The 288358-nt window shown below is 40.0% G+C and overlaps 1 protein-coding gene across 2 annotated transcripts; it reads right to left on the bottom strand.

Moving 5' to 3' along the window:
* Positions 1–87464: 87464 nt before the first annotated feature.
* Positions 87465–262036, bottom strand: GLRA2 (glycine receptor alpha 2). 2 transcript variants are annotated; one of them, XM_043569940.1, is made up of 9 exons: positions 261192–262036; positions 258882–259015; positions 217706–217773; positions 210075–210298; positions 191474–191556; positions 188410–188547; positions 186590–186804; positions 124953–125102; positions 87465–88983 (listed from the first exon to the last, which is right to left on the bottom strand). In XM_043569940.1, the coding sequence occupies exons 1-9, from the start codon at positions 261257–261259 to the stop codon at positions 88705–88707; spliced, it is 1359 nt and encodes a 452-aa protein (XP_043425875.1). In that variant the 5' UTR covers positions 261260–262036; the 3' UTR covers positions 87465–88704. The 2 variants fall into 2 exon arrangements, with proteins under 2 accessions (XP_043425875.1, XP_043425874.1); XM_043569939.1 differs by lacking the exon at positions 217706–217773 and adding an exon at positions 217869–217936 and having other exon boundaries at positions 261192–262035.
* Between the last annotated feature and the right edge of the window lie 26322 nt (positions 262037–288358).

The raw sequence follows: 288358 nt of genomic DNA, 5'->3' as shown, positions 1-288358 counted from the left end.
GCAAAAGAGAGCTTCAATAGCATACTCAGTCAAGCAGAAGGAAAAAAAAAATCAGCAAATTAGAAGATAGGCCATTTGAAATTACCCAGTCAGAGGACAAAAAAGAATGAAGAAAGCCTATGGGACTATCAAACAACATTAAGTGAAACTATATTCTCATTATAGGAATCCTAGAAAAAGAATAAAGAAAGGGGCAGAATGCTTGTTTAAAGAAATAATGGCTGAAAACTTCCCAGATCTGGGGAAAGATATGGGCATACAACTCTATGAAGCTCAAGGTTCCCCCAAGCAGTTTCAGCCCAATGGAGACTTCACTGAGATACATTATAATGAAGCTGACAAAAGAAAGGAAGCTTGTCACATACAAACCCCGCCCCCAGGTTCAAGGGAACCTCCCTATAAGGTATCAGCAGATTTCTCAGCAGCAACTCTGCAGATCAGGAAAGAGTGGGATGATATATTCAAAATGTTGTAAGGAAAAAACTGCCAACCAAAAATACTTTATCCAGCAGTTTTCCTTCAAAAATAAAGGCTAGATTGTTACATTCCTAGACAGACAAAAATGAAGGATATTCACCACTACTAGACCTACCTTACAAGAAATACTGAATACCTCAAGTTGAAAGGAAAAGATGATAACTAGTGACATGAAGTCATACGAAAATATAAAACTTACTGGTAAAGGTAAATGTATAGTCAAATTCAGAATGCACTACTATTGTAATAGTGGTGTATGAATCACTTATAATTTTAGTGTAAAAGTTAAGGGACAAAAGTATTAGAAATAACTGTAGCTACAATAATTTGTTAATGGATACAAAATATAAAAAGATGCAAATTGTGACACCAAAAATATAAATTGAGAATAGACTGTTAAAAATATAAAATGTTTTATGTAAGCCTCATGGAAACCCAAAAGCAAAAACTTATAGTAGAAACATAAAAAGATGCAGAGAAGGGAGTCAAAGCTTATCACAATAGAAAATCATCAAATCACAAAGGGAAAAAGCAAGAGAGGAAGGAACAAAGGATCTATAAAACTTCCAGAAAATGGTGGTCAAAATGACAATAGTTGAGTCCTTACCTATCAATAATTACTTTAAACAAAAATGGACTCAATTCTCAAATCAAAAGATGTAGAGTGGCTGAATGCATAAAAAACAAGACCCGACTATATGCTGCCTACAGGAGACTCACTTCAACTAAGGACACGTTTAGGCTGAAAATAAAGGGATGGGAAGAAAGGTACTCTGTAAATGGAAACCAAAAAGGAATAGTGAGAACCACACTATGTCAGACCAAATATAATTTAAGTCAAAAATGTAGTAAGAGACCAAGAAAGTCTCTTCTGACGACCTCTTCCGAAGGTCACTCCTGAACTACCAATAGGTCAAAAGTCATTATATAATGATAAAGGGGTTAATTCATCAAGAGAAAGTAACAATAGTAAATATATATGCACCCAACATCAGAGCAACTACATATATAATTATTAGCAGATCTAAAGGGAGAAATAGAGAATACACTAATAGTAGAGGACTTCCATACCCCACTTTCAACAATGGATATATCATCCAGTCATTAAGCAAACTTTGAGCCTGAACTACTCATTAGACCAAATGGACCTAACAAACATGTGGAAAATTCCATGCAACAGGAACAGAATAAAATTCTTCTCAAGGGCTCATGGAGCATTCTTTAGGATAGATCATATGTTAGGCCACAAGTCTTAACAAATTTAAGAAGAATGAAATCATATCAGTGTCTTTTGACCACAATGGTATGACTAGAAATAAATAACAAGAGAAAATCTGGAAAATTCACAGATAGTGGAGATTTTTTTTTTTAATTTTTTTTTCAACGTTTATTTATTTTTGGGACAGAGACAGAGCATGAACGGGGGAGGGGCAGAGAGAGAGGGAGACACAGAATCGGAAACAGGCTCCAGGCTCTGAGCCATCAGCCCAGAGCCCGACGCAGGGCTCGAACTCACGGACCGCGAGATCGTGACCTGGCTGAAGTCGGACGCTTAACCGACTGCGCCACCCAGGCACCCCGTACAGATAGTGGAGATTTAACAACACATTCCTGAACTACCAATAGGTCAAAGGAGAAATCAAAAGGAAAATTAAAAAATATTTTGAGACATACAAAAATGGAAACATAAGATTCCAAAACTTGCAGGATGCATGAAAAGTAGTGCTAAGAAGAAAGTTTATAGCAATGAGTGCTTACATTAAGAAAAAATAAGGATCTCAAATAAACAACTTTATACCTCAAGGAACTAGAAAAATGAGAACAACTATGCCCAAAGTTAGTAGAGAGGAAGAAATAACAAAGATCAGAGAATAAATAAATGAAATAAAGACTAGAAACACAGTAGAAAAGATCAATAAAACTAAGAGTTGGTTTTTTGAAAAGATAAAATTGGCAAACTTTTAGCTAGACTAAGGATAAAAAAGAGGAGACTCAAATAAAATGACAAATGAAAAAGGAGACCTTACAACTGATGCCACAGAAATAAAACGGATTATAAGAATCTACTCTGAACAATTATATGCCAACAAACTGGATAGTGTAGAAGAAATGAATAAGTTCCTAGAAATCTACACTCTAACAAAACTGAATCATGAAGGAATAGAAAGTTCAAAAAGACCAATAGCCACGGTGAGGATTGAGTAAGTAATCAAAAAACCTCCCAACAAAGAAAAGTCCAGGACCAGATGACCTCACCAGATGACCTTTAGTACCTTAAATACTAAATATTTAAAGAAGAATTAACACCAAACTTTCTCAAACTCTAACAAAATATTGAAGAGAAGGGAACACTTCCAAACTCATATGAAACCAATACTATTCTGATAAAGCCACACAAAGACACCACAAGAAAACTACAGGCCATTGTCCCTAATGAATATAAATTAAAAAAACCCTCAAGAAGATACTAGCAAACTGCATTCAGCAGCACATTAAAGGATCAAACACCGTGACCATGGGATTTATTCCTGGGAAGCAAGGATGTTTCAACATCTGAAAATCAATTAATATAATATATTCATTAACAGAATGATGGATAAGTATCACACGATCATCCCAGTGGACACTGAAAAAGGATTTGACAAAATTCAACATCATTTCATGATAAAAACTCTCACCGAAGTAAGAATAGAAATAAGTGACTTCAACATAACAAAGGTGATATATGACAAAGCCACAGCTAACATCATCCACAACAATGAAAGGCTGAAAGCTTTTTCTCTAAGATCTGGAACAATACAAGAGTTCCTACTGTCACCACTCTTATTCAAGGTAGTACTGGAAGTCCTAGCCAGAGCAATTAGGCAAGAAAAAGAAATAACATTCAAATTGAAAAGGAAAAAGTCAGAGTATCTCTGTTTGCAGTAACGTGATCTTGTATATATAAAAATACAAAAGACACTACTTAAAAAAAACGTTAAAATCAACAAATGAATGCAGTAAAGCTGCAAGATACAAAATCAACATACAAAAATTAGTTGCTTTTCTATATACTAACAACGAACTATCAGAAAAAAGATATTAAGAAAACAATCCAATTTTTAATAGCAACAAAAAGAATAAAATACTTTGGAATGAATTTAACCAAGGAAGTGAAAGATTCATATATTGAAAACTGTAAAACATTGATGAACAAAATGAAAGAACTCATAAATGGAAAGATATTCTGTGTTACGGATTGGAAGAATTAATAATGTTAAAATGTCTGTTCTACCCAAAGCAATCTACAGAATCGGTACAATCCCTATGAAAATTCCAATGGCATTTTTCACAGAAATAGAAAAAAAATTCCTATAATTTGTATTGAGCCACAAAACACCCCCAAATGCCAAAACAATCTTGAGAAGCAACAAAGCTGGAGGCATCACCCTTCCTGACTTCAAACTATATTACAAAGTATAGCAATCAAAGCTGTATGATACTAGCATAAAAACAGACATTTTGAACAAAGATGCCAAGAAATACACAGTGGGGAAAGGAAGGATAGTTTCTCCAATGAATGGTGCTGGGAAAACTTGATAACCACATTCAAGAGAATGAGATTGGTCACTTATTTTGAACTATACACAAACATCAACTCAAAGTTAAAGACTTAAATGTAAGACCTGAAACTGTAAATCTCCCAGAAGAAAACATAGAGAAGACGTTCTTTGACATTGGTCTTAGCAGCCAATTTTTGGAATTGATACCAAAAGCACAGACAACAAAAGCAAAAATAAACAAGTGGGACTCCATCAAACTAAAAAGGGAAGCTAAGGAACCATTAACAAAATGAAAAGATAACATACAGAATGGGAGAAAATATTTGCAAACCATAGATCTGATAAGGTGTTAATATCCAAAATTAGAAGGAACTCCTACCACTTAATTGGAAAAAATCTGATTAAAAATAAACAAAGGATCTGAATGGACATTTTTCCAAATAAGGCATACAAATGGCTAACAGGTGCATGAAAAGGTGTTCAACTTTTTCAATCATCAGGGAAATTCAAATCAAAACCACAAGGAAATAGCATCTCATACATGCTAAGATGACTGTTATGAAAAAGACAAGAGATAACAAGCATTGGTTAGGATGTGGAGAAAAGGGAATCCTTGTTCACTGTTGGTGGGAGCATAAATTGGTACATCCACTATGGAAGATAGTATGGAGGATCAACAAAACATTAAAAACAGAAATTAAAAATTTAAAAATCATATGATCCAGCAATCCCCACCTCCGGGAATTTATATCCAAGTGATATAAAATCACTCTCTCAAAGAGACATCTGCAGTCCCATTTTCACTGCATCATTATTCACAGCAGGCGAGATACAGAAACCATGTAGGTGAGTTCTGGGCTGCAAGTCCCTTCAGAGAGTTGCAGTGGATTGGTTGTGCACTGTCTGGTGTGAAGATAGCTTTCCTTTTCCCTTTGGGGCCTGCGAGGTAAGGCCTTTGTAATTCTCTGGTTGGGCCTGAAAAATCACACAGGTTTTTTGCCACAAGTTGGATTCCTTAGTTTCCATTGTAAAATGGGGACTATAAATGACAGTATACATATAAAATGTTTCGGAAACACTTGACATGTAGTAAACTCTCAATAAGTGTCGGTATTATTATTTTAATGTTACCATTATTATTATCTTTGACTTAAAACTCCTTGTTGTGATCTTGCATTCTGTAGTAAGAAATATATATATATTTGGTCTTTGTCCCCATTTCTGGCACAGAGCTTCTGTGCTTCCAATTCCAAACCCTTGGAATTTCCTGTGATGAGAATGATGAAGGGTTTTTTTGTTGTGTTAATGAGGTGACTTTTGGACTTAAGGATGTCAGTGGAGCCAACTAGGTGATTAGAGGGTTGGAACTTTCAGTCCCCCCCTACTGATTTCCAGGGAGGGAGAGATGGGCTGTAGATTTTGTTCAATTACCAAGGACCAGTGCTTTAATTAATCATGCCTATGTCACAGAGCCTCCATAAAAACCCAAAAGGAATGAGTTCAGAGAGCTTTGGGGTTGTTGAACACATGGGGATTTGTGGAGATGACATGGTCAACACTACAGATGACATGACACTATATACAGAAAATGCTTAAAGAGGACCAAAAATCTAATAGAACTGATAAATGAATTCAGCAAAGTTGCAGGGTATAAAATCAATATGCAGAAAATCTGTTGCATTTTGAGATACATTGATAATTGATACATTGATAATGAAGTAGCAGGAAGAGAAATTAAGAAAACAGTCCATTTACAATTGCACCAGAAAGAATAAAATACCTAGGAATAATCTTAACCAAGGAGTTTGAAAGACCTTTATGCCAAAAACTATAAAAACATCAATGAAAGCAATTAAAGATGACACAAACAAATGGAAAGACATGCCATGCTCAGATTGGGAGAACCAATATTGTTAAAAGGTCCATACTATCCAAAGCAATCTACAAATTTAATGCAATTCCTATCAAAATACCAACAACATTTTTCACAGAACTAACAAATAGTCCTAACATTTTTATGGAACCACAGACACTAAATAGCCAAAGCAATCTTGAATAAGAAGAACAACACTGGAGATGTCACAATCCTAGATTTCAAGATATACTACAAAGCTATAATAATGAAAACACTATGGTACTGGCACAAAAAGAGACACACAGATGAATGGAACAGAATAGAGTCCAGAAATAAGCCCACATTTTTATGGCCAACTAACCTATGACAAAGGAGGCAAAAATAAACAATGGGAAAAAAAAGTCTCTTCAAATGGTATTGGGAAAACTGGACAGCTACATGCAAAAGAATGATACTTGACCATTTTCTTACACCATACACAAAAATAAACTCAAAATGGGCTAAAGACTTAAATGTGAGCTCTGAAACCATAAAATTCTAGAAGAAAACACTGGCAGTGACTCTTGACATCAGCCATGGAAACATTTTTCTAGATATGTCTTCTTTGGCAAGGGAAACAAAAGCAAAATTAAACTATTGAGACTATTCCAAAATAAAAGTTTTTGTACAGTGAAGGAAACCATCAAAAAATGAAAAGATGACCTACTGAATGGGAGAAGATATTTGCAAATGATATATCCAATAAAGGGTTAATACCCAAACTATATGAAGAACTTAACCAAAACATACAAATAATCCAATTAAATATGGGCAGAGGAATGAACATTTTTTCCAAAGAAGACATACAGATGGCCAACAGACACATGAAAAGGTGTTCAACATCACTAATCATCAGGAAAATGAAAGTCAAAACAACAGTGAGATATTACTTCACACCTGTCAGAATAGCTCAAATCAAAAATACAAGAAATAACAAGTGTTGACCAGGATATGGAGGAAAAGGAAACCTTGTGCACTCTTGGTGGGAATGCGAGCTGATGCAGCCATTGTGGAAATAGTATGGAGGGTCCTCAAAAATTTAAAAATACAATTACCATACAGTCTAGTAATTCCACTACTGGGTATTTACCCAAAGAAAACAGAAACACTGTTTCAAAAAGATACGTGCATCCTTATGTTTATTGCAGCATTATTTACAATAGCCAAAGTATGGAAATAACCCAAGTGTCCATTGGTAGGTGAATAAAGAAGATGTGGTGCATATATACAATGGAATATTACTCGGCCATAAGAAAGGATGAAATCTTGCCATTTGTAACAACATGGATGGATCTAGAGGGTACTATGCTAAGTGAAATAAGTCAGCGAAAGACAAATACCATATGATTTCTCTCGTGTGGAATTTTAAAAGCAAAAATGAACAAAGATAAAAGAGACCAAACATCACACTCTTAACTATAGAGAACAAACTGGTGGTTGCCACTTGAGAGGTGGGTGAGGGGATGGATGAAACAGGTGAAGGGGATTAAGAATACACTTATTTTAATGAGCACTGAGTAATGTATAGAATTGTTGAATTATTGTACGCATGAAACTAATATAACAGGATGTTAATTATACCTGAAAAAGAAAAAACCCAAATGTACATGCCCTTTGACAAAGAAATTCTACTACTAGGAATTTTTAAAATTCCTGAGATATATTTGCAAACTTGTATGTGTGTGTATGCATGTGTGTGTGCATGTACACAGTTGTTTACTTTGCCATTTTAGTAATGTCAAAAAAAAGAGAACTGAATGGAATTGGTTAAATAAATTGCATGCTTCCATTCAGTGGTGTTCTACGTACCTGTACAAATGGAGGTTGCTGTCTATGCAGTGACATGGAAAGATATCAACATTTTTGTTCAGTCAGGAAAGCAAGATACAGGATATGTATGGTAAATTACCTTTTGTGGTAGAAACTGAAAAAATGTGAGTATGTTTTCCAGTGTGCTTACATTTGCATATATCTGGACAGCTGCATAGGAAACTTTGGGAGGCTAAGTAATGGCCACTATGGAATCTGGAATCTACGATGGTATTTCTATGGTAAAAGATGTGATTAAGTTAAGGAGATCATCTGGATTATGCAGGTGGGCTCTAAATGCCCTCACAAGCACATTTATAAGACAGAAGCAGAGAGTGATTATACACAGAAGAGGAGAAGGCTCTGTGGCCAGGGAGGCAGACATTGTAGTGAGGCAGCCACAAGTCAAGGGATGCCAGAAGCTAGAAGATGCAAGGAGCAGTTTCCTTTAGAGCCCTCTGGAGTGAGCGTGGCTCAGGCGACATCTTGATTTCCTCTCAGTGATACTGAGTTCAGACTTCTGGCCACCAGAACTTTGAGAAAATGAATTTCTGTTGTTTTAAGATCCTGAGTTTGTGGTACTGTGTTGCAGTAGCCATAAGAAAGTAGTTCAGAAACTAACAAAAGTAATTACTTCTTTGGAGAATTAGGTGATTGAAACACAGTGGTGGTAGCCAGATTTTTCATCAGTGATCTTTTTATAGTGTTTTGTTTTTTACAAGATGAATGCATTTATGTTTTCAAAATGTAAACTGTTAAAACATTAGTCTCTCATTCAATTAAAAACTTTCCCCCTCTTCCCAGCTCTGGCCTGGCCCCCATTTCTGCAGAGGAGCAGCAAGGAAGAGGAATAGGCTGCATTCTGGACCTTCCTGTGCTCTGCTGTCCTGGCCGGCGCCTGACACGGAGATTTGCGGGATAGAACAGTCCCTCTGCATTGGTAGCTGTTGGTACCTCTGTCACAGAAGCACATCCTAAATGGAGGTTCGCTATTTCACAGCTTGTGTGTATGAGCTTTTTGGAGATCTTTCTGGAGGCCTCAGCAATGCCACATTTCACCATCAAGGTGAGAAATGACTTCTTCTGACTTCCTTTAACTCCTGGCTTTTGAATCTTGGGAAGCAGTATCTAGTATCTTTTCCCATACTGAACAGTGGATGCCTTCTCCTCTTAATATTTACACAAACAAAGGAATTCAGTAGATTTTTCAGAACAATGAAGATCAGTTGCAAGGTCACCACTCACCACAGGCACTCCATTCAATGTCTGCCTTAACAGGCAATCTGTTACACAAGCAGTCACAAAGTTCTGCCATTTTGATTTCAAAGTATTTCTCAATTCCATTAATTTTCTTGGCCACTACCTTGTTCAGGCCACATCTTTCACTTGGATTATTCTGGCAGCTTCGTAACGCCGCCTGCCTTTATTACTGCACTCCAATCCACTCTCCAGACGGTAGCCCGAATACTCTTTCCAAACACAAATCAGATCACGTCACCTCTTTGTTTAAAACAAGTCCAGTGCTTCTCATTGCCCTCCTAGTGAACCCTTGACGTAATTTTACAAGACCTTCATCATCTGGCCTCTACTTACTTCTCCAGCCTTATGTGATCTTCCCTTGCCTTCCCTACCACCCACCTGTCCCTTTCCTTCACTCCTAGTCCTGTCCTCCTATCTTGCCAAAACAGTTTCTTGCTACCCCCTTGACCTAGTTTGAAGGAGGAGAGAATGTCCCCATGACAAAGAAAAGAAAAATGCCAGGATGCCCTCATTTCCTCTCACTTTGAAAAATTGCATCTCTTCTTATTTTTCTAGTATTCTCCTAAATAACCTGGAGGTAGCTGGTGGTCACTGAACCAGTCACTTAGATGACTAAGTCATCACCTGTCTTTATGATGACGAGGCACTAGACACCCGTGGACCTCAGCTCTGGGAGTTTCATGGGCCCCGAGCTGATTAAGAAAAGCCCCATTTAATATCACTTTACATTAGTTTAACGTGGCCTGGTTATGTGACTATATAAATTTGTAGCAGACTAAAAGAGAACTGGAATAAACACCTTTTAAAATAACTAGGCTAAATAGATAATAAATTATATTAAATATTCTTAGTCCCTGTTATGTTCATGTCATAGGTTATAACTATATGTCAGCTGTATAAGAGAGGGTTAATTTGTTAGAAAGCAGCATTTTCTGAACAAGTGTTTTAAAACATAATGAAAACAAGAAATTAGACACTTTTATTCCTGCTTTATTGGCCTTTATCAAGCTAATACCCTCACCATGGAACTTCACTTTCCATAAGATTTTTTTTTCTCTCTCTTTTAAGGATTTTCTGTAATTGAGACACATAACTTATTACTGAACTGTGGTATGATTGTAGTGTATTTCAACTACATTTATGTAGTAGTTTCTTACCTAAAAATAATATTTCAGTCATTGTAGACATGATGAAGTTTTGAGAATCAAAGCTGCTTATGGTAAAATATCCTAATTTTCTATATCTCCTTTATTCTTTGTAGTAAGAAGAGAAAGTTATAGTAGACCAAACTTATTATGACACCTTTAGTAATGCAATGAATAGAATATTTTAGACACTCTGAATATATATCTAAAATCCATGATTGGGACGCCTGGGTGGCTCAGTCGGGTAAGCATCCAACTTCAGCTCAGGTCATGATCTCACAGTCCGTGGGTTCAAGCCCCGCGTCGGGCTCTGTGCTGACAGCTCAGAGCCTGGAGCCTGTTTCGGATTCTGTGTCTCCCTCTCTCTCTCTGCCCCTTCCCTGCTCATACTCTGACTCTCTCTGTCTCTCAAAAATGAATAAACACTAAAAAAAATTTAAATCCATAATCAACATTAATTTCAGAAAATATTAAGATTCTCATCACTTGGCTTGACATACTTGTGGAATTCTTTTGAAGAGGATTATATAGCTAAGAAGGGAAGAATGCATACAGTATAAAATCATATTTAAAAACTTTTTACATCATTTTAGACTTCTTAAGGGTTGCAAAAATAGGATGGAGTTCCAGTGTACTATTCCCCCAATGTCTACTTATGTTAACATCTCTTATAATCATAATAAAATTCATTCTAACAATAAAAACACTATTTTCATATAAAGATCTGTATGCTGGGATTATTGCCATCTGTTTTTCTAGTTATCATTTTTTAAGTTTATTTATTTATTTTGGGAGAGAGAGCGCGTGTGCACACGCATGAGTAGGGGAAGGGCAGAGAGAGAGAGAGAGAGAGAGAGAGAGAGAGAGAGAGAGAATCCCAAGCAGGGTCTGCACTGTCAGCACGGAGCCCGACTTGGGCCTCAAACTCACAAACCACGAGATCATGACCTGAGCTGAAACCAAGAGTTGGATGTGTAACCAACTGAGCCACCTAGGTGCCCCTCTAGTTATCTTTTTAAATTTTTTTTCTAGTTATCTTTTTTAGATTTAAAGTTCAAGAAGGTAAAATATAGGTTGAATTGTATTTGTGCCCTAGCAAAGGTTATTTATTACCACCACTCTACTTAATAGTTCAGTTATTTCTGATACTATATTTTATTAGGTTTCATTCATTTATGTGACGTTTTTATTCTGTACCTCCTATGGATTAAACTCTTACAAAGCCCCTGCTCTCAATGAACTTCCCTTCTAGGTGGGAAACACAAAATGATAGAACAAATGAGATGGACAATTACAATACCAATATGATGGATGTGATAATGCAATACAGTTAGTTCAATAGTTAAGGGAGCATGAAAGACATGACTCTAGTCTAGTCTTGGAGAATCCACAAAGAGTTTCAATGAAGTGGCTTTAATTTGTGACATGAAGGAGAAGTAGGAAGTATACCAGTAAAGAATGGAAGGAAGATTACTTCAAGCTGGGGAACAAGAATGGGAAAGGCTGGGAAGTGAGAGATGGGGGAGGGAAGGTGAGAGGGGGAGAGAGAGAGAGAGAGAGAGAGGGAGGGAGGGAGGGAGGGAGGGAAAGGGAGAAAAGTCTTTGCCAAAAAGGGCAAGTAAATTAGGAGGATAGGACTAGGAGAGAAGGAAAGGGACAGGTGGGTGGTAGGGAAGGCAGGGGAAAATCACATAGAAAGCTTGAGAAGTAAGTAGAGACCAGATGACGAAGGTCTTGTAAAATTACACCAAGCGTTCACTAGGAGGACAATGAGAAGCACTGGACTTGTTTTAAACAAAGAGGTGACGTGATCTGATTTGTGTTTGGAAAGAGTACTCTGGCTATCGTCTGGAGAGTGGATTGGAGTGCAGTAACAAAGGCGGGTGGTGTTAGGAAGCTGCCAGAATAATCCAAGTGAAAGATGTGGCCTGAACAAGGTAGTGGCCAAGAAAATTAATGGAATTGAGAAATACTTTGAAATCAAAATGGCAGAACTTTGTGACTGCTTGTGTAACAGATTGCCTGTTAAGGCAGACATTGAATGGAGTGCCTGTGGTGGGTGGTGACCTGGCAACTGATCTTCATTGTTCTGTAAAATCTGAATTCCTTTGTTTGTGTAAATATTAAGAGGAGAAGGCATCCACTGTTCAGTATAGGAAAAGATACTAGAACACCATACTGCTTCCCAAGATTCAACGTTAAGGAGACCTGTAAACATAGGCCAAAAAGACCTCTTTGAGAACTAGGGGTAAGGTGGGCAGTGACATCTTGTGAATATAATGACTGAAGAAAGGGGGCTGCTGAGTAGCCCCCGAGACAACGGTTTTGGAGTTTATGGAGAAGGGCTGGTTTGGGCACAGTCTACGACAGTGCTGGAGGCTCCTTCAGGACTAACTTCCTGGTCTGTTGTGGTACAGGATGTGGCACTCCTCAGAACCTGAGATGGGTGCTTGACCAGTCTTTCCAGCAGCAGTCAACTGTACAGGACCTGTTCACAACAGCAAAACTGTATGAGAACTCTGTCAGATACCAATTCTCTAGTTGGTCCTCCACTTACATGAAGAAGCAAAGCCATCCTTCCCACCCCGATCCCACTCCTTGGATTGGGTAATCCCCGGAGGTCATGGTCAATTATGGGAAGATGTGATATAGAGGGAGGAAGTGGACTTGCTGCTACCAGGAGGAGTGGAGTCTTGAATTTATAATGGTTCTTATCTGTATTGTGCCCAGTGATGGTGAAAGAGGTGATACTGGTTCTATTTGGGTGTTAGGAGTGAAGGAGAAGGAGGAGTCGAGGATGTTTCTTAGGATTTCGTTTTGGGATCTGGGTCAACAATGACACCAGTCCCAGATGTATGGAATCCGTTCCCCCTCCCTATTCTACACTTGGCTGGGCTTGTATGTCTTTATGCAGGCACTAGGCAATAACTAACATTTGTGTAGCAGCTTCCCATTTATCAGGAGCTTTCCCACACATTATTATATGTGATGATACCCAGCTCCCTGAGAAGTCCACCAGGCAATCCACTATTTCTCTTTCTCATGATAAGGAAATGAAAGCTCAGAGAGGTGGAATGACTTGCTCAAGGTAATAGAGCTAAGAATTCCAGCTCTGAACCCATTTCTTGTAATTCATTCATTCTCTTGCTCATTTGTATATTCATTCTTTATTTCTTTTTTTATTTTTTTTAACTTTTTTTTTTAATTTATTTTTGAGACAGGGAGAGACAGAGCATGAGCAGGGGAGAGTCAGAGAGAGGGAGACACAGAATCTGAAACAGGCTCCAGGCTCTGAGCTGTCAGCACAGAGCCCAACGTGGGGCTCGAACTCACAGACCGCGAGATCATGACCTGAGCCGAAGTCGGCCGCTCAACCGACTGAGCCACCCAGGCGCCCCTCATTTTTATTTCTTACACAAGTATTTTTTGTGTGCTTCCTACACCAGTTGGTGGGCTAATCTCCGGAAATATAAAGATATGCATGATATCCACCCTGCCCTGAAGGACTTGCACAGGCAGATGTGTTCATGTGTAAGAAAAATGCAAGCAGATTTCTCTAAGAGAGGAGGGGTGTTGTAAGGGCACAGAGAAATTCATGTGAGGCAACTCTATTTTCCCAGAGTTGGTGTTTCAACTGGCACATGGATGATGTATAGGAGATGTCAGATGGAGGAGAAAGAAAGACACTCCAGGCGACTGCTTTTCCTTATTGTGCATTCCATGGTTCTCAGATTTCAGAATCTTGAATGTCATTGAGAGAAGTGTGAAGTTAATGAGACCAAGTTCTATCTTTTATGAAAAATTTAGAAGGAGAGAGCTAAGGATTGAATTGAGGGAGAGCATTGTTTTGTGCAAATGGTTAGATTTAATGAGTAAATTCTTCCTTAAAGGTCTTTTTTTTTTAAGTGAATTATGCAATAGAAAGAATTATGTTTCTAAAATGGGTAATTTTCTCTATTATATTTCATGGTTTGAACTCAGAATACTGCGTTGTCCTTCAAATTACAAGGCCAGGGAAATAGAAGTGTCATAACTAACAAATATAAAATTGCAGTTGTTTGCCAGAGTAGCATTAAAAATGTGTTGTTCGAGCAGGTAAAAATATGGTGGTCCTTTTGATCCTTCATGGAAAATACTGTGACATTTCTATGGAAAGAGAAGTTACAAAGTTAGACCTTTCTATCCTAATTCAATTTGAGCACTACTCCTTTCAAAAGTTAATTGGTATACTGTATCATCAGTTCATATCGAACTAAATGTCTTCTGAACTTTCTTGCATCGTAATTTATGTTTTTTCTCTGCCTCTACCCCCATCTCATGGCAACAGCGTATGGGTGAGAGATCAACCCCAACTTCCCTCCCTGAACTCCTACACTGCCTCCAGCACTGTCACTAGTATGTACAGGAAGATATCTCCATTACCCCATCTCCACCCAGCCCCAACTTGTCTTTTCCAAGATAGGAATCTATTTACTTTGTTATTGTTAGGAAAAGTAAGATCTTCCTTGAAGAACATTTTTTTTTAATTTTATTTTTCAACGTTTTTTATTTTTGGGACAAAGAGAGACAGAGCATGAACGGGGGAGGGGCAGAGAGAGAGGGAGACACAGAATCGGAAACAGGCTCCAGGCTCCGAGCCATCAGCCCAGAGCCTGACGCGGGGCTCGAACTCACGGACCGCGAGATCGTGACCTGGCTGAAGTCGGATGCTTAACCGACTGCGCCACCCAGGCGCCCCACTTGAAGAACATTTTTATAAACGGCAAATGAAACTTCAAGGAAACAGGATAGAATTTAGACTGATCTATTGCCAAGGCCAGAACACTGTTGGTGACACTGTACAGGACTCCTATTGTGGTGTAGGACAGAGGCGCTGCTGCAGGCAGGCCATCTGGAGTTCAGTCCTGGCTGCGAGCCTAGCAGTGCACCCTTCCAGGGCATCCCACCTGGCTTGTATCTAGCATGTGAACACCTAGGCCTTTGTCTGAATAAATGTTGGCTGAGTGAATAAGGCCATGGAACAGAGCTCACCTGTCTGGTTCAGTCTCTTTGCCCATTGGAAGCATTCCTTTGAAGACTTCTCTGTCCCTAGAAATGTATTGTTCCTGGGTGGCCCCTTTTCTTTTCACCCTACAGACCTCCCTGGGTGATCTCGCTCAAATGGTTTGACCTATCATCTATTTATTGGTAAATACTAAATTTAAAATTTATAGCCTCTTTCTCTGTCTCCTTTCCCCTTCCCTCCCTTTCTCTCCTGTCTGCTCCCCTTCTTCCCCTGCCACCCACCCTCCTCAACTATTGTTCTCCATAATAATTGACCCATTACATTCCCAAGAGTTCAACTGTTATCTCAAGAATCTGTGAAGTCCAGGGGCACCTGGCTGACTCAGTCAGTAGAGTATGTTGTAGAGATTACTTCAAGATAGATAGATAGATAGATAGATAGATAGATAGATAGATAGAAGCAAAGTCACAGAAATGTTCTTTTAAAATAAGTCTATGAGCTCCTGAAAACCACTATGGACTTAAGCCAGGGTTCTTCTTTGTCCCACCTATTCCTCAGTCTTGTCAGTTCTTCTAGCCAGCAAACAGCTTCTCACATCATTGCTTCTGCCTCATTCTTTCGTCCTGCCTCCACCTCCAGACCTCCTTATTTCAGAGCTTATTCACTGTGATAAACTGTCCATTTGTCTCCCCGACTTTGTTGTATTTTTTTTCCTGTTTTGATTTCGCTATTCTGTTATAAATTAGTCTCCCTAGAACTCTGTTTTCATCATGGTATCTTCTTCCTTCTTGGCAGCTAGTATAGAGTGGCTCTGTGCTCTGTACTAGTGCATACACATTTTCCCTCCGAGTACTCACAGTCTGCCATCCGTGGGCCTCCTGTCACCTGGCAACCCTGCCTCCCATCCCTGAAACTCACCTCTAGACCTGCACAGCCTCACACGTAGCCAGTAATCACATGTATGATTGAACCCTTGAAATTTGTCCTATAGGCCTGAGGAATTGAGCCTTTAATTTATTTAATTTTAATTGATTGACATTTAGATTTAAAACTGAAGCAGTTTGTTACTGTGGATGTGAACATTAGCAAAATGATTTTTGGTATTTGATTCATTTACTGGAAAACTTTTAAGTATGTTTGGAACAACTTGGGTATATGAATTCATCTTTTCAATTAAAAATTATATAATATCTAAGTGTAGATCAGATGTTTCTGATGAATTTAGCATCCAAATTGAGATATGCTCTAAGTGTGAAATACACCTTATGGGGTGCCCCGGTGGCTCATTCCTTAAGCATCTTGGCTCTTCATCTTGGCTCAGGTCATGATCTCACAGTTTGTGGGATCAAGCCCCGCGTCAGGCTTGCTCTGACAGCATGGAGCCCGCTTGGGATTCTGTCTCTCCCTCTCTCTCTGCCCCTCCCCAGCTCGTGCACACACCTGTGTGTGCACACGCCTGTGTTCACTCTCTCTCAAAACAAATAAATAAACTTAAAAAAAAAGAAATACACATTGGATGTCAGAGACTTAGTATGAGTAAAAGAATGTCAAATATCTCAATAGTTTTTGTATGTTGAGTATTGTATATTGAAATAACATTTTGAATATATCAAATTTGAGAAGATATATTTTTATTTTTATTTTTTTAATGTTTATTTATTTTTGAGAGAGAGAGAGCAGGGACCCAGGTGTCCCGAGAAAATACATTTTTAAAATCAATTTACAGGCATACTTCGTTTTACTGTGCTTCACAGATATTGTATGTTTCACAAAGTGAAGTTTTATGGCAACCCTGCACTGAGAAGTCTTTTGATGCCATTTTTCCAACAGAATTTGCTTGGCTTGTGTCTCTGTGACACAGTTTGGTAATTCTCACAATATTTCAAACTTTTTCATTATTATTCTATTTGTTATGGTGATTTGTGATCAGTGATTATGACTCACCGAAAGCTCATAGGATGGTTAGCAATTTTTAACAATAAAGTATGTTTTCATTAAGCTTTGTACTTTCTTAGACATAATGCTGTTGCATACTTAATAGACTACAGTATAGTGTAGACATAACTTTAATACTGGGAAACCAAAACATGTATTTGACTCACTGTATTGTGATCTTTGCTTTATCGTGGTAATCTGGACCTGAACCTGTAGTGTCTCTGAGGTATGCCTATAATCTGTTGCATTTTGCTTTTCTTAATGGGGCTACTAGAGAATTTTAAACTACGTGTGTGGTATGCATTATATTTTTATCAGACAGTGCTACTCTAGAATAATTGGGCCATTTTCTGTATTCTCCCCTCCCTTCAACTTAGATTTTTCAGGGAAGGCTAAATTTTTAATATTTCCTGTAACCACCGTCTCCTACTTCTTCATAAATAACTCGTACTTGTGAGATAACCTGTACAAATGAATACTTTAGAAAACGTGCTTGAGGCTTCCATCCCTTTCAAGTGTTTTCTCATCTTGTTCTTTGCATCTGAGACATCTTTGTTTTCTTTTCCAAAGTCTGTATATTCCCTGGGTCCAACACGGGTGACCTGTGCCACCTTACCTCTGTGCATCCTTGACCATTTGCCATGAGTTGATGTTTCTTATATCTCAATTTCCAGAGCACCTAGAGTTAGTTTCCACATCCTAAGACTCGTTGCCACACCTCACACTGCTTTGCATTGCTCTGATTTCTTACATGTAAATTGTTCCTTCCCTGCCAGACGGCTTAGTCACTTGAGTCAGGCATCATGCTTTCTCTCTTCTTTGACACACCTACCAGATGTAAACTATTTTTTTTTTTTAGAAATACAGAAGCTCAGTAAGGATCAGTTGATTAGTAACTCAGTGCAGGAAAATTCGGTATAGTCGAAGTACATCCTTATTGAGTTTCCAAATATTAAATTTGGCAATTTTAATTAAGAAATATGTTTATATTTTTTAAGATGTGCCATTGTGGAAGAAGAGCTTATCATCAAGTCAGCCAACTAAGGCTTTAGTTCCACTTATTCTCTGGGCGCCTAGAAAACAGATTGGCTAATCTCTAAGGTATATTGCAAATTACATATTTTATAAGTCTATGATGGAAATCTTTCTCAACTGCTTTACACAGTACTCTGAATTTTTTAAAATAGAACATGCTGAACAGAAATTAGCATTTTTTAAAATGTCAGAGTCATTATTAGGAATGTCAATTATTATGCACTGACAGTGTGATGCAGCCAAGGGGTTATTGTGATATGTGGGGCTGCTTACTCTCCAGAGCATGTGGTTTTTATTTTTTAATTAATGTTTGCCATTTAATTTCCTCTTTTAATGTCAGACTGTCACCCGTCACTTATTGCTGGTGCCAGTTCTGCCTGTATTAATACCTTTCCTGTCCTCATTACACCTAATTTGGGACTTCTAACCTAAGGTTATTTGGGGGAACCCAGTAATGATAAGCTTGTTTGACTTATGTCTGAAATTGGTCATTTAGTCCCTCAGCAACCATTTACTGGGTGCCTGTACCTGCGTGTGAGGCTCCAGATGGTGCAGGGGCTAAAGAATTAATAGTTTATGAACTGTCTTGATAACCTTGGGGGATTTCCCAGTGAGAAAAGTATCTGAACCTTAGTGCAGAGCTTCTGCAGGATTTTTTCTTCACTTCTCAGTTTCCAGTCCCTTTCCTGATGGCCAAGTTTCCCAGACAAGACACCTATAGGTAATACGGGACTTAATAATAATAGTGCTTAATCAACACGGGAAGGAACTCTCCCAAGAATAGGCAAAGAGACACATGAGAAAGGGCAGAAAGTCCAGAAATAGATTGCATGTATATACGGGAACTGGGTTTATACAGAAGTAGTTTTCCAAAACAGGGAGAAAAGGATGAGTTATTTATTGTCTCATTTAATTCTTACAATAAGCTTGTGACCCAGGTAGCATTCTTCTCCCCATTTTATAGATACAGTAAAGGAGGGATTCAGAGCCTTGCCCAAAGTCTCAGTGATAGATCTGGGATCTGGGAGAAAAAGCATTATTTTTGGTCTATTACTACCCATGCTCATACTGGGCTATTTCATGTGTTAGAGGATCTGAACCCTTCATAGTGGTCAAGGAATGCAAATAGAAAAGCACTTCTCAACCAGTTCTCAATTTCACCTCCCAGGGATATTTGACAACATCTGGAGACATTTTTGGTTTGACAACTGTAGTGGGAGGGATGCTCTTGGCATCTAGGAGGTGGAGACCAGGGATGCTGCTAAATGTCCTGCAACAGAGGACAGCCCCCAAGAATGATCTGGCCCAAAATGTTGATAACGCCGAAGTTGAGAAACCCGACAGTAGAGAAAAGAAAACTCAGAGCCCTTCACTGGTAATGTGGGTTGGATTAAAATAAATAGTGCATTTGACATCTGTTTTTTATTCCTTTTTTTTTTTTTTTTTTGGTCATACCATGCTGAAGCAGGAAACAAGTGGGAAGAGGATGGGAAAAAGCTTCTTATGCTTAGAAATACCTGGAGACATTGTCATTGTATCCTTCCTATAGGAATACAAGTAAAATCTAAAGATCTGCTATGTATGTGTGGTAGACATTACTAATATTTGCCACCAGGATTTCCGATCTTTTTTCTTTTGGTTGGGGGCACATGCCCTCTTGAAGTTACTTGTAGTCATGTGACTGAAATGTGAGTTATGGGTGGAAGCCAGTCTATGATGTTCCATATTCTCTTCCTATACCACAGTAATCATGGGAGTGTATGTTGGGATGGAGAAACCAAAAAATCTAAGCAGTGTGGAAAACTGTGCCAACACGTGGAGAACAGCAACCCTGCCCAGTCTTCCAGATCTGCTAAAGACTTTGAGGAAGAGAATCTTTTGTTGTTACACCACTGTGAATTTTGGAATTATCACTGTAGCATATCCTAACTTATCCTAATATATCCAAGTTAATTAGCAAGTAGTTTGCAATTCTCAAACCCAGAAATTTCCGGGATGTTACTTCTGCCTTTGGAATCAGGGTATATTAATATTTCATATACGTATTTATTCACACTGCTTTTGCAAATTCTGATTAGCACTGAGGTCCTAGCAAGATGTTAGTCTTTATAAAACTCCAGTGACTGTGTAGTAAGCACCAAATGTTCTCACATATCGTTGTTGGGTCTGTATGTGAAAGCATATTTTTTTAGGCTTTGGAAATACATTTTATGTCTGAAATGATTTCTTTCGGCATTAGAATACGTTCTGAATTGTGACATCCCCAGCTTGATGACTTTTACCTGTTTATTCTATAAATTCTATTATGTAAGATATAAGGTAGATTTTACTTAGTTTCCTGAATTTCTTGATTAGAAATTGTGAAGATTCTAGGACAATGGTAATCAGCCTCTCCCTCTTCTCTTCCAATCACTTTACTCTTTGTTTCACCATAATTTGAATCAAAACTATATCATTATTTCTCTGACCTTTTGGAGACAATACACCTTAGTCTCAGAATCCAGAGGCTAGAGACCAATCTTTTCTTTTCAAGTTATCACCAGTACTTTGGTAACATTACATTATCTCTACAATCCAATGTGAGTTTTACCACCCCCCTTCCAAAAGTGTAATCATTTTAACTTACATCTAACATGGTCCTTACTGAATTTATTTACCTACTCAAGAGCATTTATGTACTTCACTGCAATCTTATAACTTTATTGAATGAGCGATAACCTTAATCTCAGGGTCAGCTGCCTGGAAATCCCCCAACTTTCTGCCTTCTAGGTGCTGTGTCTCTTTTCCCTTTGATGTCGGGTGAACTTCCCTGGGACACAGTCTCTCAGGCAGTAGAAAATTTAACATGCTTACCAAGATGCCTGGGCAGTTCTCTGCATCTCACTTTCTTGTGGTCAGTCCACACTGTGGCCTGTTGCCCTGTTACCCCCTGGACCCTGGTGGCTGCTGTCTTCTCTCCATACCACCTGTGATTTCTACATGCCTGTATCACCTCTAGCTTGGAGTACTCTTTTACACTACCCCAGAGTGCTCCTGTGACAGATTTCCTTGGGGGGTTCAGGGGGAATACAGAGGTATCACAGCTCAGAATAGTCAAGACAAGTCATATAAAATGGAATCTTGGGCACTCCAGTTCTCAAGAATCCCTTGGCCAACCTCATCACTGGGAATCACTCAGTGGATGTGTTTCTTCTCTAGCCACAGCATGTCACTGATACCGGGCCTTCTTTCACTATTGTACTCTCCTCACATATCCCCTCCTCTCCTTTCTCAGCGCCCTCACTCGCTCTCCATCAAACTCTCCTTTGAAACCCATAATTGCCCTTACTCTAGTATGTCCAACAGTTTGACTTTCCCAATCTTTAACTCAACCCCGCTGCTGCTTTTTCATTTTATAAACTTCAGCCAGTCATTCTGCCAAACAAAGGCCATCTACTCTGGGTATATACCCTTTACAAACATAGGCTTTCAGATTAGCATTTTTTTTAAATCTGTCACATTGTTAGGATTGAGAATTCTTTTTTTTTTTTTTTAATTTTTTTTTTCAACGTTTATTTATTTTTGGGACAGAGGGAGACAAAGCATGAACGGGGGAAGGGCAGAGAGAGAGGGAGACACAGAATCAGAAACAGGCTCCAGGCTCTGAGCCATCAGCCCAGAGCCCGACGCGGGGCTCGAACCCACAGACCGCGAGATCGTGACCTGGCTGAAGTCGGACGCTCAACCGACTGCGCCACCCAGGCGCCCCAGGATTGAGAATTCTTAATTTCTCAATGAGGACCAAGCAAAATAAAATATCAAGGTATTTGAGAAGCCTAAGAAGGAGCAGACAAGTTTATGGGCAACAGTAGCAGGTGAGAGTACAGGTATGTTGTTGAGTTGTAGCTGACGGGATCAGAGCGGTCAGAATTGGCCATGCAATGGAGGCTCTCAGGAAGTATCACGTGGACAGAAGGAAGCTGTTGAACGATGTAAAGGAACAGAACATCATGCTCCAAACAAGAATGATCACTCTGGCTTCAGTCAGAAGGCCCCAGTCAGAGTGGAATGAGTGAGAACAGTTATAAGACCTTTACTCCAAAAGGAAATCTAAAATGCCTGGGCTGAGGCAGGACAAGGGTAGTGGGGTAAAATGCATTTGAAACTGTTAAGAAGGTGGGATTCAAGGAGTTTGGCAGCTGGGTGGGCAGACGAGTCAGTGGGAGGATGAACCTGGCTTGAGCAGTTGAGGGGGTGACGTTGTGCCCTCTAAGATAAGGGGATGGGGAGGAGGAGCACTTTGGGGTGGGGGGGGGGAGGAGAGCAGGGATTCAGTCATGCCTGCAGTCAGTTTGAGGTACCCTCATGAAGACGTTGAGTAGGCAGCTGTAGCCTGATAGGTGCCGGCACCCACAGATTTATCATACTTGGTTTTAAATGCTCTTGAGGATGATGACATTGCTAAAGCACCAACATAAACCAAGGGGTAAAAGATTGGTGTTTCAGAGTGAGTCAGTGGTCTGTGACTAAGACTCAAACATCTCCTTTTTGTGGGGTGAGGAGAATGCAGGAAGGGTAGGCTCGGAGACAAAGGGGAGAAGTTGTGGCCAGTAAGGTGAGAAGGGGGAGGTGACAAATACAATGGAAGCATGTGGGGTTTGAGTGGCCAGAGGGACATGCAAAAGCCACTAGAAAGTCAGGACTGGGCTGGATTAGGGAAACACAAGTCTAGTCTGTTTTGCCAAATTGCTGCCTTTGATTTCTTAGCTCTGTTAAATGGGCTGGAACTGAAAAGCAGACCTTAGCATTTTCAGTTTGCTCTACTTTCTACAAGGCACCCTGTCACAATTGGCAGAGGCAGGTAGCCCTTTAATAATCTGCAGAGGGTTTGAAGTGAGTAATAAACTTGGAAAAGGAGAATGAAATCTAACCCACGTCAGCAGAATTATAACTTTGTTGTCCCTACCATGGATGAAAAACAAGCTTGGTGTTTGAAACCAGAAGCATGCTAAATTTTTGCTTCTTACACTTTAATTTTTTCTTATTTTAATTTTTCTGATGTCTATGTGATGTTCCCCACTACCTTCTATCCCCCCAAAAATCTTGGCAAGAGTGTCTTCTCCCTAACACTCCTCTGCCACCCTCCAGACTCCTGTGCCATGGACACCCACCCAAAGAATTATTACTAGGTAATTTAACTGAAAAAGGCGTTTCAAACTTTCTTCTTTGGTGAAGAAACACATGGTGGTCATTTAAAAACATTGAGCGGCTAAAGGAATTCCAGAGGTCTTTCAGACAATAGATTAAACTGGAGTCTTGTTCCCCAATAACATACACTAGCACCAAGTTTAGCGCTGAAATCCAAGTTCCGTCTGTGCTTTGCCCTGGCACCATACCTGCCTGTGCTTAGTCGACAGGTCTCAAAATCCCTGGGTGATCTGCATATCTTGTCCTTAGGAATAAAAGCCACTCCCTTTAGGTGAGCTCGAGCCTGAATTGTTCCTAACAAAATCCTTTTGGTGTGTACAAAATAACAGGTTTCTTGGAGTCAAGAGACAAATTCCTGAGGTCAAGACCACAGCGTGGCCCCATTGACTCTTTTCTACTAATGCAGGCTCTCAAAATGAAGCTTGGTTGTCATATACTGGCACGAAGACAATTTACTCAAGTCTCAGCAGTACCTAGATCTGAAGATACCAGCACCAGTGCCCTAGTTTTTCCACAATTTGTTGCATTTGGTGCAAAAATCCTTTCTTTTTGAAATACTTCTCCAAGGTCCATGGTAGAAACCATGGCCTGCTGACTTTAAAGGAGAGGGTTGATTGAAAGCCTGTATATTTCTTGGGTTGTTTGATTGCACTTCAGCTTAGAAACCAAACGGAAGAGGGTATCAAATGCAGTTATCTAACATCTTCATTCACCTGTGTGTCTCCAGGCACACTAATTCAATATGGCCAAACTGAACTTATTATCTCTGCTCACAGTGTTGCTGTCCTCCTCCTTTCCTGTCCTGATGGCTAGTACTGCCATGTCCCCCAGACACCCAGTTGAGAAGGATGAGAGTTATCCAAGACATGTCTTGCTTCTTCACCAGTCTCCAAATTCTCTTGATTTCTGCCTCTACCATCTCTTATTTCCTTTCTCTCCTCTGCTTTCCCACCACTTTAATTAAGGTCTCCACCATGTCTTACATGGTCTACAGTAATAGTGTTCTGTTGAATTTTACTGCCTCAGAACAGCTTACCACCCCCGATCTCAGCAATTGGCTTTGTCCTCATTACAGAATGCCCCTGCTGTGTTGCAAATCTGATTGTTTTATTACCGCTTAAGACCCCTCAGCGATTTCCCATGACTCCAGGATGATGTCTGAACCCTTTAGCATAACCTCCAAGGTATTCTCACTATGGCCTGGTCACTACCTTCCTTCCTTACTCCATGATCCACCGTTGTACTGTGTGACCCCATGTTTCAACCATATCATATGATGCCATGTGATAATCCTGTAACACACCAAGTTCCACGGGCTTGCCATTTGTTTCACGTACCCTGCATTTTCCATTCTCTCTGCCCTGAGTGTCCTTCCTCCTCTCCTCTGACTGGCGAAACTCCAGGGTGTGTTCATGTGTATTGGATCATAACCAAACTGTGTATCCATCTGGGGGTCATGTTTTTAAAAGTCTGAAAAACATAGGTCTAGGGCATGATCATAATTTCTAAATCCCCTTTAGTCTAAAAATGACCACTGCCCCCTTGCACAGTACACAAGCATGTATGAAAAAACAAGAGAGAAAAGTTTCAAGAAACAGTTACCTTTACTATATGGCAGGCATGCTCATATTTTCTATTCTAATTAGACTATCCCATTCTGTTTTGTTTTGTTTTGTTTTGTTTTAAATTCTGGTTGTGCTTACTCTTGGCCCTACCAAGAAACAGCTGTTTGTAAGAGGGAGCTATGCATGGTTGGTGGGATTGGTATCAAGCTGATGAATAGAATTCCTTGCATTTTAAAGAACCAAAATTGGTGTGAAAAGCAGCTCAATTCTGATTCTTCCAAGAGCTGAATGAAGTCGCCTGATTAACGGAGCATGAACTCAGAGACCGGAATGGCCGAAGACCATGGAGACCCAGTGATTTTGGTTTTAGGGATTTGGAGGCCCGTGCTATGGCCTCATCATTTGAGAATGCTTCCAGCAGCCACCCTGGGGGTCAGCAAAATCAGTGTAGCGCTTCTGCTTCAGTTGTTCCCGCTGCTCTGGTTGTTCTCTCTGCAGAGCAAACTGGCTGACAATTAGCAGCTGAGCCTGTAAACAAAGTCCGTGCAGAATTTCAATCCCTTACTAATGAGCAGTGATGTTTGTCAAGAGAACACTGTTGTTTATTCTATTGGATTTCACATGCAAAAATATTATTTGGTATTTTTGCAACCAGGGAAGAGGGAAGAGAGGAAGTTAGAGATCAAGGCAGATGCAAACAGGCCAAAATGGCAAGTAATAGAACTTTCACATATGTCTTAAGCCAAGTTTTAAGTGAAATTATTTAATTATTTAGTTAATTTAATCTAATTGTTTATTAGATTAGAACATTTATCTTTTGTTCCCTCAGCAGGTACAAAATATAGGGAGGTTCAAGGCAAGGGGAGATTTCAGCTTAGTCAGTAGCTCTTTTCAGTACTTCCTGGATTTGCTTGGTAGGGCTGTTGTATGTAACAAAGTTTTACAAACTAGGTGGCTTGAAACAATAGAAATGTATTCTCTCATGGTTCCAGGGGCTAAAAGTCTGAAATCAAGGTGTGAGCAAGACCATATTCTCTGAAGGCCCTGGAAGGGGATCTTGCCTTGCCTCTTCCTAACTTCTGGTGGTGTGCGGGCAGTCCTTGGTTTCCTTGGCCTATAGATACATCACTTTGGTCTCTGCCTCCTCCTTCTTCACATGGAATTTTCTCTTCGTGTCTCTGACTTCCTGTAGTGTTCTCTCTGTCCCTCTCACTACAGGCTGATAGTGTTTTTGCTGGTATAAAATTCTCAAAAATTTGTCAGTTTTCTGGTGAAATTCATGGGAGTCCTATGCATTAGACATGAGGATCCTCCACAGATCCTTCCTGAATGACCCCATCACTATTCCTGGCTTCTGCCAAGATGGTTGATTGAATCCATAAATCACATGTCCAGTCTCTTCAACAAACTATTATCTATTATCCAGCCACACCCTTGGTGTTCTCTCCAGAGCACATTTTCTCATCTTTTGCTATCTGAATAGGCTGAGAATTTTTGAGAGCAAGTGCTGGTCCCTTTTGGTTTGACCATTCTTTCTCAATCTGTCCCTTTCCTTTAGCATTTTATTATAAGCAGCAAGGAGAAACCAGGCCACACCTTCCACACTTTGCTTGGAAATCTCCTCAGCCACATATCCAAGTTCATCACATGTAAGTTCTATTTGGCATGAAACTCTAGGATATGATTCAACCAAGTTCTTTACCACTTTATAACAAAGATCAACTGATTGTACATGTTAATCACACCTACAAAATACCTTCATATAAACATATAAATCAGTGTTTCATTAAATAACTAGTTACTATAGCCTAGCCGAATTGATAAATAAAACTAACCATCACACCCCCAAAGTCAGACTTGGTCACGTTTATCAGTAAGTATCTGATATTTTATAAGATAAAGTATTGCTTACTTGTGCTTTTATTTGTGAGTTTTAGGCTTTATACTTAAAAGTTTTTTGTATTTGTTTTATTTTATTTTTTATTTCTTCTTCTTCTTTTTTTTTTAAGAGAGAGAGAGAGCATGAGCAGGGGAAAGGGAGAGGGAGAGAGAAAGAGAACCAAGCAGGCTCCACACTGATGCGGGGCTCGATCCCACAACCCTGGGATCATGACCCGAGTTGAAATCAAGAGGCCGGTGCCCAACTGACTGAGCCACTCAGGTTTTATTTTAAATCCTTGCTTTGGAATACATATGGTTTTGAAAATGCTAGTTATTAAATGCTCTCCTGTTAAGTATCATGTCTCTATATAAAACATTGCTTTGTTGCAGTAAGAAAAGTATTTTGAATTTTTAAAATTTCTTTCATGAAATTGAGTTTTTTATCACATGCAGTTTTCACACCCACGTGCATGATATGGTGCAACATTAGGGCTGGCAAAACACAAATTACAGGGCTATGTGCTTTCTTGTTAAGGGCTTACAGCATCAAGAGACACAAGAGTGGATCCAGATGATAGAAGAAACCCTTGTGTACCTATTGGAATCACCTGGAGAGCTTTTAAAAATCCCAGACCCATTAAATCAGAAGGGCTAGGGGTGGTAGATAGGTGTTAGTATTTGTTAAAGTTCCCTAGGGGCGCCTTGGTGGCTCAGTCAGTTGAGTGTCCGACTTTGGCTCAGGTCGTGATCTCACAGCCCATTCTCATGGTTCAAGCCCTGTGTCAGGCTCTGTGGTGACAGCTCAAAGCCTGAGCCTGCTTTGGATTCTGCATCTTGCTCTCTCTCTGCCCCTTCCCCACTTACGCTCGCTTGCTTATTCTCTCTCACAAAAATAAATGAACATAAAAAAATTAAAAAAAAATAAAGTTCCCCAGATGTGATGGTTTAAAAATATACCTATAAATCCTTTGATACTCCTTTCTCCAAGAAGTGAAAGTTAATTCCTCCCTCAATGAGTGGGCTGGACTTAGTGGCTTGTTTCTAACAAGAGCATACGGTGGCAGGGACTGTGTGTGACTTCTGAAACTAGGCCATAAAACACTTTGAGGCTTCCTCCTGGCTTTCTGTCTTGAACCACATGCTTTGGGGCAAGTGGGCTACCATGGTCATGACACTCAAGCAGCCCTAGAGAGTTCCGGGTTATAAGGAACTGGGAGGCCTCCTACCAATAGCAGCAAGGAACTGAGGACTTTGCAATGGTTAATTTTATATATTGAAGGGAAGAAAAAATTCTTACTCCACCTTTCAAAGTCTTCCAGCTGGACTGAGAATTAAATTGACATGAGACAGACTAACAGGAGAAAAAACCCCAAGTTTTATTATGTGTGCACACAGGCCCAATAATTACATTGAGACCAAAGAAATGACCAAAGCAGGCAGGTTTTTGTACTTTTTAGGCAAAGAGACAATAAATCAGAGGAACTGACAGGACAAAGAAAATTTAACTTTGGGGTCTTTGATTGGTAAGGAATTCTAAACAATTTGGGCTGGGGTAGAAAATTAGTAAAAAGTAGCAAGGGTTATTTATACAGCTTTCTCAGCCCTGAATTTCCTATCTCTGGTGATGAGGATGTCTCTTTACCTCCTGATACAGGGAGGGTATCTTTCACATGAGAGATTTATTTCTTGCTTTCAGGGGGACAAAGGAGGTCCTGAGTGGCCTTCTTGTGCAGGTTGTCTCTTAAGTAACTTTTCCTTAACATAATCAGTATGTCAAAGTGGCACATTTTGGAGCAGCCTGCCCTTGGGCCCTACAGATTCAATTTAACTGGGCCACAGGGTTTCCGGACATTCGGACAAATACTATTCTGGGTGTGTCTGTGAGGGTGTTTCTGGATGAGATTAACGTTTGAATAGGTAGACTGAGTAAAGCAGATTGGCCTCCCTAATGTTTACGGGCCTCATCTAACCCATTGAAGACCTGAATACCACAAAAAGACTGAGTGAGAGGGAACTCCTCTTACCTGAGTGCTTGAACTGGGACATCAGTCTTTTCCTGCCTTTGGACGTGAACTGAAATGCCTACTGTTCTTGGGTATCGAGCCTGCTGGCTTTGGGACTGGAATTGACACCATCAGCTCTCCTGCTTCTCAGGCTTTTGAATTTGGACTGGAATCACAGCTTTGGCTCTCCTGGGTCTCTAGCTTGCTACCTACAGATCTTGGGACTTCTCAGCCTCCATAATCATGTAAACAAATTCCTAATTTTATATATATATATATATATATATATATATATATATAATATATGTACAAATATATATACATATATACAAATATATATGTATATATATATACAAATATATATATATACAAATATATGTATATATATATATTTGTATCCTATTGGATCCTCTTTGGAGAAGTCTGTCAAATCAGCCTTCTGTCAGTCGCCATGTAAGAGAACCATCTTGGAAGCCCCATTCAAACCTTCAGATGACTGCAGCCCAGGCTGTGGCAACCTCATGAGAATTGCTGAGCCAGAAACTTGAACTAGGCTATTCCCAAATTCCTGAGCCATAGAAACCGTATGGGATAATAAATGTTCATTGTTTTCATCTACAAAGTTTTGTGGTAATTTTTCATATAGAAGTAGATTAGACCACCCTAGGTGATACCAATATACGGCCAAGCTTAAGGCGCACTGCCTTACTCTTCTGTCTAAAAATCATGAAATACTTGCCTTTTAGGTACTCATAGGGATCTTTAGCACTTATTTGTGTTGTAACAGATCTGTCAAATGTCTCACTGAAGCAACAGATCTGTTGCGCTAACTCTTCTGCACTTCTCAATAATTTCCAGTTTCGTCTTATGTCCAGTCACATCCTCCATCAGTGAGCTTCATACCTGGGCCATGTTACATTGACCTGGCCCTTTTCTCTATGCACTTGACTTCCCAGAATTGACTTCCCAGCTCCAGTGATTCTGGTATCTTATGTTTGGGTGTAGACATCTTTGTGTTTGGGACAGGGTAAAAGCCCAGTGAAAGACAGAGTATTGTTCTCAATGTCTCTGCTTATTTGCACCTTTCTTCTTTATTTTCAGAAGAAATTCCCACTGGAAAAATAACGGAATCCACTGCACACAAATTCCCTCAATTTTCTTGCCATCATGCTGCTTTTGTGTGCAATCTTTTCTGTCCTCTGGCTGTTGTTCTTGAAGAGTTGCTGTTCTCCTTTTCATGGGCGAATATTCCCACCTCTGTTCTGCGTCTTCACTGCTCCCCCATCTCCTAGCCTCTTCTCATTGAAACTACTCGTAACTTAAGGATTAGACTCTTTCATCAGCTGAACTCTAGACTTCTAGAAAGCAAGAGGAGTGTCTAATTGATGAAGATTCATTGAATATAGGAGTGAATACATTACTTTTGAAAATACAGGAACACTTAAAAATAGAGTTATTCTTTGTCCACGTCTACCCCCAAATTTGTATTTCGTTTCATCAAAAAGGAAAACTAAGATGAAAGTTAGAGCCTCTTTTCCAGAGATGTAGTGAAGGAAGCTACTGGCTGGTGGTAACTACCAGTTTGGCAATGTAATGGCCACTTCACAACATTTAAAGCATTATATTGAAACAAGAAGCCAGAGATTCAAGACATTTTTTCTCTTACTGATACCTGAGTATTCTTGATTTCTCTTTATTTTGTAGAGTCAGAAAGGCATGTCCACTCAAAGAGCCTAATGAAATTTTCTGTAGGAAGCAGAATAACAGCCATTATTGGGTGTGAGGATCCCTGTAGCAGGGTGGCTGCCTTTGCTCTCAGTCATACCCTTTATTATATTCTCCTCTTGGAATGTGAACTGTACACTGAGTACATTGGATTCTTGCCTTGCCCCCATTATCGTGCCTATTTTCTCTATACTCCACAGGCCTGTTGTTTGTTTTCGAAAACTCCATCCACTGCCATGACTTAGGGTCAGTAAGACACAGGAAGGAACATGGACTTTGTATTTAATGAGAGTTAGTTGAATCCTGCTTCTGCCATTGATTAGCTCTGTGGCTTTTGGGAAGTTTTTTCGTCTTTCAAAATCTCTTTTAAAATGAAAAAATGTCCTCATCAGTAAAAATAATGCATAGGTCAGAGTTGTCACGGACATTGGATGAGATCATTTTAAAAACATTTGTTATGGTGGCAGTTTTGTTGCTTTCCATATTCACAGGTGACTTCCTAACATACATAGTCCCAGTTTTCTCCTTAGATCCAAATCCATGATTACAACTGCATATCTCAAAGGCACCTCATAAAGGTATCTTCAACACAGTGATTCAACCCATATCTTTCCTTTCATCCTTTCTTTCCTGGTGTTCTCTAGTTTAATTAACAGCAACTTCATTCACCTGTCCAACCTAAAAACCTTTGCATCATCATCCATCTTTCATCTTCCTCCCCCTCAGTCCCCAGGATCTATCAGTCAACAAACTGTTGATTCTGTCTTGATGGTACGTTAAAAATATAACCTGTCCTCTTCCTCCCCATTCAACTGCTTTAGTTCTGACTCTTGAACCTGGGCCTGGGCCATTGCCTGGGCCATGTAAACAAAAGCATTTCATTCATTTGCTTACCCACAAGACACATTTTTTTTTTAATTTTTTTTAACGTTTATTCATTTTTGAGACAGAGAGAGACAGAGCATGAATGGGGGAGGGGCAGAGAGAGAGGGAGACACAGAATCAGAAGCAGGGTCCAGGCTCCGAGCCATCAGCCCAGAGCCCGACACAGGGCTCAAACTCACAGACCGCAAGATCGTGACCTGAGTCAAAGTCAGATGCTTAAGCAACTGAGCCACCCAGGCGCCCCCCACAAGACACATTTGTAACAGTGTTCTAGAGGACCCCACAGCCCTTGTAGCTTCTTCAGATCCCCCACAGTGCTTGCCAAGGACCATGCAGTTGATGCTGTGGACCCCAGTAGCCTGAGCCAGTGAGTCACCACAGCCCCCACACCCAGAGTCTCCACACACCCCTTCAGTTGCCACCTTGCATTACTAGACCCAGCGTCACAGCCTACTCCAGTGTGCCTCCACCCACTGGTGAAGGTCTTTCCTTGCTAAAGTCAGCCCATAAAGTTTGGAAGAGACGACTGCTTCTTCAGCCGTGCAGATATGTATAGAAGGCTACAGGGATCACAAAGAATCAGGGAAATATGACTCCACTAAGGAAACACAGTAAACTTTTAGTTCAAATTGACCCCCAAAGAAGTGGAGATACATTAATTGCCCCAAAAAGAACTCAAAATAATTGTTCTAGAGGTTATTAGAGAACTACAGGACAATGCAGTTAAACAATTTAATGAAATCAAGGCAATGATGTAAGAAAAAATTGGAAGTCTAACAAAAAGATAGAAAACAAAAAAGAACCAAACAAATTTTTGAGCTCAAAAAACAAAGCCTGGACTGAAATTCCTTAGAGAGCCTCAACAGCAGACAGGACCGAAGTGAAAAGTCAGTCAGCTCAAAGACAGATCATTTAAAATTGTCCAATTAGAAGAACAAAAAGAAAAAAGAATGAAAAGAAATGAAGGAAGCCTATGGTCCTTAGGGACACAATTAAGAGAAATAATCTATATATCATTGGAGTCCCAGAAGAAGAAGAGAGACAGAAAGCTTATTTTATTTTACTTCATTTATTATTTTTAAAAGTTGATTTATTTGTGAGAGAGAGAGAGAGCACAAGCAGGGGAGGGACAGAGAGAGGTGGGGGACAGAGGATCTGAAGCCGTCTCCATGCCCACAGCAGAGAGCCCAATGTGGGGCTTGAATCTAGGAACCATGAGATCATGACCTGAGCTGAAGTTAGATGCTTAACTGACTGAGCTACCCAGGTGCCCTCAGAAATCCTATTTTAAAAAATAGTGGCTGAGAACTTCCCAAACCTGGGAAGAGACTTGGAATCTAAGTTCATGAAGCTAATAGGCACCCACCCCCCCTAAATTTGAATCCAAAGCAATCTACTCCAAGACCCATTATAATAACACTGTCTGAAATCAGAGACAAAGAGAAGTTTTAAAGCAGCAGAAAATTCTCTCACACAGCTGAGCCCATATAAGGCTTTTAGCAGATTTCTTAGTAGAAACCTTGCAGGCCAGGAGAGAATTGCATGATATATTCAAAATGCTAAAAGAAAAAACCTGTCAGCCAAGAATAGTTTACCCAGTAAAATTGTCCTTCAGGAATGAAGGTGAGATGAAGACTTTCCCTAACCAACAAGAGCTGAAGGAGCTCATCATCACTGGACCTGCCTTAAAGGAAATGCTGGAAGGATTCAAGCTGAAATGAAAGTACACTAACGAGTAATACAGAAAGGTGAAAATATACAACACACTGGTAAAGGTATGTATATATAGTCAGATTCAAATACCTTCCTGAAATATGATGGGATGTTTACCACTTAACTGTATTATACAGATTAAAAGACAAAGGTATTAAAAATAGCAGTAGCTACAATAACTTGTTAATAGGTGCACAATATAAAAAGATGTAAATTGTGGTATCAAAAAGCTAAAATGTGGGGGTGGGAGTAAAAGGAAAGAGTTTGTATGCAATCAAAGTTAAGTTCTTAGCAGCTTAAAATAGGCTGTTGTACTTATAAGATGTTTCAAATAAGCCTAAGGGGCCTGGTGGCTCAGTCGGTTAAGCGTCCGAATTCGGTTCAGGTGATGATCTCATGGTTCGTGGGTTCGAGCCCCACGTTGGGCTCTGTGCTGACAGCTCAGAGCCTGAAACCTGCTTCGGATCCTGGATCTCTCTGCCCCTCCCCAACTCGTGCTCTGTTTCTGTCTCAAAAATAAATAAACGTAAAAAAATTTTAAACATAAAAAAATTTTAAACAAATAAGCCTAAGGGTAACCACAAAGCAAAACCCTATGGTAGAGAGGTACAAGATTAAGAGAAGGGAATCAAAGAATACCACTACAGAAAATTACCACTTCACAAAGGAAGACAGCAAGAGAGGAAGAAAGGAACAAGGGAACTACAGAACAGCCAGAGAACAATTAACAAGATGGCAATAGTAAGTCCTTACCTATCTAATTATTTTCAAATGTAAGTGGAGTAAATTCTCTAACTCAAAGGGCACAAAGTGGCTGAGTGGATTTAAAAAAACCAGACCTGAGGGTATGTTGCTATGGAGTCTCACTTCAGCTTCAAGGACACGATAGGCTGAAAGTGAGGAAGGGGAAAAGATATTGCATGCAAATGGGAAACCAAAAGAGAGCAGGGTAGCTTTACTTATATCAGACAAAATAGACTTTGAGTCAAAAACTGTAATAAGAGCAAAGAAAATAATTATATAATGATAAAAGGATCAGTTTGTCAAGAGGATATAACAATTGTAAATACATATCCACCTAATATTGGAACACCTAATACCGACAGAGCTGAAGGGAGTTGTAGATGAGAATACAATAACAGTAGGGGACTTTGGTACCTCATTTTCAAAACAACCTAAGTGTCTATTGATGGATGAATAAATAAAGATGTGGTCTAAATGTATGCAATGGAAGATTATTCAGCCATAGAAAGAAGGAAATCCTGCCTTTTATGACAACATGGATAGACTCTTATGCTAAGTGAAATTAGAGAAAGCAAAATACTCAATGATCTTATGTAGGGAATCTAAAAACATTGAAATTGTGGAAACAGAGTGGAATGACGTTTGCAGGGGCTGAAGGGTGGGGGACATCAGGAGATGTTGGTCAAAACCTACAAACTTATAAGCATACATTAAAAGATGAATAAGTCCTGAGGATCTATTGTACAGCATGGTGACTATAGTCAACAATGCTACACTGTATTCTTGAAAGTTGCTATGAGAGTAGAGGCTTAATGATCTCACCCTAACAACGGTAACAAGAATAACAAAATGGTAATCATATGAGGTCAAGGATATGTTAAGTAACTTTATTGTAGTAAACATTTCACAATGTATGCATGTATCAAATCATCACTTTACACTTACAGAATGGTATATATCAATTACATCTCAAGAATGCTTAAAAAAAGAAATCCATTCTTAAAAAAAGAATGCTTAAAAAAAAGAATGCATGTTAGAAAAAGCCTGCACTTTAGATTCCTTATCCAATAGCATAGGCTCTAAATAGCACATTTCCTTTTCTAATTTATAGAATCATAAATGGAAATATTATTTATGATACAATGCGTACATTACTTCCAACTTACTTTTTGTGTTTTTAACTCGATGAATTATAACTCCTTTTATAATGAGGCAATATGTTTAATTTTTAAAATTATGCATTGATATTGAAACCCAGTTCCTGATTTCTGTTGGCCAGCAGGGTTCAATGTATGTGATCATTCCAAAAAACCACTTAGCTTCAGGGAGGGACAGGTCAGCCAGGTGGAGAAGGAGAATCAGGTTCTAAGCAAAGTAGGGCATGATAAAGTGGCTTTCATGAAGAGCCTTGCTTTGTCTTCAGATCAAACATATTCAGCATCTTGAAAAAGTCCTCTCACTAATTTGTGCACGTATTTCTTTTGAGATTGATGCTTTTGGAAGGAAAGTACAAATGACAGTGTCTGAGGGCAGTGCTTTTAGTAAGATACTCCTGACCCAGTTAAAGAATCTCAGATTTCAAGGAAAAACCCATGTTCCCAATTTCCCCGGCAGGTCTGTGACACATTTGTAGTGAATTCATTACAATTTTTAAACCTTTTCCCATATAAAATATTATGAATATAAATGTATGATTTGGAGGTGTAACACAATTGTCATCCATTTTGTTTTGTTTTGTTTTGTTTTGTTTTGTTTTTGCTGTTCTTACCCTAGGCAGAATGGAGGCTGTTCTGGAAATCGGACTGTTAAAATGTCCCTTTTTCAAGTGTCAACAAATGTAATTGGTTCTTATGAAAGAGGACATGGTATCTTAATGGCTGCATTAGGAAGGAAAGGTATATTAACAATTGAGAGGATAATAGGAGGGTTTACCATTGCCTCACATATAATGAACACATAGAACACACCTTTAGGCAGTCTCCATTCTAGTTCTAACCATTGAGTATTGCAGTTTTCCCACCCTTTATTTAGGGGGAGCAGAGAAACAACAGGATAGTCTCTCACCCTCAAGATGTCTACCTTCTGTGCACTCTGTAGATGTCTCTAGTACCCAAGTCATCTCCCTTGCCTACTTCTAATTTCCACCATAGCTGTGTTGCATAGTTCCTTGTGTTGGGGAGCATGAATGCCTTTTCCCCTTCACAGGAGCAAGAACGCTTGTCCCCTTCAAGCTCCTTCTAGCTGGACTAAGAAACAAATTGACACTGATAGGGAAAAATCTGTTATATGATGGCCGCAGGACTGATAAGGGAATTTCAGTCCCTGCCTGAAGACTTCCCATCTGGGCTCTTCTTCCCACCCTGTCTGCCTCAGGCGCCAAATTACTACTAATGAGGGATTGGGAAGTAACAGACTATAAATGGTCCCCTCTGTTGATGCTCTGGGCTCAGACCTCTGGAGAATGATCTCCTCTGAGCCCACTGGTGTAAAATAAACCTCCTGCCTTCCAAGATCTCCGAGTACTGCTTGGTTCTTCTGCCAGGTGATCCAGACCAGTTTCTGTAACATTATAAGACAAATTAAGACAAGAAAAATCAAATTTAATAGGTGTACGTGTGGGGAATCCATATACACGGAAATTCCAGAGTCAGGCACAATGAGGTCTATATGTCATCCTGAACTAAGGAGAAGGGGTAGGGAGGGATCTAAGACTTCAGAGGATAGGAATGCACTTCACAGGCAATGAGAAAAGCAGATGTTTGGTGATTAGATGTTTGCCCTACCATACACATGGGTCACTCAGATAAAATTTCTCTCTGTTAATAACCCTTATTCTAGAAAAGACCCCCAAGTTAGATTCTTCTGTGTGGTTAAGGGAGGGACAAAAGTTTTTCTTGAGCACATAGGGTCTCAACTACCTTCAGCTCAAAATAATCCACATGCCAAAGTGGCACATTTGGTTGGGGTGGGTGCCTGTCTTGAACCCCTTAACTTGCATGCACAGATTTGCCACAAAAGTGTCTGTATTAGTTTCCTGGGGCTGCTGTAACAAAGTACCATGAACTTGGTGGCTTATGTAATAGAAATGTTTTGTCTCATACTTCTGGGAGGGTGGCAATTTGAGATCAAGGTGTTGGCAGGCCATGCTCCCTCTGAAGATGTTAGGGAAGGCTTGGTTCCAGACCCTTCTCCTAGCTTCTGGCAGTTTCTTGGCTTGTGGCAGCAGAACTCCAGTCTTCATATAATATTCTCTTTGTGTGTTTGTATCTGTGTCCGAACATCCTTGTCTGTGTAAGGATAATGTTCATCTTGGATTAGGGTCTGCTCTAATGACCTCATTTTAAACCTTAAACTCCCCTTAAACCCTTGTTTTTGGTCTCATGGCCTTGGCTTTCTCTCCTGTCTCACTTTCCCTGTGTCTTACTACAACAACTTCTTGGGATCTGTTCTCACACAAATTACCAACACTCTGCTGAAATTATCTCCTGTCTCAGACTCTGCTTTTGAGACAGTCCAAACAGCTGCTTTCCTTATCTTCAGTAGAAAAAGTAAGTAATTCCCTAGAAGATTGACTCTCACTTCAAGTTATACATGATAGTAGTACCTATGGTTATGATATTACTATAAAAAAGTATATTTTTCTCATCTCCATAAACATGGCCAGTCTTGCCGATAGACATAAAGCAAATATAACTTTACTGCTGAAAATACCTTTGAGACCCTACTCCTATGTTGGCAGGTGAGAAAATTGAAGCTCAGGGAGTATATAATTGATAATACAAAAAGTTAAAAGCAGAGATAGGGCTAAAACCTAGATTTTCTGATACCTAAATTAGCATGTTTTCCCACTACATATTTAATTCCTATTGCCAGGAATACTTCCTATGTTAATAAATGTCATTCCTTTCACAGAGTGCTTTATAACCTTTTAAGGTGATGGAATATAAACTTCTTAAAGACAGGGCAGATTCCTATTTGTATTGTGACAAATGGGGTTTAATGTCTTTCATAGAAGGGTGCTAAATAAATATAATGTTAGCTCTGTAATGGCACAGGTTTTTTTTTTCTTACTGAAGTATAGTTGCCACACCATGTCACATTAGTTCTATGTATACAGCATCGTGATTGCATTGACCATTCAACTCTGTACTTTGTGCTATGCTTGTGACAAGTGTAGCTACCATCTGTCACCATACAACACTATTACAATGCCATTGACTATATTTCCTATGCTGTACCTTTCATCCTCATGACTTACTCATTCCACAACTGGAAGCCCATATCTTCTACTCCTCTTTACCCGTTTTGTCGATCCCACCCCCCCCACCTCCCTCCCCTCTAGCAACCATCAGTTTGTTCTCAGTCTGTTTCTGCTTTTTTAGTTAGTTCGTTTGTTTTGTTTTTTTAGGTCCCAGGTGTAAGTGAAATCATATGGTATTTGTCTTTCTCTGTCTGACTTCATTTAGCGCGATAACCTCTAGGTCCATCCATGTTGTTGCAAATGGCAAGTTCTCATTCTTTTTATTATATATGTGTGTGTGTGTGTGTGTGTGTGTGTGTGTGTGTGTGTGTGTGTATACACACACATATATTTACCACATCTTCTTTATCCATTCATCTATCATTGAACACTTAGGTTGCTTCCGTATCTTGGCTACTATAAATAATGCTGCCATAAACATAGAGGTGCATACATTTTTTTGTATTAATGTTTTCATTTTCTTTGGATAAATACAAAGTGGTGGAATTACTGACCATATGATATATCTATTTTTAATTTTGGGGGGAGCCTTCATGCTGTTTTCCACAGTGGCTGTACTAATTTACATTCCCACCTGTAGTACATGATGGTTCCTTTTTCTCTGTATCCTCACCAACACTTGTTATTTCTTATGTTTTTTATTTTAGCCATTCTGACAGGTGTAAGGTGATATCTCTTTGTGGTTTTGATTTGCATTTCCCTGATGATTAGTGATGTTGAGCATTGTTTCACGTGTGTGTTGGCCATCTGTATGTCTTCTTTGGAAAAATTCAGGTCCTTTGCCCATTTTTTAAATTTGGCTATTTGGGTTTTTTTGGTGTTGAGTTGTATTAAGTTCTTTATAGATATTGGATATTAATTCCTTATTGGATATATCATTTGCAAATATCTTCTCCCATTCAGTAGGTTGCCTTTTCATTTTGTTGATGGTTTCCTTAACTGTGCAAAATATTTATTTTGATGTAGTCCCAATAGTTTGTTTTTGCTTTTGTTTCTTTTGTCTTAGGAGACCTATCTAGAAAAGTATTGCTATGGCTGATGTCAAAGAGATTACTGTCTATGTTTTCTTCTAGGAGTTTTATGATTTGGGGCCTCATATTTTGACCTTTAATCCGTTTTGAGTTTATTTTTGTGTATGGTGTAAGAAAGTGGTCCAGTTTTATTCTTTGGCATGTAGCTATGTAGTTTTCCCAGCACCATTCATTGAAGAGATTTTCTTTTCTCCATTGTATATTCTTGCTTCCTTTGTCATAGATTAATTGACCATATAAGCATGGGTTTTTTTTTTTTTTTGGCCTTTCTATTATGTTCCAATGATCTATGTGTGTCTTTTTGTGTCAGTACCATACTGTTGTGATTATTATAGCTTTATAGTATGTCTTGAAATCTAGGATTATGATACCTCCAGCTTTGTTCTTCTTTTTCAAGATTGCTTTAGCTATGGGGTCTTTTGTGGTTCATTACAAATTTTAGGATTATTTATTCTAGTTCTGTGAAAAATACTATTGGTATTTTGATAGGGATTGCATTGAGCCTGTAGATTGCTTTGGGTAGTATAGACATTTTAACAATATAAATTCTTCCAATCCATGAGTATGCATGTCTTTCCATTTGTTTGTGTCATCCTCCATTTCTTTTTTTTTTTAATCATTTAAGTAATCTCTGTACCCAACATGGGGCTTGAACTCATGACCCTGAGATCAAGAGCCACATGCTCTTCTGACTGAGCCAGGCAGGTGCCCCTCTTCCATGGCATTGGTGTTTTATAGTTTTCAGAGTGTAGGTCTTCCACCTCCTTGGTTAAGTTTATTCATAGGCATTTTATTCTTTTTAGTATTTTATTCTTTTTAGTATAATTGTAAATGGCATTATTTTCTTAATTTCGCTTTATGCTACTCCATTATTAGTGTACAGAAATGCAACACATTAACAGAATAAAGGATAAAAATTGTATGATCATCTTAATAGATTCAGAAAAGGCATTTGACAATATTCAATATTCATTCAGGATAAAAACTCTCAAGAAAGTGGGTTTAGAGGGAACATAACTCAACATAATAAGGCCATATGTGAAAAACTCACAGCTAACATCATACTCAATGGTGAAAAACTGAGAGCTTTCCTCTAAGATTAGGAACAAGAGAAGGATGTACACTCTTGCCACTTTTATTCAACTTAGTACTGGAAGTCCTAGCCACAGCAGGCAGACAAGAAAAAGAAATAAAAGGAACTCAAAATGTTAAGGAAGAAGTAAACCATCACTCTTTGCAGATGACATGATACTATATACAAAATGCTAAAGACTCCACCAAAAGACTATTAGAAGTAATAAATGAATTCAGTAAAGTTGCAGGATATGAAATTAATATACAGAAATTGGTTGTGTTTTCTCTAATGGCACAGATTTTTGTCCAGTGTGTTAGTGATCTATCCAAGAACCTAGAATAGTGCCTGGCACATAGTAGGCTTTCAACAAACACTTTTTGATTGAACAAATGAATGTATACATGCTTAAAAGATAAGAAATAATTCTGTCTCCTTGCCTTCTGTTAGAAAACCACCTCGGGGCGCCTGGGTGGCGCAGTCGGTTAAGCGTCCGACTTCAGCCAGGTCACGATCTCGCGGTCCATGAGTTCGAGCCCCGCGTCAGGCTCTGGGCTGATGGCTCAGAGCCTGAAGCCTGTTTCCGATTCTGTGTCTCCCTCTCTCTCTGCCCCTCCCCCGTTCATGCTCTGTCTCTCTCTGTCCCAAAAATAAATAAACGTTGAAAAAAAAATTAAAAAAAAAAAAAAGAAAACCACCTAAAACCTATTAATAATAGTGCAATTATACATGTCAAAGAATGTTCTAGATTGTTTACATATATCCATGATCTAATTTAGTTTTTACAATATCCCTGTAAGGTAAGGAAACAGAGGCTTTGAGGAGTTTCATAATATTGTATTACCACAGAGCTAGCGATTGACCCAAGCATGTCTTAACCATGTTGCCTCTGATGAACATAAGAGGTGTTAATGCTATAGATAGTGAGGATACAAAGAGTTCTAGTCTCTAACTATAAATTAAGCAATCATCTTGCAAACATCATAAACAAAAGATGAAGGACTCAATCAAGGGTATTTCTAAACATTGAATCTGATAGAGTGTGATGACTCATCATAAAATCAGAAAGAAACTTTATTTCTCCCTTTTGGGTTGTTGCAAGTCTTCTGGGAGTGAATTTTATTAAACTGAAATTACTTTCACTGTCATAATTCCTTATGTTATTAAGTGCGATTATTGTTAGCTTTTTTGTCCAATTCATTCTTTCTGAGAAAATAATGTTCTACTGAACAATGGCATGCAAATAAAATCTTCTTGTGAAATGTCAGCTCCTTTTAACAGCCTGAGACAATATATCCCAGAGGGTTAAGTCAAGGGCTCTGTATAAACTGTGTGGCTTTGATAAGTTCCTTACCCACTCTAAATTCTAGGTTCTATATCTGTAAGATGGGATCAAAAAAGTACTTAGCTCATAGTGTTGGGGGTTAAGTGAAATACTGAAATCAAAATGCTTTGCACAGGACCTGACTCTAAATTTAGAATAAAATGGGAAATTAATAAATATAAGATGAAAAAACTGAGATCCCATGAGAAATACAATAGAAACAGAAGTTGAAGGAGGTACAGTTAAAATAAAGCTTAACACTTTTAGGTTAAAAGGTGAGGTTTCTATGTATAGAAATAGTGTCACTGCCATGACACCACCACCGTCCCGATCACATTGAAGAAAAGTCCTTTTTATAATGGCACAATACTGTTACTTGTTTGAAGAAAGATTACTTTTTGCTGGGGTAGGGACGGTTTCTCTGGGTCTTAAGACACAACATAGAGGGCGAAACTTGCCAAGATCATTTGTGTTTCTTCTTATGTGAGTTAGGGCCTCACCATCCTCTACAGCTGTGTTGTCCTACATGGTAGCTGCCAGCCTCATGGAGCTCTCGAGCACTCCAAATATAGGTAGTACAAGTGAGGGACTGAATTTTAAACTTTATTTCACTTTCATATGTTTAAATTTTAACGTCAAGAGCTCCCTGTGGCTAGTGACCACCTGGCTGGACAGCACTGTGCTTTGGCATGCTGGGGATGGGACTTTGCTAACCTTTGTCAGCTGTTAGGCTCTGCCGGTGGGGGGCACTAGACGGAGACTTCAAGGTTGGGAGAAGGGCCTTGCTCCTTCCTGTCCACTTCTGTTCCTGCCAGCTAGTATCACCACACCAATGGCTCTTTACTTTTGCCAAACTTCCAGGACTAGCCCAGCTGTGCCCCTCAGAGAGGCCAGGACCAGCTGGGCAGTGCCCCTCCCCTCCCCCAGGGCTTTTCCTGCAAACCTTTAATTTCCAATTACCCAAACCTCTTACCCTGGGGTGGGTTGCTGCTTCAGTTTACTCTTTTTTTTTTTTTCAACGTTTATTTATTTTTGGGACAGAGAGAGACAGAGCATGAACGGGGGAGGGGCAGAGAGAGAGGGAGACTCAGAATCGGAAACAGGCTCCAGGCCCTGAGCCATCAGCCCAGAGCCTGACGCGGGGCTCGAACTCACAGACCGCGAGATCGTGACCTGGCTGAAGTCGGACGCTTAACCGACTGCGCCACCCAGGCGCCCCTAGTTTACTCTTTTTTTAAAAAATGTTTATCCATTGAAAAATTTTTTTTTAATTTTTTTTTTTTTATTCTTGAGAGAGAGAGTCACAGAATCTGAAGCAGGCTCCAGGCTCTGAGCAGTCAGCACAGAGCCCAACATGGGGCTCAAACCCACAAACTGCAAGATCATGACCTGAGCCAAAGTCAGATGTTTAACTGATTGAGCCACCCAGATTCCCCTTCTTTCTGCTAATTCTTAACCTCACCTTTTAACCAAAATTTTTAAGTTTTATTTTAACTGTACCTCCCTCAACTTCTGTTTCTTATATGGTCACTATATTCTTATATGGTCAACTATTGTATTTCTCCCTGGATCTCAGTTTTTTCATCTTAAATTTACTAACTTTCCATTTTTCTTTAAATTGGGTTTTTTTTAATTGGGTTTTTAATTATTACTATTTTTATTTTGTCTTTTGGTTTTCTCCTATCTTACTCTTGGTTTCCTCATTTAAAGGCTCATTTGTTTCATTTTTTTTTCTTTCTGTTGTTTATACTGGGTATGTTTATTTAAAAAAAAACTTTAAAGGAGTTTAAAAAATTTTAAAAATTACAAAAAAAATTAGCTTTCTTTTATTTTTTAATTTACTGACTTAAGTCTCTGCTTCTTTTTCTTTTCCCTTGTTCTCTTTGTTTCATGTATGCTTTAAACATGTTTAAAATTATAGTAAGATACACTTAACATAAAATTTACCATCTTAACCATTTTTAAGTGTATAGTTCAATGATATTAAATACATTCACACTGTTGTGCATCCATCACCACCCTTCATTCCTGTAATTCTTTTCATTTTCTAAAACTGAAACTTGATTCCCATGAAACAATAACTCCCCATTCTTCCCTCCTCCCAGCCCCTGGAAACCACCATTCTACTTTCTGTCTTTCTGATTTTGACTACTCTAAGTACCTTATATAAAGTGGAATCATCCAGTATTTGTTTTTGGGTTTTTGTGTGTGTGTGTGACTGGCTTATTTTACTTAATGTAATGTCCTCAAGGTTCATCAATGTTGTATCATATTATAGAATTCTCTTCCTTTTAAAGGCTGAATAATATTCCACTGTAGATATAGACCACATTTTGCTTACCCATTCATCCATCAATGGACATGTGGGTTGATTCCACAGTTTAGCTATTGTGAATAATGCTGTGAGCATGGATGTACATCATATATGTTTTAAGTGACTTTTTATAAGCACAGCAAGAACTGAGTGAGTCCCAAAGGGCACTGAGGAAAGAACACTTTAAATGCTGATTTTCTTTCTCTGGCTCCCCCTAACGGATCCCCCAGCCTTGGTGAGGGATGTTCTCCCAAGAAATTCATCATGTAGTGACTGAGGCCATATGAAAGTTACCATTCCTTGGAATCATAATCCCCATTTTGCCTTTGACCCATTTTCTTCATGGGCACATTTCTACATTGTGACATTTCACATCATCTAACTCACTAGGCTGTAAATCTACGGCCTATGAAATATATTATCACTGGATCCTGGACAAATCCTTCCGGGCTTACAAACCTGGAGAGCTTGACACTAGGGAGTGGCAACCAGGGCAAGGCTGATTTCATGGTGCTCTCAAGTGGGAATGAACTTCTTGATACCAGTGGAGGCCCAATAACAGATTATATTGCCACTTCTTGGGCAATTTTACCCCAGTCTGCTTTCTGCCTACTAATTTGGAGGCTCTTTCTTTTCACTTTTTTTTTTTTATCAGGGCCATGGAAAGGCTCTTTTGAGGTAAATTTGTCATCCCTTTCCTTGCCATGAAGGCCAAGGAGAAATGGGTGAAACAGGAATTAGCATTAACAGGAGTTTAAAAATAGTTTATATTGTATTGGGGAGGTTCTTTTATTTGTCAGGTTCCATTCTTGGCAACTGATGTTAAGGAGAAAGACCAGACCCTAGCACTTTTATATAATAGGTCCAAGATGCCACAGCTCCCACCTGAGGGTCAGGAAAAGTCATCTCCGCATATCAAAGCTTCTGGGGCAAAGCTTTTAGAGACTTTTTTTTACCATAGTCCTTGTAGTGTGTGCTGCCCGTTTTCCCTTCAGGACTGAAGCCCATCTCCCCATGAGCTGAATACTGGTGGCTCACAGTTCACAGTGGGAATCTCTCTTTGGGAATTTCCCTGGGTTGAAGAGAGTCACTGCGTAAGGGTCACACCCCTTCCCTGGGGGTAGGCACAGTTGTTGATTAGCTGATGCAAGAGTAGAAAGATCTGGCCCCCTTGCTTCAAGGCAGGACAACTTGAAGGGCAGTTTCAGCTGCAGAGCTCTCCAAGTGGGCTCAACTGAGGCCATTGTTGTGAAAACTTAACTTCCCTCTGTGCCCAAACCTGCTTTCCTCCCACCCTTATAGGTGTTTCCAAAAACACTCCTACACCTAAGAGATTTGGTGCCAGGAGTGATGAGAAGAAGCTCACTCTAAAACAGGATTTGGGAGGTGGATTACACACCCATCACTGGGGGGCAGTGAAGCACGGACAGCCTCTGGCATACTGTAGCCCACAGGTTATTAAACCTTTCCAGGGTGGCAAACTGGGGCAGAATACTTTTTTCTCCTCCAGCCAATAGTAGACGAACTAGGGTCATTTTACACCATAACCCTGACAGAGAAGTGCTGGCCTTCTGAGAGAGGAAGAGGACTGTATCCCAAAGTTCTTGCAGGATCTAGCCAACAAATGCTGTTAGGATCCAGAAGAGAACAATGGTACTGAGTCTTGAGGTGCTGGATCAAGGGGAAGCGAGCCAAAGTTGGATCAAAGAGAGAGTATTGATTTGGGAACACTCTCCTGTGATGTAGGATTTGACATTCTGACAAGGATGCAAGGAGAAGACTGTGCTGACATACAATTATGATAACTCTTGGAAGCTTGGAGAAAACAACAGTCTGCACCAAGTCAAGTAAAAATGGCAGAATTGCCATAGCAGGTGGTGTATGCAAGAACCAAAAGGCTCAGAGAAAGGGACACTCTGGCCTGGATATAGTATGTACGACTAGAAAATCCACTAGTGATGATATTCCTAATCCCCACAGCCTGTGAATATGTTACGTTACACAGCAGATGTGATTAAATGAAGGATTTTGAGATGGAGTGATCATCCTGGATTATCTTGGTGGGCCCAATGTAATCACAAAGGTCTTAATAAGGGAAAGAGAGAAGCAGGAAAGTCAAAGAAGGAGATGTGATGACAGAAGCAGAGGTTGGGGTGACAGAATTGTTGATTTTGAAGATGAAGAAATTGGCCATGGGCTGAGGAATGCAGTCAGCCTCTGGAAGCTGAAAAGGCAAGGAAATGAGTTCTCCCTTAGAACCTTCAGAAAGGAACACAGCCATGCTAACATCTTCCTCTTGGCCTAGTGAGACCAATTTCAGACTTCGGACGTCCCGAACTGTAAGACAATAAATCTCTGTTGTTTTTAAAAACCTAAGCTTATGGTAATTTATTACAGCAATGATAGGAAACTAATAGTAATACAGGCATGTATTGCTAACATAACATGTCTGTGTCCATTGGCATTTGTAACTGTTGCATTCATGGTAATAGGGTAAAGTGTCCAACCCCTCCAGGATATCTTCTCTTGTAGTTGTGCCCCAGCCTTTCCATACTGAAATATGTGTTGTTTTATTGTGAATTATATTTTCTATTCTTCCTGTATACACTCTTCCTTTTGGGTTCAAAATCCTCAAGATCTCTTCCCACAAATATCCCCCTGATCTTTGCTCTTATGGTTTAATGAATTCCTAAAGATCTTCCATTGTATAAGCCTTCTCTTCCTGAGTTTGATCCCACACTCAGCTCTCCTCCCAGGACATGCTGGAATCTGATTATGGTGACTGACTGAGTGACACTGACTGGTGGGGCACACAGTAGTAACTTTGTTCTGTAAGGGTACACATTCAGGCCAGGAAGTAACAGTTTCTCTAAGCAAGAGAGGGAGAACTGCTCTGCAGACACAGGAGACCCAGTGGGAAGCTCTTCCTAAGGGGTTGGGAATTTAGGGTACTCCTCAAAGTGTTCCAGATATTTCCCTTCAAGTTGTTGGAATTGTACTCTTTCCAGGGCGCTGCCTTCACTCACTTTAAAGGCCTGGAAGGGCTATGAATCCTACAGTGGATACTGCCATTCCGCAAGCAAACTTGGATGGGGTCAGACTCACAGTCTGAGTTAGGTTTTTGGGTATTTGATTCCTACAGCCATAAGAGAGAACATTATTTAAAAATCATGTTATGGAAAATCTTTGATCTTAATCTGTGCCTTGAGGTAAACGTTTAGGCATATGAGGTGTTTGTCCATGCTTTAAGTTCTGCACTGCCATCAGGAGCAGCTATCCAATTTCATGAGCTGTTTCAGCCCTGCCTAGTCTGAACCACTGGGTCCCTGTATCAGATTATGGACAGAAGGTTCAGTGTGTGTCCCATCCCTGCTACTCAGAGTATGGTCTGCAAACCAGCAGCGTGGACATCCCCTACGAGCTTGTTAGAAATGCGACATCTTGTGCCCCATCCTACATGATGCTGAATTAGACTTGCATTTTAACAAGATCCAGGGGCTGTATGCACATTAAAGTCCAAGAAGCGCTTTACACACTGTCAGCCAGGTCAACAAGGCTAAGTTCAGAGTTTAGCTTCTCACTATCTCCTGGCTCTGCATTCCCTGAGGTTTTTGGTTTGAATCTTCAAGAGCTGGTCCTAGCCTCAACATATTCTTTAACCTCTCAGAGTTAGGCTAGGGGGAAAGGGTACCATTGTCCCCCCAAGAAGCCCTAAAAAAGGGCTAATTACCTCTCAGTAGTTCAACTGGGCCACACATTATTTCTGAACCAATCACCGGGGCCAGAGAAATGAGATACACTGACCGGGATTGCAGGCTTCAGTGCCGTAACGAGGAGTAACATCCAGTGAGAGATGCCCAATAAATATTGTCCGAGGGTAACTGATAGCATATTCCAAGAGAATATGTGGGGACTTTATGAGTATTGTTTTACTAGAAAAGCAAATAAACTCTGGGCCACACAGGATAGCAGCTGTTTACTATGCATCTCCCTTTGAATTTTTGTGATGGCTCCCAAGGAAAGTGAGTTCTCGTTCGCGAGAACTCTGCCCTGTCACTGAACGTCCCCTGCCCTGCTCAGCTTCAGACAGTGATAGTTTCCCTCATTCTCGTGAAGTGAAACCTGAGTGGAGCATTGGTGCCACAGGCTGGCACTCTATCTTATTGCCTTTCTTCCCAGAATGAGTTGTTGGGACTCCTCCTCTGTTGCATGAACAGTCTCCTCTCCCCTGCTGGTGAACTCGTCTTAAGACCTACAGACTCGAGCTCCACTCTGGAACTGCTCAGGAACATTCTCCATCCATCTACTTAGACCTACAGCTGCAATTTTTTATTTTAGGAGTTTGCTTTCCACATGACCAACATTCCTTTCCGGATATGGAGCCCACTGAATAAGGTCCCCAAGATGTTGGCTTCATTCTGGGTTTTTACCTTCCCAGCCTGTGAGCGACCTAGCTTTTAGAATGTTCATCCCCTCAGATTTGTAATTTTAGGCTCCCAGAGAAATAACACAGAAATCAAGGTTATTATCAACGTTAGTGAACACTTTTTTTTTTTCCTGTGCCACATTCCCTCAACCTACCTGTGATAGCATATACCACTCTGCTGGAAGGTTCCCCGGGATGGCTGGTACCACCTCTTTGCTTTTCTGTTTCACAGCTTCACCAAAGTGGAGGAGGTTTACTGACCCACAGCCAGGGCAACTTAAATCGAAGAGACTGTAGCCAGGAGATAGTGACCCAAGCCTCCTATTCTTCACAGGGGCGTTTCTGAGGCATATTCTACCAGTTTCTCAGAGGATCCCCAGTGGGATAGAGCCCAGCTGCCTCAGTAACCAACATAATAACACTTTGTAGGGTTTTTCTCTTTTTTTTTATATTTTTATTACATTTCTTTATTTTTGAGAGGCAGAGAGAGACAGAGCATGAGCAGGGAGGAGCAGAGAGAGAGGGAGACACAGAATCCGAAGCAGGCTCCAGGCTCTGAGCTGTCAGCACAGAGCCCGAAGCGGGGCTTGAACTCACAGAGTGAGATAATGACCTGAGCTGAAGTCAGACACTCAACTGACTGAGCCACCCAGGCAGCCCGGGTTTTTCTCTTTTGTACCCTCTCTCTCTCCCCCCCTCTTTCCACCCCTTTCTCTCTGTCTCCTTCTCTCTCTCCCACTCTCCTATTCCTTCACTCCTGCATCCTGGGGCCACCTCCCAAATAAACTACTTGCACCCAAGCCTTTGCCTCAGCCCTGGTTTGAGGAAACCCAAGCTGGGACACCAGGTTCTCGAACCAAACCCACCCCACTACCTATTTTTATATAACCCACTAGTGAGCGGAGAATGATTTTTACATTTTTGAGTGGCTGAAAAAAAATGAAAAGAAGACTATTTTGTGACACATGAGAATTATATGAAAATCAAATTTCAGTGTCTGTGAAGTTTTATTGAGACATAGCTATACCCATTGGTTTATGTATTATCTGTGGCTGCTTTTGCACCGCAATGCAAGGTTGAGTAGTTGTGACAGAAACTATCTGGCCTACAAAGCCTAAAATTATTACTGACTCTTGCTTGCCCGTGATTTACGCAATAAGCATCACATTGAAATTGAATTGTAACATTATCTATCAAGTATAGTCTGAACTGTAACCTTCCACATTACATCAAAATAATTTTCTTTCAGAATATTTTAGACACTTAAAAAGTTTAGCAGACATTCTTCTACCTGATTATCATTAATAAAACTTACTTTTTTGACCTCAGACTAAGAGTTAATGTTGTAGGAAATCCTCTTCTGGTTATATACAGAATATAGAGTTTAAAAATCCAGAAAACTGGGGCGCCTGGGTGGCTCAGTCGGTTAAGTATCTGACTCTTGATTTTGGCTCAGGTCATGATCTCATGGTTCGTAGGATCGAGCCCAACGGGCTCTGCGCTGACAGCATGGAACCTGTTTGGGATTCTCTCTCCCCCTCCCTCCGTGCCCCTCCCCTGCTCATGTTCTCTTTCTCTCTGAAAATAAACAAACAGTTTTTAAAAATCCAGAAAACTATTTCAATTTTTAACTTTAATGTTTACTCCTTAATCTATCTAGTGCTTGGAACATAGTAGGCAGACAGAGAATAACAATAAACAAACAAAAAATGACCCTAATTTTCTGAGATACCAAGTAGTTCTCCTGTTTCATGTTAGAAAATTACCTTGTTATAAAGACAAGTGTTTCATTTTGTAAAATAAGTGGTCCCAGGCCACAGGGAAACAAGCTTCCTTTTTATGGTTGGCCATAATCACAGTTCAAAGTCATTTGATCTATTCATGTATTTCTAGAGCAGGAAGCCCCTTTGTACACAGAAAGTAATCAACACCTAAGAATTTTTCATTTTCCTTTATTACATTTTGCTGTACTTGCAAGTTCCCCATTATTTAGTAACATGCTTGGAAAATGTCTAATAAATTACATTTAGTATCCACTAAGGTTTATTAATGTGGCCAATTCTATTTCATGTGGAATGCTCTCCCCTACTGAAAATACTGGTAATGGTTTTCTGTTCTTCACAGGCTACATCCAAATTCCTTAGTTAGACTCATCCTGGGTGTGGTCTATCTCTATGACCTGATCTCCCACTATCATCCAGCTAAAGGTCTTCTTACTCAAAGGAGCATCCCCAACCTCTTTAGCCTCCAAGGTACCTCTTCTTAGGCATTAGGTTTCCCAGACGGAGACTCGGACACAAGGATTTGTGTGGAAACGATTTCTTAAGGAAGTGCTCTCAGGAGGAAATGCTGAGGGGGTGGAGTAAACAGGATAGGGAGGAGAGTGGTTGCAGGTACAGCCCATGAAGTGTCCCTCAGCCTGACCCCGCAGGGGAACCCTGGAGTGTAAGTTACTCCTCAGTGCTTGTGTTGCCTTGAAGAACAGCACCTGGACTTCTGTACTCCCGAGGTGCTGAGTTAGTGGCTGAGGGCTGCTCAGAGGCAAATAGAACACCAGGGACTGTGGACTTGCCATGCATGTGGGCACACTGGCTCTAGGCATGAAGGAAATGTTTTGAACAAAGTCCTAGGTACATGCTGTCTCGAGCAGAAGCACACCGAAGCTAGTGAAGGGTGCATGGAAGCAGGAAGAAGGATCTCAGTTTCTGTCACCTGATCTCCTCCAGCATATGCTTGCCGTGTGCATGTACCACCTTGTACTTCCAAATACCATGGGAACGAGAGAGCCCTGGGAGTGAATCTCGGCTTCCTACCAAGGGACCCGAGTCATGTGTCTAAACTTCTCTTAGTTTCTTAGGTTGTGCTTCTTTAAATGAGCATAGTTCTACATACCTCAGAGGATTATTCTGCAGATTAAAGAAGACACCTGGGAAACTGGTACAAGATAGGTCTTCCATGGATGTCAAATCTGAAATCGTCCCACTTTGCTAGTCTCTGGCAGCCCCTTGCTCTCCTGGCCATAATGTAGAATTAGACTCTATTGCATGGCACAATGGAATGAATTATGAGCTTTTCTATTTAGTACAGGTAAGCTCCATTACAAATGGCGCATCAGGCCCTAGTTGAGTTAAGCGGGAGTTTTCAACCTCCGTTGACATTTTGGACTGGATAATTCTTTGTAACGGGGGGCTGTTTTGTGCACTGTAGGATGTTTAGCAGCACCCTTGACCTCTACCCACTACATCCTACTAGCACTCCCCCGAGTTGTGACAACAAAAAGTGTCTCCATACATTTCCAAATGTCCCCTAGGGAGCGAAATCACGCCTGGTTGAGACCAGTGGATTAAATAAATTCCTAGGATCTGGTGCAGGGTTGATTTCAGTCTTGGAAACCATGTAGGTTAATTAACAGTAGCATCTTTTTTGAAAAATTGTTTTAATGTTTATTTATTTTTGACAGGGAGAGACAGAGCATGAGCAGGGGAGGGGCAGAGAGAGAGGGAGACACAGAATCCAAAGCAGGCTCCAGGCTCTGAGCTGTCAGCACAGAGCCCGACGCGGGGCTTGAACTCACAGACCGCGACATCATGACCTGAGCTGAAGTCGGACGTTCAACCGACTGAGCCACACAGACGCCCCAACAGCAGCATCTTTTAAATGCCAGGAATATGTTCCTCCTTTCCCTCTTTAAACAATAGAATTCTTCATGCATGGTTGTTTTTCTTTGTTTTGGATGTTCACAGGTAAAAGGGAGGAATCTCACATTATCCAAATGCAAGAATTAGAGGAGCCATGCTCTGAGCAATATGTGGGTCTCAGAGACCCAGATGTCCCACATACAGTCTTATCCCAAGTCTCTGAAGAAATCAGGATTTGAATACAGACTGCCTTGCTCAATGGTAAGCAGCCATTAGAAGACTATGATACTGGGTAATGATTGTTTCCTACATAACATTTTATTGGGGACAAGAGGAAGAGAATGAGTATTATTGGCTAAGGCAGGATGTGCCAATCTCTTATTTAAAAGGAAAGGTTAACAGTGTTTTGTGACTGTGATTCTAATGAGACATATCGAGGAGCGGATGTTTCCATACAAAATGCTGTCCAGTGTTCTTATCTTTGTAAGACCTGTGTGTTACAATTTCAACTTGTTTCAGTCATCCTTGTCGAGGAGAAAGCCAGACTAGTTGAAATCATCAAATTACTGTAATTGTGACTTTATACTAATCTAGTAATTATCCCCTGAATTCATTTTCAACACTGAATATTTATATCTCTATTAGGGGCAGAGAGAATTGAAAAAAATATTGAGTATTGCAAATCATAATCTCAGGAATTTGGACTGATACAAAGGCATTACCTTTCCATCTTAGAAAACTAGTTTGCTCTTTTTAAGCTCTCTGGAAGTGATGAAAGCTGACTCTCAGCAGGTGCCCTAACAAGTAGATCCCTGGGAAAAATCAGCGAATTTCTACTACAACAGACCTTTTATTCAAGACATACAAACTTCCAGTTATAAAATAAATAAGTCACGAGGATATAAAATATAGCACAGAGAGTATCGTCAATAATACTGTAGTAACTTGGTATGGTGACAGTTCGTAAGTACACTTATCGTGGTGAGCATTGTGAAATGTATGGAAATGTTGTAATGATTGGTTTTACTTTTGTAAACCCACTTTTAGATTCAGCAATGCCTGCAAGGTCTGGAAACAACCCATTGTTGGTGTGGGCTGAAGCAGGAATACCCACAGAGGTCAGCACACATGGCGGTGTTGCCTGACCGTTCCCCTCTAGGCACCTTCCGGTTACTCTGAGCCCACCTCGCATGGGCAGCCAGGAGTCCTCCTACCTTGGTCCCTCTTTCTGCTGCTTCTTCCAGCCTGTCCCCTCAGTTTCACCCCTCTGATGACCCAAAAGGCCACCCAGTGTGGCCCACATGACAAGTTTTCACCCCTTGTATTACAACTTCCGTTTGCCCAGAATCCTTCTTGTGGCACCGCTACAAGATGGGCACCTATCTCTCTTGCTGATATTGATCAGTTCTCACAGGTGTCCCTTGATTTTTTTCTTTTTCTTTTTTTTTTTTAATTTTTTTTCAATGTTTATTTATTTTTGGGACAGAGAGAGACAGAGCATGAACGGGGGAGGGACAGAGAGAGAGGGTGACACAGAATCGGAAACAGGCTCCAGGCTCTGAGCCGTCAGCACAGAGCCTGACGCGGGGCTCGAACTCACGGACCGCGAGACCGTGACCTGGCTGAAGTCGGACGCTTAACCGACTGCGCCACCCAGGCGCCCCTCCCTTGATTTTTTCTTATGAGTAACTGTTTTAGTTTGGTGAAGTGATTGTCAAGCTTTATTTTAGCACCTAAGTTTCCCCCTTGAATAAAAACAGCTAAGCAGTCCCTCTATATGAAATAGAAAAATAGACGCATACGTTGCTCCTAGAGAAGTGGGGCTGGGGCACAGGGGCCGTCTCAGCTGGTCTTCACAGCTCCCTTCTCAGCTGAGGCACTCCAGAGCCTGGAGCTTCCTGTTCAGTATTCCTGGTGGATCACTCATCTAGTTCAACCTCTCTACTTTATGAAGAACTTAGGCCCAGAGAGTTATAGGTGCAAATTCAAAGTTTCATTGCTTGTTTCTGACAGAGTCAAGATTTGAACTGGCCTGCTGCTCTTTCCCCAGTAGCCCTCCCAACCATCCTGGCCAGATGTCCAGCGGGTGTTTTTAACAACTCGAAGCAAGTAGGCATTTTCCCTAGGATCGGTCTGAACTACTTGCTTTTATCATTGTTGATGAACTAAAAAGCGCTCCAAAGAGCCACCGCATCCAAGCTGGTGATGTGCAGCCTCTCACACCATGAGGAAACCACTCTTTTTCTCATTTCTACTTTTCCTGCGATTGCAGAACCGTTGGCCCCTCCCTGTCTCCCCGCCATCCCAGTAGCTTTGAGAGCGACTGGGGCATATAAAATGTGCCCACCAACAGATCACCAATTGTATTCCCCTTCTGACAACCCCCAGCAGGCCTGCTGGTCTCAGGCCCTGTGTTCTCCCAGCTCAGCTTATGGACACGGGTGACCTGTCCACCATACAGCGCTGCTCTTGTTTGGAGAGCTGGTGTGGAGTGGATGGAGAATCTCTCTTTCCTCTGTCATCCTCCATATAGCAGCATCTTGTGCCCTGGAGATTTCCAGAGTTTTTGATGATTGTGACCACGAATCCTCCATAAGGCACAGCCATTTGTCCAATAGTAGGTGCTCAGTAGAGAGATAACTCTGAATAACTGGTTCCATGAGGTACTTGAAACAGCCTCAACCCTCTGATCATTATAACTGGGTAAAGGGATCAAGCTGGTTGTGCAGGACTTCCTTCTGTTTTGCTTTAAGAAGTTCTGTCCCGGGAGTTCCCTTGATTCCTCAAAAAACGTGGGGGGATTTCTGGCAGGCTTACCACAGCGGGCCCACAGACATGCACAGACACTCTCAATTCCCCTTGGCCATCCGGTGGAAGCTCCAGCCGAGACTCCACCACGCTATAAAAAGTAATTCCTACAGCTGAGGATTTGTCTACAAGTTGGACTCCTCTCTAGCCCACTGAGAAGGTCCAGAATAGGTACCTCCCTTTCCAAGCTGCTTCCTCTCCGTGCCAGGATTCCCACGTGTCCTCCTAACACCATCTCCTGATGCAGCCTAGTTCTTCTGAGGTTCCTCTGCCCCTCTCTGACTGGCCAAGCAGGGATCGTTTTGAAATGCAGAGTAAGGAGGGTAGGGAAAGGTTTGGCAGTAGGAAAATCTGCAAGTGTAGAAAAGAGAGTTACATTTTAATTAGTGTTAAATAACAGTTCACAGTTTATAAAGGCTTTTATATATACACGTAACGTACTTAGCCCTCAGACTTAGGCATTGTTCTCCGCATGAGGTTTCAGGTTCTTGGAGAATACTGTGCCACGAAAATGTTGTATGTCCTCAGAGAAACTGATATTCACTCTCTTTAATGAAAACCAAATATATGTGACCTCATTTTTCCCTTCGTGCCCTGGCTTTTAGGAACCTCAGATTCTAATATGATGAAAACGAATGGCTTATGTCAACCTCTATAGTTAGCATGCTTTTTCCTTTTTCGTTGATCTGATTCTTCCCAGCTTCACTTCCTCTCTTTTCTTTCTTTTTCATTTATTTATTTCTTTCTTTACCCATATGTACCCTCCTTAAAAACATTTGAAACAGATTATGAAAACTTATACCAACTGGTACCAAAATAAAAAGATTGGGTTAGAGGAATGGAAATTACAGAGTGGAAATAGAAAAAGGCCCTAAAAGGGAATGTACTAGTTTATAGACAACAAAGAGACATGGTCAGAGCTCTAGGAATTGGGTCCTTAGCTACCTGTGAAAGGATAGGAAAGAAAATAAATACATATGAGAACATTTGTACTTTTCCTCCGGGTTAGATACTTTGAATCACAGGCAAGTTTTCACTACTCCCAGGTTATAAAGAAACTGGCCCATTTTTTTCCTCTAGTACTTTTAAGATTTCATAATTTTACCTTTAAATTATTGATGCATTTGGAGTTGACTTTGCTCACAATGTAAAGTGGAGAGCCAGTTTCATCTCTTTCCACAGGGCTGCCCAGTCGTCCCTACATTTCTTAAAACATCCAACTTTACCCAACAGGTTTGAGACACCCCTTCTAGCTTATACTAACTCCATGTGTATTTCCATCCTATATTTCTAGACTATTCAGTTATGTTGGCATTTCTAGTTGTGCACTAGTTCCATATTTTTAATATGAACATTATAGATATGTTTTAATATCTAGTAGCATTTGTCACTCCTCATTGCTTTTATTACTTTTCAGGTGTTTGCTTAACTACTCTTGTCTATTCTCTCATTTAATTTTACAATTAGCTTGCCTAGTTCTAAACAAAAAATATTGGCATTTATTGGAATCTCATTAAATTTATGAAATATAATATAAAAATTTTTGTGGTTACTTCTATTCTTTCATATTGATCTATCCTAATTTATCTAACCATTATGCTCTTTTGGGACCTTTACATTACAGGCATTGATTGTGTTGTCAGGTCTTTATTTGCCCTCTTTCCTTTGGGTAATGCTCCTTTCTCAGTCTAATCCTATGACTTGGTTGAAGGACATGAAACAAAGAACCTCATTACATCCTGGTAGCTGGTTCAACAGACAGACCGGTGACACAGGCCTAACCAGTTAGATTCTTTCTCTGGGACCTCTTTGAATTGGGAATCTCATGGTAGGGTGAGGAGATGTGAAGTTTTTAGCGTTGAGTTGTAAGGACGGAAGAATGGTTTCGCTTCATGGAGAACACAGCAAGAAAGAAAAAGGCTGACATCAATAGAGTGTTCTAGTGACATGGATCTCCTGCTTCACATATCTCTAACTAGAATCACACTCTTGCTGGTTATGAGAGCTAAGAATCCCATTTTGCTAAAGATAGTTTTTCCCTTCAGTTTTATAGAGGCATGATTCACAAATAGAAATTATGTATATTTAGGATGCACAGTGCACTGATTTAGTATATGCATACATTATAAAATGATTACCACACTCAAGGTAATGAAGACATCCATCACTTCACATAGTTACTATTTGTGTGTGTGTGTGTGTGTGTGTGTGTGTGTGTGTGTGTGTGAGATGGGAACACTTAAGATCTATTCTCTTAGCAAAGTTCAAGTATACAACGCAGTATTATTAAATGTAGTCACCATGCTGTACATAGAACCTGAGAACTTATTCATCTTATTACTGAAAGTTTGTACCCTTTGACCATCATCTCCCTATTTCTCCCGCTGCCTAGTCTCTGGCAACTACTGTTCTAAACTGTTTCCATGAGTTTGACTTTTCTAGATTCCATATACAAGTGAGAATATACAGTATTTCTCTTTTTGTTTGGCTTATTTCACTTAGCCTATCCTTCAGATTCATCCATATTATCACAAATGACAGGATTTACCTCTTTTTATGGCTAGATAATATTCCCTTGTGTGTATATAACACATTTTCTTTGTTCGTTGGTTGGTGGACACTTAGGTTGTTTCCATATCTTGGCTGATATGAATAATGCTGCAAAGAACATAAGAGTGTAGATATCTCTTTGATATACTGATTTCATTTCCTTTGGATATATACCCAGAAATGAGGTTGCTGGATCATATGGTGGTTCTACCGTTCTACCGTTTTTCATAGTAGCTGCACCAAGTTACACTCCCACCAACGTTGTATGAGCACTCCCTTTCCTTTGGATCCTCGCCAACATTTATTAGCTTATCTTTTTGGTGATACCCATTCTAGCAGGGGCGAGATGATATAAAATAGTTTTAATTGAAGTAGGACCAAACAATACAAAAGATACTTTCACTCCTTCCCTCTCTCCCTCCATGCCTTTGTTTAGATGTGAGAAGCTTACTGAGTATTGAGTATCCTCTAAATTTCAGTCATGGCCTTTCTTACCTTCCTGCATGTCAGCCAAACTGCTTTAGGACTACACCTTTGCCTTTCTTGCCTTTGGAACCTCTTCCAAGATTCCCAGATCCTCCTTTTTTCTAATTTGAATAGTGCCATTATGATACTTCACCATTCGTAGGAAGTATGTTCAGAGCCTTCACAAAACCCCACCTTTGCTAAGTTGAAATGTTTGTTCGTGCTTCCTTTTGAGCTGAAGTTTTTGTACAAGGCATGTCTATATCCTAGAACTAGCTCTTCAATCATCACTGATGTTTTAGGTTTCACTTGATTGCTGTTTTTCAGTTTTTTTAATGTCTTCATAAATTACTATATGCTGCATAAGATTAAAGACAAATGGAGGGCAGGCAGTGAAAACACATGACCAGCTAGTTTCACACATTAGCCCAATGATGCATCTTTCACCTGTCCTATGGTCTTGTGATAACTGCTTTTTATATTACCTTACCTGAAGACAATTATCCGTTATTAGAATTACACAAAGCTTTGATTGTTAAGTCAGCAGGATTTTGCTTCATTTTTTTCTGTTTTTCATTTGTTTGCATTAAGTATTAACTTGCAATTTTGTTTTTTTGAGGGAAGAACACACATCTAATTCATCCCCCATATCACTCCCAGGTGCTTACTAATTTATTTAATGGCTGAATGAATTTCTTATACACAGTTTTTCACAAAGCACCTGGCACAGTGAAGCACTCAATAAAAATTTATTGAATGAAGTATGAAGATATGAATGAGTAGAAAATGAATAAATCAAAGTGTAGAATGGATCAATGAACTACATGTTTTCAAAGTAGAAATGGTCTGAATACCAGAGTATTAAAGCAACCTGGGGGTGCCTGGTGGCTCAGTCGGTTGAGCGTCTGACTTCGGCTCAGGTCATGATCTCACAGCTCTGTGAGTTCAAGCCTCTCATCGGGCTCTGTGCTGATGGCTCAGAGCCTGGAGCCTGCTTCAGATTCTGTGCCTCCCTCTCTCTCTGCCCATAACCCACTTGCATTCTGTCTCTGTGTCTCTCAAAAATAAATAAACATTAAAAAAAATAAAGCAACTTGTCAGTGTAACAAAAAATTCATTTATAGACGGTCTCCGACTTATGATCGTTTGGCTTGCAACTTTGTGAGTTTACGTTGGTGTGGAAGTGATATACAAACTGTACTCGGAATTTTGAATTTGGATATTTTCCCAGGCTGGGGACATGCAGTACAAGTCTCTTGTGTGATGCTGGGCAGGGCTGGGAGCCGCAGCTCCCAGCCAGCCATGTGACCATGAGGGCAAACAACTGATACACTGACAGCCATTCTGTCCCCAGAGAGCCATTCTCTTTGTCACTTTCAGCACAGTATTCAGTGAGTTACGTGAGATGGTCGATACTTTATAATGAAAGAGGCCTTGCGTTGGATGAGTTTGCCTGACTGTAGGCTAACGTAAGTGTTCTGAGCACGTTTAATGTAGGCTGGGCTAAGCCACGATGTTCAGTAGGTTAGGTGTATTAAATGCATTTTCTACTTACGATATTTTCACCTTAGGATGGGTCTATCAGGATGTAACCATGTTGTAATTTGAAGATCATATATTTCTCTCTCTCTCTCTCTCTCTCTTTTTTATTACAAAGCTACTTTTAATGCTTTGGGGTGAGCCCCACAGGAAAAACAAGTCTGGGAAGAGGTAAGCCCTTCACCACCCCTCCCCCCAGGAGTCGCCCAGTGGGAGAGTGGCCACCTGAAGGAAGGAAGCATGAAGGGGACCCACTGAAACTCGAGCAAAGGGAACACCACCGGTTCTGGGGGCTGGGAGAGCAACAGGAGGAGCCACAAGCGAGCTAGAACTGGCTCCCGACACACAGGCCAAGGGCAAGAGGGTTAGACACGAAACCACAAAGCTCCTTGGCAGCCTCCTCCTTCTTTTTTATGCTTCCACATGATCTCCGAGTCCTTGGGGGTAGAGAGGATGGGGCGCTGTGCCTGGCGCGGGCAGAGGGCTGGGGCACTGTACTTGAGAGTGGCCACAGAAAGCCCGTCGTGTTGGCGCTTCCCCTTAACTGAGTCACTCTGCTTTCTCACATTCTTCTGGTGGGCGAGCTCACTCTGGGCACCGTGGGTCATGGCCATGGCAGCAGCTCCAGCCTGCCCCTGCTGCATCCCTCATTCTGTCTGATTGGATATTTCTCTTATGAAGCAGGATTTCTCTCTCAGCTTCAGCCCTGAAGAATTTTGGGTCAGATAATTCTTTGCTGACCCCACGGCTGTCGTGTGAATTGTAGGATGCTTAGCAGCATCCCTGGTCTACTAGATTCTGGTAGCTTCTGCCACCCCATTTTGACAACCAAAAATGTCTCCAGCCTTTGCCAAGTGTCTGCTGGGAGTGGGGGGCGGTGACAAAATTGCTGTAGTGGAGAAACACAGCTCTTAAGATCCTTTGCTTCGTTTCCTCCCTTCTCTCCAGCTACATGTTTAATAATGTGTAAATCATTTTTAAACGTCTTTCTGTTCCTCCAGCGGCAGAGTGGACCCTGGCAGATCTCAGTAGTCTAATACACATTTGTCGTTCCCATCCTGGCTTGAGGAACTGCAGGAACTTGTATTTCTAACAGGCATCACTTGTCTATCATCAGCATTTTCAGGCTGAATCTAGCTGTCAGGCTTTGTCATAGTGAAGCCACTGTTGCCAACTTCAGTAAGCAAGAACAACAAAAAATGCCTTCTGACTTCCCTAATAGATAAGTCCTGTTTGACAGATTTAATTCACATAGGTACTGGGGCCTTTCATTAATAGATGATGAACTTAACTGTCATTTCTGAACTGTCTTCTTACAGTTCGACTGAAGAAGGGGTTTTGTTTCTTAGACAATGGAACCATTCCTCATTATTGTGTCTCATAAAAGACAGGCCGATTGGCCGAGATAGCAGGTAGACAGTTACCTATTATATTAGTCATCACATAGTGTGTAACAAATTACTCCCCAAACTTAGTGGCTTTAAATAATAAGCATATACATGGGGCACCTGGGAGGCTCAGTCGGTTAAGCGTCCGACTTCAGCTCAGGTCATGATCTCATGGTTCGTGGGTTTGAGCCCTGCCTCAGGCTCTGTGCTGACAGCTCAGAGGCTGGAGCCTGTTTCAGATTCTGTCTCCCTCTCTCTCTGCCCCTCCCCTACTTGCACTCTGTCTCTCTCTGTCTCAAAAATAAATAAACATTAAAAAAATTTAAAAAAAAGTAAATAATAAGCATATAGGAGGCTCCTGGGTGGCTCAGTTGGTTCAGTGTCTGACTTTGGCTCAGGTCATTATCTGGTGGTCTGTGGGTTCGAGCCCTGCGTCGGGCTCTGTGCTGACAGCTCGGAGCCTGCAGCCTGCTTCACAATCTGTGTCTCCCTCTCTCTCTGCCCTTCCCCCTCTCATGCTCTGTCCCTCTCTGTCTTGTTGTCTCTCTCTCAAAAATAAACATTAAAAATATATAAAAAAATAACAAGCATATATGATCTCAGTTTCTGTGGGTCAGGAATTCAGAAGTAGCTTAGCTAGGAGGTTCTGGTTCAGGGTCTCTCCCAAGCTTGAAATCAAGAGGTAAGCTGTGGCTGCAGCCAGATGAAGTTTTGATTGAAACTGGGCTGGGGAATCCATTTCACTCATATGGCTGCTGGCAGGTAGGGCTAGCACGGTCTCAGAAAACAAACAAACACAGAAACACCCCAGGGTGCCTAGTTAAATGTGAATTTCAGTTAAACAACAACTAATTTTGCAAATGTCTGCAACATTTGGGACATACTTATACTCTTATTCATTGTTTATCAGAAATTCAAGTTGAATTGGCATTCTTTTTTTCAATCCAACAACCTTATTGGCAGTAGGTCTTTGTTCTTTGCCATGTGGGTCTCTCCAAAGGGCTGTTTTAGTGTCCTTATGGCATGGTGGCCAGCTTCTCTGAGAATAGGTGACAGAGAGGTGGAAACTGCATTGTCTTTTATGATATAGTCTCAAAAGTCACATGTCATCATGTCTACCAACTTCTGTTGGTCACATAGACCAATTCTCATTCACTGTAGGAGGGAATTACACAAGGGTCTGATCATGGGGTGGCATCTTGGAGGCTGATTCCCACGTCTATATTCTGGGACTTGAGGGATGGTTGGTAAGATCTCCCTCAGTCTCCAAATATTACCTGTTTGTGCAAGGCAGAATTCTAAGGTGCCCCTAAGGAGTTATACCCGTATGAAATACCTCCTCCTTAAATGCAGGCAGAGCCTGGGACTTGCTTCTAGCCAACATAATAAGACCAAGGTGATGGGTGTCACTCTCTTGATTAGGTGATATTATATGGCAAAGATACTAGGGTTTCATTTTCATAATTCTTTTATATGAGTCCCCTTTAGCCTACTAGAGCAAGAGACTCTTCCTTGCTGGCCTTGAGGGAGCTTCCCTGTTGAGAGGCCTGCCAGACGGTCAGTGTATGACAAGATGGGTGGACTCTCGGAGTAGAGAGTGGCCCTCAGCTGACGGTCAACGAGAAACTGGGGGGGGGGGGGTCTCAGTTCTACAGTGGCGCAGAACTAAATTCAGCCACTGATCATGTGAGCTTGGGAGAGGACCTATGACTCCCAAAAGGAATACAGCCCTGGAAGCACCTTGATTGTACCTTTGTGAGACCCTGAAGTAGAGGACCCAACTAGTCTGTAACTGGGGTTGTGATGCACAGAAACTGTGAGAGAGTAAGTGTGTGTTGTTTTAAGCTGCTGAGTTTGTGGGTATTTGTTACAAAGCAATAGATAACTGGTTCCCCCTTCTATCTTTCACACTGTATTGGGCTGATATTCCACCCTTGGGAGAGTATTATTAAATCTCACTCCCTTCTTGTGCCCTCTATTAAAATTCGTGCACTTTCACAATGTGCCTGAAAAGATATATAAAGCCAATTTGCAAAACTTGATCAAACAAGTAGCTGTAATTAAATGTGGAGAGTTGTTAAGATAGGTGAGCAACAGGGGACGTTGAATACACAGCAGGATGAGCTAAAATAGTCTAGGGATTCAGGAAAGGGCTTCTGGAGAAAGTGATATTAAAAGTTGGAAGAGAAAGATTTCCTTAGACAAAAGGAGAGATGCAGAGTATGAAGGCGGAGAAGTTTTAAAAAGGGTGAACTATTGTGGTATGACAGAAAAAGTGCATAAATCCTAAGTGTGCAGATTGACACATTTTCACAAAGTAAACACCCATGCAACTTTCGCTGGGATCAAGAAACAGTGTTACCTGTCCCTTAGAAGCCTCCCTGTGTCCCATTCCAGAGAGGGACCTGCCCTTCTTCTCCAGAAGGGTAACCCTGTCCAAACTTGTAACATCATAGTTTCGTTTTTGACTATTTTTGTACTTTATATACTTGGACTAAGATAGCACCTGGCCTTCTATACCTGCTTTCCTTCCCGGTGTTATGTTTGTGGGACTCATTCATGTTGTCGCATATAGCTGTAGTTACTTTTGTCTCATGGCTGCACAGTATTGCACTTTAAGGGGATCCCACATTTATTCATGTTCATGTGGATGATCTGGGTTGTTTCCCATTTGGAATGATGGTACACAGTGCTGCTGTGAACATTGTTGTGCGTGGCTCTAGTGAACAACAACATATGTTGAGGAGATTCCTAGGAGTGGAATTGGGTTATGGTATGAGGCATTGGACTTTTGCAATCAAGGAGTGAGGCATCGAATGTGACTTATAGGAAACCAAGCAGTCTAATGCCAATCTGCCTTTGCAAGCTTGGTTTAGACCACTCTCTGAAATACAAGAGAGTGGTCTCAACAGATTCCAGGAAGGTAGGCCAGTTCTAGATTATTCACTGCCCTGCAAACCACATTCAATTTGGACTTTGTCCTGAGGAGCCATTAAAGGGTTAAAGTGAGTAAACGATCAAAATTGATTTTTTTCAATACTTAAACATTTATTTACCTCTAATTATTACTAAACACAATGCTATACACTGCAATAACACCAAAAATAACAAAACGGAGTTCACATCTTCTGGCTACAGTTTGAAGAATGAATTGAAAGGAGCCAGGCCTGGTGTGTGGAGACAGATGGACTGCTCTTTCAGTGCTTGTGAACCACAAAAATGTTTGATCTTATAAGGGTTTATTGAGTCTGGTATCGATGTTTTCTGAAGTGAAGGGCCTTGCGTTGAATCATTGTTTTCTCCTGGCTCAGCCAGAGGACTTAACTGGCATTTTTCACCGAAGAAATGGGGCGGCCGGTGGAGCTGCTGGTTCGCTTTTGTTGGCTGACATGCTGTCCCGTAGTAGTCGTGCACTCTGCAAATGCTCCTGTAAAGAAAACAAGAAAAGCCTGAGTGCCACTGTCCTAATGGGGCCTTTGACCATAGAACATTGCTGGCTGTGGAAGAAAGCATGACTCCAATACTTTAGTGATAGAAATGCAGACTAATGCTTGGGCCAGGAGGGCATCCTTGATTCTCTCCGGTAGACATGTGTGGTCAACCCACCATCCTCTACACACTGAGACACTTCTAGCCAGAATGGCCCTTTCCCCACGTCATGGCTAGGGTTCCCCCATCTTGCTCTCTTTAATCGTCCCCACCGAGGTCTAACCATCACATCTACACTTGTTCACTCTCTTTATAGAAAGCTAACTCTCTACATCAGTATATGCTCATCTTCTCCAGCAAGGATTGTGCCTGCTTGAGACCTGTTTCATGTCTGTTCCCCATGTATCCACAATCTGCCTTCCACCTTCCACTTGTTTGGCCTGGCCTTTCATGATCTTTCTCACCACTCTACATCCGTTCACTAAATCCCATCTGTTTGACCTCAGAAAACCCACTTATGACCAGTTGTTTTCTTTCCGCACCTCCTGCCGACTTTCTAGCCCTGTTTCAGGCATTCTGCATCTCTTGAATGACCCCAACTGAATGACCCCAAGTGACGCCTTGCTCATTCTCCCCAGCCTGCTTCACTTTTTCTAGATGTCCAGAAATTATTGTCTTTTTGGCACTATTCTTCCAGCTGTAGCCACAGTTAGGGTTCACTCTTAGAGCTTCTGAGACTGTTGCTGTTCATTCGAAAAAACTTATGATCACTGACCTGGAAAGTGATGAGATGCATAGGCCCAGAATGGACCCCCTTTCCTTGGGATTGGCCAAAAGAGGCAATTGTTTCTTAGCCTTCTAAAAGCTCAGTCTAAGAAAGCAAGAAAGAGAGAGAGAGAGAGAGAGAAAGAAAGAAAGAAAGAAAAATTATATATATATATATATATATATATATATATATATATATGCTCAGTCTTTGCCCAGATCTCACAATCATGCTTCTAATCCATTGTCTGCACACCTTCCCCCATTGTGCAGATGCTTAAGGATTAGGACTCCCCTCACACCTGTGTGCATGATATATCACTAAGTGTTCGTAACACTACCATCTCCTTCTACCAGCACTGTGTCCCCAACTCCTTATAATCTCTCACCATTATAGCCAATCGTGAACTTCTGCCCATTCTGTTTCAAAAGTTTATCTTGGGGCACCTGGATGCTCAGTTGGTTGAGCATCCAACTCTTGGTTTTGGCTAAGGTCATGATCTCACAGTTCATGGGATCAAGCCCCACGTCGGACTCTGTGCTGATGGGGCAGTCTGCTTGGGATTCTCTCTCTTCTTCTCTCTCTGCCCCTCCCCTGCTCACGTTCTCTCCCTCTCCCTCCCTCCCTCTCTCCCTCTCTCCCCAACTTTCCCTCTCTCAAAAAATAAACCTTAAAAAAAAGCTTATCTCATGCCAGCCTCTTTTCTCCACCTCTTCTGCCATGCCTTAATTCAAACCCTCATCATCTCTTGAATCATTTGCATCTGACCTCCCTGTCACCATTCCTCCTTCAGTAATTTATTTACAATTACCCAGACTCTTTCTCAAATACTGAACTGCTATGTTACTCTTAAAAACTTCCTAAGATTACCTCTGTAAGGGTATATATTTTGTGGCTATTTAATAATATTCCATTGTATAATGTACTACATATGCTTTATCCATTTATCAGTGAATGAACCTTTCAGTTGTTTCTAGCTTTTGGTGATCATGAATAGTGCTGCTATAAATATTGGTGCACAAGTTTTTATTTGAATACCTGCTTTCAATTCTTTTGGGTAGATACCTAGGATTGGAATTGCTGGGTCATATGGTAACTCTATTTGTAACTTTCTGAGGAGTTACCACACTGTTTTACATAGGGGCTACACCATTTTACATTCCCACCAGCAACGTATGAGGGTTCCGATATCTCCACATCCTTGCCAACACTTGTTATTTTCTGTTTTTTGATTATAGCCGTCCTAGTGCATGTGAAGTGGTATCTCCTTGTGGTTTTGACTTGCAATTCCTTAATGACCATTGATATTAAGCACCTTTTCATGTGCTTATGGGCCATTTGTGTATCTTTTGTGAGGAAATGTCTATTCAAGCCTTTTGCTCATTTGCCCTTAGGATCCTCTTTTTGTATTATGTTCTAAGAGTTCTAATTACATTCTGGACATAAGACTGTTTTTAGGTACAGTAAAACCTTGGATCGTGAGTAACTTGTGTGAGTGTTATGCAGAATGAGCAAACATTTCGAATAAATTGTAACTTGATAAATGAGTGGCGTCTTGCAATCCGAGTAGTATATGATGCCGAAAGTCACATGATCACAACTGAGCCAGTGGTTCTTCTCTCTCTGTCTCACTGCGGGATTGTGGAAGATCCTCTCCCACTCTTGGTGTCAGGTCAGGCCACGGTGTTTGGCAGAAATCAGTGATTTTTCAGAACATTGGAAGGTGCCCACAACTGGCACTGGTGTATTTTCTGTCCCTTCAAAGAACCTATGGACAATCCTTTGCTTTTCCAGACAAGAGTAAGCTTAGGAATGCTCTGCTTCATTCTAGGTCAGGCTGCCTGCAGATACAGACCCTTTCCTCTGCTGCCTTATTGCCAGTTACATTAAATACAGCCTGTGACAAGAGTTTATTAATGTACTGGAGTCAACATCTGTGCAGGCATATACAATGGCCCTCATACAGAAAAAGGTTAAAAGAAAGGTGGTAAGAAGAAGATGATTACAATGAAAGTTAAGAAGGAATTCATCGAGAAGTACAAATAAGGTATGCAAGTGGCCAAAATTGCAAGATTTCATAAGAAGTCTACATCAACCATTTGTACAACATTAAAGAAGAAAGACGAAAAAAGTGGACTAGATGCAGCAAAAGGAGTCATGAGAATATCAAAGCAATGGCCACATGTTCTAGAAGATGTAGAAAGTTGCTTCTGGTTTGGATAAATGACAAGCAACTAGCAGGTGATGCTGTGACTAAGAACTTTATGTGTGAGAAGGCAAAGGCCTTGTATGCCGACCTCATAAGTAAACTGCCAGGTATGTCAAGAGAAAACAAAGAAGGCTTCAAGGCAAGTAGGGGGTGGTTTGATAACTTTAAGAGGGAAGTATCATCCATAGTGTTGTGAGGCATGGAAAGGTTCCGAGTTTAGACACTAAGGCAGCAGAGGTGTTCACTCCCAAGTTCCAGAGGCTCTTGGTTTCCAAGTGGTACCTGCTGGAGCAAGTGTTTAACTGCAACGGGACGGGGCTTTTTTGGAAAAAGATGCCAAAGAGGACCTACGTTACAGAAGAAGAGAAAGCAGTGCCCTGTCACAAGCCCATGAAAGACCATCTCACCTTCCTGTTTTGTGCTAATGTAAGCGGGGATTTTAAAGTGAAGCCCCCACTTGTCTATCATTCCGAGAATCCACGGGCCTTCAAGAAATGCAAGGTGCAGAAGAGCCAGTTAAACGTTATGTGGAGGTCCAACAGCAAGGCTTGGGTGACTCGTATCTTGTTCCTTAAGTGGATCAACGAGGCCTTTGGTCCTGCAGTGAAGAAATCCCTTTTAGGAAAAAGTCTGCCACTCAAAGCCTTGCTGCTTATGGATAATGCTCCTGTTTATCATCCAGGCTTTGAGGACCACTTCCTGGAGGAATTTGAGTTTTTAAGGTCAAGTTCCTTCCTCCCAACACCATTCCAGTCCTTCAGCACACAGATCAGCAGGTCATTTTGAACTTTAAAAAGCTTTACACCAAAGCATTATTTCAGCAATGCTTTGAGGCGACCAAAGGAAGGAACAAATCTTCCCTTCCAAGAGTTTTGGAAAGATCATTTTGACATCGTGAACTGCCTCAGATCATGGATAAAGCCAGGGATGGGTCACCAAGAGAACCCTCAATTCTGCTCAGAGAAAACTGGCCTGAATGTGTTCTTGGGCATGACGTAGAGGGGCTTGCTCATGAACAGGAGCTGCCAGTTGTCACTAAAAGTGTGTCCTTGGGGAAGGCCAGGGGCCTGGAGGTGAACAAGGACGACATTCAGGAGCTGGTGGAGGAACATGGCCAGGAGCTGACCACTGACGAACTGACGGATCTGCATTGAGAGCTACAGCAAGAGGTTACGGAGGAGATCTCGTCTGCAGAGGAGGAGGGGGAAAAGGCAGAGGAATCCCTCACTTCAAGCGAGATTAGGGAGATGTGTGAAATGTGGGAAGCAGTGCGAAATTGTGTAGAAAAGCACCACCCGAATAAGGCTGCAGCAGTGCGAGCGAGGAATCTCTTTCACGACAATGCATTGTCACGTTTCTGAGAAATCCTCAAAAGGAGGCAAAAGCAAGCGTCATTGGATAAGTTCTTTGTTAAAGTTGCACGAAAAGAAAAAGATTCCATTGAGCCAATAGATAGCAGTGATTCCGTTAGTGAGAGTGAAAGTTGTCCTACACAATAACCCTCCTCTCTCTTGTCTCCCTCACACCAGCCACAAAGGTTTTCAAAGGTAAGTGCAGGTTGATTTATTTTTCTATTTTGTATTTTCTTTGTTATTTTGTGTTATATGACAGTGTTGTGATCATTTTTATATGAATATTTTGGGGTCATGCAACGAATCATCTGAGTTTCCATGATTTCATATGGGGAAATTTGCTTTGATATACAAGTGCTTTGAATTAGAAGCATGTTTCCGGAACAAATTATGCTCACAAACCAAGGTTTTACTGTATGATTTGCAAGTATTTTCCCCCATTCTGCAAGTTGTCTTTTTACTTTAATGATAGTGCCCTTTCATGCATAAAAGTTTTAATTTTGATGAAGTCCAATGAACCTATTCTTACTTTTGTTGTTTGTGCTTTTGGTGCCATAACTAAGAATTTATTGACAGATCCATGGCCAGACTAACTTTTAAATTTCCATTTCCCACCATGAGCCTTTATCCCATGGTTTACCCAGAATGAATGTCTAATAAATCCCTTGAAACCTTTTCCCTTCCTTCTAGATCCAGTTCACATGTCACCTCAGTGAATTCCCAATACCCACAGGAGGAGTGTTACTTATTCAAATACCTCCCTCCTTCATGTGCTGATCCTATCTCACCTGGTGTATAAATGTATCTGTGTCTTTCTTTCCTTTTAAGATTGTGGTGCTTTGAGCACAGGGATGAACTTTATTTTACTCTGAAGCCTATGGCTTGAAAACTGATCAATGTCTGTGGAATGGATGGATGAATGAGCAGTTATGGGAAACAACACATTTTCTTGTTACATAGCTTTAAAGGCATTCCTGGAACCCCATAAGTTTTGTGGAAAGGAGGGACAGATTTCCCACTGCAAGGGTCAGACAGATGTAAGACTGACTGAAATACATGGCATTGTCATTTGGCACTGAACACCCAGCAAGGTTCTTCTTGTCTTACCTACCCCCTATGGCCCTTTTTGGAGACCTTCCAATTCTCTAAGGCTCCCTGCCACCCTCTTTACATGAGAAGCCAGGACAGGGGAGTCTCATTTAAGATCTAATGTAGGCTTCATATTTATAAAGGGATAACCCAATTTATTTGAAGCTAGGGATATACTATTAATAAGGGGAAAAAAGTCATCATGGGAGTTAAAGTCTTTCATAGAAGTATATAAAAAATGAGCACTATTCAGCTGCTTGAATTTTAATCTGTTCTCTGATTCCAAATGTAGTTGTAATAAGACACAAGACTACCTTTACTTTGGTTTCTTTTTTTTCTTTCCCCTTCTGTTCCTCTTCAGCATCCCATGCTTTCTCTTATTCTCCCCTTTTATCTTGGTATTGGCGCAATCAGAGAGACTATGCTTTCAACGAAATACCATTTTTTGCACTTAATGGTTTTGTAGTTCATGAAGGTAGGAACATCACTTTTCAGAGAAGCAAGATCCCCCCCTGTGTACATTGACAGAGCTCTTCTTAGGTTGCCATGAGAAGTGGCCCTGACTTTCTACTTGGGCAGCCTTGACCTCACAGAGGAGCCATGCCCCTTGTGGTAATAAGCTCATAGCCCATTGTGAAATAGCATCTGTGGCCGTGTGAGGCCATGCCGCCAATGTAACCTTTGCAGTGTCCCACGTTAGTTCTATACAATTAATTCCAATAATTCACAAAGAGCCCTCATACTCTTAGGGAAAGATAGCCCCTTCTCTAGCCATGGTAACAGTCCAACCCCAGAACCAGAAATAAAGCTATCCTATCTGCCTTATCTTATCTTTCTGAAAGCCAGCCAATCGGTGTCAGTCTCACATTTTTACCTTCATGTAATGGGAAGCTGCTGACTTTGAACTTGTTTCTAAGACTGACTACTCTCCTCTCTGACAATGTAACCTCAAGACAGACCCATCCCCTAAATCAGCTTCTTGTTTTGCTCAGGGAGCAAAGCTGCCTGACCAGTGAAACTCTCTTACTTAAGTAAGAAATAAATTCAGGCCTTTGATTTCAGAAATTGTGCCATGGTTTTATTCTTTGTCAGTTTTCCATTACCTCTCGAATGTCTGCATATGCCAGTATTACAATGTTCAATCATCTATGCTGTATATGATGTTTCATGCTGAAGATGATAGTTATTGAGCATAAAGGTGTATCCATGCTATATATATGATTGTAAGTCTTGTAGTTATTGAGCATGAATAAAGTTACATTTTACATAGTCACAGGTTAAGAGAGATACTGTGCCTAAGGGGATTGGATAAGAATTTCATTTATCCAAAATTTAAAATCTTTCTGTTCTTGAAGTTTGATTTTTTTTTTTTGATTATAGGTTAGAAAAGCTGAGATTTCAGGGCGCCTGGGTAGCTCAGTCGGTTAAGCGTCTGACTCTTGATTTTGGCTCAGGTTGTGATCTCATGGTGTGTGAGGTTGAGCCCCGTGTCAGGCTCTGCACTGACAGCCAGGAGCCTGCTTGGGATTCTCTCTCTCTTCCTCTCCCCCTCTCCCTCCCCCGCTCATGCTTTCTCTCTCTAAGTAAATAAATAAACAAACAAACAAACAAATAAACAAAAGTTGAGTTTTCAAACTCATGTTCTTGAGCCTAATTTAGCATGTGCATGTGCTCTTAAAAATACTTAAACCAACATTTAGAGAGTCTGGCAATTTCACATTTAAGTCTAGGTCTCCATATTTTCTTGGGAGGAAAAGATGGTGAATTTGGTGTTCCAGGGCCTCCACCACTGCCTGGCAGCACTCAGCAATAATAGAGGAGCTGGTGCTGCTGCTTATAAAGTGGGCGTAGGCCCCCATCTTTCTCATGGTCTCAGTCCTCCCTGTCCCTGCCCCAAGAGGTAGAAAGATCCTCAGTGACTCTTCGTCACCTCTTTCATTTATCTTACAATAGGGACCTATTCCTTATTCCTCTACACAGAATTCTCCATCATTTAGCATTTGTGTTCACTGCATTGTGGCTTCAGAGAGTGACCATTGCAATTCCTTTATAGGCTTTTAAATTTGTCCCCTAGACCAACAAAAAAAGCAGGGTAACAGACCCTTTATGAGGCCCCTTGTGTTACAAGCCCTTTTCCCACAGTAGTGTGGCATCTTGGATTTCATATTCTTTCAAGGTTATAAATTTAAGTGTTCATACCTCACTGTTTTGGAGGCTTTTGTCTTTTCTCCCGATTTCTTCCATGAATAGCGTATTCTTTCTTCCTTAAACAAACGTCATCCCTTGTGTTTAGCTGCTGTGGTAGATTATAAAAATGGTCACAAATTATGCTGCCTTTTCTACCCATGATCCATGCGAGTGTTCTCCCACACTGACTCCGAGCCTTGTGACTTCCTTTGGCCAACGGGACGTGAACAAACGCGATGCAAGCAAAGGCTTGCAAAACGTTTATGCGCTGGGGCTTGCTCCTCTGCTGAGCTCCAGGACTATGACCACCACCACCGTGTGTGTGTGAGCCCAGGTTAGCTCACTAATGCAAATGATGAAAGACACATGGCTAAGTCGCCCTTAGCCCCCTGGCTCATATCCAACTGCTAGACTTGTGAGAGAGCACATCCTAGAGCATTCGGTCCCAGTCAGGAGGGCCCAAACCAAAAGAATCATTTAGGTGACCCACCAAGTTGTGAGAAATGATAAATTTATGTTGTAATAAATTTTTGGTTTAAGCTGCTAAGTTTGGGGGTGGTTTACCACATAGCAAAAACTAACAGGTACAATGTAAATTAAAGAACATGCTATTACCAGAAAAGACCTGCATTTTCCAAAAATGTCAATATTATGAAAGAAAAACAAAAAGACCAAAGAACTGTTCCAGATTGGAGGATAGCAAAGAAGCGTGAAAATCCAATGTAATAGTAAATCATACTGGATTGGATCTTGGACTGTGTGGGGGAAATGCTTTAAAAGACATCGCTGGAACAATTGAAAAAATTGGAATGTGGACTGTGAAATAGATAATAGTATTGTCTTGAATTTGATAATTATATTGTGGTTGTATAAGAAAACATCCTTGCCCTTAGGAAGTACACATTAAGGTGTGATGCAATAATGTGGTGTGGTTTATCTAACCTCCAAAGAGGAAAATACTGATAATGATACTCTCTCTGACAGGATAGATAATAATAATAATGCTACTAATCATAATGTGGGGGGGGGAGGAGGAAAAAGATGGAGGAGGAGGGGGAAGGTGGGAGGAAGTCAGAATTATAAAGCAAACTGTAGTAAATGTCAAAAATTGATCAGTCTGGGTAAAGTTATATGGGAGTTCCTTATACTATTTTGTATCTTTAAGTTTTAAAGTGTTTCAAATGACATGAAAAGGAAAACTCAATGATTGAGGAAGTAAAAAATTAACTGCTATAGCTTCCTTCAGAAACTTCCTGACAACATTATCTCAATCAATGTATTGAGAATAGTGTGTTTTAGGCAAGAGCCAAGATACTTATTTATGTAGATATCAAACCTTGGGGCTTATGACTGAAATTGGACATGGAGAATGCTGGAGTCATGTTCATTTTATGACCAATACATGTGGAGATAAACAGAAGCCCTTTAAAAATACTGGGCAGTAAAAAGGATGCTAGATAGGGAAAAGAGGATCTGGATTTTTGTCTTGGTTCTGCTACAGCTATCCTAGATTCACGGGAAATGTAATTTCTCAAGGTTCCTCTTGGTGCTAACATTTATAAAATACCCACAAAACAAAACCACATGTGTTGATCAGTGACTTCTAGTGTAGTCAACTTAGTGACTCTTCGTTATTATGTGATAACTACACACAATATGTATTTATGGTTATAGATGGGTGCGTCGTTAAATATATCGATGTACAGTGAGCACAGGCTTGAGTCATTATGTGGTTGCCCCTGTAGAAGCTAGGCTGTCTGGGGTGATATTAGCAGAGAAAGATTTTTGCATGGTCACGATGTTGGAAGCCTCCATTGGTGATACAGGTTGTAAGGATTGGGACTGATAAGGATTCACTCCTTCCCCATACACACACGTACACGTAACCATAGTTTCCCCAAGATGACACAGGAAAGAAGAATCACAATGACAGAAATGACAGGGTAGCATATGGAATAGAAAGACACATTATAATCTGGAAGACATGTAGTTGATTGCCCATAGGGAAGACTTTTTTAGCAGCACTAAAACTTTTTTTTTAGCAGTATTAGTATTTTTAGCAGCACTAAAACTTAGCCCAAATAAGGCCAGTGACACTGTGGGGAAATGTCCTGCACCCTTTTGTTATTGTCGGGGATTTGGGGCGTATAACACAAAATGGCATTTTTAAGAAAAGTGGTAGATCTCTCTGGCTCTTGGTACCCTCCAGCCTTACTCTGCATCCGCACCATCTCTCCTCTCTCTGTACGGCTTACTTTCACATTTCTCCCCTCCTGTTCCTTTTAACTGTTTCTCCCCTTCCGAAGGCTGGTGGCATTCACGAGGAATATTTAAGCATGTTGGAAGTCTCTCAGGGGAAGGAGGCTATTTTTGAAAACTTTTTTTTATTGTTGTAAGTGTACAGCTTAATGAATTTTCACAAACTGAATGTGCTCTGTAACCAGCACCTCCCTCCTTCCAAAAGAGAACGTCACCTGCCTCCCACGAGCCATTCTCACATCTCTTCCCATTCAGTAGCTTCCTCCAGGATAGCCGTCATTCTGACTCCTAACAGGATAGATTAAATTTGTCTGCTTGGAACTTTATACGAATGGAATCTCACAGTAGGTATTCTCTCGTATCTGTTGCTCAATATGTGTGACATTCATTCATACTGTTGCACGTAGCTGTAGTTTGTTCATGCAGTATTACCTGTAAGATACACTATAATGTATCTGTCCGTTCATGTGTAACCTTTTTGTACTTTAGCTATTATGAATAGTACTTCTTTGATCATCCTGGTATTTAACTTTGGGTAAATATGGCTATGCATTGGGCATATATCTGGCAGTGGAATTGCTGGGCCATAGGGCATGTGAGTGAGTGTGTGCTCAACCTCTGTAGATGCCGTGAGGGCATTATTTTGCAAGTGCCTTTTATGGGCCAAGAACTTGCCGTACACTCGCTATACGTCTTGACAAAATCCTCTCAGGCTTTTATTATGGAGCTTATGCCGCTGCCGAAGACACTGAGGTTTAGGAGGGTTAAGTAAATTGTGCAACGTCCACCAGTGTTTGGGCTGGAGCAGAGATTAGAATCCAGCCTGCTTGGCTTCAAAGCCCTTTTTTATGCTGCTCCCCCATAAGCTTCGGATCTCTGATTTAGAACCATGCAGCACTATTTGCATATGATTTAAGGATAAATGGCAGTGGTCTTCCAAGAAACGCTGTTCTATTGGTAACATTTCTAGCTAGAGAAACCTCTGCCGTGTGTATTGTATACAGATGCTGGCAAAAGGAAAGGATGCGAAATGTTAGAAATCTGTGCTCTCTCTGTTCCGTAGTGAGGAAGAGATGGCTACCTGTTCCCCAGAGATTTGAGCTCCTTTACCATGATGTGGAGTCATTGCTGGCAAACCAGGAACTATGTTTCGTATCTTTCTTGTATCTAGTGGGACCACGTGACAGGTTCTCACCGCAGAAACGTAAATGACAGTGATGTGCGTCATCTCCAGGGATGAGTAGTTGAAAGCAGGTGTTCCTTCTTCTCTATCTTTTTCCGCACAACAGACAGATACAGAGGATTCAGTATGGGCCCTTGAGCCCATGGTGATGCCGGAGCCATCAAGAGAGGCTGGGTCCCAAATCATGGCTTGACAGACAGGAGAGCTGCCTGTCCATCAGAAATACCCATTTGGACTTTGCATGAGTATCGATAAACTTTTATTGTGTTAAGCCTCTGAGATTCAGGGGCCTATTTGTTATAACATCTAATGTTCCCTTAATTAATATGTCAGAGAAGTCTCCACGTTCATCCTACCCCTAACTTCTGCTTTCATCATTTGGATTCTGGTATTTCTGCCATGATTGAAACCTTGAAGACTAATCCCTCCCTCTCCTTACTGGCTAGGATCATAGGAATTAAATGCTCTGCTTTGCATGGCCTTGATCCGATTATCTTTGTGAATCATCTTCAGTCCTATTATTTATTGCATGCACTGTGACAATGTCGTGTAATTTTATGTAATTTAGCCTTTGAACCTCATTGCTCTTAGTGAAGGAAGTCATTAGAGAGGAAAGAAAGGCCTTTTCATGGCAACAGTGGAAAATTTAGTGGAACCTCTTTTTATTTTATACATAACCGTGTATTTGTACGACTCTTTTATGCTTTTCAAACTCCAACCCACACACAGCTTTGTGACATAGGACAGACAGCTTTTGTTATCTCCATTGGGCAGTTGAAGAAAATGAAGTGCAGGGAGGTTCAGTCATACCGGCCGAGAAACCAGACTTGTGACTCCGGTTCACTGTCCTTTTGGCTCCTCTCTGACGCCCCAGTGTCTGCGACAGGAGTCTGTGTCAAGAGTCAAGGAATTAGCACAGAATCCACCAAACCACCTTATGACAGGCTATCACATTTGGGATTCTTCAGTCTAGGTCTGGAGAGTCAGTCATTTAAAGAAATCAATAATTTTTCAAGAATGTTCTTTAAAGTTGGCATCTTGCGGGCTAAATTTAATGTCAGCTCCCAAAGCTTTATTGGCCTATCACAGGGCTGTGATGTACAGCTGTGGACATTGAACATGACACAACCATATCTGGCAGCTCAGATGGGCATACAACGGATGATACAAACACCACAAGATTCAGGTAAGGGTTTTGGCACATTCTGTGCACAGATATGAGTTCTGTATCTTTGGGTGTAAACACTTCCTCTTTCTGCTTCAAGACTATGAAACTAGCAAGTTTCCCAAATTCTGATGCCCACCGTCTCTTCCTGCCCACCCATTTTTCTTATTTCCACATTCGCTCTGGCTGCTTGCCATAAAGTCTGATGCAAATGTTCCTCTGTTTGCCTCTCCACCAAGATTGGTCCTCCTTTCTCTGCTGACTTCTCTTTGTGGGCACCGTTTCTTTCCAAGGCCTCCCTGTCCTTACCTTTCTTTTTTTTTTTTAATTTTTTTAACGTTTATTATTTTTGAGACAGAGACAAAGCATGAACGGGGGAGGGTCAGAGAGAGGGAGACACAGAATCTGAAACAGGCTCCAGGCTCTGAGCTGTCAGCACAGAGCCCGACGCGGGGCTCGAACTCACGGACCGTAAGATCACGACCTGAGCCAAAGTCGGCCACTTAACCGACTGAGCCACCCAGGCGCCCCCCTGTCCTTACCTTTCATATGAGCTTCAAGATGCTTGACCAAACTACGGAGATCTTGATTCTTCATACCCCTCCTGTGAGGTGCAGTCCCATCACTGTTTGTCATGTACCTCACATGTGGAATGCCTTCCCTAATTCTGCCCACTCTCCTAAGCCCTTCTTGAGCCTGACTTTCTACATTCTGGGTTCCTCCAGCCCTTCTGATATCCCTGTCCTCTAAACATTATCACAGAATGTTGTGGGAGGGTTCTGTGGTGGGAATCAGAAGCCCTGGGTTCTATCGTGACACTCGCATGGATCCTGTGGCCCCCGGGCAAGTCACTTAGCTCTCTGCATCTCAGTTTTCATTTCTATAAAGTGAAGGTGTTCGGCTACTGACCTCAAAACTCCTTTCCAGACAGCAGTTCTTTAAATTTATGCTAGATTTAAGTTGATGGGATCCAACCAAGTTTTGGGCACACACCCTATGTAGTTTTCCTATAAACACAAGCATATTCAGAAAGTCTTGGTCTGTTTCCTGGAAGTAAGTACCTAAGGATCCAAATCAGCTGAGCTTTGAGGGGACTAATTAAGCCATGCATTTACTCCTTCATCAGCATATGTTTACTGATTGTATTAGTTATCTATTGCTGCAGAAGAAATTGCCTTCAAACTCAGCAGCTTAATACAACAAACATTTATTCCTGCCGTTTCTGTGGGTCGGGAGCCTGTGCATGGCTTAGCTGGGTCCCCTGGCTCAGAGTCTCTTACAAGGATGAAATCAAAGTGTTGGCCAGGACTGCAATCAACTCAAGGCTCAACTGGTGGAGGATTTGTTTCCAAGCTCATCTATGTGGTTGTTGGCAGGATTCCATTCTTCACAGGCCTCATAGGCCTGAGGACCTCAGTTCCTTGCTGGTTGCCGGCCGGAGTACTCCCTCAGCTCCTTGCCCCGTGTACCTCTCCATCGTGCATTTCAAAACAGGGCAGCTGGCTTCTTCAGAGCAAGCAAATGATAAGACCCAGAAAGAGCAAGACAGAAGTCGCAGTCTTTTGTGGCCTGATCTTGAGAGTGACATCCTGTCACTTTTGCCATATTCTCTTTATTAGTGGAGGCCAACAAATAGCCGTCTGCTCTCCATTGAATTGTGAGCCAGTTGAAAAACCAGAAAGAGAGGTGAGGCAGATGGGGGGGACGAAAATGCCGACCTCTCTTGCTTAACATAGATTTTCTGTTCATGAAATCAGATGTTCTGCACAAAATGTTAAAGGAACCCTTCTCCAGTTATTTTAAATGGGAAAAATGACTATGCATTACAAATCAACCCCAAACCCGCAAGCAACCCAAACACATCCAAATCCCCATGTATAAAGGACAAACTGTCCTATCATAAGGCAAAATACTTAAAACATTGCTTTGTTGACACCAAATAATGAATGTGGTTGTGAATAAGCAGCTGCTTTGTCTCCAGCCATGTCTTCGTGAGTGCCAGCAGCGCTCCAGCCACACATCCCCTCTGTTGACACTCCAGAGCTCTTCAGAATACCTACGCATGCTTCTGGTCCATCTAAACTTGATCTATTCTAAATGCCAATTGTATTAGGAGTGAAGCTTGAGATGTTTCCCGTACATTCTTTTGTTAAAAAGGTCACATTGATTTTTTAAGGCATAAATGTAATTTTGTAATACAACCCTCATTCCCCTGGAAAGTACTTAGGTGAAGTTTGGACATTAAAAGGCAAGAGGCATTTTCCTGAGAAAACATTAAGCAGAGACACATTCTGTGTGGGATACGTGTGTCGCTTTTATTGTAAATAGTGCCAATATTGGAAAATGTGATTTATATCTGTGGGCGAGCAGGCTCTAAATGTCTGTGCTCTAGAATTAGTCAGACTTATCTGTTGAGTCATAGATCGTGCTGGAGAACCGTGGGCTTTCCCTGAAGGGAAATGTTGAAAACATTACCTCCATGGACAACATTTCCATTATGTTGAAAACATATGGCAAGACCAGAGCACAACATGCAGTTTTGAAGGATTGGCCATCCCCCAAGAGAAAGGAAAGGGGAGGTGGGAGCAGGAAAATACGTTCAAACTCCACAATCAGATCCAGTTGCTTTTCCTGTCCCGGGAGGGGCAGAGAGAGGCCAGAAGGGCTCACTTCACTAGTGAGGGCCCTCCACAAGTAAAGAAACCACCAAGTTTGGGAAACAAACCCTGTATTGTAGGTTCTAACAATTTACATGCATGAATCTCACAAGGGCATTGCCAGTCAGATGCTGCTGTCATTATTGCCATTATAGGTGGGGAAACAGAGAATTTAAGAGGTTAACCAACACATCAAAGAAACAGGAACAGAAAGTGACACATTTGAGACTTGAACCCAGGCCTATCTGGTGCTAAACCCTGTGTTTTTAACCAGAGTGATAATACCTTACCATTTTGCTTAGCTTTTTAAATGTTTGAGAGAGGGGGAGAGAGAGAGAGAGAAAGAGAGAGTGAGCGAGCATGGGAGCGTGCACAGGGCAGGGGCAGAGAGAGAGAGAGAGAGAGAGAGAGAGAGAGAGAGAATCCCAAGCAGGTTCCATGCTGTCAGTGCAGAGCCTGATGTGGGGCTTAATCTCACCAACCATGAGATCATGACCTGAGCCGAAATCAAGTGTCAGACGCTTGACTGAGCCCCCCAGGTGTGCCAACTTAACTCTTGATTGTAACCAGAAATGGAACGTTACTGAAATTTTAGGCTGGTAATATGGTGAATTTTTGATGACTTTTTAACTGGTAAAAATTTTCATCCACATTTCTGGGGTCCATTTTGCTTCTGTCTTTGTTCAGACCAGAAGTTCTCCTTTGCTTAAGTTATGTTCAGCAGTACACGGATCTTGTCAGGTTTCAACAGGAATATTTAATTTCCAAACTTTAGAGATCACCCCTCTTTCATCCCCCTCCTATCTCCTCTATGCTCCGTAGCTGGAATTATGTTCTGAAATGCAGAATCAATTCTGTCTCTCCCCTGCTTGAAAGCTTGTAATGGTATATCATTACTTACAGGAGAAATCCCAAGATCCTTAAAGCAAGCGTGTGAATTTATCTTTTCATCCCCGCTTTTCTTTCCAGCCTCTTTTCTCATTCCCATTCCAGAATAAGAACCACCCATTTTAAACTATCTGCAGCTGGTGTAGTTTCTCTGTGAAGGAGGATGTGGAATGCTAAGATTTTTGACTGAATGATTTCATAAAAACATAACCATAGAATCGGAGATGCCCCAAAGGTCTCAAACACATCTCCAGCTTGCTCCCCCTCAACTGCCCTGAAGTACCTCTAATATGAGTTGTTGTTAAGACTGTTTCTTAAAAATCCAGAGTCCCCAGTCATAAGTCTCAAAGCTTTTATTGCGTTTGGAGGCATTCAGGGGCTTTCAGCCAAACAGTGGGTTGTGTGTTCGTCCAGCCACCAGGGAAAGGGCAGTGTTGTTACAGGATTCTGAACAGCTTGGAAGGGAAAGGAGCTGAGCAGGTAAAACAGCGGGAATCAAAAAAAAGTCGTCTCCTCATGAGGCCTGGAGAGAAACATAAAATCAGCCTCAATTCATTTTTAGTCTGGGGTTTGGGGTCCTCTTGCCCCCTCCGTCAACCCACAGACTGCATGGAGTACTTCTGGGTTGATTTGCACCCCGAGTGTTGCCTTGCCACTTCATTAACGGCTTGCTCAGTCAGTGCCCAGAGCCATGAAGAAAATTTCTGAAAGAGGGGACTAATGAGAGCACATGTTGAATGTTACCTTGATGCCTCCCAGGATCCATTCACAAGACCTTTTTGCCTGTTTTGATGTGTGATGTTCAGATATTTGCAGTCTGCAGGCCCTTACGCATGAGCCCATTTTAATGATACTCGTGAGCAAAAAAGAAAAGAAATTAGATCCATCCGAGGCTTTCCTGAGATCAATCCCATAATTACATTTGAGACCCTCCAGGTATTAATCTTCTACTTTCTTTCAGAAAAGCAATTCCATTTCCCTAACATGGTCTCTTAGAAATAACACTACTTCTCCACGGTTCTTTTGAAAAATTTTCCCCTGAGGGAGAAGGAAAGGCAAGCTTTTCCTTTTTACCTTTGCTTCCGCAGCCCTTCTCTTTTAAATGGAATGTTCACTGATGCTCTGAGAAGACTGCACAGAAAAAGGGCTGATGTGAAAATATTTCCTAATATTAACAGCTTGAATGTAAGCTGTTTTCAGTGCTTTCTGACACTTCTTGCTTTCATTATTTTATTTAACAGTCATTAATTGTGTTGTCCCAAAATGATGCTAATAGTATTTGTTGAACACTTATTATGGGCTAATGATTGTTCTAAGCACCTGACGTAAACTGACTAATTTAAATCTCATTAGAACTTCGTAAAACAGGTACTATTTCCACACTAAGATATCAGTGCATGGAGAATTTGGAACCTTTGCCCAAAAGCTCACTGCTAGTAAAGGCAGAACTAAGATTTGATCCCGGGCAATCTCATCACAGCACCTGCATGGCCAACCACTAAGCTGTATTTAGCTGAATCTGTAGGTACCTTACCCTGAGCCAGGGGCCTGGGAGGCTTTAACAAATTAGATGCGATTGGTGCCTTTACTGTGTTGACTATGGTTCCCCCCAAATTCGTGTCCACTTGGAACCTCAGAATGTGACCTTACTTGGAATTAGGATCTTTACAGATATTATTAGTGAAGATGAGGTCATACTGGACGACGATTGGTCTTAAAAAGTGTCCTTGTAAGGAGAGGGAGATTTTTGAGAGGGACACACAGAAGGAAGAAGGTCACAGAGAGATAGATGGAGGCAGAGATTGGAGTGGTGGCGCTAGAAGCCAAGGAAAGCCCAGGACTGCCAGCCACCACCAGAAGCCAGGAAGAGGCAAATGCTTCCCTAGGGCTTTAAGAGGAAGCATGGCCCTGTTGACACCTTGATTTCATGTTCCCAGCCACCAGAACTGTGAGAGAATACACTTCTGTTGTTTTAAGCCACCAGTTTGTGATTATTTGTGACAATGGCCCTAGGAAACTAATATCGTGCCCTTGAAGATCTTGGAGGGGATATGGATAAGGAAATGAGCAATTAAATTTTTTTAAATGTTCATTTATTTTTGAGAGAGAGAGAGACAGAGCATGAGAGGGAGAGGGGCAGAGAGAGAGGGAGACACAGAATCCGAAGCAGGCTCCAGGCTCCGAGCTGTCAGCATAGAGCCCGACATGGGGCTCGAACTCACAGACCGTGAGATCATGACCTGAGCTGAAGTCAGATGCTTAACGGACTGAGCCACCCAGGTGCCCCAGGAAATGAATAATTTAAATGATATGATAAAATCTACTAAAAGTAAATGTACCAAATGTGTATTTTATATATGTAACATCATAGTTGTATATATATAATTATATATAAATGTATATCCATCATGATAATATTTTGTATTGAATAAGCAATATACTGTGGTGACTAAGAGCATGGATTGCATAGAAAGACTGCTTGAGTTTGAATCTTGACTGTGAAATTTTATAAGCTATGTGTCCTCTTCAAGTTACTTTACCTCTCTGTGCCCCACTTTCCTCTTTGATAAAATAGTTTTTAGATATCTTTGACATTTGTGGTTTTTATTTTATTTTTACAGTAGCCTTGAAAGGTGGGTAGGTGGTGGAGCAAATATCATTATCTTCATTCTGTAGACATTGCCTGGAGTCACATAGCCTAGTACCTGATGGCTGGATTTCCCTCTGTGACAGTAACCAATCCCTTAGCTGTGCTAAGTTTGTTTCCTTATCCATAAAATGATGATGACAGTGTGGTGATGATTATCGTGCACTGACAGCGTACTCCTTGCCAGGCTTTCTAATGGGAAACCATTATCCCTCCCCATTATGTTACAGGAGAATGAACTGAGGCTATGAGAGAAACTTGCCCAAGGCCACAATTCCTATGACCACAGGATAATCTGGCAGAATTTATGTGCAAGCAATTTGTAAACTGTACTGGTCCTGCACATGTGTTAGTTATATACAGTAAAAGTCCTCCTAATCACTTCCTCCCACTGGCTCTGGTCATGCCAACTTAAAGTTTTTCAACGCTTAAATCAAGAAAATGTTTTCCTTTCTGTATTAGGTCAAAGTAAAACAATGAAAACTTTATTGTCCCTTTGTTTCTAACAAAGAAGTTTGTTCAGACTGGCTCTCGATCCGGTCCTCTTGTATTTACTTTTCACTTTTAGACCTTTTGATGTTTAGATGATAGTTTAAAATTACAATAGTTACAGTAGATCATACAAGAATAGACTCCGTTTGTAGGTGATGGCATCATTAGTGAAATAAAACATGAATTAAATGGGCAGGAGAGGAAATGAGAACTAACACTTATGTATTACCCATCAATTGGCAGATAACTCATTCAATTTAATACTTACCTACAATTGTATGAGGTAGATATCATTATGTCCTATTTTACAGTATCTTTCTTTGTCGGGCATTAAAGCTTTGCCCAAGGACACCTTTCATTTGAACTCAGATCTGATTCTACAAACTATGCCTTGACAACCATGCCACCTGCCTTCTAGAAGAATAGGCAAATAATCACATGGAAGTAGAGTAATATGAAGGAGAGAAACTGCCCTTTATAACTTTCTCTATCAGGGATACCTGGAAAAGAGCTCATGGGAGTACTTAGAAAGGAGCCAGGATAGAATTCACGAGATTTGGGTTTCTGAGCCCCAAGTTACACTGGCATGCTGTGGGATACAGAGCATGTCACTTTTACACTCTGGGTCCTGGTCCTGTTAAAATATGATATTCATAGTCTAATAACAGTTAAGCATTAAATCTGAATTGTGATCGTCTGTCCAAAAAATGATCTGAAACTTGAAATAGGCAAAAAGAGGTCACAGGTGCTCTTTCAGTACAGTTCTGGGCTTGACATTGTCTCGTCTGGTCTATTTTACTACTCTGTAGAGGCACAAGTGAATTTGTAGAATTTTGTCCAGTAGAAGTGCAAATAATTTCTGTCTAAAGAAGAAATAATCCCAATGGTTACTGGCTATAGCCCTGTTGGACATCAAACAGTTTTGTTTCTAACTCTGGAAACTTCTCACAGTGCTCATAAAAACTTCATTCTCAAATGCCCTTTGCCTTGGGTTTAACATTTTACCGTTTTTTATCAATTCACACGTTTAATATAATATTCGGCATGTTAACTTTATATTTGCCTGAGAGTCATGATTTTATCTTTTTGAAAACTATGCTTTAAGAATATTTAGATACAAAGCTTCGAATCTACAACATTTTCTGGAATATGTGCCTCTCTGCTTCCTCTACGTGACACAACAATGGAACTGGAAGTTGAGGCTGCTACCTAGCACTTTGTGTTCCTCCTGCCAGGGAGCCAGCAGACAAAGAAGGGGACTACTGTACTAGCTGGGGTGACTGATCCTGACTATCAAGGGGAAATTGCATTATTACTACATAATGGAGGTAAAGGGAAATATGTTTGAACTGCCTTCAATCCCCCGGGGTATCTCTCAGAAACCCCATGTCTTACAAGGCCCACATCTTCTGATAAAAGTCAATGGGAAACTAAAAACTCAATCCAGGCAGGACGTCTAATGTCCCAGACCCTTAAGTATCTGTAGAAATAGGGTTTTTCAGAATACACGTTGGAAAATGCTAATCTAATGTAATTTCTTCATTGTTATAAACCCCAAACCTGCTTGAGTTTTGACAGCAATTTTTCTCTAACTGGCTAGTAGTAGGTTGCTTACTTCTATCTCCAAGCCTGCCATGCAAACATTTAATTAACTTCTTATAAGTATTAACTTTTCAATATTCATCAAATAAATACTATATTGATTGAACACCTACTAAGTGCCAGGCACAGATCTAGAATCTGAGAATATAACAATGAACCTATGTTTCTACTTTCTCACATGAAGCTAGCTGTCCTTCAAGGTATGTATGTGTGTGCGTCTATGTGTGCACATGCCAGTAAACACATGAAAACATCGATTGGGAAGTGACAAATGCTATGCAAAACATAAGGCATGAATAAGAAATAGAGTAAAATGGTTGGAGAGTACTAGTTTATATAGGGTGGTCAAAGAAGGCTTCTCTGATAAGAAGACATTTGAGCTGAGGCCTGAATTAAATGAGGGAGTAAGTATGTATGTATGTATCTAGAGCAAGTGTTGTAAGTTACTGCCCATGGGACAAATCTGCCCTACCACTTGCTTTTGTAAATAAAGTTTTATTGGAACACAGCAACACTCATTTGTTTACATATTGTCTATGACTGCTTTCATACCACAATAGCAGAGTTGAATAGTAGCAGCAGAGATTGTATGGTTTCCAAAACCTGAATGATTGACTATCTGGCCTCAAAAACTTCAGCAACTCCTGGTCTAAGGAAAGAGGGTGGCCAGGCAGAGGAAACAGTAAATGCAAAGCTCTGAAGTAGAAGTGTGGTTGACATGTTTAAGCACTGGTTAGTATGCCTGGAGGGAGAGGGGATAGGAGAGGGTGATGGGAGAGGTAGGAAGGTCAGATCACGTGGCCACAATGAAGATTCTGGCTTATTCTCTAAGATGGAAAGCCATTGGAGACTTAAATCACAGGGTCGTGATCTGATTCATGCCTTCAAAGGAACTTTCTGACTACTATCTTCCTTTGATTCTTTTCCCTTTCTCACTCTCCTGCCTCTCTATCTTTCTCAGAAAGCAGGGGTTGCTCAGGAAATGATTATCCATTGAATTTGATGATGTCTTGTTAGTTCTGATCCTTGCAGATGAAGGGTCTCCTAGCTCTTGATTCTGTTATTTTTAGGGACCTGGAGCTTCTCACGAGGCTTCAGTCTACATGAGGACTTACCAAGCTGTCCATTCCATGACCAGCCCTGGGTCCTACCAGAAGAAGGCCAGTATGGTACATACTTCAAAAGAGCACCCTGGAGCTTTGCTCTCCTCTTTGAAGACACATTCACCTATTTACGAACCATTTGTGCCAAGGCGATAACGTGCTCTCTAAATGCTGGCTCATGGTCTAAAAGCTTCACATACACACTACCTTCGGTTTGGGGAAAACTGACAGTGTGGAGCCTGCTTGGGATTCTCTCTCTCTGCCCTTCCACACTGTCAGCACAGAGCCTGGTGGGGGACTTGAACTCATGAACTGTGAGATCATGACCTGAGCTGAAACCAAGAGTTGGATGCTTAACTGACTGAGCCACCCAGGTACCCCACCATGATTTTACTCTTGAACTATTTTCCTTCAAATACCATTGTGAAAAAAAAATGTCCTAAATAAAATCTCCAATAACATTACAGGGGAATTATCTATTTTGCCAGAGTATGCAGCTCTCAAAATCTTTTCTCTGAGATTTTATCTTATTTCTATAACTCAAATCAGTGCACCAAAGAATTCTTTCCACTGAACATAGACTAGAATCAGAGAAGAGCCAAGAATCCCTCTTGCCATCCAGTATGTTTTTGCCTGCTTGAATGGGTGGCAGATATGTTTAGAGGTGAGTCTTTTTAAAATTGTCTGATGTGGGGACCACCCCCCCAAAATTATATGGTACATACATAGATTAGACATGATCATTTAGCTTAGGATTATCTCCCAAGGTGCCTCCTCATGGCTCCATGTGCAATATCAGGGCTCTTCCTAGAATTCTTAGGGAGTCAGGCCCATGTTTGGGAAGCATTTTAGCCTCAATTTACTATTTTCAGTGGGAGGAAGAGAAATGAGACCCATCAAAGACTTTGCCTTGTTTTTTTGGAAAGGAATGAACAATAAGACAGAAATAATGTTTTAGGAATGATACAAAACATAGCATTAACCTTGCCAAAGTGAGGAATTGTGAAGCTTCTTGCTCAGTGGACAAGTTAATACTATTCATGACAATAATAATTATTGTTACCTCTTAGTTATTGAGGATTTACTGTGTTAGACACTGAGATAATGGCTTTACTTGTATTTTTCTCAGTTTTTCCTCTTAAAACTCTATGAAACAGGAGCTACTCAGAAAAGTCAGGTCAACCTACCCAAGATCACACTGTTGATAGGTGGCCAAGCTAGTCTCCCTATCTCCCGAATTCCTCCTGTTAGCCATTCTGCAATATTCCTCTCTGTGTAAATGGTTCAATATTTGAAGAGGTTTAAAAGGCCATAAACATCTACTTATGAATCTACTTCTTGAAAGTATTCTGATGGATATCTTTGGTTAAGGAAAGTCTGCAAGGGTCAAGGTGAATTACATGGACTTCACTGAGGTTTTCAGAATTGTTTTTTCATCATGGACCTCCATTCCTGACAAAATCAGAATGGCTAAGTGCACAGGTTGTTCTTTTAAATTTCTTTCCACTTTGAGATTTCATGATTCCTCAGTGCTCTTTGGAACTTTCTCATATCTCATATGAAGTATCCAATACTAGATTCTGCTCACAGTGACTACCAATAGTTCCACATCCCCATTTCTCTGTTTCTACAATGGGAATGACTTCTTTTTTCTTTCTTCTTGGGGACACTATAAGCTCCTATTAAATTAGAACATAGTGTAATAGCTATAAGTGCTTTAAACTCACAAGGAAGACCAGAAACAAAAATGCAGGTTACCATTGTCATGTAAATTATCTACATTGTAGTGCAAAAATTGAAAGACTCTTAGGGAAGTTTTGTGGCACACTTAGCTTTATTGAAATTGAACAAATATTTTTTAATAATCCCTTTTACAGCACATGTAAAATTTAAGTTTCTCATTATATTTTTACAGGTTGTCTTTTATCTGAGTAAGCAAAAATACGTCTTTTATTTGTTTTCTTACTTAAAACATGTAGCCAGGATTCAAACCACGTAGCTCTGGTACCAAAAAGGCAACGGGTTATGAAAATCACAGTACAATTTTAAAATTCTGTAAGTTAATTAAGGATATTTAAAACGATATTCACTTGGATTGACAGTAGAAATCATGGTCGTTTGACATTAGGACTAGTAGTTACACCTACAATGAGAGCAGAAATGGAAAGTTCAAGCTAATATGAGCTACACCGTTCAGGACATACCATCTCCATAAATACTGTGGCCGAGAGGCTGCAATGGCTAAGTGACACTTGAGCAGTTAAAGTCGCATGTCAATATAGTCAAAGCAAAAAAAATACAGTGTGCTGATTGGGATCTAAAATAAGATGGGCATCTATTTTTAAGAGGGTATACTATCAAATCAATTACACAATACACAGTTTAAACCCCCAAATTACACTGAGGAACAAAAAATAATATTAAATTGCACACCTACACGGACAGTAAAGTAGAAATCTGTTCTTTGTGGTTGGTGCTTATTTTTTGTTGTTGTTTTCTCAATAAATAGAAATAATTTACAACCCACAAAAGGATTTCTCAGGTGAAACACTAATTACAGACACCGTAAAGAACGTAGCTCAGGGTACTTGTTTTAAAAACGAGGCAGCATTTTCCTGAAAAAGTTTGGTCCTCAACTCACTATAGGCTAGTCACTATGGTCAGATGGTAAGCATTTTCCTTCTGTGTGTGTGTGTGTGTGTTTTAAGCTAACTTTTCAGTACCAGAATTAGTCAAAACCAAACCAAATAGCTCTCAAGCACTTGACCTTGCATATCCTGTCTAATTAATACATCACCTGAAATAACAATGCTAAAGACTATGAAGGGAATTATGCTCACGTGATTCTGCAACACCTTAATTTTGTGCAAACATTTTCTGTCATTGCCCAGATAACTTATCTTTATTCATGTACGTGCCAGGAAACCTGCCCTCATGATCTTCCCTCCCCCCCTCCCTTAGTAATCTCCTCTGTCAAAGTGATAGAAAGACAATTTCACTGTGTATTTACAAGCACAACAATTAGGCAAGAAAGTCCAGGGTCCGAAGGGCACATCTATTTCTTGTGGACATCTTCATGCCGAATGATCTTGTATGTGATCCAGTAAAAGATGTTGAAAATGAGGAAGGCCAATGGGAAGGCAGCTCGAGATATCGTGTCAATCCTTTTTGCCCGGTCCACAAACTTCTTCTTGATGGCATCTGCATCTTTTGGGGGTTGTGGGAGCGGGTTGGCAGGTGTGGCCTTGACAGCTGTTCCATCTTTCACTTGGAGGCAGTGACCCATCCCATAACCACTGAAATTAAAACGACTTTCACGAGTAACATCTTCTTCCTGGGAGAATAAAGACAGAGGAAGCACAGATTGGTTGTCAGTCAAATCAGATGGAAGATGCTTAAAATTCTTCAGAAGTAAAAGGATAAATCACAGTTAACTGGTAGTGTGGGAGGCTTTGGGAATGTGGAATTCTCTTTCAAGTTCAACTCAATTATTCATGGAACAGATACAGTTCATTAAATTTCAGGCTGAGAGATTAAGAGTAAGAATCATGACTTTGTGGTCATTTTAATTAATTAACAAACAGAAACACATTATATTCAGCACTGACTTTCCCCAAATCTGGTTTATTAATCCATAACTTTGAATGAACTATTTAAAAATTTTTTTTACATTTATTCATTTTTGCGAGACAGAGAGAGACAGAACACAAGTGGGGGAGGGGCAGAGAGAGAGGGAGACACAGAATCCGAAGCAGGCTCCAGGCTCTGAGCCGTCAGCACAGAGTCCAACACGGGGCTCGAACTCACAAACAGTGAGATCATGTCCTGAGCCGAAGTTGGACGCTTAACCGACTGAGCCACCCAGGCGCCCCTGAATGAACTATTTTAAAGCCAAGTCTCCAAATCCCAATTTTATACTTCATGTAGAGCACCATTTGTTCATTTACTCATTCACGCTTCATTCACTCATTCAAAAAATCATTTACTGAATCCCTGCTGTGTACCTGGCCCTAAGCTAGGAACTTCTAGTTTTGTGGCCCATTCACAGCCTAGTTCCTTCCATTAACATTGGCTTTAAGGTTAATATTAGATCTAATATTAACCCCTTATATGCATACCTGTTTCCCCCTGGTCTTCTAGTTGATCTCAGTTATATATCAGAGATTAAACATCCACTATGTGGTGTTGAATATTTTGACCATGACTGATTTTTCTGGTGTCGATTTTTTTTAGGTGATCCAATTTTTAAAATTGTTTTATTTTCTAATATTGTTAGTATACATTAGTTTCAGGTGTGCAATACAGTGATTCAGCAATTCTATACATTATTCATTGCTCATCACGATAAGTGTACTCCTTAATCTGTATCACCTATTTCACCTATCCCCCTCATACCTCCTCTGGGAACCATCAGTTTGTTCTCTACAGTTAAGAGTCTGTTTCTTGATCTGATTCTCTCTCTCTCTCTCTGTCTTCCCTTTGCTCATTTGTTTTGTTTCTTAAATTCCACATATGAGTGAAATTATATGGTATTTGTCTTTCTCCGACTGACTTTTTCACTTAGCATTGTACTTTCTAGCTCCATCCATGTCGTTGCAAATGGCAAGCTTTCGTTCTTTTTTACGGCTGAGTAATACTCCATTGTGTGTGTGTGTGTACACAACATCTTCTTTATGCATTCATCAATCGATGGACACTTGGGCTGCTTCCATAATTTAGCTGTTGTAAATAATGCTGCCATAAATATAGAGGTGAATGTATCCCTAAGAATTAGTGTTTTTGTATTCTTTGGGTACATCGTAGTGTGATTGCTGGATTGTAGGGTAGTTCTATTTTTAACTTTTTGAGGAACTTCCATACTGTTTTCTAGAGCGGCTACACCAGTTTGCATTCCCACCAACAGTGCCTGAGGGTTCCCTTTTCTCCATATCCTCACCAACACTTGTTTTCTAGTGTGAATTTTTATCATTGATTCTTTTGTTAGTTATCTCTACCATATTTAAACACGGGTCATTTTAGCAGATGTCAGTGGTATTTTGTGTTGATTATTTCAACGTGAATTAGATAAAAGACTGAAAAAGTATAACCTCAGGGTAAAGTGCAGATAGCCTTAGTAGAGTCAAACGTATGGAATCTTGGTGTGTGGTTGGGTCAAAATGGTGGAGTCGAAAGAGTGGAATTGAAATGACCTACTTAATAAAAGTTTAGTTCTAAATAACCATTGATTGAATCTTCTTTGGAAACTAGTTCACTGCCTTCCACAATATTGTACAACCCCTGGGAATCACCAAAGGCACTGCACTTTTTGTTTTGCCAGATAATAACAATGGTTATGTTTCCCAAAACACAAGAGAACTTGGTATTAATTTTATTTCATGAGTTTGTATTGCACATTAGTTGTGCCTTAAGCCACATATAAAAGATATACTGAATGTTTATTTATTTATTTTGAGAGAGCGACAGAGAGAGAGAAGGAAGGAGAGGAAGAAAGGAGAGAATCCCGAGCAGGCTCCACACTGTCAGTGCAGAGCCCTACGTGGGGCTCGAATTCACAAACCATGAGATCATGACCTGAACTGAAACCAAGAGTCAGATGCTTAACCGACTGAGCTACTCAGATGGCCCCTGAGTGAAGTACTTTTAACATGATATGAATGAGAGCCCAACTGTAATTCAAGTGGTACAGCAAGGACAAATTTTTATCAGGAAAATCAGACTAGAGCTCTTAGAATAAAGTAACTGTAAAACTACCTTTATAAAATAATCTCAGTACTTTTATTTATATGGGATTGTCCTATACAAGTTGGTTCAAGATACTCTGTCTTATTTCTTAACAAAATGTATTAAGGAATTTCTCATGCAACAATGAATTATTGAGTGTTGAGTCTATGGTGGGCATTTTGCTAGGCACTCAGAAACAGTTGATGAAGTTGGATAAGAGCCCTACTTGCATGGAACTTTCAGAACCCACTGGAAGTGTTCAACCTCAAGGCGTTATCATATAAGGTAACTGGCTAAGAAAACTGAGCCTGACATTAGAGTACTTTCATGTGCCCAGCTATCTATATAAGCTCAATAATGAAGACTTTAATTGGACTCAGATTCAAATATTGAATCTGTTTTCTTTGCCTTAAAATGTGAATGGTAGAGGCGCCTGGGTGGCTCAGTCGGTTGAGCGTCTAACTCTTGATTTCGGCTCAGGTCGCGATCTCACAGTTTGTGGGATAGAGTTCCCGCTCTTAGTGCAGAGCCTGCTTGGGATTCTCTCTCTTCCTTTCTCCCTGCCCCTCCCCTCAAAACAAATAAATAAACATAAAAAAATAAAGAATGAAGTTCTAAATGAAGTATTTAAAAAGGTATTTTTAAATATGGAATAAATAGATATATTAAGCATTGCAGTGCTATCAGAAGACTTATTCAGTCCTTAGCAAGAAAGGAAGCACACAGGTCATTAGAGGGAGGGGACTTAGGAGTCACATGGGTTATAGGCGGTCTTGACTTTCTATTACCAACTGGCAATTAGATCTCAACTACTGAGTGAGAGAAGTAGAAACTGTGTCAGTTGGTTTAGTAAAGAGAGATACAGACTAGGAATTTGGATATTTGGGTTCTAGCTCAGGCTCCAAGGGTTGTAAGCTGCTGTTGATCTTAAGCAAGCTCTTTATTTTTTAAAGGCCTCAGGGATCTCATACCAAAAATATCAAGGCTGGACTAGATTTATGGGCCTCAGCTTTGACCGTTGGGGAACTTTTACAAGTATATGCATGCCTGCCTCGCCTCCTAACTCCTTCCAGATCAAATGAATTAGAATCTCTAGGGCGATTTAAAATCCAGTGACCCTGATGCAGAAGGTTGGAAACCAGTGACCTCGATGAGTTCTAAGGTCCAGCTCTAAAATGCAGAAATTATTCTATATTATTAAGTCTAAAATTACTTTTCATAATGGAAACTATTCCTCAAAGTACATTTCCCCTTATCTGCCTAAATTTACTGTGCTGTTTTTCCTTTCCATATCTGTAGAATCTTGCAAATTGCTGTTCTCACCTCTATAAACATTTAGAAACTCACGATTAAGCATATAGTTCACTGCCTACGTGAGATAAGATTCTTTTTAAATTCCTGGATCCCTGAAGCAACAGGAAAGGTGGTTAGCTAGTAAACTGCTTTAGCACGCAGAACGAAAGCAAACCTAAATACCCACATCCATGTTTCTTTTCAGACTGACTCATTCATTTAGTTTCTATAGTCTTGCCTCACATACTGTGAATGGACAGCTGAAGAGATGAACTCATCCGATGAAAGACCAGAGCTAGAGTAGAATGATGCCAGCTTGGGTTCTCATTATGTTGTCCGGTGCCCAACAAACCGTGGGTGCTTAATAAACGTTTGTTGCGTAATGAACAAAAGGGAATTTTAAGAGGGTTTTTTTCTGCTCTTAAAAATACTTTCCTCATTCATTCAGCGGTACTTCCAATTATGCTTGTGAGCATAGTTACAGCTAATTAAATCCATTCTTTAAAATCCTCCATCGCAAAAAATAAATTTGTCGTAGGTAGGAGTTATCCATTTAATTTTTCATATGCAGGAGATATGAATGCTAGTCTAAGGGTCTTCTTATTCACCGTTATGACTCATCCGACGCATTTTAAATACAGAACCTTAAATTCTCCACATCAAACGGCATGGTTTTGATTCAGAAAACATAATTGCAACAATTTGAGTTTCTGTGTTATAATGAATGACTAATTGCCTTTATAACAGGTTCAGCATAAAATGTTACGGTAATGTGGCAGGATTCCTATATGAGGGTAAGAAGGAGATGAGCTTGAGTCAGGGATAAGCTGACGCTAAAATAAAGAGCAATCTGTAGGCACAGCTCAGTTGAACATATTCACAGGGAGAATCAGATCTTCCCAGTAAGGAAAGAATCTTACTCAGATATTCTCCACTTCTAATTAGCCAGGAAACCGATTAGTTAAGTATTGCTGCTGACCCACCATCTTCAGTAACTTTGAACAGTAAATACTTCTAGCTCACTCTCTTTGGTTATGCACTGATTAAATTCGCACAGAAAATGAATCATCCCAAGCTTCAATATGTTCAATTTCTATATCCCACTCCTAGAAAATCTCCTTAAGTCCTGTCCTGCCGCATGAAGCACTGCCATGGCACCATGCAACTCATTTGAGATTTATTATTTTATTTAATTCAGGCCTCACTTTTACTTACTGTAAAGTTTACTCATTTCTGTGTCTGTAATACCTCCTGTCTAGATGTGAAATTGGACCTAAAGCTCACCAGAATTGCAATGTAGCGAATTGTTCGTCAGAAGCGAATGATTTCGATATAATTAAAGGACATGGCATTTATAAAATGAAAGATTTTAGTGGAGCTCATGGTTCCAATTTTTCTCTTATACTCTAGAAAGGAGGAAAGAAAAGGATTCCTAAAAACTGGTGTAGGGGAAAGTTCTTTCCATCACATTTCTCACCCAGATTCTTTGATTGGACCAAGGCTCTCTTCTTTTGGAACAGGAAAGGGCTCAGTTGGAACTGAAGGTTGTATGTAGTAAGCCTCGATCAATACGGGGACATAATGGAGTCTCTGGCCCTCCTTAGAAAACACTGTGAGTCCAAAACCCAGCAGGTGTTCACCAAAAAAGTCCCCTGAGAAAATGAAGGTTGGATAATGTTTAGCTGTAAGGCCTGCTGATTTCTATTACCTGGACTTGGGTGGCAGGGATGGCCTTGAGAAATTCTCAAGTCTTGCAGCCTCAGTTTCCTCCTTTGTGCCACAGAGACTTGGGGATCAATATGAATAATAAATAAGTATAATTTTTTGATTATAACTATGTACTAAGCACTTAAAACCACAGTCAGTCCTATCACCAAACTGACCATGGAAATCACATGCTTTCAGGAGAAACCGAGACTGGGGAAAGTCACGTGACTTCCCCAAATTATATTACTAATGTTGAAGCTGAGATTCAAATCCAAGTCTTTCTGATCCCCTAACTGTCTGATTCCAAGGACTCTGGAAGTCTTTGAGTTTTATGAATTTTTCCCTATCAAACCCCCAATAGCTTCATTTAAGATTATGGATGAAGACTCTGACTGAACTTGGCAGAACAACAAATTTAAAGTAAACCAAATATGACCCTTTGTTGATTAATGAGTTGTGGTAAAATGAATTAAAACTGTCAAAGTGTCCTTCTGGCAGACAGTCCATAGCAATTTTTCCAGAAGAAAACTTATCATTGGAGCATCTCTTTTCAGTGCATCATATTGCTATATTAATTTTTGCACAAGGAACCTTCTGGTATTCATTTTTTGAGCACTTGCCATTCGTGAATTTGTATTTCCAACAAATATTCATTGAGGACCTGTTATGTGCTGGGTGTGTGGTGGGACTAGAGCAGTAAACAAGAAGGTGAAGTTTTGGGTTTTTTGGAGTTTACATTCTATTGGGGAAAACAGGCAGTAACAAGGAAAGAAATGACGTATGCACACGCACAAACACATTATCCTACATATACATATATACATATATGTATACACACATACAAGATATTCCCAGACACTCACACACACACACACACACACACACACACACACACACACGGATATATGATTTTTGAAGAAAAACAATCAAGGTAAGAGATTTAGGAGAGATGAGTGGCAGAGAGGATGTTTTAGATTGAGTAGTCAGACAGAAAATGCCTAAGGAGATGCCAGGCACTGTGCCATTTGCGAGGGACCCAGTGGTAAGCAAAACAGATCAAATTCTTTTCTTCAGGGAGCTCACAATCTTGATGTAGACAAATGTAAATAAAATAATCACAGGAATACATAATTAGAAACTATGATAAGGGCTCTGAAGGATAGGTACAGGGTACTATGCGAGCTTATTAATGGGGGACCTGACCTAATCTGGCAGATAGGAGAAGCTTTTCCCTGAGAAAGTGACATTTTGTTAGAGACTTGAAAAATCAAAGGCATTAAAGACGTGAAGGCAGAGTTGAGAGATGTCTCACATGGGAGGGTTTGCTGCAATGGAGAGGGCCAGGAAGGCTCCTGGAATGCAGGGGCAAAGTGGAGTGAGACAAGGTGTCAGAAGTGACCAGGGGCTGGGTCATGTAGGGCCTTGCAAACCACACTGCCTGTTTGGGGCTTTATTTTGAGAACCATGGGAACCAAAAGATGAATAAGACCTTGGTTTGTTTTTTTTTTGTTTGTTTTTTGGGTTTTTTTTGCGGGGTGTATAGAGAATAATATAAGACATATGCTTGAGATACATACAAAGATTTATTGGTGGTCAGATGTGCCTCAAGTCTCCAGAATTGGTGAGGGTATCCATGGTAATGTAGCTGACATATACAGGGCAATGTGCAAATCATCTATGATTGCCCTAATCTGGAAAAGACTGTTTAGCTACCTATTGCTTTTTAGAATACATTTCCAATTTTCCTTTTTATTATTTAAAAATTTTTGCTTCCCAATTATGTTAAAGAATAGGTAGTCAGAAACTCTGGATTTTGATAGCTGATTTCCACTATTGTCTTCAGTCACTAGAGGGTGAACTCCTGAGAGTATGCAAAGTCACCTCTGTAACCCCATCCCCCGGTACGGTGCTAGTCCTGTGACAGTTATTCAGTAACTGTGCTTGTGGTGATCCTCTTGATTCTGAGTAAAGGTTCAGAAAGGATATGTTCCCCGGGGGAGAGAAGGGGCTAGTGATCGTCTCTTAGTTGATCTCCCTCTCTTTGCCAGTTGCAGTCCTTTCTGCAGCCTCTGGGTCGATATTCCTCAAAGAACTTTCATCCCTATCCCTCTCACTACAGACTCAATAGCCTTGTGGCCGACTCTTGATTTTGGCTCAGGTCATGATCCCAGGGTCGTGGGATCAAGCCCCGTGTTGGGCTCCAGGCTGAGCGTGGAGCTTCAGATTCTTTTTTTTTTTTATTTTTTAAAAAAAATTTTTTTTTCAACGTTTATTTATTTGTGGGACAGAGAGAGACAGAGCATGAACGGGGGAGGGGCAGAGAGAGAGGGAGACACAGAATCTGAAACAGGCTCTGGGCTCCGAGCTGTCAGCACAGAGCCCGACGCGGGGCTCGAACTCACGGACCGCGAGATGGTGACCTGGCTGAAGTCGGACGCTTAACTGACTGTGCCACCCAGGCGCCCCGGAGCTTCAGATTCTTAAGATTCTCTCTCTCTCTCTCTCTCTCTCCCTCTGCCCCTCACCCCCCCCTTGTGCTTTCTCCTTCTCAAATAAATAAATAAATAAATAAATATAACAGAGGTATTTGTGGTCTATATTTGAAACACTGTCCATTTTTTTGGCCCACCATTAAACTAGTGAGCAGCCCAGATAGTGTGAAAATACATAAATTTAGATCAAACTCATGAACAATCTTAGCAAAAACTGTATACTTACTTGCAAAGAAAATAAATGGCATAGACAAACATGCCAAAATACAAAGAAACATTTTTCATTTATCCATCTATTTGGAAGTCAAAATAATGCTAGGCAAATGAAAAGACAGTATATATTAGATATATGCAAATATTTCATCAAATAAATTAGACCTTATCAGTTATTTCCCATAGCAAAAGACTAAGGAGTATTTGCATAATATTAAGGGTATTTGAACTGACATGCCATCCATTTGGGTTGGTGAAGAGAATGAAATTCCTGTAGATCTGTTGTCCTCACCAAACATCGGTTTTATCTTATGAAATTCTAATTAATGGAACATTTTTTTCACAGATCTCTTAAATCACCACCTGCACTGTGGTCCTGCGTATCACTTAGCCACCCTTACACAAAGTCTCCTTCATTGCCTCGGTCACATGACTTGGTTTACAAGTCTCCATATGAAAACAAAAGCCCCCTGGGCCTCTTATTCAGGACAAAGCTCACCTCCAGTAACAACGGAGAAATAGTGGGCAAGGAGGACAAACGGAACTCAGCTGTGCTATGAGCTGGGATTCCAGAACTGATGTTGCCACAGCCTACAAATGCCTTGCCAGGGGTTGGGACCCAGGGATGGCATTGGGCTAAGACTCCCAGTTATCCACAAAAACCCATTTTTCTAAGATTTCCAGTGGTGGATCCTCTTTACCTCAGGACTTTTTAACTACAGCACTATTGACACTTAGGACCAGGTAATTACTTGTGGTAGGGAGCTGTGTTGTGTATTTTAGGATATTTCGCAGCAGCCCTGGCTGCTACCCACGAGATGCAAGTAGCACCCTTCCTTCCAAGTTGTGACGATGAGAAAATGTCCCTGGACATCGCCACACACTGCAAAATCACCCCAACTTAAGAGACCCTGTTTTAGCCGGCCACACATGCGCACATGGGGAGACTGCATTTTCTAGCTTCCCTTGCACCTGCAGGGGGCTATGCAACACACCTAGGACCAGCAAGCCCAGTCAGCCCAATCTCCAAACCAGAACGTAGTCACCTTTTACTCCCCCCAATGCTACATTCTGGTCTGAGCCACCCAATGGTGGCTCATCAGAACTGTTCCCACCAGAATTATTTTAATAGTCTTCTTCCTGGTCCCCTGGCTTGCAGACCCTCTCTCCCAACAATAATATCTATTCTCAGTGCAGCAACTAGAGGGATCCTGTGAAAATGTGAGTCAAGTCAGATCTTCATCAGTTCAAAACTCTCCAGTGGGTCTCACCTCACTCAGTAAAAGACAAGTCCTTGCAATGTCCCCGTTACCTCTCAGACCTTAACTCCTGCTGCTCGTCTTCTAGCCCAGGTGTCAGCAGACCTTTTCTGTGAAAAGGTTGAGACTCCATGGGCCATACAGTCGCTGAGGTATATGTCTTTTCGATGTATATTTTGAGTCTAATTTTCTAAAGTGCAATACATACTTCACTCTACTTTGGACCACACCTCACCTACAGCACCATACTTTTAATGGACTGGAAGTCCATTATTTAAAAGTAATTGTTTGATCTTTGGGTCAATATCTATAAAGCAGAAATATTTTTACTTAATGTCAGCTGTAGTCCTAGAGAGTGGTTCAGAAATCGATAACATGCTGGTGATGTTTCGATTCCTCAAGAGCAAGGCCGTGCCTTGTGTCTGGAAATTCTTTCCTCGTAGTCTCTGTCAATTCTGGTCTAGCTAGAATGCTCAGAAGACACCCGAAAATCTAAGAAGCATGAAGGGGAACATCCTCCATCTGGAGTATGAGCTGTTCGATTATTAACATAGTTTGCCATCTGTTCAGGGTGCAAACAAAGTGAACATTGAAACTGTCTACAGAGCACAGCCTGAAAGGGACGGGTGATCAGAGGATGAGCCCTCTGCCAAAAGAAAAACAAGAACAGCAGCAGCCACAAAATCACATCAAGCATTTACTTGCTTTCTCACTTGGATGATTGTGACTCTGCCAAATTCTCCAGACCATTTATGTGCTCCAGTCCCTCTTTCCCTCCCTCCTGTCCTCTCTCTCTCTCTCTCTCTCTCTCTCTCTCTCTCTCTCTCTCTTTCCCCCTTTCTCTCCATATATACACTTAGTTCCAAAAAGCGATTACTCTATGGGATTATCTTTGTTTACCTGGCATTGCTATTCCTGTACAAGAGCCTGCCTACAGCTGGTGAAAACTACACTTCCCAGAATTCCCTTCTTGATTGGCTCCAGGTTAAGGTTTCTCCGTGAGAGGAATCTGAGAAATTTCAAAAGTGGAAGGGAGGCAGAGGCTATTATTTTTGGAAGTCTGAGGATGTCAGATGAGGCTGCTTTGTTAGATGTTGTGGAATAACAGATGTTTCTGTGGGCCCGCATTTTATGATCTCACTTTCTAGGCTGGATATGGTGGCTTCTCAGATTTCCCTGTGAATACCTTCTTTTCGACCCAGAGCTTCAGGTTCAAGTCCTTTTTTTCTGGCCATAGCCTTCTAGACCTTCATTCCTGTAGTTACTCTCATATTCATATAAACCCTAATATCTATATTAAACCCCTTGTTCTGGTAGTATATTAGTGTCTCTGTTTTCGTGACCAAATCCAGATACAGATATACAGGGACTCCAGGCTTATAAGTACAAAACACCATTTGAATGCAAGTTACTATAGTTTTATTCAATTAAGATTTATTAAGCATTATAATGCACCAAACATTGAAAAGAAGTAAGGATAAAAGAGACCGAGTCCTGCCCTTGAGGTCAGTGTGGGATTGTTTGGGGTGGGGGAGTGTTAGAACATGTGGACCAGTGGTTCTCAACCAAGAGTGATTCCACCCACTAGGGGATATGGGCAATGTCTGGAGACATTTTTTAGTTGTCATAATGGGGGAGACGATGCTATTGGCATCTAGAGGGTAGAGGCCAGGATACTGCTGAACATCCTACAATGCACAGGACACTCCCCCACAGCAAAGCATGAATTATCTAGCTTCAGATTTCCGTAGTGCCGAGGTTGGGAAACACTGATACACACAAATGATTCCAATATAATGTGATATCTGCTGTGGTAAAGGAATGTACAGACCAATAGCATACTGTAGAAGGGGTAATGTTAGGCTGGAATAACTAAAGGGAAGTTAGATGGCATTGTTTGTCTAATAGCACCTTGAAACGCACTGCCTCTGGAAGATACATAAGAGTATTACAGATATGTTACAGAAAAGCGATTGATGTAAAGGCAGCCTCATTTTGTTAACTGAGCCTACTTTTTAGTGCAACTACAGAGCAGCTCAAAGGCACCTGTCTGTGCCATTTGGCCAGGAGTTAGTATCTTTTAATCTTCCTGTATTTTAATCGGGGAGGATTTGTTAAGAAAGACAGAAACCTACTTCACAGTTGCTTAAATAAATGGGGAATTTCTTTAAGAAATTACTATACAAAATATTGTAAGAAAATCTCATGAATCTCCAAGGACAGGGAAGCAGTGCCCTGTAAAGGTAAGAAGCCTGACTTCTGGATCCAGAACTCCTGATTTCAAATTTTGGCTCTGCCACTAACCAGTGTGGGAGCTGGGTAAGTCACTCAGTCCTCTACATGCTTCAGTCTCCTCTGCAGTAAAAGAGAAATAATGACATCTTCCTTACAGGGTTTTAGAAAGGATTCAGTGTGATAGTGCACATTAAGGGCTTATAGCAGTGCCTGGTATACAAAACTATTCAATAGATGAGAGGCATGATGAGGATATTGACGATGGTGTGAGCAGGTCTCCCCAGCCCAGGAACTCCAGTGAGCAAGTCAGGAAATGCCATTATTCTCAAACTTGCATGGCTGTTCTTCTCTCCCATTTCTGCTTTTCTCTTTTCAGCTTATGCATACTTATGCATGTTTCAGCTGGGCCAACCCAGCCTCAACCCTGTGGGAACCTTGTCAACTCAAGTCCTTACTATCATCTAATCAGAGTACTCTTCATTCAAATTCTTGAAAGAGAGAATTTCAGGGACGCCTGGGTGGCTCAGTCGGTTAAGCGTCCGACTTCGGCTCAGGTCATGATCTCGTGGTCCATGAATTCGAGCCCCGTGTCGGGCTCCGTGCTGACCCCTCAGAGCCTGGAGCCTGTTTCAGATTCTGTGTCTCCCCCTCTCTCTGACCCTCCCCCGTTTATGCTCTGTCTCTCTCTGTCTCAAAAAATAAATAAATGTTAAAAAAAGAAAGAGAGAATTTCATTGATATCCCAGCTTATGGACTGTTGTCCTTGGGTCATTGGATAGGAAGAAGGGTAAGACATACAAACAGGATAGCCTTGAGGGCAGGGTAAGGTGCAAGGCGCTGATGTCCCTGAAAGCACACCACTTGAGGAACCATAGAAGGAACAGAGAGAGGCTAACCTTAGAAACAGATGAGTCTGGCTTATGTTAATAGCTCCAAGATTGCTAATTAGAGACAATTGGTTGACATTACAGGGGACAGAATTCAACTCATTTGTGGAAGGAAGTTAAAACTCACTTTCAACAACTGTGTGACTGAACATGGAGCACAACAACTTGGAAGGTAATGACTTCCTTGTTGCTAAAGGTATTCAAGTGTTTAATCATTTGTTGGAGATGTTGGGTATAGAGGTAACGTGTGGGTAAGCAACTAGGTGACCATTTATGTACGTACTAACTGTGGTAGTCTGTGATCGTGTATGAAAATTGCTGAGGCTTATAAGAAGCCTAGAAGAGGAAGACACATTGAAGATGCTGACCCATGTGCAGTTAAGATATATTTAATAGGCTGTGCCCTGCTATGACCGTCCTTGATCTCCTGGAAGTTTCTAGCCATTCTGATCCATTTTGAGAAACCCTTCTCTATTATAATCAACCCCGCAGGAACGGTTTGTTTCGGGTGTATTTTCTCTTTCAGTTATCTTTGACTTGCAAAATATTTTATTTTATTATTTCTAAGGGTTTCATTTAAGCAGCAAGCCCCTTCTAATTCAAAATTGGAATTTTGAAGATTCTAATATAGCATATGTAAAACAGAATATGAAATAAGCCCCCAAATAGTAACGTATAACCTCACATTACATAAAGAATTAGGCACTGAATGGATGTATTTTTGGAGGTCAACACACCATGTTCCTGGAGTCCTACCTTTATTCCCTTTTGACCGCCTAGAGGCTGCAAGCAGTAATATCACCCTTCCAAGTAGCCACCTCTTTCCTTCTTCTCTTCCCAACCTGTGCTCAATTTCTGCTGAAAGGAGCTCAGAGGGAGAGGAGTCAGTGCTATTGGGCGTCAAGGTTTGGTGAGCTGGTTGTTGCTGCAGGGAGCTAAGTAAAACTCCAGAGCTGAGGGCTCAATCAATAGGATTGGTTCTATGATCTTGCCCTTGATCCCTTCCTCTCAACTTTGAAGAGACGTCATGATGAAATCACCCAGGTGTGACCTGGAGAAGCATTAGGCGCTTTTGACAGAGGGGCAGTGAGGCCTAGCCTGAGGAAAGAGACCTCGGTGGGACAGCACTTCATTTTCCACAGCTGCAGAACAGACCTATTTTCTGCAAAACTATAAACCTGCTTTCTCTGGCCAGTCATGATTCCCTTCTGAATTTGATCCCGATAAGCTGGGTCTTCTCAAATGAATATGGACCGTAGGTTCTATTGTAAAATTAGCAGTTCCCGAAGCATGTGAGCACCGTAAACCGTCAGGAGGCACTTGCGTGGCGCTTCTCCCAAGGACATGCAAAGCAGGGAAGTGAACCAGAAACACAATCTCTGCTCCATTATTCTGGATTATTATTTAGTTTTGCAGATCATCTCTGCCCTAGCTCTCTTCTCCCTTCCCTGCAACTGTTTGCTCACTAGCACTTTGACTCTAGCTTCTGGCAAGCAACTCTTACAAAAAAAAGAAAAGAAAAGAAAGAAAGAAAAAAATAGAAGAAAGAAAAATGGAAAATAATAGGTAAAATAAGGTGCCCCCCCCCCCTGGAGTATCTGTAGTGTATCTCCATGATCTCCCCTTCCCTCTGCTTCATTACTATGGTTACCAGATTTAAGATTTCAGACAGAAACTTGTCTGTAGGCCCGGAGGGAAGATTGATTGCAACAAACACAGAAGACAGAGATTGGGCCCAATTTGAAAATAATATCGCTCTCTGTTGATCTAATTGTTAACCAGTTGAGTTTCCGGTTAATAAAGTGATTGAAGCTATGTCGAATATGCGTCCTTGTCCCTTTCCTTTTCAAAGATGTCAGTACAAAAGTCCTAATCAAAGGCAAAGAGTAAACCTTGTGTGGTTATAAGAAGATATATTTTCATGGAAAATAGACTTAAGTTCTGGGTAGGCACCTTTTCTCCCCTCAGCTTGGGCCTCCTTCTAAGGCAGATGTCACACCCAACTGAGGAGGACTCAGCTCTCAAGCTGCAGGCACAGGTTACCGCATGATGAGCCCACAGGGTCATGGGCATCCCAGTCCTCAGGTAGGGCGTAGGTGTGGGCTGGTAAGGCAGGCATGGGGGCTCTGGGAGTTTGGGTGCGGTGCGGTAGTTAGTGCAAGGGCCACCTCCTGTCCCTGCCGTCAGACCCCAGCTGCTGGGCCTGTGACGGATTCCTCCGTGTATCTGTGAAGGTTTACACCACAGAAGTTCTGGTGAACTTGTCCGCTTGGCCTGAGACAGGCTGGAAGCACCTTATTGCCATGACCCAAAGTAGGACACATATTTTCCAATGACATCCGGGACACGCACACACACAGAGACTCCCACACACGTTAGTTTATCTAACGGAAACCAAAGTTTCACAAAGTCGTATTTGCTTTCCCAAAACGGGATGCATGCCGATATTTTCTAATTTTCTCCCAGTGTTTATTTTTCAAAAAAGCTGCTGTTGAGCTACTGAACTGGCTTCACGACCCACAAGTCCATCATACCACGGTTTGAAAAGTACTGCATTTAATGGTCTTAATTGGCTTCTTCACTGTCAGTTCTCATTCGTCAAATATTTACTGAGCGTCTAACATATGATAGGCCTGTGGTAGTCATGGGGAAATCTAAGAGAGAGACTTCTAAGTAAATACCTAGGAGAGTCTTGACAAAGAGTCAGCTGTTCCGTTGAAACTCATTGCAGCCATAATCCGTCATGCTTAAGAAGGTGCTGGGACTTCACAGGAAATCTGAGAGGTGGCCTGCTATGTAGCAGGTGTTGTGCTTGGCCCTGAGACTTCCTGATGAGTCCTAGGTTCTATGTGTACCCGGCTTTTGGTTGATTTTTGCAATAAGGTAGCAGTAATGCTTCAGGTCTTCGGGAGCCTCTCGGAGCTTCTCGGGAGAAGAACCCTCTGTTATGAGGCATGAGATCCAGTGTTCAAGGTTTCTGAATTCACTTGTGTGCTTATCCAAGTTGCTTTCCTCCAGGATAGAGATGCAGACTCTGTTGGCAGAGATTGCCAGGCTCTTTCAACGTTTATTTATTTTTGGGACAGAGAGAGACAGAGCATGAACGGGGGAGGGGCAGAGAGAGAGGGAGACACAGAATTGGAAACAGGCTCCAGGCTCCGAGCCATTAGCCCAGAGCCCGACGCGGGGCTCGAACTCACGGACCGCGAGATCGTGACCTGTACGCCAGGCTCTTTATAATCAGGCCCCGATGGAGTTCGAGTTTCGTTTTCTGTTTCTTTTTTAATGTTTATTTATTTTTGAGAGGGCAGGGGCAGAGAGGGAGGGAGACAGAGGATTCGAAGCAGGCTCTGCACTGTCAGCCCCCCCATCCCCTGCCCCCCTGCGCGGGGCTCAAACTCAGGAACCACGAGATCATGACCTGAGCTGAAGTCAGACGCTTAACGGTCTGAGCCACCCAGATGCCCCTCGACTTTCACTTTCCATCATTTCTCATTCCATATCCTGTGTTTGGGAAACTCTCTGTTCCCTCAGTGGCCCAAGCTTTTCCACATCTCTGGGCCTTTCCATGTCCTCTTCTTTCTGTCCAGTGGTTTTCTTTGACTTTTGTCTGCCTGCTGAATTACAGTTCAAACTTCCATCCTTAGCTCCAATTCTAGCTCTCTGCAGGAGGCTCTTTCCTCCTGCTTTTTCACCTGTTTAGCAGTAGCCCCACACCTTTTTTTTGTATTCTATCCTAAATGCTTGCTTTTATTAGGTTGGCTTTTTAATTTTTTTTTAATGTTTATTTATTTTTGAAGGAGAGAGACAGAGCAGGAGGGGGGAGGGACAGAGAGAGAGGGAGACACAGAATCTGAAGCAGGCTCCAGGCTCTGAGCTGTCAGCACAGACCCCGACGCGGGGCTCGAACTCACGAGCTGTGAGATCATGACCTGAGCCGAAGTCGGACGCTCAACCGACTGAGCCACTCAGGCGCCCTGAAGTTGGCTTTTAATAATACAGTTGTGAGTCTTTTGTGCACTAAACAGTAGGCAATTAATCAAAATAATACATAGGATCATTTTAAAGAGTCAGAGGACATTTTCCATGAAAAGGAGAAGATAAGTTTACATAAAGAGCTCATTCTAGGGGCACCTGGGTGGTGCAGTCGGTTAAGCGTCCGACTTCAGCCAGGTCACGATCTCGAGGTCCGTGAGTTCAAGCCCCGCGTCAGGCTCTGGGCTGATGGCTCAGAGCCTGGAGCCTGTTTCCGATTCTGTGTCTCCCTCTCTCTCTGCCCCTCCCCCGTTCATGCTCTGTCTCTCTCTGTCCCAAAAATAAATAAACGTTGAAAAAAAATTTTTTTAAATAAAAAAAAAGAGCTCATTCTATTCCAGGTAGCTGTCTGTTCCTTTTCCCATAGATTTGTGAGTTGGGCTAGAAGTTAGACGCTAGTGGCCTGGATTCTTAAGAAGACGTAGCTATCTAAGTTTACAGTGTGTAACGTACTGTCTATGGGACAACGTGACAGGCTCATTGGATTAAAAGATGAATAATGAACAGCCCCTGATGTTTAGATTTCTGATGACATTTTCCTGAGGGTTTTTATTTTTTTTAAATGTTTATTTATTATTGAGAGACAGAGCATGAGAATGGGAAGGAGCAGAGAGAGGAGACACAGAATCCAAAGCAGGCTCCAAGCTCTGAGCTGTCAGCACAGAGCCCGATGCGGGGCTCGAACTCACAGACCACGAGATCATCACCTGAGCCAAAGTCGGAGGCTTAACCAACGGAGCCACCCAGGTGCCCCTTCCTGAGAGTTTTTTTTTTTTTTTAAAGAAAACAGGTGAAGGGAAGAGAAAGGAAATATTTGGTGACTGCTGGCTGTATGCAAGGCACTGTCGTTTACATGCATACTCTTGTTTACTTCTAATAGTAATTCCATGACAAAGGGCTTTATTAGACCCTTTTTACGGACGAGGAAACTAAGACCCAGAGTGATTTGACCATGGCTCACTCCAAATCACACAGCAAATATAGTACCAGCCAGGATCTGAATTCAGCCAGCAGGACTCCTGACAGCAGCTCATTTCACTACACCCGCTTCTCTCTCACCTCTTTCTCTGTATGATTTGAAGCAAAAAAGGTATATATATATATATATTTTAAGAGGACAGAAATTCACATGGCAGAATTATTCCAGAAAAGGGTGCTCTAATGAAACATGTTGACAGGATATTTGGCTGGGATGAAGAAAGCTGGCTTTATGACAGAGATTTTTACAAGTTTTTTTTGTCCCTTTTATCAATCTGTCCTAAAAGACAGGAAGTGTGAAAGAGCATTTGACGATTCAATGATGAATTACGACATCTAGGGTCTGGCAGCCAGGAGTTGGCTGTCCAACTTTTAACAAGTCTCCTAAACTCTCTACGAAAATATCACCGCCAGACTACTTTAATTTGAAGCATTTTGTGCTTCCTGGAATAAAGTCATATGACTATTTAGAACAACTGTTTTACCACGATACATGTGAGCACAGGTCAGTGTTGTTAACTAAGGTGAAACTCTTTAGCTTGGCATGGATTCTATTGGATGGCATTTCATCTTGTCTCCTGCTTGTGTATATGAACATAGAGCTGAGAGGGCACCTTTTCAGTTATAGGAAAAGGTGTTGCGTGGGGTTCTCATTTGGTTCCCAATGCCAGAATGATAATCTCAGGCCACTGGACAGCTAGTGCTACTCTTAAGAAGACACGCATGTAAAAAAAAGCACAACATGTGATTATTCTATATGATTACGATCTTTCATAATTAAAATAGATAAGATTTTCTGAAAAACCTAAGCAGCCATAGTGATGAATTTAACATTTCTCATCAAGTGAAAATTAATTTTATTTAGAGCTTTGGGGCACTGTCCCATGCCTTCATAGTGTGCCTTGTTTTAGATTGTATGTATTAAAATATGTGTATATTTTGGGGGGCAGGAAGAGGGGGACAGAGGATCTGAAGCAAAATCTGCACTGACAGGCTGATAGCAGTGAGCCCGACGCAGGGCTCGAACTCAGGAACCGCAAGATCATGACCTGAGCCGAAGTCGGACACTCAACTGACTGAGCCACCCCGGCCCCCCGCAATATGTGTACATGTTTCAAATTGACTATTTGCAGTATGTTCTAGAGCAGCACTTCTCAAGTTTCAGTGTGCTGTTGGCCCCCCCCCTCCAATCCCGGGGATCCTGTTATGATGCAGATTCTGATTCTGGTAGGTCTCAGGTAGAGCCCAAGAGTCTGCGTCTCTAACAAGCTCCAGGGGACGCTGGTGCTGGTGGTCAGCGGGTGACACCCTAAAAAGCAAAGCTCTACAGCACTGGTTCTCAAACCTGGCTGCACATTGAAATCACCTGAGAAGTCTTTAAAAAATCAAGATGGCTTCATTTGTTTTCCACTCCGCAAAGGTGCTAACTTAACTGGTCTGGGCCTGGAGAGCTTAAAAAGCTCCCGGCTGACGATCACGTCTGGCCAGGCTTGTGAAGTTTGCTCCAGTGGATTACCTTGTCTCTAGAAGATAGGAGGGCTCATTTCTGGTGTGACTTTTGTTGCTCTTGAATACATCCAGCAGCAGAGTGAAATCAAGTGGGAACATTTGGTAACTTAACCTTCTAGTGTTCACACCCACGTCAGCGTCTTCAGAAGCAATTAAATTATATGCCTCCAAAAACTCATACCCCTCTTCCCAGTGCAAAGAACCATATCTTGCATCTGTTTTTTACTATCTGGTGTACATAAAAGAAGCTTACATAAAGAGCTAACTTACTAAAGAGGAAATTCCTAATTGAAAGGTTTCTCTGGCTGTATAATCTTTTGGGTTATGCTAGCCTAATTACTCCTGACAGGAGTGATAGCATTGTTCATAACCACGTTGCAGTCCTGAAGCTAAACTTTTTTTTTCTCTCTCTCTGAAAACCACAGTCCTCTGTGAGTACAGCGTGTCTCTGTCCCTTTGATCAGGGTTTCTCAGCCTTGATACTGTTGCCATTTGTGCCGGATCATTGTTTGCTGTGGGTGCCTTGTCCTGTACCCTGTAGGACGTTTAGCAGCATCAGTGGCCTCTACCCACTCACCGCCAGGAGCTCACACAATCTCCCGCCTCCCCGCCCCCAAGTCGTGAAGACCCAAGAATGCCTGCAGACATTGCCAAGTGTCCCCTGGGGCAAGATCGGCAAGGGAGGCCGAGGCCGCGTTCCCGGGAGCCTTGATTGCCACCTCATAGAGCAGAATTTTCATTGCCCGTTTAATCAGTTCATTCTGTTTTATTTATCTGGCAATAACCAGATGAGGTTAGAATAATTGACGGTTAACATTCCAAGACGCAATGAAGTGCCTTGGACGCCAGGTCCTCCTGGAGATTAGCCCCTGCTCGTCACCTGGAAGTGTTTCCCTTCCTAGGGATTGCCACCACTCCGACTAGAACTCTAGTATGGTTCTTCGCATTCTCCGCCCCATAGTAGAACAAATTTGCACTTCATTTTTCTTCCTATGGATCTGGAAAGCTGCACGGAAACAGGTTTCAGGCAGTTTTCATCTCCTCACTTCCCCTGATCTACAACAGAACTCTGTACAAAGCAAGCAGTCTAAAAAATATCTGTTGAATAAACGAAGTGTAGGGTTTGTCCAGCGGCGCAGGGCGCAGACAGCGAAAACGAGACCGATTTCTGTATGCCCGCTTCTGCACAGAGGCCGGAGCATTTGTTTTCTAAATGGCCACGCCTGCTTCTGATCATTCTTCACTCAGGTGGGAAAGAACTCCAGCTTCGGTGTTTTGTCCCCAAATGAACTTGTTACAAATAAGAATAATAATTGATGGAAGACGAAACTGTGATTAGGGAAGCACCAGACTTCTCTCTCGTTCTGTTTGATCTCCTTACAAGAGCCCAGTGATGGTGAGGTACCTTTGGCTTGCATCCCCAAGGAGGATTTCACAGCAACTAAGAGCTGGATACGAGGATCCCTGCCATCACAGCCTTTGTGAGATAATAGTAGAGCTGAAGGCACAGGCTTCATTTCGGGGACATAAGAGAGAGAATTGTATTATGACACCTGTCAGGTTACTTGGAAAACCCAGTAGCACCAAATATTATCTCAATGCCAACTGCCAAGTACGACAGATGCAATGCAACTGTTTTTCTGTAATTTGGAGAAACTACTCTTCTGGTTTCAGGGATGCCATTCGTTGCTCCTTCTAGATCCCTAGCCCTCTGTTTCCACACCTTGGGCACAAAATGTATTCTAGGGTCTGTTTGGCATTTGGTGAGGAGGCAGAGGGTGCAGTTAAAGGGGACTGTAATTGTCGTCGGGCTCCTGGCCCAAAAGGCACTGCACTGTACTTTGCTTTTGTGGTCTCCAATATCCAATACAACACTGACACAAGGATTTTTGGGCAAGCAGTTTATTTGCCAGGCGGTACCCGAAGTGAGGTGAGGGAGGAGGGAAGCGGGACACAGAAACGAGGAAAGTCAAGGAAGGCTGAGTGAATCTTCAGCGCATTACTGTTGGCAAATGAGTTCAAACCTCTGAGTGACTCAGACTTGAACCTACCGAGGAGTGAGGAGGCTCGGTATTGAGCCACCAAGCCCCAGCTCTCACTGGTTCAGCACCACTCCTGGGGCATTCACCTCCTGGCACTTCCAAACTGCCTCGAGCATGGATGGAATATACCAGAGTGGCCTGCGGACACGCTCAGACAGTCCTGGGAAACCGTTGCTCTGTGTGGTGGTCAGAATGATGGCTACCAAAGATGTCTGTGTAACTGCAAATATGTTACTTTAGAGGACAGAGGGAGTTTGCAGGTGTGATTAAGTGAAGGAATTAGACATGGAGGGAAAGCCCTAGGTTATACAGGTGAACTTAATCTAATCACATGGCTCTTAAAAGTGGCGGACCTTTCTCAGCTGTGGTCAGAGGGAGACGGGAGTGTGGAGGGAAGGTTAGAAAGAGACAACATTGTTAGCTTTGAAGAAAGGGGGTTGTAAGTCAAGGAACGTGGGTGGCCTTTAGAAGTTGGAAAAGGCAAGAATCTGATTCTTCCCTAGAACTGTGTTATATAATTGAGACAAAGTGGGCCACGATGTATTGGCCCCTGGGTTGTTTATTTCTTCACTGCGAGCTGGGACCTGTTGGCTCAAAAGCCTGATGACATCTCACATGTTACACATTGAATAACTTAAAAAATTTTTTTAATATTTATTTTTGAGAGAGAGAGAGAGACAGAGCATGAGCTGGGGAGGGGCAGAGAGAGACGGAGACACAGAATCTGAAGCAGACTTCAGGCTCTGAGCTGTCGGTACAGAGCCCGACGCGGGGCTCAAACCTGCCGTATGTGGGATCATGACCTGAGCCGAAGTTGGACGCTTAACTGACTGAGCCACCCAGGCAACCCTTTAAAGTGGCCCAAACAAGCAGATTTTTAGCCATCTAAAGCCTGCCTGCTTTGCATAACTCATGAAACCATGTTCAGCATCTGCTGACCAGTGATAACATAGAGCCTTGTGATTTTAAGACCCTCAGCTGCCGCTGCCTTTTGAAGCTCTCTGACAAGGACACTTCCGAGTGCTGCTGAATGACATCACCTATACTGATAAGCCATCTCTCCCTTGGGAGTCCCTTTGCCCTCTTCCCTTCTGGGTGACAGCTCCTTGCTATAAGCCACCAGACCATCTCATGCGGTAAGTGACTTTCCCCCGCCCCGATGCCACCCCGCCGAGCTCAGCCCATACACCTTGTCGTGTGGTACTTCCTTGCGCGGCCATGTCTTTTTCCTTGATCGCCTTCCAGATCGAAAAACCCCCCACAAGCCTCCAGAAGCAATGCAGCCTTGCCAATGCCTTCTGCTTTTGCCCAGTGAGGCCCATACTGGACTTGTGACCTCCGGAATTGTAGATCCTAAGTTTGTCTTGGATTAAGCCACTAAGTTTGTGGTGATAAGACAGCAACAACGAGAAGCATTTCTTAATGCAAATAATTCAAACCACAAAGACCTTTCCGTATTTATACTTGTTGAAGGAGAGCTTTGCTAAGGTTATAGTATGTATCCTAGATTTGGAAAAGTAATTCCAGCAAAATTACAAAAGGATTAACTACTGTGTATTCATAATCTATTCATCTAGGGAGGGGCTTTCAGGTAGGTGTGGACTAATTATACAGTTAAAAGCATGTTTAAATAGAAATGCCAAAGTAAATATTTTCCTGATCTTGTGCCTCGTTCCGATCTGATGCTTTTATGGGGAGTGCGATTTCTACAGCCCAATCTGATTACTGCATCTGTAAAACCTTTTGGTGGTTCCCACGTCCGGAGCAGCTGAAGTCTTCCTCTCTCACAGGCCCCATGTCCCCAGCATTCTGCTGGGTCCATCTCTTTATGATGACCTTCGCATAACTGTTCCCTCAGCCAGAACAACCTCTTTAGCCCCTTTTCGCCTGTCCAACTCCTACTCCTACGTCAGGACCAAACGAGTGGTCACTTCCCAGGTACTACGAAGTGGAGGACCTGCTGTATCCTTGGTCCTCACCGAATCTTGCACTTGAACCTTGCCTGTAGCACATAGCATTCTGTATTGAAACCATTTGTCTGCGAGTCTGTCCATCCTAGCCAACAAAACACAGACAAGGCAAAAGGGAGACTAGTTGGGGCACCTGGGTGGCTTGGTTGGCTAAGCATCTGACTCTTGATTTCAGCTCACGTCATGATCTCACAGTTGTGAGACTGAGCCCCCATTTGGGCTCCTCTCTGGGCATGGAGCCTGCTTGGGATTGTCTCTTTCCCTCTGCCCCTCCTCTTCACATATGCGTGCTCCCTCCCTCCTCCTCTCTCTCTCAAAAATCAAAACAAAACAAAAAAAAGGAGACTAGTCGATACAAGTTTTTCTTCTCATTTTAACATTGAATTCCCTTTTAAAATTTTGTGTAGCAAATCTCTCAAAAGGGTCTATCTGCAAAACTGGAGCTGCAGCTAAGTTTGATGATTCTAGAAATATAAAGTATAATTGATGTTTACAGACCTGAGGTAACTTTTATTGCAAAAAAAAAGTGGTAACTCCTGTATTGGTCACGTTTTCATTTATATATAAAGTGTCCTTTCGTTCTTACTCATCTCCTTTTTATGTTATATAGCCATTGCTATCCCCTCTTGGACCTTCACAGGAGCCGTATTTTTGTCTCCCCATTGCCTTGAGAGGAAGCCCAGCCTTCTTAGCATGGTGCAGAGTCTTTCCTTGCCTAGGACCTGCTCAGCTGTCCAGGCTCTTGTCTTGTTACTTATCTCTGAGGGAGCACAGGCGTTGGTTTGGTGTTTGTCTTAGCTGGCTTTTTCTAGAAGGCCCTGAGACAAGGATTTGAGTGCATGTAGTTTATTTGGGAGGTGATCTCAAGAGGCACCAGTAGGGAGTGGGAAAGTGAGGCAGGAAAAGAAACCATATCAATTTAAGGGGCATTGGTAATCAGGTTAGAGTGTGGGTGATGGGCTCAATCCCACTGGGAGCCAGTATAGAACATACCTCAGAGGGACAAGGAAGGTGGGATATTTATCTCCAGCCCCCAACTATTGTTGGCAGAGAGTTTTTCCTGGAGTAAGGTCTCAGTATTTCCAGCATGCCCTGCAGAAGTTGAGCATGCTTCTGGGGCCAAAGACCCGTCTTCTCCACGCCATGACAGAGTGAAGCTTATAGTAGGAAGCCATCATTGTATATAGAAAGCAGGAGTGCCATGGGAAAAATGGGTGGAGCATTGACAGTGTTTACCACAGAGCCACCCCCAGTGTGTTCCCATAGCAGTCCTCTGGCCTCTATCACAATACCTGTCATATGTACACGGAAGGTGTGTCTGCTTATCAGTCTAGCTCTCCCTGGGCTGTGAGCATCCCCAGGGCAGAATCTGCTGGACTCTGTGGATGGCTTGTAGTAGGCGTGTGACACGTTTACACCGAATGAGTAAATGAATGAATAAAATGAGATACTCTGAAGAGATGACGTTGAGAGTGAGGGAAAGAAAATGACAAAGAAAATCCAAGACAGAGAAACAGGACATAGTAGGAAGGAACGTAAAGAAAATGGAGATAACGGTAAATAGTCTGAGATGGAAAAAAAGAATTGGAGATACTAAAAAGATAGGCATTTCATTTGTAAGGCTTCTTCTGCACATCACTTTTTGCATCTTGCAAAGGAGAATTCCATATTGAAAGCCTTAAAATAAGTCTGTCATAATACCTAGCAAAATGGAACAAGGTTGGAAGAAAAACACCTCAAAAACATTTCAGGCCTCTGTGTCCCTGACAAGTACCAGCTCTCTAGCCTGGTGGTGTATGGGAATTGCAAACTACCGTGACATTTATTTATTCTTGCTGGCTTTCACAATTAAGTCCGAACTCCGAATCCACACAGGCCTGTTAAAGCTGCATCTAAACTCCTCAACCTAAGACAAAGAACGAACGTGCGTTCTAGCTCCCTGGGGAAGCAGTTACAACCTCTTCAACATCCTGCTTGCTAAGGAAGCAGTTGTTACCTTAATTAATGATCTACAAAATCCTCTTTAAACACCTTGTACAAACACGTGGCACAATATCGGGGCAAATGCTAAAGGACAAAAGAGCACATGTACTGCTTCCCTGTATTCTTGAAAGAAAAAGAAAAAAAGCTAAAAGCTAAGACCCTGGAGTTTCCTTCTCAAGGACAAGGAAAAGGGAGAGACCTGTAGGGATTTCCAGGCTAAAATGTCTTCATGAAATATTTCCTGTCAATCTTTTAATGGCTAGTTTTTCAACAGGGAATCACTGGGGTTAGTGTCTTTGACATGACTATGGACACACTAGTAACAAGGGTGTGAAGTGATCCCAGCATCTTCATTACTGAACGCCGTGTTAGAAATGTCCCAAGCTCTGACCGGCTAAGTCCAGCTTGGAGCTGGCTTCCAGGAGCCTCTGTTACCTAGGCCGGCAGGGGATCCTCACGCAAACCAGAGTTCGAGCGGGACTGATCTAGAGCAGATCAGCAGGTAGCCCATACTCCAGCGGCAGTCTGCGAACTACTCAGTCCCATCTGCAAACGGGCGAGTGTGTTGGTTACTGGTTAGTCTCAATCCCTGTGCCTATCACTGGTCCAAGTGGTGAAGATTCTTATATGCCTACTCACGGTTTTAGTAACTGAGCCAGTTTACGAGTTCCTCGTAGATTCTTTCTAGAATGGTTGAAATTGTTGGTCTCTTTAACACCTACCGCGCTCCCTAACACTCAACATCATTGTGTGTGCCTGTTGGTCCGGTAATCTCAAAAATAAGCTTTCATTGTGACTGTTCACACCACTGAGCATTCTCTAAATAGGTGTGATAAAGAACTTAATTTTTTCCTGCCCACATGCAAGCATCTTCATCGCCCAGAATTTGGATATTCAGGGTGTGAACCTAATATTTCCCAGATAAGGGCCCTGTCTCACTTCCTGTATGAAGCCGTGCGTAGCATCAGAGGCTGTGTGGATCCATGTGATTTATGTTTTAATGTAGCCAATCAGATGGTGTTTTCTTTCATACTCGTGGGGTATTTGAATAAATCAAAATGTCAATGGTAGGCTGCTGGATAGAATTTGCCTTTTTCTAATGTAAGGGAAAGCATTGGCCATCGCCCAGTGAGCCCTGCCTACATACGAACCATGGAGGAATAGACTCTGAGGTTAGCAGAACCGAAAGTACTCCCTTGACTGAGTGGGCAGATGTATGTAAACCATGTCTCCCTTGCAAATAAGAAACAAAAAATTAGGATATACTTCTCGATACGAAACAGTCTTAGGAATGTTCTAAACCAGGGTTTCTTCTACCATGGCACTATCAACATTCGGGGCTAGATAATTTTTCATTTTCTGGTGGGGGGGGGCTATCTTGTACACTGTAAGGATGTTTAACAGCATCCTGGCCTCTACTGCCCCTTGGGGGGCAAAATTGCTCAGGCTGAGAACCACTACTCAGCCTTTGGAGGGGAAGAGAAAAAGATGACAGACCTTGAGCAAGATTCTCAAAGGTGGATCCTATTCTACTTATAGGTCAGTGGACTCATTTGCTTAGATTTGTGTATTTGATTAGGTTTAGTGGTATAAACATCTGCATTTCAATAGTGACCTTTCAAACTCCCATTTACATTCTTACTGGGTTAGAAGGCTTTTTTTTTTTTAAGTTTATTTTGAGGTGGGGGGTTGCTCAGAAGAAACTCACTTACCAGGAGATCATTACCTGAGATCATGACCTGAGCCAAAATCAAGAGTTGGGTGCTTAATCAACTTAACCACCCAGGCACCCTGGTTAGAAGGTTCTTAATGGGTTCTCTACTTTTGGAAAAAGTGCCCTTGCACTTAGGAGGGAGTTTAGCTACAACCTGTATCAGTTTGAGATAAAATGGAAGAATTCAGCTTGCTCCTAATTCTTTCCACTTCTCTTGTTAGAAGAAGCACTCATTATTTCAATACTCTGATTATAAAAATAGCTGTACGGAGATCACATCTGCTGTGCAATCGAACTTTCCATTGTGGAAGAAAGACAAGAGGGATGAAAATGGGGGACGGAAAATGTAGGCAGCCTATTGTGGCTACTTGAAGATGCTGGATTTTGATCTGTAGAACATGTTCCCCAGTAAATTGAACAAAAACTTTATGACCCAGAGTCTGGTACGTCGTGGTGGAGAAAGTGGCTATCAAAATGATCACTAAACATAGAATTTACCACGTGCCAGCGTTTTTATTTTATGAGCTTTACTCGCGGGAACCCCCTTTATTCTCACCACAGTCCTATGAGGTGAACACTATTAACTCTATTTCACAGATGAGAAAACTGAGCCACAGAGAAGTTTTTGTGTTTAAGTAACCCGCCAAGGTCACAGGACTGGTAAATTACAGTGCCTCCATTTGAATGTTGGCAGCTGAGGCCATCTTAGGAGGTAAAATCTGCAACTCCAAAACTTGAATCTATCTCCTAGGATACCCACCTCGGACGAGGCTACTCTGTGACCATGACAAAATCAGACAAAACAAGACCACTTCCTAACTTGGTCTAAGCACAAACAAAAACAAAGCCCCTATGCTCCCCACAAAATACTAATCATCCCGCTCTTGGTTGAAGTGAGTGACTGCTGTGTCTTTACCAGTTTTATCCTCACATGAGTCTGCCCTTCTACAGGTAGAAGTTATTGATATCCCCACTGAATTATAGAATTTCCCCTGTTTTCTGACAGTATCCAACCTAGAGCAAATCCCTACTCCCTTAGACTTTCCTCCCAAATCGCCCCATTTACAGAGGACCCCTCACCCCCTGCTTCCCCTGGTGTGTGTGTTCCCTCACTGCAGAGTAAACCCACCTTGTTTAACTACAGCCTTCTTTCTTGTGGCCTTTGGCTGAAGAGTGTTGACACTACTTGTCAATGTTACAAAGCTAAAAGTGGTAGCTAATTTTCCAGATGATTAAATCATTATCAAAAAGATTAATATCATCTAGAAAATGGGCCAAATTCAATGAAGTGAAATTTATAACAATAAATCTGAAGTTGTTTGTTTACATTAGAAAAAAAGTCAAGGGCGCTTGGGTGGTTCAGTCAGTCGGTTAAGTGTCCGACTTCGGCTCAGGTCATGATCTTGCGGTTGGTGGGTTCGAGCCCCGTATCAGGCTGTGTGCTGACAGCTCAGAGCCTGGCGCCTGCTTGGATTCTGTGTCTCCTTCTCTCTCTGCTCCTCCCCTGCTTGCACTCTGTCTCTCTCTTTCTCAAAAGTAAATACACTTAAAAAAATTTTAAAAAAAGAAAAAGGCAAGCACTTAAGGGGAGATAACTTGATAGCTATTCATATTAACAATAGGGGGAAAAAAGACTTGGGAAATTAAGAAGCATTAGCATTAGGTCAAACTGAGCCAATAATAGAATAGACTACTTAAAAGCACTATTGTAATTTAATACTCTATTGAAAACTGCAGCTAAAGAGGGGACAGTACTGCTCCTTTGTGTTACGTGCTGGTCCTGCCCCGGGCTCTATTTCAGATTCTGTGACTCCTACTTCAAGGTGCTCACTAGCAAACCAGAAAAGGGTGATCAGTGTGCTGAGGGGCTTTAAGCCACATTACAGGAAGGACTAGGTCTGTTTAGCTCAGAAGATTTGAGAAGAGCTGCCAACTCACCATCCTTAAGTGTTTGAAGGGATGTCTCAAGGAAGAGAGGAAGGAGATTTTTACCCCTAATGAGGAAGAGTGTCACCGTGGCCATTTGAAGACCCCATGGGTTTTAGATAAGCCACTCCAAGGTGACCATTTGCTCTGGGTCCTTGTCTTCTGGCCTTCACCAGTGGGGGCCTCGTGTCCCATTGGAATGGGAAAATCTCAGGCCTTTGGAACAGTGGGAAGGAAATAGTGCAGGGTTTCTGGACCGACTGAGTGAAGGGACAAGGGCTTCAGCTACGTTGTTTCCCTCCTGGGGGCATTGCATTCAGATTCGAGGCCAAAGCCCGGATAAAAAATAGTTTATTGCCCTTGTAGGTTTATTTCCACTCAGTAAGTCAAGGAGAAGATGATTGGTTGAGAGCAAGATTCAGGTATTTCTAGGTAAGGTGTCATAAGTAATATCTCCCAATATCTTTCCAATCTTCTATAAAACATGGACAACAGTGGGTAGAAAGTGACACCTGTTATGAAAAGGAACAAATTGGGTACTATATGTACTTGGAATAGTGGGATGATATCAGCCCTATAGGATCAGGACATGATCTTTTGAGGAATTAGCAGTGTAGCTAAGAGTTAAAGTATAGATAAAGAGGAGGGAGAGAATCACAACAAAATGAGTACTGAATTTTTACTTTGCCAACTTACTGTCATCTGAGACCTTTTGATCAGGCCCTCACATTTCACCCTGTTGTCTAATCAGGTTGAAGCCCCGTATTTTCTTCCTGGGAGGTTGAAGTCTAAATAGTGTGTTAACATTCCTTTTAAAAGGCAGCTTATCATGGTGAGCACAGGGTGTAGTATAGAAGTGTTGAATCACTATATTGTACACCTGAAACTGATATAATTCTATGTTGGCTAACTGGAATTAAAATAAAAACTTTAAAAACAAAGGCCGCTTATTAGGTGGCCATGTTCTCAAGCATACTGATGTTCTCAAGCAGCCACCATTTCTGTTTGGTCTCTGAAAGTATAATAAAATAAATCAGGGCTCTGTGGGCAACTGGAAATAACTGAAATCAGGCCTGATGCCAAAAAGTCAGGTGTGGTGTGGCCAGATATGAAAAAGAAAGAGGGGTGGAAGGGAGAAAGTCAGGTGAGGCTTTAAAGTTCTTGTGGGGAAGTTGTTAGAAACATCACATGTCATGAAAACTTACTGGAGCTCAGGAGGTAACATAACGATAGGATTTTAGCCGGTAGACCTGGGGCGTCAGCTTCTAATAGACCCGGGTTGGCCCCAGCATAGGGATTTGCAAGTTGTGTCCCTTGACGATCTGGGCTCGATTGTTTCCAGGAAACTCTGCTTTGATAAAATTGACTGCTTTTCGAGATGGAGAAAAGATAATCTAAGCAAACACACCTAGTCACAAAGTACCTGGCTCCTCCTTGAAAGTGACCCCATTTTAAAACTGGATCATTTAGTAAACACCAGGTATTCTTCCCATGCGAGTAAATGTCATCTCACGGTTCTCTCAATACATACGTTCCTGGAATAAATCTTAATGCTAATGTCACTTTGGAAAGTGATTCACTCTTGTTTTTCTTATATGCTCTAAATAACCTGTATTATGTTGGAGAGGTAGGGTACCCACTGGGAAATTAAAGAGCTGACTTTTTTCATTGGGAATATTGAGCATTTAAAAATGGTGTTTTTGTTTTAACTCGGGCCACAACCTATTAGGGTCTGTGAAAATTGAGTAGTTCAGGACTACCTGGTCCAGAACTAGGGCAAGGTAAGGCCTCAGGTGCAAAATGTAAGGTGTGCCAGAACCTCACTTCTCCCAATCAATATTTTCATGCAGTATTAAAAAAAAATTCATTGTTAATGCAAAAAATCCAAGGTGAACAATACATCAACATTTTAAATAACAGGATCTGACCCTGTACTGACTGGTGTGCTCACCCCACTCGCCTTACCCTAACCACGTCTGCATTTCAAAAACAGGACAGGGGCGCCTGGGTGGCTCAGCCGGTTAAGCATCCAACTTTGGCTCTGGTCATGATCTCACGGTCTGTGAGTTTGAGCCCTGCGTCAGGCTCTGTGCTGACAGCTCGGAGCCTGCTTCAGGTTCCGTGTCTCCTTCTCTCTCTGCCCCTCCTACTCACGTTCTGTCTCTCTCAAAAATAAACATTAAAAAAATTTTTTTAAAGCAGAATAGACTATTAGAGTGCATTAGAGTTGTTTGTTTCAAGTATGTGTGTGTCTCAAAGATGCTGGATCATAATGTAAGATATAAAATGTGAATTCGGCAACAGCGGTTGAGGTCAGGGACTCTGGAGCCGGACTGCCTGTGTGTGTAGCTTTGGGCATTTTCCCGAAACTCCCTTTGCTTTAGTTTTCTCATCTGTAAGATGAAGATAAGAATACTGCCTTCATCTTTGACAGCATGACCATGTAATTTATCCAAACAAGGACAATTTGGATAGTGGAAGATAGCGCTAACAAACAATTCAGCCTGTAATGTGAAGTATTACAAAACAAAAATGCATTATCAAACAATAAAGTTATCCTGCAAAAAATGACCAAAGCGTTCAATTGTGAATATTCAGAAGCCCAACAGCAAGACTGCTCCGCGTCTTTTTTGTTTTTTGTCCATCAGACCGTGTGTTCCCACCAAGTGGTGGCCTACTAGTGTCACGGATTTTTTGTGCCATGTTACGGACCAAGTGGCCAGCAGGATGGCAGTGTCCCAGTACTGACAGAGGCCAAAAGAAAGAACCCTTTCTCTCCAGTCTCTTGTGTCCCAGGCACTTCATTTTGATAACAGCAAGCTCCCTTTGAGCTATCCTGGAAAGAAAGTGATATGACATTGCTTCTGGTAAGGGTCAAAAACAGAAGCCAGGAATAGTGATGGCTATTTTTAAGATTTTACTACATGTTAAAGTGAGAACTTGTCCACTGAACACGTATATCGCCCTCCCCCGCCCCCCCCCAGAAGATTACACCATGACAGAAACCGGCTGTATAAAGTGGAAGTCAACCAAACCCATTTCAATTTATTTTAATGCAACTATTAATAAATTGTTTAAAATGAATAATCCATAACAAATGCTAAGTTACTATCAGGAAACCAGGCAAAACCAGGACTTTGCACCGTAAGCTGGGCTGTATGAGCACACCAGGCCCCTAGCTGTTGTGGGGATTAAATCAATTACTATATGGAAAAGTGCCTAAAACAGTGCCTGGTATATAGTAAGCCCTCAATCAGTGGTAGCTCTTGTTACCACTTTTTTCTTACCATGGCTTAGATTTAAAAGACTTAAAGTGCTGCCTTAGAGAAAAAGATGCCATTTCCTAAGGGATACATAATTGGAAATGTCTCCTCTTTCCCCCTCCCCCGCCCCAAATTTAATTGTCAATGAAAATCAGAGCCTTGACTGCAAAGGTCCAAACATGATCTGTTTTGTCCCCCACCTCCCTCTAAAATCTTCAGTTTGTTCATTAAGCTTCATATTTTGAATGGCCATTTTGAGATGCATAGTCAAAGTCAACATCTCCAGGCAAAACACATAAACTTGGATTTCTCAATTTTTTTAAGACAAAGCAGTGAAAACCAATGCCAGCTGGCATCTCTAAGGAGTCTTCCCTTAATGCCCACCACTATCAGCCATTTCAGATGTCCTTCTTGCTCCTTTTTGCAGTGCCCATACTATCTTGCTGTCTTCCTTTCTCTTTTTTAATTTTTGTTTATTTTTCAGAGAGAGAGAGAGAGAGAGAGAGAGAGAGAGAGAGAAACTGCTAGAGCAGGGGAGGGGCAGAGAGATAGAGGGAGACACAGGATCTGAAACAGGCTCCAGGCTGTGAGCTGTCAGCCCAGAGCCAGACGCGGGGCTCGAACCCAGGAACCGGGAGATCATGACCTGAGCTGAAGTCAGACGCTCAACCGACTGAGCCACTCAGGTGCCCCTATTTTTGACTTTTTGAGGAAACTCCATACTGTTTTCCACAGTGGCTGCACCAGTTTGCAGTCCCACCAACAGCGCACAAGTGTTCCTTTTTTTCAACAGCCTTGAAACACCTATTGTTTCTTACATTGTTGAATACCTATTCTTCTCAAATATTCCAAAAACTAGAAAAGAAAGCAAAACTTCCAAATTCACTCTATGAGGCCAGCATTACCTTGTTACCAAAAGCAGATAGACACCACTAAAAAAGAGAACTACAGGCCAATATCCCTGATGAACATGGATGTAAAACTTCTCAACAAAATACTAGCAAACGGAATCCATTAAAAAAAAAAAAATCATTCACCACAGTCAAATGAGAATTAATTTGGGGATGCAAGTGTGGTTCAATATTTGCAAGTAAATCAGCATGATACATCAATAAGAGAAAAGATAAGACCCATATGATCATTTCAACAGACGCAGAAAAAGCATTTGACAAAGTACAACTTGCATTTCATGATAAAAAAGACCCTCAACAAAGTAGTTTTAGAGGGAACATGCTACAACATAATAAATGCCATCTCTGAAAACCCCCAGCAAACATCATCCTCAATGAGGAAGAACTGAGAGCTTTCCCCCTAAGTTCAGGAGCAAGACAAGGATGTCCACTCTTACCACTTTTATTTAGCACACTACTGGAAGTCCTAGCCACAACACTCAGACAATAAAAAGAAATAAAAGGCATCCCAATGGGTAAGGAAGAAGTAAAACTTACACTATTTGCAGATGACAGGATACTATATATAGAAACCCCAAAAGACTCCATCAAAAAAATTGTTAGAAGTGTTAAATGAATTCAGTAAAGTTGCAGGATACATAATCCATGTACCGAAATCTGTTGCATTCCTATACACCAATAATGGAGCGGCAGGAAGAGAAATAAAGCCAATGATCCCATTTACAGCTACACCCAAAATAATAAGATACCGAGTAATATACCTCACCAAAGAGGTAGAAGGTCTGTACTCTGAAAACTGTGAAACACTGATGAAAGAAATTAAAGATGACGCAAAGAAATGGGAAGACCTTCTATGCTCATGGATTGGAAGATTTCCCTAATAGCCTCCTAACTGATCTGCAGCTGCTACTCTTTTTTTTTTTTTTCAAAAAAAATTTTTTTTTCAACATTTATTTATTTTTGGGACAGAGAGAGACAAAGCATGAACGGGGGAAGGGCAGAGAGAGAGGGAGACACAGAATCGGAAACAGGCTCCAGGCTCTGAGCCATCAGCCCAGAGCGTGACGCGGGGCTCGAACTCCCGGACAGCGAGATCGTGACCTGGCTGAAGTCGGACGCTTAACCGACTGTGCCACCCAGGCGCCCCTGCAGCTGCTACTCTTGACCCCATGGACTATCCACTTGATAGGCGGACATTTGCTATGTTGAAACTAATTCCCGCATTGCAGTCAGTTCAAATAAAATCCATTCCTTAATGACTGGCCTGCAAAGTCCTATATGAATCTGAAATCACCCAGTCCTCCAACTACATTTTCTACTACTTCATTGTTCTTATTTTCTCCTACCTGCTCTTGTACTGCCCAGGTTTCTGCAGACTTCTCGTAATATGACTCACTTGGGCCTCTTGTAAAAAGTACTAATTTGTAGTGACCTCCCCTTGCAGACTGTGATTCATAGGTTTGGGAATCTGTGCAAGAACTTGTACTTTTAACAAGTGTTCCACGTGATTCTGATGATGAGGGAAGCTACAGATACAGCCTAAGAATCTTCCACATGGCGTTCCAAGGCGGTCCTACCAGTTATTCAGAATTGGGAAGCATGATGAAACCCATTTTCCATCTCTGCTCTAGGAGACTATGCGGTCAGTGGCCATCTACTATGCTAAGCCAGGGAATTCTGGGAATACAGTTTATGGGCTGAATCCTCACATTCCAGTAATTTCCTGGGTGGCGCAAGTGCCACTTTGTGCTAGACTCCTGTAGGTGAAGTTGAAGAAATGGTTATCATCCACGCGGAGATGAAGAGGAGAAAATTGAGAAAGGCTTGGTGTTCAACAACATAGAGCAAGAGCATATGTGGGTGTGTTTCTCTGGGCTGTGGTAGGACAAACTATTCCTAAGAGGTAAAGAAGAGAAATGGGGCAACCAGCCAGATACCAGTCCAAAGTATGTGGAGGAAAGGTTTTGGTAGATGAGGTCAGGATTCTCTGAGCTCGTACACATACAAACTCCTCAACGTGACCAACATCTAAGTTACAACAAATGTTTAGCTTTGAATCTGGGTATTTGGAAGCCTTAAGATTGACACTGAAACGTTTTTTGGTTTAATAGCAGGTTTAATTTCTCAAATTTGAGGGGAACAGGTTTTGAAAACTCTCTCTCATATCCTGTATGTAAAATTTTAACTCCAGTTAAAATTCAGTTCTCTAGCGATTATATGGGCACTAGCATTCTCCATAGCAAGGGGCATGTTTCTCTCCCAGAATGTGACACACAAAATAAGCACGAGCCTTCTGGTGTCCTGTATGAAATTAGATTATAAACCAGAGTGACGCTTCTCCAACGTTTCCACACACTGAAATGACCTGGGGGGAGTTTCAGAAATCCTGACTCCTGTGCCCCATCCCAAGACTGGGATTTAATTGGTATGGGGTGTGACCACGGTTTGGGATTTTTGAAAGACCCCCTCCCCTCCAGGCTATTCTCATGTCCCTCTACTACACCTCTACTGTACCAGCAACTTTGGGAACCACTAGAGCTAATGATTTTGAGCCATATATTTGAAACCGCAAACCTCTGGATAAAGTGTAAAATTTGGGTTCATGCGTTAAAGTTTAAGTCGAGACAACGAGGTCAGTTTGATTGGATTTATCAAGATGTGCCCAACGTGGGTCGGGGCCTTATTTACATGAAACCAGAGCAATTGAAGAAAAAGTCAAGGCAGCTATGTCCCCAAAGTCACATACACACAAATTATTAATATTTAAAACAACAGGATTTTAAAGCAATTTTGTCAAATTGAGCATCTCCAATTAGAGTTGCCAGATCAAACACAGGGCCCCCAGTGAAATCTTAAATGCAGATAAACAGTTTATTAATACAAGTATCTCTGATGTAGTATTTGGGGCATATATACACCAAATGCTATTTGTTTATCTAAAATTCAGGTTTAACTGCATGTCCTGTGTTTTTATTTGCTAAATGTGACAACCCTGCCCTCATTTTAAAGGACTCACTAGAGCAATAATTCAGTAGAGTAGGGCAAATCAGGACAAAAATTAACCTTAGCTTCTTGCTCATTATGTATTCTATTTTCTGAATGACACTGCCTGGCTAACTACCTCAAGCTCTACCTGACTTTGTCTGCGCCAAGGGTCAACTGTACCTTATTCTGCCTCTTCTGTCTTCTCCGGAGCCGCAGGAACTCCTTGTGTTGCCTGGAGACAAAGTTCACTGCTGCATATTCCAATAAGGCAGCAAACACAAACAGAAGGCACACCGCCATCCAGATGTCAATCGCTTTGACATAGGAGACCTGAAAGAGAGAGAGGAGGGGGGCCACCGTGAAAACTTGTGGGGTAATCAAGTTCCTAATGTTGTGAGAGGCAGAATACCTCATTTTTCTTCATCAAGGATTTTCTGTCCTTTCCTTAACAGAGTGCTTAAGGGGCGCCTGAGTGGCTCAAGTCCGACTTCAGCTCAGGTCATGATCTCACGGTTCGTGGGTTCAAGCCCCACGTCAGACTGTGCTGACAGCTCAGAGCCTGGAGCCTGCTTTGGATTCTATGTTTCCCTCTCTCTCTGCCCTTCCCCTACTTGCTTACTGTCTCTCTGTCTCTGTCTGTCTCTCTCTCTCTCAAAAATAAACATTAAAAAAAATTGTTTTAAAGAGAGTGCTTAAGCATTTTCCGTTCCACTTTGCAGATTCTGGGCCAAGCAGTGAAAGTGACATGCCCCTGGCCCCAGGCCCTTGTTCCTTCGCTCTCAGTATAGCCCATCTGCTTCGGTCACCTCATCCCTGAGACCAGCTCTGAAGAGCACCACAAGAATTTGCTTAATGAAAAAAAAAGAAAAAACAAACTTTTGAAATTGCTTATTTCCTTCTATTTTTTTCTTAATATTTAAAAACTAGTATAATTAAGGTAATTCCAAAACCTTGATGAGAAATAGGCTATGTATGGCTTTGGGCCCTTCAAAAACCAGTTTGTAATTTCCATCCCTCGATTGATCCTGACATGAAAGCACATTTCTAAATAGTTTAAAACTGTCACAATTCAAGAATATTCAACCCAAATAAAACATCAGGGCTCTAGTCTTAGGACAATATCTGGTTAAAAAGGAAACTTTAAAACACTTCATTGGTTGGTCGGGTGTTTAGTATATCTTAAAATTTGAGAAAGCAGATTCTGAAAGCAAATAGTTTTTACTTGGAATGGAAAGTGCCCTTTATCTCACTTCCAATTATTTTTAAAAAATAACTAGATGGTGTAACCTATTAGACCCCAGACTACAAAGTCTTATCAAACTGCTGGCTGAATGTGTACCATTGAATGTGTAGCTTTAGTTTTTAAATAGCGTTTCCAATTTTTTTAATACGGACACTGAGTATTTACCAGCCTATATTGTAAGCGTTTTACCTGTATTAATTTTGTAGCCACTAAAACAACTATATTACCCCCGTTTCCTTTTTCTTTATGTTTACTTTTGAGAGAGTCACAGTGTGAGCTGGGGAAAGACAGAGAGAGAGGGAGACACAGAATCCAAAGCAGGCTCCATCCAGGCTCTGAGCTGTCAGCACAGAGCCCGACACGGGGCTTGAACTCACAAGCAGTGAGTGAGATCATGACTTGAGCCGAAGTCGGACCTTAACCAACTGAGCCACCCAGGCACCCCTTACCCCCATTTTCTGATGAGGAAACTGGAATACAGAGAGGTTAAATTATTACCCAGGGTCGCAAAGCGAATTAAAGGAAAGAACTAAGATTGGAATTGGAGGTACGCCTGGGTGGTTCAGTCAGTTAAGTGTCTGACTCTTGGTTTCCGCTCCGGTCATGATCTCATGGTTTCATGAGTTTGAGCCCTGCATCAGGCTCTGCACTGGCAGTATGGAGCCTGTGTGGGATTCTCTCTCTCTCCCTCTCTCTGCCCCTCCCCCACTCCTGCAGTCTCTGTTTCTCTCAAAAGAAATAAACTTTAAAAAAAGAAAAAAGATTGGAATTGAATCCCAGTATGACTAGTGGATTTCCTTTCCACACACACACAAACACACTACTAGGATTATGCCAGTGCAGTTTGTATCTTACATTTCTCTTTGTCCTTTTTAGTGAGCATTTCTTACATCATTTAACTTTCTTCTTTTTTTTTTTACTTTTATTTTTTATTTTTAAAAATTTACATCCAAATTAGTTAGCATATAGTGAAACAATGATTTCAGGAGTAGATTCCTTAATGCCCCTTACCCATTTAGCCCATCCCCCCTCCCACACCCTCTCCAGTAACCCTCAGTTTGTTCTCCATATTTATGAGTCTCTTCTGTTTTGTCCTCCTCCCTGTTTTTATATTATTTTTGTTTCCCTTACCTTAGGTTCATCTGTTTTGTCTCTTAAAGTCCTCATATGAGTGAAGTCCTAGGATTTTTGTCTTTCTCTGACTGACTAATTTCACTTAGCATAATACCCTCCAGTTCCATCCATGTAGTTGTAAATGGCCAGATCTCATTCTTTTTGATTGCCGAAGAATACTCCATTCTGTATATATATATATATATATATATATATATATATATATATATATATACCACATCTCTTTATCCATTCATCCATCAATGGACATTTGGGCTCTTTCCATACTTTGGCTATTGTTGATAGTTCATTTAACTTTCTTCTAAAGTGTGCTTGCATAATAGTTCATACCATGATTAATCATTCTGTATTATAGGACATATAGGTGATTTATAGTTCTATTTTTTTGCTATGGTAAATTTTTTTTTTAAATGTAAAGTCATTTTGACATTACGTTTTTGTTACAGATACAAGATCGTTATTGGGTTTATTGGCCACGAAAGGAGATGATACATGTGGAAGCAGACTTTATTTTACTTATTTTTTTTTTCAACGTTTATTTATTTTTGGGACAGAGAGAGACAGAGCATGAACGGGGGAGGGGCAGAGAGAGAGGGAGACACAGAATCGGAAACAGGCTCCAGGCTCTGAGCCATCAGCCCAGGGCCTGATGCGGGGCTCGAACTCACGGACTGCGAGATCGTGACCTGGCTGAAGTCGGACGCTTAACCGACTGCGCCACCCAGGCGCCCCGCTATGGTAAATTTTGAGGCTATGAACATTCTTCTCCCAAAATATTTGGCTGTATCTCTGATTCTTTATCAGATCAATTTTTAAAGTGGGATTATGGAAGTAAATGATATGAAAATAGACTTCTAACTTAAAGTTAGTAGCAACACAGCCGATGTAAAAACAGAGGCTTTATAACTTTGTCAAATTGTTTAACCTCTTTCTGCCTCCTGTCCTCATCGGTATAATAGGGACAATAGTAGTTATCTCAGAGTTATGTGGATAAAATCACTTAATATATGCAAAGTGCTTAGAATAGTATCTGGCACAGAAGAAGTGCTATATAAATGTTTACAATTATTTGTCTACATAAAGGTGTGACTTTGTTAACGGAGCAATTTTGGAAGAGACAGAAAAATCAAGGAAAATAAAAATCACCCACAATTCTAATATATTCCAATTATTATTATAATTTTTTTGAAAGGGCGTACATGTGCATGCTAGTGGGAGAGGGGCAGAGGGAGCAGGAGAAAGAGAATCCCAAGCAGGCTACACCCCAGTCTGACACTGGGCTCAGTCTCACAACTGTGAGATCATGACCTGAGCCAAAATCAAGAGTCTGACGCTTACTGACTGAGCCACCCAGGCGCCCCTCCAATGATTATTTTAAGGTTACCGCCTGCTTTACACTATTTGTCTCCGTCAACCTGAACTACTGGTCAATCCCACATACAGTGTGACAAAATGGTCCAGCGCTTTGTCATCTCTAGGATTTGAATCTATAACCCTTCCCACCTAGGATGCCTATTCCCATTCTTTCTGATTTACAGACTCCTCAGAATCCTTCAGGACTTGACTCAGATGCCGGCTTACCTGGGAAGCCTCCCCAACATTCCTACTTTCTCCTATCTGGATTAGGAGCCACTTTTCTTTGCTCTCTCATCATCCACTTTTCTTTGCTCTCTCATCATCCTCTGTTGAGCCTGTCTGTTCCTTCTCACTCCATGAACTTCCGACCCCACCACTGGACCATAAACTTTTTTTTGGACAGGCTCTGTGTATTATTAATCTTTGTATCACCAGCACAGGACCTGGCAAATAATGAGTAAGCATTACATACGTGGGATGGATGGAGAAATCAATGATTGAATGACAAAAGGAATGAAGAAATTATCTGGCCATCTTTCCATCTTTGTATTAAATTTCAGCAGTTTTGTGCTGTATAACATTACCCATAGTTGCATGTATTGGATATTTCTAGGAGTGGACCGTTAGTGCATTTTAATTCTCTCAGCACACTTAGCATGCCTGGAATGTTTCTACCCTTAATAAGCAATCATTTGTCTTGTATTTTCTCTTCTGGAGCAATCCTGTTCCCTTGTAATAATAGAACATTACCAATCACAGCATTCCCCAGTTATATATTATTCAGAAGGCCCGTAAATGTTTTAAGACCCAATAATGAGAGGAATTTGTCAGTGCCTGAGATATGTCCGTACCAAGAGCTAAGTCCAATAGAGCTGACCATCATTCCTCCCCTTCCTGGTGTTTATAGCATTTAGTAATTTGTAAACCTTTTTCCTGTCTCGTTCCGGCCACCAGCAGGCCAAGCACGTATTTGGCTTCTTTTATAGCTGCTCATAAATGAGTCCTTTCAGTCTCTTAATCATTTTGGTTAGCCTCTGAGTCTCCTCCAAATCATGAACATCTTTCCAACATTGAAGTGCCGGCATTAAATAAATGCATTATTCACACGGATTTAGAAGGTGTTGTGAGACATCTATTACATATGATGTGATGTCCCTCGGTGCTGACCTCTGAGGATTGAAATGCCTTTTTGTTGCTTTTACCCAGCTCTGATGTCAGATTCTCTCTCTTTGACTGCTCATCCCTAGATGTTGTTAGCTCACATCTTCCCCTGTCACATTCTTTTTATGATTCTTGGGCTTACATGATTGCTTCCTGAGCTACTTTAGTACAATCTTGCAAAAAATAGTTTTCAAAGGTAATTAAGTTCTCAAAATGCTATTATGACTCACTGAGTTGGTATCTTTCCAAGCATATTTAATTCAGAAAAATAAATATTGAGGGCCTACTACGTGGAAGGCTCTGTTATAGGTGCTGGTGGGAGGTGGGGAAGAAGATCCAAGGATAATTAAGGTGTATATTGATACTTCCCAAATTACACTTTAGAGGACCCTGTTCACACTGCGCCAGGAAGCATCATTCCCATATGTCAGGGAACAGCAAATTATGGCCTATGGATCAAATCTGGCCCACCACATGCCAAGTTCTTATGAATTCCATTTCCTTTTCTTGGGACACCAGTAAGATAAGATTTGCCAGTCCAGTAGGATCCCCAGTGGAAAGTGGGCAGTAGTGATATATGCCACTTTGGGGCCTCTAGGAGACCCAGGGCCACCCATTCTACAGTGGAGCATAGTTTGAGAAACAAACTTTCATTGTATTGCGCCACAGAGATTTAAGTGTTTTGTTTTTCCAACACTCCCAAATCCAGCTTTCAGTCCTGACCTCTCACCTCTCGTTCCTGTGTTAATTCTAAAATGCCTGCAGTTAGTGTTTGCAAAATCAAACTCATTAAATGCCCCTCCTTCCCTTTCATCTCATTTGAATCTTTCTTCCCACTAGCTTACAGAGTTTCACCATTGGTTCTTTCCTTGCCTTAGTCTCTAGTATTCAATCTGTTGTAAAAGGTCACCATTTCTTTCTGCAAAGCACCCTTGGGTTTACCCTTTTCTCTCTGTTTTAAAGATGTCAGTACAACCCTGGCCATCAACACTTAAACCTGGTTATTATAACTTGCTGACAGAGCCCCCCTCCCTGTATTCAGTTCTTCCCCATGGCACTTTATCCTTTTGCTTCTGCAAGATTAAATTTAAAACGCCAATTTCATTTTGCAACACATCTGCTTAAGAACTGCCGAGGCTGCCTATTACAGGCTCTAGTATCCAAGATCTCGCACAGCATGTGTCCACCTTAGTTAATCAATCTTATTCCACTCTTTCCTAACGTGAACCTTGTACTTTGTTTAAGCAATTCTGCTTACACCTGAGGGAGCCAAGTCCATTCCTACTGAGAATCCCAGTGGTTCATAAATGGGTGTGATTTTGCACCCCAGGGGGGCATGTGGCAATGTCTGGAGATATTTTGGGTTGTCACAACCAGGGGGAGGTGCTACTGGTGTCTCGAAGGTTGAGGTCAGAAATGCTGCTAGATGTCCTAGAATGTACAGGGTAACCCCCACAATGAAGAATTATCCAACACAAAATGTCAATAACTCTGAGGTTGATAAACTCTGTGATGGAGAAAGCAAAAACTCCCAAAACCCAGGTATTTATATCTAGTCCATTGGTTCTCAACTGGGGGTGATGTTGTTCTGAGAAGACATTTGGCAATGTCCAAAGATGTTTTTGGTTCTCCCCACTGGAGAGTGCGGTTTTGCCACTGGCTTCTAGTGGACAGAGGCCCAGAAAACTGCTGTAAATGCCCAGCAATGCATAGGACCATATCCATGGGGCACCTGGGTGGCTCAGTCGGTTAAGCATCTGACTCTTGATTTCTGCTCAGGTCATGATCTCGCCGCGTGAGTTTGAGCCCCGTATCGGGCTTTGCACTGATAGTTGAGAGCCTCCTTGGGATTCTGTGTCTCTCTCTGTCTCTCTCTCTTTCTCTCTCTTTCTGCCCCTCCCCCCTGCTCACACACCGTCCCTCTAAAAAGTAAATAAACTTAAACCAAAGGCCATCCCCATAACCAAGAATTATGCAGCCCCCAATGTTAATAGTGTTAAGGTTGAGAACACCTAGTCTATATATTTCTCCCAGCATAGAAATTCTTCCTGCTATTCCTCTACTTGTTTATTTCCAGATAATTCCTCAAGGAGTAGCTCAAATTCCATTTCCAGGGTGATTCTTTTTCTGCCTATTGTAGTCAACAGTGTTTTTGCCCATCTTTAGAATTTTTGTTATACACTTAAGGTTAATAAGATCATACGGTTTAGTCTTTGCTTCATGTATGCACGTTTTATCTACCCAACTAAAGTATATGATACTGGAGGATAAAGACCCAGTAATGTCTTTTGTATCTACGCCACCCAGGACAAGCCTTTGAGCATATAGTAAGTGCCCCATACTTTCTGTTGATGGATGAGTTATCCAAGCTGTATATAAATTCAAATTCCTTTCACAATCCATGCTTTATATGAAGGATTAGCTACCAGAATAAAACAAGGACAACACAAACTGAAAAAAAATTAGCTTTGGTCTTTATAGGTGATGATACCCAGATTACTCTTTATTTGCACTAAGGGAAAGAAGAATATGTATTATTCTCATGACTTCACAATTTATGTAGTTGGCAAATCTATCTGGTGAAAAGATAGAGCCAGTCAAGTAGGTTAGGTTTTCATGGCACTAAGTAAACGTTTATCTGACATTTGAACACATCAGTTAGATGGTGGAGTTTACCTCATGGCTCACTTGTTTTGACATTGTATTGACCTTTCTTTGATGTATTTTGCCTCAATGTTCTTTTCAACACTGTCTTGGAATTTTTTGAGTTAATTTTTTTATTATATCCTCAGATCAGTTTCAAAATGCAAAATCAAGCCATGAACTCATTTACTTTAGTCCCATAATTTGTTTTGTTCATTTTCAAAAACATCACCATATTCCCTGTCATGAGGCTGGTTGTTTAGGAGTGGGGCCATTTTCTACCCAGGGTTTAGCCTCAGCACAGAGGAGTGAATCATCATTGTATGAGGATTGCCTTACTGTCCTTACAGCTTGGATGCCCTCTCCATCCTCTGTGGGCAAGTCACGCTCATCTGACAATTTGTCAACAAAAACATATCCACATTCTCAGCTTCTGGGCTGACCTCAGAAAGCTGTGACATTTCTCCGGCAGACAACCAAGGAGGGCTAGTTATGAACACATATGGAGGAAAGAAGCTCTCTACAGGAGAGAAAAGATGACTACGATCAGCCAAGTAGTATTTCTTTAAAAGAAAAGAGACAAAATGGACTCCTAGAGCAATCTGAAAATACTAAGATATTTTTCTTTCTTTAAGTTGAATGGTCTCCCACAGCCACCTGCTTGAGTCAATGTTTATTCGCAAACTATACATACAAACTTGCTAAACCAGAAAAGAAGCTTTTCTGCTCTGTACAGTACAGTTTCTTCTTATCTAATTTAGAAAGCAGATTTTTAATTAACCCTGGTTAATGCAGCTGTTGAAATGGAGGCTACCTGTTGGTCACAGTAGCCTGACTTGTGCTTTCATTACAAGGAAGAGAAGCCTTTGGTAATGCCAATGAACTTGTCTTTTATTCAGTGCCGTGAAGTATACCACCACCCTCTCCATCCCCATTTTATGGGGGAGAAAATAATTTTATTAAATGCATGTCCACATCTGATACAGCTAGTAATCAACAATAGTGGAAATGAGAATTTTGGCTTTGATATTCTGTCTTGACTCTTACCTATATTCAGTCATATAAAAATATCATCAGAAAAAATATAGGCATTCAAATTAATCCTAGTACCAAAGATTCATGGTGTTATACAATTTTATCTTTATAACTTCGCTGCCAAGTTGCCATTTTTATGGCCCGATTAAAGAGCTCACCTCTGCCGTTGAATGCCAGGAAAATCAGATTTCCTTGGCAGAGAGGGATGATGGCAGCATTGAGCACCTGGCCCATCCCAGCGTCACCACCCCACCCCATTTTCTCTCCATGTCTCATGCTCTTGTTGGGTTCTGGGTAAAATATGGAGTAAACTCTTGTGAATGTGCTGTTTGTAGAAACAGCCATTGGGTGGCAGTGCCTCCAAGCCTGGTATCCGCAGGAGGCAACTAGTTACGAATGGTACTCCTTAAATCACAAAACTTTCCTAAGGACAGGACCTGAACAACCTTCAGGGACCAGTTAGCGCGTTGGGTGGCACACAGGCCTAGAGAGCTGATATCATTTCCAAAGGTGAGTCAGTTTCTCTCCCTTATGGTGCTCAGAGAAACAGTTCAAAGTAGCTGGCCAAAGCAGGCCAACTTCCTGCATAAGTTGTTGTGGATGGAGAGGCTGAGAGAAGGGTAGACATGGAAGCCCCAGAATATACAAGGAGTATTAGATGATATCCACTGTTAGAGGCACCGAAGGGACACCCTGCAGGAAGGCACCTCCGAGTCTCTCAGCCTTCTGCAAATGTAGGCATCTGGGGAGGATGCCAAGGTGAGGAGGGAGTGGCATCTGGAGGAAGGGGAGGAAGCCAGGTGAGGGGGTGTCATCGTCCCTGTGCTTTTGTTTGCACTTGCCTCCTTACATTCTCAGCTCGAGGGCAGAAATACTCATTTCTCCCAGAGTCAGTTTTCTGCAGCTGCACCCTCAGTGATGAAACAAGTGCAGTATATTCTCAAAGAAGGGCAGAAATGAGAAGGGAGTGGGAGTCAGTAGCAAATTGCCCAATAGTGTAAAAAACAACCCCAATGAAGAAAAGAGCCAATTGGATTATCTCAGTATAAGAAAGACAACCACCAGCTTTTGGGGGGATAATGAGATGATCCTCCACTTAACAGATATTTGTGTGGTCACTGTGGGGGTGGGGTAGGGAGAGAGAGAGAGATTGGGGGAGAATATGAAGATGGAAAAGCAAGAAAGAAAAGAAACAGCCAGGCCAATTCAGGATTTGAATTCTTGCTGAACAGCCAATGAACTTGGGGGAATTACTTAACCTTTTAAAACCTCAGTTTCCTTGGGGCGCCTGGGTGGCTCAGTTGGTTGAGTGTCCGACTTTGGCTCAGGTCATGATCTCACGGGTCATGGACTCAGGCCCCGCATCGGGCCCTGTGCTGACAGCTCAGAGCCTGGAGCCTGCTTCGGATTCTGTGTCTCCTTCTCTTTTTGCTGCTCCCCCACTTGTTTGCACGCTCTCTCCCTCGTTCTCTCACTCAAAGATATGTAAAATTTTTTTTAAATAAAAAACGAAAGACCTCAGTTTCCTCCTATTGAAGTAAGGGCTCAAGGATTCCAGTGTCATAGGATCACTGGAGGATTGAATGAGACACTTTATGTAAATCTTAACGCTCATTTGGCAGATTGCAGACCCTCAGTCACATTGGTTTGCCAGGGATGAGCTCCTGAAGACATCATGTAATTCAAAACTTGCATAATTCAAGGCAATTTTCCCTGGAGGAATGAATGTAAAGGAGAATTTGTTGTATTTCATGTTCCGTGCGTGCATGAAGACTTCATTAGTATTTTTACGTGGCCCTATTTCAAATTCACATCAGCTAAGTTCACATGAAACAGAACGTCATTGCAGTGAGCACAATGGATGTGTCGTGACGGAGGTCAAGAGAGCTGATAGATGCTGTTACAAACAACAAACCCCTGCCACCATCAACAAAGAGCTTGCAACACCAGGACTCCAGGAGTTCCCTCAACTCTAAGTATAAGAAAACTTGAGTTTACTCATCAACTGCCGAGATCACGCAGCAGAAGTGTGGTTGGACTGCGCCTCAACTCCACCTGGCTTTCTCCATGCTCACTGACCCCTGTGGGAGCCTCCCTCTCTGGGGAGTGAATCAGGAGAATTACTCCCGGATGATGATTTCACCGGATGACAACATCTGATGTGGAAGAGAGCTGAAAAAGTGCCCACAGTGGGCCGGGCGAGTAAGAAATGGCAGCACAGTCACGCTCGCAGCCGCAGAGATACTATGAAAATAAATGTTTAAAGACGAAAGCTAACCACCCTGGTTGTGATTTGCTTTCTCAGTCAGCAGTTAGTGCTGTTTCCACTTCTTTATTTCCCTTACCCACCCCACCCAGCTTCAAATTTCATACTTGTGAGCAAGGAAGGAGAAGGAGGAGCAGTTAAATAAAACAGTCCTTGGGGCACCTGTGTGGCTCAGTCGGGTAACTGTCTGGCTCTTGGTTTCTGCTCATGATCTCGCGGTTCATGAGGTCGAGCCCCACATCAGGCTCTGTGCCAACAGATTCTCTCTCTCTCTCTCCCTCTCCCTCCGCCACAAAATAAAAATTTAAAACAAAGAAAACCCTGTCTATTCTTGTCCTTTGGACTAAGGCTGAGTGAAAGGCCTTGAAATGATGGCTGTGACTTATAGTGATGATAAAGATTTTCTCCTGCTTTCTATCTTGTTTCCCAGGGAGGAGGCTTGATGGGGGAAGGAGTATGGAAAAGCTGAGGCATCCCTACCTCGTAGACTGGGCTTGGTGGCTTATGATTTCCAAGTTGGCAGTGCTCCCTAGAGTAGGATGAGGAGGTCAGATTAGAAAGGCAGCATTGGCCAAAATTCTCAGGCTGACCATTTCTGAAACTCAGAACCTTGGAGTGAGTGGGTAGGCCGGTGCTGAATGTGTGCAGGCTTTTTCACCCTCCCACCACAATCATGATGGTATACCCCTGACTGAGGCCAACTTCTGAGATGATCTGTAAGTAAGATAGCTGGGGAATGGGTGGTTCTGGGCTACAAAATGGTGGCGGTCTGAGGGGCCCGGTTCAACCTGCTATTATAGAGAAGCCTAGAATCTTTTGATGACTTCAGGGTACAAAGAGACTTCTCCCTGTGCTGGGCTTGCCCACTTAAATCCTTTGAGCACTGGGATGCTACATCCTGGGAATAAGAACAAGTGTCCTTTTGCTGGAGGGACAAAAAACTGTTTCACAGGTGAGGACATAGTGTGAGATGGTACCTGAATGGCAGAGTCGGTGCTAGGTGAGAAGTTCACCACCCAACTCCTGACTTCTGGCCTGGTTTAGCGTTGGCTTTGTACTTGAATGTGAGCTCACAGTGGAGGCAGCAGGCCAGTGAGGATGTCTCCATGATAGAACCTTGACAGAAACCTTCCCTTCTTGGCTTGAGACTCTGGGCACATGAGTGCCTGGTGCGTGCTCATCTAAAGCTCCTGAAGCCAATCAGCTACCTAGTGTTTCATGCCATTCGATGTAAAACTGAAATGGAAAAATTCCAGGCCCCCGTCAACTTCCAGCTTACATGTGGGGAGGAGAAAACAAGAAAAGGAGCTCCAGGTCAACGAGAGGTTGAGAATTAACTATACAAAAGCTACTGGCTGGGCTAGTGATCTCACTTTTTGTTACTGTAAATTACCAAAGAGCTGGCCTCCACTGTATCTATTTCCTGTAGCTTCGCAGCATTTCAATGCAAGTCAGCTCCATGCCTTTCTCCTCACCACAAAAGCCAGAAGCACAAATCACCGCTAATAATTAGATACTTATTTGCAATAGATACTAGCCTGCAGGAGTCTGTTGGTAATTAAAAAGAAATCCTACAGCCTCTTGAATAAAATGACAAAAATAGATGTGCAAGCTCTTTGAAGAAATAAAAGTCCCTGCCATCAGGGAGCATTATTATTATATTTCAATATGGAAATGTACAGACTAGTAAAAACAATAAATTGTAAATGTGAAAAGATTTTGGTAGAACTCATTGAGCACACCAGTTTGTAATACATCAGTTGTATATATCTGCTTCAGAGAGTTATGGTCAATCTCAGTCCCTTGGTGGAAATCAATCCTGTAGGATTATATATATAAAAAAAGAGGAGGCAGCGGGGCTGTGATGGAGAGAGCAGTGAGAAGCTGCCGGGTATGTGCGTTTTGGCTTTGCCACTGTCTGGCTTTGACCATATCATTTCACCTTCCTGGGCCTCAGATTCCTTCTTGGAAATAGAAAAGGCTTAGAGGATCATCTTTACGGTTTCTGCTATTCTATAATTCTGTGGCCCACGGGAAAGAGAAAGTGAGGAGAGAGAAAACCAAGTCAATAGGAGGATGGGTTTCCAGTCTCAAGGTAGCAACCCTCTGCTCTGCTGTCTTACCACCTTCAGTGTCATCCAATCATGCATATTCGTTGAGCTCTTTTGTGCCGTGCAGAACTTGCCTAAAATGGTGAATCCCTTGCTTAGAAACAGATTGCGGTGATGGACAATATTTACATGTCTAAGACGTGTGGAGCAGATGCACTGAATTCACCTCCAAATTCAGTGGGAACGTCTCCTGTAAATGGTCAGCAACTTACCTCAAGCCCCTGAACCTCTCTGCTTTTCTGCCTGAGAGATTTTTCTGGCACTTAAATAACTTCTACTTGCATACAAGGAAGCCTAGAACACTCCTCAGGGGTAGCCCTCAACCGCGGAGGAATGGGTGTTGAGTTGGTAGATGAAGACCCCAGATTTCCCATTATTGGTGGGACAAGTCCAGTGAAAACTCTGTGTGGTTTTTCAGGGGACCCCCACCAGGGCTGAACCCCAGTTGCTCTCCATGGGTAACCAACTCAGTAATCTGCTTTATTGTCTTTTCTCCTTTCCTTGTTTATGCTCCCTACTCCTCACTTGTCCTTCCTGAGACCACCTCCCAAATGAACTCTCAGCATCCAAATACTTGTTACAAGGTCCACAGTTTACTGAAACAAATGGCCCCAACCTAAAATTAGATCAGGGTAACCTGACACAAATACGATGCCTGCCATATCAGGCACCATTTAGAACCAGGATGGCAAATGAACCACACCTCCTCCTGAAAATTCCTTTCTTATTGGCAAAAGCTCAATATCTAGCCGGTTTTCTCATCATCAATAAGAGTGGGGTGTCAGCGTGGTTCAAAAACCAATCTGGAGAAGTATCAAATCAATTTTGGATCTATATTACCCATATCATTTAACACCTATCACTTCCCTTTTCGTTCTACATAGCTAGTTTTGAACTGATCAAATCAGAATTGTGTAGCTATAACAGAAACTAATATTTTCTACCTAATAACATGCAAGAGTTATTTGGCATATACCAACGCTCTTGGGGTTAGGGAAATCACGAGAGCACCTTATTTGCAGAAACAGTCTGTTCCATGCTAGGTATGATGTTTGTTAGGGAGACTGAGTCACAGCTATATTCTGAGCCTATAAGGATGTGCATATTATAAAGGTACAGATTACTCCTGTTGACAGGACATCAATTTTAAAATGCGAACATTACGGTAAAAAAAACAGTGGAGACTTAGTTTTAATAGTGTGTAGGCATCCTTCTAAAATGATTCTTGCCTCCTGGTATTATAACGCTTCCTCTTGACTATGAGCTGGACCTAGAAACTTGCTTCTAACAAATATGGCAAAAGTGATGGGATGTCACTTTCACAATTAGGTTATAAAAGACTTCCATCTTGCTTGAACTTTCTTTCTTGCTGGCATGCTCTCTCTGGCTCTTTTCATGTGCTTGCCTTGGTGGAGAGGGCTCCCTGGCAAGGAACTGAAGGTGGCAGTCAGCCAACAGTCAGTGAGGAACTGAGGCCTCTGTCCAACAGCCCGGGAGGAACTGACTCCTGCCACCAACCACGTGAGTTGTCTTGGAATTGGATCCTTCTCTAGTTGGGCCTTCATGTGAGACTGCAGTCCTAGTCGACACCTTGATTTTAGCCTCCTGAGAGACCCTGAAACAGATGTCCCAGCTAAGTTTTGCCTGGATTCCTGATCCATAGAAAGTAAAGATTAAAATGTTGTTGTTTAAGCTGCTAAGTGTGGAGGGTATGGGGAGTAATCTGTTACGTAGTGGTAGTTACCTAATACATGGTGTCTTTAGGAAAGAGCAGGAAGGAAAAGAGATGAAGGAAAGGGAGAGAGATAAGTTCTTTACTTTGGGCCTCACAAAGGCAGAATTTGGTAAGATTTTATTGTTAATTTTGGACTTTTTAAAGAGGAAAGTTTAGTTAAAAATAATACCCAGGGTATCTGGAAGGATATAATTAATCAGTGTAAGAGAACAAGAAGTGAATACATTCATTTTAAATCTATTCATTCAAGTAAGCTCCCTGCTTGAACATATATAAAATAGCTATTCAGAATCCATTTGCCTTTGCTGAAGTCCAAAGGTCAGCAGACTACTGCCCATGGGTTACATCTGTTCTGCTGTTTTCCTTTGTAAATAAAGTTTAATTAGAATGCAGCCATATCCATTCATTTGCATACTGTGTGTGGCTCTCGAGTTACTACTTCTAATGGTAGAGTTGAGTGGTTGCAACAGCTCTTACAGCTCAGAATGTCTAACATATTTACTATCTAGCCCTTAACAGAAAAGAATTTTGTCATAAATTCCTGATCTAATCATATATTGTAATTCAAGCTAAACACTATCCAGGGTAGTCTGAGTTAATAAATTTTCTCTATGTTTTGATCAACATAGAAAGTAAAACTAGATAATTCATACTCAAACATTCCATGTTAAGGGTTGTTGTTTTTTTTTTCTGGGATCACTTCAATTCTCATCTCAACTTCTTGTTGGTATTGTGTATACAGATATAGGGTCCCAAAATGAGCTGCATATTTCTGGCAGTCAGTCAACAAATCCTTCTAAACTGTTCAGTAGATGATGGCCATGCATTCTATCAGTGCTTTGTTGGCATGGTGGTAAAACCCATTTGCGCCAGTGTTTGACTTTGAGGGTCTAAATCAGGCCTTGCATCTTTCTACCTGTATACTTTGGATAAGGTACTTAATCACTCTGTGCCTCAGATATCTCAGCTGAAAAATGGAGACAAGAATGAAGCTGATCTCTTAGGTTTGCTATAACAATTGAGATACACATGAAATAAGGGAGTAGTGCTTACACTGGGGCCTGGTACTTTGTAAACGCTCAAACATGTTAACTCTGATCATCACGGTGGAGCTGACCTCTTGTACTCCCATCCTGCCATCAGAGTCAACGCCTTGAGTACTGCAAATTAGTTAGATTAATTAATAGTTTCATCCAATTTAGGATCTTCATTAAAATTAAATGTGGGAGTCCATCTCGTGTGACTTCTTCCCGGATGGAAGTACTTGTGAGATTTTGGTCAACAGCTGGATCTTGAAATCCATGTGAGTGGCTAATTTTCCTGCCACTATTCTTGTTTTAGAATTACCCTTTGGCCTGAAATGGCTCAGTTTTACCTTTAAATCCCCAACTGTTTATTTTTAGAAAACCAGGCAAAATTATTCTTGTGGAATTTAGATAAACAGGATGCAAACTGTATACTTGCTCAAATGCTCTTTAGAGATTCATTGATGGTCCTATAATTCATAATTGAATTTGATCTTTTCCATAAGCTTTTGTTGAGCTTCTTCCAATATTATGACTCATGGTAATATTGCAGGCATTTCAGAGCAATATTATGAAAGTACTAAATTCATGTAATTTTGCCCAGTTTTCTCTAATATTCTGAAGCATATTATCACCATGAACAATTATTATTATGCATTTAAATAGCATACATTGATCTTTCAAAAATACTTCAATATATAATTTATTCTATCTCCTCCTACCATAGTTGTACAGATACTGAGGTCAGAGAACTTGAGAGATCTCCCTGATATCAAAGAGCCAGTCAAGAGCAAAGCCAGGCCTGGAGCATGATTCTTGGTCCAGTCTTATTTCCACTGCGACATCACATACTCATCCTAGTTTTAACACTTGGAATATTTTTATTGTACTCTAAGTCTTTCTAACACTTAATTGAAATATTTGATTAATCAGAATGCTTCCTACAATACCCTTTTCCAGGGGATTTATGCCTATATGGAAAGGGTTTGGCCCAAATGGTGTCTTAGACTCTTCCTTATTCTTTTGTCTTTGCTCACTGATAACAAACAGATTTTTGTGTTATTCACTGTTCAGATATTCGTACCATGCCCCAGTCGTGTGGATAGTCAGGGACTAACTGTACTACCCCTCCCCCAATTTGAGGATTTATCAAGTTCAATATTTGCCTTGCTTGTCCTTACTAATTCTCCAGTGGTGACTGAGGTTATTTAGAGTAATTTGCCAAGATTAGATGACAGAACACCAATCATAGAATTTTAGAGCTGAGACAACTTTCTAGATGAGCTCACTGAATTCCCTCATTTTTTAGATGAGAAGAGGAAATGAAAAGGGCAAGATTGTGTATGGCTGCCTGCTTTAAACTATGCTGATTCCATGCATTCTGAAAGCATAATTATGCATGGATGTGGAGGTGTCATTCAGAAGAGATAAACAGCAACTAACTCAAGATGTACTTGGATTAGCAGGCTCCCATTTGGGGATGAACATATGTCCTGAAAAACTAAGTTATAGAGTCAATTACAACTCATTGCCGATTACTTTAATAAAATCAGTACTTAACTGAGACTGGCCTAATTGGCTGGAATTTACATTGCAGAAGGGAAAAAAGGACTGAGGAGGTTTCAGAATGTTGGAACTAGATCAGTCATATGAGATTAGTGACTTCATCAAGGCTGACTAAAGAATACGAATAGAAAATGCCGGTGATGAACACTGGCCACTGTGCCATTTTTTCTGAGGTAGTTGGGCTGATAGCGTGCTACTGACCACATCTGTGTACCAATAGTGGATGCTGCTAATGTCTGATTGGGAATCATAGGACTTGTTTAGAGTGTTACATACTTGCCAGACACCTTCAGTCTATCCTTAATATTTTCTTCCCAGTATCTCGCTCTCTCTCCCTAGTCATCTTCTCTAAGAGAATTCTAACGGGAAAGCTATGGAGATACTCATCCGTTCATTCAACAAATGATTCTGAGGATCTTCTAGGAACCAAGGGCTGTCAGGTCTTGAGGATATAACAGTGTACAACACACGCTCCCTGTTTTTGAGGACCTTAGATGTGTTGATGAGTAAATAAGCGGTTAGATACAGGCTAAGAATTGTGAAAATAGCTAGAAGTATAGGTGCTAGATGAACAGAAAAGTAAGGAGCCCATCTGGGCTTAGGGTGTGCATGGTTTGAAAACCCGTGTCAGAGGAAATGTCTGGTGAGTCGAAGCAAGCATGAATGGAAGACCTAATAACATAATTAATGAGGAAGATCTGACGTTTTCTGAACTCTCTAAATAAAGAATATGCCTTCTTTCCCATAGAATGTTCACAAAAATCCGTCATGTACTAGACTGCAAAGATAATCTTGACAAATTTCAGAAATTCAAATAGTACAGCAAGCATTTTTTCATAATATGGCAAAACTAGAAATAAGCAACAAAAACAAGAACAATGAAATCCAGAAAATAAGAAGACCTTTCTTTTTGGGGTAAAATGTATTTCTCTTAATCCTTAAACCATGGAGGAAATATAAATTGAAACTGCATAGTGTCTAGAAAATAGTAAGAAAATATGTATTGTAATTTATAAGGCTTATCTAGGGCAGTACTCAGAATGATATTTATGTTTAATATTGTATCAGTAAACAAAATAGACTAAAGGAAAGTAGAAGGAAGTAATTAAAAGTTGTCTTTGATAAGCAGGAATTAATGAGGAAAAGGAAATTATTTGAAAAATAATTACAATGAAAAACCAGCTTTTTAAATACTAAAACAAGATAAAGTGCTTGCTAGACCAATCAAGAAAGAGAAAATAGAATTTCTTATTTTATTTGGTTATAACAGCAAAAAAAAAACTAAAAAAGAAAATTAAGACCACTAAGAGACTACTTTATTCAACTTAAACATATTTTGAAACCTGGATGAAATGGATGATTAGTAGAAAAATATGATTTACTGAAACTGATTCCAGAAGAAATATTTTAAAAATCTAAGTAGACCTGGGGTACCTGGGTGGCTCAGTTGGTTAAGTGATTGACTCTTGATTTCAGCTCAGGTCCTGATCTCACGATTGTGAGATCAAGCCCCGCATCAAGCTCTGTGCTGCGCATGGAAACTGCTTAAGATTCTCTCTCCCTCTGCCCCTCACCACCCCCCGCCTGTCTAAAAAATAAAATAAAAATAAAAATCTAAGTAGACCATTTTCCTAGAAGAAATAGAGACATTTGTTCAAGGGCTCCCTTTTTTCAGCATATAGATACCATGATTTCTCTCCTTACATAAATTAATATCAAGTACTTTAGCAATAGATTTTCTTATAGCAACTTATCAGTGCATTCTTTAATAAATCCCATTTGGTTATAACTTATTTTTTAATGCCTTGCTGAATTGTTTGCCACATGGACTTATTACATCCATTTTTCTAAGTAAGTCTTGTCTATAGTTGGTGTGTGTGTGTGTGTGTGTGTGTGTGTGTGTGTGTGTATGTGTGTGTGTGTGGAATTGGAGAATTTTGTATCACTGTTTGCTTTATGACTTAGAAGTTTCTTTTTCATACATGAGGTTCTGGAGTAGACAAAACAGATTAGAATTATTCTCTTTCAAGGTATATCAGAAATCCTGTAGGAAGCCATCTGGGCCTGGAATCTAACTTGAGAAATTATAAGGTCATCTTCTGATATGCTAAACAGATATTTGTACAATTTAACATATATTCTTGATAAAATAGTCAATAATATTAATTTGGAAACTATGTATGCAAAAGCCAGAACTATGTTTAACGGGGGAGACACTAGTAGAATTACAACTAGTGTCAGGAACAAAGCAGGTGTGCCCACATTGCCATTATCATGCAATATTGTACTAGAAATAGACATTAAGGCAATTAGGCAAAAGAACTTCACTAGGAGTATAAAAGTTAGAAAGGAGATGGTAATAAACTACTTGTGAATGATATAACAATCTACCTGGAAAACTCAAGAGAATGAACTGAAAAGTCTACAAGTGGTAAAAGCATTCACTAAGGTAGTAAAGTACAAAATTAATATATAGGAATCAAAACCTTTTATTCATATATGGGTGTAATAAAATAACTTATTCGCCATAGCAATAGAAAAAGAATAAATGTCTATAAATACACTTAGGAAATAGGCAGGAACACAAAAGTTAATTTAGTAATCAAAAGACATTCCATGTACTTGCATCAGAAGTCTCGATACCATTTCAGTTTTAATCTTTTATAGATTAAATTTTTAACTGTAATGTGTTCCTGAGAAATATGTGAAATGTTTACTTGTTGAGAGGGATACAAACCTAGGAAGTGGGCCTGTGGAAGATGTCGTCAGGGAAGACTTATTTTTAGTCCCTTATATGGGCATTTATGTAAATGTATTGCCTGTTCATAAAATGAAATAAACATTTTTATAGATCACGTGCAACTCAACCTCTAAAGCCTGAACATTCATATACATTTTGTTTCGGCCCTGGAATTCTTACCAGGATCATTTCTCTATTTTTTTTATCATTTATATCTGAAATACAGTTTTTCAAACTGAGTTAGCTTAAGTGAATTGTGTTGCTCATCTTTCTGTGTAGTAATATAGAACCTGAAGTTAATGTGAAAAATATGAAATCAAGTCATACCTACCCCTTTAAGTAAAACTGTCTTATTGATCATGAGTTTTCATTAATAAGTCTTTGTGTGTGTGTGTGTGTGTGTGTGTGTGTGGTGTATACATGAGTGTGTGTTTTGTTCTTCATGAATTTTAAAGAGACAGATCTTAGAATGTGTAATTCATCTTCATTTATCACAAGTCAACAAAAAGAATTATAGTGACAAACTAGGGAGTATTCGGAGAAATAATAAATCCCAGATGTCTTCGCATTTCAGTTCTATCCACGTAACTATTCCACCCCCTTTGTCAAAATGTAATCTGGAAATTAAAAGTGATAAAATATTCATATTAGTATCACATTTATCTAGGTAGAGTTGCAAGTTTTAATAAATCATAGGCTTGAGATCTTATTCAGATAAAAAAATTAGGTGATTTGTGAAAATATACTGAATTCTTAGACTGGATGATATTGACAAATCTATTTTAAAATTAAGCTTTAGCTTCCCTCTCTGTTTTTATCTTATATAAGGGGCTTTTTTTTTTAGTGTTTATTTTTGAGATAGGGATCATGAGCTGAGGTGGGGCAGAGAGAGAGGGAGACAGAGGATGGGAAGCGGACTCCACACTGACAGCACAGAGCCCGATGCGGGGCTCGAACTCACAAACCGCAAGATCATGACCTGAGCCGAAGTCAGATGCTTAACCCTTAACCGACTGACCCACCCAGGCTCCCCTGGGACTCTTAAAGAACAAACCGAGGGCTGCTGGAGGGGAGGTGGATGGGGGTATGGGCTAAGCAGGTGATGGGCATTAAGGAGGGCACTTGTGGAGATGAACACTGGTGTTATACGTAAGTGATAAATCACTAAATTCTGCTCCTGAAACCAATACTACATTATATGTTAACTAACTTGAATTTAAATAAATAAAAAAAATTTTTTTAATTTAGTTTTAGCAAAATTATCTACTTTCTAGAGTTTATTATATTTCTCTTGGCATAGTTTTCAACTACAGAATTTTTCCCAGATGGATGAATTTTCCTGCCCTTTTTCTTTGGAATTCAATTTCTCTGATCATCCAGCTTGTTCAGAAATTAACAACTCTTCTTTGATCAACCGAGCCATTCTTTCATATCAAGAATAACAAGAATTAGGATTTCTAATGCATTTATTGTCTTCATACAAGTAAAATGATGGTAATGACTGCATACTGCCAAGGTTGAAGGTCATATGTGATCTTTTACTGTGGTACCCACTTGAGCATTGCTTCCTAGATACTATTAAAGGTAAAGAAAATAATTTGAGGTCTTCCCTTTTCCACAGAAGGAAAATATTCCTTTCTCAAAGTGTATAAGTTGGTCTCATTAAAGTATTTGTCCATTTACTTATTCATTCATTCACGTAGCATCTTTGAATATCAGTAAAATGCAGTGTTATCCCTTGTGCTCCTGGTACCGTATTAAGGGCTAGAGATAAAAAGATGAATGAGAAAGGGTCCTGCCATCAAAGAATATATAGTCTAGTATGTTAATCTATACTATATATAATCAATGAAATTTGCATCTCTAGCTAGAACCTTCTATTAACTCCACACTTGAGTATGTAATGTTAACTCAGTAACTCTACTTTGATGTGTAATGGACATCTATACTAACCTGCTCTGAAATCTTTCCCATGGCCATATTACTTGGTAACTCCATCCTAGTTGCTATGCTAAAAAATTTAACTACTTTTTTCCCATTTAAATCCCATATCCAATCCATCAGGAAGTTCTGTTAGCTCTATTTCAATATACATCTAGCAGAATGCAGCCATTTCTTGTCTCCACTGCAAGCCACTGGTCTCACTCTCCACCATCTCTCATTTGAATGACTACAGTAGCCTCCCAACTAGTAGTATTCCTGCTCCCTTGTTCTCCCAGAATCTCTCATCAACAAAGTAGCTGCAGTAAACTTTTGAAAACATGAATTGTATCACATTTCTTCCCGGTTTAAAAAGTTCCGTTGCCCATATTTCACTTAGAACATCAGCTGAAATGCTTGCAGTGGTTTAGCAAGGACCTACATGGTACCATCCATCATAGTTACTTTGACCGCATCTACTAATTTCCCCTTTATTCTCTACTTCAGACACACTGTCCTCTTTGTTCTCACCTGAGAGTCTTCACACTGACTGGTCCCTGTGCCTGGAATGCTCTTTCCTAGATTCCTATGTTCTTTTCTCCTCATTTCATTCAGTCTTTGCTCAATATCCTCTTCTCAATGACGAGAAGTGTTGAGGAAAAGTCTACTCTGCCAACACTATTTAAAATTGTATCCTTCCATTTGTACACTCAGTCTCCCATCAGCTTTTTTTAAATCCCACAGAATATCTCTCCTTCTAAAATACTGTATAATTTACTTACTTACTATATATATTATTTATTATCTGTCTCCTCTTGCTGCAATGTAATGTATAAAAGCATGGGGGGGCAGTCTTGTTCACTAATAAATCCCAAGAGAATCTGGCATATAGTAGATACTCCATAAATACTTCTTGAATGAATTTACCAAGTGAAAACATTGGCCAGAATCCAATTTGCAACAAATAAATTCATTGAATGACCAATTTACCATATTTAACAAATTTATCAAGTTATCAAATTACCTTAAAAGTATTTGTGGTGAATTGGCCTATCTCCAGCTAACTGTTAGATGTGCTATAAGGTGTTCTTTTAGAGCAGGGGTCAGCAAACATTTTCTGCAAAGGGTCATATAGTTAGTAATTATTTTAGATTTTGCATTCTCTGTCACAGCTACTCAATTCTGCCTTTGTAGTGCAAAATCAGCTGTAGAAACTATGTAAATGAATGACAGTGCCTACATTCCAATAGAACTTTATTTATAAAAACAGATAGCTGGATTTGGCCCATAGGCCACAACTTGCTGACCTCTGTTTTAGAGGCCACTGGAGCCCTTAAGGGAGATTGAAGGGCTTAGGCCATGTACCCAGTGTCTGGTCTGGCTAAGCTTCGGGGCTTTTATCTATTCAGACTGGATTCAAATTCTGGATCTGTATTTATTTACACTATCAGATTGGGTGAATGAATTACACCTCCTTTTTTCCATCTTAAAGTGGCAAAAACTGTCATTATTTGCAGACAATATGATACTATATATAGAAAATTCTAAAGATTCCACCAAAAAACTACTAGAATAGTAGTAATAAATGAATTCGATAAAGTGATAGGATACAAAATTAATACCCAGCATTTGGTAGCATTTCTATACACTAACAATGAAATTGCAGAAAGAGAAATTAAAAAAAACAGCATCTACATTCGCATCAAAAGTAATAAAATACCTAGGAATAAACTTAACCAAAGCAGTGAAAGGCCTGCTCTGAAAACTGTAAAACACTGATGAAAGAAATTGAAGATGACACAAACAAATGGAAAGATATTCCATGCTCATGGATTGGAAGAATAAATATTGTTAAAGTGTCCATATCACCCAGAGAAATGTAAAGATTCATTGCAGTCCCTATGAAAATACCAATGGCATTTCACACAGAACTAGAACAAATAATACCAAAATGTGTATGGAACCACAAAAGACCCTGAATAGCCAAAGCAATCCTGAGAAAGAAGAAGAAAGCTAAATCACAATACCAGATTTCAAGATCTACTACAAACCTGTAGTAATCAAAACAGTATGGTACTGGGACAAAAATAGACACATATCAATGGAACAGGATAGAGAGCTCAGAAAGAAACCCACATATATATGGTCAACTAATCAACAAGGGAGGAAAGAATATATACAATGAGGAAAAGACTTTTTTTTCCTTTTTTTACATGTTTATTTTTGAGAGAGGGGGAGAGAAAAAGAGTGTGTGTGTGAGCAGGGGAGGTGCAGAGAGAGAGGGAAACAGGATCCAAAGCAGGCTCTGTGATGTGGGGCTGGAACCACCAAATGTGAGACCATGGCCCGACCAGAGCCAAAGGATGCTTAAACGACTGAGCCACCCAGGCACCTCAAGGAAAAGAATTTTCAATGACTGGTGCTGGGAAAACTGGACTACTTTCTAACACCATTCACAAAAATAAACTCAAAATGGACTACAAACCTAAATGTGAGACCCGAAACCATAAAACTCCTGGAAGAGAACATAGTAATTTCTCTGACATAACAACATTTTTCTATAGATGTCTCTTAAGGAAAGGGAAACAAAAGCAAAAATTATTGGAACTATATCAAAATAAAAAGCTTTTACACAGAGAAGGAAACCATCAACAAAACAGAAAGCCTACCAAATGGGAGAAGATATTTGCAAATGATATGTCTGGTAAGGGGTTAATATAAGAAATGCATAAAAACTCCTACAACTCAACACCCCCACCAAAAAAAAAATCTGACTAAAAAATGGGCAGAGGACCTGAATAGACATTTTCCCAAAGAAGACCTGCAGTTGGCCATAGACACATGAAAAGATGCTCAACATTACTAATCATCAGGGAAATGCAAATCAAAACCACAGTAAGATACCAACTCATGCCTGTTAGAATGGCTAAAATCAAGAAGACAAGAAACAAGCATTGGCAAGGATGCAAGAAAAAGGAACCCTTGTGCACTGTTGGTGGGAATGTAAATTGGTATAAACTGGTGCAGCCACTGTGGAAAACAGTATGGAGACTCCTCAAAAAATTAAAAATATATGTACCATATGATCCAGTAATTCCACTATTGGGTGTTTACTCAGGGAAAATGAAAACACTAACTCAAAAATATATATGCACCCCTGTGTTTATTGCAGCATTATTTACAATAGGCAAGACATGGAAGCAACCTAAGTGTCCATCAATAGATGAATGGGTAAGGAAGATGTGTTTTATACATACACACATGCACACACAACACTGGAACATTACATACCCACAAAAAGGATGAGATTGTGCCATTTGAGACAACATGGATGGACCTTGAGGGTATTATGCTAAGTGAAATAAGTCGGACTAAGAAAAATAAATACCATATAATTCACTCATAAATGGAATCTTAAAAAATGAGTAAACAAAAAGCAGAATCAGAACTGTAAATACTGAGAGCAAACTGATGGTTACCAGGGTAGGGACCTGGTGGTTGGGCAAGAGGGGTGAAGGGGAGAGGGAGATACAGGCCTCCAGTTATGGGATGAGTAGTTCATGGGAATGAAAAGCAGAGCCTAAGGAATACAGTCAGTGGCGTCGTAATAGTGATGTAATGGGACAGATGATAGCTTTACTGGTGACAAACATAGCATAATGTATAAACGTGTCAAATCACTAAGTTGTACACCTAAAACTAATGTAACATTGTGTGTCAACTATACTAAGACAAAAGAAAAAAAAGACATAGGGTGACTGGATAGACAAAAAAACAAAAAACAAAAAAACAAGACCCAGCTATATGCTGCCTACCAAAGACTCACTTAAGACCTAAAGACACAGACCAAGGGGTGTCTGGGTGGCTCAGTCAGTTGAGCATGTGACTTCAGCTCAAGTCATGATCTCAGAGTTTGTGGGTTCAAGCCCAGGGTTGGTCTATGTGGTGACAGCACGGATCCTGCTTCAGATTGTCTGTTTCCCTCTCTCTCTGCCCCTACCCCACTCACTCTAATTCTCTAAAATAACATTTTTTTAAAAAAAGACACAGACTGAAAGTGAAGGGATGGAAAAATGGCAAAGATTTAAACCCACCTTAGAGTGGTGATAGTAAATTGAGGAAGTGTGTATGACAAGGGCAAAATATAAACACATGGATGGCCATTGCCTTCTTTTTTTTTTCCTTGTAATAAAAAGGTTCCTTTGCTGCTAAGGCCGCTACCTCTACAGTGAGGTCAGTTGATTGAGCACCCATCCTATTGGCCATGGAGAATTGAAGCCAAGGTGGAAGAAGCCTAAAACATAGTAGACTGATTTATACTAGAAAAGATACAGAGCTTCTCTAGAGAGAGAAAAAAGTGGATTTGGAAAGAAGGGGGAGTTGGGAGGAAGGGAGAGAGGGAAGAAAGCCTATGCCAGGATGGGTTTTAGGGAGAGAGTTTCAGAAGTTTCGAAGAAATGGGATTGGAGGCAGCCTTCATGCACTGCTTTGTAAGCTAGAGAACTGGTGAGGGAGAGGGAGAGAAGGATTCTAAGAAGTATTACTCTGTGTTATGAATGTAATTCTCCTTCTGGAAATTTTAGAATACAATTAAGAATAAAAACTACAATTTAATTTTACAGTGTAGGGCTTGGAATAAAACCATTTTACTGCCTGGCCAGGAGGCAGCCTAATTTTATAAGGGTTACATAAGTACAGCACTAAACACAGAGCCTGACACAGAATAAGAACTTAACATTGTAATGCTAGAGTTTTTGCTATAGTATTTATACCCGATGATGGGGAGATAAGCGAAAGCTACGTAGACAGTAGACTCTTTTGTAAGATAAGTAGCTGGTTATCCAGCAGGTAAGCTATATGAGCTCATGCTGTGGAACCAGAAAATCTGGAGTTTGAAGCCTGTTTTGGTCACTTTTTGTATGCCTTTGGACAAGTTGCTTAATCTCTATGTGGCTCAGGTTCCTGGGAATGAAATTGACGATAACTAGTGCATAAGGAGATCATGGGGATCAAATCTGATAACACATGTAGTGTACTTGAAGACAGAGTAAATCAAATTATCTTGTGCTAGTCAATATTCTTATTATGAATATTTAATCTGCACTTACTAGAGCTAAATATCATGTGAAAAAGAGGAGACCTCTCAGGAATATATTAATCATCATTATCACCAATCATCATCATCAAGAGTTGTTTCCTTGGGGGCTTATATTCCAACTTCAAGATTTGCAGTGAAGACTCTGAAAGTCGGAACACAGATCTCTGAACCCTAGATGGACTTTGGTGGTGAACAGTAGAAATAAAACCATGACATCTGGTGAAAAAAAAAAGGTGGTTCAAGAAGCAAGACAGCAACAAAATAATGATGATCTGCTTATCTGGAACCAGAGACTCTCACAGTCTGGAATCAGAGCTAAGCTCCAGCACTCTGGAAGCCAGCGCCAGAGGCCTGGCTTTCTCCTGATCATGGTTTTCTGAGCAGTTCACTAGAGCTCTGAGAAGAAGAGACAGAAGCAGGAGTGTGCCCAGCTGGACCTTTTCATCACACAAGAGAGCCAGGAGTAAATCCCCGGAACTCGAGGCACTGTCTAGAATGGTAAATATTATCTGTGCTTGTGTTTGGGAAGCACAGTCCGGCAGATTCTCAAGTAAAGTACTAGTATATTGAGAAATGAAGAAGCCAGTGATGGTAATGCTCTGGTTTTTGTTATTTTATGCTGCCCCAAATATTAGATATTTTTACCTTCAGGTAATTTATGTTTCCCCCAAATGCACTAACGCTTTGATAGTTCCAAGACTGACATAAATCTAGCTGATCCTTTAAGCCATAGACTAGCAACGTCTACAAAGAATCGTTGCCTATGTCTACCCTGACTACTCCTAGCTTGTTTCTGCCTCAGGGATTTTATTCTTGCAGGTTCTCTGCCTGAGTTCACCTGGCTTGCTTCTTCCATCATTCAAGTCTCTGTTCAGATGTCCCCTCTTACAGACCTCTTCTCTGATCACCCAGCTATGTTGCTCTCCTCACATAATTTACCACTGTCCATCACTTTACTGTGCTGTTTTTCTTCTTAGTACTGATTACTACCTGTGTCTCTACTCTCTGTATTTCTATTTGCCTGTTTGTTATTGATGGCACATTACAATACAAGTTCCATGAGGACAAGACTTTTCCTGTCTTGGTTATTTACTGTTGCATCATCAGTGCTTGGAACAGTACCTGGCACAGAATAGATGCTCCTAAATATTTGTTGAATGAATGGCTAACTACTAGAATAGGAAGTCATTCACATTTGACTGACAAAGAAATGGACTTCCTAACAAGTTCAGTGGTCTGCTCAAGGTCAAAGACGTCATGTCTTGTAGAACTAGGACGTGAACCCTAGTCCTCTCTCTCCTGCTTATGTTCCCGATCACCCATGAACATGTGAGTAACCACCATATGCTAAGTACTGTTCAAAGGGCAATTTGGAGGACACAAAAAATACAAGAGATGGATTTGGCCTTCAAGGATCGTCCAGCCTAACACTGAATATACAACCTGTACAGCTAAAAAGACCCACATTTTACCTAATATTGCTCATTCTAGAGAAGTAGCGTTTCTGATCTGTGGTTACTCTTTAAAATAAATGTGAAAGCTAAAAGTAATACCCTTATCAGGGCCCCATATCAAACCAATTAGAATCTCTAGGAGTCTGACCTAACTTTGGTTGTTTTAAGTTCTCCATGTGACTAATGTACAGCCCTTGCTTCAAAAACCACTGCTGTAGTCCAGTGTGTCTCAAATTATAATGTGCATGTGAATCACCTAGAGATCTTGTTAGATGGCAGATTGTAATGCAGTAGGTTTGGGACAGGGCCTGAGATTTTACATTTCTAACAAGCTCCAGATGACACTGATACAGCCGGTCCTCGACTACAGTATGCAGGTTCCCAGGTACAAAAGTGATCGGTGTTAGAAAATAGTCTATATATAGTTATGAAATAAATGTGCCGAGTGCCATGTTGTAACACAGATGGATCCATGGCATAGAGCCCACATTTCATAGTGAGGTTCCATTATATTTGGGGAAAAAATGAAAAACAACAATGTAGAAACGCAAGCAGCTGAGCCCAGTATAAAATACAGCCAACAAGAACTGGGAAGATGCCGAGGGAGGCAATTAAGAACATATCCTAAGAACTGAAAATAAATACTAAGCTACAGAAACCTCCTTCTGGACTGATTCTGAGAATGGAACGGATTCAAATGTGCAGCTACAGAAGCCTACTTCAGATTCCTCTAGGGAAGAGTGGCGGTCGAAGAGTCAGGAGCAGTTTTAGACAGGAACCTTCGGTTCGGATTATTTTCACCAAGAATAACAGATTTCTCATGAGAATCTGATCTGGTCATCACCTTTCCAGGTCGACAGCAGGAAGTAAATCAGGGGTGGCCAGAAAAAGGTGAGTGAGGCCCAGTCCAGGTGTCGTTGCCTAGATTACAGGAGGAAGAAGGGGAACCCACCGCTGCGAGAGTAATAGATAACCTTGGCAGTCCCTCAGCTCCCTGCCCCACAGCTGCTCCACACAACCCAGATTGGCTCTCATCTCACCTGGTTTGTTTTTACCTAGTTTCTCCTATTTCCGCAATGAAACCTCAGGATGCTGGGATTTACCCAAGGAAGCACTTGCTTTCTTCTCTAGAGGATCCCCACTGTGCAGAGAGCCCCCGCTCCGTGTGGGGATCAGACCTGCCTGGCTTACTTGTTTCCATCCAGACAGCCCTCCCTCTCCTCCATTTTGGAGTACCTGGATAATCCAGAGTACTGCATCCTTATAGCCCTGAGTTCAAGTGGAAGTTCACCAGAGATGGGTGCTGATTTCCAGGACTAAAAATGCTTCAGGGATAGAAACGCCCACATGCTGTCTATGTGTGGAAAGAAAACTCAGAGGGAGAAGAGAGCAGTGTTTCTCTCCTACCTCCAGGACATCAGGATGACTCTCTGTTCTCATTTATGTCCAGTGATCCCTGGCTCGATTTCTGCTCAGGCAAGCGAAGCCATGCCTAAGTGACAGCCTTGAGAAAGTGCTCTAAGTAAAGTTAGTCCCTGAGTTCCAAGTTAGGTTGGTTTTTTTGGAGCTTTACATTTCAGTACACCCAATTTTACTGTGGGATGTCTGAATACAATAACATGGAGTTAAGCTATAATTGGGTCATAGATATTATAATATAAAACAAATTTATATTTTAATATGTTGCATATTTTTGAATATTATAATAGAATTTATATTACAACATCAGGCATAATTTTACTTTGAAATCTCCCAACACTCGGATCCTTACATGTAAGAAAGCACATTGCACCCTATCCACTGGTTTAGAATTACAAAATGTGGGAAAAACAGTTCTCTGGAATTATTTAAAAGCTCTTGCTTGAACTTCATTTAGTAGCCAATTCTCCCCTCATGAAACAGTAATACCACTTTCAGAAATGATTAAGGTCTTGCTATTCTTCAAATTCAACAGAAGAATAAAGAATATATTCATATTCGCCTGCGATGACTTCAGAGAAGGCATGCTCTACAGTGAATGCTATGCTATCATAGTTGAACTGTTGACACATGTCTCCTGGAATATAGTGTTACTGATATCATTATATAATGAGCAAAAGATAATGAGCAAAAGAGTATAGGAAAAATTCTACCTTCCATCCGAGAATGCACCTCTCAGCATCCACGTTCCACAGGAGGATCTTCTTCTTCTTCTTCTTTTTTTTTTAATATTTATTGACTTTTTGAGAGAGAGACAGAGTGTAAACAGGGGAGGGGCAGAGAGAGAGGGAGACACAGAATCCGAAGCAGGCTCCAGGCTCTGAGCTGTCAGCACAGAGCCCGATGCAGGTCTCAAACTCATGAACCGTGAGATCATGACCTGAGCCAAAGTCAGATGCTCAACCAACTGAGCCACCCAGGTGACCCGAAAGGATCTTCTTTTGATTATTAGTTAAGCAATAGAGCAGAGAGCCCTCCATTTACTTATTCCAGATTATAAATAGACATTGATGAAGTCACTAAGTAAAATACCATGTCAAAGATTCAACCTGGGATGACACAGATAAGCTCCCTCTCGCCTTACAAATACAGGCAAATGTTGGTCCTCCGGATTTCTCTTTCGGAGATGCAAATGCAGATGAAACCCTTGTGCACTTGAGGCCTTTGGGGTGGAGGTGAGATTGCAATGCAATGGAAAGCAAAGGAGTAGACTGTCTTTATTATAGTAATAAAAAAAAAGTGACGCACAAGCTATGTTTTCCTTTCTGGGTCCATGCTGAACAGATTGCTACTAGAATTCCTTGGTGGGTAGAACAGAGTTGGGATCCACTCTTTGGGTCTCAGTGCCCAGGCTCCTTCAGGAGGAGGCTGGCAGGAGTGGTTGGAGGCCCTCTCTAATGAGACAGGAGACTTCTTTGTTTTCCCAGAGGTGAAAGGTACAAGGAACATTCAGATGTATTTTCCCTTCCTGCCATATTTACTCGATTAACATGTCACTAAAGAACAAAAGAACAGAAGGGAACAAGGGAACAGGGATTTTGTTAATTTTTTTTTTAACGAAGCTTAATTTGCACACCAGGAAGAAAAATTGAACCTCTTCTTATGTCTGCTACTCTGTTGAGAGTGTTCTATGCAGAAAATCAATTTCCTTGTCTCAAGTTGGTTTGCCTATTTAATTAACTTAGAGGCTTAATGGAGACAAACATGATTAAAACCCAGTTTTAGAAAGCTTTCAAAATTGTCATTTATTATATATAATAATATATCATCAGAGATTTTCCTGTAGTCATTATGGTGTGTTTGGATTTTGTTTTCCTTGCATCAATGTTTTATTAGTTCTCGAAGGTGATTAGTGCAATAGTCCTGTGATAATCAGAAACTAAAATATTCCTATTATGCTTTAATTTATGCAATACAGTACTACTGGGTTGGAATATTATGTTGTACATGAACCTGTAAGTTGGTGTTTTATTTGGCTTCCCTAGATTCTCGTGTTGAACAATCATTATATATTTGTCAACTAACCTAATTCATAACAATGAAGTTTTAAAGATCTACTTCTAGGAAATCACTTTTTCCATCTAACATTTTTTACCTCTTCTTTTTCATGTAAGTGATCAAAATCCACATATTCCTGATGAGGGAAGTAGATGGGAGGAAATCTGGGGAATCAGATTAGGCAGGTCAGAGAAAACTTAAATTAGGGAGACAGATGACATATTGCATCTTGGACTTGATTTACTTTAAAAGTTAATCTCCAAGCATACATAAATAAAGTTGACTTAAGGTTGCCTAAATATTTTTTAAGTTTATTTATTTTGAGAGAGAGAGAAAGCGCACGAGCCAGGGAGGGGCAGAGAGGAGAGAGAGCTCGAAGTAGGCTCTGCTGACAGCATGGAGCCCGATGCTGGGCTTGATCCCGTGAACCTTGACATGACCCAAGCCGAGATCAAGAGTCAGACGCTTAATCGACTGAGTCACCCAGGCATCCCTAAGTTTGTCTAAATATTTTTAAATTATTAGGAGTGAGCCGATTCTCATTGTTCTCTAATTTTTGCTAGCTGTGCTTTATCCGCGTTGCCAAAGCGTACAGCCATTAGGTACTGTGCTTTCTTCTTGATAGCCTTAATTTCATTTTAGTTCTACAGATAAATAAGGACCAGCACTTCTTCTACTCTAAAAGTTCATGGCACAGATACACTACAGTGTGCTTATTCATTCAGCTATTGATGAACATTTGGGTTGTGTTCAGTTTTAGAATATTGTGAATAATACTATGAACATTTATATACAAGTCTGTGTGGACATATGTTTTAATTTCTTCTGGGTAAACACCTCGGAGTGGGATTGTTGTGTTTTATGGTAAGCGTCTCTTTAGTTTTATAAGACGCTGCTGTACTATCTTAAAATGTGCTTTGACATTTTGGATTCCTACCAGAAATACAGAGGATTTCAAATGCTCCACATTCTCACCAAAATTAAGTATGATCAGTCTTTTTAACCTAACCATTCCATTGGGTATATAATATTGTCTTGTTGTGATTCTATTTTGCATTACCTTAATGACTAATGATGCTGTCTTGTCTTTACTGGCCATTTATAGATCTTATTTGTAGTATCTGTTGAGACTTTTTGGCCCATTGTTTTATTAGGTTGTTTCTCTTGTTATTATTGACCTATAAGAGCCTTTTTTATATTTTGGATATAAGCTTTCTGCTCAGTTATATGTCTTGCAAATATTTGTCTCCCAGTTTATGGCTTGCTTTTTCATTTACTTAAATGTCATTTCACATTTAATAAGGTCCCCGTTAGCATTTTGTTTTTCTTTTATGGTTTGTGCTTTTTGTGATTTGAGAAAACTTTGTCTACTCCGGTATCTCAGAGATTTTCTCCTATGGCTTCTCATTTAATAATCTTAGCGCCTACATTTAGATTTGTGGTTATTCAGGATTCAGTTGTCCAAGATTCATTTCCCCTGTGACTCTTCCAGGAAGAGTTCATCAAATCTTCCTTCTGTACTTTCACAGCACCATATGTACTTAATTGTAATTATTTATTAAAATGTTCACTTTCCCTGCTAGACTGTGAGCTTCAGTGCATAGTGATGAGTCTTCATTTATGAACACCAAATGCTTAGACCATGCCTGATATGTAAAAGGCCCTCAAATAATACTTGTGAAATGAATGAATGAGTGAATGCAATCATATAATAATACTTAAATATATTTTTATAGAGCACTTTTGCATCAACATTTCATTAAAATCTCACAAGGGGGAGCCTGGGTGGCTCAGTCAATTAAGCATTGGACTCTTGATTTTGGCTCAGTTCATGACCTTATGGTTCCTGGGATTGAGCCCCATGTCATCAGAGCCTGCTTGGGGTTCTCTCCCTCTCTCTCTGCCCCTCCCCCACTCGCGTGCTCTTGCGTGTGCTCAGGTGCATGTGTTCGCTCGCGCTGTCTTTCTCTCTCTCTTTCTCCCTCCCTCCCTCTCAAAAATAAGAGAATATACTTAAAAAAAGAAAATCTCACAAGAAACCCATGAGGCTGGCAGTGTGTTACCTCGATGTTATAAATTATTATTGCGTCTCCAAAGCCTATGATGGTAGTTAAGAATTAAGATCAAACTGTAGCTTGGCATTCAGAAGTGGCCATGGTGTTATCCATCCCTCCCCATGGCTTTGTTTTCTGCAAAACCCTTTCACATAGCCAGTGCAGCACCTGAACAGGGCGGTTCATTGTTCCTCATTTATGCCATTGATTTCTGCTTTTTTACATTCATTCAACTTGTCTCTTCCACCTGACCATTCTCTCCGCCCCATTTCTGCTTGAGAATATCCTACCCATCTCAAAAACCAACACTTCTGTGTACCTCCCATAATCTGACCAGATATGTGACCAGTTGGATATGAGTGCTCCTTCCTGTATATAACCACAACCTCCATCCATCTTACCATAAAATAACTGGTGTTTGTCCTTAAATTTATACCATTTTTCTCTTTAACATCTGTCTTCTGGCTATGGCACGCTCTCCTCTGTTAGTAGGTTCCCCTTGCTCCTCTGTTGCTCATCTCTCCAAATTGGTCTTTTCAGCCTCCTATATCCTCAGACCAGGAGTCATGAAATCCGGATTTCAACTCTAGTTCTGTCAGGCACTGACAGTGGGGATTGGCCCTTAACTATCTCCTTTGCAAAGGAGATCTAATACTGCCTACATTTGAAGGCTGCTCTGGAAACTTAATAATGGGAAAATCACTTGTAAATTTAACACACTATGCAAATATAAACGATTATAGTCATTATTGAAATCAACCTTTAGCTTGAATCCATGCATTGTTCAGTCTCACAGTTGAAGACCAATGTGTTTGGGAGAAATGATTGAGGTGTATTTTTGGTATTTCCTCAAGATGGTCCTTGACTCCTAAGTCTCTCTGTGGCCAGGGTAAGCCCAGAAAACAACCTTCTTGTTGCTCACTGCATTTTGTTTTGTTAAATTCTATGCTTTTGGATCGCCCTGTCCATTGCCCACATCTGTTCATACTTCCTCATGTCAGGTTTTCTATAGCTGATGTGAAGAGTTGCAATGACTTATTTTGCTTATTTTCTTAGGTTTTTGCAGTTGTGAAAACCTGGCCGAAAAGTGGCCATCACTGTATTTTATGAGGTCTCAGGGATACAGATAGCAGGATATGAAAGCTGAAGTCCAGAGTAAACAATCACTTCCTGTTTTCAACACCAGCAAAGGGTCTTGCCTCCCTAGGCGAAACAGCTTACCACCTTCCTCTGCTGATGGGCCCTCCCCACCTTTGCTAAACCTTCCCCTCTGGACTACATCACTCTCAGTCTTCTCTGTCACATGACCACCTGCACATCCCAATCATCTTCTTCTAAGGCCTTTGGTCTGAGACAGAGTCAGACTCTCCAGATTAAGTTTACTTGCCCAACTCTCTCTCATGGAGAATGTTCAAGTTAGTTATTTAGGGACATAAGAGGCCACAGTTAAAAGCACAGTCTCGGGTACAAGATTTTCTGAATTCAAATTCCAGCGCTCTACCTTACTTCCTTTCTAATGATTGCATGCTATTGAACTTCTCTTGCCTCAGTTTGTAAAAGTGTAAAATGGGCTACTGAGAGCCTCTACCTCATTTGTTATTTGATTAAATGAGTTAATCACATAAAGAATTCATTACAGTGCCCAGTACCAACTAAGCAGTTAATGTAAGTCCAGAATGCCAATTAAGTGAACTGAGGGAACCTAGAACAGAGCCATAAAACACATGGCTTCAGACTTAACTGTCCAGGCACTAATCTTGTCTCTGCCAATCACTGGCCACATAATCTAAGTTGGTAGCCTGAGTTTCTTCATCTACATATAATAACAGTAACTTCACCATATGGGGTTGTATACATATAGGGTTGTACATAGGGTTGTATCACCATATAGGATGTGTATAAATCACTTTTAGTGCAGTGCTTGATGCATAATAAGCATGCAACTCATTGGCTATTTTTATTTCTTAGGTTACTGGAATTCTCCTCTCTAATTATTTAATCATGGTCTTCTGGATCACTCTCCATTTGTCTCCACTCATGCCAGAGGGATGGCTTTAATAGTATATAGTCTTAAATTTGGTTTGGAAGATGGAGAAGCTATTTTTGCATAGACTAGATTTGTGGTACTTTTCAACTCACAGAGGATCAGTGGAGTTATTGTACAAGGAATACAAACAACGGAACAGGCAAGCAAAGGGGCAGTTTTAATTCACCCAAGAAATTAAAGCCCTTTAATTACTTTTCAAAGCACATCTCTCTCACTCTGTGGGAAGACCAGACATCTAACATTGCACCAGGTCTGGCAAGCCCCAGGTGGACTTTGCTCCAAAATCTGTGATGAGTTCTTGTTCTAGTCTTTCTTGTAGGTTAATTACAAAGAGGCAAGATAATGTACTGAGAGCTGTGTTTTGTTTGGATGTATGTTCAAAGTATTTTGCTTTGAAAAATGACTCTGCTATTTGCACATGTATTTGTGCAGAGTATCTAATTATGGATTCAAAGAAGAAAAGACCAAAAAATAGAGTTTACAGTCATTTCTCCATATTTTTTTTAGTTTTCTCTTGGTAAAAGTATAATTTAATTCCCATCCCTGAGGAAGAGACTGGAAAATATAACCCAATAAGAATAAGAAGCACATCTGGCCATTAGGAGTGAAGAAGAGAAAAATAAAGGCATCAATTAACTATTCACCTTCATTAGTGCAAGGAAAGGGAGACTATTTATTAGACACTTTGATCTGTAGGTAAAGAGGGTCTGTGGCTCAAATCAAGGAAAATGTACATTATCCACCTTGCAATTATCTTTCATCTGCCCAAGCCAAGTAATCAAACCATGAGCAAAGTGAGCATAGAATTTGCCATTCACCTTTACATACCTATGTCATTACTATGGATCAGGAAAGTGATATCAGTTACATAAAATCAGTATGTCTCATTAATGCCATATATGAAAGTTGTTCAGGCCATTTTTATTTATGCCACCACCAAAATTCTACTTCACTTGAAGATGAAAGCTGAGGCATGAATACGTTTTGAAGATTGTACAATGAACAGTATTTACAGTGCTCACTGAAGTGCTATGATTGGTACCAGAGGTTAGCACTAGAAAGGTATAGGATAAACAAGAAAGGAATTGCTTTTATGAAACTATAAAGCCGAGAGCCAATACTGAGCTGAATTATCCTCTCCTGTTCATTCCTTTCCTTCAAATCAGCATTTAATTTGATGAGTAGGAATGTTTAAGGATAGAGCAATACTTTAAGCAATTTAGAACCACTCACTTAGGCAGGAAATAAAATTTATTGTTTGGCAGACCAAGGAGACTTCTAGTTTTTTTTTTAAATCATACTAATTAAAAAGATAAATCCATCTTCTGAAATCCTATCAGCAAAAGAAACACTGTAAGTTAGGATAATAAAATAAATTACCCAGATTTGATGCCCTGGGCTTTTCCTTTTGAGATTTTGGCTGTAGGGAATAGCATACTTCTTTTCCTTGCTTAAACTAGCAGGCTTTGAATCTGTTTCTTTCTACAATTAGTTCTCTAGTTTTTAGAAAGCTTGGACTATTATTTGAAAGAAGGATTTTCCAAATATCTAGATTGCCCCATTAGTTTATTAAAATCCATGACTCTCAATTTCTCTATTCCTAAGAAAATTCTACTTCATTTTTTTATTTGATTATCTAGTCTTTCTAAACTTGTTTTCTATCAGAGCAAGGGATGTGAGCTGTGGTGAGGAGAGGACTCTGGATTCAGAAAGAGGAATGTCATTTGGACAGTATCATGGGGAATCTTTCTGAAAAAAATCTCATAAGAACTGGAAAGGCTATAGAAGAAGGGTGAAGGATGGCAGGAATACAGAGAAAATGCAACAAGATGGTGACACATTTGGGGAAGCATTCCAATGGGAATGGTCCACACCATGGTCCACACCAGAGTAAAGGGACTTCAGAGCTGTTCCTAGGAACTGTAGGGATGGATAAATAAATGTATCTTTCCCTTAACAGCTTCTTACTTTAGCTCTGTGTTAGGTACACACAGGACCCATACTCCTATCTTCTTTCTTTTCCAAGATTCCTGAATCAACATATCATACTTTCTTATAATTTTGGCAATTATTTTTATTACCACTTGGCACCTTCCACTTTTCTAACACCTTGTCACACCTATGCTGTGTATGCTTTAATAATGGATTTTGTGATAATGATAATGTCAGCATTTTCCTATTTCATTCATGGAGCTGTCGTGGCATTCCTGACCCTGGCCATATTGCTACAGGAATGAGAATGAGTCCTTCTAAGTCAGAGAGGAAAGGGAAGCACAAAAAACAAAATGACAGTCCTGGTATGATTCAAATTGGAGGAAAAATGATTGTCAAACCCAGCACCTGGTCAACTCTCTTGCGTAATATTCTTTTCCTTACCCCAATTATATTGTGGTAATTACTGTCAGATGGGGTCAATTGGAGCCTTTTCTTCTTGAAGTGACCCCATAATGTCTAATAATCTGAGTTAATCCCTGGGTATTTCACAAGCCTTTTAATTTTCTCTATTCAATCCTCATCTGTTGCTTGGCCATTTAAAAGAATGCAAAGAGCAGAAACCAAGTGGGTTGGTTTTCTTTCGTGTAACATATGACCATAACTTTAGTGGCTTAAAACAACATCCATTTTGGGGCACCTCGGTGGCTCAGTCGGTTAAGCAACCAACTTCGGCTCAGATCATGATTTCAAGGTTCATGAGTTCTAGTCCTGCGTTGGGCTCTGTGCTGACAGCTCAGAACCTGGAGCCTGCTTCAGATTCTGTGTCTCCCTCTCTCTCTCTGCCCCTTCCCTACTCATGCTCTGTTCTCTCTCTCTCTCTCTCTCTCAAGAATAAATTTAAATTTTTTTAAAAAAAATCTAATAAAACACCCATTTATTAGCTCATTTCTACAGGTTCAAAGTCTGGCTCAGAATAGTTGTGTTCTGTGCATAGGATCTCACAAAGCTCAAGTCAAGATTTCAGCCAGGTGTGTTCTCATCTGGAGCCTGGAATCCTCTTTCAAGCTCATTTTTATTAGAAGCAGAATTCAGTTCCTTGTAGTTATAGGCTTAAATACCTATTTCCTTGATCACTGTCATCCAGAGACCTCTCTCAGCTCCTTAAGGCTACTTACACTCTTGTGGCCTCCTCTGTCTTCAAGCTCGAGTAGAATCTCCCTTGTGCTCCAAATCTCTCTAACTTCCCCTTCTGCAACCAGTCAGAGAAATCTTTCTGCTTTTAAGGACTCATGAGATTAGATTTGTTGCACCCAGATCATCTCCCTACGTTAAGGTCAATTATGCCATACAACATAACACAAACACAGCAGTGATATCTCATCACATTCAAAGATTCTGGGGGAAAAGGGCATTTTTAGCATTCTGCCTACCATACCAGGTCAATAAACATTTTTTTGTAGTTTAAAGTGTATTTATTTTGAGAGAAAGCTTGATGTGGGGAAGGGGAGGCAGAGAAAGAAGGAGAGAGAGAACCCCAAGCAGGCTCCGCACTGTCAGCACAGAGCCTGATGTGGGGCTTGAATTCATGAGAAAGCTTGATGCGGGGAAGGGGAGGCAGAGAAAGAAGGAGAGAGAGAACCCCAAGCAGGCTCCGCACTGTCAGCACAGAGCCTGATGTGGGGCTTGAATTCATGAACCTTAAGATCTGAACCTGAGCTGAAATCAAGAGCCGGATACCTAGCCTACAGAGCCATCCAGGCACCCCACAATAAACATATTAAAAGGATCCAGGACTGCCTTTCCTCTGAGCCAAATAATTCTCAAGAATCATTTTCTTAAAATCCATGAAATAGTTTAAAAACAACAAGCAAAATGAAAATAGCTGCTTGTTGGACATATTAATAGCAAGAAAGCCATGTAGCTGTAACTTGACAAATTGTGCAAAAAAAAAAAATGACCAAGTGCAAATCATTGAACATGCTTACATGAGCATGTTTGGGAAGCTAGCATCCTGATGGCATCAGATAAGCAAGGGTGTGATTCCTTTCTGAATGTAATGATTCAGTGGAAGAAGGATAGTCAGCACTGTCCTCTGTCCTCATTGCATGAAATGACTAGAGGAGCTGGGTGACTGAATGATCATACCTGGTTGTGCCTTGGAAGGTCTCTTCCCTGAAAAATTGTTTCTGACATGACGCTGGCACATGTAAAAGGATAGAGGTGAAGACTTATTTTTTCCAGTATTAGGAAGAACAGAATCTCATTAGTAGAAGAACTGCCAAGCACCTAGCCTAGGCAGATGGACTTAATGAGAGGAAAAGCCCATGCCCCCCTTTAAGTTACTGATGGAAGAGTCAGTGCTCTTACTTAGGCAGTTTCTCCCCTGCCACATTTGACTTGTGCTTTCTGGACACTTGGATGTCCTTGAATATATAACCTTTATATGAGTGCATTATAGATTTTACAAAATGATTCTTATGAAACCCAAGTTCCCATTTTAATTAAAGTGTTCCTGGGGCGCCTGGGTGGCGCAGTCGGTTAAGCGTCCGACTTCAGCCAGGTCACGATCTCACGGTCCATGAGTTCGAGCCCCGCGTCAGGCTCTGGGCTGATGGCTCAGAGCCTGGAGCCTGTTTCCGATTCTGTGTCTCCCTCTCTCTCTGCCCCTCCCCCATTCATGCTCTGTCTCTCTCTGTCCCAAAAATAAATAAACGTTGAAAAAAAATTTAAAGTGTTCCTCTGTCTTGGGCTGCCTAGAAGGGGAGCTGCTATTTTTTTTCCCTACATCTTTTAGTTCCTGTTCAGAACTGGACTGAACAATTTACAAGTCATGAATATGTATAATTGGGCCTGGGCCCTCCTAACTCAGGCCCTGGTGGAGCTATTAAGCATACGCTAGGTCCTCAAAACCAAATGGATCAGAAAGAACATTTTCAACAGGCTTACGTGATCATTTCAAACAGCCAGGTCTCAAGATTCACACCCAATCCCCCAGTTTGTTGTTTGAGTGGTCCAGATCCATGTGTGAATGCTTCCCCAATGTACTGGGTAATTTTCTAATCTTCTCTTGATTAGACAGACACGATGAGGGCCTAATCTGGCACCCTAAGTAATGTTATCAATAAACATTACTTCTTGAGGGATTGCTCTATGCTACACATCACTCTAAGAGTTTTATGTAGGTTAATCCCAGTGCTCTCCACAGGACTATGAGGCAGGCAAGTCCTGTCATGATCCCCATTACACAGATCAGGTATCAGAGGCATGTACATATCACCAACATCACGTGGCTTGAACCCACATATGTTGGCCTCAGAGTCTATGCTTTGAACCACTAAACTGTGGGATGGTATCTCACTTCTGGTCATATATGCAGGATAGGAATCCTATCATATAGAATTTTGCACTTGAAAAAAAATTATTTTGAAATCAACTGTTTTGGAAAGCATGACAGAGAACTTCTAAACAGGCAAAAATTATTGCCCCTGAAAAACCTCATTAGATTGATTTACTGAAATTATGTAGAACTCAACATACAGTATTCAGATAATAGAGTTCAAATAAAAAATTGTGCTTGGGTAATAACATAATGGGCAAAAACTTGGAACAAACACTCCACAAAAGAAGAGAACTAAATAGCCACTACTAAATTTAGGAAAAGATGTTCATCATCATTGCTCATTAGGGGCATGCAAGTTAAAACTGTAATGAGCTACCTCTAAATACCATCTGAATGGCCAAAATGAAACAGACTGACATTGTTGACACAGATATGGAGCCACTGGAACCCTCATACATTGGTAGGGAAGTGTACGTTTTTTCATCCCCTTGGGAAAACTGCCAATATATACTGGAGCCAAGCATATTCATACCCTGGGGCCCAGCAATTCCTCTCATAGATAGATTCTCAAATGAGTGTATAGGTTCATCCAAAGTTATGTGTCCCATGTTCACAGCAGGTTTAACACATAGTAGACTAAAACCTAGAAGCAATACCCATCAGCAGGAGAATGCTCAACAAAAAGGCACGAATTATAGCTATACAAACAACATGGATACATCCCACAGACATCCAGTTCTGTGGAAGAAGCTAGTCATAAGATACATATTATAAAATTCCATTTATCTGAAATACAAGAAGAGGCAAAACTAGTCAACAGTTTAATACATCAGAACAATGGTTTTCTCTGGGGGTAGGTGTTGACTGTGATGGAGAAATAAACTTTCTGGGGGTACTGAAGGTGCCTGGGTGACTCAGTTGGTTAAGCATCCAACTTTGGCTCAGGTCACAATCTCACAGCATGAGTTCGAGCCTCGCATCGGGCTTTGCACTGGTGGTGCGGAGCCTGCTTGGGATTCTCTGTCTCCCCCTCTCTCTCAGCCCCTCCTGTGTGCGCGCTCGCTCTCTCTCTGTCTCTCTCTCAAATAAATAAACTTTCTGGGAGTACTAGAAACATTCTATATCTTGATCTGAGATATATATACCATACACGTAAAAATTTGGGGGGATGCACCCTTAACGTTAGGGCATTTTGTGCATTTTAATGTGTGTATATTTTTCCTCTAAGGAAAAGATTTGTGCCTGGGAAAGTTTTATTGAACAGAACATTTTGGCTTTTTTCCCTTTCTTTTTCACTTGCATGATATTCCTTTCCTTATGGTGCAAACAATATACTTGTTGATTATTTTTTTTCAGTGAGGATTTTATCATATAATTGTAGGCACCTTCCAAGCAAAAATAATAAAAAGAGCAAATATAGCAAACAAACAAATGGGGAGCTATTTAAATACATTAAACTCTCAAGTTTAGTTGGATTTCAGTTCTTTTTGTGGGGTTTTCAGGCATTTTTTAGGAATTTAGAATCTTACAAAGGCAACATAGGTCCGAATTGCTAATGATGGGCAGCATTTGACGAGTAGAAAACAGAGGCACAGGGCCCAGAACGGAAGAGCTGGCTTTAACGACTGTCCCTGGGGTTCCCATACTGACATTGGAATAGAAAAGCATTGTCATTGAATAGAGAAAACCATAAATAATTCCAACACAGGAGGGAATTTCTTCTAAGAGTGTTAAATCACCTCATTTAACTAATGAAATGTTGAGGATTTCCTTCCTTCTGATGTGGGATTTTCTCCAATGGAAAATTCCTAATCTTCTTTTAATTATTCATTCCATAAATGCGTATCGAGCACCTACTTCATACCAAGCTCTGTGCCGTGCTGGGTACACAATGGGTCTCTGCCTTCATGAGGTGTATGTTATATTTCTGCATGTCTGCAGTGTCCTATTTCTCAGCCCTGGGGATGTGATTCCCATTTAGAGTCACCTGGGAAACAAAGTTTGGGTGACTTCCTAAGAAAGACAGGCAGGAGTTTGAAGAAGAGAAGAGAACTACCTTTTATGGAATACACAATGCAAGAATTTACTTGTGGAATGTGTCATGTAAGACCCCACAGCAGCCTTAAGAGGTAGCGAATTATAAAAGCTGGTTTGACCAAGGGCACTTACAGCTGATAAGGGATTCAAGTCCAAGGAATATGAATCCTGGATGTTTTATCCTGCAGGGAGCTGTCTCACTTCCACCTTCCCCAGGATCCTTGGCAAACTTTCCTTTTCATAGTCCTCAGAACATCAAAGAAAGCACATATTAAGTAGCTTTGCTATGCTTTTACCTACATGCTCAAAATTCCAATTCAATAACCCCTTTCCATTTGAGACACAAAGTGCCAGAGTTCAAGGTCATTGGATTAGTAGTTAGGAGACATGTAACTGAGACCCTGCCCTTTCTCTAGTAAAATCTTCTCTAGCTGCCCCTATCTTATCCATAAAAGGCAATAATAGTATTTACCCTGCTTATGTCCAAGACTTGTTTTGGTGATTAACAAAAAAACAGAAGAGGGATTTGAAAACTAAATATTATGTAAAAACACGATATTATTATTATTAGAGGTTATTCTCCAAAACTAGCAAAGATATTGTGTATTTTTTTCTGTCACTGTGTTCAAGTTTTTAAATTTGTTCTCTTGTATGGTTTTTATTTTTGAGGCTCTTATTTTCAGAGCTACATAGAAATTGACATTCATGTTCTTCAATATATGTACCATTATGTATGTATCCTTTATATGAAGCCCATGGGAACATTTAAGCCCTGTAATTCAGAGTATTTCAGATTTTATTAACGTGATACTGTAACATGTACAATTGATTACATATTACTTACTCCTGGGGCTTGGGGAAGGCCCTGTAATCAAACACATTAATATTTCTTTGGCAAACGGTATGAATATTCACACTAAATGGGATATGTAGAACGTATAATTAGCCTCCCGTCAGTTCAGGACAGGTTTGCTGCCAAATGAGCTATGGAAAATCTTTCGGTTTTCAGAGCTTTGGGGATTTCAGAAGTATAGATAAGGGATTTTGGACTTGTATGTTTTCAGAAGTGCTAAGTATTTATGTTTTATATTAAGTCTGATCTTTCCCCCTCAATCTTAGGAGCTTTATTAGACCTCACTTTACTGGACAGGAGCTACCTTGTCCTCTCCACCCTGAGAAAAACTCTCTTCCTCCTCCCCTTCCTGATCCTCCTCTACCCCCTTCCAGAAGAGGGTCTCTGGGCAGCCATGTTCACACATATCACTGTTCCCTTGATGGCGACTGATTTGTCCAGGGCGAACAAGGCAACCTAAGTAGGCTAATCGGAGTCCTTTCCTCAACCCTGCCTATGACAGTTGATGGAAATAGAGGGGAACTCCTGTCCCAGAGTAGACAATCCTTTCCTCTGGGAATTTGGCATTGGGCCAGAAAGAGAACAGTTCCTCTTCAGGCACGTGGCATGCAACATGAACATTCTGGCACTGTCCATAGCCAGGCTTGCTACCTTGTGTGGATAAGAGACAAGAGTGAGAGAGAATAGAATGAACTAGGTCTCTTATTTAGAGAGAGAGAAAGAGGATTCCCCTAGTTCTTTCCCTCTCTCCAGTCCAGTTTGGATGCCCAGGGACACATCAATTCTTAGATTCTATAAGACATTTCAGTTGCTTTAAAATAGGTAATACTTTTTAAAGTAAATTTTAAGAAGTTTAGATTCATAGAAAGTTGCAAAGATAGCACAGGGAATTTCCATATAACCTATACCAGGTTTTCCTAATGTTAACATTTTTCTTTGGTCTGGTATTTTTTTTGTTGTTGTTCAAGGATCCCATCCAGGATACCATATTACATTTAGTTTCTGTCTCTCCATAGGCTTCTTTTGGATGTTGACAGTTTCTCAGATTTCTCTTGTTTTTGGTGACCTTGACAGTTGTGAGAAGTATTCTTTAGGTATTTTGTAGAATGCCCCTCAATTCAAACTGTCTGTTGTTTTTCTCATGATTAGGCCAGCGTTATGTATTTCGGGGAGGAAGACTACAGAGGTAAATTTCCCTTCTTATCACATCATATCAAGGTTACATGCTGTCTACCTGACCTATCACTGTTGATGTTGATTTTGATCATCTGGCTTAGGTAGTGTTTGTCTGGTTTCTGTACTGTAAAGTTACTTTATTTCTCCTTTCTGTACTGTCCTCTTGGGAATAATGTCACTGTACACACCCTACAGTTAAGGAGTGGGGAATTAATGGGACGCCTGCGTGGCTCAGTTAGGCATCCGACTTCACAGCTCATGGCATGATCTCGTGGTTTGTGGGTTAGAGCCCCATGTCAGGCTCTGTGCTGACAGAGCACAGCCTGCTTGGGATTCTCTCTCTCTGCCCCTTCCCAACTCGTGCTTTTTCTCTCCAAGTAAATAAACTTTTTTTTAAAAAAAATAAGAAATCAATAAATAAAAGTGGGGGGATTATGCTCTATCTCCTTGACAGCAGAATATTTCCATAAATTATTTGGAATCCTTCTGCATGGGAGATTTATCTACTATCCCACAACTATTTCTGTTCATTTATTTATGTCAGTGTGGACTCATGGATATTTATTGTATAATATGGGTTATAATCTAGTACTATTTCATTTCGTTTAAATTGTTTCAGCTTTGGCCACTGGGAACTCAATCATTTGGCTCCTATATCCTTTTGACATATCCTTATCGTGTGTGTGTGTGTGTGTGTGTGTGTGTGTCCCCATGTCCATCTGCCCAATTTCAGTATAGCCAGGGAATACCAGGAGCAGTGATTCTACCTGGGCACAAGGGGGAGTATCTCTTTGCTCTCAGTACCAACTGCAATACATTTGAACCCTATGATTTGGGGCTGGGAGACATATACTCAGAACTCCTCCTTAGGAGTTGTTTCTAATAGCGATAACATGAGACACACATCTCACATGACCTAATTAATTTCACATAAAGAACAGATTAACACTTCTCTGGAGGCCTTCAAAGACCGTGACAGAAATTGTCTTGCGTTCTCATATTTTGATGTGTACATTATATCCTTATTACACAGTCGTTTAATTCCGAATAGTGACACAGATTTCGGCCCTCCTATTTCTCTTCTTTGCTTATTTGGTGATATTTACTAGCAAAAGAAGGTTCCCCCTCAGAAGCTACCACCTAAATAGTCTCAGACACACAGGTGTTACGTAAACAGATCCTGCTGACGGATAGTGTCACCATTTGCTCCTAGGAAATCTTCATTAAATGGACCTGGGCCTCTTCTCTCAACCCCATGTGTGTAGTCAGATTCCATTTTTGCTGTCTTTCTTCATTTTCTCCATGGACATGATAAAGCCGATTTATAATTCTGCAGTTATTTACTCACATCGCAATTCAGAAGGTTCATTTCAATGCTAACTGCTTGGTGTTTCTCTTTAAAGAACTGCTCGAAAAGTACATCTTTGTGAAACACTGTGCATTTTACCAAATAACTGCTACGGAGACGCCGTAGCAATTGCAGGAGGATTTGAGAATCTTTATCAGCTTTCCTGTCTTCTCAGGTTAAACTTGCCGTAGGCAATTTTGTCTGCTGATGCATAATTAATGGGACACATAAGATTTATACTCATTTCCTAAGCTTTATTATTCATTTTAATACTACACTGACTTGATTTTAACCCATTTAAATTATTTATTCCAAATTTCACAGAAAAATGTATTCAAACATAAAGATTAATTCACTTAATTAACCTTTTGATTAAAAAATAAAACCCCAGTACTTATCTATATGGATTTTCCCCCTTGAAATAGAATGTGGCGAATTGCAACCTGGAAGCTGTATTTCAAGTGGCTGCTAATTACAGTCACATGTCCGTGGTGGAGGAATGAAGGGAATTAACCTATGCACACCTGCATGGTCTCTTAACCAAAACTCGTGTTGAAAAATAAAGGTGCCACTGTTGTAACGGGCGAACATTTCTACTCCCTGGGAGTCAGCTCGTCTTTAAAATGGTTCTGCGGGGCCTCAGCGTCTAGTTAGTAAACCCAAATGGTGTGAGCTGAAGTAGATGTTTTCATTTATTAATCCCACAAATTTCTTTGCCCTGCTGCTGGGTCTCATCTCTGGCTCGAAACAGTGGAGATTCAAAGAGGAGCGATGTATAATCATTGCCCTAAAGGTGAAGATTGTCTCGCAGAGGAATAAAGAGAAGTGCAAACATAACCATACTATAAGGCAGAATGAGATAAAGGCCCAAGGACAGGAGCTTAGCCGGTCTGGAAGAGGAAGCTATTTCTGTCGGGGGCGGGGGGGGGGGGTACCCCAAAGGCCTTACATTTCCTTCTTTCTCTACCTCACTCCTGAGTACGATCAACATTCTAGCTAAATAAGACTTCTTTTGCCCCCCAGATCTTCAGGGCTTACTCATCTCTAGTACTTATTTCAGGTCTCCTGTCATTTCTGCTTATGATGATTCTGTCTAATCTTAATACATCAGCTCAAATATTGCTGTCTCCATGAAATCCCTCACTGTTTTTATAAACCTGATAGTAAGATATGAGTCTCCCTTCTTTGACATCCCATAGCACTTGGTTTTGGTCATCTTTGATATATGTGTGTGTGTGTGTGTGTGTGTGTATATATATATATATATATATATATATATATATATAGTTCCGTGTACTTCTCTGCCTCTTCCTATTAATTAGGTCAGGGGTTTTATTGGAACATAGCTACACATTTGTTTACATATGGTCTGTGACTGTCCCTTTGCAGACAATATTTGCTGACTCTTGTACTAGATCATAAATTCCTCAAGGGCAGGGACTATCTTACCGTCTCTTTGACCTACTTAATGCCTAACATAGCAGGTGTACCTTGAATATTTAGTGAATTGCATTAAACCTAAATGAAGTAAATAAGTGACTGCTTCCATGGGGGCAAATGGGAACCATTAAGAGAAACTGACTCGTGGAGAGGAGTTGCCGAATGGGAGGTACGGTCCCTTCTTCCCAAAGAAGTCCAGAGTGTGTTATAAACAAAGTTAAGGATAATCAGTCCACTATAAGCCTAAATATGTTGGAATATACCACTTTGAAGCACATCTTTTGATGAAACATTTTGTAGAGCAAAACCAATTTTCCCATTAGGATATTAATATTCATGCCCATACATACCAATGATTAATTTCTTTACAAAACATTTGTTCTCGGTCTTAGAGTTCATAGACCGTGTGTTTAATAAATGCAGTCTTCATTGATTAGAACAACTGTACTCTTAGCATTACAAGCTACTGCCGCTTCTGGTAATTATTTCAATTGCCTAAATGGTCGCATTCAGTTTATTTACATCCCATGTCAGATTTTAAAACTAAACCAAGGACTCAAAACCATAGCACTGACTTCCACTTAACGTCAAGAGGGAATAACAGGAACCAGATTTACCTTCCGTCCTGAATCACTAAAAAATCTGCACAAAACATGGGGAAAAAATGGATTTCCAGGCACTTAGACATTAAGCAAAAAAGGACAAGGATCCCTGGAAGATAGAAGAGAAATGCAGTCAGTCCCGCTATTGCTCCAGTTTAGTTTTGAGAGAGTTTTCAGGTCATGATGCCAAGAGACATGGAGCTGAAGGGCATAGAGGCATGGAGGGCATGAAGACATAGTGTCCACAGAGCCTAGAGTTCACGGGAGAGAATGCCAGCATGGAGACAATTACTGAGAGAGACAGAGGGGGAGACTCTAGAGGTCTGAAGAAGGTTCCTCTGGAGCAGTCAGCAAAGTACTAATAAGTGCCTACCTGTGAGGAAAGTAACTGAGGCCAGAGAAAGGACAGCCAGAAAGGACTAGAGGAAAGAGTATTTGGAGTTCGCAACAGGGCTGAGTTCCCACAACCAAATTAGAAAACCTGATCATCCATAGGCCTATTGCAGTATCATTAGCTAATCATATGCTCAATATTTGGCACTCCAGTGCAATGCAAGCTCTCTGAAGGCTGAGTGCATGTATGTTTTAGTCACTTCCATATGCCCAGTGCCAAGTATAGTGGCTGGCTCTAGAAGAAGTTCTGTATAATAGTTCACTAAATCCAAGATGCCAGTAATTGTAAGATGTGCCCTGATTTTACATACCACTAAGAAAGAAAAACCTTTCTGATTAAACTCTGATTTGCCTTCACTTTTAAGTGGCAACTCAAACTCAGAGCTGTGAAAACAGGAAAAAGTGTGTCTTAGAATATAGGATATACTATGAATATTTAAAAAAAAAAGGAACGACTAAAGACTAGTCCTATAACGTATTTCCATATTTGCAGACCATACTTTCTCTAGAGTCCCACAAAAAGAGAAACCCATGCATATGGTTTGGAACCAACAAATTTATGGGTAAAGGGAAATGGTCTTCTATATGAGCCAATTACAAAAATGTTCATTCCTTTTTTTTAAATAATCTTTTAATTAAGGTTACATAGCGCAAGAAACATTATTAGGTATCAATTTGTATAATGTCTTGGATCTTCAGATTTTCTCCAGTGACTGGAAGCTGTTAATTTCCCTTTCCATAAGAAAGGATTGTTTGGCAAATGGGCAGGAAACAGCAGTGGAAAGCAAGAGGAAGGGTCAGCCTGTTGCAGGGGCAAGTCAAAGCTGGATGAAAAATTCACTACAATCACTCAACACTGTGCACCTTATGTTAAGAATATGGAAGGAATCTCTAGGTTACCGAATCCTTTGAGACTCATCAATCGACCATCAAGCACATGAACCACACAGTCGTAAAGGACATCCATTCTAAAGGCTGAAGGGATATTAGTGACTATAAAATGAGGAAAGTGGCATAGTAAGAAAGGAATATTTAGGATCCAATTAAGTTTGAATTCTGCCTTTGGCACTTATTACTTGTATAACCTTGAGTTTTTATGTATTTATCTAGAAAATGGGACCCATAATATGTAGCTTATAGGATTGTGAAGAGGTTTAAATAATAAATGAAGGAAAAGCACTCAATCACAAGTTTGGGACCCAGAGTCAAAAAATACCAGCTTTTGTTATTTTTATTCTGAAAAAGAAAGAGGAAGTTGCCTAACGTGTATGAATATTCTCTATCGTTTATTCGTTATTGGTGCAATCTGGGTTTTTAAAAATTCTGTTACAAAATTCTTTAAAACTACCAGGACCAAAAAGAAAATTAAAAACAAGAAAAAGGAATGGCTCTGTGCCAAAATGTTCTTGTAAGCTCATTTGGAGAACCTGTATTTCTTTGCTTTACCAAACCACCTTTATTCATCTTTTTATCAACAAAATGTGCCATTTATATTGGAAACAAAAAAGTACCAGGATCACGACTGTACAGTTCAGTGAATCACCATGAAATGCACATGCCCATGTAACCACCCTGGTCAAGAAGTAGAACATTGCTTGACCCCTGGAGCTCAATCCTCGTGGTCCCTCCCCATCTCTAATTCCTCTCTACCTCCCAAATCCAACCATAACTCTAGTTCAAACACCATAGATTTGTTTCGCCTGTGAATTTTTTGTGGGTATGTTTGTTAACTTGTTTTTTCAACCTTAGACTTGAGATACCCATCTCTGTTTTTATGTGTGACTGCATTCTTACATTTCTGTATCTGTCATTTCATTGCATGAATAGGCCACCATCAACTTAACCATTTTATTGTTGATGATCATCCGATCTGCTTTTGCTCAACTTTTTAGTTGACATTAAATGATAGATAATGGCTCATACCTGGTTGGGCTTTTAACGTAATCACTCATGTGAGCTGATGAAAATGATGGTTAAAATGGCTACAGCCGATAGAAGCTATAAACAGCAACTGAGTTCAGTTGGAAAGTCTGCTGAGGAGGAACGTGTAATGGAAGTCTCAGGAACCATTATAAGTTCTTCATAATATGAAAGAGGGCAATCAGACAAGCATTGTCTCTTCATCAGAATGATGAACAGAGATGCCAACTGCATATAATACACAGTGAATACAATATGCATAGCCAAACAGAGGGATTTCAGAGGCTGGAAAATAACTTATCTCCCACTCAAAAGCTTCCACCTGTAATTAGCATAGTACGGACAGCGTGATGGAACTTAAAATTCTTAGTTCTTCCTGTAGGAGGATTTGAATTGACCTGAGGTTTGAATCTTGTTTCTTCACTTGCTAGAAAAATGACTGTGGACAAATTGCTCAACCACATCACGTTTCAGTTTCCCTACCTGTTAAGTGATGATGCAAAGTAGCACTTGCATCATCTGTTTGCAGTGAGAACGTACGTAGAGGGTTTAGCCTGGCAGCAGGCGTAAAGAAGGAACTCAAGAATGAGGCCAGATGCTGTGGCATAGTGATTCGTCATACCACCTCAGGGTCAGACTGCCTAGGTTCAAGGTCTAGGTCTGTGTGAACTTGAGCCAGCTATTTAACTCCTCTGTGCCTTAGTACCATCATCTCCAAAATGAGGATGATAATAGTAGCTAATCCAGAGTGTTGTTGTGACGGTTAAGTGAATATATATTCTGGTACATGATCAACACTGAAAACATTTCCCCAGACACTAAAATTTGGAGCCACAGCCTCAGCCCTGGCTACACATTAAAAAATTTTTTTTTCGATCCTGATGCCTCGATCCTACTGACAGATAGTTTGGTTTAATTTGTCTGTGGTGAAGTCTGGGAGAGCTTGAAAATCTCCTCAGCTGATTCTAAAGTGCAGCACAGTCTGAGATCCCCTACTTCAGTGATTTTTTCTTCTCAGGCCAGTTAAGCTCCAGCAGTCATTCACACTGTGATCCCCGAACACCAGGAATTGTTGAACACAGTCTTCTTACAGTATTTCAACTATAACTACTGAGGGGTTCTTTGTAAGTCACCTGAGTTGTGCAGAGTTGAACAATACTAGGGGTTTACAAGAACTTAGGGCAAGTACACATGGGCCCTGGTCACTAAGCCACTAGCCCAAAATGCAGTGATTGCTATAAAGCACAAAGTTCCATAGAGGCAAGGAAAACAGGCCATTAACATTTTATGGAGACCCATGAGGGCTTCGTGTAAGAAGTGGCATCCACTTCAAGCAGATCCTAAAAAATGAGAAGTGAACTCACCTTCATAGTCCTCAGTTTTCATATCCCTAATAGGACTGCTGAGGCCCTTTCTTCTAACAACACTAACGTTTAAGATTTTAGAAGATCAATTCATGTGTAGTTTGGAAAATATTTTGATATTCTGACTTCATTAAGGCACAGTCGTTTTTGGAAAGCAACTGCAGTTACCCTTTTTTGGGGGGCAGGGATGAAACATGATTTGCTTTAGGCATATGCAGTTTGCTTCAGATTGGAGCTCATGGCCTCTCAAGTCCTCGACGCAGTCCACAGCAGTCCTTAGGTTTCAATGCGCAAATAGTCTTTGATGACATTAAAATCAGAGAAAAACACAAATCCACTTGGTTTTCAATAGGTAAGGAAAGGGGAGTATTTCCTGCTGACTGGGCTCCTATGGCAGAAGAACGGAGCCCTAGATGCCTCCATGAGAATTCAGAGAATATGCTTGCATCCGAACAAACTGAAGGAGCAAGAAGGGGAGATGGACACTCTCATTGGCATGCCGAGAAACTTCCAAATTAGTTGTGACAGTGCTGAGGAAGCAAAACTTAGATAAAAATCACCTGTCTGGGTGTTCTCTCGTCATCTAAACCATTGCTGTTTTATTATTATTTCTTTGGTTAGATTTCTCTATAAGAAATAGCTATCAAAGAAAAAGGAACATAATGCTATTTGGTACAATCAGAGAAGTGAAACTTTATAATAATGTAATTATGTGACAGTAACATAATGTAGGCAGCCAGGATTCTCTGTGGTAATGAACAGCCAGCCAATTAAGGAAAGATGGGCCCCTGGCCATGTGGGCTCCTTTTATTTGTTCTATATCCTAGAGAAAGTTTTGATGGATCTTTCACAACGACTAGACTTTAGAGAGGTATATATTCGTTCATTCATTCAATCAACAAACATTTACTGAGCATATACTATAGGCTAGGTGCTGTTTTAGGGAGCAAGCCAGATAAAGATCTTTGCCTTCAGGGAGTTCATAGCCCAGCGAAGGGAAACAGGCAATGTACAATAAGTTTAATTCATAATCGAGTTTGATATAGGTAAGAGTGTTGCTATAAGGTAACAAAGTATGGTGAGAAAACAAAAAACAAACTGAAGAGTTGGGTCAAGGTATTGATGAGGGCATGGGTGAGATGATAAAGGCCAGAACAGGCTTTATTGAGAAGGCAGGATTTGAATAAAGACTTGGAAAAGGTAGAAAAGCATATCAGGTAAATATCTGGGGTCAGAGCATTCCAAGCCCAGAGAAGAGTCATTGCAAAGGTCCAAAGATGACAGCATGTCCCTGGCATGTTCAAGAAGCTGCAGGAGGCCAGTGTACCTAGACCAGTGAGCAAGGAAATGGTGGTCAGCTGGCTGTCATCTTGGTAATTGAGATAACCAGGCCATGTGTCTCTCGTCATTCAATAGGGTAGCCCGGCTTTGTTCCCTTGGTAGTATTTATAGGATCCCAGGATTAGCAAGAGAAAGCTAGCTACAATAGGCAAGCATTTTTAAAGTCTCTGCTTGTGTCACATTTGCCATTGTCCCATAGGCCAAGGCAAGTCACGTAGTCAAGTTGACATCTAATGTGGGAAGGGGCTACTACCCAAAGCATATGGATAGAGAGAGGAGAATCATTACAGCCATTTTTGTAAAAACTATACCCCATTGCTTTACTTTACTGGGTTGTAATCTATTTTATGGATACATCAGTCTTCTTAAAAGTTCTCTTTCTTTTTGTAGTACCTATGCCATAATAGTTCATTTTTACCTCACTGTGTGGCATTTCTAAGAACCAAAGACATTTAGGCTATATGACCCAGATAGTTACCCATTTTAGTGAAATGGAAAGAGAGAGTTCAAAATAATCCTGTCTTTAACTTTTTGAGAGATCTCAAAAAAGTTAAAAATAGAACTACCCTATGATCCAGTAATCATGCTACTGGGTATTTACCTGAAAAATACAAAAACAGTAATACAAAGGGATACATTTACCCCTATGTTTATTGCAGCATTATTTACAATAGCCAAGATATGGAAGAAGCCCAGGTGTCCATCGGTAGATGAATGGATAAAGAGGTTGTGGTATATATACACAATGGAATATTATTCAGCCATAGAAAGAAGGAAATATTGCCATTTGAGAGAACATGGATAGAGCTAGACAGTATAATGCTAAGCAAAATAAGTCAGTCAGAGAAAGACAAATACCATATGATTTCACCCATGTGGAATTTAATACACAAAACAAGTGAGCAAAGGAAAGAAAGAGACAAAGCAAGAAACAGACTCTTAACTATAGAGAACAACCTGATGGGTCCCAGAGGGGAGGTGGGTTGGGGGCTGGGTGAAGTAGGTGATTGGGGATTAAGGAGTGCACCTGTGATGAACAATGGTTGAATCACTATAGTGCACACTTGAAACTAATATAAGACTGTATGTTAACTATGCTGGAATTAAAATAAAAAAACTATAATCCTGAACCTCAAGATGCTATCCCAAAAAGATTTATGAGTCTCACCAGGACTTGAGCAGAAGCACAGCCTGGGTAGCTTCTCCCACCATCAGCTTCCCCATAAAGGCTGCCAACAACATTCTGGAACTAGAGTGCCAGTGGTGCTGCAGCTCTGTCCCAAGAGAATTCACATACGTCATCTCTCTGCATATTTTTATCACACACTCACTACATCAACAACTCTTCAGTTTGCTGTGGCTTGGGGAATATCAACAGGGAAAGTTTATAAAGTCTCCCATACATGCAGACATCTGGCTAAAGCAAGCAGGCCTGCAGATCAATTTACCAAAGCTTGGCTTTCTTACTTTTCAACCTTTTATCCAAAAAGTAAATAAAATCCGGATTTTACAAGACAAAATTATTCCCACCGTCTTCCAGAAATACCAATCTGACCTAGCAAATTCATTCCAATGAGCTGTGGATGTACTCGATTCAAGGAGCAATCATCTTTGATTTTTAGAGTTAAAACAGACATTCAGATAAATTCTTATTTCAAAACTTCTGTAGGTATCAGCCTTACTGCTTTCATAGTTTCTCTTACTGAAGCCTCTAGCTAGAAACATTCTCATGGGAAATAAAGCAAGACCAAACATAGTAAGCCTCTTTTGTTTTAAATTCCAAGCTGTCCCGGGTTTGGCAGCTGCTTGAAATGGTCCAGCTGGTCTTAGTTGACCAGATGGCCAAAAAGTAAGGGGGAAATTTGCTTATATAGGAAATAGGGCACCTCAGTTAATGATGGCCAAAGATAATACCTCTGGATCCCTGCTTTAAAGGAGATGGTTATCGATCTGTCAGAGTCACCTGCACACTGCATCATCCCAACTGTCCCCTACCAATGCTAGCTCTCCCCTCTACAGTCTCTGGGCTGCAGCTACAAATGGGGACTCAAGACACACTTAGGAGTGGCAGCAAATCATTCAGAAATAATCGAAAACACAGAGTAAAGGAAAATAATTGTTTAACCCTGTTTGGCCACGCTCGAAGCCTGCCTGATGTCCCACAGGCTTCTATTCACTTTATCCTGATATTTTCCCATGGGCTGGAAAGACAACAATACACCCAGCCTTTAGTCTACCATTAGGGGTTTTATGCTCCAAATAGAACATTACCAGCAGAACAGCTTCTTGGAGGTTGGCAGAGATGTATATTTTTAAAAAACAACAATTTTACAGCTTCAAATGGGAAGGCACCTATGAAACAGATATCATGCTGGTATTTCATTTTCCTGTATTTAGGGAAGAGATTGAACTTTTGAAAACCAAATCAAACCAAACAAAACCAGACCAAACAAAACAAAAACCACAAAAAGCTTTGGTTGGCAGGAAAGCAGGAAATTAACTTGGAATCAATAAACACAAGTTTCTTACTTGAAATGTGTTTAAAATTTGTGAAACATGTTGGAAACCTGCCCAGAGCGTCTTCTAGAAAAGCTTATGTTATGAGTGTAGCCCAAATATTATGAGTAGGAAGTCCTCATTGCCTGGAATAACCTTTACCACCTCCTACTTTACCTATTTAATATGCTACATAGATTCAGCTCAGGCTCCCTCCTTCAGGCCATTTTCCCAACACTACTCCTTCTCTCCCTCCTTCTCTGGCTCTCCTCCTCCAAGCTTTCCCTCCCCCTCTACTTCTCCCTCCTTCATTTAATAGGTTTGGCATCCCCCTGGATGTCCTTATATTCCACATCGTTTAATAGTCACCATTTCAAGTTTCTGTATCTGGCATACTAGATGACAACCCCCTGGGGCAGGGCCTATGTTTTATTTATCTTTGATTTACCTAGCTCCTAGCACATTGAAAACATTCAATAAATGTCAGTTGAATAAATGAATGGACGATGAATCACCAATTAAATAACGCCTGGAATACCACTTGACCATAAGTCTTTTTAATAGCGTTTATTCATTCACTAACCCACTCTTTACTGAGCACCTACTACTACTTTACTGAGCGAGACGTTGTGCTAAGTGTTAGGTATGTTAACAAGGACAACATCAATGAAGTCCTTGCCCTCATAGGTATAAAGCTCTAAAATTAAGTATGTTTATATATAAGTGTGACAGTATAGGAATGAGATATTGTCACAGAATTTCGACTAAATCCTTATTCTGAAGGGAGACTACACATGCGCATGAAGGATACAGGACTTGCTAGAACAAAGCAAATGCTATCTAGAGACCATTGCACCCAACATCCTGGATTATTACAGAAGACTAGACATTTGAAAAGAATTAATTGAAGTATTGGAATTCATGGGTATTGACAGGGCTGTGGCATTTTCTCTATTCTCCTAAAAATGGGGAGAATGTGGTTCACCCCCACCCCTGCAAGGGAAGAGACAGGCATCTCCTGCACGTGTCTTGTATCTGCTGAGCTGATGAAATTCCAACAGGTTGCTCCTGGATCAGAGAGTAAAAGTGTCAGTAGGAGAACCTGTCATGTGTCCTCAGTAGTTTGGGGTTTGTATGCAAACAGGAGCATCACTACTTGTTTCTTACCTGGATAAATTCTGAAGGCAGTGGACTAGCTGGAATCCCCAAAATGGTGGGGTGGAAGTGGAATGGTCAATAGTTAAGTTACATTTCCACTATTTAGCAAGGCAACAAACACATGTTCTTGGTGCGCCAAATACATGGCGTGGAAGATAGATGTGAACCATCTTGAAAACATGTCAACCAGGAAGGCTATCTTTGTGAGTAAGGAAACCCTGAGAGTAAGATGTTTTATGGGATAAGCTGCTAGGAGGTGATAGATAAGAGATTATGACACCAGTCAGAAATTGCATTATTCATCTAGGAATGGTGTAGTGTGCAAGTGCCCCTGGAATTACCAAGGAACTCAAGTTCACCTGACAAGAAAGCCAGCATTTGGATGGAGGCTTGCCACTAGAGAAGGCAAGAGTTAGAACCAAATAGTGTCAATCACGTATAACTTTCTTCCATCCATTCTTTCCCTCAGCCCTCAACAGTGGAGAAGCAAGCAACATTCCCACCTCACTGCACATCTTCAAGCCAAATGTGAGGCCTGGGCTGGGGACAAGGGAGGGAAAGAGCATTGAATTGGTTGTGAGACTGAAGTTTTATTCAAACTAGCTGATTGTTTAGAAATCGGATAATGGACTGTGCTCAAGTATTTATCACCAATACTTCAGCTGTCTATTAAATTGTAAAACACATGTTTGTTCATTCTGGGTCTAATGGCATGGCATGTAATTACCGAGAATCTATGGGATCTTTCTGAAGTCCTCCAGGGACAGGGAAAACGGAACCAACTGAGGATGTTTAATGGCAGTGATTGTAGAAAAACAAAGTCATTGCTTATTCAGACCCTCTAGAGCTTAACCCATTTAATAAATTGCCTACCTATGAAAAACACATCCATGGGTGTATACACACACACACACACACACACACACACACACATAACAAACTTCGGCTCATCTCATTGGCAGCATGATTATAACCAAATAATGGGCCATCCAAAGAACATAGTATCTTCTACTCATAAGGCCCTTTATGAGTCTTCTAATATATCCTCCCATCCCATGGAACAGTCTTTTCTATTATATTATGGACTGGGAGCAGTAACAATGAGCAGAATGATTTGAGTGCCTACCATGTACAAAAACTGGGCTAAACAATTTCTATAAATAATGCCTCATCTCATCCTAGTTCAGTTTTTGAAAGGGGTAGAAAAGGTTATTCTCACTTTAGAAATGAGGAAACAGGCTTAGACAGGTCGAGTGAAATGAAGGCTTTAAGATTTAGATCCAGGAGGCCTGCCTGTATTTCAAAATATGTATTTGTGGATATATTCTTCCCAAAGTCTACTTGAGAACTTCTGGAAAGGAAGACATAGTCATTCCTCTATAGTGTATGTCATATTTTAGGAGATTGTTCCATATATTAGGACTTTAATATTTTCTGTAAACAAAAAATTTACTCATAGGTTCTGTTTTTAGTCTGTCTTCTGCATGGTTTTATATGGGGGAACATGGCTGTTCAGTAATTTCTTTATCTACTCAATGAGGATTTATCGTTCATCTATTGTAAGTCACACACTGTTCTAGGTGCTGAAGTTAACATGATGAACAAGACAAAGTTTTTGCCTGAATAGAAGATATTGGGCATCTTCCTACAGATTGTACCTCCTTTGCTCTAATAATGTTCAATTTCTTCTTCTTTTTTCCATTGCAAAATAAAATTTAAAAATGTATGCACATGTCTTCAAGAACATAGACACAAGCCTTCATAAACAAATATATTTATCATGATTACACTTAGAAAAGCCAGCAATAAAATCCTCAATATCCAAGATAGTAAAATAAGTATGATGAATATGCCAGATAGACTATTAAGTCATGGCAAATTAAGTTCATGATAGATTTTTAATGCTATGGAAATAGCGGATGATATATAACTGTCTTAAAAGTTTGATCCAGTTTTCAGTGTGTGCATGAGTGTGGGTTTGTCTACAAATGTCTGTAGAAAAAAGGCTAAAGGGAAATATGCCAAAGTCTTAACAACAGTTATTTACTGGATGATATTTTCTATGTTTTTTTATAATAAGCATGTCTTTTAAAGTGCAAGGTTTATGCCTAGTGTGTAAAGGGCATTGCTTTAGGCAATGTACAGTCAGCAGTCAACATAGTGGGACATCTGCTTGGGGACTGCAGTGTTTATAAATCAAAATGAGTGTGTGTGTGTGTGTGTGTGTGTGTGTGTGTGTGTGTGTGTGTGTATAAATAAGTATATGGTCAATTCTTTATTTTCCAGAACTCACTTTTTATCCCATTTTCCTTTCTCACTGTCTGTCATCTATATGAGTCACATCTCGCCACAGTCAGTTGCGATCCAACCATGTTTAATAATAGCCTAAGAAAAATACACGTAGGAAGATGAACCTGCTTATGGCAAAGGGAGAACCACTACAAGTTCAGAGCCGTGTAGAAAATGATTTTGGATTATACCATCTTCTGGTTTATCTGAGTTCCTAATTGCCTCTACATACAAAGATCACTAATCAGTGACCATTTGCTTAGCAATAGTTTTGACCATTGATGTAGAATCATAATAGCTAATAAGAATGAGTAACAAATTTATAAAAACTCATGCTCCCATTCTGGAAATAAAGGACTAGTTCTTTTTCACAGCAGTGATAATTTGGAGGCAATAAATGTCTTACATTTTGACATTATCTGCTTACAATTTGTCACCAGTACTTTAGCTATCTATTAAATTCTAAACTATATGTTGTGTGCATCCTGGGGTTCAGTGGCGTGTTATGCAGTGATGGCTATAACTAACAACTAACAAGGAATAAGCAAATGAACCTGTTTGGGATGGGGCACGCAGTGGATTAGAATTTTTGTTAGGTAAAATTGATTTGCGATTACATAGCTGCAAAAGAAGCTGTTAGTGTTTCTGATATCTGTATTTCAATAAAAATACAACACAAGTATTTTGTACTATTTGTCATTCTAGACAATTAAACAGTACTAGGGATAGATCTATCCCTCTCTCCATTAGCATGCAAATCCTATATTTGTCTTTGGAGGCATAGAACTTGGAAAGTTGCTATGACCGTTTCCCCGGTATTCAGTCCATCTCCGTTACAGCCCCACCTCTTGCACAAGCTATCTTGTCTTCTAACGCAGGAGATAATGCGGAACATGATCTAACATATCTCATGTCAAATGCAGCGCAGCTGAACTTAAGCTCAAGTCAGCAAAGACAGGCGATTATATCTCAATTATTTTCTGGAACTAGGTTTTGGACAGACGGCTCAACCAGTATAAGACAGTGTACAGTGAATACTAAATTGAACTCACACTCCTAGAAAATTGAAGACCGCGGCTCAATGTAGTCAGTGAAAAGGAAACCCACATAGGCACACTTCTGGGGTGCTGGGACGTTTCACAAACAGGATATTTATCCTCACTTGCTTAAGGAATATTTACAAATATAGAGGGCCTGCCCTTATATAAAAATAAATTATACAGCCATTATGGATTGTTACATAGACATTTTGTGGCACTTCAGGTAACAATCCATAATGGCTGTATAGATTCACGTATCTGATCTGCTGCACTCTAATATTTACATTTATTTCTCATATATACTCATTAGTATGGCGTTTCTTTTTTTTTATTTTTTTTTCAACGTTTTATTTTATTTTTGGGACAGAGAGAGACAGAGCATGAACGGGGGAGGGTCAGAGAGAGAGGGAGACACAGAATCGGAAACAGGCTCCAGGCTCCCAGCCATCAGCCCAGAGCCTGACGCGGGGCTCGAACTCACGGACCGTGAGATCGTGACCTGGCTGAAGTCGGACGCTTAACTGACTGCGCCACCCAGGCGCCCCTAGTATGGCGTTTCTATGTAAATTTCCAGGAGCTTCATTCAAACGTTTATTACTGTACATGACTTCACTGAGCATATGAATCACCATAGCCTCACCAGTAAATACTGGACAATACAGCATAAGTTGCCTCAGTCTTACTGATTCCTGCAAGCTTCATGGCTCATGAACAGCATGAGGTCACAATCACTCAAGGGCTTCTTAGACATAATTCCTGAGCCATGTTTCTGCCTCCACTCATTCCTCTTCTCTGTCAACCCTTATTCCCCATCTCCCCTAACTGATCTGAATAGGAATTTCCCCTAGGTCCTCAGAGCTCTAATTCTCTCAAACTCAGCTCTCCGTTCTCTTATTGTGTTACACCTCCCATAATACCACAGGATGGCAAGCATTTCTGTCCTCACAAAATCTGCCAGCCCACAAGACCTTTGACACCTGCCCTCCCACCCCTGGTCACTTGTCAAGTGAGATTTCTTACCTTTGGCAGAGATGCCCTGGAACCTGAACTCTGGGTGGTCATCGTCAAGACAGTGGTGATGCCCAGTGCGACCCTAGCAGGGGCTGCATCCATGTTTATCCAAAAGGAGACCCAGGACAAAATGACTATCAACAGACTGGGGATGTACATCTGGATCAAATAATACCCCATCTGGCGTTCCAGGTGAAATTTAACCTCGATGCAGGTAAACTTTCCTGGAAGCAGGAAATAATTATTGAAAATGCAATTCGAATTTATCTTTCTCATTCCAGCCTCCCACTGTTGCTTTCTTTTTAAGAGTATTACAGGTAGATTTAGAAGATTGCATAAAATGCCCACTGTGCATAACCAATTCAACTCTTTTTCAAATCAACCAGTAATGAAGTAACAGTGGGGAGAATGAGTGATCTAAAGAGTCATTGGACCCAGACCATGTGACATATTTAACTTTCTAACTCTGTGCTTGTTGTAGCTTGATTATTTAGAGTTTCAGAATTTACAAGACTTTCAGAAACTGACCAGAAGAAATACTCACATTTTGTGAAGTTATAATATATAATATATAACCTGCAGTATATATGCATGGCATAAAATATATAGCATATAACCTACAGTATATATGTATGGCATAAAATGTATAGCATATAATATGTAACAGTTGAAAATGGTAAAGTTCACATGGAGCTCTCAAAGTATTTGGATAACTGTGTATCTGTCTTTGTGCTAGCCATAGTAAGAGAAAAATGTACATTTGTATATGCCGTGCATATAATCTACTCATTGTAACAGTTTCCTAGCTTTCTGGGTAATTGCTTGAGGACATTTAGAATATTCCTACAATCTGTTTACAGTGGTATATTACTTATAAAAAAGGGTGCATACAAAGGTTTTAAAACTTTGGACATACTATTAAGAGACAGAAGCTCCTGCCCCTCGCCACTTTTCTTCTTCTTTAATTGGTTTGGAGTCAGAACCTTGGAAGGTAATTTGGCTTAGTCCACACAAATTACAGGAGATAGGGTTGGATTCCTCTTGGTCAGGAAAAACACTTTGGAATCAGATTTTGGTCACTTCATTAGAAGCACCATTGACTACAGGAATAAGTGTTCACGAACATTCTATTCAGCAAGAGACCTGGGGCCGTCACTGAACAAGCCATCCTGTCTAGCTTGTCTCTCCATGATCAGCCTGTGTAGAACCAAAGACTGGGACATCCATAGGAAAAGCCATCAGCTTTACTGGGCAGGCATGATCTCCCATTCTCCCCTGGCCCTGTGTGTCTATCAACACTACTGACAGTGCATGACCTTAGAGCCAGCTGAATTCCTGCCAGCTGATTTTCATCCAAATTCCTATTCCTGTCCAGGACTGGAGAGCACAGCAACCGTATTCCTGAGTTTACAGAGACCTAGGTGGTTATTCCTCTCCCACTAAGTCAAAGAGTACAAACTGACCTGAGGATCCAATGTCAAGAGTGGATGCCAGGGATGGGCCAGAATTTATGCTTTTCCTGCACTACGCACAAGGTCTTGTACACATTTCCTCAGATTCATTTGACAGCAAATGGTCAGTAAGAGAACAGCAAAAGATTCCCAAATCTGTTTCCTTCTGTCTCCATTTTGGAGGAATTACCTATTTTGCCCACTGACTTATTCCAGAGGGTATAAGCATCTATCTCTAGAGGGGGTTTTGAGCCAAGCCCAGGTCTGTGCCTTGTACCTCCACTTTCTTGCTAAAGAGCTAGCAATTAAGGTGATATGATGGATCTTCCACGCTACAGATGGAGTCCGCTTGGGTTTAGCAGCTGAAAGGAAACTTACCAGTGTTGTAGTGCTTTGTGCAGTAGCCAAGTTCCTTCTCTTCTTTCAAAATAAACTGAGGCAGGGTCAGTCCTTCAGCAACTTGAACTGGACCATCGCTTAACCACTCAAATATCAGGTCATTCATCGTGTACCCAACTGGAGTAAACAAATCATAGTGAAAAACTGAATGCATCTTTCAAGAAAGCTCGAAAGTCTAGCTATGTAAAAAACAAGCAAGGAAGCCATCTAAAGCAGACACATGCTCAGTCAATTCAAGAGCATTTAAAAAAAATAAATTTTTATTCATTTTTGAGAGAGAGAGCACATGAGCAGGGGAGGGGCAGAAAGAGAGATGGGGACAGAGGATCTGAAGCAGGCTCTGTGCAGACAGCATCGAGCCCAATGTGGGGCTTGAAATCATGAACTGTGAGATCATTACCTGAGCCACAGTTGGACATTCAACTGACTGAGCCACCCAGGCACCCCAAGAGCATTTTTAATAAAAGAGCTATAATCATCATGACAACTACATGTCATTGGACCCAAAGATATTGAAGACAGTAAACTATTTCTGAATGATTTTTTTCTGTGTAATGGGAGGATGGAATCTATGAAGTCCATTTTCTTCTACCCTCTTTATTTACTAAATCTTTCTGAAGAACAAACAAGTAAATAAACATAAAAATCCTTTGAAGATTGTCTTTACTTGAAAGACCTGACAACCCAGTAAGACAATCCAATTCTTGGCACCAGGCTTAGTATTTTAAATGAAAAGCATTCTTCTTCTTCTTCTTCTTCTTCTTCTTCTTCTTCTTCTTCTTCTTCTTCTTCTTCTTTTTTTTAGATGAGAATGAATTCATCACAGGGCTGCCTAAAACACTCCCATTGCAAGTGTGGCCCCTCTTCTAGGGTATATTAGCTTTATTTTCAGAAAGCGTATCTTAAAGTCTTTATGTTCAATCTTATGTTATTTTACCAAGTGGGGAATGCTGTAGAATAACGCAAATCAAGAATATCCATGTGTGCTAGTATCTTGCTAAATGGGCCCACTCATCACAATGATTCATAGGAAGTAAAACAGATTCTCCAATATGTAAGGTCCTATTGTTATGTGACTTTTGAACCAGCCACAGTAAGATTGTTATCAGTTTATTAAACCAAAGTTAGCTCTTAGTTTCTAAGCTCCTGCTAACTAGGTCACTATCTGTTAACTGCTCCTGGACCTTTTCACACCTCAGAAATGAAGGCTGATATACCTTCAGGTATCATTTCTCTCCCTTCCCACTTTGTTTGTGATATTTGAATTCTAAAATGAGAGTGAGTAGCACAAGAGATATTATGTGAGGTCTTGGCTGGCCAATAGCTTCAGCATATTTATTAAGTTTATAGATTCTTATTCTTGTTGACTGCAAGATAGTGACTCACCAAAGCCACCCAGAAATCAATGGCAAAGTTAACTGGAATCTACTTTCCTCTTTCTTTGGACCACCTTTTCTATTCAAAGCCAAAAAGGAAAGCATGGACGTCAAGGAATTACAAAGAGAACCCTGTGCAAGCATTGATGTTCCATTAAGAGAATGGCCAACCCTGTCTCTTGCACTGCTACCCTGTAAGAGTGCTTCTTGGGTGTCTCCAACAACTGCAAGAAGCTTATAGCCTTGTATCCTTGTAGCCCCACATCTTTATCTGGCAAGCTTCTTACTGGCCACCACAATAATAATTGTTGTCAGCCATCCTGAAGTCCCACACTGGGACAGAAAGAGGAGTCAAAGAGAGGGGGAAGGAGGGAGGAAGTAACATGAGGGTAAAAAAGTGAGGAATAATTCCCACCCTATACATTCAAAGTCAGAGGTAAACACACCGCTGCTTCTTTGATTTCGTTACTTCCAGGGCCCTGCAAGAACCAAACATATTTACTAATTGGAGCTTTTTAAATCTTGGAGAAGCCTCAGATGACAGCTATGGTTGCTGTTTTACAGAGAAAATAAGTGTTGGGGTGAGGCAGGGGAGAGTTTGGACCAGTAGAGAAGACACAAGAAAGGAACCATTATATAAGAAAATGTTTTTCTCAACTTTCTTCTCAGGAGAAGGGACAATAGGGAAAAAAAATAAATACATAAAGCCTATTGTAAATCAAAAATTCTCATTTTATCCCCGCTAACTTCTTAAAACAAAGACATTTCATTATTTTGTTTATTTCTGTAGGGAATTTCAAGGGAAATCTACAGTGATTTGAAGTGATCAGGAGGAAACCCTGTGACTGCCTCTTTTTTTAATAATAGTTGACATGTCTTTTTATCTTTATTATTTGTCTACACCAAGAAGTTAAAAGTATTTCCTTGCCCTTGCCTCATTAAATCTCCTAACATCCCTGTAGGTCAGTAGCACTTGTTATTCTCTGCATTTTACAAACAGAGAAAGTGACAGAGCAAGCCATAAAAACATTTCATGTCTCTTGCCTAAAGATCTTATTACCTTGGAGGCATCAGCGACTTATGGCACATGTCAAAAATTTCAGTGACATCAGGGTAGGGCATAAAGGGGACAAAGTAGATAGCATTTCTCTGTTTCCTTCCCCATGCCTTTGTGAATCCACTGCCCATCTAAGGGAAATGCCATTTCTTCCATATCATCTCTAGCCCCCCGTTCTTCTACCCTCCTCTGGTGAAGGTCCCTGTATCTTGCCCTCAAATCAGGTATCCCTTCCTGCCACAGTTCCTTTGGGGTGATGGTCTTCATGAGCATAAGATAGAAAGAAACAATTTTCTGATTAGAGAGTGATTCATTTTAGAGAGTGAATGACTAATAATCTTAATTTTCCCAGGACACATTTTTATTTCAAATAAAAGTTACTAAATCAGGTTTGTTTTTTGAGGAAGGGTGAGTTATTTGGCCTTTTATTTTGAAAGATTGTCTGTGTATGAGACTTGCGCACACACTTGCTACTCCTCCCATTAGGGCCTTGGGAGTTGGTAATGGGTAGAGAATGAGTCTCATGGGTCCTTTCTTCTTAATGACACATTAAAAGAACCAGGTCATGGGTTAAAACAAGCAGGCAGTCATTTCAACAGTAGGGACTTACAACTCTCCAGCTGCATTGTACACGTCTGGACATCCATTGGAAAATTCTTCAAGTCCATGGGACAGGATAGGGTCAAGGTGAGTCTTAGCAAAGAAAAAAATTAAAAACAAGTTTTAGATCAGTGAGGTCTGATTCTTGAGGAACAAACCGAAAATACATTTGGCATTAAGCAAAGTGACACTGATCTAAAGAATGAAATCTAAGCTTTCAGAGCAATGCTTTCTGTTTTTCAAATGAACAAGTAGTCATTGGTAAATTTTGAGAATATTGTAGAATTTCATTATAACCCCTTACTCTCTATTTCCCATCTTCCCACCTCAGTGATCTCAAGTGTGTTCTAGAATCAATAAGAGCACCTGAGAAATAGTGTAATGAGAACAATGGGCTCTTGGTCACACTGATGTCCAATAGACATAAAGTTCATACTATTTTAGAGTTATACTTTGGACACGTGGACTTTGCTCCAAGGACAATCAATGATGTGATAAACACAATTGGTTGTGATAAGCATTGGCTCTCCTTCCATCAAACGGGCACATGCTTACCTCTTCTTTTGCTAATGCCCTTGGATAGGTTAACAATATATCGCCGTACTTATTCTAAAATTTTGACAAATCTGGAGCCAATAATGCTTGAGCTGAAAAAACCATTTAAGGATGGTGGTCTTCACCTCTCTGCACCCAAGAAAGGCTACTCTGCTCCTCCTTTCCTCTTCCCTTAACTTTTCAGAGCTCCGGCCAGCTCTGACCATGCCTTGTATCAAGGTGTTGATTGAGCTGCTCTCTCTTTTCCACCATTTCCTTGTTTAGTCCTCAAGGACTAACTACATGGTGCACACCTGTAGCTCTTCAATTTTTCAGTACCTCAGAAGTGTAAGGAAGGAAATTAAGATTGAGAATCAGCAGATCTGGGTTCCCTTCCCAGTATTGCCTCAAACTATCTCTGTCCCCTAAGCAAGACCTTAAACTGAAACATTCATCTCCTTATCAGTCGATGGGGTAGGGTAAAATGATGCTTATTCCCATTTAGCTCTAATATTAGCGTGCCTGTTATTCTAAACTTCAGTGCTCCAAGTTCTGTTCATTTTCTCCCAAATATCTTTTATATGCATAGAACCCTCTGATGCGTGCCCTATTACCTGAACTCTCCTCAACTGTCATGCTCATGCTTGCTCTCCTTTTCTGGTTCTCTTCTCTTTCCTTTCTCTGCTTCATTTTGTCCATTCCATGCAAGCCAACACAAAGCAAAAAGTAATGGCATGCTTATGTTAAAGCAAGAAAATGTCTGGGATTCGAAGTGAGATTAAGTGCTGACAATCTTCAAAATTGTTAAAATGCTACAATGATTGGGAAAAGCAAGACACCATGGAGTGTATTGTAATCCCAATTATGTAAAAATATTTTCAATTTGGGGAAGAAACACGATGCTGTCTTAAAAAGTATTTGTGTTTGGTGGGATGATTCATATTTTGTTTTTACTCTTTATTCTGCATTATCTGTGTTGACAAGTATAATTAAACATGCCTGTTTTCAAACAATAGCAGGAAGGCAAAATTATAAAATTCTGTTTTATCCAGTGATCCCTTGATTTGTTGTATTCTTATTAAACTTTTGCCATAAACATACAGTATTTCACCTTCATTGCTAAACAAATTACCTAGCTTCTGTGTGCTATTCTGAGAACACAAAAACTGTGTTTCTAAGGGAAAAAAGAATTGTTTTGAGTTGTAAACAAAGGACTTAAAAATAACATTTTATACAAGAAAAATAAGTTTTGTCAATCATGGAGTTCATTTAGAGATATAGATATAAATGTAAATACAGATATTTAGATTTTTTTCATGTCATGAAGACTTTATTTTTGGAAAACACAATATTATTGAGATTAATGATGTAAACTGTTTAAGGGCAGAGTAAAAGAATCAAAATGAAAATTTCTAGTAATCAAAAACTGTTTAAAATCTGACCCTTTATTAAGGGGGAAAAGACCTCAACAGGATCTACAGATACAGGTTTTGTTACTAACACGATGAGAATCTATTTATTTTCTCCTACTTTTTAAACGGGAATATTTTTGTCAAACAAAAATAGGTTCATCATACAGAAATAATGAGGGGGCATGTGCATAATTTAAGTGAATCAAAACCAGAAACTCTGGAAATTTCGTCACGATTTTGAAAAGTTTACTTTTGAGAAATTAAAAAAAATAATAGTGGAAATGAATACAGCTTTACAAAATATGCAGCATGCAATTCAACTGTATTTCATCTGCTATTGGAAACAACTCAATTTTAATATTCTTTTTTTAAGTTTATTTATTTTAATACATAAAAATGCTTTTTTTATTATTTTATTTTTTTAAATTTTTTACCATTTCGATTTAGTTTTGAGAGACAGAGTGCTAGTGGGGGAGGGACAGAGAGAGAGGGAGACACAGAATCTGAAGCAGGCTCCAGGCTCCAAACTGTCAGTATAGAGCCCCATGTGGGGCTTGAACCCACCAACTGTGAGATCATGACATGAGCCAAAGTCGGACGCTTAACCGACTGAGCCACCCAGACGCCCCTACAAATTTTATTTAAATCCAAGTTAGGTAACATGTAGTGTAATAATGGTTTCAGGAGTGGAATTTAGTGATTCATCACTTACACATAACACCCAGTGCTCATCCCAGCAAGCTCCCTCCTTAATGCCCATCACCAATTTAGCCCATCACCCCACCCTTCTCCCCTCCAGCAACTCTCAGTTTGTTCCCTGTATTTAAGAGCCTGGGTGGCTCAGTCTTTAGTCCAACTTCAGCTCAGGTCATGATCTCCTGGTTGGTGGGTTTGAGCCCCACATTGGGCTCCTGCTGACAGCACAGAGCCTGGATCCTGGTTCCAATTCTCTTGTCTCCTTCTCTCTCTGCCCCTCCCTTCCTTGTGCATGTGTGCACACACGTGCACTCTCTCTCTCTCTCAAAAATAAATACACATCATGTGGTTCACAAGTTTGAGCCCCGCATGGGGCTCTGTGCTGACAGCTGGGAACCTGGAGCCTGCTTAAGATTCTGTGTCTTCCTCTCTCTCTGCCCCTCCCTTGCTTTCTCTCTCTCTCTCTCTCTCTCAAAAATAAACAGTAAAAACAAGAGTCTTATGGTTTGCCTCCCTCTCTATTTTTATCTTATTTTTCCCTCCCTTCCCCTATGTTCATCTGTTTTGCTTCTTCAATTCCACATATGGGTGAAATTATATAATATTTTTAATCATAGGCTTGCTGAAAATGTTTTTATTGTGAAGTGAACTTTTTACATTTAGGGAGAAGTGGCCTCACACACGATGATTTTTGCCTTTGCGGAAGATCTCACAATCCTACAGGGACCCAGAATTCTTAGGGTCAAAACTGGAGAACCCCACTGAGAAATTCCCAACAAGCCTGAAACTGTCTGTGAGCTTTGCCTCAGCTGAGGACTCAGTGGGTATTCTTCTTCTTCCTCATTTGTTTTTCTAATTTCCTTTCCAGATAGGTTTTATATTGGAACCCAATGGGCACCAATACAAGGAGAAAAGTTAACGGCTAATAGTTTGCTGAATCATGTCATTAGCTGAGCAAATGGGAAGCCTTTGTAAAGACGTAATCAATCCCTTCATGGGTCACAGAGCCCATAATTTATGATGTCTCATTTACCACACATCTGCAAGCCTAAAATTCAGACTTGCCCTTTACTTATTTTTTTCTTTTTCATTGAAGTATACGTTAAACACAGTGAAAACATACAAATCCTAAGTTACAGCATGATGACTTTTTACATCTCTATCCACCTCTTTAAAAAGCACCCAGATCCAGATTTAGCATATATCCATCACCCCAGAACATTCCCTCGTGTTGTCTTCCCTGTCAAGAACCTTCAAAAGGAACTACCACTACATTTATTTTTAAGCTATTTTTTATTTTTAAAAATGTGAGTTTTGTGGGAAGGGGGATGAGCTTGATATTATTCTGTTCATCTCTACTGAATTGTAGAAATGGCACCAAATAAGACTGACACATACAACATTATCCTGAAACGTGAACAATTTTTATCTTCTTTACTCTGGCTCTCCATCTATTTTTGGTGGGTCTTACAGAATTAAATATTTTAATTGAAACTTGGACTTTTTGCTGGCAGACACTGCCTACAGCATATCAGATATGCTCGCCTCTTCTCCATGATGTGAAATATTAAGGCCGTTGCACCTGAAGGCACTGAGCTGAGGCCACCCATCTTCCATTTGATTTTTGTTGAAGAACTCATTTCCTGAAGCATTATCACACATTCCCCCACTGTCACTGTGGTTGACATACATGCTTTCAGGGCACCCATGCTCCTGTTTGCACAAGGTAGAGAGTAAAGTTCCTTTAGCAGGGGCCCGGTTACTTTCCTGAGCGTAAGAAGGCTGAGCAAACATTTTCATTTTAAAGGCAAAAAAATAAATAAAATGAAACACAGGAAGTGAGTCTCCCAAAAACCTCACTTCCCTTCCCTCTCCTGTTTAGTTCACTTTGCCCATAAGACTAGCTCTTGGGTTTACACCTTACTAAAAGTTTAAATGACTAACAGATGCAGACCTTGTAAAGTGTTTCAGCTAGCTTTCCATGTATTTCTCGCGTATTGCAGTGCATGATCCACAGAGCCTGGGACTGTGTTATTTACCATGTAAAATGATGCCTGGCATGGGGCAGACATTCAATAAATATTTGTTGACCAAATGGATGAGTCAGCATCCTAAAGTCCTATGGGAGAAATCCAGGCTTTTCTGTGGAAATGGGAAAGGACTACGGATTTAGAAGAGAGGAACCCGGTCATTAGAGCCCAGAGAGTATTGCCAAATTAAAAGATAGAGGAAGCTGGCAAAGCTTGCTTGCCCCTTCTGTAAGTTGCTAGCAGGTTCTCAGTAGAAATAAGGCAAATCAAGCTGAGGGAAAGTTAGGAAGCTCAGGCCACCTGTCCTTGAGCCTTGGACAGAGAGCTGGGTCCATGGCAGACTTTTCTCACATTGCTAGACAGATGCAAATTAATCACTTAACTTTTCATTGGAAAGCTCCTTGATTCATGAAGCAACTACTGGTTCATAAGAAACTCAGTGTCAGACTTGGGAGTTCATTCCTAGGGAGAGATTCTTGAGGGGAAAAAAAGCCATTTGAAGAGGAAACGAGTGTTCAGGTAGAAATACAAATTTTAATGAGTGATCTGCTTACCTGAAGCAAAGATTACCAATGTACTATTTTGGTAGAGTTGATTCTAATGGTTACAGTCGTATGTCTTTCTTGGAGAGGATGGACAAGGGTATGCTTTGTGTTTTTCAGGATAAGCAAGGGAGTCTCTGGTATATTGCTATCATTCCTCTGTTAGGGACTATGTTGAGCACCCTCTATGTAGCACACCACAAAACCCAGCAGAGGGGTAAGACCTGTGGTGGGGTGTTTTTTTGCATTAAAATACTTAATAAGGAAAAATAAAAATTTAGTGATGACAGGGTGCCTGGGTGGATCAGTTGGTTGAGAGTCCAACTCCTGATTTCAGCTCAGGGTATGATCTCACAGTTCATGTGTTCGAGCCCGCTTTGGGCTTTGTGCTGGCAGCATGGAGCCTACTTGGAATTCTGTCTCCCTCTCTCTCTGCCTGTACCCTGCTCACTCATGCTCTCTTTCTCTCACTCTCTCTCAAAATAAGTAAACAACGTTTAAAGAAATCTAGTGAGGACAGTGATGCTCTTAACAATCATAATTCTCTGAGCGCCTGCTGTAGGCCAAGCACTCTTACTGGTTTACAGTTATGGAATACTCTCATGCAAGGCAGACAGCATTCTCTCTGTTTTTGAGCTAGGCAGAGTGAAGCTTAGAGATTAAGCCATTTTCCCAAAGTCGCAAAACCTTTATTTAAGTGACCCAAGTTAGATTTGAACCAAACTTTAACTGGTGTCAGATCCATTTATTATTTTCCACTCTACTACATTTTCTCCTCAGGAAAAATTCTTACTAATTTCTCATCCTCTTTTGTCTGTGAAGTCAGGAGAGTGGATTATAGACACTTTAGTTGCTTTCTAAGGAAAGCAGGAGTACCTCTTCCATTTTTCTTCAGAAATGCAGACTTCTCATGACCTGTTCTTTTAAGAACTCCTCTAGCCTCCCATGGTAGCTTCACAGAGTAGAAGCCTCACAGTGTAGAAGGGACCTGGGTGGTAGACGTAGTTTACCCATAAAAAAAAAAATTTGACCTTGACTAAGTTTCTGGCCTCATTCTCCACCTACCCACAGCCCTATCCTGCTCAAAATTTTTATGATTCTAAACTGTAAGTGAAGGTGACCAGCTTACAGGATTTCCTCTTATAAGCCAATTTGCACCCTTTTTTGTTTTTAAATAGGCTTCACACCCAGCTCGGACCAACTGTGGGGCTTGAACTCATGACCCTGAGATCAAGACCTGAGCTGAGATCAAGAGTTGGACACCTAACCTACTGAGCCACTCAGGTGCCCCTACACTCTTGAATATAGTGAAAACTTTCAGTGCAAGTAATAATGCTGCTTAAAATAGGAACTTTCTGGCAATCCAGGTATATAGGTGAGATATTTACTCCCCCCATTGGACTTTGTCATCCAACATCCTAGAACACAATCCACTCTTTCCCCCAAGAACATAAGCACAGCCTTATGATATAATGTAGGTTTGTTGAATCTCTCCTCTGAGTTGTACTTTGAAATATCTGAACCATGTGACATTCTAATGCCAGGGAGATTTGATAGGATACATCAAGTATCAAACAAGTGTGTCATCTTCAGCCACCTAGACCTTAAGTGAAATTAGCCTGGGGGCAAGTTAGAAGTCAAGTTAAAAGTGCATCATTGGGGCGCCTGGGTGGCGCAGTCGGTTAAGCGTCCGACTTCAGCCAGGTCACGATCTCGCAGTCTGTGAGTTTGAGCCCCGCGTCAGGCTCTGGGCTGATGGCTCAGAGGCTGGAGCCTGTTTCCAATTCTGTGTATCCCTCTCTCTCTGCCCCTCCCCCATTCATTCTCTGTCTCTCTCTGTCCCAAAAATAAATAAACGTTGAAAAAAAATTTTTTTAAAGTGCATCATTAATACAACCCACAGATGGAGAGAGGGAAGGGAAGAGTTAGGGAGTTAGTGGATTTAAAGACACTGCCAGGCTGGTTGTCTGATTAAGAAACCTTTATCATTGTGGGTTTTAAACCCTGGTGGGCATAAGTGTCATCTGAAGGGCATATGAATGCAAGTTCTCTGGCCCTCTTGATAAGCACCCCACATAATACTGATGCTGGTGTCCTGGAGCAAATTTTAAGAAGCACCACTTTAGCATGTCCCACCGGATGACTCTAATTACTGTCACCATGATAGATTAAAAGGAGAAAATTTTTGAAAGGGAAATAGGAAAGGGGATTGAGAAAGGGGTCTTAAATTTTTCAGTAATGCTAACACTCTTTTTGGGAAATACTACTTTCTACTTGATACCAGGGCAGGACAATTAGGCTCAAGTAGGGTTCTGTGTGACTGTACCAGGGGCTGTGAGACAAGAGGTGTGAATTGTGATCCTCAGTCACAATAGAGAGGCATGCTGGTCAAGCCAAGACAGTGAAACCAAGCTTAGTCTGCTGGCAACCAAGAATATGGTGGGTGTGTCCAGGAAACTGGGATAGATGCCAAGCAGGGTATGAGGACAGTTTCCATGTGCAGCAGAGAGGAAACCAAATCCATGCCTATTAAAACACATGAACATGCAAAGGTAGTCAGGGCAGTGGCAGTGTGTCGGGGCACCACTGTCCCTGGTCTCTGGACTAGAAAATGAGCCACTGAGAAATTTCAAAGGAAGTTGGGGAGGTGGCTGTAACATGCATTGGATGAACCTCCGCTATAAATTTTGAGAAGCTCATGGTACTTGTCAGGAAGGACAGCACAGAGGAGGACAAGCACCAGGTCCATAGGGAGAAGGAATTAGTGTTACAGAATTCCACCTGGGTTGTAATCTAGCACATCCATTCAGCAGTTTTTGACAAGTGTTTATTGGGCACTGTGCATATCAGACACTTGAAATAACAGTTTCTCTCTTGAAGGAGATTTTAGTTTAATATTATCAATTTGTTATTTCTATATATATATTCTTTTAATGGAATATATCCCAAGAGTTTGCATTTATTCTTCAACTTTTTAAAATTGTTTCCAAACATCCATTTAAAGAATCTTTCCAGACTATGTCAGTGAGACATACCTGAACTGAATTAAGCAGAAGTCTTTTAATTACTCCCTCGGGGCCTAGATAAGTGCTCACACTGATTGGGTAGAACAGATGACATACCCTTACAGACCTAGATCCTGAGCGGGCCCTTTGGGTGTATAAGGGAAGTTGGATTTCTAGTAATCATTTGATGCTCCTGAATCAAAACCCGTGGTACCCACAAAAGGATCTTGATCTATGGAGAACAAAAATAATTGGTCCAACTTTGGCAAGGCAGGCAAGGAATGAAATTTTTAAACTCATCTTTTGAAAGCTTTGTAATTAAATGGCTGCCTTGAACTCATGCATCATAAAAAGCGTAGGCGAGGGTCCTGCTCACTCCAGCCCTGAGCTATTCACCTAATCTGTGGGCAAGCACAGGTGTGGCTGTATGGAGGAAGGCCTTCCACATAAGTAAGGATTGCAAATTCGTGGTGTGTAAATTATTAGGAGTTCAAGAAAGTTCCCAATGCATATCCTTGCTCTTAGCTGCTACCTTCTCTTAGCTGCTACATATAATAGACATTTAGTGAGAGGCTCCCATGACTATTAAGATGCAATCCTGGTGAAAGAATGATGTTTTAAAGACCGTTAGTCATTTCCTCCTTTACATATTTGAGCTGATGGATTCTCACATTCCCTACCGATATCCCCTAGAGCAGACTTTGATACTGAGACTATTAAATGGAAGGATGAAACTGGATGGAAAACACGGCTCAGAATAGTGTGGCTAGGGCACCAGAGATCAATCGTTTTTCAATAATGTTAGGGCAGAACGTAAACCCCACATTGGTTCTAAGCAGTACAATTAGACTCTATCCTCTTAGTCAATTTCAAAAAAAAAAAAAAAAAAGAAGAGGACCTGTTTTTCCCCGTTGACCTTGGGGTTTGGAGGAGATAAATTGCATCACTGCTGGTTCATCAGCAGTTCTCCTTTCCCCTAACGAAAATGCCAGTGGCTGACTAGGAAGGTCCATGTTTACCAAACATTATAAAGGCATCAGAAAATACCCATATGCATTGAGCAATACTAGCTGAGAAGGACAGAAATACAATATCTGTTCCCATCTGTGCCTGGTCCTTTCAGAAAATGTGCACACATATGGTTAGCCCATGTTAATTAAGTCCAAATATGGATTGGATTCAACTTGGAGAGCAGCTGATAAATCTGTGGCTAAAACTTTTCCAAATGCTTTGATATTTCCTGAACAAAAATGTTTTGAAGGTGTTGAATAGGAGAAGGCTAAATTGGACACCACTGGAAAGAAGAACTCAAAGTATCGAAGACTCAACTAATACTGTTCACATTTTAGTTACATGTTAAATTTCAAAACCATTTCATATCTAGAATTTATTTATATACCCAAATATTCATGAAGACAAAATGTTATTAGGTCTGCACATGAGAATAATGAGAACTGACATGTCCATGGTCACTATATATCTAAAAGTACTGTATAGTAATTTTCTTAACATTTTGTTTGGGATTATTTTACTTTTGGCAAAAGAGAACAAATGCTTGTGAACTGCAGATATGGTTTGAAGATAACCAAAGTTGCTTTGTATCTGCTAACATCTGAGAGAAAAATTGTGTTACCTTGTTGGTATTTTACTTCATTAAGAGTTCTATTGTGGTCAGTGGTAGAGAGTACTGGCCGCTGTTTCTGGTGGGAAAGGTTGGAGAGAGAACGGAGCCCTGGTCAGATGGTAGGATGCTCCATCGTTGACCAGATAACACTTTGAAATCCAGCACAGTTCCTCAATTTACTTTTAACTGGCAGATAAAGAGGAGATCTGAGCCTTATCTGAAAGAAAATGCAACTATCCCTTCTGTCATGAGCTAAAGGTCTCCCAACAGGAGGAAACCCAAGGCAGGGAGGGGATCCATCTGCTTGAAACTAAGTATGGAAGGTGAGTGGAGCCTGAGTGTTAATGGGCACTGAATAAGGAAATGTCCATGGGTGTGGGTTAGGGAGAATGGGGAGAGCTGTCTTCCCCCTATTCTTCCCCTTTATCCCATAGCCAACTTGGGGTTATTATGATATCCATTGCACATTTAGTATGAATCTGGAACTGAGAAAAATTGCAGATCGAAGAAAGGTTAAATGACTTCTCCTGGTCACCTAGTAAGATTGAGTTTGAATCCAAGTCTTCCTAAATCTCAGAACTGATGTCTTCCCCACCCCCATAGCATTCTGTGTAATCCCTACTAAAATGAAACATCAAATAAAGCGTTTGTTTTACTGTCCTTTGGAAGAAATGATCAATCAGATATGGGATGGCCTCGCTCCGAGTGTGTGTCATGTGTAGAACTTTATAATTCAATATATCCTTAACTGTCTTTCAATGACTGTCCAGTGATAAATGTTGTATCTTCTTCAGTACAGACATTGGTTTGTAATTTTAAATGCCACAAGCAAGGATAGACTTGTTGGAGAGACTACTGAACTTTGAGGATGTATAATTTTTTTCCCATTTTAAAATGGCCTGCCTTTCCTTTGGATTATGTGCTTTGAGAATGTGCTCAAGTAATTCATATGTCTCATAGGAGCCCTGGTGATATTATATGTTTTTATTTTGGGATTAATGCCATCCAGGGAGGCTTTCAAAGACAGCACTATGGACCAGGCAGGAGCCCACATAAACATAAGTTGAACAGACTCACTAGGACCTCTGAATTTCCTTTGGCTTCCTGCCACAAGATAATTCAGGTAATGAGTAATAGCAGATCTACCCTTCAACTCCACTGGCTCAAATATACCGGGTAATTTCCTTTAGCCTACATATGTAGTTAATAATTGTCCCAGCCTACCATCTTTGTATAATTGTCTAAAAGTATATAAACCCATAATTCTTGAATACATTCTAAAATAATATCTCATGGATACTCCTGCTGAGTGAATCAGAGGGTATAAATGATCTAATTTGCGATCGTGAAATTTCTCAATAGGGAGTTTGGTATTGAGTATTTGTCATTGTGTAAACTACATACTGCATATTAGGCTGCCTCTTAAACTACACGTAGTCCATTCTTCCCTGCCTCACTCCAAAATCAGGTTCCTCTTCTCAGGAGTTGAATATTCAGTTTGTGAGAGAAAGATTCAAAGATCCAAAAGTAGTTTGAGAGAGGCACCTTAAACTTCAGAATCCTCTTTTGCTTACTCCCAAGCCCCAAGGGACACAAAGGACTCACTCTTATTTCTTCATCCTGAGGGAATTTTGTGGTTTGGGAAGGAGATCATTTTGAGTTATATATGTATGCTAGAGCTCCAAGGAGCCTCAGATTTTATCTAATCTTTTCTAGTTCAATCTCATGTTATGGACAAGGAAACTAAGACTCCGAATGACTGATGGGGTTAGAGAGGCAGTTCCATGAGCCTGGAGGGTACAGTAAATGATGCAAAGAAGTGTAGAGTTCCTGATGCCCTGAGCTACCTTCTCAGTGTTCTATTCTTTGCACCATCACCTTCAGAGCAAACTCTGATGAATGTTAATGAAGTGGAAAGTTACCTCCAACAGGAGTAAGATCTACTGGTTGCCATGTATTTCATTGCACAACCCCCTCTTTTCCTTCAAACAAGGGTAGAATCCTTACTCTGTTGCGTTTGAACCAATATTATGCCCTTAAGTATATGTGTATTTCTGAACCCAGTCAGGAGCTTGACAGAGCTTTCCAGCACTTTAAGAGAGTCTGTCATATACAGAACACACTTTCTAGACTCTAATACTTCTACCCTCAATGTTGCCTTTTTCGAGAGCCACTCTCCAGAAATACCTTCTTTTTATTGCTTAGCTCCTGATGAATCAACCAGTGTTTGTGTATGCCACTGCTTCCCAACCTCCCAACCTAGCTTGCCTCTAGGAAGAATGGAATCCTTGTGGTTTCCATGGCATTTACCAGCACTTCTCTAAAAACTTGCTGCTTAATTCTGATGTGGGCGCTTATGTTACAGTCATTAATTACTGCATTAAGTCAAGTCACAAAAGTAATGAGGATTTGGGCACAGAATTGGAAAATGAGAATGTAATTTTGCCTGGATTATAGGATATAAAGATAAACACGGTCCACATATGCACAAAGAAATCACAGCTTTCATAGCTGTCTTCTAACAGGAAATATGGGCTTATGTGCCTCATCAAAATTGAGAGTAAGATAATAAAAGTATCACCATTGGTAACATTTAGGCAGGTCTTAGTTCACTGTGCATTTTATTTCCAGCTCTGACATCTAAATAGAGAATTTTCTTTTCTCCTATGCCATAAAAATCATCCTGTAACTAAAGTTAGAATCTTCTGAAGTTCTTGCATCAAGCTGCAGGCTGAGTCAAGGATAGGAGGTTATGTGAGAAAAGTTGGCCTTTTATATGTGTGGGTAGAGTTGGTCATTAGATAGGATTATTTGCAGAACACCGTTGGATGTCTGTCTAGAAATCTACACTCCACCTACTGTCAGTGGTGCCTTTATCATCAGAGGGAGAGGCATGTCAATCGCCAAGAGTTCTCTATTACAACTCAAGTACTACTGGGAAGGTGGAACACTGAATCATTCACACCTAGAATTATGAATCGAATCAAGAGAGATTAACAAGCAAATCATCTCCAGTACCATAAAAGAATGAGTTTCAGGTCAGATAACACTTTTTTTTTTAATTTTTTTTTTCAATGTTTATTTATTTTTGGGACAGAGAGAGACAGAGCATGAACGGGGGAGGGGCAGAGAGAGAGGGAGACACAGAATCGGAAACAGGCTCCAGGCTCTGAGCCATCAGCCCAGAGCCCGACGCGGGGCTCGAACTCACGGACCGCGAGATCGTGACCTGGCTGAAGTCGGACGCTTAACCGACTGCGCCACCCAGGCGCCCCTCAGGTCAGATAACACTTGACTAACAAGCAAATCACCTCCAGTGCCATAAAAGAATGAGTTTCAGGTCAGATAACATTTGACGATGAGGGGAACAGATATCTTGGTGATAAGGGGTACTGTTGTGGAGGAGCAATCCCATAATTATTTATGGTTTGGAGGAGTCTCTGGAGGGTAGCATAAAGCCCATAGGTACCTGGTCAGTCCAATAAGAAGACGCTGAAGGCAAACAATATTTCCTTACCAACTTTGCCTCAGATATACCAATTCTGGAGGCATGCAATAAATATAAAAGCAAAAATAACAGTTGGAAGATGGTAGCTTCCTTAAGAACGATAAGGACCATTTCCTCTAAAGAAACAAACAAAAAAGCTGAATACCCCAATACATGAAACATGTATACACTTTAGGGAGATTCAGGGACCCCCTGGAGTTTTCACCTAGCCCTCAGGTTAAGAACCCTACTCTATAGGGTCACATTCCAGGAGTAGGTCCATCCCATCCTTGTCTGGAATTTGTAGGGAGTTATCTTGATCATTTAACTCTTTGTCTTAGAGGCTGGAACAAAAAACACTATCATTAATTATAAGAAAATACCAAGAGCCCTAGAGTATATGGCAATGCCACTTTTGACCTGTATCCATATAATATATATTGTATTCTACTAACGTTCTTAACCAAAATCATCTTTTTCAAAGCTGAAAAAAATAGAAGTTCAGAGAGTAACAAATCTCCCTAGGTCATACAGCAGGTTCTGAGGCCAGAGACTCAAGCCCAGGGGTGTTTTACTCTAAAACCCTTGTCTACTATAGTATCAGAAATAGCCAAGACAGCATTCAACATCATAAGTTTCAGAGTACAGCAAAATGAAAACTGGGAGATGAAGAACATCTTGGGGCTAGAGTGGAACATACTGTAAAATCAAATCAGCAACATAGTGTTGGTGACCAAGCAGATGTCTACTAACTCTAGTGGGACAAAAATGTATGAAAGTAAAAACAGTGAGGCAATTCCCTCCATTCTTCCAAAAATGGTAGCCATTTGTTTATAATGTTAACAAATGTAGGGAAAAGCTACTGATTTAAGATGTAACAACTGTGATTTAAGTTATATAAGGAAGAGTTTCTGTACAATGCTAGACTAACTTATTATAGGATCCAAAGAGAGAATATGAAGTCTCCTTTTCTAAAGGTCTTTAAAATGAGAATGAGTTCTCAACAGGTTGCCTGAAGGTAGGGAAGTTGACTTAATGACTTTAATGCGTCTATTCAGCCCTTTGGTCCCTGGGATAGCAAAATTTTTCAGAAAGTAGATATGCTATATAAGCTACATATGCTATATAAAACTGAAGAGCTTTGATTCTTGTCCTAGCTTTCCTATTTATGGGCTCCATTATTTTACCTCACCTAACTTGCTGGAAGAATTCACTTCCTCATTGGTAAAACAGGGTGTTGGATTAGATATTTTGCAATTCCTTCAAATTAAAAAAAAATACGCCTATGGTGCTATAAAAGTCAGAATACTGGCAGAAAATTTTCAGAAGCAATGGGAAGTAAAGGAAGAAAATAAATATTAGCAACGACATTGTGGACAAGTGAGACAAGATGCTCTTCTCCAAAAATACTCACCCTCTCCTTTTTTCTTTCGTATTGCATACCCTATGCCATGGTGCCCTGACTTCCACTGCAATTCATTACATTCAATTCAACAGATATTGTTTGAGCAATAATATATACAATACTCAAGGCTCACCTCACTATTCCACTATGGATTCAGGCCTTTTCAAGTAACATGAATTTAGAATTTGACTATCTCTGAAAAGAATGTACAAAGCAGGATGTGTATCTTTGTTTACACTTTGGTCAGGGATGATCAATACATAATGGAGTGGATCAACAAAAAGACTTAAAAAGAAAACGGAGTAAGATCAAACATATTAGGGAAGTGAATATTAAAGAAAAAATCAGAAGAGAAGCATACAAAAATAGATTTGACACTTTTTCACCAGTAAAGACTGTGTCTTGCAACACTGGATAGAAATTTTCTAACAAGGAACTAAGACTTTTAGTTCCTATTTAAAAAATTTGTTTGTGGAGCCCCTGGTTGGCTCAGTTGGTTAGGTATCCAACTTGACTTCAGCTCAGGTCATGATCTCATGGATCATGAGATCGAGCCCTGCGTTGGGATCTGTGCTGACAGCGTAGAGCCTGCTTGGGATTCTCTCAATCAATCTCTCTCTCACCCTCTCTCGCTCTCCCTCTCCCTCTCTCTCTCCCTCCCTCCCTCCCTCCCCTCTCCTCTCTCCTCTCTCCTCCCCCACCCCAAGAATAAACAAATAAACATTAGAATAAAAATAAGTATATACAAGATTCACTTGGTTCTTACCAAAAAACTTCAAGTGTTTGAATCTGCAGGACACTTGTGGAGTTATGGTCTACTATCCCCTCTTTTTTAAACTGCTGCCTTTTGGGAAACTTCTTGGGAAGTGTGATCTTGCTCGTTATGACATCAATGGACTGCATAGTTCTCTTTGGGTTTTGTTTGGCTATCAAAAACTTAGACTTTGGTTTCCATGTGGGAAGCTACAAAGCTAAGGAAGCATGGGATTGTTCATAGATGAAATGCTATCATCAATTTGTTTTAGGTTTCAGAAAATGTAAATGTAAAGCATCAGCACAGAACATTATTTTTTTAATGTGAACCAATGTTTAAGTAATTATTTAAATGTGTAGGGTAGAGACAATTCATGTTATTTTTGGTACTTCCGTTGTATCCCTTCCTTGTATCTTTCTTAACTCTCTTCATCCTGATTTCTCATCTCAGGCATCCAATTTTCTCATTATCATTATTCTTCATAGACATTAAATGTACTATCAGAAAGAAAATTTCCTTCCAGCTCCTTACAGGTTAGTGTGAATTTAGGTCAATGGATTCCCTCTTCCAGGGGTATTTGCATTGTAAGCCTGAGTAGAGGGAAAATCCTTCCTGATGAAACATCAGCAGGGATCTTTCCAGCACCTTTAAAACATCAGAAACTGTCACCCGCAGGGCCTTAAACTTGAGTTGGACCTCTAGTTAAATTGAGTCCAGTGACTCAAGTAAACAAGTGTATAGGTGTCAGTCCCCAAATTCTAACAATATTTGAATCACATTCATTTGCAAAGTTAGAGCCTCTTTTCTTTTCCTTGTTCCTCATTTATTCCTATTACTTAATTTATCTTCTATCTGCCTGCCTTGTTAGACTGGAGCCTTTCCAGGGCAGGGATCATATCTTATTCAGCTCTGGATCTCTAGGCCCAGCACAGTGTCTGGCTCATTGAAAATCCTTCCAGGCAAATAATTAGATTCCTGTAGTTCAAATCTGCCAAGAGCCGTGTTTCTCTAAAATGACATGCCCAGTTCTACACCAAGGATCTTTCCTCTGATTTCATAGAACACCCACAATGAAGGCAAAGTCTAAGCCAGCCTGCCACAGGACAAACTCTACCAATCCAAAACAATTGTGAGGATATTTCAGAGCTTGTAATATGCTACGCTGGGAACGAAAGATAGAAGAATTGCCTCTGGATCTAGGTCTGGGAAACATCTTCTTCATGGTTCTAGAATGGAAAGGCCTTCACAGAACAGAAAAAAACCCTAGTTTTATTTCTGTAGTGCATGATGCCAGGTATTTACTAGAGCACATGCCACTCAAGGCCCAGAGGGCTAGCTGGAGCAGCTGATAACCCTGTGCTGCTTTTTATAACTCTCCTCCATAGCACCACGCTCTACATATGTCCCATTTCATCAGGTCACATCGACTTAGATTGTGCCCAATACTGCATCTTACACCAAACACATCACCATGTAAAGTATTGTGTGTTTCCTTAAAATCTTTAGAAAAATAAAAATAAAAGTAAGTTCCTTAAAAATAAAGCAGAGGATGTTTCCTGGTTCTTCATGTAAGCAGTGACTTTGCCAGTTGTTACAAATGAGCAGCCTCTTTCATTCCACAAGACATTGGGTCTGTCAGCCATTAGCAAACTGTGAAATTACTAGGTTAAGAATGGAATATACAGTACAGACTTAAATTTTATATAGAGTTGTGAAATGAGTTTTTTGATGGTGGTAAGTCTACAGACTTGAAAATTATTTGCAAGGATAGCTGTCCATTTTCTTTATAATAAGATTGGAGAGAAAGGGGGAATTCTATAAAGGATCTTTAAAACATCACTGCTTGTTTAATGTATTAAATATCTCCCATATACAATACACCATCTTGGACCTTTGGGAGGAGTTACAAAAGGCGCAAAATCCAAATATCTTGGCTTTAAAGAGCTTACTATTTAGAAAGAATGTTAACTTTAAAATACAGGCAGCCACCATTGCATTTATTGAACACATACTCTGTGTCAGGTACTGTGTCAAGTATTTTTATATACAATATATCAGGGATTGGCAAATTACAACCAGGCGGCCGAATCTAGTCTACCATCTGTTTTTATAAATAAAATTTTATTGAAACACAGGAATACTCAATTGTTTGAGTATTGTCTCTGGCTGCTTTTGTGCTACAATGGTAGAGTTGAGTGGTTGTGCCAGAGTTGAGACAGTCTGGTCTACAAACTGAAATACTTACTGTCTAGACCCTTACAGGAAATATTTGCTGACCTCTCCTCTACATCATTCATTCTTACAAGAATACTTAGAGATAAATTTAGTGTTTCCCGTTTTATAATTAGGTAACTGAGGGCTACAGGTTATGTAGCTTAGTAAGTGGCAAAATTTGTATTTGATTCTAGATTGTATGATTCAAAAGATCTATTCTTATCCTAAATTCATACACAAAAATAGCCAAAGCATGAGGTAGGAAGAAATAAGAGCCTTACAGATTCACAGAGAAACTGTTACTAGTGTTCAGAAAAGAAAGATACTATTTTGAGTTTGGGGTGATAAAGATTCTGGAGAAGATTGTATTTGAATGTAAAAGCAAAAATGAATCTCAGAATTTGCTACTCCCAAGCTCAAGCCCAAGAGAAGTTAAGAGATCAAGGTCACGTGATTAGTTAGAGGCAGATCTGAGATTAGGACCAGTTTTTCACTCACCCAGCCCAAAGTATACTGTCACTGACCATGCTGAGCCATTGAATGTTTTTGTATGTGTGGTTACATGTTATAGAATGGCAAAACTACTTGAAGTGGAGAATTTGTACATTATTCTCAATGATTAATTGAACTAAAGGCTTGTACTCCTTTTACTGAAGCAATCAAAAATACACATATACAGGTATTTACATGATATCTACCCACCATCCTACCAAATATATTTTTGTTGTGGAGAATCACACTTCTGAGACCATAGGAATCTCTGGTATTCTCACCAGTTTTAAGATTCAGATGATAACCAATTGACCACAAAATTCAAATATTTATATGCATGTTGCCCTCCAGAATCAGACAGCTCTAGGCCAGAAGGAAAATGGAGAAGTAGATAGGTGCAGCCAATGGAAGCTTACCTGATACTGTAGAGTACTTTGCCATTTTTTGAAATTCGAAGCAATTTGTTGTCAGTGGTGACATCATGGAAGTTGGCACCCTTCTCATTGGCAAAGAATAAATCTGGTTTCCAAATGGAGTCCAGCATGGATGGGTCCAAGTCCAGGGAATCATCAGGATACTCGCTATATGCCAGCCGTGAATCATTCCACTGTTGTCTCAGAAAAATATTCACTCGGTAGTCCTATAGAAACCCCATGTATAAGAGTTACTTATCACCCAGTCTTGCATAAGAGGTCCATCTACACTTCCCCCTCATCCCTCCCCCTGATTTTGTGCAGTATTGGTGTCTATATGAACCAGGCTGTGTATAGCCAACATTCTTGGTCAAAATAAACTACTCAGTTCTATTAGGAGGGGAAACAGAGGGGAGAAAGGAAGAAGACTCAACCAAACCAGAACACTAATGGAATAGGTTGACTTCGTTGAATTTTTTCATGTTTAAATTATTCATTCTGAGAGGAAATAATACCAACTCAAGCTGATTTTTCCACAGAGAAAGGTAACCATGAGTACAGAAGTCAGTCTGTGATGGCAGATTGTCAAAACTGATTCCTTTTCCAAATCAGGAACGACATGATCTCTATTCTCATTCTGCTCAGATGCTCTGGGCAGAAGGAAACCCACTCTGTACTTTTGGTAGTGGAAATCTTATCATAAAACTTTGACATGATGGGACAATATTTTTACATCCATCTATATAAATACTGAGATGCTTCGTGTTGACAAGATAATTCCATCATGCTACTTACTTTTAACATTCTTATTTTCTCATTTCTCTGAATGGGTTGTAGCTACAGTTGTTGACTTGAAACTTCATCAATACAGAGATCTTTTTCATTTTTCCTAGTCTGAACACCTTCTGACAAAGGTGCTCCTCCCTGTGAGAGACTCAGGTACACCCTGTCATTCCCACTTGATCCGGGAGTATACTTCCTTGCCAGTAAATCAGCTTGGGGCAGTGACTTCTCTCCTGGGAATTTCTACTCAAAGATCTTTTGGTTCATGGAAATGGTTGCTTTGCTTGGTAGAGCAGACCCCAAAAGAGGCTTTAATGGTGTTCCATAGCCATGTGGGACTATGATTCAGAGCTAATAGTTGTCCACTCTTGACACTTAGGGTCATTTAAGATGATATATACTCATTCCTTCTTGCTCTCTTTCCTTTTCCTTTTTTCGCCATTTGCTCCATCCCCACATCTTTGGTGCTTGGATTTTTGGTCACTGTTTATTTTACTCTAATGGTAACCAACTTGTCCCGGTTTGCCTGAGAACCTCCCAGTTTTATTCCCCAAAGTACCACATTCATGGGATCTACTCAGTCCCAGACAAAACTGGGATAGTTGGTTACTCTACCAGGTACAGTGGATACCACCTCAGGATGGTCAGTTTTGGTTTATTCCCTTAGGACCAAAAGAAGAAAAACATACTAAGTTGTAAAGATTACGGTATATGGAAAAGAGCTTCAATCCAGTCCCTTCTACCTATTACTAAGCTATCCAAATTCCTATGATATTTTTTCAAATACAGCCATCCTAATTATCAAGCTGATACAGTATTTTGGAGGCGGCAGGTCTCGGAAATAGTGCCCAGTATAGGCTTAAAGAATGCTAGTAATCAAATAGTTACTAATTTCTGAAAATCAGTCATCAAAACCCAGCTTATTTGGAAAGGCTGAAATATTAGAAGGAATAACCTTAAGGTTCTCCACTATACAACATGCAAACTTTCTAACTTGGAAAATTTTATCAGCTGACTTTTATTTGGGATTTTACCAAGCATGGATGGCAAATTCTCAAACCTAAGAGGGCACTGTTGTGGGCCCAGTCAGGCTTCCATCCCGTCCTGTTTGCTCGCTGACTCCTCCTGTGCTTGAATCAAGAGAATGGCAGCACCTCAAAGTTGTCCCCATCACATATTTTTGGAATTGTTCAAAGGGACCAGAGGATTGTAACTGGAAAGAGATTACCAGTTCAGTGTTTCATTGGCAACAGGAGTTGCCAGAAGCTTTGGAATTTTGTGTGACTAAAGAGTGGGAATGTGTGATATGTGGAGAATCAAAAATGGGGCTATTGAAAATACAATAATCCAACTTACATATAAAGTATACACTAGATACATCAACTGTGAGCTTTCATTAAGGTTTCCTGAGGGGGGAAAATGCAGCTTCTCCAGTGTTTGACATCCACCCCTGTTATATCCCTTATAGTGAGAGCCAGTTATCCTTAACAGATTTGGGGAGGGGAGCAGGTGTCTGTGAGTGTGTTTCAGTAGGAAGTAGGAGAGAAGAGAATCTCTTCCCTCAGACAGCTCTGGAGGTAGAGAAACTCTAATATGAGAAGTAATGACAGCTAGAAATAATAGAGGTGAATGGGTTAAATATCTTGGACCATAGGGAAGACAATTAGGGCCCCTCAGAAAGCAATCTTAGGATGGGCAAGGCCATGAGAAGCCAGGTAGACAGTATTGGGCAGAAAAATCACCAAGAGAACATCACTGCAATCCTCCATTGAGCCTGAGAATGATTTAAAGCTGTGTATCGAGAGACTCTAGAGAATATTACATTAGTGACATACAATATGAAAACATTGACCTTTAAAAAAATTCAGTATAAATTTTCACAGCTAATGTACATCTTTTTTTAAAGTCTTTCCCATGAGTATTCTTCTCCAGTATTTCCTGGTTTCCTACTTTGAAGTTTGTATATAGAAAATAATAAAACATATTCACCCAATGTCAGAACTTGAAAGAGAGTACTAAATCTATCACATCACAATAGAACCATTAAATGTCTAACAGTTCATTTAAAATAAACGAATCCTCCTATTTGTAAGCAAGGACAAGTAGAAAACTTAGAGGAAAAATACAGTGTGTGCCACAATGACAGGAATTATATGAAATAAGACTTTTATTAGGTCTTTTGGAAGTATTTGTTGTTTATATAAATGTATGGGAATTTAAATTTTTGATTATTTTATTTATGATGATATACACTATTTTAAAATAAACAGCTGCCCTTAAAACCTTTAAGAATAGAAAAGGATGCTCAAGGAACTAGAGACATAGGTATCCGAAGAAAAGATTTTCTGAGGCTTTGACCTCTGTAACTCTTTCACTTTACTATGATTTTCGATACAGGGTAGAAACTTGACACATGTGATTTATCCATGCATCATCTCTGTTTATGTAGAGCTAAGTTTATTTTCTCATGATATTATAAACCACAGGAGATAGTTATATTCTTCTGTAGTTTGTCTTTGTCTTTATGTCTGCTTCTAGGTTTAATGAAATATTAAAGGGGGAATAAATATTGAGAGACATGCTTAAATGCAGACTGAATTTTCTTTTCCTGCCTTCTTTCTCCAGAGACCTATTCTATGTCAAATAAATGTCATATTTCCTTGTATTAAAATTTGTTTTCCTATGACTGACTGGGTATTAAATTAGGTCATGGAAACATTCAAATTAAAAAATGTATATAAGAGTAAATACATATTTTTTTCAAATGCTACGTGTAAGTCATATAATCTTTATTATATTCTTAACACAAATACAAGTACCTACATTCCATACTATTATCTCACATCAAGTTTAGTATTTCTAAAGTTTCACTTTTCCTAATGCCACAGATGGTTTCCTTAAATTGAATTATTTTGGTACTATTTGGTCTAGCATTTGTACACAGAGATTACCACTATGTCTCATATACACTCTTATTAAACCTTACTCTTGCTCTCTTTTATTTGCATACATACACATTTTTCAATCTAGTTACATTATAAAGTTATCAACAAGAAGGCTATGCTTTGTTGACTCCCCACAGTGCCTTTGTGGCACTTTGGTTTTAACCTGTGGCTACACTGCAGTAAAGTTTCATCCTCCTCAGTCTGTGCTAGCTTTGATACGGGAAGTTAGCCTTGAGTTGGAAATTATGGGGGTGGGTGCAGTTGTTTTATGATGGATTCAGGCTTTAACGTTGCAGTGTGAGAGACCAAGGTCACCTTGTATCTCAGTTTAACAAAATGCCAGCCTTGGGGTAGACTCTTGGTGCTTCCTTAAGTCAGAAATAAGAAACGTAGCTACCTGCTATTCCTGATATGTTAGCATCTCCTCCTGAATTGCGTATGCAGCTACAAAATGAAAGGGAACCCACGGTGTCATTTCAGCAGTTACAGCACAGCGGGCATCCTCCTAAGGGGCTGTCTACCACTCATCCAGTTCCTCAGGAACATGATCTCAGATCTGAGATAAAACAACTCTTCACCCTGCAGCAGTAACCGGCAGAGCATGTGGAACTTATCTCTTGGGGCCAAGTTTGGGGGAGCTGGACTCCTATTCTGGAGATACAGTCTGAGTGAACACATTTTAGACCCTTCCAGCTCTTTCTCCCCCACCTCAAGTGTTAAATGAGGAGGGAGTCAGGATCTGCTACTGTGGCATGGGTAGTGTTCCAGCACACACAGGTCCAAATCACATCCTTTGAGGAGACTATCTCTTCATTTTCTGATGGCCAGTCTTGGGGAGAGCTGCATGCCGGTGGCGCGCAAATACTTGTGACCTTTACTGACATTACTGATATTCCTAAAGTATGTCTTTATATGAGGAAAGCAGGCGTTACAAATGTATTCCCTCTCCTCTAAATTCTCTTGCCATCAGCAGCTAAAGAAAAGGGGGAAAGGAAGAAAAGGAAATGGTAAACTGACATTCTCAAGACAAAATATAACCTTTCTCGGAACCACAAAAAAATTGTTCCACTGAATTCTTTTAACGCAAGGTTGGTGGGCAATGACCAGCCACAGATCCCTATGACTTAACAAAGAAAAATGTGTATTTTGGAATAATGTATATCATCATAATGATTCATAAAAAAGCATTCCTTAGAATAAGACAACTGCATCTTCAACACTAACATATCAAAGGGATGAGAGGCAGTATTGGGTCTCTAAGGGAGCCTATACTTTGTGGGCAGGTAGTGCCAACAATAGTTTAATGAGATGACATTGCCTCTTATTTAGAAACAAATCAAATACTCAGCTAAATCCTTCAGTAATGCGACCAGGGTTATGGAGTGAGAGTGGGGCATGAGGGAAGAGAGGAAAATCAACATGTTTAGAAACTCAAAATTCTGAGGCACTCTTGGAAAAATTCATCCCAGAAAACATAGGTAAAGCAAAAATGATTTTTGCTTCCATATAGCTCTAAGCAGTGTCTTCAGTGACCACACACGTTATTGTGCATAAAGACTAAGGGTCTGGTATTCTGACTCCTACTAAAGACAGTTCAGAGAAAAATCTGGTTCTGTTTCATTTTTTTTTTTGTCCAATTTTCTTTTAGTCAAACTTTGTGAAAGTGTGGGTAAATTTATGGGCGATAGAATCTCAAGATTTTTGCAAGGGAAGCTTGGGCTGCCATGATATTCCATGTGCGTCAGGTAGATTCCCAGGTAGGACCCGAGGGGTCTGGGAGGATAGACCCTTTCTTTCAAGGTGGAGCCTATTTCTGTAAGTAAAGTTTTTTGGCGTACAGCCACACCCATTTGCTTACTATTGTTTATGGTTACTTTCATGCCAAAAGGGCAGAATGGAGTAGTTGTGACAGAGACTGTCAGACCCTTGAAGTCTTAAGTATTTACTGTCTGGTCTTCTACAGAAAAAAGTTTGCCAGTTCCTACCCTACGTGGCATGAGGATTTATTAAGCACGATAGAGTTTCAAAAAAAATATTCATTTTAGTTTCACACAAAAGCTTTAACTGAAGAAAATAAAAGATCCCTTTTCAAAGCCAAATGAAGTTTGTCATTACATCAAAAGCTAAGAAATAAAAGAAACACAATATCCACTATTCTTCTGACCATGCGATACAGTCTATATAATACGGCAAGATAGGCAGGCTGTTCATTTTACACTTGAGCAATGATTTCCAACGTTTCTCACAGGAAACATGACAAAGGACACCTTAATAAGTAGCCAGGAAACACCTAAGCAGCCCATTTATTAAACACCTTCAGTAACTATTAAACACACAGGAAAACAAGGATATCCATAGTTTCCGTTTTTATCTCCTTAAATGTTTAGCTTTTTCTTGCATTAATAAACATTGGAAAGGTGCACATTTACATTTTTGATTGAGGGTAAATGCAATGAGGAGTTTAATCAAAGCAACTTAGGATTCTAATTAATGCAATCAGCATTAGGTCGTGCAAATATCGTCATTGAATGCCATCGTGTAAAGCGGGTGACAGTGATTTGGGCTGCTGGAAGATTTGCCCCTCTGTTATCAGGATAAAACCAAGAGGGGAGAGACAAAAACTGAATGCCAAGCCTAGAGCTTGGCTTAGTCCTTCCATGTTTACATTTTCTTGTGAGTCATTTAATAACCCTATCAAAATTATATTGAGTAAAATTCTTAATGCACTACCTCCTGTCAAAGCACCAGAAGGCTCATTTCTGGACAGTGCTGTGTCAGTAATGTTAAAATGGGTAGTGGAGTTGCATTATGTCTAATTTTGCCAGTGAGAAGGAATGCTAAAAGGTAAATTACTTTTTTCTAGCATTGAGGACACCAAAAAGTACAGTAATTTGTTAAACACAATCCTAGTAGCCTGAAAGAGAAAATTCATAAAGACAAGGGAACACTATTTTTTACTTCCCAATGGCATTATGCTCATTATTTCACTTGAGTGTTTCTAGGACATCAGCCATCAAAGTACTTAGTCAAGTTCAACCATATTTTATTTTGACTTCATCCAGTAATATGGCTACTTTACGTAGTCATGAAAATTAGAACCTGCCAATTGATTGAGGACTTAAAATAAACTGTGCGAGGACCAAGAAAAAATTTCACCCAAAAGTCAACTTCCACACTATCACCTAGCACTGTAAGGCTCTTGATCTCATAGGCTGTGTCACAGCAACACCATCACCATGAAATTTATAAGAATTATTGGTGGATTTTGTAGTATCTGAAATCTTTTTCATGTACATGGAACATACTTGTACATACATGATGATGAGCTTATAATTAGTTTTATGTTTATTGGGGTTTTTTTTTGAGGGGGAGCCACGCATATGATGCGTTTGCTATGGACTCGGGGCTACTTTCTTTTGCAACAAGATCATGTGTGTGCGCACACCTGTGTGTATTTAGTGTAAGGTCAGCCCCTTGGCATGTATCTTTAATGTTGCATATCCGAGGCTTGACTATGTTAAAACTTTGATTATATGAAAAAGACTGGCTATAAAAAAAATACCCCCTAAACTTTGAAATTTGTATTTCTGAAACATTAGAGATATAAATATTTAAATATCTTTAATGATACATGATGCTTATTACTGATAATTGTACCTAAGTCGAGCCAAACATCAAGTGTTTTAAAAATTTCTCTGGCATGATAGATAAAATATTATTGAATTTTAAGTAATGAACACTTGACTAATGACTTTCTAAAGTGACAGTGTACAAATAATCGCTTTATAGAGGTGAGTGAACTTGGAAATTGGCATTCAGTAAGTGTCTCACACATATAAAACAGTGCTTCTTCGATCCTGTATCCCATTCCTTCACACGATGGCTTCAATGCTCAGTCCCACTCACCATTGTAGTTTCTGCTATTGACCCAAAGCTGTTGATAAATATGTTGCAGGTAACATTTACAGGAGGCCCTGCAAGTTGAACAATAAATAGAAAATTTGACAGGTTGTGTTCATGGCATAATCAAGTCACGTTTGTCTCTTGCCAGTGGCATTGTGGCACTTACCATGGTAGTTTCTGTGACCGATCCAAAACTGTTGATAAAAATATTGCAAGTAACGTTTACTGGAGGACCTGCAGAATGCAATAAGAATATTGCAATAGACATTGAAGCAAGAATACAGCTCCGTCAACATCTGTGCAAATGACTAGAAACGTAAACTAAAAATGATGGTGAGATTGCAAAAAAAAAAAAAAAAAAAAAAAAAGCCAAAAACCAAAATCAAAAATGTTGTACCCAGAGGTTCAGAGTGATAACATTCCCACTAGTGTTTCGAATAAGGACAGTTAAGCAATGATAACTTACCCAGCAGAGTTTGGGATTTAGAAAATATAAGCTGGAGACTATTAAACTGAATTCATTGTCACTAGTTGCTATCAAAATAGCCTTTTGGGTGGATGGCCTTTATCCATCCACCTCCTTTTCCAGGATACCCTTTAAATCAGTGGGTCTAATTTGATTCTCTTGACACCTTTGAATTTAGCCCATTCATTCTGTATATCCTCTGATCCCCAATGAAAAATGATGTACAAAAATACAAAAATAAAGAAAATTGGCTGATTTTAAGAAATAAACACAGAAATGTCACTTAATGCCTGGATTGTAAAGCAAGGGCTATTAATCCTAGATATGCTTTCAAAAGAGAGTCCAGTTTTTTCTCCAGAGACCCAGAGGCTAGCTTTCTTGATCTCGCCCTTGGTCTCCCCAACCCAAGCCCTACTCAGGCCCTTTTCTGCTTAGCATCTGAGATCAGATGACAACAGATATGTTCAGGGGGATATGGCCACAGATTCTTTGCCCTTCGATGATAGATATCCCTGTCTAATTATTTCCAGTTTCATGTTTTTCTGGGAGATATGTTTATTGCCCTCACGTAGTTACCCCTTAATTCTGGGTTAAGAATACACTGCCATGAGCCTTCTATCGCTAGAAGATTCTCTCCCTTTACTTAACAAGGTCTATGTAACCTAGTTCAAGCTACACCCTGGTTGGCTCTATACTCAACATGCCATGAGGATCTAAGTGACTGAGGCCTCCCTCTAAGGGTGGTGGTAAAACTCAACCATGGTGGCGCTTGGGTACCGTGTGTTTAAACTCGACAAGTCAGAGGGTTCTCCAGCCCTTTCCTTTGAGGAAAGGAAACTTAGGTTAAACAGTGAACTTAAGTCTCCAGGCAAGAACTTTTGGTAAAAGAGATGTGTTAAGTTTTTTTCTTTAACATAACTAACTTTTCTGTTCTTAATGGAAAACGATTGTGTTTATTTTTTTAAATGTTTGTAGGTATGGAATCACAGGCACCATCATATTATCAAAATATTTTTCAGCCTGCATCTTTGAGATATTCCAAGTCTTTTAATTCATTCCTTCCCCCTCTTATTTCAACATCTGCCAAGATGACTTCTTCCCCAGGGTCACTTTCTACTCTATTTGACTTTGCTTCTCATTTGGTTACTGAAAACAGAACAAAAATGAGTCTCTTCCTTGATGATAAAGTTCTATTCCATAGCAAATATACTTTTCTGCTAATAAGAAATACATTTAGACAAGGTAGAGGCAAGCTGTGAGACATTGTATATGTTCACTTTTTTTCTTCTCTTCACAATAAAATATTTCATTGTAAATAGCCCAATTCAGGATGGGAAGCTTTCATGAATTTTTATATGCAAGATAGATAAGAAAATGAATGATGGGGGGGGGTAAAGAAACAGGAAAGAGACATGTCTTCTACTGTACATTATCCTGGCCTCCCCAATTGGCCTCCCCAGTTGGCTTACAGGCATTTAGGATGCTGGGTCATACCATCATACACTTATTTTTATCCTTCCAAGTAAATGGCGGTGTGAGTGTATTGCTAGAACTCAAAATATTTTTTAAGCTACCACATATTAACAAGCTGTACTAAGCACATTTTAAAAATTATCTACTTTAATCTTCTCAAAAGAGGAATTGTTTTACTGCACCAGTAAATGTTTTCAGATGAGGAAACCGGGGGATAGAGAGATTAAGCAACTTGCTTAAAGTCATGCCACAGTAAGTAGAAAGGCTGACACTCCATGCCTTATCATTCTCATCCCAAACACCTAAACATTCAGCCCCTTTGCTGCACCGCATTCCTTACACAATAACCTCGCTTCCTCCTGACCTGCCAACCATGGTGTTTGCCACTGGTTTGTGGGATATTTCTGGGACAATTTGATCCTTTACTTCTGACCTCTTCAATCTTGGGTATTTTCTCAAGTTTCATTTGCATCCGGATATAAAATTTTGGAAAGAAGAAAAAGCAATTTTTTTGGATGCAGGGTTAGTACATGCATGTAACAAGAGTTGATACATATTAAAACCCTGCTGTGCGCCAGTGAGTGCCTTATTTCATTCTTCAGTCATTACGTGCTACCATGTCCCCCACTTTATAGATGAGGAAGCTGAGACACAGAGGTAATTAATTAATTTTCCCAAGGTCACAGAGTTTGTAAGAGGCAGAAGTTGCCTAACTTATGGACACTTTTCTTAACTGCAGGAGTAAAATGCCTGAGGCCCCTGAAATTATCTTTCTGATAAAAGCTACTAGGACTACGGCCTGAAAATTCTTTGGGTTAGATGTTAGAATTGTTTTTCATTTTGTTATCCTGATATGTGTCCATACAACCTTTCATCTGTATTTTAGCCCAATAATCCACTAAGGTGTTCTAATTAACAAGGACACATCCTTAGATGTGATCATAAGTGAATGATTATTCTGTGAACTGTAGAAAGAAATAGTTAACACTAGTTAACCTCATGTAATTGGTTTTATCAGCAAAGTTACGATATTCCAATGTGAATTGGATGAGAATTCAATAGGAAAAAGAATTATGTAGACACCTAATCTCTCATATCACTGTTATCCCTTCCTTCTTTCCAAACATCGTCTCCTCTCTCCCATCTCCCCTCTCTCCCTCCCTGCTTCCCTTTCTTTCTCACTCTTTTCTTTCTTTTTTGCCTTATTCTTTTTTTTTTATTTGAGTGTAGTTGACACACAATGTTATATTGGTTTCAGGAGTACAACATAGTGATTTGACAGGTTTAAACATGATGCTATGCTTACCACAAGTGTAGCTACCATCCATCAGCCTACATTGTTATTACAGTATCATTGACTATATTCCTTATGCTGTGCCTCTTATTCCCATGACTTATTCATTTCACAACTGGAAGTTTTGCCTGTCCCCCCACCCCCTCTGGCAGCCGTCAGTTTGTTCTCTGTGTTTACAGGAATGATTCTGCTTTTTCTTTGTTTATTCATTTTTTTGTTTATTCATTTTGTTCATTCATTCACATATAAGTGAAATCATGTAGTATTTGTCTTTCTCAGTCTGACTTATTTCACTGAGTATAATACCCTCTAGGTCCATCCATGTTGTGGCAAACTGCACAGTTTCATCTTTTTATTTTGCATGATATTTCTGGGTGTGTGTGTGTGTGTGTGTGTGCGTGTGTACAACATCTTCCTTATCCATTCATCTATTGATGGACTCTTAAGTTGCTCCTGTATCTTGGCTATTGTAAATAATGCTGCCATAAACATAGGAGTGCATATATCCTTTCAAATTAATGTTTTTTGTTTTCTTTGGGTAAATAGTCAGTAGTGGAATTATTGGATCTTATGGTAATTCTGTTTTTAAGTTTTTGAGGAGCCTTGGTACAGTGACTGTATCAATTTGCTTTCCTGCCAATGGCATGTGAGGGTTCCTTTTTTTCCACATCTTCACCAACACTTGTTATTTCTTGTCTTTTTGATTTTATTCATTCTCACAGATGGAAGGTAATATTTCATTGTGGTTTCGATATGCATTTCTCTGATGATTAGTGACGTTGAGCACCGTTTCGTGTGTCTGTTGGCTGTCTGGATGTCTTCTTTGGACAAATGTCTTTTCAGGTCCTCTGCCCATTTTTTAATTGGGCTGTTTGTTTTTATGGTGTTGAGTTGCATAAATTATTTATATATTATGCATTTTAACCCCTTATTGGACATATCATTCTCAAATATCTTCTCCCATTCAGTAGGTTGCCTTCTTGTTTTATCAATGGTTTCCTTCATTGTGCAAAAGCTTTTTATTTTGATGTGGTCCCAATAGTTTATTTTTGCTTTTGTTTGCATTGCCTTAAGAGACATATTTAGGAAAATGTTGCTACAGCTAATGTCAGAGAAATTACTACCTGTGTCCTCTTCTAGGATTTTTATGATTTCGGTTCTCACAGGTCTTTAACCCATTTTGAGTCTATTTTTGTATATGGTATTAGAAAGTGGTCCAGTTTCATTATTTTGCATGTAGCTGTCTGGTTTGCCCAGCACTATTTATTGAAGAAACCATCTTTTCCTCGTTGTATGTTCTTGCCTCCTTTGTCATATATTAATTGACCATGTAAGTGTGGGTTTATTTCTGGGCTCTATTCTGTTCCATTGATCTAAGTATCTCTTTTTTGTGGCAGTACCATGCTGTTTTGATGACCACAGTTTTGTAATCCCAGATTACCTTGTAATGTGGGATTGTGATACCTGTAGCTTTGCTTTTCTTTTTCAAGATCACTTTGGCTATTTGGGGTCTTTTGTGGCTCCATACCAATTTCAGTATTATTTGTTCCAGTTTTGTGAAAAATGTTGTTGGCATTTTTATAGGGATTGCATTGAATTGTTTTGCCTTATTCTTATGAGAGACTGTTCTTGCCATAACTTTAGTATGTAATTCACGTATAAATGGAGGTAGATTTTTATATGGTAAATAGATTTCAAATACTTTAAAACTTTTTGGAAGAAAGGCTCCCTTCCCTGATCCCTGGCACAAAGATGACAAGCCCCATCCTATACAAGTCCCCTTTTTTGCTATATACTGCTCTCTCGGATTATCTTCTTTGGAGTAAGGCATTTGTCTTGGTAACCCAAGTAAAACTACAATTATGCTACAATTATCACCTATTAACATCTTCACTTTTGGATCAGTTGACCAAATTGGCTGTAAGAGGGCAGCTACTCAGACTGCAGTTGGAAGCTCCGCAAAATCAGCACCACCTGGGAGCTTGTTAGAAACGCAGACTCTCCAGGCCCATTTGGGTCCGGAGGAGGCAGTTTTGCACTTTAACAAGAGAGATATGTTCCTTCAGATAATTCTGTCTCCCTTTCAAAATTATAATCACTTGTACTTTGTTTCAGTCTTTCAAGAATGTCCCTTGAAATGTCAACTGTAGTCCATTAATAAAACCACTAAAGTTAGGACAAGTTTGGAAAACACTGTTGAATCAATTAGGCAAGTTTCTTTAATATAAGTTTCTCCAAAGTTGTGGAACCACTAACCACTATCTATTTCCAAAGTTTTTCCATCACTTCAAACAGAAACTTTGTAACCATTAAGCAGTAACTCCCCATTCTCCTCTCCCTCAAGCCCCTGGTAACTTCTAATCTACTTTCTGTCTCTATGAATTTGTTTACTCAAGGTATTTCATATAAATGGAATCATACAATATGTATCCTTTGTATCTGGCTTCTTTCACTTAGCATAATGTTTTCAATGTTCATCCATGTTGTAGCATGTATCAGAACTTCTTTCCTTTTTATGACTAAATAATCATTGTATATATATACTACATTTTGTTTATTCATCTGTTAATAGAAACTTGGATTTCTTCACCCTTTGGCTGTTGGGAGTAATGCTGCAATGAAATGTTTGAGTTCCTACTTTCAACCTTCGTGGATGTATACCCAGGAGTGGAATTAGGGGTCACATGCTAATTCTATGTTTAATTTTTAAGGAACTGCCATACTGTTTTCTACAGTGGCTACACTATTTTAAATTGCCACAAGTAATTTTTGAGTATTCCAATTTCTCCACATCTTCACCAATACGTATTTTCCATGTTTTGACTGTAGTCATTCTAGTAGGTATGAGGGGGTATCTTATTGTGGTTTTGATTTTCATTTCCCTAATGACTAATGACATTGAACATTTTTTCTTGTGATTATTGGCTATCATTTTGGAGAAAAGTCTATTCAGGTCCTTTGCCCATTTTTGTATTGGGTAGGTTGTCTTTCTGTTGTTGAATTATAAGAGTTCTTTATATATTGTGGATATTAAGCCCGATCAGATATATGATTTGCAAATAGTTTCTCTTAGTAGGTTTACTCTTCTTTGATAATGTACTTTGATGCACAACAGTTTTTGGTTTTGATGAAATCCAGTTTACCTATTTTTTTTCTTTTGTTGCTTATGTTTTAGTGTCATCAAAAAGATCAATGACCAAATCCATGGTCATGAAGGTTTGCCCCTATGTTTTCTTTTAAAAGTTTAATGGTTTCAGCGCTTATATTTAGGCTGTTGATTCATTTTGAGATAATTTTTGTATATGGTGTGAGATAGAGGTCCAACTTCATCCTTTTGCATTGTGGAAATCTGGTTGTGTATTATGCTAAGTGAAATAGGGCAGAGAAAGACAAATACCATATGATTTCACTTGTATGTGGAATCTAAAAAGAACAGAACAAATTAACACCCGACTCTTCAATACAAACTATTGAATTTGTTTTGCTAATATTTTTTTGAGGATTTCTGCATCTGTATTCATAAAGGAAATTGGTCTGTGATTTTCTTGTGGTGTCTCTGTCTGGCTTTGATTTCAGGGTAATGTTGACCTCATAGAATGAGTTTGAATGTGTTCTTTTTTATTTCTTGGAAGAATTTGAGAAGTATTGGTGTTAATTTTTCTTTAAATGTTTGGAAGAATTCACCAGTGAACCCATCTGGTCCTGAAGTTTTCTTTGTTGGAAGATTTTTGATTATTCGTCCAATCTCTTTACTTGTGATAGGTCTGTTGAGATTTTCTATTTCATCTTCAGCATCTTAGGTAATTTTTGTGTTTCTAGGTGTTTGTCCATTTCATCTAGGTTATCTGATTTGTTAATAATCTTATAATTTTTTTTTATTTCTGAAAGGTCAGTTGTAATGCCCCCACTTTTATTTCTGATTTTAGTTATTGGAGTTTTCTCTCTTTTTTCTTTGTCAGTCTACATAAAGGTCTGTAATTTTTGTTGATCTTTTAAAAGAATCAACTTTTGGTTTTGTTGATTCTCTAAAGACTTTTCTATTTTTTTTTTTTTCCGATTCTAATCTTTATTATTTACTTTTTTGGAGAGTCTTAGGTTTAGTTTTTCTCTTCTTTTTCTAGTTCTTCAGAATATAATATTATGTTATTTATTTAAGATCTTTCTGCTTTTTGGGGTGCCTGAGTGGCTCAGTCAGTTAAGTGTCCGACTTCAGCTCAGGTCATGATCTCATGGTTCATGGGTTCGAGCCCCGTGTTGGGCTCTGTGCTGGCAGCTCAGAGCCTGGACCCTGCTTCAGATTCTGTGTCTCCCTCTCTCTCTGCCCCTCCCCTGCTCACACACACTCTCTCTCTCTCAAAAAAATAAGTAAACATTAAGAAATTTTTTAAAAAAAGATCTTCTTTTTTAATGCAGGCACTTGTTTTATAAATTTCCCTCTGAGTACTGTCTTCACTGCATCCCATAAGTTTGTTTTCATTCATTTCTAATTTCCCTTGTGATTTCTTCTTTGACCCATTGGTTGTATAAGAGTGTGTTAATTTCCAAATATTTGTGAATTTTCTGGGTTTCCTTTTATTATTGATTTTTAGCTTCATTCTACTGTGGTTGGAAGAGATACTTTTTATGATTTTAATCTTTTAAAATTCATTAAGAATTATTTTGTGGTTCAATATATGCTCTATCCTGGAGAATGTTCCATGTGCACTTGAGAAGAATGTATAGTCTACTGTTGTTGGGTGGGGCACTCTATATATGTTTGTTAGATCTAGTTGATTTATAGTGTTGTTCACATACTTATTTTCCGTACTGAGCTCTGTGTAGATGCTCTATCCATTATTGAAAATGGTGTATTAAAGTCTCCAAATGTTATTGTAGAAGTGTTATTTCTCCCATTGTTTCTGTCAATGTTTGCTTCATGTATTTTGGGGCTCTGGTATTTGGTGCACATACTTTTAGAATTGTTATATCATCTTGATGATTTGATCCTTTTATCAATATATACTGCAATTCTTTGTTTTAAGAGATTTTTACTAATATTGTATTTTGTCTGATGTTAGTATAGCCACCTCAGTTCTCTTTTGGTTACTGTTTGCATAGAATAATCTTTTTCTACCTTCTGACTTGTGTCTTTGGATCTAAAGTGAGTCTCTTGTAGATAGCATATAGTTACATCATATTTTATCCATTCTTACCGGCTATGTCTTTTGATTGGGGAGTTTAGTTAATTTGCATTAAAAGTAATTACTGATAAAGAATGACTTACATCTGCCATTTGGTATTTGATATCTATGTATCTTACAGCTTTTTTGTCTTTCATTTCCTCTATTACTACCCTCTTTTGTGTTCAGTTAACTTTTTTGCAGTGAATTATTTTGATTCTCTTTTATTTCTTTTTTGTATACTTTTTAAATATTTTCTTTGTGGTTACCATGGGGATAACATTTAACACTGTAAATTTATAGCAACTTAGTTTGAATTGATACCAACTTAACTTCAATAACGTACAGAAACTCTACTCCTATACAGATATATCTTCCTCCTTTTATGTGCAGTTGTCACAAATTACATCTTTATTCATTATGTGCCCAATAGCATAGATTAACAACTTTTAAATGCATTTGTCTCTTAAATCCTGGAGGAATTAAGAAGTGGAGTTACAAACCCAAACTACCATAATACTGTTTTATATTTGTCCATGTATTTACCTTTACCAGCAATTTTTATTTCTTCATTAGGTTTTGAGTTACTGTCTAGTGTTCTTTCATTTCATTTCATAAAAGACTCTGTTTATCATTTCTTGGAAGGTAGGTCTGGTTGTAATGAACTCTCATAGCTTTTGTTCATCTGAAAATGTCTTTATTTCTTCTTCATTTGTGAAAGAAAATTTTGCTGGATAAAAGCTCCCAAGCTCTCATTTACATTGATTTTTTTCCTCCCAACACATAAAATATATCATTCCATTGCTTTCTAGACTCCAAGGTTTCACTGAGAAATAAGTTGATATTCTTATTGGGGAATCCCATATAAGTAATGGGTTTTCTCGTGCTGTTTTAAAAATCCTCCCATTGTCTTTGGCTTTCAACAGTTTGATTATAAGTGTTCTCAGTGTGGGTCTCTTTGGGTTTTCCTACTTGGAGTTCATTGAGGTTTTTGTATTTGTAGATCTATGTTTTCATCAAATTTGAGGACCCATTATTTCTTTAAATATTCTATTCAAATATTCTTCCCACCTTTTCCTTTTTCTCTTCTTTTTTTTTTAGTTTTATTTACTTTTGAGAGAGAGAGAGAGAGAGAGAGACACCAAGTGTGAACAGGGGAGGGGCAGAGAAAGGGGGAGACACAGAATTTGAAGCAGGCTCCAGGCTGAGCTGTCAGCACAGAGCCCAACACAGGGCTCAAGCCCACGAACTGTGAGATTATGACCTGAGCCCAAGTCAGATACTCAACCGACTGAGTGCCCCTCTCTTCTCCTTCTTGAACTCCTATAATGTATATGGTGGTCCAGTTTTGGTATCCCATTGATGCACTTGAGAAAAATGTATATTCTGCTGTTGTTGGGTGGAGCATCAATTCAGTTTTCTTCATTCTTTTTTCTTTATGCTCTTCAGACTTGGTAATTCAATTGCCCCATCTTCAAGTTTACTGATTCTTTCTTCTTCCTGCTTAAATCTAATTTTGAAATTCTCTAGTGAATTCTCCATTTCTGTTACTCTACTTTTCAGCTTCAGAATTTGTTTGGTTCCTTTTTATAATTTCTATCTCTTTATTGATAGTCTCATTCATATATCACTTTTCTGATTTCGTTTCATTCTTTGTTTTTGTTTTCCTTTAGGCCTTTAAGCATATTAAGACAGCTATTTTAAAGGCTTTGTCTATTAATGTCTGGACTTGCTCAGTGACAATTTCTGTTAATTTATTTTGTTCCTTTGAATGGAATATATTTTCCTGTTACTTTATATGCTTTGTAATTTTTGTTGATAATTGGATGCTTGAATATTATAATGTGATTGTTCTGGAGATCAGATTCTTTCCCTTCCTCAGAGTTTGCTGAATGTTTTGATTGTTGAAGGATACAGTAGGTCATCTGTTTATTGAGTTTCCCAAACTTTTTTTGCAAAGAGTATATTCCTTCTCATGTGTGGCCATTGTAGTCTCTGTTCCTCAACTTGTGTTCAGTGAGGGTTTTGACAGAGATTTCCTTGAATACCAAGAGCTAACAAATCAGCAACCTACGAAACAAACAGATGAAACACACCTTTCCCACACTGCAGATTTTTTCTGTGTTCGGACATTCCTTCAATACCTAGCCAGACTTGAACTGAATCTACAGATCAGCCCAATGTGAAATTTAGGATCTTCTCAGGTCTTTTCTGAGGATGCATCTTGCCCTGAGAATGCATGTTGCTTTCAAAATTCCCCGGCATACATGGCTGATTTGAATTTCCTAATTTCCCTAAGAAAATTTCCTCAGCTTTTGCTCTCAGCCTTAGATGGCTCATTGTATGTTTCAGCTGTCATCTTTTGCCCCAGGCATCTGCAGGTTTTTAGTGGGTTTTTTGTAGTGTTTTTGATCAATACTTGCTGTTTTTTCCATCCTGAGTTCCAAGTTAGGTGGAACAGGGATAGGAACTGTTATGGGTTGAATTGTGTCTGACCCCTTCCCCAAATCATATGTTGAAGCGCTAACCCCCAGTACCTCAGAACGTAACTGTATTTGGAAAGATCTTTAAAGAGGTAATTAAGGTTAAATAAGGTCGTGAGAGTAGGTCCTAATCTAATATAAATTGTGTCCTTGTGAAAAGAGAAGAGAGACGCCAGAGATGTGTGTGCACAGAGGAAAGACCTCTGTGAGGATGGGTAAGAAGGTGGCCATCTGCAAGCCAGGAAGATAGTCCTCGGGAAACCAATCCTGCTGACACCCAGTCTTAGACTTATTGCCTCCAGAACCGTGAGAAAGCAAATCTCTGTGCTATTTTGTTGTGGCAACCCTAGCAAACTAATGCAAGAGCTTTGTATATTAGTCCATCTGGTAGCACACATTGGTTAGAATAGACAGACAAAATAATTTGTGAATAATGCTTGTTCTGCCCCCTCCAGAACTAAGGACCAGGGTTCCATGCTGAGAATGCAGGTTGCCACTAATTCAAAGCCAAAACCAGTGTTGGGGAGGGAATGGGGCAAGGGCAAAAAAAACACCACAAAACTTTCCTACCATTTGAAGTTGGCTTTTTCTTACTTCAGCAGTCTCTTGGTTACTGAAAGCTTTTGACTGTTTTCTAGAGTTAACTCTGACAAAGTTAGTTCTGACAGTTTCTACTTACTTTTTGCTGTTTCTGTGGGGGGACAAGAGCTTGGAGATGCCTACTCTACTGTTTCGTTACCGCCAGCCTCCTCCTCCCCAAAACTTTAATAAACTGTTGTAGATTATGGTGCCCCTGAAGGAGAACATAGTGTGTGTTGTTGTTTTCCAAATTTATTTGACCGTGGGAGATTTTTTTGTTTTTTTAAATAGACTATCCTTTTAATGAAGCATATTTCAAAAATGGCAAGCATTCTGCAAAACATAGTTCTGGAAACGCTGATCCACATTTTTCTTTTAGTAATTCCATTAACAATTTCTTGTTGAACAATAAATATGTTAGATGGTAATAATAAAACTATGACTAAAACTAAAGGCAATTGTAGGGCTATAATAAAATTCTGTGCTCCTGCCAAGGAGGGAATGTTTTATTGGGGGCTGCAAGATAAGTGCCTGGGATAGAGAGGTAATGGAGGAGCAACAAAGAGTCAGTAAAGATCAGCTGAATCTTTCTTGGCTACTTGTCTAAGACTAAATTTTTTTTCAAATGTTTATTTATTTTTGAGAGAGGGAACGAGTGGTGGAGGTGCAGAGATAAAGGGGGCCAGAGGATCCGAAGCGGACTCTGCCCTGGCAGCAGAAAGCCAGATGCAGGGCTCGAACCCACAAACTATGAGATCGTGACCTGAGCCCAAGTAGAATGCTCAGTTGACTGAGCCACCCAGGAGCCCCTGTCTAAGATTAAATGTATGGAATGATACTGTAGTCTAGAGATATAACTCAGGGATACAAGTGAAAAAACCCTGCTTGTAATCAGATTTGATAAATGTATTAATTCCTGGATGAGTTCTCTTATGGGTCAGCAACATTCTTTTTGTAAAGGGCCAGATGGTAAATATTTTAGGCTCTGTGAGCCACAAAGTCTCTGTCACACAGACTCCATTCTGTCTTTGTAGTGCAAGTAGCCATAGACAGTATGTAAGCAAATGGGTGTGGTTGTGTTCCAGTAAAACTTTATTTACAAAACAAGTAGGGGATTAGATTTGTTCCATGCAAGGGCCACGTTTGTTGAGCCCTGCTCTATTTTCAGAGGAGGAGGTTAGTGAACAACAGAAATTGTTCTGGAATTCCATGATCTTTCCATAATGGTGTCCTTTGGGCCAGCTGCACTAACTAAACCATTAAGTTTGAGTTAGACTACTATGTTAGTCTAAGAGCTAGGAGGCAGTATGGAAGTAATATAGGACTAGGCCAGATAATATGGACAACAAATACTTAGTGTATTTGACTCAGTCATTATATTTAATATATTCTGTATCTTGCATATTTAAAACCTAGAACCAATTTTTATAACTTCTACCATGGTAATGAAAATTTTACCTATTATTCGTAGTGACTATATTAATACAAACCTATAGATAGATAGATTTGATTGATAGATAGATAGATAGATAGATAGATAATCTCCATATTGACCAAAGCTTTCTAAGTTAAGCATACATATATTTTTTAAAGCTTCATGATAGGGGCACCTGGGTGGCTCAGTCAGTTAAGATCCAACTTGTGGGTTTGGCTCAGGTCATGATCTCATGGTTTGTGAATTAGAGCCCCATGTCAGGCTCTGTGCTGCCACTGTGGAGCCTGCTTGGGATTCTCTTTCTCTCTCTCTCTCTCTCTCTCTGCCGCTCCCACATGTGCTTTCTATTTCTGCCTCTCTCTAAATAGATAAATAAATAAACAAAAAAAAGCTGCATGATGGATTCTATTTAAAAAATAAACAGTAGAGACAAATATTGTATAATATCACTTATTTGTAGAAACTAAAAAAGCCAAACTCACAGGAGCAGAGAGTAGAGTGCTAGTTACCAGGGGCTGTGGGTAAGAGAAATGGGGAGATGTTGGTCAAAAGATACAAACTTCCAGTCATAGGATGAATAAATTCTAGGGATATAATGCACAGCGTGGTAACTATAGTTAACAATACTGTATTATATATTTGAAAGTTGCTAAGTGAGTAGCTCTTAAATGTTCTCACCACAGAAAAGAAATGGTAGTTATGTAATCATCTTGTAATATTAACACTACAACAATAATTATTTTGCAATATTTAAGTGTATACATCAACACATTGTACACCTTAAACTTACACAATGTTATATGTGTCTTATATCTCAAGTTGGAAAAAAATTTAAACAAAAGCTGCAGCAAAGGTCTTAAAAATAAATGGTAGGAAAGAATAGGAGATTTGGTATAATACCAAAACAAGAGCCACTATTCGTTAGGTTTGCCCCAAGTATGTTATTTTCCAACATCATTTTAAGGAGAGAGATTTAAGAGCAGAGGGCAGGCAGCCTTTGAGTTCCAAGATGAAAATGTTACTTTTTTCTCTCTTGTCACAAATAGGCAAGAATGGCATTTTCATTTTGCATTTTATTCCTAGTAAATAATTTAATGTGTCATTAAGTACCACAGTACTTTAGTGTAGGACCCTTGGATGGGAATGGAATATTAAATATATGTGCTTGATTTATACAGAAATGAAGTTTACTTCGGAATAAGATTTTTGTCTAGCAGAAAGATTCATGCCATTGGTTCAAGAGATAAAAAGAGAAAATGAAAAGCACACAGAGGAAGCAAGAAGATGTATAGTTAAGGGTCAGAGCCTCCTTTTCAAACATGGAGAAGCGGTGTTCCTTAGGATGGCTTCCTGTGTTGCATGGTACTTTGATGCTCATGAAAGAGAGAGCCTTGGAGGATGGGAGGATTGTAAGGGGAAGGAATGGCTTTTCATGGTGGTACTCCCTTTATGAGGGGTGATTTGAGGCATCTAAACTGAAAGAATGGAGAAGGCTTTTTTAAATGTCATGATTGTAATTATAAATGACCACATAAACTAAGTAACCCATTGCGTTATTTTCACCTTGATAATTCACCACGAATAAATCATATACCGTTGATTCTTCCGTTCAGCACATGGTCAAAATGGTTTTACCAGTCCTGCTACATTTAGTTTGGTTGCTGACATCCAGGTCTGTGCTAAGGGCAACATATTTAGAGAAATAAAAAAGTTGGCCATTTACTGACTGCTGCAGCTTATGAGACAGTCCAGCAAACCCTTTGCTTTGGGCCAGCCATGTTGATAAAATGATGAAATTGCCAGACAAAGCAATTAATTAGCACCTAAAGTAGCTTAAATATAGGGAACCAAATGGCAGCTTCTGTGAGTCCTTCCCACTAACGGCTACCAGTTGTCAACCACTGTCGCACAAGGATGAGTGAATAGAAAGGTGTGCACGTAGCTCAGATCCATGTCAGAGGGCTTTGAGAATGTCGGCAAGTTTCTATTTTTGCACGCTGTGGTATCTCTGTGATTTAAAGACAAGGGATAAGACGGGAGCCATTATCTAATATAGGATGATTAATTTTTAAACCGAAAGTAGGTGCTGTTGATAACTATACAGAAACACCCAGCATAAACCAGGAATGTCCTGTGGAAACCTGGACTTTGGGTCATACTACGCAGATATTTTTGAAGTGTGGTGACTCCTAGTCTATCTTGTTTTTACCACTAGCTCTACCTATTACCACCTGTGAACTTTAAACAGTACAGAAACTCTTTGAGTCTGTTATATATTGTGTGGAATGGGAATAATGATACTTGCCATGATGTTAATTGTGAGAATTAGTGCTAATGTATGGAAAACACATAATAGTTGCTCAATCAGTTATCATCAGTATCATTATTACAAGTTCATTGGATTGTCAAAATATGCCTATGCAGGAGGTGTGTCATTAGACCCATTTCAATATAGAGTAAACTGAAATGTTGAGACTTCAACTTAGATCTCCCAACGTTTTCTGGGCTCATCTTTACTGAAATAATGTCCATCTCGTCCAATTTTCTTTCTCTTCTCTCTGTAAGCTCTGTTTTTTTTTTCTCAGCTCTATAGAACTTTTTAGCAGGATCCAACCATGTTTTATAACTCTTGTTTCCAGGAGTTATGCATAAACAATCTTTTTGTTTGGACAACCACATAGCACTGTGGCTTTGAGATCATTGCTGCCAGATTCTTTATTTAAATTAGGGTTTCTCTGCCTTGGGATTATTGGCACTTGGGGCCAGATTGTTCTGTGTTGTGGGAGCTTGTCCTGTGTATCGTGGGATGTTGAGCAGCACGCTTGGTCCGTGCTTATTAGATGCCAGTAGCTTCCCAACCTTCATGGTCCCTATTGTAACAACCAAAAACATGTCCATGAACTGCCAAATATCCCCTGGGAGAAAAAAAATCACCCCTGGTTGAGAACCAGTAAGTTATTTTTTTTGTTATGTTTATTTATTCTTAAGAGGCAGAGAGAGACCCGGAAAGGGGCAGAAAGAGAGGGAGACACAGAATCAGAAGCAGGCTCCAGGCTCTAAGCTGTCCGCACAGAGCCCCATGTGGGGCTCGAACTCACGAACTGAGAGATCATGACCTGAGCTGAAGTTGGACGCTTAACCGACTGAGCCACCCAGGTACTCCGAGAACCAGTAAATTACAAAAAGATGGCAAAAACGGCAGGATGAGGGGCGCCTGGGTGACTCAGTCACTTGAGTTTCTGACTTCGGCTCAGGTCCTAATCTCACAGTTCCTTGATTCCAGCCACAAACTGGGCTCTGTGCTGACAGCTCAGAGCCAGCTTCGGATTCTCTGTCCCCCTCTCTCTCGGCCCTTTACCCCGCTCATGCACACGCTCTCTGTCTCTCTTTCTCTCTCAAAAATAAATAAACATTTTTTTAACGGCAGGATGAGTGGAAAGGTTTTTCAATAAGGATTACGTGTTTATTTATAATAATGTAATGAAATGAGCTTCAGATTATTTTGCTTAGCCAAACATATGTTAGGGTCATATTAAAATATTTTTGGTCATGTGACTTTCTCATAAGCATGGTCATGAAACTTTTACGCCTTTGTTGGGTTCAGGAAATTAAATTTGGTGCCTCCTTGCAGGAATTTACTGAATTCTGTGCATTTCCATCCTATAAATCTTCAGTCATGCATTAAATCAGCAAACATTTATTGCATACCCGTATGTACCTGGCATATATTTGGTCTTCTTCTAATTATCATTTACTATTAGATGGTGAATTGTGGGACTAAATATAAGAAAATCAGGCATTAAGGACAAGTCAGAAACTATTTGCTGAAAAGCCCTTGAGTCATCCTGCAAGAAATGTCAGGTGGAACAAAAAGTGTGCGCCTAAGCAAACATCACACAGAGGGCACATTTGTTAAACCTCTTTCTAATCCAAGTGAACTGCTGCGTTTTTGTTTATTGTAGGACTATAGTGACCTTAAAGTGAAGGTTCCTAAGTGAAGGTTCCTATAGTGACCTAAAGTGAAGTGTTCTGGAAGATTTAGGGCCCTTTGCCTATGGTGACAAGGTTCATTTACTATTTTAAAGATTGCAGAGACTGGATATAGACCTTCTTTTGGGAGTAATTTGTAAGTGTAATCTACATATATTTCTATTTATGCTATAATAAAATGTCATCAGATGGAGAATTGCTGAAAAATATGAGATTCTTGCTACCTTGGGATTAGGGTGGATAATAAATAAAGGCCTATTTAGCTTTAGAAGAAGTCAATTTTAAATGCCATTTGGAATTAGCTTTGAAATGAAAAGACCTGAGAATTTCTCATGAACCCAAATGATAACTTCCATTGATTTTAGGAAGTAACAAAAATAGAATTAAAGACAACTTTCTCTCATGTTAATTGGATCCTTTAGTACTTTGCAAAGTGAATAGCAGGTTGATCAACTTGTTAGGTCCTGACAAGTTGAAGATAGATTTTTTTTTCATTAATAATTTTTAAAGAAGGAACTATGCTGCATTTAGGTTTATAATAATGGAATCAGTAGGTGCAGTCTACCCACATATACATACATATTCCCATGTTCAAATCTCATGCTTCAAAGTCTAGTTCAAATGATACATACTCAGTGAATTTCTCCATGATTCTCCCCACTTGAATATCATCTTTCTTGGCATTTCCATAGCCCCATAACCCTTACCATGTTGTATTATTGTCAATTTGTCACATGTGTCTAGTTATTTCTAGTATGCTCTGGAAAGGATGTGGTTCAGGTCTGATTCACTGTAATGTTTTCCAAAGCATTTAGTATAGTAGTGAGCACATAGTAAGCATTCCACAAATGCTCAATGAATGTTATTGATCAGAATATAAGCCTTTTAGTGCAAGGAAATGCCAATGGTGTCCCAAGAAATCTGTGTGTTTCCGTTTCATTTCAGAACAGCTTTCAATCCGAGGCATTTTAACCCCATCAATTGGCCTCCATCCATTCAGCTTCAAAGGGTAGTTCATTCAAAAGGTTGTTCATTTAAATCAATTGCCTCACCTCACTCTGTGAACTCAGAAGCAAATCCTGTTTGCTATGTTTCTAGAACACTCAGCAGAATGAGAAAATTATGACAAAAACTTGATAGTCACCAATGAGCAACACTGTAAACTGGCCTGATGAGCTGTCCTGTCTGAGGTGGGAGTTGGGAAACTTCTTGACTGTTTCCCTCCCTCCTGACATCATCTCTCACCAGGGCAGCATGAAATAATGCGAGGAAAATCATAAACTTCAGAGCTAGAAGAAAGGGATTTAAATCCTGGCTCTGCTATGTACTATTTATGTAACCCTCTGTAAGCTATTGAATCACTCTGGGCTCCTCATCTATAAAAGAAGAAATATCTTCACCTAGCTTTTGGGTCCATTGCGGGGATTGAATGTGACTGTGTGTGGGCAATGCCACCTATTTCGTTTCTCTCACCACCTCCTTCCCCTATCAAGGAAGGATCTTCCATCTAAACCTTAAGTTTTTTCCCTTTATTTTAAAACTAGATGTGCTCTTCTCAAGCACCATATCTCTGTTCTACATTTAAATTTTTTTTTTAATGTTTACTCATTTTGAGAGAGAGACAGATCTAGTGTGAGTGGGGAGGGGCAGAGAGACAGGGAGACACAGAATCTGAAGCAGGCTCCAGTCTCTGAGCCATCAGCACAGAGCCTGATGTGGGGCTTGAACTCATGAGCCATGAGATCATGACCTGAGCCAAAGTCGGACGCTCAACAACTGAGCCACCCAGGCACCCCATCTCTGTTCTACATTTAATTGCTCATCCCTACTCACAGTATTAAGAAAAAGACCTGGATTTTAACAGTATAAACAGGTACTAGGAAATTGGAGAATCATGAGGTGGGGGCAAGGGGAAATGTGTTTCAGTGGGAACTATGCATTGCCAATAGTACACCCTTTCATGTTATCTGATTCTGATTCTGCAGGAGCTATTTTACAATTCTATAAATTGTATAACTGATAGCAACATATATTTTGCTTAGAGACACATAAATTCTGTCCTGTTCTGTCCTGTAGAAGTTCAAGTGATTGCCCTGCCCCAATGTGGAAGAGGGTAGTTTTGCCACTATTTGCACATTCATTTCAATGTTCTTGATCTATTAATGTGTCTGTTCTTTGGATTTTCTTTTGAGCTGCTTATACGCCTGTCTGGTCTGGTTCCCTCATTGATTAATGAGTCGAATAAAATCTTTAACATGTATTCATTTTGTATCTGCATGAGAGTCATGATTTTACATTTAAAAAAATTATTTTTTAATGCAAGGCTTAAAAAAAGAAGAAATGATTACCCTTTGGAAATGTTAGACTCAGAACCGGGCTTTGGAAGCTTGGAGACCTAAATTCTGTTCAAGGCCATTGCACTGCTGGGCAACCCAGCTCTTGCGGTTTGGCTGCCAAAGGAAGTCTTAGAGCACCATGCCTGCCAATATATAGTACCTAAGTTTTCATTTCCCTCCTCTTTTCCCCTGTGGCTTCCACAAATAAGGGACTATTTTCTCATTAGGCATTCTGCACCATTTCTCCAAGGGTAGGAAGGTCACCATTGTACTATTAGGAAACAGAGGTTTTCTATGTCAGCAAGAGATCTAAAAATAGAAGCCAGAGTTCCTGACATGCACTCTTCTCTACTAACAACTAGGACAGCCGCTTCACTACTGCAGAGGGAAACCCTGAAATCATGATGTTTGTTGTGTTTACATGTGCTCAAATTTGACTAATAGGCCCCTAGCACTTATGTAGCATCGTGCTTTTATACCTCTAATGTCATGCTACACTCTGTATCTTTGTAATTAAGTTTCATTAAAAGGACATTCATTAGACTTCTGTATATTGGGTGATTACTTCATTTGGGTTATCCTTGAGTCAAGGACTCAGGTGAAAGTAGCTTATTAAAGAGGTGAATGATACACCAGTTGGGAGGTGGAGAAGAGAGACAGGGTAGGGAAAGAAACTAAGAAAAGGTACTTTAGCAAGTCCATTATTCTTTGAGGGCAAATGAAGCTTTATTCCATGAACAACTCTGGAAGGCACATTCTTCTGAGCTATACTTCCCAGGGGAAGAAGGAACTAGGGTATTTTACATCAACTCCCATCAGTCATTGAATGAGAGTATTCTCAGGGGGCATTAATTCATCTGCACTTCTGGTCTGCCACAGGGTGGGCAAAGTGGCTTAGGTCAGAGAAAGCCTTCAAGCAAAGAAATCCAAGTGTTGGCAGTTGGAAGTCAGATGGTGCATTGAAGAGATCAGGGATTGGTGATATGGGCTGGGCACTTACAGTGGTGCCTATAAGTTGCTGGGAATACCAAAATGCACTCTATCCTTGCATCCAATTAAGTCAATCTGTCATGGCACAAAGATGAATAGATGCTTGGGTGGCTCATTTAGTTAAGCATCCAACTTTGGCTCAGGTCATGATCTGACAGTTCGTGAGTTCAAGCCCCACATCAGGCTCTGTGCTGACAGCTCAGAGCCTGGAGCCTGCTTCTGATTCTGTGTCTCCCTCTCTCTCTGCCCCTCCCCGCCCTTCACTTTCTCTCTCAAAAATAAATAAACAGTAAAATTTTTTTTAAAAAGATGTAAATCAGACTAACTGTAATATAATGTGATGGTAAGACTAACATTGTAAGAGAATGTCAAAGAGGAGACAATGAATCGTGCATGGGCAAGGAGAAAAGGAAAGGAAAGGAGAGATTCTTTGTAGGGAGGCTGATGTATTTCTTTACATACAGGATGGGAAAGATATGGCTCTGTTTTATAAATGTACATATTATTAGCCAACACATAATCAGAAATCGAAGATGGACCCTGCATTATTGTTCTTGAAATTCAAAGGCCTCCAAATTTTGCATTGTTTGAGATTGTTTAAAGTTGTAGAGAAACTGTCCTATGTCTAGATTTTATCATATCATATATTTCCACCTCCATCTCACTGTGATAGGATCTCTGATATTAAGCCAAGTGGAGCTGCCCCTCCACGAATGAATAAGTTAAGGGGCCTCCTCTTATGCACCACAATTAAGTTCACACTTGAATTGGAGGATGTCATTCTCCCATTAGACATATGTGAGCTCATGACAGCAAGCAGGAAAATCACTTTGGGACCTTGAGATGGTTAGAATTTGAAGACATGAGAGTCTGGATGATTTGCTAAAGAAATACAGTGGAGTTTGTACTCCTAATCCGTGCACACTAGAGACAAGTTTTGTTGAAGCTTTTAATGGGCTCTAATTTTGTGTGTTGTGCCAAACACAGGATAGCAGTGCTGTAGAAAAGAATCCTCTGATGAGAAATGACCCCATTCCCAAACTCTCAGGTAATGGAGGTAGAAAGTCCCTCAAGTTAAAAAGCAAGAATCTTCCTAAAAAGAGTCTTCATTCTGGGGATTACACTGCGTTCACGCACACCTCTTCCAAAGCTCCCTTCCAGTCAGATGTGTTATTCATTTGCAAACACAGACCCTGGCAGTCTGCTTAGGCTACCATAAGAACGGGGCCGTGGGTAGGTCTGTGGGCTCCAATGCTCCACAGCCTGAACGTAACCAGCTGTTCTGCCTCTCACAGCTGTGCCAGCTGTAAGGATTCTGAACGTTAGCTTCTGGATCTGGCAAAAGGGAATTGGTAACAGTAGTGTTTATCCATTTTGTAGGGAATCAACAAGATCCTGCATGCGACACATTTAACATGTTGCCTGACACGCCATGAGGCACACATTGTCTCTGCAAACCCCGCCTATAGTTCAAGTCCTCCCTCATTTTCTACCTCTTCCTTATACTTCAGCCATCATGAACTCCCTTATTCAGAACTCCGAGTTGCCATGATGTAATTCCACATGTAGCTGCATGTTTATATAGAGAAGAATTGGCTTCTGTAGCTCAGACTTGTTTTATGTCTCTTTATTTCATTTGTTCACCAAGATGACACATTTTCTGAAGGACCGTTACTGTCCTATTACTGCTTTCAATAAGTCCTCGGAGTACCTATAAGTTAGGCACATCATAAGTGTTTCTCCAAAGTGTGTTGTGATTGATTTTTACCTGGCCTCAAAGTAAAGTTGACTTTGTACTTAAGCAGTCAGCGCCCCTTCTGTGTAAGAAGAGACCACATACATTATTTCAGAGAGCAGTCTCCTTAGGTCTTAAAGAACACTACTCCAGCAAGCGGTACTTAAAACCTTCCTTCCCCTGTTATCTTTGCAAGCTTGGGCTCATCATCTATGTTGGAAAGTTATGATAAAGAGAATCAAATTGCAGACTTCAGGTCCCAGACTTAGCATTTGTTCCCACTGTGTCCAAATGATTGAGATTATTAAATGAAAACATTCTCAGAGCCCAGAGAGTAAACTGCACTAGAAAGTAGACTCTCAGACTACAGAAAATGCCAGATGCTTGTGGTATGTCATAGTCAGCATTTTTCTGTGATATATTGAAACACATCACGAATTTGCACTGAAAGAAGATGTAAAAACATGACTACAAAATGCCATTAGTCAGGCACCAAATCACAGAGCGTGTAACCTGTGAAGAAGCCGTGACTGAATCTCTTCTCCTTCCCTCACCCACTAACTGCCTCCCCACCCCCACAAGCTGCAGGCCAGTTCCAACGTATTCCGAGCAGAAAGCTGTTGGTTGATTGGAGAGAGATCAACTTTGCTCATTCATTTAATTATTCCTCAAATATTTATGAAGGATTAATGTGCTCGAATCTGAAGATACAAAGTTGAATAATAAACAGATTCTGAGGCAAATCTCCTGCAGCCTTCCAGACTCACAGGCCCAAGCGTGGCTCTACAATTAAGAAATGGATACAGGTCTAACTCATGAACTTGGTGTACAACAACACCAATCTTCTAGGCCTTTACTATCCCACTAATGGGAGTAGGGTAGACTCATGCCACACTACATGGGATTGAGAGTTAGCTCTGTGTCCTACCATGCTCTGCTTTTCAGTTTCCTTATCTGTAAAATAGGGCTAATAATACCATGTATATACTTGTCTATAAGGGTATTGGAAGGATTAAATGAATGAATATGCAAAGTGCTTACAGGAATGCTTGACACATGGTAAGGACTCAAGTAACGTCAACTACTACCTTTATTATTAACTCTTTCTGGGTCTCTACAATGAAAATAGTGTGAAATATATAGATAGATGCAGTGAGGGATAAAGGGTTGGCCAAGGCAAATGATGGATATCTTGGACACTGAACCTCTTTAGTTCCTTCATTTTTTGTCTGAGTATTGCACATATTACCTTCTGGCTTTATCTTCTGGGTGTTATGTTTAAAACAGATTTGGGGGGCACCTAGGTGGCTCAGTCTGTTGAGCATCTGACTCTTGATTTTGGGTCAGGTCATGATCCCACGGTCGTTGGACTGAACTTTGTGTTCGGTTCACACTAAGCATGGAGCCTGCCTTAGATTCTCCCTCCCCTCCCCCTCTGCCCATCCCCTGTTTATGTATGCACTCTCTCTCTTTACTTTATATATATATAAAATCTCCCTACTCAGTAATCCTACTAACAAGTGTACTTTTAGTAGAAAAATCTGTTTTTATGATTTATTTAAATTTTAAAAATGCTTCCTGAATGTCTGGGTGGATTGTCCTGATAGTAAAGAGGGCCATCAGTCAAAGCATCAAGAGTCTGGTGCTCTTTTCCAGCTTATTGGTGACTATACTCAGGACCAGCCCATGCTGATGGCAGTGACCCCTCTGTGTGAGGTGATAGAGTATGACTTCACCAAGAAAATAGAGGCCTTTGGATGTGAACTTACCCTGACTACCATCCTGTCCACCAGTAAAACTTACTATCGGAGTAAGGAAGTGATATTTCTCCTTGAGTGCAAAGATAATCTCTGCTTCGTCAGTTACCTTCTATCTCTCTTGTATTTTCAATCTACCTTTCCCTTATTTCATAAATGCATTCTTTTCATCTTAATATCAAAACAAAACAAAACAAAAGCCTTCCTTCTCTCAAACTCTGTAAGCTAATATGTGAACTCCCTTTTTCTTCCTGGCATTAGTCTTTTATCTTTTATTTTTGTATGAATTTTTTAAAAGTTTTTTAAATTTATTTTTGAGAGAGAGAGAGCATGTACAAACATGAGCAGGGGAGGGGCAGAGAGAGAGAGGGGGAGGGAGGGAGAGAGAGAATCCCAAGCAGGCTCTGCACTGTCAGCACGAGCCACGTGTCAAACCCACGAACCATGAGATTATGACCTGGGCCAAAATCAAGTCAGATGCTTAACCGACTGAGCCACCCAGATGCCCCATCCCTGGCATTACTCCTTTAAATGAAAAGTTTACACATTAACTTTTTTCCACTTTGTAAAATTTCATTCACTCTACAACCAAATACAATCTAAGCTTTTGTCACCCTTTTTTTAGAGAGATTGCCCCTGCTAAGGTCAAAAATGTCCCACTGACAAAATCCAGTGGTCTCCTTCCTTGCCTCTTTCTACTCAACGTTCCTGCTGCACTTGGCATGATTGATTTCCTCATCCATGAAACTCTCTCTTCCTTTAACATCAGTGACTACATACATCTTTTCCTGGTTCTTTGCCAGATTTTCTAACCACTCCTTCTCAGTACTCTTTGTTGAGTCCTCCTTCCCTTCCCCCTACTCCCTCAATGTTCATGTACATGGACGTCCTATTCTTAGTCCTCTTCACTACTCTTTCTACACTTCTGCACTGAGTGATCTTAGTTGATACTATCACATTCTGATGAATCCCATTCTTACATTTGTAGCCCTGACATATCTTTTTGGCTTCAAATTAACATTTTCAATTGCAGGTTAGACATGTCTGCATGGATTTGTAGTGGTCATCTCAAACACGTGCCCAAAGCTGAACTTATTATCTTCCTCCCTCAGCATCTTCTTCCCCTTATATCTCCTCTTTGGGTAAACAAAATCACCAACTGCTCATTGCCTGAACTGGAACCTTGCATCAAACACTACCCTTTCTGTTGTACCCTCCACATCTTGTCTAATGCAATTTGGCCTTAAATTTATCTTGTTAATCTGGCTCCTGCTCTCTAATACCATTGCCACTGTCTAAGCCTAAAGCTTCACTATTTCTCTCTTGTGGGTGATTGTCATGGCACCCTGGTTCTCCACCATTCTAGCGTATCATTTGAAAGGTATTTTGAGTTATCTTCCTAGAAACCACATTTAGTTATGCCCCTTCTCTACTTAAAAACCTTCATTGCCTTCCTGTTACCTATGGTTAAATTTCAACGTGTTAATAATCTCCTTAACACTCTGGCCCTAACTTTATTTTCTAGCCTTATCTTCTATGACTCACCTCCTTTTACTTCCTCTAGGTACACTCATCTTTTGTTATCCTCCAAGCTAGCCGTTTTCTCCCCAGACATAGAGACTTCCCTAACTGAAATTCTCTTTTTCATTCATAGAGTACCTACTCATCTCATAAGACCCAATTCAAACAATCACCTCTTTTATGGAGCCTAGAGCTAGTTTTTGTTTCTCTTCTGTAGTTTGACCTCTAGCATATAAAGGGCTCTCCAAAGAAATATAAAGATCATCATTAGTAGTAAGTGCCTAAGTTGGGCTTCTCAGGCTCTATGAAAAGTTTTTGTCCGCTGCCTCATAATCTGGGAGAATCCTATACCTTGAAAGCCACTCTTCTATTTTGGATGAAGCTGGAAGATGAGGCTCAAAAGGAGAATTTTAGAGGAGAATCAATCACAGGCTCACTGGTTGGAAGGGGTTAAGGGCTATAACCATGAAGAGAATCTGATATTGCTTTAGCAGTTGGAACTTACTGGTAATTCAGGTATAACCAGTATTCACAATGAGTATCATTTGGGCACATTGGTTTTATTTACTAAACACTGCAGGCACTGAGTAGGAAAGTTGCCTCAGGCCAGTGAATCCTATTTGGGTACGTTTGCTGCTACCATACATCCCTGTGCAGAACTGGGCATGGAAAATACAGCTTTTTATACATAGGATGTTAGCCCTGGAATAGTGGTAAAGTAGAAGGAGGTGGGATAGGAAAGTTGGAGGTTAGAATGCTGGTAAATTAACAATTTCCCTTTTAATTCTCCTCTACTTGGTGCCTAGCACAGTGCCATATGCACAACAAATATTTGATATGTATCTATATGTGAATGAATCTCCTCACTCAACATTGAACATTTATTAAGCTCCTACAAAGAGCACAAAAATCTGGGAGTTCAAAGCTAAATTAGACTCACCCCGTAATAGAAAGGGGGGCAGTTATATTAAAAATACATTCAATGAAGGATTGCAGATCGAGGGTTTTTGTCTTCACTCTTTAAATCATGACCTACATTCTTCTCCATCCTAGGTTTTATGTATCTGGGAAGGTAGTGTTGGCCTAAGTCCTGTCTGACAGCAAAATGACTTTTTCTTCCCCCTAAATAATAAGAATGGTAAACAAAATTCCAGCTGTTTTTGATTCTGAGGAATACATAAGGAGTCAAATGAGATAATACGTGTGGGGAAACTTCATGCATTTTTTAATGTTTATTTTGGAGAGAGACAAAGACAGAGACAGTGTGAGCAGGGGAGGGGCAGAGAGAGAGGGTGACACAGAATCCCAAGCAGGCTCCAGGCTCCGAGCTGTCAGCACAGAGCCTGATGCGGGGCTCAAACTCAATGAGATCATGACCTGAGCCGAAGTCGGATGCTCAACCCACTGAGCCACCCAGGTGCCCCTTGTGCATTTTTAAAGAATCACAAATATTACCAGATAGTAATTTTTAATTTTAATTCAGTTGTTCATGTCCAACTTTGTTTTAGTATAGATTCTAAGAATAAAGCTTTTTTTTTTCTAGGAATAAGATTGGTATTGTAAGTTTTTCTATCCATTTGATAAATGTTTATTGGCTACCCACCTACTGTCAGATGTTGGAGGTACAGTGGGGAATGACATAAGCCCAATCTCTGGCCTTCTTGAACTAGTTTAGAGGGAAAGAGACAGAGAAGCAGCCAATCACAAGAGACTGGAGGACATGATATTGACGCTGAGGTCTGTAGGATGAGTAGGTATTAGGCGGCTGGAAAGGCAGGCAGAGTGAAGGGAAATCAAAGTGGCAAAACACCACAAATAAAAGGTTTGAGGAACAGGAACTAGGGCACTGAGGCTGGAACAGAGTGGGAGGGCATGGCTGGAGATGTAGAATGGTCACATTGAAATGGACAGTATTGATTCTCCCCCAGGTTCCTTGGATCCCATTTATCATTTTCAGCCTCTCACCTCAGTGTGCTTTTGCTTCCAGTAGTCAGAACATGTGGCCTGTCACAGAGGACTGTTCTGGGGCTACTGGAGGTCCTTTTGCCCACATGAAAAGAGATACATAGAAACATCTGGGAAATTTACTCTCTCCACTCACTTACATACACCCTGAGGGCAGTCTTTACTCAATGATTGACAGAGGGGAGTATGAAGAGCCAGCTCTCTTGCCTCTACTCAGGAAAACACTGGGGTACAGCTTACACTGAAGAGTTTCCCCTGAAACTCTGGCGATCAGGTCGAACCCACCTTCTATTGAACTTTGCCTGAGATCATGCCCATACTGGGTTTCTCCTCCGTTCTTTCCTGATTTTCATATCACCCTCTTATATGTCTCTCCTGCTCACTTGTCCTTAGTAAATTACTCGCACACAGGGTCTGCCTCTCAGAAATCTAACCTCAGATAGAGTAGTCAAAAATCTAACCACAAAGATCCTTGTAAGCCATGTGCAGGTGTATAAGGAAGTGATAAGTCCCAGGAGAATTTCTAGAGTCATGAGAGGCCTAGAACATCGAGGATACTAGTATTTTGAGCTCTGCACTCTCTTGGGTGACAGCTCAGCTTGCTTTTCCTGTGCATTCAGATAAAGATATCGCCAATCAGACACCCCAGAGCAGCTGCACTATGAGTTTTCTAAAAAAAGTATAGGAGTTTATTTCTGATCTTAGCTTGCCTTTAGAATCTATTTATTATCCATTCTATATTTCTTTGCCTTCTTTGCACCTGCCACATTACCCCTCGGCAGTAAACAAATTTTTTTTCAAAGGTGTCATTCTGCAATTTATATGGCATATTGTGCGATGTCACCGATGGGCACCTTTTGTTAGTACCCTCAACTGTTTTGCTCTATCGCTGAAGCAGATAATTTATTCTGACATTTATATGAATAGTTCGACACTGAGGGATAGCTACTCACATGAGACTTTACATATGCACAGTTTACTGTGGCACATATTGTTAGCACCTGGTTCCAGATTCTTATAGAATATCTATGTTCTTTTCATGTATAGAGGAATGAGAAAGGTCTCATGACAAAGGACTCATAATTCAGTCATGGAAACGTCGTGTGTCGATCTATTTTCACTGAGCTCCACAAACATTCCTTCACCCAAGCTATATTGCTGTTAACTATACATTGACACCTCTTCAAAGAATTCAGTTGGGGTGAGTGGGTGCTATGGAAGACTCTTCACCCAAGGGCCCTATGCAAACCCAGTTTCAAAAGTAGGCAGGAAATAAAAAAAATCTGCGTGTAATTATGCTATTTGCAGAGTCTGTTTGACAAGTAGAAATGTGGAATTTTTTCCTTAAGTGTGTTCTCTTGCTGAGGAAATCCTTTTTTTTAAGGGGAGTTAGGATATTTGCCCCAAGTCACAAATTCATACACTTTGCTGAAAGCCCAGCATTTTAAAAACTTGGTTGGCATCAGGAGATCTATGGAACAGGAAGCCACCTGCTGGGTTTTAAGTGGGAATATTTGTTCAGAAGATTTGAATAAAGGATGAGCTTAAATGAGGCATATGTGCCCAATAAACAAATATGAATATTGGAAATGTAGGTAGGTGCTTGGGGGAAATAAATGTAACACATATCCCAGACTGTGGGTAATTCCTCCTATTTTTGGAGAGCTGGAGAAAATCAGCCTGGTAATATAGGATTCATTTGGTAAGCACTAGGTCAAGTATGCTACTGGTCACAGAGTGGTCACCAACCCCAGAAAATGAAACAGGATATTCCAGAGAAAATAAATACTGAATAGTATAGCAACTTTGCTGATAAGAAGCTATGATCTCAAATTTTAGAGAGAGGAAGCAGAGTGGCATTTTATCTATCAAAACTCCTCCTGAAAAACATGGAAATTTTGGTGCCAGTTTTCCTACTCACAAGACATGGCATTGGGCCTATGTGACACTTCCTTTCAAAGAGCCATGATCTCTTCTTAAATTTTTATATTTTGGGAAGATATTATGTACTTTGTTTTGAAAGCAAATCTCAAAATTCTGGAGAAAATGTTATCTTCTTGTTTGTATTCCCTGACTTCTATAGCTAAGGATTCAGCAAAGCCATCTCCTTGTCCCCTAATGGTCCCTAGTCCCCCTAGTCCCTAGTCCCCTAATGCCACTGTCCACCTCCTAGAAATGGAGAATCAGCAGTGACATCAGAAGCAAATGATAACAAGGAATTTGAGTCAGGCATCAGGCTATATGAAACAAAATTTGAAGACAGAGTAAGCAAACTGTGTATATGCTAAGTAATTTCATTATAGTTAGTCTTCACTCACTTCCTCCTTGAGGTCCAGTATGTCTAAGGCTGCCAACCCTCAATCACCAGAAAAGCTTAAAAATTGGTATTCCATTATCTGTGGGTCGTACAGTGAAATGTCAGTTACACTGATGCCATCAGTGTAGATACCTTGAAGCAATGTTTCAAATAAAGGACTAGTCTCATACAGAATGTGTAGTTGCTCTGTCATCAATGTATCTTCATCTACTGTATGAAATCAATGGCATGGATCAGAAGTCATTGATTAAATCTAAGGTAGTTTTAATATTTCCTCACTCTCTACTTTGTTCTCGTATTTCCCTAAGATCCTGGAGTAAGAAACAGAAAGAAAAAAATCATACTTGGTTATTTGACAAACTCTCTCAGAGAAAGCATGGGAGAATAACTAGTAATAAAGATTATATATATAAGATTATATGTATATAATCTTTATTATATTATATAATAAGATTATGGGGCGCCTGGGTGGCTCAGTCGGTTGAGCGTCGGACTTCAGCTCAGGTCACGATCTCACGTTCCATGAGTTCGAGCCCCGCGTCGGGCTCTGGGCTGATGGCTCAGAGCCTGGAGCCTGCTTCTGGTTCTGTGCCTCCCTCTCTCTCTGCCCCTCCCCCGTTCATGCTCTGTCTCTCTCTGTCTCAAAATAAATAAACGTTAAAAAAAAATTTTTAAAAAAAGATACACACACACACACACACACACACACACACACATATATATTTTTCCCAAGACATTTAGTAATTATGTCAAATACATTTCTCCCCACATCCACCTTTATTGAAAACAATTTTCAATAGTTTTTCCTGGGAATTTATATATCTAAGTATGAAACATAATTAATTTTGAGAAGACCCACTTAGAATATATTTTAGTGCTAATAAATGAAGACCTTAATCTTAAACCTACACAAGTTAGCTAGGATAAATATTGTATAATTTCAATGTTTTTAAATGTGGGGTTTTTAAGAATGGATTCAAATTTGGGGCACCTGGGTGGCGCAGTTGGTTAAGCGTCCAACTTCAGCCAGGTCACGATCTCGCGGTCCGTGAGTTCGAGCCCCGCGTCAGGCTCTGGGCTGATGGCTCGGAGCCTGGAGCCTGTTTCCGATTCTGTGTCTCCCTCTCTCTCTGCCCCTCCCCCGTTCATGCTCTGTCTCTCTCTGTCCCAAAAATAAATAAAAACGTTGGAAAAAAAAATTTAAAAAAAAAAAAAAAGAATGGATTCAAATTTGAAAAATTTCATTTCAAGGACGTGATGGGAAAAAAATTCTAAACCACCAGCCGAATGGAAATCGTACAACCATAAAATTTATCCATCTTGGAAAACTGCCTGAAAGAGACAATGGCAATCCAAAAGGAAACTCTTCATACGGGCCTGAAACTTTGTCCTAGCCTGCTGGAGAAATGTCTTTAGTTCAAGGTTAAAGGTCACTTGTTTGGATGTGTATTTGTCATTCAGCATTCAGGAAACATAAAGACTAAAATAGAAGATGATCATCCAATTGAAGTATTTTGCTGTATTGACTAATGTCTTTTCTTTTGTCTTTAATGTTTGTTTTTTCAAAACACCACTGTTTGCTCATTTATTCATGTAAATGAAACAGGAGATAAATAGCCTGCAATAATATTTTAACTTGTAGAGTAATTCTCTTGTGGCATCAGGATGCTCATGTTGACCATGTATCAAAATGAAAGCCAAGTTTACTGAATGCAGGAGCCTTCTCACTCTTATGGATATTATCTATCAGAGCATCATAGGTTTTCCATCATCATCATCATCTATTTTCATGGCAAAAGATTTCATTTAGATTTATGGAATTTAGGGGCACCTGGGTGGCTCAGTTGGTTAAGCCATGATCTCATAGTTCATGAGTTCGAGCTCCAACTTGGGCTCTGTGCTGCCAGCATGGAGCCCACTTCAGATTCTCTGTCCACCTCTCTCTGCCCTTCCCCCTCCCATGTTCATTCTCTTTCTCAAAAATAAATAAATATAAAAAAATTTTTTAAACTATGGATTTTACCAAGACCACATTTTCCAAAGTGTATTCTATGAAACACTGGTCCCTCAGAATGTTACTCATTTAAGAAATTCATGATCAAATAAGCATAGGATAAGCCCCTGTGGAAAAAAAAAAGTTTTAAAAACATTTATTTGTGTATTTTTACTTCAGGTTTTCTTGAAACTTTTTAATATGCTAATGACTACTGGGGCTCTCTCAGAGGATGTTTTGTAGACTATCCCATTCTTATTTTACATTTTAAACCTCTTATCTGAGAATATTTCATGGGACTAGTGTTTTGAGAAACATCTTTGGCCAGATGCTGAACTAAAGAAACATGGTGGTACTTTTCCCAGAAGCAGCCTCTGTGCATGAATTTGCCACCTCCAGACCAAAAGCAAGACAAAATCATAAATGCCTCATTTCTTCAGTAATCCCCTCATAAGTTTCCAGAGTCTTCCCATTGGATAATGGCCATCCTTGAAATATTGGGAGTTAAAATGAGACAGGGGCAACTGCAAAAAATATCTGGACATAATTACTATTTCTCAGCAGAAAGACCTGTTCTCTAGGAAAAGTGGATATATCCAAGCTCTTCTGTGGGTGAATTAATAATTTATAAAATGACATACCCTAGAGTTTTAATTTAGAATATAAAGGCAAGGGACTATCAAAGTTGGAAGTGACATAGACATCTTGGTCCAAATCCTTTATTTTTGGAGATGACAAAAATGAATCCCAGAAAGGTTAGGTGAAAAAATCAGGTCTCATGAGTCTCTGTTTAGATTTTTTTTTCTCTTGTGGGATCCCCCCCCCCTTTATTTGGTAAGGCAATTCCTGGCACGTGGTATCTTGGGGACAATACAAGGAAGGTATTATCCTTCAGATACAGGGGCAAAATTTTCTCATTCTAGCCCTATAAGCTGTAAGGTGTTATGAATTTGTTCAAGTGAGTATTTTAAGATCCCATCACTCAGCAGTTCTGAAGAGGTAAGCCTGGAGAAACGTGGGGCCAGGTATGTGCCCTTTTAACAGGACTCTCAGGTGACCCTGAGGCAGGTGTTCTGAAACTCGTGGTTAGAGAAACACATCTGGTTGGTTGCTCATTTGATTTAGTACTAAATCCTCAATCCTTTGGCTTCACATACTTTATGCAACGTTCAAGTACTAAAACCAGAGTTAACTCAAAGGAAAAAGTAGACTGTAAGAATTCCACTGTGAGCATTGCACATTATATTTATAAATTATTCTGAATCACATCATTTAGCTTGAGTTGCTATAGTGCCGTTTTCCAAATGTGTGTATCATTCAATTTTCAGAGAGTTTGAGGTTCAAAGCTGAATAAACAGACTCCTTGTTTTCTGAATATATTTTGGGGGCATAGAATGCTTTTTGTAGGAGAAAGCCTGATAAAAGAAATCTCAACTGCCTTGTTAGACATGAAGTGGTTCTTAGAAATCAACATCTTGCAGTATTTAAATGTAAATAAATCAGAAAAAGATAGATTATATTATCTTCTCTATACACTTGGGTTTTAAAAATGAAAGAAAAATTATGTGGTAAAGTGGTTCTGAGGTTTTCCTAAAGTAGCAAAATTGCCGTGATAACTGTGTTTCAGGTGCGGTAATCAAACCAGCCAAGGAGTGGGAAACAGGCCTCACCATTTCCTTGAAACACACACTACTCTACTCCTGGTCTTCACACTCTTCTAACCTCCACCCAATCTTTTCTTCGTCTACCACTCTTCGGCTCTATGCAGGACACAAGAGCATGGCTGGAAAGAAAGTGTCTCAGAAATGCTGCCCCAAAGAGACTCGGCATTAAGTCTTATGCTCAAATCTAAGCCCGCAACACATCCCGGTATGAGGAGCCTGGAAGGGATGACCATGGGGCAAAGCACAACAATATAGTATTGGCAAACATATAAACATATTAGATAGACGGGAAGGCATATTGATTATATTCATATACTGCACAGAAAGCTTTCTCTCTCCGCCCCCCTCTTGGCCCCCCTGCCCCCGTGCACGCGCGAGCCATGCACACACACACGCACAATGTGCCTCTTTCAGTTGTCAGTTTGGGAGACAGAACTATCAGTTTACATTATCTTCCTCTCTCTTCTGTGCTTTTAGAGGTATCATTTACTCTTGGGATAATATATCCAAATGACATCCCTTTCTCACTTCCCTTCTTTCCCAAGGCTGATCAGGGCAGACTTTCTGAACTGATTATCAGTTTTGGAGATATCTGCTCCACCACTGGAAGGTTGAGGGATGACTTTGCTTGCACATTGGCTTTGTGCTGATTATCTTCCATTTCTTTCCAGAGACACTGTCTTCTCTTTTCTGTTCTTCTCTGTACCTTGGGAAGCTGACCTTTCAGGTATGCATCTTTGAGCTCCCTTACCCTCTAACTTCTAGTTGGATTTGGCCAATGAGAGGCTCCAATAAGAAAATGGAATACAGGAGGAAAGTAAGATCAGAATATTTATTTTGTAGCTTTCTCCCTGCTAGGACAGCATAGAGTGACTACATTGCTCTACAGATCTCATTAAGTGGCCTGTCTATATAGCCACGTTGTCTAGGTTCTGGTAACCACTCCCTCCCTTGCCTCTTCAGGTCTGTTGTTGATAGTCCCAGAGTACTACAGTCTCCTTTCAGGACTGGTTTTCCAAACCTTCTCAAGCCCCATTGGAGTGTGCCATTTCTTTCCTACAAAGGTCCTGCAGCATTCAGTTTACAAATTATATTCCAGTTTTTAGTAAAGTGAGGACTGACACTTAAACGTTGGATTTTGGTTTACCATCTTATACTTAGCAAGTAATGTGGCACCTGGCTCAGAGTAATTACTCACTATTTATTATAGGAACAAAGAAATGAACTGTGTGTTTAGACTCCAGTATAAAGATGTAAAACCATTACATGTACTTGCCCCATGACCATACTTGTTTGGCCAGCTAGACTATACTCCAAGAGGGTAACCCAATGGCTTCATCTTTTTTTTAATTTTTTTTACATTTATTTATTTTTGAGAGACAGAGTGAGACAAAGTAAGAGTGGGGGAGGGGCAGAGAGAGAGGGAGACACAGGATTGGAAGCAGGCTCCAGGCTCCGGGCTGTCAGCACAGAGCCCGGCACGGGGCTCAAACCCATGGACCGCGAGATCATGACCTGAGCCGAAGTCGGATGCTCAACCGACTGAGCCACCCAGGCGACCCCCAGTGGCTTCATTTTTAAATGTCTTTCTCACTTAAGAATACCACTTAGAGACCTATTCCTTTGTGCAGGTCCTTCCTTCAGTGCATTTCATGTGACAAACAATGTCTGCAGTCAGTCACAAGTGTCCAAAGTAGCCCTCTCAAGAAATAAGTCAATGAGCAAATGCTGCATGCCCCAGTCAGGACAGCCTCTTAGGTGTTAACCACAAAGAGTACCCAAAACATTTCCGAAGACCTTGGTGTTATGAGGATTGATCAACTATATTTCCATTTTTAAGAACCTATTCTAAACATGTCTGATCCCACACCACGAAACATATTCAGCACCACCAGGAACAAACTAATGATTATTTTTTCCTCACTCTAAACTTGATAGCCCTAACTGGACACACTTTATTTTTTTTTAATGTTTTTATTTATTTTTGAGACAGAGAGAGACAGAGCATGAGCCGGGGAGGGGCAGAGAGAGGGAGGGACACAGAATCCGAAGCAGGCTCCAGGCTCTGAGCTGTCAGCACAGAGCCCGATGCGGGGCTTGAACTCACAGACTGTGACATCATGACCCGAACTGAAGTCAGACGCTCAACTGACTGAGCCACCCAGGTGCCCCTAACTGGACACACTTTAATGTCTAATCATTAAGGACCAAGATACCCTGATATCTATGCTGTTATCTTTTTTTTAAAAAATGAAGTCTCGGGTTAACAGCAAAATGGACTGAATTGTCCTTCAAGATGGACAGCAAGCACTATATAATTCAGGATAACATGCTTAGGCTCTTTCAATAATGAAAATTAAGGATATGAAGTTACCCAGAATCAACCAAGGAGCAATACAGTACATTCTCAACAACTAAATTATGGGCTTCCATTTCCAGTGCTCTTAACCTGCCATGTTGTAGAGACCAAATGTTCTCTTTAAAATACTCATTCTAAAATAAGAAATCAATTCTGCATGCTTGTGCAGTGACCCTTGCAACTACAGTAAGTGGACAAGAAAATACATAAGAAATGACAGTCATATATCTCCAGTTAAACCCGGGGTCCTTCTTTCTAGGGCCAAGTAAAGTTGGTTCTTTCTTTTACTTGGTTCTTGTAAAAAAATGAGTCCAAGAAAATAATCAGGGATGGGATTTGAATGTATAAAGATAATTCCTTCCCACAAATGGCTCCCTCTTTGTTTCATATTTAGGAATGTGAACTAGCCCTTTCAAGTTGGAAATCTTCCCACCAATATAATAAAAGGAGAGCCAACTGAGACTCATGACATCTATGCTCTGATTAGTGCAGTAGCACTCTAAGGTACTAGAACTTCTCTGACTTTTTTGTGTGTGTCTATTAACAAAAATCAAGTAACAATAAGGTCCCAATAGCCATAAAGGGTTAGCTTTGGCGATACAGCATCAGTATCAGTTACAAAAGAGAAATGAGGGACTAGTAATAATAATTCAAATTGTTTTCAATAAACATAATAGTTAAAGACAAATCATTCAGATGCATGATCTCATATGATGCTCAGAAGGACTCAAATGAAATGGGCAAAGGCAGAAGAAAACCTGAGGCATGGAGAAGTGAAGACACCTTTCTCAAAAAGGACATGAATGTGAATTTTCTGGATCCAAGTCTAGGACTCTCTCCACCATACTACTCTGTCACCATGGAAAGGAAAACATATACTTTTCCAGAATCTATTAGAGTGTTGTACATGCCTCCTTCCTGATGTCACCTCAAATCCTGGCAAGCACCTTGTAGGCCCATTGTAGCAGCGTAGTATATACAAAAGTGTTGGTTGGTGTCCATACAGTCCAGAAAAGCTAAATTGTGACACAGTCAATGGATTTCAGATGTTCAAAAATCTTGGGGCACCTGGGTGGCTCAGTCGGTTGAGTGACCGACTTCGGCTCAGGTCATGATCTCACAGCTCGTTGAGTTCAAGCCCCGCATCGGGCTCTGTGCTGACAATGTGGAGCCTGGAGCCTACTTCGCATTCTGTGTCTCCCTCTCTGTCTGCCCCTACCCTGCTAGCACTCTGTCTCTCTCAAAAATAAACGTTAATTTTTTTTACAGAATCTTCATCAGCATCATTTCTGAACAAAACTGTCATACATAAATTTCCCATTGTTATCTGCAGCCTTTCATTTCAGTAATCCCTTTTCCCTTTTATCTCCTATTGTCTTGTTCTAAAATGGCTGTACCCTTTCAGGTGCCTGAAGGCTTCTGCAACTTCCTGCACTTGAGTCACATACTTCTGACACTTGCAAGAATTCTAATCTTTTTCTCAGAATCCACAGTAACATCTGATGCCCCACATCTACCAGGATGATCAAAGAAACGATCACACTGGGACTGCATTCTCACTAACTGAGAGAATCACCCTTTCCAAATGTCCCTGCTGGACATTTGTGCTCAAGCTACCCCCTACAGGGATTGGTAAGCACATTTGAGCTTGAGCTCCACTTGGCTACATACAATAGAATTTCCAAGGGGAGAAACCTGAACCTCTAATTTTTTGGAAGTGGATCTATTTCTACTTGTATCCGAAACACCTCTTGAGCTGATAACTCCTTAGAAAATGAAGGAAACCATATTGCATGCAAATGTAGGTTTTAATGTCACACATCGCACTTTCAAATTTAGGTCTCCCAGACTTAGAAAAAAATTAGTGTGCATGGCATGCACAAAGAAGTGGAGTGAATAATTATCTCCTGGCATTATCTATCCCAGATCTTCTTCCAAAATGAATGCTATAGTGAAATGTTATTTATTTACATTGGGATGCAACTTAGGATATATCTCTAAGTTAATTTTATTTTCAAAGAAAATTTCATTAAAATAGATAAAAGCTTTGTTTCAAAGAGACAGAATCGGAACTAATGCATTTTGCCCAGGCTTGAGCATTTCATTTGGATTCCTTAAAAGCTTAATGTTTAAAGTGGCATTTTCAACATACAATAATACTGACAAAGGAATATCTGATAGGATGATGGAATAACACCATGATAAATCAACTGACAATGAGACAAATCACCCAAGTGGGGAAAGTGGCCCCTCTGTTGACATAGAATCAATATTTACCATGGTTTCAGAACCAGGTAATTGTGAATGAATATAGCTTGTGTTTTTATCTGAACTGAAGATTTTGAAAATTTATGTTTTGACAAGATCTGACCCAGGTCTCTATGGATCTTATAGTTGGAATGCAATTGGCAACACTGACTCATGACTTTGTTTATACACTTGTGCTTCAACACATCAGAAAAGCTATTTCCCCCCATAGTTTCTAAGAATGGCTCTCAATTATAGAGCCTAAGTCTGATTCATTTCTGGTCCCCTTTTCTAGCTTACGTCCATTTTCCTTCTTGTATATATGCCCATTGTGACATCTTTCAGAGCCCATCAAGGATATGGAATAGACATGAAATATTTTATTGACTTAAAAGCATGCAGGAAAAATTCCATCCAATAAGAAAAATTATGCATATGCATTTCCTTTTCCCTTGCCAATGTATGGCAGCAAGGAAAACAGAGAAGAGCTAATATTTAATAGGACATCTAGAAAAGCCATTCCCTTTACCTCAAAAACCCATATTTTGCTCTTGTTTTTATTTTTATGGTCAAATCTTGCCCTTCTGTCATCTTATTAATTACTATTATTGTTGTTTTCAACATCATGTTCATCACCATGTTTATTGTTATCATAGCCAATTTATTTTTTAGCATTTACAGGGTGCCTGTCACTATTCTAGATACAGTCACATTTCCTAATTACCCTTCATTTCTACCTACTATAGAACATTTCTCATTCGTACATTGCTAATCAACTACAGTAAGTTACAGTAAGTACTATAATGTTCTTCCTAGCCTCCTCATTTAACAAGTTCCCTATTATCTCTTTATGTCTTTCTCCTCAGCTCAGCTAAGATCATCTTTACTAGCCATTGTGACCCCTGGTTGGTCCCTCAAAAGTTTCCACCCTCAACTTCTACTACATCTAATTGTAAGCACCAATCTTCATAATTGATCTATATTTTCCTTTCTTTATCAGTCCTTATTTTCTCATTCTGGAGAAAAGGATGACTTCTTTTCCCTATGCGATGTGTGTGTGTGTGTGTGTGTGTGTGTGTGTGTGTGTGTGTGTGTTGTATATAGTACATTCTTGCCCTCTCAGATGCATTGTGGGGTGGGTTGATAAAACATAAATATGCAAAGAACCATATTAGACATATAAAGTTTCATGGGAACACAAGGAGTGAAAATTATTTTAGTCTAAAATAATGGGGAATGTTTTACATCCAGGAAGAGCCAAGATTCTCAGAGTAAAGAGAATTGTGGGAGCTGTTAGGTAATTAATCTGATATAAATGGTTCATGTAAATAAAATTTATGAAAGAGGATCAGGGTTCCTTGAGGTGAAGAGTTAAAGGGAGAGGGAGGCAAAACTCCATGAAGTCCATTAATGTTAAGAGTCTTAAAGGATATCTACCCCATTTCCCTTTTATAAGTCTTTAAAACATCCTGTGCTCAGGTCTTTAAGTAGTGGAAAGATCTCAAAAACATGGCCATGATTTGCTATACTTGATATTCTCTCCATTTATTTATCCTTGAGAATCATGAGAAATATCATTTCCAAAGAGTAACATCCCCAGAAGGACTAGAAAAAAAGCTGTGTGAAAGTGATTGCTCATTCTATATGGTCATTTGAAGTAGCAATGGCAACATGGGCATTTGTTTTATTACTCTCTTCACTTCTCTCCCCTTTTGGAAAGTTACTTTTAGAAAATAATGAATAAGTGCTGCTATTAAGCATAATGCTCATAAACTTGAAACAATTTTCTATCTCTGGACCTTCTCTATGAACCTTTTCATGAGTAGCTTAATAGGAAATCATGTTTTCATTTGTTGGAATCCTGTAGCATTTTATCTGTACTTCCTAATGTTACTTAACTATTAACTCCTTAACTATTTCTGTCTAATATTATATACTCTTGTATTTAACTATTCATGTAACATCTGCTCTCCCCTCTAAAATTTTTGACAGTAGCTCCCAAACCTGTTTCGTCTCTCAACTTTTCAAAGCATGCAGTAGTTAATATTTCCCATATAGTTCAGACTCAAAAGTTATTGAATGACTAAATGAATAAATTTATGAATGAGAAGTCCCATTGAAAGCTCATTCTCAACTTGTTACTCAGAGGATTTTATTTCAAATATTGACTTGCAAAGCAATGACCACAAAATTAGTATGAAATGAGATGAGCATGAAAATTGTTTTTAGCAGAATCAAGCTTTGAACTTAGTTCTGTTTTTGCTTTTGGAAATACTATTAAAATCAGAAACATTTGTTTTGTCAAAATTCTGACATATCTGTTTATGAAATGTGCACTCAGCTGGGTATATTCAGAGGTGTAGCATTTAAAGAAGAAATGATTTAGAATTTAGTTTTCATGCTCATATTTTCCAATAATAAAATTAATCAAAACTCAAGGAAAGCAATCTAATTAAACTGCTAATAAGCAAAACGAAAACAATGCATGAATATTATAAGATTCTTCTTTTATAAAATATAAACACTCCACAATGCATTATGTCAAATTACAAGATAAAATTCAATTGTCATTTAAAGGGAAGGGAAACAAAAATAATATAAAAACAGGGAGGGGGACAAAACACAAGAGACTCTTAACATATGTATTTGAAAGTTAAAGCATCAGGAATAATTCATTTATTATAACTGGTTCTTATTTAGAATAAAAATAAACAGATAAGAAGTAATTTCTACAGATGATTAATTACATGTTTATAATGTTAAACAAATAAAAACATCAAACTTTTTGGTTTGTTTCTAATTAAACAAAGAAAGGATCCACCATCTTTGACATGTGCACTTTACAATTCTATGATTTTTGTTAATTTCAGATAAACAATTTCAAATAAACACTTAAAATGTTTAAACAAGAGGAAACCAAAAATTTCTGATGTATTCAATTAGAGCCTCTTGTTACAATGTTGAAAAATGAGAGAGGCCTGACAGTGTGTAAAATGGCATGTTTTATATTGAGATTTAAATTTCACTTTGGGAGTAGGTATTCAAAATAAAAACCAAAGATCCTGAACAATCCTTGAATCTTGTATGAATCCTGGTAGACACTCATACAAGTCAAATCCATCATTTGCTCTTGTATTCATTTCCACTCACACTCCCACTTAAAATAGGGAATGTAGCAATAATCTCTGACATTAGTTTTCTTTGTGGAATGGAATAAAAATGAGGGAAGTTTTCAAAGGTGGCAAACAACCTGTAAAATTTAAGGTATTAAATGTTGGCTAGGTCAAAAGAATGCCAAAGGGAAATGACTACTATACTTGTTTCCATTTTATAATAAAAAGTCCTTAATACTTATTTCATATTATTCAAACATCTAGATTTCCCACAGGCTTAACATAAATTTAAATGGAACCTACCTTTAAAATTGGGCCTGATTCTTGCATCATATCCTGATGTCCTTCCCATTAATTTGTCCAAGAAATCTGAAGGCGATAGGGTCTGTGAAGGTTGTTTTCCAGACCTGGAGTCATGGTCTTTGCAGAAAGCCGTCCTAAACACATCATTAATTTGTTTTAGCAACAATTCCACTACCATCGCCTGAGAACTAATGCTCACAGAATGTTTGACATCATGTTTTGTTAATGTGTTCGATATGTTTGTAAGAAGAAAAAGAGAATTATAGACTCTTTGGTCAGCTTCTGAACTTGTACATTCTGTAAAGTTAACTTTAAATGATGAGAGTTATAAATCCTGACTCCTATCTCCCAGATGTCCAAACTGTAGCTATAAAGATGTTTAAGATGATATAACATGCATAGCTTATGTTGTAGATTTCATGGACATATATTAAAGCTATTTCTTTCTAGAGTCATCAGAGAAATAAAGATGATGATAATGAAATGAAGATGGTAATTTATAAAATGTGATTGTCTTAAAATCATTCCATGACTTTCAAACAATTCTTCCAGCATTTCAGCCCTTAATATAAGTCTTCTACTTTTTATTAGAAGTATATAATAATATGAGTAGAACAAAGTAAACAGTGAACTAATTATTCCATTGCTTATTTTCTCACCTGCTGGATTCTATTCCAGCTATCAACTACTAATAATTTTCTATGCATTGTCTAAAAGAAAAGCTTCACTTGGACATTTATCTTCATTCTAAAATAGGTCAACAATATGTGTGTCTGTACTTCTATTATTTTATCAGGTGTTATTTATATATTAGTGTTTAAATTGTTGACTCTCCAGTAAAGTATTCATGAAAAAGAACTTCTAAATCATTTTGTCTTCTGCATTATCAAAAACACTAAATGTTGATTGGAAAATTTCTCATGTTTTTAATTTCCTTAAAGGGCTTATAAAAAGAACCTATTTGGTTCGTAGTGAAATGAATTCTTTCACATTACATAGTGGCTGACTGAATGTCTATTTCTTCCCTAAAGCATAATATTCTACAAGCTCTGTTTTAATAGTTTAACAAATAATCTAATTAATTCTATCACTGAGAAAACACATTTTTGCCACTTTTTCAAAGAAGTAGTATAAAATACAAAGTATTAAATGCAAGGAGGATTTAAACATTTGGCAGGAGTTAAAATTGATAGAGTCATCTAAAAATACTCACATTCCCATATGTAGATTCATCTGATTAATCAAATATTATTTGATTACGATGGTGATAGTGGTGGTAATGAAGGTGATGATGATGATGATGATGGTGATGATGATTCTAATGAAACCCAGCATACAATTTTTCTTAATCATAGTAGGTGTGAACCTGAAAGGAACATAGTGGGTTTTCCCAGTACTCATAGAATTATCACTATATGTTCCATTTCTCTTGGTTCTGTGAAAAAATACCATAAAATTCGGTGAAAATAAATGAAGACTCCTACACTTTGTTGTATGAACATCTCTAATCTCTACGCTGTCTTAGAACCTCTGCCATTAGGATGGCTCTTTCACTTAGTGATAATTATCTGATATTGTGAAGTATCAATTGATTTGGTAATTTATAAACTAGGTAGAAAATGCAAGCATGCAAATAATAATTTCCCACTTGTTTTAATTATGCATAGTCCATTTCTCATGTATAGATAAATACAAAGATGTGATACTAATTAAATTTTGGTAGGCATTCAACTTCCAAATATACCAAACAGTGGAATATAGTGGTAAAATGAGATTTTAAATATTTTTGATGTTTCAAGAAATTTCCTGAATTGTAGTGCTCGTAGTATGCATCTAGTTGCTGAAATACAAGTTTCAAGTTGACTAAGAATTAGGGTTCTTTTATATTTTATATAAAATGAGCATGCTCCTGGCAAATTAATCCAATCACTTCCACCACATGAAAAGCATTGCATCCAATAATCATTTTAAATGACTTTAAGAAGAATTTGACAGCAAAAAAAAATCATTATTATATAGAAATGTAAAGAGCATGCAACTCATTAGACTGCCTTAATATCACATTGGCTGTGAAAACGTGCTGAAATGCATAGAGTGGGGTTATGCATCATAAAACTTGCCTTTGTGAAAATTTACTACCCTCCCCCCATAATTACGCCTTTTAAAAGAACAAAAGAAATCTAATTCTCCTCTATAAAATTAAAATAATATGGTCCAGGGCATAGAAAAATAGATAAAAATTGTATGACACATTCTCTTTAAAACAGTTTTCATGGGGAAAATATCAGCATGCAAAGTCGTTTCACCTACCTGAAGTGGTTTGTCTCTAAGAAAAATGCAAACAAGGCTGTCAAAATGTTCACTAGCTGCCGGTTCATTCCTGTTTCTGTGATGCTTCTGGAAAATATTCCCGAAAAGATTCCAGAGAGAAGCTAGGACAAAGTATCTATTTATTGTCCAGATTCGAAATCTGGCAGGAATCTAGTTTCCTTGGAAATCAAAAAGAGATTTGGGCTTGTACAGTTTGCTGAGGAAAAACAAAAAGTGCCAGTCCTAGGCATCATGGTCAGGTCAAATCGGGGCTCAGGACCATCAGTTAACCAAGGAAAGACAAAGCCTTAGAACTGATGGATTCCCCAGCTGCTTTTCCGAATAATAAAAATGCTGCTACCTTAATCGCATCACCATGCAAAGGGGGCTGGTGACAATGCCATGCTGGAAGTCGGGTTGCTGTGGCTTTTGTTTTATGTCCTTTCTGTTTAGCAAATCGCTTTTCTCTAGAAAATGTTCTCTTTTTAAAAGAAGTTGTAAATGAGAGAGAAGAAAGGACTCTGCGCGCTGGAATGGGCAGGGGGGAAGAGGGCAAAATTGCTGAGATCCTGTGCTGGAATGAGAGCTACAGAAAGAGACGGAGACGTGATCTTACCCAGCCTATAAATTTCAGCACTCGGACAGCTCCTAGCTCTGAAGTGCGCATGTTTCGTTTTTCAGTCGCTTGGGGCGGGGGGTCGGGGAGAGCATTCAAGAGGGGACAAGCCAGATGTTCAAAGGCAAAGAGTGAGTCGCTGTTCAGCGAAAGGGTGCTAAGGGGGGGGGGGGTGCGACGACAATCGGGCGGACAGAGGTCAGGGTAGATAGGGAGGGTGAAGGAGGTTAGGGTCTGATCCCCTGGAAATGCGAGTCTGTAGGTGGGTGGGTGGGACGGGAGTTTGAAGCAGAAAAGAAAAGGGAATACGGTCTAGCTGTGGGAAAAGGAAATTGGGGGAGACAGAAAACAGAATCTGGAGTACTGAAATTATAATAGGGGAGTGGTAGTTCATTCCTTGTCAGTGGAACCTAGAGGCAAAAGAGGAGTCCTGTGCTGAAGAGGAGGGGACATTTCCTTGGCATTGAGAAGTCTATGTGCAGAAAAAGGTTCGTGAGGATCGATAATTTAATTTAGAAGCCTTTTATGCCTTCCTCGCCCCCTGAGTGTTTTCGTTTGATTTTAGCCGCCTGTTCCCAAAGGATCTCTACATCTCTACTAGGGAAAGCCCCTTCCGCTGAGCTTTCTTCCGTGGCTCAAAATCCTTGGGCATCCTGTTCAAGTCGATTTGAAGAGGAGGAAAAATACAATAGGCCAGCAGGGGGCAGTAGCAATCTTTTTTCTGTCCTGATTAAAGGTTAGAGTAAGGCTTCAGGTAAGAAACAGAGGAAGGAAGGGAGAGACTGAGGGGTTGAGTTTTCATATGTCCATTCCAGATGTTAATCACCAGGAAGGGCCATGCAAGAAAGTGTAGGTGTTCTCCTAAACTGGCTAAAGAGAAAATGATGAAAGTTTATAAATCCTGTACAAAAAGCATGACAGGTATGCTATTTCAAAGTAATTTTACAAATATTATTTTTTAATGTTTATTTATTTATTTTGAGAGAGAGAGAGAGAGAGAGAGAGAGAGTAGCGGAGGGGCTGAGGGAGAGGGAGAGAGAGAATCCCAAGCAGGCTAAACGCTGTCAGCACAGAAATCCATGGAGGGCTCAATACCATGAACCCATGAGATCATGATCTGAGCCAAAATCAAGAGTGGGATGCTTAAGTGACTGAGCCACCCAGGTGCCCCACAAATATTATTAATAAAAGAAGAGGGGTAAATAGTTCAGTGCAAGTAATTAGCAGCCTCTGGCAAGGGGAAATGAAAAATACATGTTCTGCCATGAGTTGGGTGAGTAACCTCCTTTTTGCCTGTAAAATATACCTTATGAGTCACCTTGGCACTCGAGTGCAGGTCTTAATTTTAAAACAAAATAATATGATTAGTTTTCAGTCCATAAATGACTAATCTTCCCTTGGATCAATTTAAATATCATAGCAGAATAGCAAAGGATTCTCTATTTTTAAAAAGTAGATTCTGAGAAAAAAAATTACAAGTTCTTTTCACCTTTTAATGTTAATATAAATCACCTGAGGATCCTGTTAAACTGCATATCCTGATCCAGTAGGTCTGAGGTGGTGCCCGAAATTCTGCATTTCTAACAAATTCCTAGCTGAGGTTGATGCCGCTGGTCCACTGACCCCACTTTGAGTAGCAATGGTCTATGCAACTGTTTATCAGATTTCCGTCCTACCAAGACAGTGAGAATATAGGAACTCCTCTTTAGATGAAAAGCAGCAGTGCCCAAGCATTCTGCTTACATACAAAATCAATTCTTTGGATGTGTTCTTTTAGCTCCCAAAGCCCAGAAAAGGTGATTCAATTTAAAAGGAAAATAGTATAGTGTAGTGTGAGACATCCCTGGACTGCAGCTTTGAATCTGTTCACTTCCAAATTCATCCACATGGAAACTCTAGACTTGATTTCATCCCTGCAGTCCTGACCCGAAAAATAAAACCAGCTCTTGGAAATATATCTCTTGAATTGATGCTATGGAAAAATCATGTAAGAATTTTTGTGCTCAAGATTCTTTTCAAAAGAAAAAATATATATGTCCAAGTAGAATAGAATGATTTGTCCCAAGTTTGTTTGAGGTTGTAATGATGCTTAAAGTAATACAGTCTTTGCAAGTCATTTCTTTCAACAGCAGAGTCTTTTTTATTAACCAGGAGTAGGGTGAGTAGGGAAACATGTGGCAAAGAGAGGCTCTGGCCAGCAGCGTGAAATCACAGCATTTACTATTTTAAAGTTGGAAGGGACTTTAAAGAAAATCTAGTCTAGCCTCCTCGTTTTACTCTTCCACTCTTTTCAATTTGGATTCCATCTCTGTCAATCCACAGAAACAGCTCTCACTAAGTCTTCCAATGAGTTCCTTGTAACTAAGGCTGAAAGGATATTTTTCTGTTGTCATCTTGACATTTCCATGGCCCTTAACATTATTGGTCTCTTTTCCCTTCTTTCTTTAAAATTATTTTTATTTAATTGTGGTAACAATGTATAACGTAAGATGTATTCTCTCAACAGATTTTTAAGTATGCAATACAGTATTGTTAACTCTAGGCAAAATATTTTACAGTGGATCTCTAGAACTTACTCATCTTGCATCACTGTAGCTTTATACCCATTGATTAGCAGCTACCTATATCCCCTTTTCTTCTGTCACTAGCAACCACCATTCTGCTCTCTTGAAATACCTTCCTCCCTTGACTTTTGGATACAGTGCACTCCTAGCTTGTCTCCTATTCTGTCTTTTTGGCAGGAATATCCTACTTTGCCTGGCTTCTAAAAGTTACAATTCCTAAAGACTATATTCTAGGTTCTTTCTTCTTCTCATACTACACTCTTTTAGACAATATTATGCACATCCATACCTTCCATGATCCTTTTATACAGATGACATGCAAATATATATTTCTGTCCAGACCTGTATATCCAACTGCTTCCTAAACAATTCCTACTGGATGTCTCAAAGGCTTCTCAAACTCTTCATGTCAAAAACAAACTTTTAATACTTTCTCCAAATTCATGCCTATTCTACTGTGCCTGTTTCACTGTTGCCAACCAAAAGCCAATGCATAATCTCTAAGACTCCCTCTCCATCACCCACCATATTTAGTTCTTTATCAAGCCCTATTGATTTAATCTCTCAAATGTTTCCCAAATTGTCCACTTCTCTCCATCTCAACATCCACAACCCCAGTTGAGTATTCTTTATCTCTTCTTTGCATTGTAGCAATAGTTACCTTACTAGTCTATCTGGACAAACAGCTGATCCTCCCACCACCTCATTCTATACACTCTAGCCAGAGTGGTTGTTTAAAAATAAAAATCTGATTATATCACACATCCTGATTAACACTATGACTTTCCATTGATCTTTGGGTAGAACAAAAAAACTACTTAACATTACCTAAAAGTTCCACATGGTCTGGCCCATCCCTACATTGTCCTTCATCTCCTCCTCTACTCATCTCATTTCTTCCCCTATAATCATATTGGCATCTTTTTAGTCCCTCATGCTTGCCGTATTGCTTAATCCCAAGGAATGCCTATGCCTCCCACTTTGTCTTGTTAATATCAACTTATTTTTCAAATCTCTGCTCAAATGTTATTTCTTCAAGGAGGCTTTCCCTGACCTATCAACTCTTCCTATTACAGTCTTCCTTAGTACTCAGCAACTCTGATTCAAAGAGTTTATCACCATTGCATGTATACATATCTAAGACTAATTGCCTAAATAACGAGCCTTGTAATGGACAGGGACAGCATCTGTTTTAGGCTATCATTGTATCCTCATACATTCACTGATGACAATAATCACAATGGTTTTGATGGTGATTAGGATATAATTTTTTAAATGCACCCAGAAGTATGCTTAAAGAAAACAATATGCTTAAATATGTATAGTTCTGTCAAAAATTACTTGCCAGGGAATTAAAAAATGAAGAAATATGATTATTTGAAAGGAAACTAAGCTCAGTGGCTCATGAGTCTATAGCTTGAGATGAAAATACACATAAGAGCCTAGGAATCTGATGTCCTTGATTCAGGTTCCAACTCTAACACTGATCAATTATGTGACCTTGGGCATGCCGTTTAATCCCACTGAACCTCTTTTTCATAATATGTAAAAACACAGATGACAATATTGCTATATAAAATACTTCTACATGGAATATTCTTGAAAGTCATATAAAACCATAGCTAAGGATGTGTTTTAGGCTCTTAATCTCAGTTCATAGCATCTATGGACTGCTAAAATTCATGTTTTGACTTTATCCCTTGGACAGTTCCACTTTCAAGCACAGTAAGTCTCAGGAGCTTAGAAAAGGTTTTATTTGCAATGCAGTGGAATCCTGAAGTTGAATGTACTTATGCTTCTAAATCATTAAATTACAACTAGGCATGTGGCACCTTCATTTTGTACTCTTCTTATCAGAGAAAAGAGAAGATTCTGACTCATCCCATAATGTCATAAACATCAGTATACAATGTTTGGTCTCTATGATGCTACATATTAAAAATTTCTATATAGATATAAACAAATAGAGATGTGTTATAAACATCAGTATCATTTACTAATGTTGATAAACCTCTAACATATACAATGCTTTACACTTTTCAAAATACTCATACTATGTGATAGGCAGAACAATGATTAATCACCATTTTTTTCCAATGAGGAATCTAAAGTTCATGTAAGTTGATCAATTTTCCCACGTCCACATGATTATTAAGTGACAAAGTCATACTTTCTGTATTTACTACCCAAGTGAGCAGATTTATTTCTCATCATATGTATGACTGCTCTTATTTTTCAAGTCACTGAAAACCTACTATATTTTTACCTATTTTTACCTACCTATTTTTAAACTATTTTTTAATCACTGTGTTTATGATTCCATTGTAGTAAGTGACACTTTCTTGAGGGCATTTTAGTCTCCATTATATTGGGATCCAATTACCCACAAATGACAAATGAAAAGCCCATTATTAAGAGTCTGAAAGGTCTTTCCTTAGGGAAAGAGTTCAAAGATGTCCAATATATCAATATCCAACATCCGATCTCCTTGTAAACTCTTATGGGTCTTGCTGCAGAGAGATGATCCTCCCCAAATATGGGCATTTTTTTTCTCCACTTGAAAAGATGAAGTATGGATTAAGAAAGGGCTTATTAATTTACAGTTGACACCAACCAAGATGCAGAGATTTCAGGCAAATTAGACAGGGCGAGAATTTGTTTTACCAAATCTTCAGTTTCTTGAGGATGCTTCCTCACAGAGAACAATAAAGTCAATTTCATCTTGATAGAATGCACTTTATGAATTTTAAGAGACGTTTTCTTACTTCAAACAGACCCTTCTCTCACTATAGTGCCCTAGATCAGAATGAATTTCTGGGTGAGAAAGCCCTCTGACGTGCATGTTCATTATGGTATTTGTTAAATCATGTGGTTTGTGAGATTAGTGATTAGTGATTTCCATTCTTTGATTATATATAACATCTCAGGGATCAGGTAGAAAGTCTGTCTCTTAAATCTGGGATTGCCAAGTAACCACTGCAGGCTCAACAAATGGCTCTCAACTTTCATGGCCACTCACTGGCCCGTATGTTCCTTTATCCCCTTGCAATCGTTGTATTAGAAATGAAAGGTCCACTATAGAGCTCACTCTGTTGGATTAAATAAGTTGCTAGGAGTTCAAGAATCTAAAAAGGAAGGTGAGAAACGAAGCATGGTTCCCGCATGTTGATTTGTGCCGGCTGCCAGAAGCACTAGTGCTAATGAATTTATAGCTGTTTTCAATGGCCAGTATTGTCCACAGAGCAAGGATGCCTAAAGAGCTGATTTGCTCTGCATTTATTCTCTTTCATTTTTAGAAATCCAGTTTGCTTCTCTCTTCTTTATCTTGTGGACTGAATAAAGATGCTCAGCATGCAGAGAGGCAAGCTTCAAGGCCATGAAGTCTTAATGTGAAATCACTGCTCTTCCAGGTTCCATGCAGACAATTCAATGTCTGTCCAGAGCATTTCTGGATTAAATTACTTCGAAGTCAGAAAAATCATTTTCGGATTGGAGCTCTCCTGCTTATTAGTGTTCAGTGTTCACAGACCACAAATGTGTCCAGCACTTGAAACAATTTCTATTTCCAGCGATGATTCATACAAGTGATTACTTCTCTGTTGGCTAATGTGAGAAATGCGGCATTTCTTTTCATAAACATCAAGTGGGCAAACAATAATTTGGAAGATAAATCAAATGTAATCTCACTTGAATGTATTAGAAGGTTCCTCCTTTGCTACAATTCTAAAAATGAAAATAATGAATAACAATAAGATTGACCGTATCAGTTGTCTTAGAATCTCCTAGGCTTTTACGACTGACCCGAAGACTGCTTCAACATCACCTTCATTATCATGATACCCTTGCTGAAAATGTCTTTTGAAGAGTTCTCAGATTTTAAAGTTTTTGTTATTGATTTTATTAATGTTTATACCCCCTCCCCATGAAATGCCTCTTGGTTCACAGAAGGCTGAAAAGAAGCTGAGTTTGAAAAAGTGAATTATTTTATTTTATTTTTTAAGGTTATTTATTTATTTTTTAATTTTTAATGTTTATTTTTGAGAGGGGCGGGAGGGAAGAGCAGAGAGAGGGAGACATAGAATCTGAAGTAAGCTCCAGGCCCTGAGCTGTCAGCACAGAGCCTGACACAGGACTCGAACTCACAAACCGTGAGATCATGACCGGAGCTGAAGTCAGACGCTCAACCGACTGAGCCACCCAGGCGCCCCTATTTATTTGTTTTGAGAGAGAGACTGTGTGTGAGCAGGAGAGGGGCAGAGAGAGAGGGAAAGAGAGAATCCCAAGCTCTGTCACCACAGAGCCTGACACAGGGCTTGAATTCATAAACTGTGAGATCATGACCTGAGCCAGGATCAAGAGCCAGATACTCAACCAACTAAGCCACCCAAGTGCCCTGAAAAAGTGAATTATTTTAACTTGAACAATAGTAATAGTTTTACATCTGCAGGTAAGCTATCACTTGGTAGTTGAAGTGTAGTTCTGTTCATTATATTCAATGATGACATTTTTATTATTGTCAAGTATAGCATAGATATTAATGGGATAGTGCATATGTAATCAACAATCCTTCCAATCATCCAGTCAACAAATAATAATTGAGCATTTACTGTATACAAACTACTATAATACTTCTATGAAGATGAGGTAAAGTAATATAAGACATTCTTTCTGCCCTCTAATCTATCTATATGTGAGGATAATAAAAATAAATATTATAGAAGTGGGGCTCTAGGTCAGGGTATCATCTGAGGAGATCAGCTTTCTGACACTCAAGAGCTTCAAAGTGTGGCATTCACCTATATACTCTTCACAGCCGAAACTCTGGTTTTTAGCTTGGCAGTTTCACAAAATTAATCTCATCAGTGCCCCAAATACGTTACTAATCAGGGATGTGACATACTAACTCTATAATACCCCAGAGTCTGATATATAAACCAGAATGAAAATATAGCTGTCGAGCTGCCAAGTAACCCACGTAGGTTGAGCAGTGTATAAGCTTCTTGAGTATACACTGCCTGGGAAGGCTGCATGATAAACATGAAGCTAGACAAATAGGATCTGACTGTATAGTTGAAATGTGAAAACCTTGAGTAGAAACTGTCTCAGATGGACCGATAGAGCCCTCTCTAGCTTCATAATATTCATTTGTGAAACTGAATATTTATATTCTCTGTTCTCATTACTCATTCCTTGGATTGGATTTGGTTTATCTCTCAGACTTCTTTTGTTTATACTCCATTTCTGATCAATTCCACTGCTAATTGACATATTCACTGCTTTTTGAAAATGGCATATTAAGGAATAATACTTACTTATAAAAATATATACATGGAATATCCCATCTCTTAGGTTAACTTCTATCCTGATTATTTTGTTATCATTTTCTTACTTTGATTCATTATTCTAACCCACATAGATGCACACACACATTATTTAATTTCTCATGTTTTCAACTGTACCTAAATTGAATGAGATTGTATTCTTCTGTGGCTTGCTTTGTTTGGTCAATATTATGTTATTACACATAGTAAGAATTCATTCATTTTCACATTACATTGCTCCATTCTGTGTGCATTCCACAATGTATCCATCCATTCTACTGCTGATAGGCTTTTGGGTTGTTTCCAGATTTTTTGCTATGATAAATAATACTTGCATAATATTATTATGCATTTCTTCTGCCGTACATAAAAAATGCATATTTAGAGGAAGAATTATTGAGTCCTAAGGTATGCACAGCTTCAATTTCATTAGGTGATGCCAAATTGTTTCCTACAGTGTTGTAATTTACACTCTCACTATAGTGTAGAAAAGTTATAGTTTCTTTATATCCTCACTAACAGTTGACGCTGTCAGACTTCTTAATTTTGGCCAATCCAGAGAATGTTAATTAGCATCTCATTGTGGTTTTAGTTTGCATTTATCTAACTACTAATGACTTGAGTGACATTTCAATATGTTTGCTGACCATTTGTGTTTTATCTGTGAAATACATTTCTTTTGAAAACTCTTCAATTAGTCTGTTTCCTTTTCTTTATTTATGTGTAAAAACTATTTTATATAGCAGTCCTTTGCTAGTTGTATGTTTCACAAATATCTTTTCCCAGTTTGTGCCTTTTCATTTTCTTGATGTTAGCAATATGATGAAAGTCATTAATTTTTCCCTTATAATTTTTGCTATCTTTGTCTTGTAAGTATCAGTATTGATATTACGAAGATGTGTTCCTATATTATCTTCTAAGGTTTTTAAAATGTCATTCACATTTAAATTTTTTTCGTGTTTATTTATTTTTGAGAGAGACAGAGACAGAATGCCAGTGGGTTAGGGGCAGAGAGAGAGGGAGACGAAGCGTCCGACTTCGGCTCAGGTCATGATCTCGCGGTCGGTGAGTTCAAGCCCCATGTCGGGCTCTGTGCTGACAGCTCAGAGCCTGGAGCCTGTTTCAGATTCTGTGTCTCCCTCTCTCTCTGACCCTCCCCTGTTCATGCTCTCTCTCTCTCTGTCTCAAAAATAAACATTAAAAAAAATTTAAAAGAACAATTTATTACTATCTCTCAAGGTTCCATAGGTTGAATGGGTTCATCTGGACATTCTTCTTTGGAATCTCTCAAGATATTATATGGAAGCTCAGGCTTAAGTTAGTTGTCTGAGGACTCAGTTGGGTCAGTCTTCCAAGATGGCTTCCTCACATGATTGGTATTTGATATTGGCTGTTGGATACTGGATGGGAACTTGGCTAGAATGGTTAACCAAAAGACCTACTCATGTCCTTTCCTTGAGGCTTGGGTTTCTTCCACTTTGGTGCCTGGGTTATGAAAGGTATGTCCCAACAGTGAGCATTCCAATTCCAAGATAACAAGGAAGATGCTGCTGCAAGGATTCTTATGACATAGGCTTAGAAGTCATGTTGTGTCACTCCTGCTGCATTTTAGTGTTTACACATGGCCAGCTCATTTCTGTATGGAAGGAGACTTCTCTAGGGTGTGGATACTAGAAAGTATGGTTCATTGGGCAATAGTCTTTGAGGATTAACTACAACAGCCACGTCAAAGGATTACTGGTATTAATATTTGCAGAGTGCTGCGTTATCTTCTAATTCAAGCAATAAATAAGATTAGATAGACTAAAAAACTTCTCAATATAAAACACCTACAGTTTGTGGATAAAATGTGTTTTTAAAGGCAACGTCGAACTGGCCATGAACTAAAACAAATTCTCAGAGGGGCACCTGGGTGGCTCAGTCAGTTAAGCATCCAACTCTTGATTTCAGCTCAGGTCATAATCTCACAGTTCATGAGCTCTAGGCCCACATCGGGCTCTATGCTGATTTCATGGAGCCTGCTTAGGATTCTCTTCCTCTCCCCCTCTCTCTGCCCCTCCCCACTTTCATGTGCTCTCTCTCTCTTTCTCTCTCACTCTCTCAATAAATAAACATTAAAAAAAACTCTCAGAGATCCAAAACAAGAGCATAAAATTCAAATGCTGAAGACAGGAGCTACTCTGGAATATCTTTTGATCCTCAAGACTAATAGCTTCAATTCTAATGGCAGCTTGGGTGGGGTGGGGTGTGGAGCAGGCAGGGAGACTAAGATAGAAAGCCTTGAGCCCAGCAAGTAGATAGTCTATTTGGAGACTCTCTGTCCAAGCCATTCAAAAGGAGAGATAGCACAGAAACATTTGCCTATCAAAAACTTGACTTTAAATGGAGCTTAAACGTATCTGAGAGTTTGTAACCATGGGAAAATATCATATAGGATTGTGATCCTAACTCTATAATCCAAACAGCTCAAACCAAGAATTTATTTAAAGTTGTTCTAAGTTGGCGACTTCAAGTATCTCTGGTTGAAGCAATGCTAATCTGCTTGGAGGAAACAAATTCCAATACACATGTTAAAGTTTGCCTTCAGCTAAAGTTATACTGGATATGATTTGCAAACACAAATCACAGAATATATGACAAAACAAGGTATGCATAAGTAAGATCCAGGAGAAGCAATTAGAAATAGAGTAAGACACTCAAACACTTCAGATATTAGAATTATCAGACTTAGAATAAAAGTATTAATTATGTTTAATGATTACAGAATCAAAAAGTGAGTAAGAAATAAGTGACTCTAAAAGAGCAAAGTAGAATATCAGGAAATGAAAATTATAATTTATACTTAAAAGCCAATGAGCCCTTTAAATATTCTTTTAGATTTAAGTTATGAGATAACTATTGAAGTGGAAGATAGGCCAAAAGTGTTATCTAGAAAACAGCACAAAGAAGCAAAGAATTTGAAAACATGAAAGAGAAGATACATGGAAGATAGTGAATGAAGATCTAATACATGTCAAGTAGGAGTTTCAAAGAAATAATAGATCTTAGGAGCAGTGATTTTTGAAAAGGCAATGGCTAAAATTTTTCAGAATTGATGAAAAACCTGAATCATCAGAATTAGAAACTGTGATGATATCCAAGAAAAATACATGGAAAGATTACCACACCTAAATAAATTGTACTTAAAGTAAAACTAAAGATACTAAAGAGCAAGGAAAAGACCTTGAGATTAGTCATAAATCAATTTTAAAAAATATTAAGTGACAATAATTAGATGGACAGCTGAATTCTTAGCAATAATAAAAGGAAAAGAAGATGATGAAATGAATTTTTCAGTATACTAAGGGAATATAACTGTCAACATAGAATTATATATCTGCAAATTGTTAAAAAAACAAAAGTGAAATTAATATATTTCCAGACAAACAAAACTGAGCATGTTTACTAACAATGAAACATCTGGAAAGGAATAAAAGAAAAATAAAACTTAGAGTGAAAGACTATTTCAGGAAAAAAGAAAGTGACTCCAGAAGGAAGGTGTAAGATGAAAGAAAAAGTGAACATAGTAATTGCTACACAAATAGGTAAACAAGAACAGGTAATAGTGTATATTAATTTCAGGCAAAAGTAGGTTGTAAGGCAAAAAATAAAATCTTACTACTGAGAACCAGGAATAGTACCCAGATCAATCTGATTAAAGCTACACTATGATACCACATTAGGATAGAGCAAAAAGAAAAATCAAGGAAGGTGAAGATGAGCAAAGAGAATAATAGAAGGAGTAGAAGGCTAGAGGGTCATCCTGACAAGTTTTTAAATGCTAAAAAAAAAAAGTTAAATAGAATTAATACTTTCAACTTGAGAATCAAAGGCATTCTCTCTCTGTCTCCCTCTCCCCACCCCCAACTCCAGGTTCTCAGAGACCAAGATGTTGGGATTAGTTCACTTTATATGAGAACATGAAAGGACAATTTAATTGTTGCCTTCAAGAATATAAAGTCCATTTTCTAAAATATGCCAAACCAGCATATTACCTTTCATTATTTCCTTTCAGGACAACCATATGGGGGCCATGGGTCTAGGATATATAAATGATGGGAATTTTTGCCAGATGGTTGGCTGTTGGACCAGGCAAAGAAGAAATGGGTAGAATCTCCATCAACAGATATTTTTTAAAAACATGTGGGTCTGTCATAAACCTACTCCCTCCCCCCCAGGCTTATGCATCTGTGGCACATGATATTATTTGAAATTTTAGAAGATGTATATTCAAGTTCTGGCACCCTTACTTACTAGTTCTACAATCTTAGGCAAATTACTAATTCTGTGAACTTTAGTTTTCCCTTCAGTAAAACGGGAGATAATTTCATCTTCCCTGTCTACCACTCCTGATTGTAGCAAGGATCCAATGACATGGGTTACAGGGCTATATAAACTTCAAGGACTCCAATAAATGTAAGTTGTTATTCTTGAATAAATGCTTTCATTATCACAATCACATGAAACTATTTATGTAATAGCCTCCTTACTCATTTCCTTAATTCTAAGAAGAGGATTATTATTTGTATTCAACATTCACATTGAGTTAGGAAAATAGAAAAAAGAGAAATGTAATTTTCAATGGTAATGAATAATATATGCAAAATATATGTGGATGAAGAAAACAAGATCCTATTATTTTTCAGATTGGCAATCACATGAGCTTCTGGAAAGAAAACCTAATTCAAATATTAAGTTACTAATTTTAATAATAAAAAGTATGTTTAATAGTCATGCCACATGACTTGGATAAATTGCTAAATATGAGGTGGGGAGAATTCAGTTGACATAAAGGAAAGGTCTCGTCAGGGAAAAAATGTTAAAGGTAGCTAAAGATAATTTAATGTAACCGTAAGACTGACTCTGGAAAATATCGAGTTTTGTTTGCTTCTTGACCAGTGCACCAAGAAATGTAATCAACTCAAGAGACTGAAACAATTGAGTAACCATTCATCTTTCTCCTTTTAAGGAAAACTATTTTTGTTATGGCCTGTAATGCCTTGAAGATAAGGCCAAATTATACTGCAAAACTAAATCAGTTTTTAAGTAAATACTAGACAAATCTAGTTGTACAGGCTCCCATCATATAATAGGAAATAAGCTTTTATATTTATTTATAGGGTACCATAAAGGATGGATGCAATTCTCAATGTCATGTATACAAAGTCACAATGATACAGATAAGAATGAAAATGAAATATGAATAATGGATGATGAATCATTTTCTTGGGTCTCCAGAAGCCACTTAAAAATTAAAATGAAAAGATGCCATGATTAATCTTTTGTTACATAAGGACATTGAAAACAATCTTACTGTGAACTTCAGACCCCTTGATTCTGCTATGTTAATTAGACCCATTATTCCCAGGAGTGTATTTTTTCACCATGGAGTCCAGGTCCTTGCACCAGGATTGCATACTCCCTCTACTTTCCAGTTCTGTCAATACATTCTCTTTCCCTGTATGTCCCTCCAGATTCCCTCTCCTCCCTTCATCCTGCTTTATGCCTCTGGAGGCTGACGTCAATGGGCTGCACAACTGAGGCTTTATTGACATTTGGCTTCCAGTTTATTTCACCAAGTAGGAGGGACCAGCAGGAGATCAGGGTTGGGAGGGAAGGAGAAGTTGGAGTATTTATTTCATCAACTCCCTCCCAGCTAAGCAGAAATTTGGTAGTGGTTTTGTTCTTCTGTTGAAAGCCAAATTCAAAGAGATACAAAATAGATTGGTGGTTTTTAGTGACTTGAGGGAGAGGAAAATGGGGAGTGATTGCTAATGAATATGGGGTTTTGGTGGGTGATAAAAATGTTCTTGACTTCGATGGTGGTGGTTGAAAAATTTTGCAAATATACTAAGACTATTTAATTGTACATATGAAAAGGGTGAATTTTATGATGTGAGAATGGTATCTCAATTTTTAAATGGATAGAAAATATTCAGTGGACTATTATTCAGCCATAAAAAAGAATAAAATCTTCCTATTTGTGACAACACTGATGGACCCTAAGGGCATTACACTAATGAAGTAAGTCAAACAGAAAAGGACAAGTACTGTATTATCTCACTTATATGTAAAGTTAAAAATAAAGCTCATAGATACAGAGAACAGATTGGTGGTTGCCAGGGGCAAGGGGTGGGGAATGGGCAAAATGGGTTGAAGAGAGTTGAAAGGTACAAACTGCTAATTATAAAATAAATAAGTCATGATGATGTAATGTACAACATGATGACTATAGTTAATAATACTGTATTGCATATTTGAAAATTGCTAAGAGAATAGATCTTAAAAGTTCTTATCACAAGAAAGGAATTCTTTATAGCTATGTATGGTGACAGATGTTAACTAGACTTATTGTGGTGATCGTTCCTCAATGTATACAAATACTGGATTATTATGCTGAACATTTGAAACTAATAGAATGTTGTATGTCATTTATACCTCAATTTTTAAAAAATGGATAGATGTTTCAAATTTAACTTTCGTAGCACCAAAAAAAGAAAATACAGGGAAAGAAACACTAAAAACTGAAATTATAACACAAAAATACAAACCAAGAAAAATGTATCACTTATATCAATTAAAGGATATAGACAGACAGAACGGCCACAGTTCCTGGAAGGTTGTGCTCTCTTACTGCTACAGCTCTTCTCAGTTTTCAGTAATGTCTCTACTCTTGAAACTTCAGGCCCAGGATGGTAACAGCTTCCTGTTGTTGTTGGCTCTTGGGTATTTTACCATTCCTAGTTTGCTTCCTTTAATTCTGACCACAGACCTCTGTAAATAGTCCCTTTAGTAGACCCTCTTCAATTAAACCATTCGAGCACACCCTCTCTTCCCATACAAACCTAGGACCCCTTCCCATACAAGCCACCGTTTCTCATGAGATCATGTCCAAACTCCTCTCTGTCCTTTAACCCCCTCTTCTATTATTTTTCACCTTCCTGTTTTGCAAGTTGTGATTGAACATTATTTTCTCTTCTTCCATATCACCTTTAGTGCATATTTGCTCTGCTCTATCATGACTTTGTACTTTGTTAAATTCACATATAATTATTTAGTTAAGTGTAAGGCATATTTCACCTAAAGATGACACAGAAATCCATTCTTCATACTTCTCATAGCTTTTAGTCCAGGAAGAGGCTTTAGCTGGGAGCTGGATTTGAAATTTTAAATTCATTATTTCTTGATTTGCTTCTCCTCCTTTTGAGCCTTCCTTATTTACTTTCCATTTTAACCAATGCCTTCATCCCTATATTTCTCCTGGATACAATTCTTATAACCCTTTAAGTCCCAAGCCCTCCTGTATAAAGCCACTAAATTAGATTATTGATGACAAATCAAAGGACTCTGAGTTTATGAGTCTGAAAGTTCTTTGCTCTCTGAATATAATAGTATGAATTTTGCATCCTTCAGGGCACAATACAAAGCTCATCTTAAAATTGTTTTGGCTGATGAAAGAAAGGAGGTCAATTTACTTGGAAAGTGCTATCACATTTACTTAAACTAAACACTATTGTTAGTTGTTTTATTGTATTAAAAAAAATCAAGTGAAGGAGGCTCAGGGGTCATATAATACCCAAGGCTGTTGGTTCAAGAAAGATAAAGATGAGACTGGAATGGATTTTTAGAGTCAGATTCCATTTTGGCTTTATACTTCAATCTATTACAGCAATGTCTCTTTTTGTACCCCCAAGGCCAGCTTGGGTTCTTTAAGACATGGCCAGAACACATTCCGCAGATGATGATAGAGAGAGGGAGGACTTATTTGCCCACAGGAGAAGAGTCCAATTTTATTTTCCTGGTAGTAAGCTTAAGAGGCACCATCTGTGTCTGTATTTAGAGAAGCGTGAGAGAAGTGAGGGGTAACTCCACCCCATGGAGTCTGGGGAGGGGGTGGCCCAGGTCGGGCATTCTGGAGCCACCCCAGTTATGCAGGGCATGGCATTTGTTTCTGGTGTCATCTCTGCAACATGCTGTAGTAGAATGCGCATTGAACTCTGGAGTTGGACAGCTCTGTGTTTGAATTCTGGTTCATCATTTACTGGGACCAGGCATGCTGGACTGAACCAGCAATGGAGCAAGGTTTCTAGAGGTATTCTAATTTGGGTGACTTCGAAGTCATTTATTCATTCAGCAAATATTATTTTGAGTGTCTACTGTGTTCCAGGCCCCATTCTGGGCATGTGAGATGTTAAAAATGGAAGTAATATGAACTTCCTAACCTCATAGAATTTATCATGACTTTGTAGGCTGGCCTTCTCTCCAGCCATCAATTGACCCTAAAAGGGCTAGATGCCACATTGCCCCTCCTGTGTCCATAGGCAATCATGCAAAATGCACTAATTAAATGTCTCCATAATGACTGTGTGCTTCAGGAATGGCCTGGTGCCAATGCCTTGAAAAGACTGCTCCAAATGCCGCTCTTGTCCTGAAGCTAATGGATAAAGTGACCACAGCATACGCCTAGAATTGATTGTTTTCTTTAGATTTAATGAAGCGCTCTTCCCCTCCTCCCCTGAAAATGTTAATGTTTTCTTTCTACTATAGCCACTATACCTTAACATGAAAAGAATGAAATTTCCCCTCTGACTTTTAATTATCCACTGACAGCTTTGGGAAATGGCACGGGTAACAAATCAGAAATGCCAGTTGGTTTTGGAATGCGTCCTGCATGCTTTTGAAACAGATTTTCTGAGTTATGTTTTGAACAAATGTTAACGTTAATTTGTGTTTCCTTAACAGACACCAACAGATGAGCAGAAAAGGGAAGGAGGTCTTTCATGAATGTGATGATGTGATTGGAGAACTTTCAAGGATTAACAAAACCAAAGGTAATTGGCCAGCAGAAAAGGGAGAGCTCGTGTAATATTTCTTACATGCTAAACTGTACATCAGACATTTCCCAACTAGGGCCCATTCCATTTATAGCAGTGTTTCTCTATCTTTGGGAAAGGACTAGTTTGTTGTTGTTGTTGTTGTTGTTGTTGTTGTTGTTTTAAGAAAATTACCAGTCTAAAATTTTCTAAATGGTAACTCTCAATTTCTGTACCTTTTTTTTTTCTTCATCATAGACCAGTATTGAACAATTAGCATTGGTCCATGAAGCATACTCTGAGTAGCCCTGTTCCAATAGTCATTACCTTTTAAGGGGGGAGATATTATGCCAAATATTTTACAAATGTCATCATTTAGTCTTTACAACAGTCCTGTGAGGCAATCCTTTCTTGTTTTGCAGATGAAAAAATGAGGTTGAGAGAGTTCAGGTAATCAGCTGAAAGTCACGAAATAAATCAGTGGTGGAATGTTTCTACCTGACTCACATTTATCCACCACCATCTTTTCTTAAGGAGCAGTAAGTAGCAAGGTTGGATAGTTTGTAATGTGCAAGGTTATTGACAGAAGAATGACATCAGGAAGAATCAGATCTGATAGTCCGAGGTCATAAATTAATGCTGAAAGCAAAAGACCAGGAGAACCAGGTCAGGCACAAGTCAGGTACTAGGTAATTGAAGATAGGAATGGTTGAAACTGGGTTAGCTGCTGCCCCATGGAGTGTTCCTTGTAAGCAACTACCCCAATAAAAAACTGGAATAAAGGGTTTTGCTTTGATTAAGCATTCCTTTTTCCTAAAGCAACCAAAGATGTTCTTTATTAACAGCAGTCACCTGATTCTTCCATCACCTTCTGATGTACTGTCTGGGTCTCACTATAACTCAGTGGTCCTGATCCTTTTAAGGTGATAGGGTCATTAATATCCATAAAGCTTTGCCATACATGGTAAAGGGAGGAACATATCCTTTGTCATAGTTTCAGGCTCAGTTGGAGGGTCTTTATCTTGAGGGAGACCAAATGACTATGAGACCATCCAGGGTCATCAAATTAAAGGACTTGTCTCCTCTTTATTACAACATTCTCTTCATAAGAAAGCACATCCTGTGAGGTCAACAGAACTGGGAGCAGATCCCCCTACACACACCAAGGCCAGGAGTTGGGCACAGGATGATTACTAAGCTATGTTCAGGGAGAGAAGACTTAGCCAGGGAATTAGCTCCTAGGAAGATGCACAGGAAACAGTGTGGCACCTTAGGGCTGGGTCAACTGTCCCCTGGGAGCAACAGGCATTAAAGCTAATGGTAGAAATTCACACTGGAAGCTAAAGTAGGAGGAATAAATGCAAGGTGGAAAATTACATAGGAGAAACTGGAAAAAAGTGCAGTGTCAAAGCAGGGATGCAAGGCAAAAGGGAGGAGCCAAGAGAAAGAGTCTCTGAACAGGGGGAGTGGTAGGTCAAATGGAGTCAACGAGGCCAAATAATGTCCAAGCCCCTGGGTTTGGCTCAAGATCAAATAAGTATTACATCCAAATTGTAGAAAATGCATGAAAACACATATACATGCACACACTACCAGAAATCAGTCACCCATAACCCAGGCATGATCATTTCAGTATGTTTCCACTGCATCCTTTTGACTTTGAGGATAAGCGAAACCCAACCACACTGGTCCCCTGACTGTGTTCTGAGTAGTATGTGTGTTGGAGAGAGGGAGAGATATTGAGGCCAGGACTCTGAAAATAGGGGCAGCTAATCCAGTTCTGAAGAACAGTGATAATGTTGCAGATGGCCAAGGCATCATGGGATTTCTGACCCAGAGAGAACTTGAAGATCATCCAGCTGGTGGTTTTAAAAGTCTGTTCTTAAGAGCTGTATAGGTTTGGTGCAGATGCCTCAGAGGCTGCCTGGGCACAGAGTGGGGGAAGCTTGAGTGTACAGCAGAGTGGTTAGGATTATAGGTCTCCCCACCTGCCTTCAACCCAGTGGCTCTGCTTTATCTCGTGTATGTATTCCTTTCTGGGTAAGATTTCATCTGAAGAAAGGAGTCTGCTGCTTTTCAAAGGGGAAAATAAAAATGATTGAAAGTCATTGCTCTAATAGCAGATCATTTCGTACACAAAGAAACTGAAGTCTCAAGTGATGAAAGGACATTTAGAAGATCCCATGGCTAGGTATGGTGGCTATAAGGAGCATTCTTGATTCCCTAGCCCTTCTTTGGCATTTTCCCTCAATAAGCTGTATCCTTTTGTAATCTTTAGAATAAGCCTCCTCTTACTCAGAAAAATGTCTGGTCTTGGCTCAGGATTATATAGCCATAGGGTAACCTGCCATCTCTGTTTTCCCAGGTCTGAGAGGTTGCCCTGGGTGCAGAATTTTGAGAGTCCCACACCAACCAGGACAGTTGGTCACTCAATAAGGAAGCCCTAATCTCCAGATCTTTCCTTACTAACCACTCTGTCTTTGTTGCTGGAATCCTGAGTAACCTTCTGTATCACTTTAGATTCTCAGAGTCCTTCAACCTTTGGAGCCTGATCTTTGAGATGATCCCATGGTTTCCAATTCATACCTGTATAGAAGCATTCTTTCTGTTTGGGGTTTTTTTTTCCACCATGGACAGCACACTCCATCTACCCCTCATTTTTCCCCTTCTGAGATCCGATCACATGTAGTTGTTTTCACTGAGTGTCACTTGCCCTCCATGTGAATTGTAATAACTGCTGGCGACTTTTCAGCTCAGTCCTGCCAAACTTCTGGAAGTTCCTAGACACAAAATTCAGATTTTTGTCAGAGTTTCTTTCTGTCATCTTTTCTCCTCACTACTGACAGTTTTGAAAAGCATCACCTTTGGGTTGGTGGAGGTCAACTGTATGTCTTGTCTTCCATGCAGTCTATGAACTGAGTATCCAGACCTATCAAATTAGCAGGGAATAACTTTTTAAAACTCAATTTTCCCAACAGCTAGAAAGGGTATCTTTAGACCACTGCTGATCAGTATATCTAAATTATTCTTACCACTTAGTTTTACCTTCAGAAGATTTGCTGCCTATCATCCAAGGAGGGTTTTGTTAAGGAACTCAAGTGTGGAATTTTAGTGTCTCATTTGAGGAGAACTCTGCCAAAGTGTTCCTGTTACTTCACTCAGCATTTGGCCTGTGGGGAGAGCCTTGTGGCCTCTGCTCTGCTCATCTGCCCACTCAAATCTATTCTAGGCTTACTTCGTAGATTCTGATCTGAACTATTTTCCAGAGTTCCAGACATGTTCTTTTTCAAAAACAAACAGAAAAAAAAATGGGTTGGTTAAACCCTGTGTATGTCCTGCTCTCTCCAGCTGCAGCGAAGGCACTCAGACCTAAGTGCTCAAGGGATGTGATTACAGACATGAGATGGCAGTGAAATTCATGCCATGGAGGATTCAAGTTCAGCTAGTATGTGAAAGATTATGGTGCTTTTCTTTCCATTTAGTAAATAGTGAGTTATATTTTTGTCTCTTTTGTTTTTTGTTTGTTTGGAGGGGAAAAATCACTTTACTTCCTTCCAAACTTACAAATGGGGGGACAGACATCAATGATGTTGTAAACATGCTATGGGAAAGAAATTCTGTTAGTCAACATCTTTCCTATAGTAGGTACATCAGTGGAAGAAGGACTGGACAGGGAAGTACCCTGGTAATTTTAAAATAGAATTTAGGATTGTAGCTCAGAGCATGTTATCTTGGGACTCATCAGATACTGATATCTTTTTCTACAGATGAGGAAAGTGAGACTCAGGGCAGTCAAAGTAGTGGTTCTCCACCTTGGCTGCACATGAAATCCATCTGGGAGCTTTAGATAATAGGGCTCCCTGTGTCCCACCTCCAGAGCCCATCTGATTGGCCAGAGATGGAGCCTGGCTTTGATGTTTTTTTAACCCCCACTCCAGGTGATTCTCATACACAGCCAAAGTCTAGAATCCCTGTCTTAAAGCTCAGAGGCAGAATGGGGAGTAGAACAAGGCCATGTGAATCCCAGATCAGAGATGTGTCCACTGCCCCCCATGCTGCCTCCTTGCAGAATGTGGGCTGTTGGCATTGCAGAGAGCACCAAAAGGAGGTGAGCCACAGCCACACTAGAGAGGGAAAGTGTTGCAGCCAGGAACTGTTTGAGTCGGAGGGAGAATGTAAATCCCATGTTAGTCAAGTACGAGCATTTCCTGGGGACACAGGACACACAAGAAAATGGTGACACACTACATAACTCAGCTTGGACCTCAGTAAGGTCTTACCCTGATTATGGCACCCTCTGGAAAGAGATACTCATCATTCAGCAAATGCTCAGATGCTTAGAATCCTCTTCCTTCCCAGAGGAGTCAAAGAATCTGAACATTCCTGCAAAGACTTTGAGTCTCCCTAACATTCTGTCCCCTGCTATACCGTAAGCATCACTGAAGAATCTGCCTTGTTCTTGAAGTGTGCCCTAGAACCTAATACAGAGCCTGACCTACAGTTAATCCTCATTGTTTGCAAGTTCCATGTTTGGAAATTCACTAACATTGATTTGTCACCCCCAAATCAATACCCACAGAACTCTCATGGTCATTTGTGGGCATGTGAAAGGCACCAAAAAATTTTTAGTCTCCCAAAGCACATGTATGCTTCCAGCTGAGGTTAAATAAGACAGAGTTTCACCTACTTGTTTTTAGCTCTCACACTATAAACAAGCGTACATTTCCCAGCCAACTTAGCGCCACCTTCTTACACTTTTTGTGCTTTTCATTGGTGATTTCGAAATTTACAATGGCCTCCAAGTATAATGCTGAGGTGCTGTCTAGTGTTGCCAAATACAAGAAGGTGGTGATGTGCTTTATGGAGAAAATGCATGGGTTAGGTAAGCTTTGTTCAGGCATGAGTTATAATGAGGTTGTCAATGAGGCCAATATTAAGGAACCAACAATATACATTGAAACCAAAATATACATAAGACTAAGTTATGTATTGGTTAGTTAGCAAAAATGTTGTGGTCAGAGACTCTCAGAAGCCTAACCCTGTATTTTCCCTAGGAGCAATGTTTCAATATTCGCTAATTCAGTGTTCACGGTGACCCTTATAGAACATCACTACTGCAAATAATGAGTATCGACTATATAGTGTATGTGCTCAACAAATACTTGTTGGGCAAATAAGCAACTGAATAAAAACCTCGCATTTGCATGTTTTTATGTCTGCAAAATTGTATGTGCATTTGCATTGAATTCAGTGTTGGTGTTGGGGCCTCAAAGAAACCAAAAACAGCTTTTACTGAGTGCTTACTGTGAATCAGGCACTTTACATATATTATTTTATTTAATCCTCACACCAGTCCTGTGAGGCAGACACTTACTTTCTTCATTTTACGGAAGCCCAAAGAAGTGAAAGAAGTTGCTCAAAGTCTCTCAGCTACAATGAGGTGAATACATATTTGAACCCAGGTATTTGACCATTGTTGTGAGCTGAATTGTGCCCCCACAAAATTCGTATGGTGAAGTCGTCCCCCACAGTACCTCAGAACGTGAGTGTATTGGAGACAGGGTTTTTAAAGAGGTAATTAAAGTTGAATGAGATCATTAGGGTTGGCCATAGTCCAGAATGACTTGTGTCCTTATAAGAAGAGGAGATCAGGACACTGACGTGCACAAAGGAAAGACAGCGTGAAGACACGGGAAGGAGATGACCGTCTACAAGTCAAGAACAGAGGCCCTCAGGAGAAGCCAACCGTGCTAACACCTTGATCTTAGCCTTCTGGCTTTCAGAACTGTATGGAAATAGATTTCTGTTGTGTAAGCCACTTGGGCTGTGTGTGGTCCTTTGTTATGGCAGCCCTCGCAAACTAATACAACTACGGTCTCAATGCCTGGCCCCGGACTCTAAACCATTCGGAGGGTAGCCACTTCTCATAGTCCACTGGATACAGTGTTCTTCAAGGAGCGAGTAGTACAATTGCAAATGAGCCCTGACTAAATCTGGAATTCTGGAACTGCCTACAAGGATGGAGCAAGGGAGAAAAATGCTGGATCTTGGGCCAAAGCCAAGTGGAGCATAAAGGTGGCCAAGCCAGAACAAAGCACTGGGAGGGGTGCCAAGTAACAGAATTACAAGTAAGACAGGGAGGAGTCATGCTGGATGAGAAGCAAGCCAAATGATCCAGCCAAGGAAGAGGACCAGGTCACGAAGGCAAATGTTTTAATAGCAAACCTGAAAGGCATGAGACAATGGGAAAGGGATCAGGAGGACTGCTTTCTGGATCCATAGCCCACCTGAGACCCAACTGGCCATAATGTGCAGCTTTAAAAACATTAAACCCACTTACTTTTTATATTCTTTTATCTGTATAAAAAGCTCACTGTTGTCATTGAATTCTGACATCCCCATTAAAATGCGGTTGAGTGACAGACCAATCATAACTGTGTCATAGTGGGTTCCCCAGAAGCAGACGCTGCGACGAAGATTTTGGAACACAATAGTTTTTAATTTTACTAGCAGAGAGGATAAATCTCTCCTTATTTTCCAGCTTTTCAAAACCATTTTTGGCAATTTTGCATACTCTGCTTTCTTATATTTTCTTAAGCCATTGTTTTCTATTTAAAAAGAAAGTCTGTTGTGTTTCTGATGGAAATTACGTGCAATTTATTTATTTGAAATTGATTAACATATTTATTACATTAAGACTTTCTATCTAGGAGCATGATATGTCTCTACATTTATTTGGGTCGTGTTTTATGTCCCTCGGTAAAATGTATCTCTCTCAAATCTTATACTTTTTTGTTAAATTTTTTCCTATTTTGTAGTTTTTGTCTCCATTACTAATAGGATGTGTGTGTGGTATTTCCCCCCATGGTTCCATTTCTGTCTGGTTTCTACTAGTAAATGAATGGATTTTTAAAGTATTTTTCCTGGTAACTGGTACATTACTAAACTATTTTACTTGTGATCCAGTAATTTACTTTTTAATTGCACCTATTAGGTTTTCTAAGAAAGCATCATATCATGTGCAAATCAGGATAATATGACCTTCTTCCAATATTTACAGAAATTCTTTTCAAGGCTTATTGCATTAGCTACAACTCTGAAGAAATGAAACCAGCAGCACCTTCTTCCCTGAGAGAGCATAAGCTGTTGGCTAGTGTTGACATTAGAGCTATACTTGACCTGTAATCCCTTAGCCCATCAGGATGATATTGCTGGGTAAGACCGCCTCCCAGAGCAGAACCACATGGAATCAGAGGGTTCTGAAGGGACTCATTTTGACAGAGTTCTGCCTAGCTGTGAGGTTGATGGCAGGTGGGGGAAGGGAGCATGCGGGGCAGGGTGTGGACTATATCTCAGGGATCGATTGACCCCACACAATTGTTAGTAATAGTAGCGACGCTTTTAAAAACGAAGAAAACTTGAACTTCTTACTTTTTAGGTCTGGCCAAAATGCGCCCCCCCCCCCCCCCATTAAACAGAATGGAATGAAAATGCTCCCAGAACACATCGCAGGCCTGGTGGGAAGCTGGAGGCCCAGCCTGCCTCCCTCACTCCATCTGAGGGCTGTGCAGGAGGCATGCGGCTCTGTTCTTGTTTGCAAAGCCAGGGACCACATCTCACACCCTTCTCTGTCCTCAAGAACAGAACCCATTGCACATACCCAGGCCCACGTGGACCTGCGCTCTGAGAATTATAAACAACTGCACAGAGCCTGTTCTCCTTCCCTAACTCTATGAGGAATCCTTTTGTATGTTTCAGAAATAAGTAGCTGGGGTAATTTGCCCTCTCTGCCTTCACCTTTTTTGCTTTCCTGTTTTGAAATCACCATGCTACTACTTAGCTCAGAGAAGCTAAGATCAAGTCGCCCTGGTTATCCGATGATTTCTCTCTTCTGTCTTGACCCCTCATCATCCCCCTTACATCATCTTTTCATGTGGTACAAGTATTTATTTGAGTGCCTTGGGCTCTGAGCTCTGTAGAGCAAGCAGCTGTGCTTTATTTTCCTCTTCTGTGCTCTAAGACACCTATAATAATTATCTGCCTAAAATTAACCCAATCCATCAGACGCATAGTGTTTGGTCGCCCTTCAAAGCTTTTTGTTTTGCCCTGTTTAACGCTGGCTGGAATGGCGTGATGCTCGGCTATACTTCACATGCATACAGTGAGAAGATTTGCCTCATTTTTCTAGGACTTTGATGCTCTGGTGTTTTGCACCCAGGCTGTGATAGTCAAGTTGCCTAGTAACCAGCAGAAGACCAGAACCAGAGTAGAAGCTAGAGAAGCCACGTTCCTTAATAAGGAAAGCAATAGCTGGGAACCAGCAGGTCCAGGGTCACGGCTGAGCTGGAGTCTGATTCCTTTGAGGGTGTGAATGGCATGTCTTTTATTAAGCCGCTCAAATCCTCTATCTGTAAAATGGGCCTGACATGTGCCAGCGCATCCCTCTGGCGCTTATTGTGAGGATTAATCATGAATCCAGGAAACAGGGCGCCCTGGAGGGTGCGGTCAGCTAAGCGTCTGACTCTTGATTTCAGCTCAGATCATGATCTCAGGGTCGTGGGACTTAGGCCCGTGATGGGCTCTGCATTGAGCATGGAGCCTTGGATGAAGTCCTCAACCTCTCTCTCTCTCTCCCTCCCTCTTTCTGCCCCCCCTTCTGCCCCTCTCCCTAGTTCTTGCTCTCTCTCTCCAGAAAACAGTTTGAATTCCTCAGAATAAATGCACATGGGAAATACACTGGATTCATAATAATTTGGTGCTACCATGAAGACGATGTCAGAAAGCAGGACCGGCTAAATCACCGATTTCCAAGATTATAAGCAAATATAGTAATGTCAGTCTCTCTGCTTGCCTTACAGCTGAGATAACTGTGTTTATACAGTTATTTCAAGGACAGAGAGTAATGACAAATGCATTGGAAATGGAGGAAAAACGTATCAGAATGTTCACAGACAATCCGACTATGACGTCTGAGGTGAATCCACATATGTGGGATTTACTCAGCACTAATTTGGCTCATCTTATTTAGAGAAGTCTGTCACCTCAAGGAGTTGAGACTCAGGGCACAAGGTGTATGGAACCATGAACAGATTATAAAAATGGCTTCATTTGGGTTTCAGTCACCTCCCTTGATGCTGAGGTAGAATTTGGGGTCACCTGAGACAACATGCCTCATCTAGGGTTCAAGAATGTCTCTCTCCCCTGCAACCTGAGCATCCATTTCTCCCCCTGACAATTGCCCTATGCAGACCTTGCATTTACCTTGTGCTGCTGTATTTCCTCTTCCCCAGATACATGGGATTCGTCATAGCTGTGCACCTAAAGGCTCACAAACTTCTGCCTTTGAAATGGTTTTTTTCATAGTTCTCTTGGGTGATCTGAAACAAAATTATCCTGAAAACCCCCAGCTCGAGTCCTCCTTTGTAAAAACAGACTGTTTTATTTCCCCGGCCAACAGTGGTCATGAAGCCCCTGGGTAGCACCAGGCCTCAAGCAGAACGAGATTCAAATCCTTTCTCTTCTGTTTTCTGTGCGTACTTAAGACAAACTGCTTCATCTCTCTCAATCTTAGATTCTCTCTATAAAGCAGATAACACACTCAAAGGTTGTTGAGAGGATTAAATAAGGATATATGTACACACATATGTATATATCATGTATACATTGTAAGGATAATAGAGGTGTAAATATACAGATAGACATATATGGTCATATATCTACATCTCTCTCATTTTCTCTCTCTGTCTCTCTGTCTCTGTCTCTCTCTATGTGTATATATATATAATATATATATACACATATATATGTATATATA

Source organism: Prionailurus bengalensis, chromosome X (genome assembly GCF_016509475.1).
Source record: "Prionailurus bengalensis isolate Pbe53 chromosome X, Fcat_Pben_1.1_paternal_pri, whole genome shotgun sequence".
Taxonomy (NCBI): Eukaryota; Metazoa; Chordata; class Mammalia; order Carnivora; family Felidae; genus Prionailurus; species Prionailurus bengalensis.
The sequence above is the reverse complement of the archived record's forward strand: the minus strand, read 5'-3'. Positions and strand labels throughout refer to the sequence as shown.

Excerpts from the sequence above, each read along its gene's own strand:
- GLRA2 (XM_043569940.1), bottom strand. The coding sequence starts at position 261,259 with ATGAACCGGCAGCTAGTGAACATTTTGACAGCCTTGTTTGCATTTTTC. Across the intron at positions 191,557-210,074 it reads AAAGTACTCTACAGTATCAG|ACTCACCTTGACCCTATCCT; the intron begins GTAAGCTTCCAT and ends TTCTTTGCTAAG. Across the intron at positions 125,103-186,589 it reads CCAGGGCATCTCTGCCAAAG|GTCTCCTATGTCAAAGCGAT; the intron begins GTAAGAAATCTC and ends TCTCTCTTTCAG.